This window comes from Dendropsophus ebraccatus, chromosome 6 (assembly GCF_027789765.1).
Source record: "Dendropsophus ebraccatus isolate aDenEbr1 chromosome 6, aDenEbr1.pat, whole genome shotgun sequence".
Classification (NCBI taxonomy): Eukaryota; Metazoa; Chordata; class Amphibia; order Anura; family Hylidae; genus Dendropsophus; species Dendropsophus ebraccatus.
In genome coordinates, this window is record NC_091459.1 from 104636519 (window position 1) to 104919392 (window position 282874).

General features: G+C 43.1%; 5 protein-coding genes across 7 annotated transcripts; 3 read left to right on the forward strand and 2 right to left on the reverse strand.

Annotated features, from left to right (window-relative positions):
- Window positions 1-5763: 5763 nt before the first annotated feature.
- Window positions 5764-29144, forward strand: EFHD1 (EF-hand domain family member D1). The gene is made up of 4 exons (XM_069975503.1): window positions 5764-6214; window positions 18707-18854; window positions 22666-22800; window positions 27162-29144. Exons 1-4 carry the CDS (start codon window positions 5784-5786, stop codon window positions 27291-27293), a joined length of 846 nt encoding a protein of 281 aa, XP_069831604.1. The 5' UTR covers window positions 5764-5783; the 3' UTR covers window positions 27294-29144.
- An 11365-nt stretch (window positions 29145-40509) lies between these two features.
- Window positions 40510-126257, forward strand: GIGYF2 (GRB10 interacting GYF protein 2). Its single transcript, XM_069975514.1, has 28 exons — window positions 40510-40665; window positions 54949-55030; window positions 55343-55472; window positions 60594-60689; window positions 62086-62212; window positions 64280-64388; window positions 65725-65765; window positions 80089-80274; window positions 86527-86744; window positions 87347-87527; window positions 87613-87786; window positions 90509-90759; window positions 93155-93302; window positions 93432-93592; window positions 94565-94656; window positions 96675-96782; window positions 96865-96965; window positions 97449-97549; window positions 106831-106953; window positions 107219-107479; window positions 111458-111664; window positions 112780-112899; window positions 113262-113495; window positions 121591-121793; window positions 123127-123281; window positions 124174-124334; window positions 124672-124798; window positions 125702-126257. The coding sequence occupies exons 2-28, from the start codon at window positions 54990-54992 to the stop codon at window positions 125767-125769; spliced, it is 3924 nt and encodes a 1307-aa protein (XP_069831615.1). The 5' UTR covers window positions 40510-40665; window positions 54949-54989; the 3' UTR covers window positions 125770-126257.
- On the reverse strand, window positions 68300-73531 carry KCNJ13 (potassium inwardly rectifying channel subfamily J member 13). Its single transcript, XM_069975513.1, has 4 exons — window positions 72762-73531; window positions 71437-71580; window positions 69922-70413; window positions 68300-69811 (listed from the first exon to the last, which is right to left on the reverse strand). Coding segments are annotated over exons 2-4 (1125 nt in total). The 5' UTR covers window positions 71438-71580; window positions 72762-73531; the 3' UTR covers window positions 68300-69179.
- A 3345-nt stretch (window positions 126258-129602) lies between the features above and the next one.
- On the forward strand, window positions 129603-164869 carry SNORC (secondary ossification center associated regulator of chondrocyte maturation). Of its 2 annotated transcripts, none has more exons than XM_069975517.1 (3): window positions 129603-129771; window positions 156969-157142; window positions 163472-164869. In XM_069975517.1, exons 1-3 carry the CDS (start codon window positions 129696-129698, stop codon window positions 163579-163581), a joined length of 360 nt encoding a protein of 119 aa, XP_069831618.1. In that variant the 5' UTR covers window positions 129603-129695; the 3' UTR covers window positions 163582-164869. The 2 variants fall into 2 exon arrangements, with proteins under 2 accessions (XP_069831618.1, XP_069831619.1); XM_069975518.1 differs by having other exon boundaries at window positions 156972-157142.
- NGEF (neuronal guanine nucleotide exchange factor) lies at window positions 163338-275357 on the reverse strand. 2 transcript variants are annotated; one of them, XM_069975515.1, is made up of 15 exons: window positions 275179-275357; window positions 260980-261307; window positions 236658-236721; window positions 204410-204552; window positions 197743-198017; window positions 196863-197023; window positions 195986-196138; window positions 192536-192665; window positions 179012-179086; window positions 178461-178550; window positions 175725-175888; window positions 175471-175626; window positions 174259-174338; window positions 172059-172163; window positions 163338-164801 (listed from the first exon to the last, which is right to left on the reverse strand). In XM_069975515.1, the coding sequence occupies exons 2-15, from the start codon at window positions 261257-261259 to the stop codon at window positions 164617-164619; spliced, it is 2061 nt and encodes a 686-aa protein (XP_069831616.1). In that variant the 5' UTR covers window positions 261260-261307; window positions 275179-275357; the 3' UTR covers window positions 163338-164616. The 2 variants fall into 2 exon arrangements, with proteins under 2 accessions (XP_069831616.1, XP_069831617.1); XM_069975516.1 differs by lacking the exons at window positions 236658-236721; window positions 260980-261307; window positions 275179-275357 and adding an exon at window positions 226821-227181.
- Window positions 275358-282874: the final 7517 nt, after the last annotated feature.

Here is a 282874-nt window from a genome sequence, read left to right on the forward strand (position 1 = left end):
CAGCCAATCAGCTGAGCGCACATATAATTCTAAATGTTTCTTCTAATAATGCTATTGTCATAACATAATTAGAAGAAACATTTGATGTTTTCATTAAAGTAAAGTGATGATTAGTACAGAAAGCTCTATTGCCGGCATATGAATTCACGGCTTATAGAGCTTCCTGTACTAATTAATATTTAATGAATAAAACACATTTTCGTTGAAATAAATACAGTTTCGTTGGTCAATAATTTATTTCTAACGAATCCATCATTGTGCAATTCAATATACTGTCAAAAAATAAATATATAGATAAATATACATTTATTTATATATCTATTTTTTTTAACAGTATATTTAATTGCAAAATGATGGATTCGTTAGAAATAAATTATTGATCAACGAAAGTGTCTTGATTACAAAGAAAATGTGTTTGATTAATTTAATATATTAACTATTAGAGGCATCGGCATTCGGCATCATTGCCGGCTATTTTTGAAGTACTCCGTACGGACCGCCTGTCAATCCACGGCCGCATATTCAGCCGCAAACAATGGTCTTGTTCATTTTTTACGGGTCCGTTTACGATAGGGCCGTAGATTCATGCATAGTGTGCACTGTGCAGCCGCATATCCTATACTTCCAAGCATACACACGAACCACCAAAAATACCGCCGCACAATTACAGCCGCAAATACAGCCGCACTCTTACAACGTGTGAATCGAGCCTTAGGGTACGTGCACACTGCGGAATGGCGAAGGATAACCCTTTGTGCATTCCGCAGCTGGCACCCGCCGGCGGACTGATGCAGGCGTGCGTCTCCGCCCGTGTCATAGACTCTATTCTATGCACGGGCGGATTCCGTTGTCCGTCCAAAGAATGAACACGTTCATTCTTTGGACAGAGGGCGGAATCCGCCTGTGCATAGAATGGAGTGTGACACTAGCGGAGACGCACGCCTGCATCAGTCCGCCGGCGGGTGCCAGCTGCGGAATGCACAAAGGGTTATCCTTTGCCATTCCGCAGTGTGCACGTACCATTACAGTGTATGAAGGAAGGGACACCCGAATCCTGCCCCCAGATGCCCCCTCCCCCCCCATCCTCAGAGTTAGTGGGGAGATCGTCCGGCAACTGATCTTCCCACTGCTAGATAAAGGTTACCACCTGTACGGGGATAACATTTATACCAGCACCCTCCTCCTCTGGTCTTTTAGCTGCCCGAGCTACTGTAGCTTGCGGCACAATCCAAAAATATCAGAAGCCGTAATAAAGCCCTAATATTTAGCAGCCATGGAGCGGACCCAGCGCTTCTGGATATGAAGGACCCCGGATCGCACCAGGACAACATTTTCCAGGTGACGTCCCCCACACTGGAAAACAGGAGACCCCAGAAGAAGTACAGAGTGTTGCGTAACAGGGGGATCAGGAAGGACGCCATTTTCCAGTGTGACGCCTGTGCTGATCACCCCGGCCTCTGCATACTGGATCGCTCCAAGGCGCACCACACGTCATTGGGGTTCTACATTATCTAAATTCTGTCCCTTATTCCTATTTCAGGGGTCACGTTGATCCGGGGATTATTCTGATCGCCATTATGGAGTCGGGAAGGAATTTTTCCCCTGTGATGAGGCTACTGTCGTTTGCCTTACGAGGGTTTTTTGCCTTCCTCTGGATCAACACAGGTTGAATTTGATGGACACCTGTCATTTCCAACCTTATAAACTAATAATTGGCCTAATGCCCCCAAATAAATTAGAATTGTCCCTTTTCCCCAGCTAAGTAGGTATGGCTGCCATTCCCATTAGAGGATGCCATGATGCAATTACAAAGCCTCTGTGCGGCCAGGACAGTAGAAACCCCCCACAAGTGACCCCATTCTGGAAACTACACCCCATAAGGAATCTAACAAGGGGGGCAGCGGGGATATGGCCCCCTGGTGACGGCCACATTTGGGACGTGAAAATGAAAAAAATGGTATTTTTTATTTTCTTGGCACATGTTCTACGTAAGTGCCCATCACCAGTGGGGTCCATATGCTCACTGCACCCCTTGTTAGATTCCTTATGGGGTGTAGTTTCCATAATGGGGTCACTTGTGGGGGGTTTCTACTGTTCTGGCAGCACAGGAGCTTTGTAAATGCGACATGGCCTCCATCCTCCATTCCAGCCTCTAAATGGCGCTCTGTCCCTTTGGTGGCTTGCCCTGTGCCAATATGGCACATTATGTCCACATGTGGGGTATTTTCGTACTCAGGGGAAACTACCCTACACGTTTTGTGTTCACTTTCTTTTTTAACCCCTTGTGGAAAAGGAAAAAAATCAAGGCTAGACCAACATTTAGTGTAAAAAATGTTTAATTTTTACACTAAATCATTGATCTTGTCTTGATTTTTTCATTTTCACAAGGGGTTAAAAGATAAAAAAAACACTAATTGTGTAGCGCAATTTCCCCTGAGTATGGAAATACCCGACATGTGGACATAAAGCGCCATGCGGGTGCAGGGTAAGCCTCCGAAGGGAAGGAGCACCATTTGGTTTTTGAAGGCTGGATTTGGCTGGAATGGATTTCGAGGGGCCATGTTGCATTTAAAAGGCCCCTGTGTTGCCAAGACAGTTGAACCCCCCACAATTGACTCCATTATGGAAACTACACCCCTCAGGGAATGTAACAAGGGGTGTAGTGAGCATATGGACCCCACTGGTGACGGGCACAAATGTGGAACAATATGGCGTGAAAATTAAATATTACATTTTTTACACTATAATGTTGGTTTAGCCTTAAATTTTTCCTTTTCACAAGGGGTTAAAAGAGAAAAAAACACACAAAATGTGTAGAGCAATTCCCCCTGAGTCCGTAAATACCCCACATGTGGACATAAAGCGCCGTGTGGGTGCAGGGCAAGCCTCCTAAGGGAAGGAGCGCCATTTGGATTTTGGAGGCTGGATTTGGCCAGAATGGATGATGAACGCCATGTCGCATTTACAGAGCCCTCGTGCAGCCAAAACACTGGAAACCTCCCACAAGTGACCCCATTCTGGAAACTACACCCCTCAAGGAATCTATCAAGGGGTGCAGTGAGGATATGGACCCCTTGATGACGGCCACATTTGTGCCGAGAAAGTGAAAAAATGAAAATTTTCCCTTTCACGTCACATTGTTCCACATTTGTGCCCGTCACCAGTGGGGTCCATATGCTCACTGCACCCTTTGTTAGATTCCTTGAGGGGTGTAGTTTGCAAAATGGGGTCACTTGTGGGGGGTTTCCAGTGTCTTGGCAGCACGAGGGGTCTGTAAATGCGACATGACCCTTGAAATCCATTCCAGTAAAATCCAGCTTGCAAAGGCCAATTGGCGCTCCTTCCCTTTGGAGGCTCGTCCTGCGCCCGCTTGGCACTTTATGTCCACATGTGGGGTATTTCTGTACTCGGGAGAAACTGCGCTACACGTTTGGTGTTTTTTTTTTCTTTTATCCCCTTGTAAAAATGAAAAATGAAGGCTAGAACAACGTTTTAGTGTAAAAAATAGAATTTTTCCTTTTTTACACCACATTGTTCTGAAAATCTGTGAAGCCCCTTTGGGGTCCAAATGCTCACCGCACCCCTTGTTACATTCCTTGAGGGGTGTAGTTTTCTAAATGGTATCCCTTTAGGGGTGTTTTTAATGTTTTGGCACCCCAGAGCCTCTGCCAACCTGAAGTGGTACGGTCAAAAATGACCAAATATAACGGAGGCGTTGAAATTCACTAGGCGCTCCCTTATATCTGAGGCTTGTGGTTGCGTCAAATAACGCAATAGGGCCACATATGGGGTATTTCTATAAACTGCAGAAACGGGGCAATCAATATTGGGGTGCATTTCTCTGGTAATAGGTTTATAATTATGAAAGATATTGGATTACAATAAAATCTCTGCACAGAAAATAAAAATTTTCAAATTTCTTACACACTTAGCTTTTATTTCTGTGACTCCCCTAAAGGGTTAAAACACTTTCTGGATGTGCTTTTGCAGAGTTTGGGGGTGCAGTTTCTGAAATGGGGTGCTTTGTGGGGCTTTCTAACATACAGGCCCCTCAAATACACTTTAAACCTGAACAGGTCCCTAAAAATATCTGATTTTGAAATTTTACAGAAAATTTGGAAAATTGCTGCTAATGTTTTAAGCTTTCTATTGTCTAAAAAAAATGAAATATAGTTTAATAAATGCCGCCAACATAAAGTAGACATGTTGCTAATGCTATTTAATATATAATTTATGTGGTATAACCACTTTCTGTATACGCAAAAAATTTTCAAAGTTGGAAAAATGCATTTTTTCACGTTATTTTGGTGTTTTTCATAAAGATTCGTTATGAGTATCGACTCCATTTTACCAGAAATGTGAAGTACAATATGTCACGAGAAAACAATCTCAGAATCAGCCGGATAGGTAAAAGCATCCCGAAGTTATTAATGACTAAAGTGACACAGGTCATATTCATAAAATTTGTCTCTGTCCTTAAAGGGGTAGTGCACCCAAAAAAAATTTCTTTCAAATCAACTGCTGCCATGAAGTGCCAGAGATTTGTAATTTACTTCTATTAAAAAATCTCAAGTCTTCCAGTACTTATCAGCTGCTGTATGCCCAGCAGGAAGTGGTATTATTTCCAGTCTGGAGAGCAGGAGAGGTTTTCTATGGGGATTTGCTCCTTCTCTGGACAGTTCCTGACATGGACAGAGGAGGCAACAGAGAGCACTGTGTCAGACAGGAAAGAAAACACCACTTCCTGCTGGACACACAGCAGCTGATAAGTACTGGAAGGCTTGAGATTTTTTAATAGAAGTAAATTACAAATCTCTGGCACTTCATGGCAGCAGTTGATTTGAAAGAAATTTTTTTGGGTGCACTACCCCTTTAAGGCCATTTCAGGCTCTGTCCTTAAGGGGTTAAACCAAGGTACCACTTGTATATGTATTGTATATGTATACAGCACATAGAGGACAAAAACAAATAGGAATAAAACAGTAATAAGAGCACATGTATGTATACTAGTATATATTAGGATAATAGTCTCCATATAATCCAACCTGACATCCAACCCAAACTACACATATAAGAATGACCCCCAGAATGAGGAAGTACCTACAGCAAACCTTGATGTGCGAGGTACCCAGCTTTCTTGGGTTCCTGAAAGGCTTATCTGTTTGGAGCAATGGGGATTTATGTAGATAGGTTTGATGTTCTACTGTCTCTATTACACCTCCATGCTATTTGTTACTCAGCTTTCCCGGGACCCTAAAAGGTTATTCTGCCTAAGTAGATTTAGAACTTAGTATAACATGTTAGATTTGTCAATGATAGCTTCTCATAGACTCTCACCCAGCTTTCCCTGGCTCCTGGGTAACTAATCTGCCTAGGTATTCTATAACATGAGAATCAGGGACCTGAGCAGGTATGGGGCTGGGAAAGCTGGGTAACAGCCTGTGTGGAGCTGTGTGGAGATTGATCATGACACCCAGGATGCATCAGTGATTTGCTGTGTGTATCTACCAAGCAGGTTTGTGGTGACCATTGTGGCTCCAGCGTCAGCACTCAGCTTTCCCAGCGGCCTGAATGGAAAGTGTCTTGCTGTAGCCTTATCCCCAGATTATTGCCCAGAGCGGCACTCAGCACAGCGCCCAGAGCAACCAATCAGATGGCAGCTTTCATGTGTCCTCCGTATTAGAATAGTAGCTGCTCTCTGATTGGCTGTCCCGGATAACTCCCCTGGGTTCGGCTTCCCCCGGGGCTGCACCTGTTGTCCCGGCGGCGGGTGAGGCGGAGGCATGCCGGAGTCTGTGGTCAGGAGAGCCGGAGCACTGAGCGCTCCCTCCCCTCCCGGCTCCTCCCCGCCGCCTTATCCCCGGAGCGGCTGGAAGTTAGCGAGCACTTGTGTGCACCCCTCCCGCCCGCTCCCGTCCTGCGCTCCCGGCCCCATGGCGGAGAACGAGCTGGCCCAGAAGCTGCAGCGCCGCTTGGTGCTGGAAGATGCCCCAGCCGAGGGCGAGGTGCCCGGACACCCGGAGCCCAACGGGGAGGAGGAGAAGCCGGTGTCTGCCTGCGCCGACTCCGAGCTGAGTGCCAAGCTGAACCGGAGGAATGACATCAACCAGGGCACCGCCGTGCCGGCCAACCGGGGCCACATCTTCAACCCGTACACCGAGTTCAAGGAGTTCTCCCGAAAGCAGATCAAGGATATGGAGGCCATGTTCCGCCAGTGAGTGGGCACCGGGCACCTCTATGTGTATCCTGCTCTAGAAGTTATACAAGTTGTCACCCTGCATAGAGGGGCTGTCACTCACTCATGGGGGCACCAGGTGGGTGTGGGGGACCGGGCCACTAGTTTCAGATGGGTCCTATGAGTGGCATCAGTATTAAAACTACAACCCCCACCATGTACTGACAGCCTGTGGCAATGCTGGGGGTTGTAGTTGTGCAGCAGCTGAGGAGTGGTGGGTTAAGGAGTGCTGTGCCAGCGCTGTGCCATTCTATCTCCTGCCCCCCTCCCCATCAGCCCACACTCTGTACTGTATAGGGGTATGTTCACATGGTGCAGATTTGCAGTGTATTGTGCCTTTTCTATTGACGTTACCAAGAAATGTGAACATAACCTAAAGCAGGGGCTCTCCTAACCAGCGGCTCCCCGGCTGTTGCATGATGGGAGTTGTAGTGTTTACAGCTGCACTGTATAAAGGTTTACCACAGGGATGGGGAAACTTCGGCCCTCCAGCTGTTGCAAAACTACAATTCCCATCATGGCTGGACAGCCAAAGCGAAGCCCTGGTTTACCATATGCAAAAAAACAACAACTTTGTGGTGCGTTGAGATTCCCCAGCAGCCTGAGCATGATGGGAGTTGTAGTGTTTGCCCAGCGTACCACCCATCCTGCGGCTCCCCAGCAGCCTGAGCATGATGGGAGTTGTAGTGTTTGCCCAGCGTACCACCCATCCTGCGGCTCACCAGCAGCCTGAGCACGATGAAGGTTGTAGTGTTTGCCCAGCGTACCACCCATCCTGCGGCTCACCAGCAGCCTGAGCACGATGAAGGTTGTAGTGTTTGCCCAGTGTGCCACCCATCCTGCGGCTCCCCAGCAGCCTGAGCATGATGGGAGTTGTAGCTTTGCTATAGATATATAACTTAGCTGGTGCATTGTTACCAATCACAGGGCACCTTTCATATCCCAGTCTGCTGTAACAGATGAGAGCTGCCATCTGATTGGTTGATGAGCTGGGACACTAGTTATATACAGGTCCTGTTGGTTCTTCTGTAATATATGTGTATCCTTCTTTGTACATTGTCATAGAATGATATGAGGGATTAGGAAGTACCCTGAATGTTAGTGCAGGGTCACCAGAGGTAATTCCACTCTATACATAGTGTGGGCATGCTGCAGCCTGTAGTCTGGCGGAGTGGAGCCCACCTGAGGCTGGTAGCCCCCGGGATTCTGCCATCACTCAGGGCTTCCCCTTTCTTCTCTGCTACTTCCCGGCTCTTAGTTCTCTGGCTGATAGTTACGCCGTGGTCCCCTCCTCCCTTATCCGGGGTGAGCTTCACTCTTTCACCACAGTCCCCTTCAGCTGAATCATAGTTCCTGTCACCCCCACCCCCATCCTGAGAACTTCTCCTTATGATTCAGTGGTTGCAGATTCCCCTTCTGCACCTACATGGTACACAGGATTACAGTGCAGGATGATGATGGTTGTAGTCAGCACACTTCCCCTTCCCGTCTGCTGTAATGTGTGCACACAGTCTGATTCATGCTGTAGCTTTGTGAAGTCAGCATACTCCCATGGCCCTGGAGTCCAGAGCCTGACGGCTATTCCTCCCCATTCCACCATAGACATGCATGTTCTGCCGAGTGCGGGGAGGAGAATACACTGTAACATGTGCGGAGAGGAGAATACACTGTAACATGTGCGGAGAGGAGAATACACTGTAATGTGCGGAGAGGAGAATACACTAATGTGCGGGGGGGGAGGAGAATACACTGTAACATGTGGGGAGAGGAGAATACACTGTAACATGTGGGGAGAGGAGAATACACTGTAACATGTGGGGAGAGGAGAATACACTGTAACATGTGGGGAGAGGAGAATACACTGTAACATGTGGGGAGAGGAGAATACACTGTAACATGTGGGGAGAGGAGAATACACTGTAATGTGCGGGGAGGAGAATACACTGTAATGTGCGGGGAGGAGAATACACTGTAACATGTGCGGAGAGGAGAATACACTGTAATGTGCGGAGAGGAGAATACACTAATGTGCGGGGGGGAGGAGAATACACTGTAACATGTGCGGAGAGGAGAATACACTGTAACATGTGGGGAGAGGAGAATACACTGTAACATGTGGGGAGAGGAGAATACACTGTAACATGTGGGGAGAGGAGAATACACTGTAACATGTGGGGAGAGGAGAATACACTGTAACATGTGGGGAGAGGAGAATACACTGTAATGTGCGGGGAGGAGAATACACTGTAACATGTGGGGAGAGGAGAATACACTGTAACGTGTGGGGAGAGGAGAATACACTGTAATGTGCGGGGAGGAGAATACACTGTAACATGTGGGGAGAGGAGAATACACTGTAACATGTGCAGAGAGGAGAATACACTGTAACATGTGCAGAGAGGAGAATACACTGTAATATGTGCGGGGAGGAGAATACACTGTAATATGTGCGGGGAGGAGAATACACTGTAATGTGCGGGGAGGAGAATACACTGTAACATGTGCGGAGAGGAGAATACACTGTAACATGTGCAGAGAGGAGAATACACTGTAACATGTGCAGAGAGGAGAATACACTAATGTGCAGAGAGGAGAATACACTAATGTGCAGAGAGGAGAATACACTAATGTGCAGAGAGGAGAATACACTAATGTGCAGAGAGGAGAATACACTAATGTGCAGAGAGGAGAATACACTAATGTGCAGAGAGGAGAATACACTAATGTGCAGAGAGGAGAATACACTAATGTGCAGAGAGGAGAATACACTAATGTGCAGAGAGGAGAATACACTAATGTGCAGAGAGGAGAATACACTAATGTGCGGAGAGGAGAATACACTAATGTGCGGAGAGGAGAATACACTAATGTGCGGAGAGGAGAATACACTAATGTGCGGAGAGGAGAATACACTAATGTGCGGAGAGGAGAATACACTAATGTGCGGAGAGGAGAATACACTAATGTGCGGAGAGGAGAATACACTAATGTGCGGAGAGGAGAATACACTAATGTGCGGAGAGGAGAATACACTAATGTGCGGAGAGGAGAATACACTAATGTGCGGAGAGGAGAATACACTAATGTGCGGAGAGGAGAATACACTGTAACATGTGCGGAGAGGAGAATACACTAATGTGCAGAGAGGAGAATACACTAATGTGCAGAGAGGAGAATACACTGTAACATGTGCAGAGAGGAGAATACACTGTAACATGTGCGGGGGGGGGGAGAATACACTGTAACGTGCGGGGGGGGGGGGGGAAGAATACACTGTAACATGTGCGGAGAGGAGAATACACTGTAACATGGGATCATCCTGCCCAAGAAAAGTTTCGCATTCAGGGCTCTTCTTTCCCCACTGTCTGTGTCCATGATTGAGATGGTCCTATTGACTTTAATTGGGATTTGGTCCTGGTCATGTTGTGCAGAGTCGGGAGAGAACACGTTTAGTGCACGCTTCTGACATGTTTTAGCGTTTGGTCGGCGTCTGAACACTCAGACTGCAACTGATCAATACTTCTGATCTGTCTCTTTGACGCTTCAAAAGTTTTTTTTTTTTTTTTTTTTTTAAAGTGACAGTACCCATTCACTTCTATATATTCCAGATCTAACAACTTCTAGAAATTATATTTTTCTTTTTCATTTCAAGTGACTGGAGTTTACTTGCATTGTTCTACTTTACATTTTTTCAGCTGTGATCTGTTACAGCTAATAAAAGTCCGCTTAGTTACAGATTTAGGTGTGTATATATTTTCTACCCTGAAATGGTTAATGAGTGTGAGTTTGGAGCAGCCACTTGTGTTTGGGTGGTGGGTGTGTGTGTGTGTGTGTAAGAGCTGCCAGACCTTCCCTCTAGAGCAGATATGTAATGGCCCTGAGGTCATTGTGTGCAGCTGGAGCCTGGCACTGCAGCTATGTGACCTCGCCCTCCGCCGCTGCTCACCATCGCCCAGACAGTCCTTTTCCAGCCTCCTCATGCCTGTCCTACAGCTGGGCAAGTGTCACTGACAATCGTGGCTTTGTGCGGCTGAAGTGCTGTCACCGGGGTCCTGGGAACAGCTGTCTGCTACCCTACATTCCCTCCCAGACATTATGGAGGAAGTGACCAAAAAAGTCTTTGCATTGTCTGTCTGTGAAGCGGGGTATGGTAATCTCAGATGACCCCAATGGTCGGTATGAGACACTGAGCAGCTAATCCAGGAGGCCTCCATGTAATGTGACCGCAGCATAGCGAGGGCTTGTGTGGTGGTGCAAAGTGCATGAGTGTATCAGGAAAAACCACGCTGAAACCATATGAAAATCTTGAGGTTTTTGTTACGATCACAGTTGTGTTTTTACTTTTAAATTTTAAAGAGACAATTGTAAGAAATGTTTCTACAAAAGCATGGCTACTTTTTTTTGCACAAACAGCGCTACCCCTGTCCTCAGGTTGTATTACAAATCAGCTCCATTCACTTCTATGGAACTGAGTTGCAAAATCCACAACATGAGGAAATGAGAGGTTGTGTTTTTGGAAGAAGTCATTTAAGCCCTTTAAGTCACTGTATAGCAGTCAGGCCACAATTTTGGAAACAAAGTACACCATATGGTATACGCTTCTTTATGGTGGTTCTCTGTATACCTAGGGCCCATTCACACTACGGAATGGGTGAATCCTGCCTGCTGTGTCTTTCAATGGGACGTCTCACGCGCTTCCGTGCCTCTCCGCTCAAAGAATTGACATGTCAATGTCAATTCTTTTAGCGGGGAGACGCGAGACCTCCTATTGAAAGACATAGCAGGATTCGGTGTGGAGTCCGCGGGCGGGGGTTCTGAGCGGAATTTCTGCGCCAATTCCGTAGTTTGAACGGGCCCTATGGAACAGTTTGCTTTCCTATACATTAAATAATGTATATATAGGATCTATGACTGTGCTCACTACCCCAACAGAGGCCCAGAGGACACTTTTCTTGGCCTCTGACAGATGAATGATGGCTTATGTCTGGCATATCCTATGGGAACTTTCCTAAAGCATACACCAGGCCTAGTCTATAAATCAGATGTGGACTGAGCCTTTGTTTGTTTCTGGGAAAGTAGAGTGTCAACCAATGAATTTACTATAGTGGGTTATACAGGGTACAGGTTTATACAGGGTAGATTGCCCTCTGCTCCCTCTCTATTATTTTGTGGCTACATTTCCCTGTAATGGCGGCCATGTTGGCTGAAACAGATTAGCTCATAAATGACTGATTGAATTTTAGAAAGTTAATAGAAGAGAACTCGGAGCGATATGAACTGGGGAAGTATTATAGGGAAATGCCATTTAGCAACTGTAAGTAAAAATATAAAGATATGGCGAGTGTCTGCCCTGCTTGTTGTCTCCCCCGTGTATACAGGTTCTCTCCCCTGTGTATACAGGTAGGGAATGACCTTCCTCTGTAAACTTGTTATCTGGATAGAAATTTCTTGACAAGTTACAACAGTGAGTGTGCTGGGGGAGGTGACACATTCCTCTATGTCTGACACTGATACACAATCAACTCCACACACACAGGAATCTTATGTTCCAGGCGTGTAGCTTCTCACAGAGTCTCTGAGCTTATGTTTGGGAGGATATATTAGACTTTTTATAAGTTTGTCATTAAGGTTTATCACAATTATTTATGTGGTGTTTTTAAATCCTTCTGTAGATTGGTTTTATTTGGCTTCTTAAAGAGTCGTTAAAAATAACTTATGATGCATCATCAGGCACTGCTGAGACCCACTGCGATCAGGAGATATAACTGGGGGGAGTGGTGACGCCCTTGCAATGTCTTTGAGGTTACATTGTCGGAAATTAGCGCACGGCCGGGGAGTTTATGGGACTGCTGCTGCGCCTTCTCTCAGGCTACATCTCCCTATCACAGCGTTACCATCAATAACTTTTGATATGATATCAAAAGTTATTTTTAATGACAGGTACTCTGGGTGGGTTTACACATAAAGGATCCACAGCAGATTTCCCGCTGCAAGTTCCACAGCGAAATCTGATGCGATTCCCGATACTGTCAGTTTTTATAGGTTCACTTACTTGCAGCTGATTTTTTTTTTTTTCGCTGCGTGTATGAAAACCTGTTCCCCTTAAACCACCGTGGCCTGGTGAATATTTACCTGTCTGCACTCTGGCTTGCTTCGGGGGCTCCCGGCTCCCTGGTGTCCCACTCAATTGACAATTCTGCTGCGAGTATGTAATCTCATTGAAAGTCACCATGAAGAGATCCGCAGTGAACCCACCCTTAAAGGGGTAGTGCGGCGCTAAAAAATGATTCACAGAATAACACACATTACAAAGTTATACAACTTTGTAAAGTATGTTATGTCTATGAATCACCCCCACCCGTGCGGGCGCGTGATCAGCCGCTCAGCCGCGATTGGCTGAGCATAACTGTGCTCAGCCAATCGCGGCTGAGCACAGTTGTGACGTGGCGGAGGGGGGACGGCGGCAGGGATTCAGCCGGGCGGCCGAAGATGACGTTTGGCATAAAATGGCGGACGGCCCTCGACACGGATCAGGTAATGTATAATGCACCACACTTCCGGGTACACAGGCGGGGGTGGTGGGACACGGGAATTGGGCGATTCACAGACATAACATACATTACAAGGCTGGGTTCACACTATGTATATTTGAGGCTGTATTTGTGAGGCTGTATAGCAACCAAAACCAGGAGTGGATTGAAAACACAGAAAGGCTCTGTTCACATACTGTTGTAATTGAGTGGATGGCCATCATTTAATGGCAAATATTTGCTGTTATTTTAAAACAACGGCTGTGGTATTGAAATAATGGCCCTTATTTACTGTTATATGGCGGCCATCCACTCAATTTCAACATTGTGTGAACAGATCCTTTCTGTGTTTTCTATCCACTCCTGGTTTTGGTTGCTATGAGGACCTGACATGAGGACCAAATACAGCCTCAAATATACTGTGTGTGAACCCAGCCTTGCAAAGTTGTATAACTTTGTAATGTGTGTTATTCTGTGAATAACTTTTTAACGCCACACTACCCCTTTAAGGAGACAGAATTTTTGAGAAGCCAGTCCATCCATTAGTGATCTGGATGCTTACACATTTCAGTACCTGTATACTTATAGTGAAGTGTCTGCCGCAGTGTAAATAAACAATTATGTCAGGAGTTTGCATGTGGTGTTGATAGCAAACAGTGATCAACTGATTGACACGGGAAGATCCTATTTAAGGTATATTGTCTGTGATAAGACCAACCAGAGGACCTGTAGCCAACACAAAAAATGAGACTATACTATCATTAAATAGCATAGGGTGTCCTGGTCACACATCTATTTTATAGGTAATTTATACGTCCTCTCATTCCTGATACATGTGGGTTTGAAGTTTCTCACAATTAATTGTCAGATGGGTGTTGCTATACAGTCAATGGGTGTAAAGCCCCTATTGCACGGGGCAATCTCCGGGAGCAAGCGAGCACCGACCGGTCAGGTCAGCGATTGCTTGCTAGCTCCTCATTCCCCGCTCTCTGATGGCGCTATTACATGCACTGGCAGCAAGTGGGTAAGGGGGGAGGTGCGTGGAGCTGCAGCAGTCTGCTGCCACCACTCATATTGCGTGGAGCGACGGCAGCAGATCGTTGCTATCAAGGTCGTTTGTCTTTCATCAAGTTGAAAGCCAACGATCATCCAACATTGTGAATGTTGGCTGATGGTGGCCTTTTATTACACAAAGTGATTATTGGCTGTAATGGCTGATAATTGGCCAAATGCGACTGATCGCTTTTTGTAATAAGAAAAAGACCGGCAAAATTTTTATTAACGTATTGTATTGCCCCCCAAAAGTTATACAAATCACCAATATACACTTATTATGGGAAATGCACATAAAGTGTTTTTTTTTCCCTGTACTTCCTACTGCATCAAGGCTTTACTTCCTGGATAACATGGTGATGTCACGACCCGACTCCCAGAGCTGTGCGGGCTGTGGCTGCTGGAGAGGATGATGGCAGGGGGACACAGGGCACTGGAGGGACACCGAGCATCCCTCTGCCATCATCCCCTCCAGCAGCCACAGCCCACACAACTCTGGGAGTCGGGGCGTGACATCACCATTTTATCCAGGAAGTGACATCACCATTTTATCCAGGAAGTGACGTCACTATGTTATCCAGGAAGTGAAGCCTTGATGTAGTAGTAAGTGCGGGGAAAAAAGCACTTTATAAGCATTTCCTGTAATAAGTGTATATTGGTGATTTGTATAACTTTTGGGGTCAAAACAATACTGAAATAAAAATTTTCGCCGGACTTCTCCTTTAAGCAGACTGTAAAAACACAGTGTGAACCTATCCTAACTTTCAACGACTAGGACCCCACTCTTTTGTATAAGGAAATGGTTAAGTAATTGTGTGGGTGACATCTGCGAGCACACTGTAAGGTTGTCACTGAGTTCTTTGTTCTACACCTGCACTTGTTCTACCTGGATCAGTTTCTTCAGAGCAATGGTTTAGCAATGAGAGAAAAACCTTTTCATGTCTCGAATTCCAGAGAACAAAGGTAAAATCGGAGACCTTTCTGCCCCGCAGCCTGGCTGACATTATATTTCTGCCAGCCTCACAGTTAATCTATCTGTGAATGAACCTATGGTTTATAGTTACACAGTGACATCTGAAAGCAGATTTGTGCATAGTCGGCAGGATTCCAGGGTATCTAAATAAATAGCTTCAGGCAGTGTTCACACACAGTATGTTGGTCTAGAACTAGGCCCTATTCCACCAACAGATCTGACGACAGATTATCTGCCAAAGATTTGAAGCCAAACCCAGGAGTGGATTTGAAAAGAGGAGAAATCCAGTCTTTCCTTTATGACCGGTTTTCTGTTTATAGTCTGTTCCTGGGTTTGGCTTCAAATCTTTGGCAGATAATCTGTCGTCAGATTGGTTGGTGGAATAGGGCCCAAAACATTTGGGCCATTCCCTTGGACTACAAAGGCCTATCCCATCCACTTGTTGCTTTGAAGAGGTCAATTATCAAACTAAAGGTTTGCATGGACTCAGAAACCGAAGCCCTACACACATTCTTGCAACTTTTCTATGCCAAAAATCTGGTGAACCCTGATGAACCTCCCACCCCACTGTCTGGAAGTATGTGTATTAGGCATACATACCCCTCAGTATAAAACATACCCACTTTATGGGGAAAACCAGATGCAATTGTATGCCATCCAATTGCATCTGTTTTTTTCCTATAAAACGGATATGTTAAAGGAAAAGTCCGACAATTTCTTTTTCCATTGACTTTCAGTATAAAAAAAAATGATGGCATTTCATATTTTCCATTTTACTATCTTTTAAGTGTTGCAGTTTTTGTTCTCACCACTAAGCCTAAAAAATTAGTGGAGGCTTCCTTTTTTTTCTGTGATAAGGAGGAGACAGCAGCTGGAAAGTGATCTGTACAGCATTACAGTAAAAGGTGACACCAATAAACAGAGATGACCTTTGCACAGGTCACAAATGTGTCACAAAATTAACATCTCCAGACCCTATTCTTTCTATAAATATATATATATGCTGTAAAGCATATCACTAAATGCTGTTATGGGGAAGCTCAGGCTTCATGGCAGAGATCTAGGATGTCCCTTGGATCTCTGGGGAAGGTTTTCACCTTCAGTGCCAAGGTTTTTGATACAGATTCAGTGGGGTCTTTGTATGAGCATGGCCTAAAATAGAGGAGCAAATCATATGCAGATGTTTCCATACTATATATATTTCACCCATACAGTTGGTGGCTGTGGTGGGGTCCGGGTGTTCTGGAGCCTGCGGTGTTAGAAGTGCAGAGCTCTACTCTTTACCTCTGTGTGCGCCCTGGTGACAGAGGCGTCTCTTGTGGTAGTGTATAGAGGTGTGTGCTCTGCTATATACATACGCTACAGAGCACTACTATAAATGGGCTGAGTGTGTTTCTGGGACATGGTCCTCCTCCAGTCATATCTCGGCATCTTCCCTTTTTATAACTTCCACTTCGACATAGAAGGCCTTTTTTTTCACTCTTCAAAGCAGCAGGCTGAGCCAATCCATGTGAACAGGAGCCATGTGCGCTCCGGGATGGAATGCTTTCCTATTTTTAGTTCTGTTCCCAGATTTCTTGACTTCAGGATCTGAATCTCAACTGAAGGAAATGCAGCTGAATCGGTGGCCGGCTGTTAATCTTCCTGCTATATAGTGGTTATCACTCACAGTAAGCCATTCATATGGAGTCATGGTTTTCTTGGGCCCCAGGTTTCCTATTCTTCTGTCAGCTGATGGCAGCTTTATGAGACCTACTGTTTTGAGAACTTGTCTATTGTATGTATACATATTGTACAGGGGCACGCTCAAGTGTGAAGGACTGTGGGAACTGCAGCTCTGGGAGTCTGGTTTGTAATCCTGGGCATTTGTTATATCCTGAGACATGCATGGGATAATGTTCAGATGTGTCCAAAATGTTGGTTGACTTTACCCCTCCACACTAGATATGTCTACAAGGATCTTGCCACGGCTATGTTTTAAATTTGCCCATAGCTGTCAGCTGAACACTGTCTTTTCAGATTCCCCCCATGATCAAATACCGCTGACCTGTATGTTTAAAAAGATCACTGGGGACTCGCAGAGGTGGCACAGGGGTACATTTTCTTGGTTCAGTCGATGCTTCATCTTTAGAATGAATGTGCTCCCAGAATACTCTATCCAAGCCTTGCTGTTTAACATACCCCTGTACTACTTCCGTTAACTCTGCTCCATACTTACAAAGTTTATCTGAGCCCACAAACCACCTTACCTTGCTAAAAATATACTTCAACGCCCCAAGACGGGGGGTTTGGACTGCCTAATCTCTATTAGTACTACGCTGCCGCTAATCTCTCCAGAGTGCTTGACTGGCGCAGGCATTTTCCGACTAAACTGTGGGTTACGGTTAAAGCCGCTCTCTCCCCAATCTCTCTACTAGCAGCTTCCTGGTTACCAGGGCTGCGAGACCCTACGTTACGCAGATGGTCCAAGGCAGGCAGCTTCACAACCAGGACCTTACCTGGGGCCTCCTCTTGGCTCTCTTTCCGCTCTCAAAGATCTCTCTGAACCTTGTTCTCTGGGGTTTTGGAGAGCCCTTCAGCTTCACCATTTTCTTTTTTCTCCCTTCTTCCCCTTCCTCTTTTGCTCTTTCTCTTACTCCCTTTGAGTCGCTTTGCGTAGGAGGGAGGTATGGCGCTTGGCCTCACAGACTACCCGATACCTTTTACCCCGGCGTTCTTCCTCCTCCACTTTTCTGACATCACCCTCAAAATCTACTGCCACTCTTTGCTCCGTCACCTGGTCAACGCTGCGAGAAGCTGCATACCTGCCCTTTGGCGTTGCCCTGGCCCTTGTTTCTCTTTGTGGTTATGCAGGGTGGAAGACATTAAGCGTATGGAGGATGTCACGGCTTTGTGACCGTTCTGCTCGCTTTTTCCGGACGTGGAATTATTGGGTTCATTTCACCATTACTTCTGAGTTTACAACCCTACTAACTCAGTAGTCTATTATTGCCCCCCCTCCCTCTTTTCTCTTTCTCTCTCCCTCTTTCTTTTTCTGCCTGGGCCTTGGCCTTTATGGAGTTATATGTTATAGCTATTTTGGGTTGTTTCTGTTGCTATGTCTATCACATGTCAACTTCATAATTGTTTCTTTGTCTCTCGCCTTATCTGGCGCTTTTTCTTGTTTATACTTAAATTCTAAATTTTATTAAAACGTTTTCAAGAAAAAAAGAAATCCAATCACCCTTCCCCCACATACATCACCATATGACCCGGAGACCACTTTACAGGTTAGATGATTAGCCTGTCCTGTTTAAAATTGGTGGGTTTGGCTAACTCATATCTAATATATATGGCTAGCTTTAGGCAACATGCAGGCAGTTTTTGGGTGGGTTCACACTACGGAATCCGAGCTGATAAGTTCCGGCGGATTTCGTTGCTCGTGGCAGCGCGCATCTGTCGCTGTCTGTCGAAACAATTGACATCCTCCAGAACTTATCCGCGCGGATTTCTTTGTGTGAACCCACCCTCCTTCTGATACATTACAGACTATCTCCATAATGGGACATGCCAATAACATTGCTCTATGCCTCAATATGAGATCAGTGCCATATGGAGGTAAAATAGGGCCCTGTAGAGGTATATGGGTGCCCTGTTTCAACCTCACAGAACTTGATATTTGTATAGAGCCGTAGGCTTACTCTATGTTGTAATAACCTATACCTCTGTAAATGTATACCAGTTTTCAGCCGCTGGACATAAACAGGAATAGCTACTTTCACTTACAGTAAGCTGACTTTTGGTGAGAAATTTTACAAAGTTTCTCTAAAGAAAGTTCCCTACACTGCCCAATAACTCGGCTGCACCGCCTCATTGAAGATGATTTGCATCATGTATGAGATCATTGTACATTATGGTTCTCCTTGCTTTTCTTAGGTATGACACTGGAAAGGATAATTTCATAGACCTAATGGAGCTAAAACTTATGATGGAGAAGCTGGGCGCCCCACAGACTCACCTTGGTTTGAAGAATATGATAAAAGAAGTAGATGAAGATTTTGATGGAAAGCTAAACTTCCGAGAGGTATGTACTTACTCATCTGTTAATGAACACACCTTATCTCCTGTGAGGACACAAAGGATCAGACATATAGAAATCCAGCATACCGCATACATCTTTCCTGCGACACCTGCTTGGAGAGAGATGGAGCACCCTGTATACCCATTAGATGGACATCAACCGAACCCATCTAATGGGTATGGCTATCTATCTGAGGGGGCATGTTTATGGTGGAGTGAAGAGAAATGGCTGAACAAGCATTTGTCCTATTTTCCTGCATTTGCTTGCTTTCATAAACTACTACAGGAAGGTATGAGGGCAAAAAAGAAATATACCACCTGGGGCTGCAGGTCACAGACATTACTCTTTTCTCCATTGTGGAGAAGCATGCTATCAGACCCGCCATATCTCTCCATTATTTGCAGTTTTCAGACTTCATCTTTAGCAAGGCTGTTTTATTAATACTGTCATTTCCTGCCCTGGCTGAGTACAGTCTTGGCCAAGGTTCATGTTTTAGATGTAACTCCAGTTTAGATCACCACAACTTCCTGTTAATAAATGTCAGGCTCCATTGAATTTTCATGGCAGTGATTAACAGCAGGGCCGGGCCAAGGAGCCAGTCAGACAGGTCCAGGAGCCCGTGAACACGCAAGGCTGTCATGGCCGCTGCAAAAATAAAGTTGCACTGTTTAGGCTCTATTCACAGGCTGCTATATCTTACACTGTATACCCCTAATGTCTATTTCTGTATAAACATAAACTGGCTATTGTGTGTATTGTTAAGTCTGTGATGAAGACTCCAAACAGAACCTATATGTAGGTGTGAACAGAGCCTAAGAGGTTTATGTTACATGTGGGACACTTGTCACTGTTTGCATCCCGATGGACGGTTCTTTGATCTAGGTATATACATAGTGTGCTCATACCTGCTTTTTAAGAAGCTGTATACTTTTAACAAGTACTATTCAGATTAATGTTCTGTTTACCAAGACTTGCCAATAGACCTACCAGCTGAGCCCTGGGGCCCTCGTATGTAAGTGCCTGGGTGTTTACATATGGACATCTGTATGGCCGTTCTAATTACTGTGAACTTATATAGCTGCTATATGAAGGCAAACACTGTGTCTATACAGAGGGTATGCCAGAGGTCCTGATCTTGTAGCAGCTGTAATACTATGCTTTCTAGTATCGCCTATACCTGTCATGTTAAGTAAGTACAATGCTGAAAGGTTACATACAAAAGGGAACATAGTAGTTGCTTTCAGGTTTGTTTCTTAGATTCCTGCCCTAGAATCCGATTGGCAGCCATAGGTAACACCTCCGCACAGACTGGAGAGAATGGGTCCCTATTCTGTATCTTTACTGATACAGATGAGCCTGTGATAGGGGAAAGCCAAGAACTGTGGGAAGTGCCACCCATACAATGGCCCCTCAGTACTGGGCACACAGTGGTCTGATTACCTGCGGATTACACTGTATACCAGGCATACTACATGCTAAATGCCATCTTTACCCTCATAAGGACCGTCTGTATTTGCAAAGTTCCCTATTTCACGAAGGGTGATGTGATATGTGGAATAAGTTGTCTGGAAATCCATATTATTCATAGCCTGTTCTTAACGCTGACAAAATGTAACCATTTTGTTATTGTAATTAAGTTAATAAGGATATGTTCACACAGTAGCAATCACTCTCTGAATAATATGGCAGAAATAAGGAGTAGCCCTAGATTTCTCCTGTGTATTTTCACTTTTATTTTAGGCTGCGTTTTTGCAATCTTTTTAACATATACGTTTAATGATAAAAATGGATGCAAAAACGGATGCAATTGTTTGTCATCCCTTTGGATCCGTTTTTCCATTGACTTCCATTATAAAAAAAACGGATCGAAATGGATGTGTTTTTTTTTTTTTTTTTTTTTTTTTTTTTTTTTAACAAACACTAAAATAGTGTTGACTACATTTTTCTGTCCGTTAAAAGTAACCAATTTAAAACGCATACGTTGAACCGATAGGAAAAACACAGTGTGAACCCAGTCTTAGCCACATGTTTTGTAACCGATTTAGAATACATCTCCTGGATGTATTTTTATAATAGATCGTGTGGAAAAATGCACATGTGACTTATTCCCATGTATTTGCACTGAAAATAAAAAAAAATATGCGCTCAGTGAGCTATATTGCACCTTTTTATAAAAAACAGTAGGTATTGCATGTTGCATATACAGAGAACTAATCACTCTGAAAATTCCCAGGACACTTTAAGTACAGTGTAATGAAGCCCTCTGCACTGTTTCCAAAGGTGTGACTGACATGTATGAGCAAATTACCCTCAACTAGTCATGTGGGTGTTCCTCAGTGCCAAACTGGTGACTGATGGTGCTTGAATTGGCTGTAATCTCGCCTCTCTGGGAGTGTCGGTGCTCAGGTACTGCCCCTCTGTGATGTGCCGCAGGCTGCTGCATTGAGAATGGCTTCCAGAGGGGCAGTACCTGGGCAATGACGCTCTCAGAGAAGCGGGATTACAGCCGGCTCAAGCTGAGGAATGCTCACATGACTAGTTGAGGGTTATTTGCATATGGCACATTGCAAAATTCCCTTTTATAAGTAATGTCTGAGGCTTCTCTTAGGTTAAAAAAAACAACAACTTTTAATCATTGGTGGACAGTGTCACAGAGGCTTCTCAGGCGTTGAGCCCCCTCTCCCCGCCTCGGTCTGGCACTTGCCTTACTAGGAGCATCACACCCCCCCCTCCCCCCCCCACCCCCCCCCCCCCCCCTTCCCCATACGCAACCCCAGTGATGTCAAAAGCTTTTTTTTTTTCTTTTACCAGAAGGAAACCCCAGCTATTACTTAGAAATGTAATATTGCATTGTGCAGTCTCTGTGGTGGCGGCTGCTGCATCAATTGTCTCCTCTGCCAACGGTGGTGACAGTATCACTTTAAGTAATAAAATGTGCTCTAAAAATGCTGTGCGAACCTAGCTCAGTACTGCTAATACTACTTCACAAAATCAAGCCTATACTCCTTCCATAAATTCTGTCACTTCCGCCCTCCCCATACACACGAGCGTTTGGCATGAACAAATATTCCTGTGTTTTCTATGGGAAGGAGTAAGCTGATGCCACACTGCTTATAATAGTACTTTTTTTTTTCATTATAGTAAATATAGTAACAATATGTAGATTGTGAGCACAATATGGAGCATGGCCGACGATATCACACTGACTTCTATTGTTCAGACGTTTGCTGTGCAGCCTGCATTGTTCGTTTGGGTTCACTCCCTCATTGTATAATAATGAAGAGTTGTTCTATCACTGACTTTACAATATTGAGAACATCAGATTGCTAAGTGTGGGATGAAATACTAAATAGTTTATGGCCTGTATATATGGGAAACATGTATAACTATGCCCTTGATCACAATACAGGACTCTCATTGGCACTCGGGTATCTTTATCATCAAAAGGTCATGATCGTATTCTGCTTTCCATGATATATACAGTGTGTGTGTGTGTGTATATATATATATATATATATATATATATATATATATATATATATATATATATATATAATATCTCTCTCTCTCTCTATATCTCATTTGCCCAGTGGTATAAATCTACAGTATATAGTATATACATTATTGCAGGAGTCATGTTACAGTATACCATGGTGTAGTGTGGGGAGGGAAAGAACAGATAGTAAGGATAATATTTTCGTTCTAGTATGTTACTGACATTGATCACTATACGTCATACAGATTGTGATCCAGGACTGTCCATTCCTCCAAACTGTCATGCAAGGTTTATTTACCTGCTGTGTTTCTCTCCTAGTTTTTACTGATATTCCGCAAAGCAGCAGCAGGAGAGCTGGAGGATGACAGCGGACTGATGTCTCTAGCCAAACTCTCTGAGATCGATGTGTCCACAGAGGGCGTCAAGGGGGCCAAGAGCTTCTTTGAGGCCAAGGTAAGTTGTCATTGTGAGAGTGGTGTGATTGGTGGCATAGAGAAGTGATTGGTAATGGGTGAAGCTGCAGTGGTGCGCAGTTATAGCACCATTCCTGTTAGCAACAATTTTTCTTTTTACATTACTGTATGTTGTTCACATATACTACAATGAAGGGAATCTGCAAGTGTTTTTCTGAGGGTATTTACCCGGGATCTAAAGGGTTCAGTCTGATTTTTAAGGGGTATTCCCATCTCAGCTTGTTATAAGGTAGGGCAGTGCTTCTCAATTCCGGTCCTCATGGCCCACTAACAGGTCATGTTTTGAGGATATCCCATACAAAGAACACCTCTAACAATACCCGATGCACTGAGTATAATTATATTATCTGTGAAATACTAAGGAAATCCTTAAAACATGACCTGTTGGTGGTCATAAGGACTGGAATTGTACTGTGATAGGGGATAATGAGCTGATAGCTGGTGTTCCACCTGCAGGGACCCTGGATTGGCCACCATGACTTGCGCTCCAATCACCCTCCATGAGGCTGCAGAACATTTCTGAGTGTTGAAATTTGAAACAGAGGCCCCATAGAGGAAGAATGGAGCGCAGACTATGGTAAGCACTCTTTCATTACAGAGATGATTGTCTTTCCACTCCCTGGACCAGGTCCCAGCGGTCAGACCCCCTGCATTCAGTTTGTTAGTCCCTATCCAACAAGCCAATATAGGAATACCCTTTAAACTAATTCTCCGCCAATGTTGTGCCCTCACATCAAAATTGTTTTCAGCTACAATTTTACCTTATGTATATGTGTGTGTGTATATATATATATATATATATATATATATATATATATATATATATATATATATTATGTGTGTATTATATATTTTCTTTTTTTTTTTTGTAGTTTCTTTCTTGGCAAAAAATTATGTCAGTGTTAGCAGTTGGTCAATGGGGAGTAATGAAATGTTCTGCTAACAGAAATTCCTCACTACAGAAGGGCTGCTTCTGCATTCAGGCAGTTGCTAGGGAAGCCTGTAGTGTTAGTAACAAGGATCCCTGGTGCAGTGGAGGCCTGGAGGCATGGGTAAAAGATACTATCTGCTTATAGTTTGTATATATATATAGATTTCTGGTAACAGTGGTCCCTATATGATCAAAGGGGAAGTCCCACAAAGAAGAAAAAATACAGACAGGCAGGGGTGGGGGAAAATAATAAACAATGTTGACTTACCTATCATCTAGCCCAGTAGCTTGCTTCGGGCCCGTTTACAGGTGGCGGTGACCTGCAGCTCTTCTAGCTGCAATGTCACTTACCCAGCTGAGTGATTGCCCGCTCAGTCAATCAGGACACTGCCCCAGACACAGACTCAGCCAATCGCTGAGCTAGGCCGTGATGTTGCAGCTGGAAGAGACTGGTACTTGATGTACCCGCTTTGAAGATTATATCTTGCCCCCCCCCCCCCTTAAAAAAAGCTGTAATAAAGTAAGCATGGAGAGCATAGGATCACTTGGAGGACATGGGCTGGACAGGAGAGAGAACATGTCAGTTATTGAAGATGTATGGGGACCTTGGGATCAGGTCTCTGCACCCTCAGCAATCTACTTTTTTAACATGTCTATGTGACATGTCATAATGTAATAGAAATGACAGTAATGCTCTAACAGTGACCTGCATATAGAGGGATGTAATAGAAGATCAGTCCATTATGGTAGTCACTGCACATGTTTGTACACTCTTGGTATGAATGATTATTTCCGCTCCATGTCACTTGTGGCACTCGGTATATAGGTGAATAATCCCTGGCATGGCCAATAACCTGTTACACTAGTTGCTGTATTTACCCTAATACATTATCTAGAGCTGATCTGCATTTTCTTAGTTTATTGATACTCTAGACTCATCCATGCATCATACAGGTAGCGATTTATGATGTCTGTGCTCATCAATCATTCAGCTCCACCTACAGTCTGTGCTCAGGAACTACAACAAAACTGCCAATCATGTAGCGTTTGTTTCCTGTTGTAGACAAGATGGCCTTTGTTAGTAAATGAATATTTTATCCCCATCAGTCTTGTTCTATAATAACCACAGTGTGACTTGTGCGCCTCTTTTGTAATACAGTCCCAGATTCTTTGCAATTATTGAGAATGTCACATATCTGTCCTGATAGAAGTGACCAGTGATATATAGCCTGGTGGAATTCTCCAGTGCTGACCACAGCATTGGCACATTAAAGACAGCTGCATGACTTCCACATAAAATGTGCATCTAAGTAGTTAACCAGACATCGGAACTGTTTGCCGGACATATAGTAGATATTGCCATATAACTATTTGTGAGGGCTGTTTTTACAGATGAGGCAACACACATGGTTGTATAATCTAGAGAAAAGAAGACAAAGGGGAGACATGATCAAGACCTTTAAATATGTTATGTAAGGACTAAATAAGGTTCAGGAGAGAAGTGTTTTTAGAAAGAAACTGAACTCAAGAACAAGAGGAAACGGTGAGAGGTTAGCTGGGGGAAAGATCAGAAGCAACGTGAGAAAATATGACTTTACTGAAAGAGTAGTAGATGCTTGGAGGAAACTTCCAGCAGATGTGGTTGGTAAATCTACAATAACAGAATGTAAACCTGCCTGGGCTAACCATATATCTATCCTAAGATAATAAGAAGGGAAATACTAAAAGGGACCAAGTGGTCAATCTGCTATGTTTCTATAGTTGTAAACACTGCGAAAATCATTATGAAAAAGAACCTGTGTTGAGAGGAGCATATACATATACCTCCAGTGTTTTTATTTATTTATTTATTTTTACTTGTCTCAGTATGGAACTGCACCATTTCATACAACACAAAAAGTATGCTTACATATCCCAGCCAAAAGGGACACTCCTCAGGCCTCTGATAGCTAAATGCAGCCCATATATGTAAATGCATAGTGGTTGTCAGTGTTGCGTGATCCTCTTACAAACACTCAGTAAAGCTGATGTGTAAAAATGCTGACGGAACAATGGTCAGATGGCAATTTCTCTAAAGCTCAAACCAAATTGTCTCCACTTCCTGTTAACTGATAGTGTGATAGTAATGTCCATAAAAGTGGGATATAAAAGAAATTTTGGCTGCCTTTCCCATTTTTGATATATTAACTTCTGCCCATTACAAGGGTGAAATCCACTGCGGCTGCCGATTTAGGTCTGGTTCCATGTTGTATTATTGCGACATTGGAGCAGATTTACTGAAACTGTCTGATGTTTAGACAGTGTAAACTTAGACAAAGCAGTCTAAGGGACCTTTCACATGCCCCCAAAATACAGACAGTATTCTGCAGACCAGACCTTGGAGCTCCCATCATCATCATCATGCAGAGACTCCCATATTGTTTGTATAGACCACCTAAAAGTTGTAACTGTCATCTGGGTGGATCAGTGGTGAATTCCACGCTGCAGGCAGAAGCTCTGGTCTCCATGGCTACTAAGATGCCTGAGACTGCAATGCATTATGGTCTAACATTTGTCTGTAGCCATGGAGACCTGAACTTCCACCCATAGTGCAGCCCTCATGACAGGTACACTTAAAGGGGAAGTGTGGCGAAAATTTTTATTACAGTATTGTATTGGCCCCCAAAAGTTATTCAAATCACCAATATACACTTATTACAGGAAATGCTTATAAAGTGCTTTTTTCCCTGCACTTACTGCTGCATCAAGGCTTCACTTCCTGGATAAAATGGTGATGTCACGACCCGACTCCCAGAGCTGTGCGGGCTGTGGCTGCTGGAGAGGATGATAGCAGAGGGATTCTCAGTGTCCCTCCAGTGCCCTGTGTCCCTCAGTGTCCCCCTGCCATCATCCTCTCCAGCAGCCACAGCCCGCACAGCTCTGGGAGTCGGGTCGTGACATCACGATGTTATCCAGGAAGTGAAGCCTTGATGCAGTACTAAGTGCAGGGAAAAGAGCACTTTATGTGCATTTCCTGTAATAAGTGTATATTGGGGATTTGTATAACTTTTGGGACGAACTTCTCATTTAAAACTGTTTACTGTTTTAATGCCATTATTGCAAAAAGTCAGCGTTTTCAATACCCATGTATTGGCTACATTTGTAGGGGCACTGCTGTAGCTAGTTATGTTATATGGATATTTCTGGGATGGTACTAGGACTTGTTTTTGTGGCCTGGCCAGAGTAGGACACACATCTCCAAACTAGCTGTGGAATTTGCTGCTTTACTTTATAGCCTCCTGAAAACCAGTAGGCCATTGTTGTGGCCCCTAGCAATACACGCCCAGTCTCCTCTATTGTGTGATAAAGGAACCGAGTACTTGTTTCTGTGCACTGCTATATAATTGTATTGCCATCTCTTCTACTCCTAGGTCCAGGCTCTGTCTGCCTCCAGTAAGTTTGAGTCAGAAATTCGTGCTGAACAGGATGAGAGGAAGCGACAAGAGGAAGAGAAGAAGAACCGTCGAGCTGCCTTCAAAGAACTGAAATCTGCATTCAATTGAGACATTGCCACCCTTCATACTAACATCTCACCATGGTCTTCAGTCACCTTAACCTGCACCCTATTGGGTTACCCTGATTGTCCAGGTCTTGTAAGACCTTCGAGAGCACAGAACATTGTCCCTCCTAGTAGTTTGCTAAAAAGGCTTATGATTCAGGCCTGACTCCTATTTACAAAAGAAGCCAATCTACCGGTATCTGCCCCTGTACATACTAAAACCTGCCTATTCCTAATGTGTTGTAGGTGACAAAACTACTGCCCTATCACTTTAATTGTATCTACAGTAAATCTACAGTATATAATGGGTGTGTAATTTAAGGTGTTTTACATGCTACAAAGATACCTATGGAGAGAAGCTAAAATCATCCCTATAGACCTGCATTCCCTTGATCTGTAACATTCCTTGTTTGGAGCAGATTTTTGCAGACATTTCCGGGACTGTGTTATTTATCTGAATGATAAGCCCCTATTCAGATTATTGGAACTGATATTCAGACGCAGAATTCTCTGTATCAAATCTGCCAAATGTGAATATACTCTAATGGGATCTATAGAGATCCTGTGTATCAAAGTGTTCCTGTCAATTTAAGAAAACTTTTCATATGTACTAGAGGCGTTTGGTTAGTCGGGGTCTAGTTGTTCAGATCCCCCACCGATTGTTAGAGCTGGCTAAGTGCTTTGCTCCCTGGCTTGCTGTGATCTCCATTTTGCTGCAGGGGATGGTCTCCATAGACCTAAAGTGGTGAATGTTTCCTGCAAGAGATGGAATAAGCAGCAGGGTGGGGGTCTGAACACTCACACCCTGATGACTTATTAAAACTTTTGACCTATCTTTGAGATATCAAATATTTTGTAAAGTGTTATTGCCGCTATAACATTCCCAGTTTAAAAGGAAGCAGAACAAATCATTTGTATAGTTTTGCAGGAAAGGATTCAGTATAGCATTCTGTGCTTAGGAGTCCAGTGGGTGGTCCCACCTAATGATTGACAGCCTTCCCTATATGAGTATGTAGTATGAGTATTAGAACCACCTGCTGGACTTCTAAGCTTATAAATAGCAGAAATGTATTGGAATAACATTAAAAGTTATACTAAATCTCTTCCCACACCATATATCCATCTGTTCAGCTCCTCCTGCTTTATAACATGATGCTGGCAGATCAGATGAAGTGTTTAACACGGCAGGTTCTCTTTAAGGCCCAATAAATCTTTACCTTGCAGCTTTAAGACAAGACGTGTTAAAGGAAGGTACTATTGAATATACATATCTGATTTTTAAGTTGTGGAATTGTGATCCGTTGTGATCCAGGGAGTGGAGGAGATCTATGAGATAAAGCAATATTGTAAATAACTTGCTGCAGACAATGTGTAATAGGAGATCTCTAAGCAGGGAAATCCTTAAAGGGTTTATTTGCATTGGTATACACAACATAAATGGAAAATCTCCTTTAGTTGTGGCTGCTGACAGAATAATAACTTTTCTGAAATGACTGTAAACTGTACAGGAAACACGGGCACATACTATGTGCAGTCTACATGTGCACTGACTTGTAGTCTGATCGGTTCTTACAGGCAATCTGAATGTGAAATGTCGCTTTATAGTTTTCTTTGACCCAACAGACACATCTGCCCTTCCTCTTGTCAAGAAATGGGTGATGATGCTGGCAAGCCTGGTACATTGGCTGGTATCACGGTGTTACTTTGCCAGAGATCTACTATTTCTGACCCCTGTGCATCATGTTGCACTCTTGGAAGAAGCTTTTCAATGTTCAGCTACAACCCCACTGGCTACTGTTATATACACATTTTATATTAATATAAAAAAATATAATAAATATGTTTTACTAATAAAGATTGCACTGGTTTTCTTGTAATTCTTGTAATGATGATTCAGAGATTGTAGCTTCAGGGCTATGAAAAAGTGTGTTTGTTGGCCAGAAAATCCTCAGAAGACTTGTACATAGCATTACAATGTGTAATGTCACATGGAGCACACCCTTTTCTCTTTGGATATTATTTAGTTCAGGAATTCAATTTCTAGATGTTTTGCTGGTTACAAGATATGGAGACACCCGACAACCATACATAAACACACACTGCACTGTCCTATATGTTGCATCGTATTATTCTTTCCACATGCCCTCGGGTGAATGAATGTTGTGGTCATACTGTAATAACATATACTGAACCCTCAGTCATGTCATGCTACGGGTGATGGCTGCTTCTCTGACCCATCACCAAACCATGGAATCTATCCAGAAACCAGACTGTGTATTGGAAGTAAAAAGTAGTTTATGGGTTTAGCACCAGGTAAATCCTCTTTAATCTGAACCGACAGATCGAACGGCGCCGTCACGGGGAAGCCGGTGAGCTTAAATAAAGACTTAAAGATTTTTTTTCTCTACCATGGATGCTGTTGGATTTATTTTACCCAAAAACAGCTGTCTACTGGTAATTTCTCTCTTTGGGAGAGATCCTGGCTTGGCTCTAATCCTCCCCAGTCATGTGTTAAAGAGTCACTGTCGTTAATTTTTTTTTTTTGTTTTTTGGCAGAAATCAATAGTCCCGGCGATTTTAAGAAACTTTGTAATTGGGTTTATCAGGCAAATATGCCATTATCTGCATTTAAAAAGCCTTTTCCCAGGTCCCCCCTCCTCTCCTTTCTGTCATCCACTGCTCGGAATCAGGAAATCTCGACATCAGTCGGATCCTGTCTTAGCTATGGAGTGGGGAGAGGGGAGGGGGGAGGAGAAAGGAGCAAGATTGGCGGCAGCTGAGAGCCCAGAACAAAGGATAACACAGTGAGGGAGCTATTTAGAGGTCAGTGGTGACTGCAGAGGAGAGAGCCCATGATGTGAATGTAAATTAACTCTTTGTTGTCCTGTGTTGGTTCCTCTACTTTCTCTCTCCATAGGAGAACAATGAATACAGGGGGTAGAGCTGCAAACTGCTTTTTCATGATAAAAAAGCATTTTTTCAGCTAATAAACCCAATTACAAAGTTTCTTAAAATCGCCTGGACTATTGATTTCTGCAAAAAAAAAAAAATAATAATAATAATTTCAACGACAGTGACACTTTAAGGCACTTGAGTCAAACATCAACTTACAGGGATGCTAACCCTAATAGATGCCACTAAAGCAAGCTTTTTCTGGGAGAGATCTACTTTCATATTCTGCTACATTTCACGTGTATCGATGGCTTCACTGCCTTCGAGTCTGCTCCTGCCCCACCAACACATGAACACAAATCTGATTGACTGGCATTGTATGCTATAAACTCAGTTACACCTTTTGTAAATGCATTTTTTCATTTGTGCATTGTACTTCTGGTGCATAACTTTTCATTAAACTAAAAGCTTAATTTCTCTTTGTCTTTAGATATAGTGCTTTGTTCTCTGTAAAAATCCATCAGAGGGGCTGTCTGACACGTTCAGTCTCCAGTCCTATTCTCTCCATGCCTTTGCACAATTATGATCAGATCAAATTAAAAGAATGTTCAGATTTACAGGAAAACAAGAATGAACAACTAGGAAGCGAAAACCTATCAGATCTAAATCAAAGGTTATAACATTTTTTTCCAGGACATAGGATCATGTATAGCCAGCAAGACAAAGCAGTGAACAGTATAAAGTAACACCCTTTCTTCACTTTGAAAATAATTTTAGTGCATAAAAGGGGGAAGTAGAACAATGATCAAAGCCAGTAAAGTGCTTTGGGTACATTACAGGTTTTATTTTCTAATGGAAAGTAGAGGAAACAGGGAAATCGGCCAAGTGCTTCCTGTAGAAACCTATTGTGATAGCAAAGAATCCATTCCGCCTGCTTTATTATCCCCCAGACCTTATCTATTATACTAATTACATCCAGTGAAAAAAAATTAGACTTTATATGTTTGAATGATATATACACTCTGTATACATACACAATATTAGAGTGAAAGGATATGTTTATTTGGGAAACCACAATAGAAAGGGGGACTAGTACTCTGTTGGCTGCCTTTAGCCTGGATACAAGATGAGATACAGTTGGGCACGGTGGCATACAAGTTCTACATGGCATCCTGCAGCACATTTACCCACAGATATCGCAGCTGGGCCTGTATATCCTGAATGCATGTTGGTTTCCAAAGCTAATCCTAGCCAATCCCATAGATGCTCGATTGGTGATATATCTGGCAACTGGGCAGGCCAAGTGTTGCAACCTGGTGGAGGCATTTCTTGGAAACCCTTGCTATGTGTGGGCAAGTACTATCCTGCAGAAAAATGCCAGTTATGTAGCTGCAGGATGTCCTGCACTTATAGCTGAGCTTTTACTGTTTTTGTATCTATACTATATGTTGTTTGTATCTGTACTATAATGGCCATGTGAAACTGGCCTTATAGAAAAGAATTAAAAAAAAAAAAGGGGGGGGGGGGTGGTCCATGGAGCCTCAGTCACAAGTCTCAAAACATGGGAATAGCCAGTTATCCCTCCTGGGAAGCAACGTCATTGCAAAGGGGTGCCTTTTTATAGGGTCTAAAACCGCATTCACATGCACAGACGTGGAATGCCTGTAACGGATTTCACGTATTACCTGCCAACTACACACTGACAAGTACAAGCAGCTTCCACTGGTTCCTTGTCCACCATCCAGACACAGGTTGCCTCTTCACAGCCGCCTCTGTCCGGGCTATTTCCAGGTGCTTAGCAGAAGGAAATTTGGTGTCATGACAGCCAATCATTGTATCCTTAGTTTGCACTGTAGTCCTAAACAAAGAACCTGGTTTTCTATGGATTGGAAGCGTATTATCTCTACTGATAAATCCAGGTTCTGTTTGGGATCTGAAGATCAGATTGGAGTATGGAGGTTTTGTGGTGAGCTCTTCAATCCTGCCTTTGCTGTGGGCTAAAACACTGCCCCAGCTGCTGGTGTGATGATCTGGGAGCCATCGCAGATAATAGTCGGTCACCTCTAGTAGTGATACAAGACAAACTAACAGCATAGCAATATGTGTGACCCCAAATGTCCCCCTATGCTTCCAGTGGGCATTTTGCCGCACACAGTAAGGTTTTGCAAAGGAGATCTTTTTTGGCCCGACTAGTCGCTAGATTTATCATGAATTGAGCATTTATGGAGGGTCAACTCCAGAAGCCTACAAATTTGCAGCATCTATGGGCAATCATAGCGAGTATGTTTTAATAATCCTGGATAACCCCTTTAACATAGAGACACAGCCACTAGGCGATTATTCAGAATCATGCTTTGTACTGCGAGTTAGTGAGGAAGAAGTGCAGGGAAAAGATGAAGTACAAGGCTGCTACATGTGATACCTGCATGTAAGTGTGTCAGATCACTCTAATATAAGGATGGGGAACCTTCGGCCATCCTGCTTTTGCAAAACTACAGTTCCTATCATGCCTGGACAGCAAAAGGCTAATGGGAATTGTAGTTTTGCATAGCCGATAGCAACCAATCACAAGGCTGTCCAGGCATGATGGGAATTGTAGTTTTGCATAGCCCATAGCAACCAATCACAGCTTATACTTAATTTGACCAGAGCTCATGAATATTTTAAAACTGAGCTGTAAAAGGTTACTTTCTTGTGTTATTCAAGCCATAGGGATCCAGTTGTTTGGCAAGATTTTTTCTGGCCTATTATAGAAGAGCTGAAATATAATAACTGCTGGTTTGCCAAGATCCTACAGCTGCACAAACTAGGTCAAAAATTAGTTCAGATTGTGGGAAATCTGAAATTCATAGCTACAGTACACCCAACACAAAGCACAAATCACCATTTACACCTCTTTAGTGTTTTTGTTCATTTTTATGTCTTGTAAAATACATCACATATGCACTAATTATTTTTTGCCATCCAAAGCCAGTGGATCCAGAAAGAAGACGTATAAAGGCCTCTTTGCATGGGTTAATGCGCATTTGTAGAAAAGCTTGTTCTCAATAATTCACTTGTGTGAAAGGGCCTTAAAGGGAACTCCACATAAGGAAAACTTGTTTTCTATTAAAAGTACATTAAAAGTTATATAGATGTGTCTGTATAATGTATTACCGTATCTGTACGGTTCTGCCTTACTGGTAGCTGATAGAAATCCAGGAAGTAAAGAAAAATGGCCCCTGTACCAATTCACATTGTCTTCTGCTCCCACTGCTCTCCCACCCTAGGAGAAAAATCTTCCATGCCTCTGTCTCACATTGTGGGTGTTTGCTGAGCACAGGCTGATGATGTAGAGGGGCAGGGTGTGATGTCACAGGAGGCGGGGCTGGATCCCCCAATGCCCTGACACTGATTTACCAACTCTGACCGGCCCCTCACTACATCTGAGCAAGCAAGGAGAGATAGAAGTGCGATGCCCGGGCCCCTAGGGGCCACTCCGCTGAGAGGATGTTGTTGCGGGCAGGAACCGGGGCAGCTGCTAGCTAGAGGGTTGTCACGGTTTAGGCACAAGGGATCACAGCTGGAAACCGGGCTCCTAACCGAGCGGAGACTAGGCATGCGATTCTTTGTTGTCTTTAGTCAGGGCACCAACAATTACACCAATGCCAAGGCTCAGAAACAACGGTAGTTGTGTATTTATTGTAACAGTGGTAACTAGTAGCAACAGTCTCTCCGGATGCAACCGGGTATAAGGCAGACTTGAATAAGGCAGAGTAATGGGTGATGTTGCAATAGGCTGTGATGATAGCGTGCTGAATGATGGGAGTAGTAGTGATACTGAGGATAAGATGCTGGGCGGAATGGAACTGAGATGAATACTTGCTGTTGATGATTAGAGAAGATGATGAGAGGAAGGACTGAACGGCACCCAGATCTTGAGAATAGATGAGAATCTTGAGAACTTGAGAAAAGCACACAGCCAGGAACACTTCTGGTAATGCTGCAGCAGATACCGCAGGGTTGCGGCCTTGTGACACAGGAGCAGCAGCAACACACAACCTATCCCCCTGAAGGTGGGAGACAAGAGCAGAGGCAGAGAGGAAGTCACATGGTATCCTCAGCCAAAGCTCGATGGCCATTGGGGTTACCATGGAAGCAGGGGCAGTCACGTGACATCCAGCCATTGCATCATCACACCACTAGGCAAATAGGACTAAATATACATGAAGTACCATATTTGAACACTGGGGGGCGACAAAATACCCTTAGGCACTGATAACTAAATATGCATACAAGAAATGAATGGAATAGCAGACCTGAACACTGAGAGGGGTGACACAATACACACAGTTTGCAGTGGACCATAGCTTTCCAGAACAGAACTGGCCATAATACAGGTGCAGAGATAAAGTGACAAATATCTACTCTGTTCTGGGACACTGCAGAAGCAGGTGCTGAAACTTTACTGATTGTGCAGAAGTCTGCAGTGAAATTAGGGCTGTGTTCACACATGTTGGAGTGTCATTGCAGTACTGCAGCATCTTCACAAAAATGATTCAGTAATACAAGTAAATTATGCTATACAGCAGAGAGGATCAGAGAGCCGGCACTGCCAATCCCATCTGGAAAAAAAACAAGGCATAAACAGTATATCCCATGTAAGATAATATCGGATAAAGTCCTTATTGTGGGTCTCAACCTCAAAGATAAAAGATGCTTGATCATAATATGTGCGTGGAGATGAAAAGTAAAAAAAAATTAAATTTAAAAAGTTCTTAACTTTATTCCAATATTTGTGTTACATTTAGAGAATACAAAGTGCTGTGTAGGGCTGGAACTACAATGAAATTATAAAGTCCTGCAAATAATTCAGTAACAAAATTAAACTGCAATGTGTGAACACAGCTTAGATGTTCTGCAACAGATTTTGGCAGGGAATGGGCAGGGTGGGGACTGTGATGAACAGCTTAGGGAAAGCATTGCATTCTGGAACTTGTAGTACTGTGTACAACTTCTCAACCAGGAAGTAAAAAAACACAATACAGAACAAAAAAACCCAAAGCAAATGAATTTTTGGTAGTTTCAAAACTGGGATAGATAGGTAAGTAATGCTATTTGCTTCTGCAGAAGTTTTATTCCCCCCCCCCTCTACCTGGAGTTCCCCTTTAAAGGGAATCTAAGAGCATGGTAGACGATCCTAACCTACTGATTCTAAAAGGGAAGGGGACAGAAAGGCCACATGCGCCTTTATTATATTGGTGCACTGCTGTAATCTCTCCATAGCTGTAACCCCTCTCTCCCCGGACAGAGAGTGCTGCTATACTGTACCCACATCTGCCCTGCTCATTCCTTCATGCTCCCTGCAGTCTCTATCCGCCCTTGTGTTTCCCATCCTCTCCATTACTGTACAGTAACTTATAATATCACATGTTCTGTTGTTTCTGAATGTTTGTTTCATTAGTTCTACATGTTATTCAGAATAATAAATCATTATTTTTGGGGTGTGGAACCAATTGTCTGCATTTCTATGATTTCTTATGGAAAAATGTGCGGCCCCGCGCAGGATCCTGGCTGGAGCGCATACGATGAGTATACGCTCTGGCGAGGATCCCATAGAACAATAGGTATTGTTCGCCGATGGCAACAACGGCCGTACTTCTTTGTAGTTTGAACATAGCCTTAGGGTGCACTGGGGGTGGTCTGCCTGCCGTCTCCTGCAGAAAGCCTTTTAGTGAATATTTATCCGCCACACTTCAATGCACAACAGTCTAAAGTGACATTGCTGCAGAGCGCCAAATGAATAGTTATCAGTAAGTGTGAATAAGGCCTAAGCCGTTGTAATGTTGCAAGTAATGTTTGTGCCTTTATGGGGTCTCCCTCACACATACACACAGCTGTATGTGGCAGTGTTGTGCTGTTTTTTTTTTTTCTTCAGCCAAATCCAACAATTTATTCAAGGAATGAGAAATATAAAGGGAGAACTTAAACATGACTTTGGTTTAAAAAAAAAAAAAAGAATAGAAAGCTCTCAAGCTCCCTTCCTTAGTGTATGGCCACACAGTGTACATGCAGTGGATTTATCATATACTTTCTGCCCCAACATCCAAAGCAGAACATGCATCCTGCACCATGTAATGTGTATTTTGGTGCAGAATGTGTAATTTAAATTGAAACCTGCTTTGTGATTCATCCTGTAGGCAAAAGAGGGGGCTGTTCTATGTTTCAGTTTCATAAATGTCACCCAATAAGAAGATCTTACACAATTTCAGGTGGTGGAGTAGCCATTGGGCAGGAAAACACACACAGTTACTTCCTCCCCCTTACTTATTTGGCCAATCCCAGAACAGCTCCTAGTCCTTACTGCTATGCCATGACATAGGGCTGGTTAAATTGCACTGGACTAAACAGGTGCTGGCGGATGAGTTATATTACCTTACAAATAATGGCATATGGGGCAGAAGGGGTTACTGGTGGACAGGCTTTGCAAGGTGCTATGTGAGTACAGTAGAAATTAATAAAACAGCAACAAAAAGGGTTACATTAAACACTAAACTGCTGCCATGAGCAGAATGCCTTGATTTACCTCTTAGGGACAGCGAAGATTCTCTGCAGGTGCAAACAGGCTTACAGATTGCAAGAGGACTTTACAGAATGGCTCTTCTCTCCTGCACTGAACAAAAGCCCCACAGTGGCATCCTCTTCTCGTGTTCTGTCTTAGGCTCTCTATTACTAGAGATGGATTTTCAATAACAAAAGACAGCAAACTGCAGAGAAGGGAGACACCTAGTGGCCAAGATTTTTAAGATTTCTTCCAGGGTAAGGCATCATTTTTAGAAAACGAGGTAATTTTAAAAATATTTTACAGATTACAAAACAGGGAGGTTGTCTTAAGTTTTATGTAGCAGCAAGTCATTTGCAATCAGGTCTTTTTTTATTTTAGTAAATTTTTTTAATTAAGTATACGTCTTATAATATTTTTGTAATTTTAATGCAAAACCAATAGGTTTTTTTTTGTCAAGCAACCTAATGTCACATGACCAAAGCTCAAGCCTTATATCTATGTTTATTTTCCTCCATATGAATTGTGCGATTGAAATAAATCTGCTGATGGTTAATGAGTAATATCCGCCTAGCTACAACAACAAGATTGCGAGATAAATGTACTGACAGAGCAATGAACCTTTGGACTGTGCACTAATCTACAATTACAATCACACATTTTCTCGACACCTTCTTATAGACTACAAATTACTACATCCTAAGATTACAGTAATATTACTATAGCTAGATCTAATAATACTATAGCTAGAAGACAAGTGTTTTTATATACAACAACACAACCACACACTTCTCATCAGTGTAGACTGCAGGGTAATATCTTTTGTTGTTGTCACCTAAGTTAACTTCCTAACATTGTACGGACCCCATAACTTTTGCTGGGAGCATCTGCATAGAAGAGCCGGCTTCTTATGCATTTCCCATGCTCCTATTCACGTCAGTGATAGTTGTATAATAGGTATGCAATGAGCTCCCAACTGTGACAGCTGCAGGCAGCCAAAGTATTTAAAGGGATCCTGTCATATGGAAACTGCATTCTAATCTGCAGGCAGCATGTTATAGAGCAGGAGGAGCCAAGTGCGCTGACATATAAATTTGTGGAAAAAGTTCCAGTATCATTTTTATGTCTTTGTCTAAAGCTTTTACAGTATGTTATTATGCAAATAAGACAGGAGCGTAACTGCTGCCATAGCTGCTGCTACGGGGCCCACTGCATCAGGGGCCCTGGCCTCCTGGGTGCTGCAAATGTCCCTTTAACTCATGGGTCTCCAAACTGCGGCCCTCCAGCTATTGCAAGACTACATTTCCCATCATACCTGGACAGCCAAATCCAAAGCTTTATCTGTCCAGGCATGATGGGAGTTGTGGTTTCGCAACAGCTGGAGGGACGCAGTTTGGAGACACTGTTAGCGCTTCTGACGAGTACTTGCAGTTAAATGTAGTGCTGTGACGACAAAGCAAGTAGCCATAGACTCCCCACCCTGCCAACCACTCTTGTGGCCAAAGGCAGCACTGTGCCGCTCGCAGATCGCTCCTATCCACTTTCAGTGCTCCAGTGCCCGAGTGACGTCACTTGCAGAACAGGGAGAGAAGGTCCTGGAGAACTGCTGCAGAGCTGAGGAGTATGACTATTTTTTTTTTACACAGGGGAGGTGCCTACCATATGCTATCTTCAGGGGGGACAACAAGCAGGGAGACTGCCTACAGTAGGTTGCCTATAACCTTGGGGATACTACATACACTACCGGGGGGGGGTTACCTAGAGGGGGATGTCACTTGTGCACTTGGGGAGATATGTGTATGTAATTATAATAGCACTGTTGCTTTAACTATAGTCAGCTGAAAATACTCCCCCTAATAATCTATCTAGATTAATTTATTACCAGTCATTCATAAATATGTAAAATATGGTCATGACTAAACTTGATGGCTTGATTGATTGTGGTGGAATCAAAGATTTGCTAAGGGGCCCAGACATTTCTAGGTATGTCCCTGAAATAAGGCGCAAGTGCAAATCAACTGGTTTAAGAAAGTTATATAGATTTAAAATTTACTTCTATTTAAAAATCTGAAGTCTACTTGTCACAGTGCCCTCTACTGCCAGCTCTGTCCGGAACAGTAAGGGCCCTATTCCACCGGACGATTATCGTTCAGATTATCGTTAAATCGTTCGAATCTAAACGATAATCGTTCGGTTGAAATGCAGTTAACGATTAACGACCGAACGAGAAATCGTTGATCGCTTTATAAGACCTGGACCTATTTTTATCGTTGCTCGTTCGCAAATCGTTCGCATTGAATAAGACATCGTTCGGTCGTTCGCAATAGATACGAACGCAATAGCGAATAAATACGGAAGAAGAAACGATCGCAATTACGATCATAAGTAACGATTATCGTTCCATGGAAATGAGTGAACGTTTTCAGGTCTTTCGCAATAGCGGTCGTTTGAGATCGTTAATCGTTAACAGTTATGCTAACGATAATCGTCCGGTGGAATAGGGCCCTTACTGTCCTGAGGAGAAGTTTTCTATGGGGATTTGCTGCTGCTCTGGACAGTTCCTGACATGGACAGAAGTGGCAGCAGAGAGCACTGTGTCAGACTGGAAAGAATATACCACTTCCTGCAGGACATACAGCAGCTGATAAGTACTGGAAGACTGGAAATGTTTAAATAGAGCTAAATTACAAATCTATATAACTTTCATAAACCAGTTTATTTAAAAGAAAAAGATTTTTGCCGGGGTACAGCTTTAACTTATTTACTCCTCTGTTTTCCTGCTGACAGATCCACTTTAAATCTCAGCTCATTATTGGCCAATAGCCTTTTTTGGCTCAAATGTTAGCTGAGATTCTGTGTGATCTGGAAGTCAATGGAAAACTGGGTCAAGATGGATGCACACAATTGCATCCGTTTTTGCAAAAACATAGTGTGAACCCAGCCTTGACCCAGACTTTCCTGAACATAAAAGGGTACTCTGGAGAAAAATTATTTAGACAGATTTGTAAATGAATTCTATTTAAAAAAAAAATCGCAGTATGTCCTGCAGGAAGTGGTGTATTCTTTCCAGTCTGACACAGTGCTCTCTGCTGCCACCTCTGTCCATGTCAGGAACTGTCCAGAGCAGGAGAGGTTTTCTATAGGGAATTGCTGCTGCTCTGGACAGTTCCTGACATGGACAGAGGTGGCAGCAGAGAGCACTGTGTCAGACTGGAAACAATACACCACTTCCTGCAGGACATACAGCAGCTGATAAGTACTAAGAGGATTGAGGTTTTTTTTTTTAAATAGAAATAATTTACAAATATGTAAGACCTGCACAAAAACCCCAAACTCCATAAAGTTTCTTAAAAGTTGAGGAGGAAAGCTGAAAGCTGTCTGCCTTGTGAAGGGTTAAAAGGGCACCGGGCTGGCACACTGGGTACGCTGCCAAGCTTCAGCAGTAAAACCTCGCCAATAACTTGTGTTCAGACACGCCGGGTCCACTCCCTCACGTCTGCTCTTAGTCATTCTCCATGTTCACACCGCACCCCCCGCTGACACGTCATGTACAGCCTTCTAGTCACCACTTTCTCACTGTAATTAAAAAGTATACAACGAATTAAAAAAAAAAACCTATAAGTTCCTGAAATAACGCGAGGAGATCACTCCCATAATAGGAAATGATGTGAACGGGCGGGTTTTGCCCTCATCCAACATGGCTGCCGCGGCGCTGTAGGGAGAGTTGGGAGCCGTCACGTGATCGGCAGGCTGCAGTGACGAGCTGTACGTGGAGTGTCCCGTCTAGCTGCACAACACGGAACTCGCTGGTGGTAGCGCTGGCCGGGCACGCTGCTCTGTCACTGCTGAGGCGAGGCGTGGAGTCGTCAGGTGACGGTGCGTGGCGTCAGCCATCTTGTGTTGTTGGGCTTGTGGATTCGCTTCGGGTGAGAAGCTGAGAGAGGTACAGTGGTGGTGATAGCGGGCGGCTGACGGGGCTCCCGGGGCCGGGGCTGGCTCCTAGGAGGGGGGAGGATACAGGGAGGGCGGCGGAGCGGCAGCAATGTCTATGGAGACAGCCGGAGAGAGGACACATGTGCTGCCTGCTGTGCTGCACTGCTCGGGGAAGCATATGTGCTGCCTGTATATACTGTATCCTGCTGCACAGCCCTGTATACCTCCTATACACTCATACCTGCAGCTCTATATCACATTATCAGCGCTGCCTCCATGTTCTGTATATTATCCCCTCTCCTTATACTGTGTGACAAGTACTGAGAGCAGCAGAAACTTTGTGTAACTTGTGAGGTGCCCCATGTAGTGATGGTGACCCCTCCGCCCTGTACGCCCCATGGAATTCCCAGCTGTCACCTGTCTGCACATAAACTGCCCACCACAGCATGGGCACAGCGGACGTGCTCGGCTATGGGGATGGCTGCCAGACCCCTCGTACTATGCAGAAGGTGATGGCCGGGGATAGAGCTCCCCCTTATTAGATCATAGTGGGTGGTAGATTTAGAGTGTTCACCAGCTGGTGCAAAACTACAACCCCCATCAGGTGTGACAGCCTTAGATTTCCTGATGGGAGTTGTAGTTTTGCTATAGTGTAAGAGCCACAGGTTGGGGGACGCTGCCATAAGGTTTAGGCCGGGGTTATGTGTCAGCGTGGTCGCAGGACCAAAATATTGTATGTCAATTTTTTACAAAAAAAAAACAAAACTCAGTTGCATGCGAGGTCAATGGACCTGTGTGGTCTGCAATCAAGAATCCATTACAGATTGATATTTTTTTTGTTAGTTGTTGCGTTGCGCTTCCATGATCACATTGAGGTTATGCAGCCAGTATTACCAGAATATTACCCTTAAAGTGTTACTGTCACATTAAAAAAAAAACTTATCAAAAGTTTTCTCAGTTGGAGTTTGGGTGTTCACCCCCCACCAATTGTTAGCACTGCCCTGGACCCAACCAACTAAAACTTTTGACACTTCAAAAGTTTTTTTTTTTTTTTTTTAAGTGACAGGTTAAAAAAAAAAGCAAAACAAATTGATGTGTTCTCAGAATCGGTCTTGACTATGAGATGAGTGAGGGGGTAACTCCCGGCAAATCAGGCGCTCCAGTGCTGCAGCCTCTCCTGGATTTTCATTGACCACAGACCAGGCTTTGCACTTGCTTTCTGCAAAGAAGTTGCAGCTATAAGAAAAAAAACTGCATTAGGGTACAAACACACACGGCTTATACGCTGCGTATTTACTGCTGCGATATGCAGCAGATTAGATCTAAATAACTGAACACGGTATCAAATCTGCTGCGTATCTGCTGTGTGTGTTTGTACCCTTATACTGCGATGCTTTGCTCCACCGCTATAGATAGTCTGACAGCTGCAAGTGTGAACCAGGCTTTGGCCCATGTAAACATTAGTCAGGTTCCCTCTGATGGCCAGCAGTCAGACCCCCGCTTAGCTTATATATAAGGCCTATTTTGAGGGGAAGCCATTTTATAGTCTGGATATCCTCTTCACCTCTTCTCCTTGTCTCCTATATGGAACTGTGAGCAGTTGAGAGTTGAAAAGTGCTGAGTTACAGAAGGTGGAGCGTCACATTATACAGAAAACCAAACATCATATAAAGGGGAACCTAGGACGACTTCAGTTAGGAAGAGTGGAGGAACGCAGACCCACCCACTTATGTACCATCCGGCAATTTACTTGTCTGGTCAGCATGCAAGTGTTCACTCATTTAGTTTTATGTCTTGTATTTTGAGACCTAAGCACCCGTTTTATGTCTCAAAATATCTCTCTCATGTGTTTTCTTATTGAATGCACTAGCAAAGTCTGTACTGTTTACATGCATCTTCCAGAATGTGGCGCTAGAGGTGTACGCAGGATGTCTGCAAGAGTTCCTATCCATTACTAATGGGACTATAGCTCAGCTGAGGGCATTTCTTCCTTCCTTTTAGCAATTGGTGGTGGTCTCAGCACCTGGGCCCCCAGCAATAAAAGCTTCTGATATGTCATAAGAATATGTATCCTTTTAAGAGGGATTGCCATGGTTAGAACTATAGGAAACCTTTACTGGTCTGACTGCACTCACCCAATATCACTAGATTTTGATTTCCTGGTGTCAGGCTCCTCGCTATGTGGTACAAGTAGTAGCGTTAAAGGTGCTACAAAAACATGACCACCTTCTTCCAGAGTAAGGATGACTTTTGTCTCCAGTTCAGGTGTGGTTTGCAATTAAAGGGGTTATCCAGCACTACAAAAACATGGCCACTTTTCCCCTACTGTTGTCTCCAGTTTGGGTGGGGTTTTGAAACTCAGTTCCATTGAAGTAAATGGAGCTTAATTGCAAACCACACCTGAACTGGAGACAACAGTAGGGGGAAAAGTGGCCATGTTTTTGTAGCGCTGGATAACCCCTTTAACTTCAATGGAACTGAGTTTCAGAACCTGCACCCAAAGTGGAGGCAAGAGTGGGGCTGTCTCTGGAAGAAAGTGGCTATTTTTGTGTAGCGCTGGATAACACCTTTAAAATCCTCTCCTGGAGATATGATCCTGTGGGATGGAGTGTGTGCATTGTTTTGTTTTGCTGTGCAGATATCATCTGTGGATGAGGCATATAAACTCTGATGACACCTGTATAGACCTGTGTATCCTGGGATTCAGTGAGATGGCCATCTGCTGTAACTTCAGTGAATCTTGAGGTCTACTTGGTACAGAAACATGGGGAGGGGGCTTAGACTGGGTTTACATCACTCACATCTGCTAGGTTTTTTTTTTTTTCAGAAACCGTACACAAGTGATGCCAAAAAGGCAGCAGTTGTCATACGGCTTTCTATGTTTTTTTTTTCCATCAACGGGCAGGCCGGATGGTGGAACGCTGCAAGACACATTCTGACGTTTGGTTTGTCCGCTGATCCGGCAGCACTCTTAGCACACTGGATGCTTTAAACCACAGGTCTCAAACTCGGGCCCTCCAGCTGTTACACAACTACAATTCCCATCATGCTTGGACAGCTCAAGCTTTGGCTGTTCAGGCATGATGGGAATTGTAGTTTTGCAACAGCTGGAGGGCCTGGGTTTGACACCCCTGCTTTAAACTGTCCCACTGAAATGAATGTGATCAGTTCATAAACTTAACTTTTCAAACTCTGCAGCCGGATGAATGTAAACCCGGCCTTACATATATTTGCCACAACTACAGTGTGGGAACTAAACAAGATGTTTTCACTAGTGAAAACTGAAACCAAACCCTGCAAGATGATAGTGAGTTTCATTTTCACCATACAGTTCAAACGTTTTCACCTGTAAAATGTAATTTTTCCAACAAACCAAAAAGGGTTGGGACCTAATGCTTAAAAACATTTCCTGGTCATAATCAACCAGGGTTCATATTTTTGGCGCACAATTCGCTGAACTACAACACGGAAACCTTACAATTCCAATAAAGATACAGTAAAGATAAAATGTGTACATACTGAGCTGTGAACCATTCCCATGAATTCATCTACAATGAATAAATAATCTTTACACACAGATTACCCATGTTCTAGGAGTGGAAACCAGTTTGATTTATTAGTGAATTATGAAAAGGTTAATTCATTTTGTTAAGGTGTTTTCACGGAACACATTTCACACTTTGTTTATTCCTGCCATTGTGGTTGCCTATTTGTAGCTATAACTTTATACTGTCAGGGTAGCTTCACACGTACCGAACTGCAGCGGATTTGACTAAATGAATGAACACAGCATCAAATCTGCACCATCAAATCGGATCCGAAGCAGACTTGACAGTGCGGATTTGATGCTGCGTTCATACATTTAGTCAAATCTGCTGCGGATCCGCAGCAGAAAATCCGCTGCTATGTGGTTCGTGTGAAGCTACCCTAAAAGCCAGCTATATCAGAAAAGAAGGATTTCAGTGTATTCCATGGAGCCTGATGGTGCACACTGAATTTGGAAAGACTACAACTCTCAGCATGCTTTGAATGTCTGAAGCTGTGTTCTGCAAGTTGTAGTCTACCAGTCAGTGGAGGGCCACAGATACTGAGCCAAGGCATAGACATATCTGTGAAGCCATATGGATAACAATGTTCCCAATATGTGGTTCTCCATCTGTTACAACTCCCATAATCTCCAGACGGCTTCAGGAGCATCCGTCTCATCCAGTCCTGCTCCCTTTATCATCTTCTACGTATCCTCCAGAATAGACAATGTCTCTTACCCATTTTCCTCCTGTGTGTGTGTTGCTCCGCCATCGCTGTCTGTACCAGGCTCCATAGACCGAGATCCAGGAGAGACTTCAGGTCTCACAATAAAATGTTCGTTCCCCGGCAGCATGCAAAACCTGAGCCATTTATAGAGTGTCGCTGACACTCTATAGACTGACGCATTTCTGACCTTTTGGTCTTTATGCATAATCTCCCTTGTTGCCAAAGGAGAAAGGTATATAAAAAAAAATTAGCCGCACCTCCTGTAACCTCTGACCTCATGTCCCATCAAAAAACATACAAATACATATTAAAAACAAAATAGATGTAGGACTACGAGAAATAATGCATATATTACATAATAAAGCAATATAAGGTCTGTCCTATGATTCAGACTGTAAGGTACAATAGTATGCAGTATTCTGCACCGCCCCCTCCCAGACACCAAACATCCCTTTAAGCATCAATGGCCAGCAGCATTGCTCACCTTCTAATGTCAGATCAAGCAGGAGGATACATTAAGGCATATAGGGGCTTCCTGACTGTAGACCCTCCGTTGCAGATGTTGGGGGACGCATGGACATGTTGGATTTCATGTCACTCTTGTCTTCCACTCCTCACTGCTGAGCACAATGTGCGGTTGGTGTAGATGGCCATAACTACTACTTGTAGCACGCCACTCCAGAATTGATTGATAAGCTACTTGGGAATGTTGGGGTTGCCCACAGTAAAGCCGTTGTGTGGCGGTGTGCCGGAATCATCATGTATTCTTATCACTTCCTCCATTTGTAGTGGTATGGGGAGCTGGGTCGTTGCTCGCTCTGTAGCGTGCAGCCGTGTCCAAGTACCTCAGAGATAAAAGATTATCATGAACAATAAATTTTGGGTCTGGTAGTCTGAAGACTTAAGAGGTTATCAAGCGCTACAAAAACATGGCCACTTTTCCCCCTCTCTTGTTTCCAGATTGGGTGGGGTTTCAAACTCAGTTCCATTGAAGTAAATGGAGTTTAATTGCAAACCACACCTAAACTGGAGACAAGAGAGGGGGAAAAGTGGCCATGTTTTTGTAGCGCTGTATAACCCCTTTAAAAGAACCTGTCAGATCCTCCGTCCCTGTTTTGTGCGCAGTATGTAAATTAATGACTACATTGCCAACTAAGCAGCCCCCCAATGTCAAAGATGTGGAAACCTGAAGCCCTCCAATATCGTGTGATCAATGTGGATGGTGCCGGGGTGGCTCTGGTAGGTCAATGCTACCTATCTTCTGTGGCTTTTGGCATCTGGAGAGGTAGGAAAAAAACTTCTTTAGTTAGCAATAATAATAGTAAAGTCTTAAAGCTTCACAAGAAAAAGTGTGGGGTAGGAGAGTATGGCTGTCCTAATGGTAACAAGGACCCTGTACTTAAGACGTTGCACATTATCATGTCAGTGGTGCTAAGGGCAATAAGTCCCTATTAATCCGAGCATTGCTGTGATATCATTAATCTGCCCGGCTCCTTATCTCTTACACTAAGAACCTGTACAGATGAATGTGCAGGATAATCTTCCTCATCCTCAGCTATCATGTGCGCTGGTGTCTTCAGCAGAAGTGACACTGGGTGATGCCGCACATCGTTCTGTGTGGATGGAATCTGTGAGGAAATGTTATATTTCATGCCCTTGTGCAGAAGTAGTAAAACACATCCATCTGTACAAGTTATGTCCAGTGGTTACAGAAAACCTCCCTTCTGTGTGTGACCTGTTGTCTCTTCTCTCAGCTTGCTGTATGCTGAACACTTCACTGCTGGCTTTAGGTTCTGTTCACACCACTGCTGTGATGGATCTGTTGCATGATGAACCTTACTGACAACAGGACATGACTTACACTGTTTTGATGCAAAAATTTGATGCAAAAATTTGACAGAACCTATGATGCAGATATGAATACAGGATTAGAAAAAGCACAGATACTTTGTTGCAGAAACAGCACCACCCCTTTTTCTCAGGTTGTATGTGGTATTACAGTTCAGGTCTATTCACTTCAGTAGAAATGAGCTGCAAAACTGAGGAGAGGAGAGGTGCTGGAAGAAAGTCTCCATGTTATTCTAAGCCTGGATAACCCTCAGGATCGGTGGGTGTCCTGGCGATCAGACTTTCAATGGAGTGCAGGCCAAGCATGCGTGCTGGTGCTCCATTCACTCAGCTGACATATGACCTCCATTGTTGTGGTTGGTGGGGGACTTTTATCACCCACCCTGCAGATAAATGTAAGAATAATGTGTTTTGACATGTCATAGAGACTTATCAGAAGTTTTGATTGGTCTGGGTCTTAGTGTTCAGACCCATATTGATCACGAGAAAGATCAGGGAGAGGTCCACTCCCTGCTCTGTCAGTGAGGGTCTGGCTCGATAGACTTACATTAAAGCCTGACTCATCATGTGACTTAGGTCCGGGAGAGGACCACCTTAAAGGAGTTATCCAGCGCTACAAAAACATGGCCACTTTTCTCCCTATTGTTGTCTCCAGTTCAGGTGTGGTTTGCAATTAAGCTCAATTTACTTCAATGGAACTGAGTTTCAAAACCCCACCCAAACTGCAGACAACACTAGGGGGAAAGTGGCCATGTTTTTGTAGCGCTGGATAAACCCTTTAACACAGTCTTCTCCTGGCTGGTTCTCAAGATCGGTATGGATCTGAACACACTGACCTGGACCGATCAAAAGTTTTTATAAACGACAATGAAACTCTATTTGTCTTAAAAAGAGCAATGACCCCAGAGTGCCCCTTAAAAATGGACCAGTAGTGTGCTTGTATGACTTGTAAGAAATCTAAAAACATCAACAACATTTCCATAATGTAATTCTATCAGGTCTCATTATAAGCTGCAGAACATTACCGCAGTATCTGATGAGATGTATCAAACCATTAGTGGTTGTAAAGTGCCATGCAAAGTGTCAGTGTTTGCATACTGAAACAGATCCGAATTGGACTTGGTTTGCATAAGGGTAGACAAGTCTGAGACACAGAAGCCTTTTATACTCTTAGAAGATAAATCTTGATTTTTTTTTTGTGTTATACATTATGGAGGCTGCCATCCTGCATGAGATACTTGACAGCAAGGCCTATGGACTATAGGCACAATAGACAGGACCTGCCTCATCCAGATGAATATGAGAGACTTCTGGGCATGCTTAATGACATTTATAGAGGTCATTCTACAGAGAGGGGGTGTAAGCAATAGCTATTGTTATCTATACACTGTTCACTGTGCCCCTGTCTGTGATAAGGAGGCACTGCTGGGGAATGTGCAGAACAGGAAGTCTCAGCTTAGTTTTAGGCCTTGTGGCCAGAATGGAAACTACAAGACTTTCAGGATTTTGAAATATACAGTATAAAATTAAAAACTAGGTAATACATCAACAAACATTCTTTGAAAAGGTTTAATATAAAAGCTAGATTTTAACAATGGGTGTATTTTACATCCAGTGTATACATTTTAGGGGAGATGTGTCCAACATGGTGTAAAGTGAAACTGGCTCAGTTGCCCCTAGCAACCAATCAGATTCCACTTTTCATTCTTTACAGAGACTTTGGAAAATGTAAGGTGGAATCTCACTGGTTGCTAGGGGCAACTGAGCCAGTTTCACTTTACACCATGTTTGATAAATCCCCCTCTGTATGTTTATGTGGGTGTTTTTCAAAAGAGTAGTAGGTGTTTGGAACACACTTCTAGCAAATGCATTAAGTAAATCCATAATGAGTAAATGTGGGCAGACCTGGGGTACTTATCTGACTTTGGGGCACCTCGGTTGAAACGATTCATCTCCTTCAATGGTAATGATCACATCTAAGGAGTTCAAGTTGCCGGCTCCAGAGTTATCTCCAGTTCTGGCCATTAAGGGCCAGTTCACAATGAGCAAGATCGTCGGATTTCCGTTAGCCTTCCTCTCATAATGGGAGTCTATGGGAGGCGCGCGCTGCTGTTCTCACAGCGTCTCTCCGCGCTGAAGAGTGAACATGTTCATTCTTCAGCGCAGGGAGAGCAGCAGCGCGCGCCTCCCATAGACTCCCATTATGAGAGGGAGGCTAGTGGAATTCCGCTAGTTTTGCTACGTGTGAACGTAGCCTAACATGTTACTTCTTTGAGCGGAGTGGAGAGGGAGCGGACGAGCGCACACCCTCTCCATTTACTTACAGCAGCACACCGCGTACGGCGGGATTCTGCAGCGGAAATGGCCGCCGCGGAATTCCGACGATCTTGCTCAGTGTTAACTGGCCCAAAGAGCAATGTCAGCTGTTGGTTTTTACAGCAGAGAAGGGGAAGCTTCGTGCCTCCAGCTGTTGCAAAACTACAATTCCCATCATGCATCATGGGAATTGTAGTGTTGCAACAGCTGGAGGGCGAAGGTTCCCCATCCCTGGTTTACCGCCTGCACATACTGGTCAGGTGTGGGTACTCCTTCAGCTTATATATGTCTGCACCACGTCCGCTTAGGCTCTAGTCTCAGCATATATGTCACTCTACAAGCCAGCATGCCAATAGCTAAACAGTTTCTGTGAATGTCCCATTTTTTTTTTTCATGGTCATCAATGACGCAAAAAGCACCTATGTAGGCAAACAACTGTATACATTCAGTGCCTTAAACCTGATATTGGAGCAGATCCTTCCAGCTGAGCGGCAGACGGCCGCCTTATCTCCTGACACCATGATTTAGGATGGCGTACGCTTACTACTTTGTAACTAGGCGTGTGTCAGATGTCAGCGATAGGGACCCACTCCAGTGTATTGTTATCTGCGGCAGGCAGCAGCACAATGGCCAAGCTGTGGAGCTCAGTGGGTGCATGAGGAAGACTAGTTTAATAAACTTATATACTGTCATTTCACACACACTGCGGTATACTGTGCCTCTGGCCATTGGGTGTCTCCCAGCAGACATGGCCATAGTTGTACGTGAGAGGTGAGGTTAGTCAGATTTACATATGGAAATACTGTATGGAGCACACAGTCCTTGTTATAATAACACCTATATGTATTTTGTGGTGGTTTCTCTGTCACTGGCTTTTCTTGTTTTTGCGGTTATTAAGTGATAACACATCATCATACAGGCAGGGGTGAGTGCCTATTACCTGTACAGCTTACTCATATGCCTCTGGGGACCTTGCAGAAGGTTTTACTTTATGTTCGTTTATGTCTATGTTATGGCTACAAGTGAACAATGATGAGACCTGTCTGCCCCAAAGACTGCATTGTATAATGTGGCTATTATACATGTCTGTGTGGCGAGATGTACATACTATCATTTTTATTCTGGTGACTGAGGATTATGTGATGGGATCATTTTTCTAGTCCCAGACAAGCAGCGATTGTCACTTAGATACAGTGAGAAGGAATTCGATTTAGAAATGTCATAGGGGAACCTGTCCTATAAAAGGCATCACTTTATAGATTCAACAAGATTTAAGGTTCTGTAATAGGTTGGACATGCAGGGTAGTTGGCTATAGGTGGCGCTAGAGACAATTTGTTTCCTTCTAGAGCAGTGGTTCTCAACCTTTCTAATGCCGTGACCCCGCAATACAGTTCTCCCATTGACTTAAATTGGAGAGGAAGAAATGTGTTGGAAACCGCAGGAGGCTGCGGTGGATTGTGTGGTAAACCGAGATTCTCGGGAGCTCTCTTCCACAAAATCCGTCACACTCACAATGAAGTCAATATGAGGCAGATTCAATGCCGGAAACTGCTGATTTCAGCAGTTTCCTCATTCAGAATATGGGAAAATAGTGGGAGATTTGGGAGATAATAATTATACATTGGGGAATAGTGAGAACTACATCTTAAAGTGGTCTCTTCTAGTATAAGACCGATGTAGTTCACACTGTGCTTTGTGTACTGTGTAATGATTACACACAAAGCACCTTACACTTACACAGTATTGTGTGTATGGTGTGTGTGTTGTTTTTACCTTTATTAAAGGAGAATTCTGGCGAAGATTTTTATTAAAGTATTGTTTTGTCCCCCCAAAAGTTATAAAAATCCCCAATATACACTTATCACGGGAAAATCCCCAATATACACTTATCACGGGTACTTTTTCCCTGCACTTACTACTGCATCAAGGCTTCACTTCCTGGATAACATGGTGGTGTCACTTCCTGGATAAAATGGTGATGTCACGACCCGACTCCCAGAGCTGTGTGGGCTGGGGATGCTGGAGAGGATGATGGCAGGGGGACACTGAGGGACACAGGGCACTGGTGGGACACTGAGCATCCCCCTGTCATCATCCTCTCCAGCAGCCACAGCCCGCACAGCTCTGGGAGTTGGGTTGTGACATCACCATGTTATCCAGGAAGTAAAGCCTTGATGCAGTAGTAAGTGCAGGGAAAAAAGCACTTTATAAGCATTTCCTGTAATAAGAGTATATTGGTGATTTGTATAACTTTTGGGGGGCAATACAATACTTAAATAAAAATTTTCACCAGACTTCTCCTTTAACCTTTTTTACACCAGCAGGCTCTCCTGCCTCTTTGCCTCCTAGGCTTCTTTCCTCCGGCGCTTGCTGCATCCGCCCACTGATAACCCTCCGCAAGCACGCCCACTGTGGAGCATCCCCCCGCTTCCCCCGCCCCTTAGGCCCCATACGTATGATGCAATCATGTCTGCGCTTACACGCAGGCATTCAGTTTGGAACGCGTATCCATAATGATGTGCGTTCCAGCTGAATAGCACTGCTGTAGACGGTAGCGCGACTTCTCGGAAGCTGAAGATTGCTTTAGGGGACCCCTGTGTTTCGGTCGTTCGACCCCCAGGTTGAGAACCGCTTTTCCAGGGGATAGCTGATTCCCATTGTTTTAGGGTTTTTAGAGGGGGGTTTAGAGATGATCTTTATTTTTAAGGGATGTAATGACGGATTCTCAAAAGCCTGGAGAAGGGACTTTACTTTCCTCACATTCTCCTATAACACTAATGGAAACAATATATAAATACTAGTTGTGAACAAGTTGTAACTTTTCTGAAATGTCAGTGTCTATTAGCCAAGGTACAATACACCTGTAATTATAGGACTGGATAGACAGGACTGGAAGGTTTTTTTTTTTTTTTTTTTTTTTTTTTTTTTTAATGTTAAGTCACATTGAAAGAATAAGTGTGTAACCACATAGGTGATTCCGTATCACATGAGGAAAACGCGGTTTGCGTCCGGGTTATAGATTCTGTAAAGAAAAAAAAGGGAAATGGCGTTTGCACAATCCCCTAACACCCTGGGGTAGATTTACTATTGCTATTGCACAAGAAATCTGGTGTAATTTGGGCCAAAACTCGTAGTTGACTTGCAGCACATTTATTACCTACTGTTCAGACAGGCAGATGTGCGGCTGAGAGCGATAATATATACGGCCGCATAAAGTATTCAGTCAGATGATGAGCAATAATCGGACCATGTTAAAGGTTCTCAGCCTGGACTAATAACTCTGAGCCATTGTGCTTAATGAAATCTTAAATTCTGTGACACCCAGTACTTACCAGACAGGTCTGGGTGTTGAAGACCCCCGGTCAGGATAGAAACACAAACCACATTCTCTGCAAATTTACTTTTCAAAGCAAACACCTTTTCACCTTCTATATCAGACATTGCTGCTAGTCTTTACAGGACCGACCTGTTGCACAAGTAATTGAAGAATATTGGACACGTACACCATTGGATAACTTCTTGCTGGGTTGTGTGCATAGTGTGGTTTATTTTGGCAGTAGACTTGTTGTAGTTGTATGCTGCAAGGACATTGCAGAGGACAGCTGGTGACCTCTTTACATTACCTTAAAGGGAAGCAGCCTGCACAATTGTGCTGATATGATTCCCAGCAGCACAGTATAGATCTACTGAACAGCTTGTGGAACGTACCAGCCTCGGCTGCAGCAGTAACGTTACAAAGGGGGGGGGGGGGGGGGGGGGGGGGTGAAGATAATTTATTACGCCATGCAAGGATGGTAGAGGCAACTAGTCATCTGGATGGGGAGCCACCAGTGACTAGTCACCGCTCTCTGCTGCTCTCTACAGCTCCAGCCGTGGCTGTTATGCTCTGCTAGCCACCCCCCATAGACTACCAGTATGACACGGAGGCTGGCAGGATTCTGCAGCGGAGAATTTTGCCAGTTTTACTCCGTATGAACTCAGCCTTAGGCCTCATCATCCACACATCATTTATTTTTATTTTTTTTGCCTGTGAATCAGGACCCTAATTCACTGGCAGAAAAAAGATTGATTTCAATCGTCCACACATCCATTTTGACCACTGATCTGTTCCAAAGTAGGACCTGCACTATAGTTTTTCAGGGAATTAAACAATTATGTGCAAACATGTGCATGATTCAATTCCGTTGTGTGAATGATGCCTACCAGCAACCTGACATAACCTGAAAGAGGTGTGTTATTACCATGGGGATACAGTCTTGCTTTTAAAGACAAAGGGGGACATTTATTAAGTCCGACGGTTTTGTACGCCAGACTTAAAAATGTCCCTGCATCTTCGGCGCTACGTCGATTTATGTAGAGGCGGACTGCCTCTACATAAATCCGGTGCGCACGGCCGAAAACCTACGCCAGCTAAGGCCTGGAGTAGGTTTTCGACGTATCTTTTGGCGGAACGGATGGTGAATTGCGCGGAGTCTGCGCCCTCCGTTCCGCCCCCTTCACACCCCTTCCCCCCCGGCGTACCCGGCGGAAAGTGACGATTTGTAAATAAAATAATGCGCAAATCGGCACTTTCCGCCGAAAAATCCCTGTACGCCCGTTAAAACATGTCCCCCAAAGGGTCTAGCTCATTTGCTAGATCGTTTACTGAGCCTAATATACAGCTCTATAATCATTTAGCAAGGGCTGCACAGACCTTGTTAGCAATGTCCGTGCAACCCTTGCCGTAAACTGTATACATTACCTCTCCATGCTCCCATTGTTCTTCTGCCCTCTGCTTGCTTCCCTGAGCCGCCACTGTAGCTTCTGAGCAGGTCTCTGAACTGACAGGCTGCTAAGCCAATCACTGGCTGTAGCGGTTCCTGCCTGTCCGTTCCGAGACTCGCTCTGACGCTACAGTGGTGGCTCCGGGAAGTGAGCAGAGGGCAGAAGAACACTGGGAGAATGAAGAGGTAATGTATACAGTTGTATACGCCTTGAATTCCGCCTGCTTCACTGTCTCAATGTTAAGTACAGGGCACCTCTGCTCTCTGTGGCTCTCCGCTGAAAGAATTGACATGTCAAATTCTCATCCCGGCGCCCTAAATTTAACATTGAGACTGTGAGGCAGGCGGAATTACGAACAGAGTCCGACGCTGGAATTCTGCTCGGAATTTCCTCCTCTTTTCCTTAGTGTGAACGCATCCTTACACAATCGTCAGCTGTCAGCCATGCATCGCTATTACACATAGAGATCCATGGTTAGTGGCTGCCGATTTAAGGTGGGGACCAAAAGACACAATCAGCTGAGGATTGTTGTCTCTATTACATAGTGCTTATTGGCGCTCAATATTTTTCTTGTTTTCCTAGAATCTATTGTCCTACAGGTGTAAATCCCAGGAGAGCTGTACACCCCTGACTTAGGGTCTATTCACACGTCAGTATATTTTTCCAATCCGCAAATTTCAGTCAGTATACAATCCGCAAATTCAGTCCGTATTGCATCCGTATTGCATCCGTATTGCATCCGTATTGCTTCAGTAAAATACAGACCCCATAGAGTTGTATTGGATGTGTCAGTTACTGTCCGTACTAGGGTCTGTCCTTTTTTTTTTGCGGAACGGATTGCAGCCCAGTACACAACACGGATGTGTGTATAGGTCCATTGAAATACATTGGTCCTATATTATTGCGGATCCGCAATTGCGGACAGGAACAGGATGTGTGAATAGGGCCTTATACAGGAGCGTTCAGCCACTCTTCTATCCAGGAATCCTCTGGACTGCTCTAATTCTTTAGTGCCGCTTGTATTATTGTAATTGTAACCTTAGCTATCATTACTGAATGTTATCTTGAATGTTTTTTTTTCTTCTCATCAGTCATTTTTCTTTCTTTCAGATTTTCATTCTCTTGTAAAAACAAAGGAAACAGAAAGCATTATGACAGCTGAGACTCAGACCCTGAATTTTGGCCCTGAGTGGTGAGTGTATAGTTATGACTGGATACTCTGTGGCTTTTTGTGTATGTGATGTAATTATTCTTCAGGTCACTTTGAATCAATCTTAGTTTTTTTTTTGTTTTTTTTAATTATTTAAAAAATCTACAGTTCATGAGGTCCTAGTGTAATGTGTAATCAGCCCAGGGAGGCCACTCTTTTTGTAAAATTAATAATTAGTTTAATCATGTTGCTTGTGGTTGACTTGGGTATTATATTTACCCTTGCTCACTAGTGCCATGTAGGGGTACTGCATTGTACTGACATGTCCCACATGTTTATATTTTTTTTTTATAGGCTTAGGGCTTTGTCAAGTGGGGGCTCTGTTATATCCCCACCCCTCTCCCCAGCATTGCCAAAGTATAAACTTGCAGACTATCGGTACGGCCGGGAAGAGATGCTAGCACTTTATATAAAGGACAATAAGGTAAGCCAGCCATGTGTCATGTCTGCATTTTATGGTTATTCAGTTGTAGGTTTATGTTTATATTGATGACCTCACAAAACTTTGTCCACCACAAAAAGCATTCCGTAACACTGACTTGTCTACTTTCTTTTGTGTTGGGGAATTTCATCATTTTGCTTTTGTTGGTTACAGTCTTGTCTACAACAACCTATTATAACCCAGGGCAAAGAAAACACACCTACTCTAGTTCCGTGGGTGCTTATTAGAAAGTACAATAGCATATCAAACAAGCCTGGGTAATTAACCCTTTCACGTCAGCCAAACGGCTATATACATTCCTGCTGCACATACCCCGACTTTGAAGGGGTTTTTAAGTATGTTGGGCTGTTTCAATGCGATCGGCCCTGCACACATAACTGTCCCAAGACCCGGGAATGATGACAGGCAGCCGCGGTCCCACAGCTAGCTGTCATTAATCACTTTAAATGCTGCGATGCACAGAGATTGCGTTGTTTAAGGTGGTCAGTGACAGGACAAGGACCTGTCACTGACTGACTGGGACCATACTGCGGGGGTCCAAATCAATTGTACCGACAGGCGGGGGTAAACCACTTACCTCGGTTCTGTTGGATCAGCGATCTGTAGATAGTGTCTGCTCAAGGGCAAACTCTATGTACAGATCACCTATAATACTGATGAATGCTATGCTATGGCATAGCATTAATCAGTATATTCAATCAGAGCATTGCATATGTAAGTCCCCTAAGGAACTTTTATTTACAATTCTAAATGTGTAAAAAAATAAAGTTTTAAAACATATTTAACCCCCCCCCCCCACTAAAAATGCCCCAATAAATAAATAAAAAAAAAAATATATATATATATATATATATAATCTCATAGGGTGCAGAATTGTCTGATCTATTAAAATGTATCAATATTGTTCCTGCACGATAAACAGCGTTAATGAGAAAAAGAAAAAAAACACCAGGATTGCTGATTTAAATAAAAATAATGAAAAAACAATAATGACGCAAAAAATTACACCCCAACCAGCCCTGTAGGGGGAAAAGTGCTATGGCTCTTAGAAGACGAGGAGGAGCATTACTTCAGTTTGACCTGGACATCTGTGCATTAATCACCTTTGGTCAGGAAGGGGTTAAGATGCTTGAAGCCTTGATCAAAATATTGCCACTTTTTTACTTTATTTTTTTTGTTAGTCTTTCAAGTTTTTATTCACTGTGTGCCATGTCTAACCGTCTACTACAGAAACTTGGCTGCCCAAAAAATCGTATAGCCATGTGTGATTGACGTTCTTATAAAAGCAACAGCCAGAAAATGTTTTTACACTGATTCTCCTCCTTGGTCGCTATGAACAGGATTGGCGATGTGTGTATAATTTTTGGGGGGTCTGACTGCTTTGACCACCACCAGAGAGTGGCAGCCCCATAAAGCGGATTCATAGCCCCCACCGATCATACAAACTAACTTATCCTGCATAATGGTATTGTGTGTCATTTGTAGGGAAATCCTATTATCTGAAATGATTGACTTTCATCTTGTGCATGGCCAGCTTAAAACAAGTAACAAAAACTTATCCTTAAAATGACACTGTCACCCCCTTTTGTGCATTCTGACATCTCTACACAGGTGTAAAGGGTAAATTTAGCAGTTTTCACACCTTATTTTATATCATACGTCATGGTGCTTGTTCAAGTAAAAAGTGATCTTTTATATACTGAAAATTGTGTTAAGTGGGCGGGGCCTCGTGGCATTAGCGCCACTTATGGTGCGTTTACACAGGCAGATTTATCAGGCAGATTTTGGAAGCCAAAGCCAGGAATGGATTTTAAAAAAGGAGAAATCTCAGCCTTTCCTTTATGACCCGTCCCGTGTTTCTGGTCTGTTCCTGGCTTTGGCTTAAAAAAATCTGTCAGATAAATCTGTGTAAACGCACCATTAGCCTTTAGGCTAGCCTGTTCCAATGGCTGGTGAGGGGGCGGGACCAACAGGGATGTTGTGGGCGGAGCTAAGTGGCGCTTATGCCGCGAGGCCCCGCCCACTTAACATAATCTGCAGTTGATAAAAGATGACTTTTTACTTGAACAAGCACCATGACGTATGATATAAAATAAGGTATGAAAACCGCTAAATTTACCCTTTACACCTGTGTAGAGAAGTCAGAATGCACAAAGGGGGTGACAGTGTCACTTTAAAGTGTACCTTGTCATTTGAAAATTTTTTGATGTGTCATAAAGACACATCAAAAGTTTTATAGGCCTGCATGTGAGTGTTCAGACTGCATGTGATCAGGAGAACAACCTGGGTGAAGTACATACACACTTATCATGTTCTAACCCAGAACCTGGGACCTGGACAAACTCCTAATGCAAGTCTATGGGGCCGGCATTGTCTCCTAGGCAAAGAGCTGGGGAGGGGGGGGGGGGTCACCCACTTATTCTGCTGATCAGGGACATGTTCTTCAGTGTGGCAGGTATGCTTTAAAATATATAACAATACGGATTCTTTGTAGGCTTGTAGATTTCATTAACCCATTCATTCGGCATTTTAATCCTTGTTGATGCCTTTTATGGTACAAACACATCCATTTTGTTTTCTGTTAATCTCCAGGGAGCAGTATTTAGGTCAGAGGTACTGGATCTAATAAAACTCAGATCAGCTCTGATTGGAACAAATATTACAGCATGTCCACAGCTTCTCCCGCACCTGCAAAGAATGTGCCATGGTGGTATAGTCTGATTATTTTTTTGGTGATACTTCAAAATAAAAGTGGAAAAATACTACAGGAAAATATATTTAATCCTTTACCTGATAGTGTGGAAATCCTTCTAAGCTGTCTGGAAGCAAATGTATGGTCACATGCTAAATGAGCAGGAATTTACCTGACTGTCTTTTGAACCTGCAGAATCCATCCCTCCGGCCTTAAAGGGTGACTTTCACTATGAGCTCCATGTATCTACGTCGAACTGTAGAGAGCATGTGGCAGTTCATAGTGACGGGTATGGTTTAACGTCAATCTGGCTGCAGAATGCTATAACCTACATAAAGGCAACCTATGAGGGCTACAGGTCCTTTCTAGTAGCCAAATGACTCCAAACATTTGTGCTCTTTAGCAAATAGAGACAAAGTAGGAATGCAGCCATATTTAGGAGTCCTGTGTTTTTATGGTGACATTGTTCACTATAGTGACTGAGAGGCTGCTGTCTATGCACGGCCTACGCAAATACAGAAGACTCATATGTATGGCTGTAGTCTTTCATTGCACCTATCAGTGGAACAGCATTTTTCTGATACTTGGGATACAGACTTGTAGTAGTATGCTGCCCTTTTTTGAGCCACTGTAGGCTGACCTTGTTCTATATCTATCCAATAGTCAATATTGAGAACGCACAAAGCGAGAGCATTACAACGTTAACTCTTATCTTTATGGAGGTTTGTGGGCTACAGCTGGGATGCCTGGGTTTTCATCACTTGTGGTGGAAAGTATAGTTGCCATTTCCAAAAACGTTTCAAACGTCACAAATTGGTGTTTAGACCCCCAAGAATCATTAGGTTGAGCTGGGATTATTGTGCGGCTGTGCGCCTCACTCCTCACCCTTCTGTCTTACTACAGGAGCTGGCCTTCGTAAATGTACGATGGAACCAGTCTCCTGCAATGTCAGAGATTGCAGCAAGACTGGAAATAAAGCACACAGCCACATGCGTTTCACAGCTCATTCTAATGATTGTTCGGGATGTAAACACCAATTTTTTACTTTGGAAGTCTTCAAAATTTATCATCGAAAACCCACAATATTAGGGACAATGTATGAAAAGATACCATGGACATGCCAAAATGCAGTTCTGTTTACAATAGCCTTGTGGTCTCCTAACTAAAAGGGGCTATTCAGGATGAGAAAATAGCTGCTTTCTTCCAGTTTCTTTCAGTTCTATTGAAGTGAATGGAACCGAATTGTAATATCACATGTAACCTTAGGACATAGGTGGTGCCGGTTTTTAAGAAACTTGTCTTTGTTGTTCTATTCCTGGATAAAACCTTTAAAGGGGTTATCCAAGGTTAGAAAAACATGGCTACTTACCTCTCTTGTCTCCAGTTTCATGAAGTAAAGTCCAGCACTTCAGGTGGTATAAAATACGACTTCTTTATTCAACAAATCTGAGACCGTACACGGGATAGGGACACTTTGTTGACATGTTTCGGCTTTATGCTTTTCTCTTCAGTTTGGTTGCAGGTTTTGCTCCACAGTTCCATTGAAGTGAATGGAGCTTAAGTGCAAACCATACCCGAACTGGAGACAAGAGTTGTGTTGTCTCTGGAAGAAATTTGCCATGTTGCCATGCCATGGATGGATAACTGGATAACCTCTTTAGGCTGGGTTCACACTAGGTATATTTCAGTCAGTATTGTGGTCCTCATATTGCAACCAAAACCAGGAGTGGATTAAAAACACAGAAAGGATCTGTTCACACAATGTTGAAATTGAGTGGATGGCCGCCATTTAATGGCAAATATTTGCTGTTATTTTAAAACAGCCGTTATATTGAAATAATGACCGTTATTTACTGTTATATGGTGGCCATCTACTCAATTTCAACATTGTGTGAACAGATCCTTTCTGTGTTTTTAATCCACTCCTGGTTTTGGTTGCAATATGAGGACCACAATACTGACTGAAATATACGTAGTGTGAACCCAGCCTTAAAGCGTATCTCTGTTGCCATTTTTACCCATTTAGCCTACTTATTTATACCTCTGGAGCGCTGCTCTCCTCACTCTCTTTGAGCAGCATTGGTGTTATCATGTGATCAGAAAGCAGCTGTATTTCCCAGTAGTGCATTACTACTGCTGACATTAGTGTAAGATACCTCATAACAGAATTTTTAATCAAACCATGGTGAAAATGTGAGCGAAGCAAGACCAAGTGTAAAACAATTTTCCATCTCAAACATTTATCAACCTGCATTCCTTTTGCAATGAGATTTTTTTTTTTTTTTGTAAAAGTTGGGGTTTAAAATGATAGAAATAACAGCAGAGCAGAACTGGACATAACCTTTTACAGCTTATGCTTTTTGTTAAAGATATAAACGCATGGATGTAACTAGGAATTCTTTATGCTCTAGGTTCCTTCAGATCTTCAGGACAAAGAGTTTCTTCCGATTTTGAAAGAGGAGCCCCTACTACCTTTGGCACTTGTTCCATTTACTGAAGAGGAGCAGGTAAGGTCTAAGGGTCATGGACAGCTCTTGATTTATTTGCAAGGGTAACATTTATCCCGTGTGACTGCTGCAAATAGTTTTCGCTCTGCACTATTTGCCATTATAGTAAAACATTAGCCTTTATTCCGCCAAGGTTGCCCGCAGACCAAGCGGAAGCAGTGAGGGACTTGCCACATTCACTGCCAGGTTATTTGGTTTCTCCGGTTTGTAAAAGAATATTGTAAACAAAAATGAAAAATGACAGGCTTCCTGTGGTGTGTAGTAAGAAAATACACTATACTCACCGGTGCTCCTATCCATCCTGGTGCCTCTTTTTACCTCCCCGGCTGGCGCACTCTTCTCAATCTGGCGCTGGTCTGAACCCACTGCATCCTGATTGGCTGTGGTGGCTTTAAAACAGGTAGACAACAGGGAGAGCGTGTCATCAGAGGAAACATACGGAGGCATCAGGGTTGATCTGAGTGCCGTACTTGAGAAGGTAAGTATGCTGTATTCTATTATTTTACACCCAAGCAAGGTTTTTTTTTTTTCTGTTTAACCCCTTTCCTGTCAGTAATCTGTATATATACAATCCTACAGCACATACCCCAAGCAGTAGGAATGTATATATACCTTCCTGACTGAAGTAGCTTTTGATGTGTGCGGGACTGCTGCAGTGAGAGCGATCCCGCTCACATCAGAGTCCAGGGAGCCAAGGGTAACGACAGGCAGATGCGATCCCGCAGCTGCTTGCCATTAACCCCTTAAACGCAGTGATCTATAGCGATCTCATCGTTTTAAGGTACTCAGTTACAGAACAAGCTTCTGTCACTGGGTGATCGGGACCCCTGCAGCCATGCAGGCCATAGATCAGTATATGCAATCTAATGATTGCATGTTTTAAAGTGTGAAAAAAAAGTGTAATTAAAAAAATGAGTTTTTAAAAGTTATAAAAAAAACCTTTTAACCCCCCACCCCCACCCCAATAAAAGGTTAACATACCCCCTTGCCCATTACAAAAATAAAAATATTTTTTAAAAATAAATAAACATATTGTATATCGTAGCGTGCGGAAATTTTTTTATAAAAAGCGATCAAAATGTTTCTTACACCAATATGATCTTAATAAACACTAGAGATCATGGCGCAAAAAATGGAAAAATGAAAGCGCTATGGCTCCTAAAAGGCGGGGAGGAACATTGCATTAATTTGACCCGAACATCCGACCATCAAAGGGCTCTGTCTTGAAGGGGTTAAAGGATTTTTCCTGATAAAATAATTCATTTATACCCCGGCAGCTTTTTACCTCAAGTGGGAATAATATATATATATGTCACACACACTCACTCTTTCTGTGTGTGGTTCTATAGCTAATATTATGTTCTAACAAGTTGTTTTTAATTTTTTATTTCAACAGAGAAATTTCTCAATGTCTGTCAACAGTGCTGCTGTGCTGCGCCTTATGGGGAGGGGCGGTGGTGGTGGAGGAGGAGGAGGAACAGTAGTAGGGGCTCCTAGAGGTCGGAGTTCCTCCAGAGGTCGAGGTATGTCAAATTTTAAGATTTTCTAAATATAGATTTGAACCTCATGACCTTTTACCTTTACCCAATCTTGCGCAGCTTACTTATGGTCCGATTCTACAAAAAAGGTTAAAAACATAAAATCCTGTTATGGTTCTTAGTTACGTTTATTATAATTCAGTGTGGTAATCATATTTTGCTGGTTGTAAATGGATACAGTTAGCATTTGAGTTTAAAAGCTATAAAGTTTCCTCTAGTCAAGTATTCAGATATTTTTGCTTTGGGCTTTATTTTTGTTTTTACATTAGTAATCTTTTTGTGATATTGGGGAAAATAGGAAAAACAGCAATGTGTCTTTTTTTTATTTTTAATTAATAGCACAAAAATCCACTAAACTTTTTAAGGCTATGCGCTCACAGTATTTTTGCTCAATATTTTAGTCAGTATTTTTTAACCAAAACCACGAGTGGATTGAAAACACAGAAAGGCTATGTTTACACACTGTGACAATTTAGTGAATGGCAGCCATTTAATGGCAAATACCATTATTTCAATACAACGGCCATTGTTTTAAAATAACAAAACTCCTGGTTTTGGTTGCGAAAATACTGTGTGTTAACATAGCCTAACACTTCAGAAAAACATACACCACATGTATTTACCATCGGACAATCCCCTGCAGGGGCTATTCTAACACTGCCCGTCCTTCTGTCCATATCCTGTTTGCTGTCCCAAGAACAGTAGCAAGGACTGTCAGGGGGGTAACTGCATCGGATGTGTTGATGTTTTTGTTTACCCTAATGGCTTTTATATGTTAGGATATTTCTCCGGATAATCCCTTTGTGTCAGATAGTTGACCAGCGTGTTCTGTGGTAGATACAGCACAAATCCCTCACATTGGCACTACTGTTGTGACCATACAGAGACTTTTCAGTCCTCTAGTTGGCTGCGGCATTTCATATCATGAGTCTTAATTGATCTATTCAGGGTTGGGATGAGATTTTGTTGAAGTATTTTCCATTGCTTGAGGGTAGTTTGTTTTATGGTACACTGCTTTCATTCATTTCACAACGTTTCATCAATATATTCTTACTTTTTTAATGTGTCCACATGAAGGAAATATTTGCAATCCACTTATGAGATGAGGGGAACCAGTACAGCATATGAAGAAGAGCATATAGTTCTATATCCTTATATTTATACTAGTACTGTGATGTAGAGGTATGGAGAGTTGTTTAGAGAGGCTTTGCAGCAATTGTAAGTCCTTAATGGTGCGTTCACACCTACAGGATCTGCAGCAGATTTTCTGCAGCAGATTTCATTTAAATAACTGAACACAGCATCAAATCTGCTGCAGATCTGCTGCATATCCTGTAGGTGTGAACGCACCCTAAGGATGTTTTCATATTTCTGTATCTTGCATGAAAGTTTGTAAGCCAAAACGAGGAGTGGGTCCTATATGCAAAAACATATAATGGAAATATATGTGCCACTTCTGTGATTCTGACTCACTTGGTTTGTAGTTCAAATACAATTGAAGAGTTAATTTAATATTTAAAATCTGAGTGTAAAGATAAAGGTAAAAAATTTTTTTTTCTTAAAGGCCACTTAAAAACTCAAAATAAAATGCTGTCATAATAATAAACATCACTTTTTTACCCCCTCCCCCCCAATTCTGTCCTTGTGTCCTCCTGTGGTCTCTCAGGGTCCCCCGCTAACCCTTGGGCAGCATTATATTAAAGTGCCAGAGTACCACTTTAATGGAAATGTCTATTCAGCCACTTATTTGTGCAGACTGCCACTAGACACACATTCTGTTTTTTTTTTTTTTTTTTTTTTTTTTTTTTTTTCCGGGGTACATTATAGTCCTTCCCTGAGGAGAAAAAATATCTATCTGTCCATCTATCTAGCAATACATTCAAATGACAGCACAAATAATATTGATTGTTTGTGCTGCCTGGCCGCTGATTGGTGCTCACTTGCTTCCTTGCACTGCACCATATTGGGCTGTGTAAAAAGACCCGCAGTGTAAATCCCATAAGTCTTTGCTTGATTTTATCTTTAATGTTTAGTTTTTATTTTATCTCAAAGGTAGAGGAAGAGGAGAAGGTGGGTTTTACCAAAGAAGTTTTGATGAAATAGAGAGTGGCTTTGGCCGAGGAGCCCGTGAAATGCATAGGTCACAGAGTTGGGAAGAACGGTGAGTGTGGTTAATAATGTGACATTAAAGTTTCTTGGCTTAATTTTAAAGGGAACCTGTCACCCCCCGTGCCGGGGTGACAGGCTCCCGACCCCCCGTTAGAGCCCCCTATACTTACCTAATCCCGCCGGGTCCCGCTTCTGGAGATGGTCGGGTGATGAAGATCTCAGCCGCTGCAGCCCGGCGCGCGCGCTGAGAGATGAGTCCAACACCCATAGAGAATGACAGGAGAGTCCAGCGCTCCGTCATTCTCTATGAGCGTTGGACTCCTCTCTCAGCGCGCGCGCCGGGCTGCAGCGGCTGAGATCTTCATCACCCGACCACCTCCAGAAGCGGGACCCGGCGGGATTAGGTAAGTATAGGGGGCTCTAACGGGGGGTCGGGAGCCTGTCACCCCGGCACGGGGGGTGACAGGTTCCCTTTAAATACCAGCCATCCTCTCTTCTGACATGCCATTTAGTAAACCCTTTTTTACATTTTTAATTACATTTTTATTAAGACCCCCTGCATTGATAAAAACATAAAGAATGTCGTAAGAAAAAGACCACTTGGTCCAACTAGTCCCCCCTTTCAGTATTTTCCTTCTTATGCTCTTAGGATATATATAGGTTTATCCCAGGCAGGTTTACAGTTATTGTAGATTTACCAACCACATCTGCTGGAAGTTTGTTCCAAGCATCTACTACTTTCAGTAAAGTAATATTTTCTCACATTGCTTCTCATCTTCCCCACAGCTAATCTGACTGTGTCCTCTTGTTCTTGAGCTCACTACTCATGATACATTTCTCATGTTCTTAAAATAAATGGATCCATTGACAGCTGAGTTTTATTGTTCTCTGTATCAGCAGGATGTGTCCCCAGGTTGCCTGATGCTGTCAGCTCTGAATGGACAATCTGTTTTTATGGATACACCTCTTTGACAAGAGGCGTAATAACTTTATTCATGTACTTCAAGAGCACAACAGCACAATGTAGAGTCATAAGAAAAGATGCTTCTGCATTGTCATATCAAGGGGAATGTTAGTATTCTCTTAAAGAGACAAGTTATAGGAGGGGATGGGTTATCTGAAATCCATACATGTATTAATATGCACTTCAGTTTTTACATCTGTGTAGTTTGTCACTGTCCCAACCCATAATACACATGTCTACTGTAAATGGACTGTAGCTATCCAGATGGTGTTAAGTGGGAAGCCTGTAAAAAAAAATTGTGCTTTTTCTTGTATGCAGCTTTAATGTGAGGATGACCTAGTAGAAAGAACAGCTTGCACCACTGCATGCCATTTGCAAAGGGATTTTCTGCCTGTCTGAATTTTGTCTCTTTATATTCTATCAGAGGAGATCGGCGGTTTGAAAAACCAGCGCGAAAAGAACCAGGTAAGACTTTGTCTGATTTTATGTTGTAGACATCTGTCGGCTCCGTACCAGGTACAGAGCTGCGGACGTGAGGCGGATAGGTGAAAAGGAGATAAAACAACTGCCACCTTTTTGTCTTAGTTGATTAAAAAAATAAAATCTGCCTTTATCTGCAGCTCTGGACCTGATAGATACCTGACAGATTTCCTTTAGGGTAGCTTCACATGTACCGCCTCGCAGCGTTAATAACGCTGCGAGTCGGCTAGGTCCTGGCAGATCACTTTCACTACATACACACCGCGGTCTGAACGACCGCTGCGTGTATGTAATTCTGCCGGCCGCTTAACCCCTTCTGTTGCCGCCCGGCTCCCGCTCTGTATACATTACCTTTCCTCGCTGCACGGGGTCCCGGCGTACTGCTCTCCCGCCCGGCCAATCAGTGGCTGCGGCAGGGCAACACGTTCAGACCGCTGCGTGCATGTACTGACAGTGATCTGCCAGGACCTAGCCGAGTTGGTACGTGTGAAGCTACCCTAAAGGGAATGTGTGATCAGAAAACATTAAACATTTTATAGGAATATTTGGTAATTTTCCAAGTTACTATCTATATTGAAAAATCCTGAACTCTTGCCGTTTTTTTTTTCTCATCCCTAGCTCTTAAACTAAGCTGAGACTTCCTGTTCTGTTTGTAGTGCAGCTTTGTGCAACTGCACAAATTTTATACATTTTACTATTTATATAACACAAGTTCCTGTAATAATTTAAAACTTTAAAGTGAATCTGTCAGCTGCAACTTGGTGTTCACAATGCTGACAAGATAGCTGTTAGGACAAGAAGACACATGGTGCCTTTCATTTATCTGTCTGGACTTCCATATGGTAGAAAAGCACTTTTATTCAAGCTCCTGAACTGAAGGCCGTGACTCTTCCTTGCCCCCCCCCCCTCTTATCCCTAGCCCTGCTTGATTTTCAGTTAACTGGAAGCAGAGGCCTGAGAGACTGTCAAGCAGGGTCAGGGGTGAGAGGGGAAGTAAGGAAGGGCCGCAACTTGCAGGAGGTCAGGACCTTTGGAAAGCCTCTTTGACTCTTAACACTGAAAAATAAAAACTTTTTTTTGATGTTCTGGAATAATAAAGATATATGATGGTTACCATGGCCAAACAAATGTCTAATAGTTTCAGCAGTTTGGAGTGTGAATTTAGTCTCACAGATTCACAACCCCTTTCAGATTGCAGCCCTAGGGCGATTTGCTTTCAGCACCCCTGGCAAACAGCTGTTCCCCGTGAAGAGAGCTGTTGTAGGAGATGTAGTCTTTCGTGCATGGTATTTAAATAAGTGGCCATCCTTGTAATATAAGGGTTGCTCTAGTATGTCAGAGCAGATCTCTTTTCTGGCTCATGAGAAAGGAGGGATGGAATGAGCGGGAGGGGGGTTGGATGTTCTTGCTTCCCTGTTTGGGTATATGCTGTCCATATGTACAGGGTTATCTTTCAGACAACCCATTTAAAGGGACTCTGTCATTGGATATCTGGGGACAGCATAAACTAATAACAGAAATGCTGAACAGAACTAGTATCACTTCCATCATTCTGTCTATCCATATTCCCTAGATTCTGGAGAACAAGAGTCATGGCGCTCACTCTGCCAACCGATTGTTGTTTGTCAGCTGTCTGCCTATACACATTATTTGTAGACAGCTGCAAGTATGTGGCTGGAGAGAGCAGGCCCTCATCAATACCAAGGACCTCTCAGTGTGTGTAGTTTATGCTGCCCTCAGATAGGACTTAACCTACTGGCAGAGTCTCTTTAATATCCCGATTGGAAGGTTCCTTCCACTAGCTGATGCTCCGGAGGACTGACTAGTTGTACACAATTAAATTGTTAGTTATGTCTTGTTTTCTGAAGTACACAGACTGTTTAGTCTTTAGGGTGTGTTCATACTTTCACTTTCAGGTTTTTAGTTGCACTTACAGAATACAAAGCCAGGAGCTGATTATATATTAAGGACAAATATTGCATTCAATAACCACAATCAAAAATCTAAACATGTGAACACACACTAAGCTATCCATACACCATACATGTTAGTCTAAGGTTAATCAAAACTGAATTTCAACCAAAATGATTGGAACTATTTTGGTACTTGTGGCCCTTTACTTAGTGAACGGACTGGCAAAGCATGAAAAGATGACAAGGTTGCAAATGTTGAAAGTCTCTAGTCCTTGATTTTGTATCAGCTATGACACAAATGATTGTTTTGTGAAAGACTTTCTCATAGTGAGACATGGTACGTCTTTTACTCATTGCCATTGATCACGTACGGCCAATATCGTCTAAACTCTGCATAGTTGTTGCTTGTCTAGTTAATCCGTATCTAGCAATACATGTGTTTTATCATTGACACATTGCATACACACATCGCTGCATTTAGTATAGGGATTGCCTGCGTTTTATACCTATACTGGGCAGCCATCTGCTGTGATTACTCATGTATCACCATGTAGTTTTCTGCATTCACACACTGACCAGCAGCAGGGAACTAACTGGAAGCACACAATTTATACACGTTTATTGTCACAAATATATTGAATGGGAGTTGCATGGCCGGCCTCTCTGCAGTCCCTTTCACTCTTCCTGCCATTTCTGGGTCCGTGCCCTCTTCTGCCATCATAATCTGCCAGCTAGGAATTGTTAAGGATTAGTACAGCGATTGCTAAAAGTGCAAAGTCTGATTCTTTGAAAAGGTTGTGCATATGTGTGTGTGTGTGTGTGTGTGTGTGTACTTTAGCATATTCCTTACCTGCATGAGTGTATTATATGCCTGTCTTTATCATATACAGATGTGTACTACTTTACTAGTGGGTGCCCAGAAAGCATGCATGTGTTTTCACTACATAAATGTACCTGCACTCGTCTACTGTGTACCTCTTGCACTTTACGCTGTGTGAGTGTATCGGCCGTCTTGTATTCCTAAATACAGTGCACTCCACATTTAAAGGACAGTCTGATAAAAACAAAACCCTTCCTGCGTATAAACAACCTGACTTGCCTTTTTCCCAAATGTGTCCATTGTATCATTTGCACTTTAGCATCTGAGTTGACTTGCTTGGCTGTACATTTATAAGTGCTAGTCCACTGTCAGCTCACGGCTGTCTCTTAAGCCCACTCTGCCTTTTTCTTGGAGTGCTGTCACTCCCCTGAGCAATTCTTTATTACAGTTATACATTAGCAAGTGGGCAGAGTCCCACAGACCCCTGTTGTAACGTTGGGGCTACAGAGCTTGGTGTTCTCTAGTAAGGTATAACAGACCAGTCTTTAAGAGCCTTGAGTATAGCACCCTCATATCCTGTGTGAATTTCCTTTGGAGAAGCGTCAGCATAGTTATCGGAATGAGGATGGCTGAAGGGACTAAGGAAAGTCATTGGTGTGAATAATTTTACTCTCCAAGTCCAGTCTCGCAGATTTGAAAGGTGTCCCCTCTTTGCCCATTAGCACAGACTTCCAGCTCAGTTCTGTAGGACTGTCTGTGTGAGGCTTGTGGCAACTCGGGCAGTGGACGGCCAAATGTTTCCATACAGATGCGGTATCCTCCTTCAGGCCGGCGTGTTAGACACGGTGCAAATCGGTGTCCTTGAAGTATCTCACTGGGTAGATAAGAAGTACGGCTCTGGCAAATTTCACCTGAGCCTTCCTGAGTAGCAGATAGACAGACCACAAGCTCCAGGTGACCTGAAGAAGATAGAGTTTCCCGTTGTAGTAAAGCCGCCAGCGGGCTGCCAGGAGAGAGACTGTGAGTGTATGTGAGAGGGAAGGAGAAGAAGGGGCACTCCACGCTGCCATTCTGACTGTCCAGGGAAAAGTCAACGCTGCTCTGTTGGATTTGTCCATCCCCCCTCTCTTGGTAGAGAATTCCACTGACTCGGACCATGGTCAGTGGGCTGGGGCGTGTGTTTGCCACTTGGAACATCAAACATGGCTTTCCCTCTGGACTGCCCACCACAGCCAGCCTTGAAAATAGAATTGATGGCGTGCGATTCTTTGGTCTTGCAATTTTTGCCACAAAAACACCTGTTAAAAAGATATGGAATACGTGAAAATTGTGCCGATAAGGTTGTGATATAAGTCTTAGTAATTACAACATATATTAGATTTTATAGGATAAGGTGAGAATGTCTGACCTGTTATAAATGCCTCCAGCATGAGTCCAAGCAGCATTTGTACAGCTAGCAGAGCAATAGCACTTGGACAGTCCCCACTTGGAAACATGGTGCCATATCCAATGGTGAGCTGCGTTTCCAGAGAGAATGAAAAGGCTGCTGTGAAGCTAGTTATGTACTTTACACAGATGGTATGATTCTCTGGTGGGGCATCATGGTCCAGGGCCAGATCCCCATTCATTTCAGCCAAAAGGTACCAAAAAACAGCAAAAAGGAGCCAGTGTGCCAGGAAGGAAGCAGCAAAGGCCAACATCATCCAGCGCCAGCGCATGTCAAGCAGTAGCCCCCAAATGTCACGCAGGTATGACAATCCCTGCCCCTGGATCCCAACAGCTTTAATGGTGCTGTGTCCATCTTTAGTTACCAGTCGATGGGAACAAGAGTTGAGCAGAGTACATCTCGGGGACCTGCTGTGCGAATCCTCTTCCCGATCTGTGCTGACCTGCAGCACCACTGAAAAAAGAACAAGACCGCATCAAGGAATGTCCATGAGCCTGACGTTGGTCTTAGGTGAAATAAATGAAATACAAAGTATATTACTTATATAAAACTATAACATACTTCAGCTAGTACTACGGCATAGTAGTACATTCTAGGTGGATTAACCAAGTAACAAATAAACATTGGGCACATAGATACCAAGCGGCTTTAAGATATTTTGTATTCAACCTGACCAAAGTCAATGTGTAGCTATCTATCTATCTATCTATCTATCTATCTATCTATCTGCTTGGATACCCTCTTTAGGCAGGGTTCATACTAGGGTTGTCACTTCAGGTTTTCTGTTTTCCATCATAGGAGCAGAATACCAAAAATGCGCTCTGGAATTAAGGGTGTTTTATAAATAAATAATAAAAATGAGACACTTGTGGATTCTTAACTTAGTGGACAACAACTACTCCTGATGGACCCCATTAACCTATAATGGGATCAGTCGGATTCCGCAATTCGAACTGGAAAACACTCTGCATGCAACAATGTTTCTTCCAGCAGTTATGATGGAACCTGCATCAGAATCTATAAGGCAGAAGTCAACTTTGGCTTTACCCCTTTTTCACAGCATCCTAGCTGTAGGCAATCATAAAAAAATCACAGATAAGGACAATTACAATTATCTATACTACTACATGAAGGTCCAGCGTTTGCTGCAATGGAGTTTCTGCCCAAGGCAAGTTCACATAGTATGTATGATTCCCACAAACATCCGGTTAGGTTAGTTGTAATGTCTGTGCAGCTGACACGCTGGTGACCTGAACGCTTACTATTTGCTGCTTATACAACTGCAGGGTATGAAAACCAATTTGTGTCAAGAATACGATTACGCTATAATACTACTAGATGCCATACAGATACAGCATGCTGCCTATAGAGATAATAACCGTATTACTCCTGCAAAGTCACCTGACCCCAAAGTTTAGCTCTCTACAAGAAAGATATAAACTGGATATGATCAGCACAAGACTGGGGTGTACTTACTTTTCAGACGGTCAGAAACCTGATGCACCTCGTGTATTCCTTGTCACTGAAATGTCAGCATCCAGGGGGAAGGAAGGTAATGCGTATTCTGAGGCTTGTAAACGATGGCACCTGCTAGCTGTGGCGTCCTCTTGCGTGACCAACCTGAGCAAAATGGACAGTGTAATACACATGGATGTCCCAACCACTTGTTACTTCTGAGGCCTAGCTTATGGCGTGTAATGTTAACTTTCACTGTTCCCTTTATTGTGGCCACCTCCCACCCCCTCCATCCAAAAGCACCTGAGCTGACTCTGGCTCTATTCCCTGAAGGCAAGCAGGGGCCTGTGCCTGTATAACCCCGGTGTCCTGAGCGCTTGCCAGACTGAGAGAGGGAGGGGGGGAAAGAGTGTTTGTGTTATGATTTCACGCTCAGGGGTAAGCTGCTTTTAGACGCACACATCATGATGCTCATGTGACATGTCCCGCTGCGGGAAAATATCCAGGCTTTGTTCACTTTGGGATGCATTGGACGGCAGGTAGGATTCACCTGGACGTGACACCAACGTTCCTGCCTGTGCCATTTGCTGGGTGCGCTGAGCCCAATCCTTTCTCTGTTTGCCTGAAGCAACGGCATTCTTGTCACAGTGTGACATTAGTTTAACCAAATACCATGTTCTGTCACGCTGAGCGAGAAAAGAAACTCTCGCTGCTGTGAACATTATTGGATGCAGGCAAGTATTAGACTTACACGTAAGCATAAAGGGGTCTACTTATGTTAGGGCCATGCATTGCATATATTTTCCATTCCAATGGATGACAACAGATTATCCATTCATTGATGATGGCCAGTTGTCTACACCAAGGTAATACAGCTAGGCTAGAAGGAGCTAGTTATCGATAGGGCATTTTTGCAAGGATGTGAGTTTCATTCTTAACCATGAAACTTCTGAACCAAACCCCCAGAGGTTAATCTGAAGATTTCTAGAGATTTACCCAGAGTTTTTAGACCCGATGGCTGAGCTTGCACACAAGCTCAATTCACTAGAGGAGGCATCACATGGTCAGCATGTGTTGGCTATCTGCACTGAATGAGTGAGGGGCACAGGGGGCTTTATACACACTGGTACTACTGTTAATCCTTTCTTTTGGCCCCGCACAAGCGGACATAGGCTAGATAGCTTTAAAAGCCTTGTCGGGCAGACTGTCATGTGATAGGAACTACAAGAAAAACAGTAGTGTAAGGAATCGCCGGCAGATAGCAGTTGTGTCCGCATGGAGAAGCAGCACGCTTTACAAAGAGTTCTGCCATATCTTGGATTTATACATCAGTCAAAGGTTCTTACCTGATGGGATGGGCGTGTCAGCGGAGAAGAAAATCCCAGGAATTGGCTTTTCTTTTAAAAAATATTTCAGGTAAGTGTTCCTCCTGAATTCCAGATTATATATTGCAATTTCTGTGGAGTATAATTTCTTGGGAATAACGTTCCAATCTGCTCAGGCAGTCTAGTCTCAGGATGCTTGTTGGTGCACTTGTGCTCTAGCTGTCACCTTCTCAGTGGTCTCCAATCACTGTGACTTGGCTTTCCAGTCTAGTGACGCGCTCCTTCTCAGTCTATGGGGGGAGCTCTTGCTGGGTCTGGAGTCATTACCCACATTCCTGCAGTTATAAATCAGGAGGCTGGCCTTTTTTGGCCTCATGTTTGATTGGTCCTTCCATTCTTAGGTTATGCCAGTGAGGGAGTGGTGTACGCGAGGCTCTTCCCCCTCCAATGATTAGTTATGCACAGTAGGTGCGCTTTATTTTCCATTAACAGTCTCATTACTGCCTGCTTGGTAAGAGTGTCAATGGAGCAATGATTTCACATGTTGTAACTAAGTGTCAGTCCTTACATTTTTGCGCTGTACTTAGGGGGCAGGGTGTTAATCTTAGCACAGTTTACCAAGGCTATAGAGATTAGAGATGTGTCTTAAATGGATTCAAGATCCTAACAGTGTCTCTAGCATGCCATTTTATTCACCTGGATATATTGAGCACTATTTTTTCCCTTTTTTCTTTTTTTTTTTTTCTGTGTTTTTCTCTTTCTTTTTGCTTAATAGTTTTTGCTAAGCTTATGAAAGCCTGGTGAGACTTATGTAATCTCCAGCAAAATACAATGTTAACAGAATTCAGGGGTCATGCTGAGCCTCATTCTTTACTTCATAAGGGTCATGGTTTGGAGCCAAAACAATTCTCATTTGTTTTACTGATTTTTTCTTTTCCAACTACGAGTCACTTACTGTCTTCTCTGTCTTCGCAATATATATGTGAAGTATATCATATAAGTGCTGAGAAAAGGGACCAGTTGCATGTCTTCTGTGCATTTCAGAGGGAGTGGGTGCTTGTTTTCCACTGGACTTTGCTCCCCTCTGTCCAGATAAGCGGATTGAATAAAACAGAGCCCTATTGTTCCTGGAGGAGCAAAGCCGTCTTCAGGCCTGTGGTGCTGAATATTAAAGTAATGACCCAAATCCCACTCCCCTCGGGGCTTCTGTTCTACCGTCCTGCCCAAAGTTTGGCCCTCCTGCAGTTAGTGGCACGTCAGTGCATGCCCATAGCAAACAGTAGAAAGAGAAGCTACGCAGGTATCTCAAACCTTGTCCCTTGATTGTCAACGGTTTAACCCTTTTATTGTTACGACTGACTTTTCATTGTGGTGAGAGATAACACTGATAGATCCCTCATTTAGTTTACTTTTTTTTTCTCCTCTATTTAGTTATTCTTAAGTTGGGCAATAAGTATCTATCTCTAGATTTCCCAGTCCCCTCCCTGTTGAGCGTATAATTTGAAGTAACCACATGATGTCTTTTCCTGCCAAGTCTCCAGGACCCCACCCCTATCCTGAAAAGTTGTCAATTTGGTAATCGAAAGAGGCTGAATAAGAAGGATGCTGTTTTGGTCCATGTTATGCAATACTTGTGTTTTTATAGCCACCGGCGCAAGACTCATGTTTTCAAGATGCAATAAGCACAACTGGCATAACGAGCGAAAATTCTCCACTGTTCATTCCAAAAATATGTATTTTTTTTTTTTTTTTTAGCTTTCTTTCTGTTTAAAATCTGTCCAAGCTTCTGGGAATTATCTTAGCGTGTGGCATAATACGGGCTCATTTCCGCACCAGTATTATGGCCAAATGAGTGACCTCAATGACCCGAATTGTCAGCATCATAGAGATCTGTTCTGTTAGTTTCGGTCATCAGACGTGTGGTCAGACCTAAACGCTAAGCTGTAATACAGGCACAGAAATTTACCTGTATTACACTTATTCAAAACTACTGTGTGACCTTCAGATTAGCTTAGAGGTTTCTGTTATAAAACCGAGTAGTCTCTACTGTCTGTAGATACTGTGTTTCTTGTTACAGTTCCCAACTTAGATTTCACTTTGTCGTTTTACCTTTTTTTTTTTTTTTTTTTTTTTTAATCAGGTTAATTTTTATTAAAGAATAAATTGGCTTTAACACATCATTTGCTCCATATGCTTTAAAGACTGTATGTTTGCACTTCTAGTCTTACAGCTAAATAGTATTTAGTACATTCCACACATAATGTTAGTCTCAAAAAAGTATAAAAAGCTAAAGGGAAAATGTGTTCCGTTCAGAAAATAATTTAAAGAGGTATTACACCTATAAAAACTTAAGGGTCATGATTGTGAGACCCTGTGTATAAGGAGTCTTCTGGCTGTTCTGATATATGCATACCATACATAACATACATACCATACATAACTGACCCCTTTAGGCCATATTTCTTGCAATAATATATTTCCTTGTGTTAGAATAGAGTGATATTCCAATCGTCTTGCATGCGTCTGTGCACCATCATGTTTCTGCAATTTGTGCAGTCACAAAAATATGTGTTAAACTTTTTACCATAGTTCCTACAGTGATCATGGTCTTAGCTTGTGTAATACTCTTTGTTATGCAATAATTCCGTCAATATAATGTCACTGTGTGGTTACAGGGGTTTTGTTGCTGTGTGATAGGAGAGTTGACTGTACAGTGCAAGCACCCCCAGAATTCTCTGCTGCTGTATAGTGCAAAACTTCTTGCAGTCACAACCCCTGTTGATCTCTTGATGTTTGTCTTTTAACACAGACATAATTTAAACAGGTCATTTTTGACTACATTTTTTTTTTTTTTTTTTTAGTCTTTATTTAAGAATTTTCAAGAATATTTAACAATAAGAAAATAAAAAGCAGCCAAACACATTAGTTTGTTGCTGCACAAAAAATAAGTACAGGCATAGTGCAACAGTTCACAAAGAGTCCACATATGGAAGGGATCAGCTCAGGATTGGGCAGTCCGAAGCAACTGAGTATAGGGTTGACCCACAAAATACAAAGACAATCACGCGCACACACATACTGACGCCCTTCTACCCAACCGCCTCCAAGAACAGCTATCACTATTACTCAGCCGTAATGTCTAACATGAGCCAATGCACCCAAACTTTCTTAAATTTTTGCGGACATTTGCGACTATAGTAGAGAATTCGAAATAAGGTTACATATTTATTTACCATCTGTGTCCATCTATGTAACGAAGGAACATCCGGGCTTGTCCATTCCGTAATAATTATTCCTGTATCTTTTTGGCACAGAATAAAAGAAACCTAATAATAATAAGAAGATAATGGTAACTAAGGCCTAAGAGACAAACCTCAGGAGTGCACAAAAGGGAAAATCAAAACGGTCAGATAAAAACTGCTGCACTCTGGGGCATTCCCACAAAGATCAGAAGTGGAGATCCCCATTCTCCTGAAACTCTCCAGAGCATAATAAATTCGTTGGAGAAACCTGAATTGAATCCCTGGCGCTCACCACTGTTGTGTAGTATGAGTGTTTTTTGCAGCATAGTTCCATTGAAGTAGATGAAGCAGAATTATAATACCATAAACAACCCGAGGACAAGGGGGGGCTTTTTTTTTTGCAAAAAGTAGTTGTTTGTTTTCTAAGCCTGGATAACCTTTTTTCATAATTTGGGCTTTTCTTAACACAAACAATATAAGTAAATAGTAAAACTATCACCTTTATGGTATTGAACGCTAAGAGCATTCGATGCTTCGGTGTTTTTCTTTTGTGTGCCTTGTTATAGGCCAGGCCAGGTGAGTAGGTCTGCCATAAACAATGTCCAGACTGAGTTCCTGACCCTGTGTTCTCCCCTCCTGCCGACCACTTCACACAGTTACCGACACACTTCTAGTCTTTTTTTTTTTTCCCCATAAACAGCTCTTTTGGCTGTTGTTCAAAAATACCCCACTAATGAGAGCTGGGCACAGGCCAGAGATTGTACTCCTGTTCTGACCGGATCCTCAAGCTTTGGTCAGAAAGTAGGCTAAAAGTAAGAATGAATGGGGAAATAATGGCAGTGATGTAGAGGGTTGGTGAGACACTCTTGAAGGATTTGGCAGTATGAAACATTTTTAGATACTTACTATTTACTTTTAGAATGAAGTTTCCTTCATTCTACTGGACCTCATTTTACTGGAAACTTTCATTTAGAACCCTTAAAGTGTCACTGTCTTTATAACTTTCAAAGTTAATATCAAATTTGAAATGTACATTCATTATTTTTTATGTGTTATGCTATAAAACAAAGCTATACTTACCAGAAATCCAGGTCCAATCTCCTGAAGGCAGCTTTTTAGACTTGTGTTAATTAATAAAAAAAAACAGACTAAGCACAGGAAGCCTGACCTGTACCGGAAGTCATGGCTCCATTTGTTCATTAATCACATGACTGCCTTCTCTGTGAGCACCCAGATGACCTGGGAATAACGGACTTCCTGTGTTTAGGTTTTTGAAGAAAAAAAAGTCCGTATACAGGAAGTGCCGTGTTTTCCATGATAACTAAAAAAAAAAAAAAAAAAAATGCTGTATATCACATCTACTGTTGATTTAGATTTTGAAAGTTAAATCGACAGACACTTTAAAGGGGACCTCCGGGAACCTGGGAAATGCCTGTTTTTTGATTTTTTTTTTGTTTTTGTCATTTATTGAGAAACTGCATACTTAAAGGGAATCTGTCAGCTCCATGCAAGGGAGGCCCCTGTTTGTTTACTGTGACTGTCATTCGTTAGCTACTACCACTGCTGTTTTAATTTAGTGGGACAGTCAGAGAGGCGGCCTTGCCACTGCTTGGTGGGCCACTTTATAGTAAAATAAGTATCCTCACTGCACAGCAGCTCCCTGTGTACTCCATAGAACTTAAAGGGGTTATCCAGTGCTACAAAAGCATAGCCACTTTCTTTCAGAGACAACACAACTCTTGTCTCCAGTTCAGGTGCAGTTTGCAATTAAACTCCATTTACTTCAATAGAACTGTGCAGCAAAACCCGGCCCAAGCTGGAGACAAGAGTGGGGCTGTCTCTGGAAGAAAGTGGCCATGTTTTTGTAACTCTGGATAACCCCTTTAAATCAGACACCCCTCCTGCATTCTGTGTGAGGGCCCTATTTCACGGGACCATTATCATTCAGATAATCGTTAAATCGTTCGAATTGAAGCGATAATCGTTCGGTTGAATAGCAGTTAACAATTAAACGACGAATGAGAAATCGTTGATCGCTTAAGACCTGGACCTATTATCGTTGCTCGTTCGCATGGAATAAGATGTCGTTCGCAGTAGCTACGAACGTAATAGCAACGACAAGACAACCGCAAGAACGATCGTAATTAACTATCATCGTTCCGTGTAAATGGGTGAACAATTTCAGGCTGTTCGCAATAGCGGTCGTTTGAGATTGTTTAGCGTTAACGATTATGCGAACGATAATCATCCCGTGGAATAGGGCCCTTAGACAAGCTGTCGGCACTGATATCTCTAATCGGCACTGGTTTGAACTTTAATTCCTATCAAAATAGCACTATTTAACGCAAACTAAACGCGCATTAAATGCTGTGTGTGAACATAGCCTTAAACAACTCTACGATTGGGCAGCCGCATGAACAATAATTACTTCCATCATTGTCTGTCGGTCGCTCATCCTCTGTTACACAGGAAGATGCCAAAACTATGTGATCAGCCAATGAACAAGCAGTCACTGGGACTGTCCGTTTTAGATCTACTGATGGCCCCTAGCTTTCAGCTGTATTTTATGATGTAGTATTACGGCAAGTGTGTAATTCCCCTGCAGCGCCTTTACATGAGAAAGAAAGCATTACATTGAAGTCTGCTTCTTGTAGCTGAGTTATGGGGTGGTGCTGGCTCTAAGAGTTGGACCCCTTTCCGTTATATACACACTCTCTCACAAGGCAATATGAATGGGGTATCTATGCTTATATCCATTAATAAATACAGTTGCTTGGCAAGTATTATACCTCAGTGTATTTTGCACTTTGATATGTTGAATGCGTCCTTTCATTAAGTGTTTATTTTACTTAGCAAGCATTGTGAAATCCGTTTTCACTAAACTCAGTGGATTGATGCATTGATGTACAAAAGGAGCGGCGGCATTTTAGATGGCTACGTTTTAAGCTGTTGTGGACGAGTAACTTTCACAATCTGTTAGCAGAATTACTGTGGTTTTAGAGGTTATTGGTAACCAAGCAGCAGTGATGGTATTCTGGGACATTCAGGTCCAAACTTGGAGGCATATTGTTTGCCTACCCTGGTCGATACTGTTGACTAATCTAATCCATACCTGACTGTATAGAGCACCACAGGCCATAGATGTTATATTGTGGTCAGCTCAGTTGGTTTAATGTATATTGTATTAAAATATATGCTAGGTCTATAGTCATCCTATAGTATGAAGTTAGAGCAGGGATGGGGAACTTTTGGCTGTTGCAGAACTATAATTCCCATGATGTCTGGACAGTCAACACTTTAGCTGTCTAGGAATTATTTAAATTGTAGTTCTGCAACAGTTGGGGGTCCACAGGTTACCCCTCCCTGATGTGGAAGCTCACATTCTTTGTATATTCACCGAGGTCACAGCAAACATTGCCAGTGGTATGCACTCTAAAGAGTGATCTTTTGGCATACAGTACATGGATACCTAAGGTGTCCTTCAGAAAGTAGTATTAGTGCCGTCTAGCACCACATGATCACCTTCTGTAAGTCCACTCACCCCACTTTTCAAATTTGGGTATAAGATCCTGTGATGTATTATCCCTATTTTAGTATTCCCATGAAAATGAAAGTATACATGAGCTGAGATTATCCATAGACACTAGGTAACCATATGCCAAACAATTGTCTGGGAGGCTGCTATACCCCACATTACTAAATTACCATGGAAAACTGGTACAGCCCATCCAAAAACAAATGCTAGTTGAGGAGAGTGGGAAAGTGAGGCCTCTGTATGGGATCCCGGTATCCTTCCTTATTCAAGCAACATTGATAATGCAGTATTTCCCAGCAGCCCTTGCTCTCTGTAATCTAAAATCTGCTCATTCAGACAGATTAGAGTACTACTGCATAGGTGCCAGTGCTGAGGCAAGTGTTATGTGAAAGCTTTTACAACTTGTATAGACAGAATTAACATGCAAGCCACTTATAGATTAGTGCTGGAATACCCTAATACTTGTGTGTGGTATCATGCACACTGATATTGATGAGATTGTGCTCAGCGTTTCTGACCAGTGCCTCAGCAGGGGATAGTGATAGATTATTTCTCTTATAACCTCCCTCAGTTCGGCCTGCATTTGAAGAGGGCGGCACAGCACCTGCTGGGAGGAAGCATGAGTTTATCCGTTCAGAGATTGGAAACTGGCGAAGCCTCAGAGAGGAGTTAAATGGTGAGGAAGAGGAAGGTGGAGGTATTTGGAGAACTGCTGCACCAAGAAGAGATGGGGAAAGGTGGCGCTCTCATAGTCCAGGTAAGTACTGTGGAAAGTGTGTAAGTAAACTGAGACAGTCCAGTGTTAAAGATAGATGTCTGATCTGTAGTAATGGACATATGGAAAAATCCCATTGCTAAATACACGCATACAAATTTCCCATAAAAAAACATAAACCAAAGGCTTTATTAGGAACCTCTTTAAATTTTATTTTATGTACCTCTTCAGTGAGATTTATTCTTTTTTTGTGTGTTTTAGTCTCTTTTTGATAGAGCTATGTAATATTTCTTGTAGAATACCCAGCATGTTAATGCATACACAAGCCGTGAATTCAGTGTGTGTGCTATAGTGTTAACATTTCTTCTAACTAGAAGAGATTTTTGAGCTGAATCACCCCTTTAAGGCTGTAGCTCAATGGGTTTTAGTGAAATTGCAACATTATCAATAGGTATGCGAAATTTTATACTACTTAAGGGAATGAATCATTTAATGTTTTTTTTTTTGCTTATTAAAACCAGATACTGACATACAAAGATTTATATTTCTTATATGTCCTCCTTTTTTGATTGTAGAGTGATTTCTTTTATTTTGACCTCCATGGATCACTGCCTACTCTGCTGAGGTTGCCGCGAATACATCAGTTCTAATGCATAGGGATATACCGTACACGGGAGGCTCTGTATTAGTAGTGCTGTGTTGGTGGCAGTACTTGCTCAGAGAGGGAGAGCGGCACCAGACCAAGGACTGTCCTACAGGTCCCAGCGCAAGCGTTGGTAACAGCAGAGGGCCTATGTAGGCAACTGCTACTACTGCTGCTACTCAATGTATAATGATAGAATAGATATAACATTTTTTAATGCCATTATATTAATGTAATTAAGTTGAAAGAACAGTTATAGGACATAGTTTTTATGATATTAAAAAAAAAAAATAGGAACATTGAATTTAGCCAGTGTTTAGGAAAATAGGGCAGTCACATTGAATGACAAATGACTGGAGCATGAGCATTCAGAGGTTATTGGCGGGTGACTTTTTCATCAGGTCGGATGGTCCTCCAGTATTTGTTCATCCCTCAAGGCCTCTGCAGAAAGCCCCATTGTTGTAAACCCATGATGGTCAGTTGGTCATGCCTAATGTGCATGGGATGGAAGCCAGGGGGAAGGAGATACTGAGGTGATGGACAATGACTTGTTTGTATCTGAAAAGGTACACAAGTGTGTATGCGGCTGCTGTGTGGATATGAGGGTTATTTTGTGGGGAAGTGTGTGATTTTAGGAATGTGCATTTAGCCAGCGGGTCACATTGAGAAGCAACTCTGGCCCCTTATCAAAGCCCCATTTATTTAGAGTTTGCCCCTTTCTAATCTCATTTATGTAAGAAGTCCTCTAAAGTGGCTTGTCTGTCTAATTTTCCCCCGTTGCTTAAAGGAATATTTTTCATAATATAAAATAATGGCAAATTGCCAGGATATGTCATGAGTTTATAATCAATCGGAGTCTGTCCTTTGGGACCCCAAATAGACGTGATTCAGTGCAGTGGCTCTCGCGGTGTTCTCCTGCCACTTGGATGTAGCGGGGTTTGCTTCCACTCTCGTTTAGCTCTTTTGCACTTTCCCAGTACAGTGATTGGACAGAAGGCAGGAAAAGCCTGAATCATAACTAAATCACAATCATATGCCACCACTTTACAATATGGGAAAAGCCTTTTAAGAGGAGGTTCCACAACACACTCCAATTTCAAGGTTTTAAAGCCATTTATAGGGATAGACTATTGATTGTTTTCTCCTTTAACAAGTCTTTTATCAGCTTATTTTTTAAAATTTTCTTCTATGCCAATCTTGCAGTCCTTTAAGTTAAACACATAGCCCAGAGCAGTTGTGCTGTGGTGATCTCATGACAGCGCGTTCTGCTCTGATTTATGTCAATGAGGCGTTGGGGACTTGCAACAAAAATATGTATTTATGCACTAAGCAAGGGTCATAACATGGAAAAGTTATACAAAATGCTAGTACAGGACCATCTGAAAGAGATCTCATAAAAAGTTATGAAATGAAGTGCTAGTGCTAAAAAGAGCTTGAAATAAATGCACTTTGTAGAATGCAAGAAAATGCCTCAAGTGCCGAGGCTCGAGGTCATATCACAGTAGTGCCTGTCTATTCAGCAGGTCCTTTGAGCCGGCACAGAACGGTTGATCCCTTGAGAGTCTTTAGTTCTCATCGTTTTTTTTGATTTGCGCTGTGTAATGCCCAGTTTACTGTGTGGAGGCGCTGTAGGGAAACTGAACACTTGCAGTCCGGCTTCCCTACAGATCACAGCTGATTGATAGGTTGCTCAGCAGAGGGACTCTGATGTGCTTCATACCAAAACACTCCTCTATCAAATAGGGATTGTGTGGAGTGGAGAGACAAACAGCTGTTCAAGGAGATCAGACAGCTATGGGATTATAGGGGTACCACAGTGAACGAAAATGGTTTCTAAATCAACTGGTGTCAGAAAGTTATACAGATTTATAAATTACTTCTATTGAAAAAGTCTCAAGTCTTCCAGTACTTACCAGCTGCTGTATGTCCTGCTTGAAGTGATGTATTCTTTCCAGTTTGACAGTGTTCTGTGCTGCCACCCTTGTCCATGACAGGAACTGACAGTTAATCGCCATAGAAAACCTTGTATGCTTTGGACAGTTCCTGTCACAGAGAAGACATAGCAGCAAAGGGAAAAATTTCAGACTGGAAAGAATACACCACTTACTGCAGAACAAACAACAGCTGATAAATACTGGAAGACTTGATTAATTTACAAATCTGTATAACTTTCTAAGGGTCCATTTACACAGAAAGATTATCTGACAGATTATATGCCAAAGACTTGAAGCCAAAGCCAGGAATGGATTTGAAAAGAGGAGAAATCTCAGGCTTTCCTGATCTGTTTATAGTCCGTTCCTGGCTTTGGCTTCAAATCTTTGGCATATAATCTGTCAGATAATCTTTCTGTGTAAAAGGACCCTAACACCAGTTGATTAAAAAAAATATATATATATCACCGGAGTGCCCCTCTACAGTCATGGCCAAAAGTTTTGAGAATGACACAAATATTATTTTCACGTGATCTGCTGCCCTCTGTTTTTTATGTGTTTGTCATATGTTTTTATCACATACAGAAATATAATTGCAATCATATTGTGGGTAACAAAAAATTGTAAGCCCTCGCGGGCAGGGTCCTCTTCCCCATGTATCAGTCTGTCATCTGCCTTTATGTAATGTGTTTTGATCTTGTAATGTTCTTGTTTGTTACCCTTGTCGCCTGTATAGCGCTCTGGAATTAAGTGCACTTTATAAATAAATAATAATAATAATAATATATTGACAGGATGAGTTAATGCAGCAAGTCAATATTTGCAGTGTTTACCCTTCTTCAGGACCTCTGTAATTCTCCCTGGCATGCTCTCAATCAACTTCTGGACCAAATCCTGACTGATAGCAGTCCATTCTTGCACAATCAATGCTTGCACTTTGTCAGAATTTGTTGGTTTTTGTTTGTCCACCCGTCTCTTGATGACTGACCACAAGTTCTTAATCGGATTAAGATCTGGGGAGTTTCCAGGCCATGGACCCAAAATCTCTGTTTTGTTCCCTGAGCCATTTAGTTATGACCTTTGCTTTATGGCAAGGTGCTCCATCATGCTGGAAAAGGCATTGTTGATCTCCAAACTGCTCTTGGACGGTTGGGAGAAGTTTCTCTTGGAGGACATACTGGTACCATTCTTTATTCATGGCTGTGTTTTTAGGCAAGACTGTGACAGAGCCGATTCCCTTGGCTGAGAAGCAACCCCACACATGAATGGTTTCAGGATGCTTTATAGTTGGCATGAGACAAGACTGGTGGTAGCGCTCACCTCGTCTTCTCCGAATAAGCTGTTTTCCAGATGTCACAAACAATCGGAAAGGGGATTCATCAGAGAAAATGACTTTACCCCCTGTCCTCAGCAGTCCACTCCCTGAACCTTTTGCAGAGTATCAGTCTGTCCCTGATGTTTTTTCTGGAGAGAAGTGGCTTCTTTGCTGCCCTCCTTGAGACCAGGCCACCTTGAGACCAGGACTCCATGAGTCTCCGCCTCACATTGCGTGCAGATGCACTCACACCTGCCTGCTGCCATTCCTGAGCAAGCTCTGCACTGCTGGTAGCCCGATCCCGCAGCTGAAACACTTTTAAGAGATGGTCCTGGCGCTTGCTGGTCTTTCTTGGGCGCCCTGGAGCCTTTTTGGCAACAATGGAACCTCTCTCCTTGAAGTTATTGGAGATGCGATAGATTGTTGACTGAGGTGCAATCCTCCTAGCTGCGATATTCTTCCCTGTTAGGCCATTTTTGTGCAATGATGACTGCACGTGTTTCTTTAGAGATAACCATGGTTAACAGAAGAGAAACAATGATGCCAAGCACCACCCTCATTTTAAAGTGTCCAGTGGTGTCATTCTTACTTAATCATGACAGATTGATCTCCAGCCCTGTCATCAACACCCACACCTGTGTTAATGGAGTAATCACTGAAACGATGTTAGCTGGTCCTTTAAAGGCAGGGCTGCAATGATGTTGAAATGTGTTTTGGGGGATAAAGTTCATTTTCTAGGCAAATATTGACTTGCAAGTAATTACTGTTAAGCTGATCACTCTTTATAACATTCTGGAGTATATGCAAATTGCCATTTATAAAACTGAAGCAGTAGACTTTGTAAAAATTACTATTTGTATCATTCTCAAAACTTTTTTCCATGACTGTAAGTAGAGAAATTGGAATCTAATATAGACTATATCCCCACACTAGGGATAGACCCAGCTGCATGTTTTTTGTATAGCTTCTGGCTGAATTAGTTTACATTGTTACTCTTTACAGTCTCGGCTACAATTTTGATCTCATTTGTTTATCATTTTACTCATTGTTTGTACCCCTATATCAGATATCTGCTAATATTGAAAGGACTGACAAGGCTCTATACACCTTCAATATCTGACGGCCAAATGATTTTCAGGCCATCAGTTATATCTCCCGCCCACCGCCTGTCCTCCCCTTACATAGGAACGTTCAGCACAGACAAGCATTACAGTATTCTCTATAAGGAGGCGTATGCTGGAGCGAGATCACTCTCCCTGCGGCTTTAATACCTTTTGGGGTAATTGTTACGTGCTATGTAGTGTTGGTTTTTAGCTCTACCCCAGATCATACCCATGAGTGGGTCACTGCTGCATATAGGGTTTTTTCCAGACTATGTAATCAATGGCCTTTTCTCAATGGGGGTTTTTACATCTGACCTGCCAATAATTCTTTTGTCATATTTGCAGTGTTCACAATACAGTGTATAGAATTGGAAACAGAATGCTTCGTACATGCACAATAGCTGTGCTGGTCACTGCAGCGACAGCTTCTACCCATAACAACCAATCAGAGCACAGTTTCCATTATTAAGACTACCTTGGGAAAATAAAAGCTCTGCTGTGATTGGTTACATTGGATTGCAGGAACGTTCTCCTCTCACACGGTCTTCATAAATGAGGCCTACAGATTTTACTTGTATCCGAATACAGATTACACTAATTTGTTCTCGTTCATGAACATGCTTAAACCCGAGAATGATCAATGGGTTTTCCCTTTGTGACAAATTGGCATAGACTTTCTTTAGTTGCCAGCATTCTGTAAACTTCTCCAGGGACCGGCTCTAATAGATTCTCAACAGCATGTAACTATGTAAATATGTGTAATAATTGCAGGTTTGATTAGTGTGGGATTATATGTCTGCCATACACACTACAGGAATTCCAGCTATGTTTAAGTACCTTGACAGGCAGGGATTTGGATTATTTGGCATGGTGTGGAAAGATTATTAACTCCAGCCTTACTTCATCCCTTATATAATAAAAGGTACTCGATTCACTTATTTAGGCTATAAGCATATTGCTTCTTCAACACTTTACAGCATAGCATCTTAATACAACAGTGCTAACAGGAGTCCATTCCCACATAAGGTTACAGAGAGTTTAGTGGCAAAAGTTAGCCATGTTCCCCCTCTAACCTGATCCTGCTGTATAACCTTATATCAATCAAGGCATGACGTGCTCTCCCAGCTCTGCTGATGACCTTCTACATCACCATCACCAGGCTGCAGTGCGTTCAGAGCGTCAGCAGGAGAGCAGGGAGCGCGTGCCGTCAGGGAAGGAGTAACTGTTTAAATATGGAATATTTCCAAGTTAACTTGGAAACCTTTTGAACAATTTGTAAATTTCTTTCTTGGTTCAACAAAGATGGCGCTCGAGGTCAAGGCTGGAGAGAGCACCCAGATCGCCGAAGGCGTTTTGACTTTGACTTTCGAGAACGCGATGATGAGCGAGGCTATCGCAGAACCCGTAGTGGCTCAGGGAGTGCAGAGGATGAGCGGGACAGTTTGCCAGAATGGTGCTTGGAGGATGCAGAAGATGAGACGGGCACTTTTGATTCCTCAGGGGCATTCCTTCCTTCCAAGGTGTGTGTGTCTATATGGATATATATGTATATCTCTTTATTTATTTTTTTACATTTATTTTTCTTGATCTGTATTGTATGGTTTTGGTTAATTTAGACAACTGTTCTCTATTCTTTGTTTTGCATTTAGGACTAGATTACAAGTTTTGCTCAAAGGATAGAGCCAGCCTTGTTTTAAAGCAGGGATGGGGAACCTTCGGCCCTCCAGGTGTTGCAAAACTACAATTCCCATCTCATGCCTGGACAGCCAAAGCTTCCCTGTGGTTGTCCAGGCATGATGGGAATTGTAGTTTTGCAACAGCTGGAGGGCCGAAGGTTCCTTATCCCTGTTTTAAAGGGATTATCTCAAGAGGCTAGGTCGTATATATCAGGTCAATGGTGGTCTGATTATTGGGAGACCCATCAATCACTAGAAGAGGGTCCCCCAAATGAATGGAGCTACAGTATTAACTCGCTGTGGGACTTCTCAATATAGCCAAGATGTGTACCCAGCTACCTTCTGTGTTCTGCTCAGTACTGTCGAAGCAGTGCGTCTTACGATGGTTAGCATTATGGTAGTACTACTACATTTGGACTTTCATTTGAATGTGTTTCTCTTCCTAGAAGGTACAAAAGGAATCTATTCCCGAGGAGCAGGAGCTGGACTTTCGTCCTTCTTTGGATGGAGAAGAGCATTCAGACTCTGATGGAAGCAACTTGGAGGATGCCAAAGAGACAGAAGTGGTTCAGGTACCAGAGCAGTCGAGTGAGCTGAGCAAAAGTGACAGCTTTGGAGAAAGACCAGGTACATTGCTGCTTTTCTTAAATGTATATCTTTTTTTTAAGGCATTGAATTTTGTCGTTCATTAAATTCTTTTTCTTTATGTCAGTGAACACACCTCCGGAGAAGGAGCACAGGACACCTTCCCCTGCAAAGAAAACGGAACCTAAAGCAGATTCCCCTGTCCAGAAGAGCACTACTCCCCCTGTGTCCAGTAATAATGAGCAGGAAGCAAAATTACATACAAACCCATCAGCCCCAACTCCCCCCATACAAAAGGAAGGTATGAGATGATCTCTGTAAAAGAATGATGTGTAACTAATATACATTGCACTGCTCCCTATACTTGCCATCTGACAGAGCCCCTCTGCCGCCACCAATGGCTATCTTAGGAGTTCGTACCTGCCACAGTTACATATCTCTGCACAGCTTCCCCAAGTGTGCTGTCTGTTCTAATGTTAATATGCCTTAATTTAGACATTTCGGGAGTCTCAGTAACGCTAACACTGCATACAGCAGCGTTACCAATATGCAACTGTGGCAGGAGGAAGACTTGTGTTAAAAAGGAAGACTTATGTTAATAACTATAAAAGATAAGATCCCTTGTGGTGTCAAGAGAATCAACACTGGCGCTATATAAAGCTTTAAGATAGCAGCTACATGTTAAGGAGAACCCTATACGTCTCCCCAGATAGTGAAAATACTAAAATAAAGTGAGCACATATATACCTAGATATACATGTGCTACATCCAGCTTGAAGCTGGTTGTCACACAGGGATGCCTGGTCTCGTACACATCTGTAAGTCTGCAATAAAATGTCCACTACAATGCAGATATTGGAAAAAGCCTAACTATTATCCATTGTATGCATATAGTCCTGAGGCAGAGATCATGCTGAAGTTCAGGTTGAGAGCCGGTGGCCCGCTGTACTTATGTGCAGTCTTCCTGGTGATTTACCTGCTAGTTCAGTGTTCCGGCCGGTAACACCGTTCACTAGCACAATAGTTCCTTAGTGAACTGAAACAGTCCTGAGTGACCTCACTCCTCCTGGCTGTGGATCCTCTGGATTTTGTCCCTCCAGAGGATCCACAGCCAGGAGGAGTGACGTCACTCAGGACTGTTTCAGTTCACTAAGGAACTATTGTGCTAGTGCAGGAAAATCACCAGGAAGACTGCACACTAAGTAAATCAGGCCACAGGCTCTCAACCTGAACTTCAGCATGATCTCTGCCTCAGGACTATATGCAAACAATGGATAATAGGTAGGCTTTTTCCAATATCTGCATTGTAGTGGACATTTTATTGCAGACTTGCTACTGATGTGTATGAGACCGGGCATCCCTGTGTGACAAGCTTCAATATATTTATATGCACAATATTTACCAATAGGCACATTTATAACGGAAATATCACTCCAAGCACTGGGTGTAGCACATGTGTATCTAGGTATATATGTGCTCACTTTATTTTTGTGTCAATAACTACAGGTTCAAGACACAGCAACTGGTGGCAGGAGAGGGGCCATGTTGTCCCTTCTGCCAGTATAAATGTAAAAATGTTTTACATTTTCTTAGTTATATTACCAAGTAATTTAACTTTAATGAAAGATGTGTGTAAAAAATAAATAGTATATATATTATATTATATTTTCATATTCCTTTTCAACTGAGTACCCCCTTAAGTAACTAATAGGTAGGCAAGTGAAACAACCCTGAAGTAATGATAATGTATAAATCCCAAAACACAAAAATAAAGTGCAAATGCAAGATAACCCACAGCTTATGTTCCCAAAAAAGGTGCTAGTGCTGTACAATGTATGTGGACGTGACAGAGTGCACTTGCTTAGTAGTAATAACACATCCATACAGCTCGATTGAATATTACATCTTCACTTTGGGTGTCTGCCAGCCCCAACATAACCATATATGACATGGTGACTAACTCTGGCTACAGATCTCTAGTTGGTTCTTATGTGGTTGAATAGGTAGAGATGTAACTGGTTATTTTCTGGAAACCTTGGTGGCATAGTACAAGAAATTTCTTAGGATCTTACTAGTTGTTAGATTTTGCAGCTGCTATAATAAGTAATTTACCAGGCTGCTTTATTCACGGCCGTCCAGCCTTGTGGACTATTTATCCTTTTTTTCAATTTCATGGGTTTATGGGAAAATGACATTGTTATGCTGGACTTGTTGGGAACAGGAGCTCTCTTCATATTAAGAGTATGTGCGTGTGTGTATCAGGAGGCATTGCCGTCAGCTGAATGAGTATTCAGTCAGCAGCTATGTAATATGTATCACAGGTCTTACTGCTCTCTTTGCTTTTTCATAGTAGATCAGAACCAATACATTTGATCAGCTTAAAGTGTCACTGTAGTGGAAAAAATTTTTTGGGGCAGAAATCAATAGTCCAGGCGATTTTAAGAAACTTTGTAATTGGATTTATTAGCCGAAAAATGCATTTTTATCATGAAAAAGCCGTTTGAAGCTCTCCCTCCTGTCTTCATTGTTCTCCTATGGAGAGAGCTAAATAAAAAACCAAAACAGGACAACAAAGAGTTAATCTACAAATCCCTTACCCTCAATCTCCTTTGACAGTCACCACTAACCTGTCTGAGGTCTGATTACAGCTGTCACCTAGCTCCGTGCCTGTAATCCTCTGTTCTTGGCTTTCTGCTGTTGGCTAACTCCCTCTTCCCTCCCCCCCCTCCCTTCTCTATAGAACAGACAGAGTATGTCTGATGCAGCAAGTCACAATTTCCTGATTTTTTTGCAGTGGATGACGGAGAGGAGGGGGGGACCTGGGAAAAGGCTTTTTAAATGCAGATAATGTCATATTTGGCTAATAAACCCAATTACAAAGTTTCTTAAAATCGCCTGGACTATTGATTTCTGCAGAAAAAAAATAAAATACGACAGTGACTATTTAAACTATACAATTCCTTTTTCACTTATCCCATCCTGATGTCACATTTGTTTTCTTATCCTGTTTGTTTTTTTTTTAGAATGTGTATCTCATGGTTCCAGAAATTCCCCCGAGTCTTCAGCTCCTTCAATACCTCACCCCCCTTCTCCTGCATTTAGCCAAAGCACTGCAGCTCAACAAGTCAAAGATCCTCCTCAAGGACCAGCCATTCATTCCCCTCCTACTCGGACTGACCTCTCCTCAGGGCCTTCTCCTCCCTGTGCTGCACCAGGTATGGGAACGCTTATACCTGAACCTGATGAAGAGGATGGACTGGAACACCTAGAGCAGGTAAAGGCCTATGAAGCGAACAAATGCATAATGCTGCGTTTCAACAAACATTACTATTGACATATAATGTTTACTAACCTTGCATGTCTGTTATTATATTGTAATCTTTCAGTCTGAAATGGCCTCTTGTTTTCAGGCTCTGCAAATATAAATTGTAAATTGCAAACATGCTTTGTATCATATGCCCTGTTTTAGGCTGGATTCACACATTCCATGTTTGCTCTGTGAAGCACGGACCACACGGACGGTGAATCCCTGTACTGGGCAGTTTCCCCACCCGGCAAGGCATATCGATATCATGCCGTGCGGGGAAACACCCCAGGACAGGGATTCCCTATCCCATGCCCATCCGGATCGTGTAAATGCAGCCTTAGATTTTGAAAATTATAACGACAGTGACACTTTAAGTTAAGTGAGGTGTGTGACAAGGAGGTTATCCGAGACTTTGAAAATGAAGCACTGATGATGGGTCTGAGTTTCTCTAACTACTCAGCGAAAGCATAGAGGGATAAAAGTGTAAATTGGGCGCCTTCAGACCACAGATAAAGATGATCCTGCAGTGCAAGACATTCTGCAAAACTTTGGCTACTATCAGTGTTTAGGCTTCCTGAGCATTGACAATGTGGATTGCTGATTGAGACTCATAGACTCTTTTCACATATGTATATACATTTATAATATGGACCCACTTAGCTTTGTATTTAGGTACACAAATACAGATGTAATACAGGTGCTAAATAGACTGCTTTAAAGGACAACTCCGGTAAAAAAAAACCTTTTTTTTCCATTTATTGAAACACATTACAAAGTTGTATAACTTTGCCATGTGCTTCAATCACCTATCTGCCCCCCTTCCCTATCCTCCCCCCTTCCTGGAAGTGTAGGAAACTCATACATACCTAATTACGGTCGACCCCAGGCTCCTTTGTCTGCACCATCTTGTGACAATGTCTGCATCAAGAGGAGGGATGGTCTACGCCCTGTTACACCAGCCTCCCTCTCCTGCCTTGTCAGGTGACTCAGCTTGCTCAGCTCCGATTGGCTGAACAAGCTGCAAGCCATCTGACATTGTGCAGCAACAGAGAAGGCCGCTTGCTGTCAGTGAATGATTTCTTCTGCTTTTCTTCACTGACTTCTTCCAGCACATAAGCTACACAGATCCCCCTCCTCTCTCCCTCATCCATAAAGTCAGTCAGTGATTTGCATTATTTGTTTCTTTTCCCTGGTGCCTGTCTCCCAGCAAGCTGTCAGCTACATGACACCCTTCCCCCCTTTGAGAGGAGTCAGTGAGGGAAGAAGTTTTATCTGTTTCTTTCCTCCTTTCCCTGCATCTTATCAGCTACAGGTAACCCCCCCCCCCCTTCTCCTCCGGCCCTACAGTCCTGACTCAGTCAGGGACAGAGATGCAGCAGCTTTCACATTGCAGTGTACACTACTTACATTGCAAAGTGAAAGTATGTGTGTGTGTAGCTGCTGTGCAGGCTGAGACCCTGTGTGTTTTGGGGCATGATTGAATAGAGAGAGGGGGCAGTGTTTAGTGTACCAGGGGAAATGAATGGAGGGATGGGTACTTGCAAGAGGGGCGGGACTTGGACATCACAGGAGCCAAAGTGCATCATGGGAAGTCTAAACCAGGAAGTAAAGAAGAAATGAAGATGCAGACCTTAGATCATGGGGTCTATGGGGAACGGCAGGAAATTCAAACAGAGATGGACTTAGGGGGAATGGTAACTATGAAAACTGTGTTTGTAACTTTTTTTTTTTAATAAGCGTGGGAGTTGTCCTCTAAGGATACTGTGCATCCCATGTGCTGTCATTCTTCTTAGTAATTTATATTCTTGTTGCATGTTTGATTAGTGATAATGGTATGGTACTCGACAGTGCTGCTACCAACAATAGTATAATGGCGGAACACTACATTTGGGGGCTGATTCATACGGCATAATTGTAATCTAAGCTGGGTCTTAAAAGGCACTAGATTCATGAAAGGCTTGAACAAAATATTGCTGACATATCTAGCAAACACCAGCGCACACCACTGATACATTCGGTACAGCTCTTTCAGTTTTATGACATCTAACTGAACAGCGGCAAAATCAGATTAGTTGCAGCTTGTTACTCGATTGTAAAAGTGGTTATGCCTATATAACTATATAATACTAACATGATATCCTCTCTGGTGGTGTTCACGTACAGTCCAGATTTATGGAAATGTGTAAAGTAGAAACTGGTTTAAACTGCCCATAGCAGCCAATCACAGCTCAGCTTTCATTTTACCAGAGCTGCATTGGTTACTGTGGGCAGTTTACACCAGTTGCGGATTTACTCACTTTTGATAAATCTGGGCCTATATTCAGTATGCATCAATATGCTGAAGAGTGTTTTTTTTCTACAGCAAGCACAGCAGATGGTGGCGTACCTGCAGGACGGGACGCTAGATGATGAGAGAGTAACAGGCAAAGCACCAGATCACCGAGCAAAAGGACATTCTCCAGAACTTCAGCAGAAGTGGTACTACAAAGATCCGCAGGGAGAGATTCAGGGTAAGCCTTTTTACATTGCTCTCTTTAATGATGCTACACTTGTACTTTTCCCCTCTCCGGTTTTTAATGATGTCTAAGTGATTGTTGTTTTTGCAATTGTTTTACATGGTACAAATCTTTATTTTATAGGTCCCTTCAGTAATAGAGAGATGGCAGAGTGGTATCAAGCCGGCTACTTTCCTATGACTTTGTTGTTAAGGAGAGTATGTGATGAGGTTTTTCAGCCCCTTGGGGACATCATTAAATTATGGGGTAGAGTGCCTTTTATCACACCCCCAGCTCCCAGACTAGTAAGTGACTTTACTTAACTTTGTTTCCCATGTTCCCAAGCTTATCGCCACATCTGTACTGGAACTACTATCGTTTCAGGTGCTAGAAATAAAAACAGAGTTTGGGTAATAAACACTTGTACCCATAGTGTAAAAAATAGGTAAATGAATGCTATGCCACCCACTTTCAAGGATGCGAAGAACATTTATGGAAATGGTATAATCAACATGTGACTTTTAATAAACCGTATCATAACATGGAAAACACATATTTTGACCATTGGGGTCTTGTTGTTAGATGTGCAATATACCCTTATGGTAATGACACAGTAGGTATAACTAAAGCATCAAAAAGCAATAGCATGAGAAGAGACTTGTTGAGATTGTTCTAATATTATTGGCAAGGTGTCATTCACAATGGAGGTAGTAGTCCAAGTAAGCCAACGCCTGCCAGAATTGCATTTATTTTATGGCAACTTACTAATAATGCTGTGTTTTGTTTCCACACAGAAGTTGTGACACACAGTTCAAGCAAGCTAATACCCCTATTGTGGATAGCACAGTCACTGTATGCTAACTGATCAGTAATACTATTAAAGTCTGCTTTCTTACATTTACTGCGCCTTTGCTGACAGACAGGAGCTGCACGGTATTGGCTTTGTCAATTGCCTGGTGCAAGCATGGTGAATGGTAAGAAGGCAAGCCATGGTTTAACAGCTCACTGTGCCTGTGCCGCTATTTGCAGGCATAACGCAGGCGTGAGAATAGAGCAGGGCTCAGTGATGTAAGCTGTACCCTTCTTGTCAATCAATCGCAGAGGGACGTGCATGATAAAACCGTGTTGAAGCGAACCAAGGTCATTGTTTTTTTTTTCTTTTGATCTGTAAAGCCTTGAGAGCGAGTAGCTCCAATAATTATTCTTTAAATGCCTGTATGTCAAAGGTTCTGTTTTTTGTTTTTAAATGAGTTTTTTGTTTATTTGATCTCTTACAGAGTGAATTGGGCCCAGAACATATAGGTCGGCACCAGGACATGACTGCACTATACCAGTTACAACAGTTGCATTATCAACAATTTCTTATCCAGTGAGTGTGTGTTCTTTTAGTACAAGGTTGTGCTGCTCTTTAATCTCCGTATATTAGTAAATTGTATTGTGCAATGCAGTAATGTATGTTACATGAATTGCTCCATTGATTAGGAGGAACATTTGAAAAGTGGGGATTTCACAATCCCTGTTGGTACATCCAGCTGTAGCTGGAGACAAGGAGATGTGCTGACAGTCATTTTGACAGCTCCTCTTCTTTCTCTGTTTAGTGCATAAAGAGCACTTGTATTTCTTTATGCACATGTGAGATAGCAGTTTTGATTTATTTACTTGAATGGGTTTTCTGGGACTTCTGTATTGATGACCTATCCTGATGCTAGGCTACTTATCCTGATAATTGGGGTTCTGACGCCTTGCACCTTCCGATTCCTGTTTAAATGGGCACTGTCTTTACACTGTCATAGAGACATGTGGTCAGAGTCTGAGTTTTCAGCCCCCGAAATGTTTACTAAAAAAAATCAGGGAAAGTGCATGCGTAGTTCTTTCTCTCCTAGCTCTGTGTCATGTAACAGAGGCTGCATTATATGTAAGTCTATGGAACGATCTTTCTCTTATAGCGAGGAGAGAAACACATGGTCACTTTGTCTGCTAATAGTCCGGTTGCTGAACACCCAGACCCCAACTAATTAAAACTCCCTAGGACATGTCACAGGTTTTCTGATAACTGGTACACTTTATAGGCAAACTATCTGCTAGAAAAGATGTCCTAAGTAGTGTTGAGCAAAACTGTCAAAACATTCGGCTTCTGCAATGTTATCCGAATTTGAAAGCTCTGCATTTGATTCCCCGTAGCTACCGAAGATGGTTGCCGCCCTAGGCTTGCCAGGAAAGCATGGATAGAGCCTTTGCCTGTATCCATGTTTCCACGTTTTCCCTGGGGCGGTGTTCAACTTCTGCAGCCACGGGAAATCAAATGCAGAGTGTTCAAACTTGGATAACATTGCAGAATCCGAATGTTTTGAAAGGTTTGCTCACCAATGGTCCTAAGCTGCTTACATGGATACATAGCTGTGTAAGCTGTGAGACTAGCCATACCTTTAGTTATCCGAGGCTGCAATTGGGGATGAGCAAATTTACAGAAGGAACAAAGTGAAGCACTTTGTTAAGGTCGGTCAGCAGCTTGTCAAGCTGCTAGCTTTGAAGTCCATGCCATTCTGACCTCGCCAGGTGCAGGGGAAAGCTGGATCTAGTTCTGGTAAACTGGCACCCGGGGCGGAATGGCATAGACTTCAAAGCCAGCAGCCTGACTAGCTGCTGGATGATCCTAACAAAGCGTTTCACTTAGTTTCTACTGTAAATTCTCTCGTCTCTAGCAGCAATCCCATAAAACAATGCTTTTTATTGCCACTGAAATGTCATGGAGGCGTGGCCAAGTTTTGAAAGGGCACTTAAGTGCTCTAGCCACACCTCTGACTCTTGAGAGTAGTAATCAACAGCATAATTCAGCCTCAGACAATTACATGGAGGGATGGATAGCCTCACTGCTTACACAGCTATAGGCTAGAAAAGATGCCCTTATACTGCTTACATGGCAGTCAGTTTCCAGTTAAGACTTGGGTCATTAGCCACTGCAGGATTTGGCTAAAATATGGTATGGTGGGAGTCGGCTCTCTAGTACCCCCAGTGATCCTAGGAAGAAAAGGCAACCAACACTGGTTTAGTCCTGTATCCTGTAGCAGTGCACTAGTCATCTGCTGTACAGAGCGCTTCATCAGGGGACTTTTGTGAAAGCAGAAATGGATCTCTGCACCTAGGTGAAATGAGGAATGCCCCTCTGTGGTGTGGAAAGGTCACCAGCAGAAAACCGAACTCAACACTGAGTCCTCTTCATTCTAAGAATCAGTAGGGGTCCCTACAGTTGAGCCCCCACCGACCAGAGTAGTGGCATATTCTAGTGATATATTTTATAAGATGGGAATAACCCTTTATTTGCATTATGTGTTGTTTGATTCCCATTATTATTACTTTAGCAATTATTTGTTACCTTTTCTTCTTCAGACAGCAATATGCCCAAGTCTTGGCACAGCAGCAGAAAGCGGCACTCTCCTCACAGCAACAGCAGCAATTGGCTCTTCTGTTACAGCAGTTTCAGGCTCTAAAAATGAGGTAATGTCCCTTGTAACCTCTGGTGGCATTTTATTTTTAATATTTTCTAGAGTCTTTCTTAATGAACATTTGCTTGTGTTAGGATATCTGAGCAGCCTGTGATTCCAACGTTACCAAGGGCCATGTCCGTGCCAGATAATACATCATTATGGGAGCTTCAAACAGCGGCCCCGCCACCCACAAGTAAGTGTCACTTTGAGTTACTTTCTTGCTTTAGGCGCCTCTCTGTTAACAGAAGAGATGATTTACAGCAGCTACATGGACTGTAGAAACCTATGAACAGGAGGTGATCATGGATTTTATGGGGGAGTATTCTAGGCATGTTGTGTGACCTGTGCAAGTAAGAAGTTTGACCATCACCATTTTGATCCTGTGTTTTCTGCCTCCCACAAGAAAAGCCCTCAGTGCGACTAGTAATGTAGTCACAGACATATTCTCATCTATCAAGGTGTACTTGAGCGGTCCCGAGCTTGCACTAGACAGACAGTAGATGACATGGAGCAGCTCTAGCTTGTTAGTCACTCTGCAATAGCTGCTATTACAGCCTAGTTGTGCTGAAGTCTCCACACGGCTGACTATGTGCATCTTGTTGATCTGCAAACATCCGCACCAGACCGCTTCATAGCGAAAATCCTGCTGACAGGCTCACTTTTCTTCTTCTTACAGTGTGGGAAGGAAGCAGTGTGTGGGACCTGCCTGTAGAGTCAGTATCTCAGGGAGCTACCAGGGAGCAGCTGGAACAGCTGGAGAAGGCGAAAGCAGCCAAGGTATGTGGAGCAACAAATTTGTTTACTTTATATTTGATATAATTCAGAGTATTGTATAGAGCAGTGCTTCCCAACCTTTTCCACCTCGGGGCACCCCTTGGAAAAAAGAATTTCCTCGGGGCACCCCTACTAAATAATGTTCTACAAAATAAGAAAACGGTCATACAGTGACTCACAGGTGACGTCTTCTTTGATCTGAGGCGTCACTTTCCCTTTTCCTCTCCATCCAGTCCAGTCCTCCATGATGATTCCTTCCAGATACGTTTCATCCCCTCAGAACCTGCGAGACAAACAATTTAGGCTCCGCACATTTCTAGCAACTTCCTTTCCTTTCTCCCTCCTGTAGGCTCCCAAAGTAGCTGCGCTGTTTGGTGTTATGTGCAGTAAAGCGAGTAGGAATGTAGCATGCCCCTGTATGTAGGATCCCCTGCTGTGCCCCCATGAGCTAATAATGCCCCCTGCTGTGCCCCATGAACTAATAATGCCCCCAGAGGTGCCCCATGAACTAATAATGCCCTCAGAGGTGCCCCCATGAACTAATAATGCCCTCAGAGGTGCCCCCATGAACTAATAATGCCCCCAGAGGTGCCCCCATGAGCTAATAATGCCCCCAGAGGTGCCCCCATGAGCTAATAATGCCCCCAGAGGTGCCCCCATGAGCTAATAATGCCCCCAGAGGTGCCCCCATGAGCTAATAATGCCCCCAGAGGTGCCCCTATGAGCTAATAATGCCCCCAGAGGTGCCCCCAAGAGCTAATAATGCCCCCAGAGGTGCCCCCAAGAGCTAATAATGCCCCCAGAGGTGCCCCCATGAGCTAATAATGCCCCCAGAGGTGCCCCCATGAGCTAATAATGCCCCCAGAGGTGCCCCCATGAGCTAATAATGCCCCCAGAGGTGCCCCCATGAGCTAATAATGCCCCCAGAGGTGCCCCCATGAGCTAATAATGCCCCCAGAGGTGCCCCCATGAGCTAATAATGCCCCCAGAGGTGCCCCCATGAGCTAATAATGCCCCCAGAGGTGCCCCCATGAGCTAATAATGCCCCCATGAGCTAATAATGCCCCCAGAGGTGCCCCCATGAGCTAATAATGCCCACATGAGCTAATAATACCCCCAGAGGTGCCCCCATGAGCTAATGCCCTCAGAGGTGCCCCCATGAGCTAATGCCCTCAGAGGTGCCCCCATGAGCTAATAATGCCCCCATGAGCTAATAATGCCCCCAGAGGTGCCCCCATGAGCTAATAATGCCCCCATGAGCTAATAATACCCCCAGAGGTGCCCCCATGAGCTAATGCCCTCAGAGGTGCCCCCATGAACTAATAATGCCCTCAGAGGTGCCCCCCATGAACTAATAATGCCCCCAGAGGTGCCCCCATGAACTAATAATGCCCCCAGAGGTGCCCCCATGAACTAATAATGCCCCCAGAGGTGGCCCCCATGAACTAATAATGCCCCCAGAGGTGGCCCCCATATACTAATAATGCCCCCTGCTCTGCCTCTAAAAAACAAACAAACATCCTACTCACCTAATCCACGCTGTGGCTCCATGCAGAAGCTCTCCTCCTCCACTTCTGGCTCCATCTTGCGAGCCGCAGGGACGGGACGTCCGGCAGGCATGATGACGTCACATCATCACGCCTGCCAGAGAGGTCACGTCCTGGCCTCCCATAGGCTGCTGGTATGAAGTGCCGGCAGCCTATGGGAGTTAATGTAGGAGCAGGATGCTGACACTTCCTGCTGCTACATTATGCTCACTTTAATGTTCCGCCCGCTCACTGTGCGGGCGGAATATCAAAGTTATCTGTGCATCCCGAGAAGCTCCGCGGCCGCAGCTTCTCGGGATGCTTAACCCTTTAAGGACATGGCCCATTTTCGTTTTTACGTTTTCGGTTTTTCCTCCTTGTGTTTAAAAGGTCATAGCACTTGCATTTTTCCACCTAGAAACCCACATGACCCCTTATTTTTTGCGTCACTAATTGTACTTTGCAATTACAGGCTGAATTTTTGCATAAAGTACACTGCGAAACCAGAAAAAAATTGAAAGTGTGGTGAAATTGAAAAAAAAAACCGCATTTCTTTTATTTGGGGGAAATGTGTTTTTACGCCATTCGCCCTGTGGTAAAACTGACTTGTTATGCATGTTCCTCAAGTCGTTACGATTAAAACGATATATAACATGTATAACTTATATTGTATCTGATGGCCTGTAAAAAAATCAAACCGTTGTTAACCAATATACGTTCCTTAAAATCGCTCCATTCCCAGGCTTATAGCACTTTTATCCTTTGGTCTATGGGGCTGTGCGAGGTGTCATTTTTTGCGCCATGATGTGATCTTTCTATCGGTACCTTGATTGCGCATATACGACTTTTTGATCGCTTTATATTACATTTTTTCTGGATTTGATGCAACCAAAAATGCGCAATTTTGCACTTTGGGATTTTTTTGCGCTGACGCCGTTTACCGTACGAGATCAGGAATGTGATTAATTAATAGTTCGGGCGATTACGCACGTGGCGATAGCAAACATGTTTATTTATTTATTTGTTTACTTTTATTTAAAACCTGGGAAAAGGGGGGTGATTCAGACTTTTATTAGGGGAGGGGGCTTTTTACTATTAACAACACTTTTTTTTTTTTTTTACACATATACTAGAAGCCCCCATGGGGGACTTCTAGTATATACACTGTGATCTCTCATTGAGATCTCTGCAGCATAGATATGCTGCAGAGATCCATGAGATCGGCACTCGTTTGCTTTCGGCTGCTGCAGCCGAAAACGAACGAGTGCCGAGCCGAGGACGGCGCCATCTTGGACGCGTCCCCGGCCGGCATCAGTAACGGAGATCGCTCCTCCGGGACAAGGTCCCGGAGGAGCGATCTCCCCCACTAGACCCCAGGGAAACGTTGCCTCCGGTAATCGGAGGCAGCTGTCAACTTTGACAGCTGCCTCCGATTAGCTAATTAGCGGGCACGGCGATCAGACCGTGCCCGCTAATAGCAGCGGTCCCGGGCTACTTGCGGCACCCGGGATCGCGGCACTTCAAAGCGGGGCCGCCGCGCGGCCCCGCTTTGAAGTGCAAGTGAGGACATATGACGTACGCATACGTCCTATGTCCTTAAGAGGTTAAAGTCACAGCGCACATTTCCCACCGGGTTCCCGCGGCACCCCTGGCGGGTTCTCCTGGCACCCCAATGTGCCGCGGCACCCCGGTTGGGAAACTTTGGTATAGAGGATGGTGTTGCTCACATTGGTCCCTGTCCCAATCTAAATTCAGAATCAACCTGTCAGTATGTTTTTTTTTTTGTATAAAGGGCAGAAACGGGAGTACCCGGAGAAAACCTACACAAACATGGGGAAAATGTACAAACTCCTTGTAGATGTAAATCCAAGAGCTAATAGAACAGTGCTAACCACTGAGCCGTCATACTGCCCTGATTTCTGTAGAATAGTTTCCGTTTTGCCAGTAATTGCAGTATAAGTTAAAATTACAAATGACCGTTTTTGTGGCAGCTTCTAGAGATCTATGCCTATGTATGCTTATCCAAATGTGGGTTGAAATTTGTACCCAAGTTGACAAAGCTCTTAATCCACCAGCTAAGCGGACTATAGGACTCATACCTACTTTGTTGTTGTTCTGTTTGTATTTATACATATCTATATTTTATTATCAGTTTACAAAGGACATGTTTTTTTTTAGTTGATACTTGCATTTCCTATGGGAAAAAGTTTGGTAGCCTCTTTCTTTCAACTGTATTGTGTTGTTTCTCTGTTGTTCCTCTTGAACATTTATGAATATATTGACTGGGTTTCGTCATTCCTCTTGTCAAAAGGGTGTTCCCTATACAGTCTGTTCATATGTGCTGTTCGGCTGCTTTTAGCCCTGGTCATGGGATGATAGTAATTATGGAAATACCCATTTCATCCTCTGCTTCTAGTTTTTGAAAACACTGAAATATATTTGGGTCTGTACATGGCCATCCCATAGTTGGTGGTGGTGTTTTTTGTGTGTGTTTGTTGGTTTTTAATTACTGTCCTGTGGGAACTCTGCAACCACTTTAACCCCTTAGTGACCTCCGATACGGCTTTCTACGGCGGTCACTAATGGTCCTTATTCTGCTGCCATCAGCTTTTTACGGCGATGGCAGAGAATAAGGCTGCGGGGCCGGGACGGCCCCCACCCCATCCCCCCGGCTACCGGAGGTAGCTGAGGGGTTGGGGCCGTGTGTGGGGTCCGTCCCGGCCCCCCCCCCCCCTTACCGACGATCGCCGCTATTAACGTTATAGCGGCGGCCGTCGGTAAAGAGGATTACCGGTGCTGCCGCCGCCTTTCATCTCCCCTCGCCGTGAATCTACGGCGGGGGGAGATGAAATAAGTGTATATCAGACCCCAGATCAGACCCCCCTAGTGCCCCGATAACTTACCCCCCTCCCCCGGCGGCCATCATTTCCAAGATGGCCGCCGCCATCGCTGTGAACCGACTAACGTCGGTTCACAGCGATGAAAGAGTTAAAATGAATGAAAGCCCCATGCTCTCCGCCACCGGAGGTAGCGGAGAGCATGGGGCAGTCATCGGGGACCCCCCTGTGGGGTCCCGGTACAAGCGATCAGCGGTATATACTATATACCGCTGATCGCTTGTACCATGTGCTCCTAGCACTTTTTATCCCCTGTCACCATGAATGATTGGTGACAGGGGATAAAAAGTGATGTCCGCCCACCCCCCCTGTCACCCCCGTCCCCCAGTCACCCCCCCTTCCCCATATACTCACCGGAACCCACGGAGCTCCTTCCTCCTCGATGTCCTGGCTGGTTATGAAGTGCGCATGCGCTTCACAACCAGCCAACTCTGAAAATTTAAAGTGACAGACCAATTTGGTCTCTGTCACTGAACTATGATTACTGAGATATCACAGTAATCATAGTAATACAGTGAAAATGAATATGTAAAGTACAAAAAGTGACAAACATACAAAAAAATAAAACACACACTTTTTATATTATATTAATAATTGCAGTTTACTCCCAAATTACCCCTAACCCCTCCCCAGATTACCCGTAACCACCGCACGTTGCCCGTAACCACCGCACGTTGCCCGTAACCACCGCAAATTGCCAGTGACCCCCTCCAGATTGCCCGTAACCACCCCAAATTACATGTACCCACCCCAGATTACCTATAGGCACTTCAGTTTATCAGTAACAATCCCAGATTGTCTGTAACCCTTCCAGGTTGCACATAACCCCCCCAGGTTCCCCGTAATCACGGCAAATTACATGTAACCCCCCCCAGATTGCACGTAACCACCGCGCGTTGCCTCTGACCACGCCACGATGCCTCTGATCACCGCACCTTGCCTCTGACCACCGCACCCTGCCTCTGACCACCGCACCCTGCCTCTGACCACCGCACCCTGCCTCTGACCACCGCACCCTGCCTCTGACCACCGCACCCTGCCTCTGACCACCGCACCCTGCCTCTGACCACCGCACCCTGCCTCTGACCACCGCACCCTGCCTCTGACCACCGCACCTTGCCTCTGACCACCGCACCTTGCCTCTGACCACCGCACCCTGCCTCTGACCACCGCACCCTGCCTCTGACCACCGCACCCTGCCTCTGACCACCGCACCCTGCCTCTGACCACCGCACCCTGCCTCTGACCACCGCACCCTCTGACCACCGCACCCGGCCTCTGACCACCGCACCCTGCCTCTGACCACCGCACCTTGCCTCTGACCACCGCACCCTGCCTCTGACCACCGCACCCTGCCTCTGACCACCGCACCCTGCCTCTGACCACCGCACCCTGCCTCTGACCACCGCACCCTGCCTCTGACCACCGCACCCTGCCTCTGACCACCGCACCCTGCCTCTGACCACCGCACCCTGCCTCTGACCACCGCACCCTGCCTCTGACCACCGCACCCTGCCTCTGACCACGCCACGATGCCTCTGACCACGCCACGATGCCTCTGACCACGCCACGATGCCTCTGACCACGCCACGATGCCTCTGACCACGCCACGATGCCTCTGACCACGCCACGATGCCTCTGACCACGCCACGTCGCCTCTGACCACCACACGTCGCCTCTGACCACCACACGTCGCCTCTGACCACCACACGTCGCCTCTGACCACCACACGTCGCCTCTGACCACCACACGTCGCCTCTGACCACCACACGTCGCCTCTGACCACCACACGTCGCCTCTGACCACCACACGTCGCCTCTGACCACCACACGTCGCCTCTGACCACCACACGTCGCCTCTGACCACCACACGTCGCCTCTGACCACCACACGTCGCCTCTGACCACCACACGTCGCCTCTGACCACCACACGTCGCCTCTGACCACCACACGTCGCCTCTGACCACCCCAAATTGCCAATGACCCCCTCCAGATTGCGGTGCCCATGTCAGATTACAGGTACCCACCCCAGATTGCCTATAAGAACTTCAGTTTATCCGTAACCACCCCACGTTGCCCGTAACCACCCCACGTTGCCCGTAACCACCCCACGTTGCCCGTAACCACCCCACGTTGCCCGTAACCACCCCAGATTGTCAGTAAGCACTGCAGGTTGCGCGTAACCACCCCACGTTGCCCGTATCCACCCCAGATTGTCTGTAAGCACTGCAGGTTGCCCGTAACCAGCCCACGTTGCCTGTAAGCATTGCAGGTTGCCCGTAACCAGCCCACGTTGCCCGTATCCACCCCAGATTGTCTGTAAGCACTGCAGGTTGCCCGTAACCACCCCACGTTTCCCGTAACCATCCCAGATTGTCTGTAAGCACAGCAGGTTGCCCGTAACCAGCCCACGTTGCCCGTAACCAGCCCACGTTGCCCGTAACCAGCCCACGTTGCCCGTAACCAGCCCACGTTGCCCGTAACCAGCCCACGTTGCCTGTAACCACCCCACGTTGCCGTAACCACAGCAGGTTGCCCGTGACCACCACACGTTGCCCATAACCACCACACGTTGCCCGTGACCACAGCAGGTTGCCCGTGACCACCCCATGTTGTCCGTAACCACCCCAGATTACCTGTAACCACCTCAGGTTGCCCATAACCACCCCTGGTTGCCCGTAACCACCCCACATTACCTGTAATCTCATTTTTTTTATTCTATTTTAGTAACTGCGCTATTCTAATAACCATTACTAGCTGCAATTTTGCTCCTGTAAATTGGCGCTCCTTCCCTTCTGAGCCCTGCTGTGTGCCCATACAGTGGTTTATGCCCACATATGAGGTACCGTTTTACTCAGGAGAACCTGCGTTACAGATTTCGGGGTACGTTTTCTCTCCTGTTCCTCGTCAAATTGAGAAATTTCAAACTAAACCAACATATTATTGGAAAAATTCGAGTTTTTCATTTTTACTGGCCAATTTTGAATACTTTCCTCTAATACCTGTGGGGTAAAAATGGTCACCACACCCCAAGATGAATTCTTTGAGGGGTGCTCTTTCCAAAATGTGGTGACTTTTGGGGGGAATCTATTCTGCTGACACTACAGGGGCTCAGCAAACGCACCTGGCGCTCAGAAACTTCTTCAGAAAAATCTGCACTGAAAATGCTAATTGGCGCTCCTTCCCTTCTGAGCCTGGCTGTGTGCCCATACAGTGGTTTATGCCCACATATGGGGTACCGTTCTACTCAGGAGAACCTGCTTTACATATATTGGGGTGACATTTCTCTCCTGTTCCTCGTGAAATTGAGAAATTTCAAACTAAAGGAACATATTATTGGAAAAATTCGAGTTTTTCATTTTTACTGTCTACTTTTGAATACTTTCCTCAAATACCTGTGGGGTCAAAATGCTCACCACACCCCAAAATAAATTCTATGAGGGGTGCACTTTCCAAAATGGAGTGACTTATTGGGAGATTTTACTCTGCGGACACTACAGGGTCTCTGCAAACGCACCTGGCACTCGGAAACTTCTTCAGCAAAATCTGCATTGAAAAAGCTAATTGGCGCTCCTTCCCTTTTGAGCCCTCCTGTGTGCCCATACAGTGGTTTACGCCCACATATGGGGTACCATTGTACTCAGGAGAACCTGCGTTACAAATTTTGTGGTAATTTTTTCCTCTTGTTCCTCGTGAAATTGAGAAATTTCAAACTAAACGAACATATTATTGGAAGAATTCGAGTTTTTCATTTTTACTGTCTTCTTTTGAATACTTTCCTGTAATACCTGTGGGGTCAAAATGGTCACCACACACCAAGATGAATTCTTTGAGGGGTGTACTTTCCAAAATGGGGTGACTTATGGGGGTTTTTCTCTCTGCTGACACTACAGGGGCTCTGCAAACGCACCTGGCGCTCAGAAACTTCTTCAGCAAAATTTGCATTGGAAAAGCTAATTGGCGCTCCCTTCCTTCTGAGCCCTGCTGTGTGCCCATACAGTGGTTTACGCCCACATATGGGGTACCGTTGTACTCAAGAGAACCTGCATTACAAATTTTGGGGTGCTTTTTGTCTCATGTTCCTTTTGAAAATGAGAAACTTTAATCTAAACGTATATATTATTGGAAAATTTAAATTTTCAATTTTTTTACTGCCTAATTGTAAATACTTTCCTCCAGCCCCTGTAGGGTTAAAATGCTCATTATACCCCTAGATTAATTCTTTAAGGTGTGTAGTTTCCAAAGTGGGGTCACTTATGGGGGTTTTCAGGATACCAGACTTCTAAATCCATTTAAAAAAAGAACTGGTCCCTAAAAAAATCAGTTTCACGAAAATGTGATAATTTGCTGATAAATTTCTAAGCCCCATAACACCCTAAAAAAGTAAAATATGTTTACCAAATTATGCCAGAATAAAGAAGACATATTGGTAATGTGACTTAGTAACTAATTTATGTGCTACGACTTTCTTTTTTTAGAAGCAGAGAATTTCAAAGTTCATAAAATGCTAATTTTTTAAATTTTTCATGATATTTTGATGTTTTTCACAAAAAACACACAAAGTAGTGACCAAATTTTGCCACTAACATAAAGTGCCATATGTCACGAAAAAACAATATCAGAATCGCTAGCATACGTTAAAGCATCACTGAGCTATAAGAGCATAAAGTGAGACAGGTCAGATTTTGAAAAATTAGCCTGGTCATTAAGGCCAAAACTAGCTGCAGCACGAAGGGGTTAAGTGATATCTGCTGAACTTCAGAAGTTGCACAGTCTGTTATATTAAACCTTGTGTCACCAGTAATAATATATAGTGCCTTATCATTTATTATGGAAAAATACACTGCAAAACTGTTTTATAGCTTGAACAGGAAAGGAGGGAAGCAGAGTTAAGGGCAAAAAAAGAAGAGGAAGAACAGCGCAGGCGTCTTGAAGAGGAGGAGAGAAAAAGAAAAGAGGAACTAGAACTTGCGCGTCGGAAGCAGGTATTACATATCTACTTTTAGACTTAGTCTAGACGTATGTTTGACATTGGTAGAGAGCAGTGATGTTTCCAGGTGTCTACCCCTTGGGTTTTTATTTTGGATAACTCTCTCTGAAGGTTTCCAAAGTAAAGTATATGGGATTGTGAACACTTAGTTGAGGGCAATGAAAAAGCTGAAGGTCAATATATGTTTGCACATAGTATTGCTCTATTCTTTTGAAGTGTTAACATGGAATGATACAAATGATACACATTTAAACTTTCAGGAGGAAGCCCTGCGGCGGCAGAGAGAACAGGAGTTGGCGCTGAGAAGGCAAATTGAGGAGGAGGAGAGAAAAAGGGAAGAGGAGCGAAGGCTCCTGGAGGAAAGAAGGCGTCAGGAAGAGGAGAGGAGAAGGCAAGAGGAGGAAAGGCGGAGACTTGAAGAAGAAAGAAAGAGGATAGAAGAAGAGAGGAGGAGAAAAGAGGAAGAAAAGAAACTGGAAGAAGAGGAAAAGAGAAAAAGGGAAGAGCTTCAAAGAAAGCAGGTAAAATCAAAACTACATAGTTGTATGTGAGTAAAATAAGCTGTCCAGATTTCACAACCAATTAGGAAAAAAAAAAAAAATTTATAATATATATATATATATATATATATATATATATATATATATATATATATATTATATAATTTTTTTTTTTTTTTTTTACCCAGATTTGATATCTTAATAGTTCTCTTTAAATATCTGAACAATTTTTTTTTCTTATACATAGCTCTAAGTACAGCATCCATTACTTTCTGCATACTACTTGCATAACGATATATAATTTAATGTTGTGTCTATACAGTTTCATATTCAGGGCTCATGATTAGAAGATCTGCTGTCATAAACACATATTGCTTTCAACAGAACAGCAGTTAAGATACTAGAAAGATATGGTGTTACGTAATGGAGACTTCTCAATGTATTGCTAGAGATACTCTTCTAAGTGATTTGATATTGAACGCGGAGAGGCAGCGGATTAATACAAAAGTGTGGGCAGGTACCACACAAAGAATGCCGCTAATGATGTTATGGCCACATACCCAAACTCACATGTTAGCCCAAAAAAAGAAAAGAACAGGCGGTATGTTACGAGCCCAATAAGCACACTCCAAGTAGCCAGTTATGTAACAATAGGTATCGTTATTAAGATCAGTTATTTCCCATACAGCCAATCTTTAAAAGTATTAAAAACTCTGTTAAATGTAAACTCTACCTGTGCACATTAAGGTCCCAATGCACCTGAAAGTAGGTAATAAATCAAAGGTCAAAATTCCGGTTTTACATACCAATAAAGTGAAACCACAGAACTAAAATGCCCAAAAAAAGACAGTGTCACTAGTAGTGTAAGGGTGTACTGGGCTTGATTCCCATGTTCAGTATCCTTCTCAGGGATGCCTGGATACCTTGTGTGGAGGGATATATAATGTAACGAATCACAAAATTATATACAAATGTGCATATGTAAATGTTTCTCACTGATGGTTGGGAGGGGTGAAGCTGATTCAATTACCTTTTGTGTGTTTGCTGTTCATTTTACCACACGCTCTGAGAGTCAGTACAACCAATTACTTCTCTATTGGAACAGCCCTTGTATAGGGCTCTGTGCCATCTCTTAGCATATTACTACTACAAAATACTTGCTTTATTAGCACTATTTAATTAAAATTGCACAGCAATCTCCAAAAGAATACCCCCACAAAAAAGGTCTTAAAGGGGTATTTACCTCTAGAATAACGCAGCTTAACTTGTGGGGGACAATCCAGAGACTGAGCAATTTTTTTTTGCTAATACATTGCTCTAATAAAGTTATATCACTTATATCATTAAAAACTATATTTTTTTTTTTTTCAAATATTTTTATTTATGTACACTCCTCCGTTTAGTGGCAGCAGTAATGGTCAATCTCCTGTTCTGTTCTAGCGCTGCTGAACAACACTTTGCAGAGCAGGTTTTGCTCCCTTAATGTACTGTATATTCTTATATATACAGCATATGCGGGAATAGGGGCTGGCAAACAAGAAGGAATCACCTTCTTCCCCCGTATAGTATATACGAGGAAACAGTATATGGGGAGAACAAACCCTACTCTGTACAGCGCTCTGTATGCTAGAACAGATCAGGAGATCGGGAACTGCAGGGTGACACAAAGTTAGGTGGCAACAGAGGGGGCCGTGTCAAAACGGAAGTGTATACCTAAATAAAAAAAAAGTTTTATTGCACAGTAATATAACTTTATTAAAGCAATGTATTGAAAAAAAGTCTCCAGTGTATCACTTTAAGTAAATATTTTTGTAAATGCATTAATTTAGCAAACTCACCTCCTTTTCCTCACCCCTTTTTTTTTTTTATACTTGTCTACGTTACGAACCACCACTCTGTTTTAAAAGTAGTGGTCAGGCTGAAATATATAGATAAAGTAGATAGATATAATATATATACACTCTTAACCCCTTAACGACATCGGGCGTAAATTTACGCCCTGATGCCGGTAAGGGAGTTCAGAGCGGGGCCGCGCGGCGACCCCGCTCTGAACCGCGGCGGTCCCAGGTGCCACTTGTAGCCCGGGACCGCTGGTATTAGCGGGCACGGTCCGATCGCCGTGCCCGCTAATACAGTAATCAGATGCAGCTGTCAAACATGACAGCTGCATCCGATTACCGGACGCAGCGTCATACCTGGTGTCTAGTGGGAGCGATCTCCGTAACTGAAGCCGGCCGGGGACCGCTCCAAGATGGCGCCGTCCCCGACTCGGCACTCGTTTACTTCCGGCTGCAGCAGCCGGAAGTAAACGAATGCCTATCTCATGGATCTCTGCAGCATATCTATGCTGCAGAGATCTCAATGAGAGATCAAAGCACTTCTACTAGAAGTCCCCCAGGGGGGCTTCTAGTATAAGTGTAAAAGTAAAAAAAAAAGTGTTAATAGTAAAAAGCCCCCTCTCCTAATAAAAGTCTGAATCACACCCCTTTTCCCAGGTTATAAATAAAAGTAAATAAATAAATAAACATGTTTGCTATCACCGCGTGCGTAATCGCCCGAACTATTAATTAATCACATTACTGATCTCGTACGGTAAACGGCGTCAGCGCAAAAAAATCCCAAAGTGCAAAATTGCGCATTTTTGGTCGCATCAAATCCAGAAAAATTGTAATAAAAAGTGATCAAAAAGTCGTATATGCGCAATCAAGGTACCGATAGAAAGAACACATCATGGCGCAAAAAATGACACCTGACACAGCCCCATAGACCAAAGGATAAAAGCGCTATAAGCCTGGGAATGGAGCGGTTTTAAGTGACGTATATTTAGTTGACAATGGTTTAAATTTTTTACAGGCCATCAGATACAATATAAGTTATACATGTTATATATCGTTTTAATCGTAACGACTTAAGGAACATATATAACAATTCAGTTTTACCCCAGGGCGATTGGCGTAAAAACACATTTCCCCCAAATAAACAAAATGCGGGGTTTTTTTTTCAATTTCACCGCACTTTGAATTTTATTCTGGTTTCGCAGTGTACTTTATGCAAAAATCCAGCCTGTCATTGCAAAGTACAATTAGTGACGCAAAAAATAAGGGCTCATGTGGGTCTCTAGGTGGAAAAATGCAAGTGCTATGGCCTTTTAAGCACAAGGAGGAAAAACCGAAAACACAAAAATCTAAATTGGCTCTGTCCTTAAGGGGTTAAATAATAACCTTGACAAGCTGTACAAGTATAACTATTAGTTGAGATGGGAATACAACTTTAAACATGAAGCACACTAGAAAATACTTGGAGAACAAAATCTGTATAGTCTGGGGGTAAGAAGGAAATGTGGGAGTAGATGATCAAAACCTTTAAATATTGTAAAGGGCTGAATAAGGCTTAAAAGGAAAGAGTTAAAAAAATTAAAAGCACAAGAACAAAGGGGCACAATGTGAAGTTAGTTGAGAAAAAAGATCAGGAGCAACATAAGAAAATATTTTACTAAATGAGTTGTAGATTCCTTGAACAGACTTCCAGCAGGTGTGGTTGGTAACTGAATGTGAACCTGCCTGGGATAAACATACATAAGATGGACCAGGTGGTCATTTTCGCTTGTGTTTTTCTTCTAGAAACAGTGATATCACACCTTTTAGCCGCAGTCATTTGAACTTGCTGCTAGTTGCGTTACATTCATATATATGTCTTCATCACGTGTTACACAGGGAACTAAAGTACCGGCCCCTTTTACTTCGGGTCACAAGTCCCATCGACTGCAGACGGCTCATAATGGCACTGCAATGCATAAACCAAAAGGCCTATTGGCCAGATAGTGATGTCTTTGAGCAAGGCTATATAAAAATATGCTATTTGAAATATGAAGAAAAAAATTAGTTCATGTTGTGAACCAAGTTTGCCAGTACAGCAGCTAGTGGAATATTTTAATATGGCACACAGCATCCATTCCTTTTACTTAAACTGCAAACATATGTTGACTTTCCCCATTACTAGGAGGAGGCTGCAAGATGGGCGCGGGAAGAGGAAGAGGCTGCGAGGCGACTTCTAGAAGAAGCGCGCTTACGGCAGGAGGAAGAGGAACGCAAGAAGAGAGAAGAGGCTCAGAGGCAAAAAGAACTTCAGAGACAAAGGCAGCAACAACAGGAAGCTTTAAGGCGTCTGCAACAACAGCAGCAGCAACAACAACTTGCACAAATGAAGGTACGGAAACTGCACCCCATCAGCACTGTTCAGTGTGAGATCCCCTTCCAGTTATCCCCTAATGATTGGTAACATATACATAACATAGTCAACAAGAAGTAGGGGATAAATGGATAGTAATATAATGCTAAAATGGCTTGCAGTGAACTATACTTCCTTATAAAAAGTTTATCCTGGCTTTTAAAATAGGAGCCCTGTTTTCTGTTGCAAGTGCTGCTGTGTTGCAGATATTCACATGTGCTCAGTCACTGTACTTTTAGTAGCGGTGGTGCCAAGTACTGAAGCTTTTCCCCATTTACATAAGGCTTTGGCTTCAGAAACCCTGCGCGTGGGAACACACTCTAAGGCTATGTTCACACTACATAAAAGTACGGCCGTTGCCATTGAGTATGCATATTGCCTTGCCTTCTATGGTATACGCTCCGTCTGGGATCCCGCGCGGCCCCGCAAATAACTGACTTGTCAGTTTTCTGTGGCCACAATTCAGTGAATTGCGGCTGTAGGAAACCCAGTCAGTTCACGCAATGAAGCGAGCTGCTCCGTCCGCTTGCTGCACTGTGTGCAGGGGGAAGTTCTGATGCGGGCGTGCACTGATGCGCCCGCATCAGAACCCTGCGGCTGGAAAGATCATTCGGCCGGTCTCGTACGTAGTGCGAACATAGTCTAAATCATAATGCCTGTTCGGTCTTCTTGCTCTTGTTAGGTAATGAAGGAAATATTAAGGAGGAATTTTTTTGTTATAGTAATGCCACTCACACAGTCCATTGGCTTGCCTTGACCTCTGATATCATTGTCTACATGTACTGGTTAATCACCTAAGCGCTTGTTTAGCAAACGACAAGCGATGATTTTTTCTTTTAATGCAGTTTGGAGCTTTAAAGCCTCATTTACTTCAGCAACGACAAAAGATGCTGCTGCAGTATGAGGACCTGCACCACACATACTAAAGACAATGGGCAGTGGTTAGTCACTGCAGAACTGGTCTGTCATAGATTCTATATGAAAAAGACAGAACATACATTGCTGGTTAAGTGTATTGTGAAAATTTTTTGATGATATTACACTGGTGAGGTTTTTGGTGAAAGTACAATTTCTTGTTTTTTTTTATGTTTCAGTTACCATCTTCATCCACATGGGGGCAGCAGGTGAGTTCAGGAGGAGCTTCACAATCTGCATTATCCCTGGCGGAGATACAGAAGCTTGAGGAGGAAAAAGAGAGACAAAATCAAGAAGAGGTGTGTGTATTCTGTCAAGTGGAAATAAATCATGACCCGTATGGAGCTTTCTAATATAATTTGTTGCTTTTAGTGAAGGGAAATATTCTTGCTTATGACTTTGGCATGAGACTGCAATATGTATCAAGCAATGGCATGCTTATCTTCCCTATTAGGACTAAAAATTAAAAGTATTGAAATACGCTTAAATTGAGGAATGCTGTGACACCTTTTTTCTTAGTATCAGTGGGACTCCCAAAAGTTGATAAGCATAAGTTGATAACTTTAGAATAGGAACACCCCTTTTAATTATAGTGCACATGGAAAATGACAGATTAGCAAATCATTGTGTAATGTTACAATTTTCCTTTTATATAATGCAGCAAAGACGACAGCAGCAAGAGTTCAAGTCTATGCAGCAGCAGCAACAGCAGCAGCAGCAGAAGGCTCCTGGTTGGGGCAATGTAGCCAAACCAACAGTAACCACAAAATCTCTCCTTGAGATACAACAGGAAGAGGCCAGGCAAATGCAAAAGATGCAACAGCAGCAGCAACAGTCTGCCCGTGGTCGGCCGGCAAATGTCCCAGTAGCGCCTGCACCTGCTGCTGTTCCTATTGTAAGTACCACATTAAAAGGGTATGGTCCCCTTAGAAAAAATGAAGTGTATTATGCATCATATAAGTTCTCAGGATAGCCTTGAATTTCTGCAACGTATTTTGACTTTTTTTTTTCTTTTGATGTATGTGAAATGTGTGTAAACATATGGTCTGCAGTTATTTATTATTTATTTAAAAGGTGCCCTTAATTCCAGAGCGCTATACAATCGATAGGGGTAACAAACAGGAACAATACAAGATCAAAACACATTACATGAAGGCAAATAGCAGGCCGGTACATGGGGGAAGAGAACCCTGCCCACGAGGGTTTACAATCTCACAGTGTGACCTGCTGTGTGCAAATAGGCACACATTGCACATAGTTTTCGGCACATATTTTTCTGCATAATACAAAGTAACAAAATGCATAAAGAATAGCACTGTGTGACTATAGCCTTATACACTGATAGAGTTTTCAGCTAAAGGTTGCCTGCAGCATACTCCCAACTTTCTCTTCTTTGAACACTTGTGTAATCAACAGGGTACTGGGGGAAAGTTTTTATATTGTAAAGTAGATCCTTTTTCTACTTTACATAGTTACATAGTATTAATGGTGGTTTTCGTCACAATTTTTATAGAGCCACCTGACTATAACATACTGAAAACCATTTCAGCTTTAAAAAAAAAAAAAAAAGACATATAAGAATTTGCGAATACATTGCTCTTAGATGTATACAGTAGAACAGCTATACAGTAGAACAACAAAATTTCTTAGAACTTAGACTTTGTTTACACCTAATTTTCTTACTCTTTGTTGGGAAGTATACTTTGGGATAGGGCTGTTAAGTCTGAGTCGGAAAAAAGAGGATTTTTTTGTACTCACCGTAAAATCCCTTTCTTGTGGCTTCATTGGGGGACACAGCACCAGTGGGTATAGGCTACTGCCACTAGGAGGCGACACTAGACAGAAGAAGTGACTCCGCCTGGCAGGCTATACCCCTCCTACAGGCACCAGGCTAACTCAATTTAGTCACAAGCAGTAGAAAGTAGTAACAAAAAACAGGCAAAAAAAACAGGCAGGTCCCGGGAACGAAAAACCCAAGAACAGAACAAGCCCCGGGAGCACAACATCAAACAGGGTGGGAGCTGTGTCCCCCAATGAAGCCACAAGAAAGGGATTTTACGGTGAGTACAAAAAAAATCCTCTTTTCTTGTGCCTGTCATTGGGGGACACAGCACCAGTGGGACGTACAAAAGCAGTCCCAGAGGGTGGGGAAAGAAGATTACAATCCCCATGCGGCCTGCCTAACGCACGGCGGCCTGCAGAACCTTGCGGCCCAGACTGGCCAGATAAAACTTTGAAAAGGTGTGAACTGAAGACCAGGTGGTGGCCTTGCAGACCCGGGACACTGAGGCCTGATGGCAAACCGCCCAAGAGGCCCCCACCGCCCGAGCAGAATGAGCGGTGACCCGAACAGGAGGAGCCCTGCCACGAACGCGGTAGGCCTCTGCGATGGCTGCCCTGATCCAACGCCCAATGGTGGTCTTGGAGGCAGCCAGCCCCTTGCGCGGACCAGACGGGACAACGAACAGGGAATCCGAGCGGCGGAAGGAAGCAGTGACGGACAAGTAGATCCGTATGGCCCGGACAAGGTCCAAACAATGCAGGGACCGTTCCCTAGGATGGGAGGGTGCAGGGCAAAAAGAGGGGAGAATGATGTCCTCATTAAGGTGGAATGCAGACACGACCTTCGGCAGGAAGGAAGGAAGAGGACGAAGCACCACCTTGTCCTCGTGAAGGACCAGATAAGGGGAGTGACAAGAGAGCCCTGCCAGTTCAGACACCCTACGGATGGAGGTAATCGCCACCAGGAAGGCGACTTCCCGAAGAGGCTCAAAGGGAAGACCTTGCAGAACCTCGAGGACCAAATTAAGGTCCCAGGGCTCTAAAGGCTGTCGAAAAGGAGGGGCCAGATGGACCACCCCCTGAAGAAAGGTCTTCACCTGAGGGCGAAAAGCAAGAGCCCGCTGAAAAAGAACAGACAGGCCCTTTTCCAACCCGGATTGCAAAAAGGAAAGAATCTTGGGCGTGGAACACACCAAGGGGTGAAAATTATTCTGTTCGCACCAAGAAAAGGAGGCCTTCCACACGCGATGGTAGATCCGAGCTGACTGAGGCTTACGGGCCTTAAGCATGGTTTGGATGACTGGTTCCGAGAACCCACGAAACCTCAATACCGCGGCTTCAACAGCCATGCCGTTAAACTCAGCTGAGGTAAATTGGGGTGGAATATTGGCCCTTGTGAAAGGAGGTCGGCCCGCAAGGGAAGACGCCAGGGGGCGTTGGCCAGGAGGTGCACTACGTCGGCGTACCAGGACCGGCGCGGCCAGTCTGGAGCGACAAGAATGGCGGGAACGCAGAGTGCCTTGATGCGCTTCAGGACTGGTGGGAGAATGGGCAGAGGAGGAAAGGCGTAAACCAGGGAGAACTGCTCCCATGGGGTCACCAAGGCGTCCACCGTGAACGCGCAAGGATCCTGGGCTCGAGTCACATAGACTGTGGTTTAGCCTGGAGGCGAAGAGATCCACGTCTGGGAATCCTCACCGCCGGCAGATTTGAAGAAACACCTCGGGATGTAGAGCCCATTCGCCTTGATCCAGTCTTTCGCGGCTGAGGTAGTCTGCCGCCCAATTGTCCACCCCGGGAATTTGGACTGCCGAGAGAGCTGGAAGAAACCGCTCCGCCCAATGGAGAATGCGAGCGGCCTCGGTCATGACAGAGCGGCTCCTGGTGCCGCCTTGACGGTTCAGATAAGCAACGGCGGTGACATTGTCGGTCTGAACACGGATCGGGTAACCCCTCAGGAGATCGGTCCACTGAGACAGGGCAAGAAAGATGGCCCGAAACTCCAGGATGTTGATGTGAAGCCGAGCCTCCATCGGTGACCAAGAGCCCTGAGCTGTGTGGCTCCCGAAGACCGCCCCCCACCCGGACAGGCTGGCATCCGTAGAGACGACCAGCAATTGAGGGGGAGGAACGAGCGGCCGAGGAGGACCACCGGAGACATCAACCACCAAAGAAGCTCCCTGCGAACAGCAGGGGACAGGAGGATCTTCTTGTGAAGAGACAGGGGGGACCTGTCCCACTGAGACAAAATCGCCCGCTGCAGAGGGCGCGAATGAAACTGAGCGAAGGGGATCGCCTCGAAAGAGGATACAATCTTGCCCAGGACCTGCATGCAAAGGCGAATCGAACAGGGGGAGCCCGAGCGGAGCAGAGCGACTGCCGAGCGCAGGGAGGCAACCTTGTTGGGAGGAAGGAGAACGCGGGCCGTCTCGGTGTTGAATAGCATCCCGAGAAACTCCCTAGAGCGGGAGGGGAATAGGGAAGATTTTTGGTAGTTGATCACCCAGCCGAAATCGGTCAGGAGATAGAGTGTGATCTGGAGGCTGGACAAAGTGTCCTGTTTGGAGCGGCCCTTTACCAAGAGGTCGTCCAGGTATGGCAGGATAGCCACCCCCTTTGATCGAAGCAGAGCCATCAAGGGTGCAAGGATCTTGGTAAAGACCCGAGGCGCCGTGGTGAGACTGAAGGGCAGGGCCATGAAGTGGAAATGTCCAGAACCGACGGCGAAACGTAGGAAACGTTGATGACGGGCTGCGATAGGAACATGCAGATAGGCGTCGCGGATGTCTATAGAGGCGAGATTCGTTTTGCTCTAGAGACGCGACCACCAATCGCAAGGATTCCATGCGAAAACGCCGAAGGCGAACAAACCTGTTCAGCCGTTTAAAATCCAGGATAGGACGGACCGAACCGTCCTTTTTGGGGACTGTGAACAGGTTGGAATAGAATCCATGGAAGCGCTCGGAGGGAGGGACGGGGACCACAACTCCTTGAGCCAGGAGATTCTGAACCGCCCGAAAAAGCTCGGAAAGCCGTGCTGAAGAGCGTGGGAGATTTGATGGAAAAAAGCGAGGAGGCGGCATGGACACAAACTCGATTTTGTATCCTGAAGACACCACCTCCCGTACCCACACATCAGGCACATGGGCGAGCCAAATCTCCTTGAAGGAGAGCAGACGACCCCCTACTTGAGGGAGAGACCCGAGTGGGAAAGGACCCTCAGGAAGAAGACTTGGGGGCAGGACCCTTAGAAGGGCGAGAACGGGGCTGCCAGGAGGGGCAGGGTTTGAAAGAGGGCATCCTAGAAGGAGCTGGAGGCGTATCCTTAGCCGGACGACGACGCGCCGGAGGCTCAAAGGAGCGGAAACGGCTGGAACGCCTGTTAGGCTGAGGCCGCCGGGAGCGGTTTTGAGGGAGCAAGGAACTCTTCCCCCCCTGTAGCGTCCGAGATTATTTTATTTAGTCTCTTCCCTTTGCAGGGAACAGACTGTTTGGGGAGCGAAGTCAGAGCCTTTTTGGAGGCGACTTCAGCTGACCAGCATTTTAACCAGACAGATCGTCGGATGGCTACAGAGTTAGCCAGGGCCCGTGCAGACAAACGAGCGGCTTCCTGAGAAGCGTTGCACAAGTATTTGGACGCATGCAGAATCTGCGAGGCCAGAGACAGGAGATCCTCACGCGGGGTGTCCAGGGAGAGGTCATGGACTAACTGCCTGGCCCAAGAGGAACAAGCCTTGCTGACCCAGGATGCAGCAAAGGTAGGACGTAGGGCCGAACCAGCTGCAATAAAGACAGACTTCGAAAAAGCGTTGATTTTCTTGTCCACTGGGTCAGTGAGTGAAGCCCCATCTGCCAGAGGCAGAGTAGTAGACTTGGAAAGTCGTGAAACCGGAGGGTCCACCGATGGGGGCACCGTCCATGTAGTGACCAAGTCAGGGGAGAAGGGAAACAAAGCCTCGGAGCGCTTAGAGGATGGAATCCGCCGGTCAGGGTGATTCCACTCCTTGGCTAGGAGATCTTCAAAATCCTTATGGCTGGGAAAAACCAAGGGCTGTCGCTTATGGCGACTGAAAGAGACTTCACTCCTGGAAGTAGAAGGGGACTCTTCTTCAATATGTAAGGTGTCCCGCACTGCACGGATCAAGGCCTGCACTGCAGAGGCCAGCTGATCCTCCCTGTCGGACTCTGAGGCAGAGTCAGAGGGGTCCCCCGAGGTGGCGGAGAGGGGTCGCTGGGAAGCGGAACCGCCTGCAGTGGATCTGTCCGGAGAAGGGTCTGAGGAACACCTAGAGGGTGACCGTGAGACAGAGAGTCTAGATCTCTTATGAGACCGTCCTCTGGAAGGGGAGTCAGGAGATACCCTGGAGGGTCCCGCTGCTGGAGGCGCCTGGGAAGGCAACCGCTCAATGGCATGGATCATAACCTGGGACAGCTTAGAGAGGTCACCGATCGCCTGGGACAGGGACCTAGCCCACTCAGGGGAGGCTACATCTGGACCTGGAGGGGGGGCCTCCTGGGAGGTGGCACTAGGGTTAAGGCATAGCAGACAGAGGGGGCCAGGCTGACCGCAGGGGAACTTTTTATTGCAACGAGCACACGCAAAGTGTGTCGCCACCGCTGCAGGAGCGAGCTGCCTAGGGGGGTTGTCCCGGGGACCAGACATGGTAGCTGGGGCTGTTAGCCTGGGGAGTGGAGGAGAGGGATATCACCCACTGGGTGAGCCTACCCGACCCTGGAGCTGCACTGGTTGCTGGAGTGCGCGGGAGCTGCACTAGATGCTGGAGCTGCACTGGATGCTGGAGCTGGGGCACGCTGGAACTGCTGCACTGGATGCTGAGCTGTTGCTGTGCACAGGGAGCTGAGGCTGCTGTACTGGCAGGCAGTGAGAATAGCAGGTGGCCACAAGCTGCTGCCCTGCAGAGATGAGAGGAGAAAGGGAGGGGGCAAAGGAAGGAGCTGGGGGAAAGAGTAGCCAATAAGAGGCAAGCCAGCGGCGGGAAGGGCCGAAAACAGGCGGGCGCTCCGCCCCCTGTGACGTCACTCGTGCGTGCCGACGCGGCCTAGCTCCGGCAGAAGCCGGGTGCTAAATTTATGGGCAGGCCGGCGGCAGTGAGACGGCGGCGTGGAGCGCTGAAAAACGCGGCCGCCGGAAGAGAAAAGAGCCCGGTAAACCCCTCGGCTGTCCCCTATGGAGTTGCTGCCTGCGAGCTCACAGAGACGCCCTCCACCCCCTCTCCCTGAAGAAAAAGGAGCTTGGACTCAAGCTGCCTGAGAGGGGAGGCAGGGGGGGGGGGAGAGGCAGGGAAGGAGGGGAGGAGGCAGGGAGGAGAGCTATGCTGTGGGAATACTTGGGTGCCCTGGTAGGATGACCCCCCCCCCCCCCCAGACCCAAAGGAGGCTAGGGACAGGAATACTCACCTGTCCGGCATCTTCAGGTGCACGCAGGGTCACACCTTCGGTCACCTCGCACCTTGGTGGGGCACCGGTATCCTGCCGCAGGGAGCGGGCGTTGGGGGACGGGTGACCGGCGCAGGGAAAAGAACTTTTCCATGCACCCTCAGGGGGAACTACGTCTGATGTGGCAGCCCACGCCGACGGTCCCCCTGATAACCTAAAAGAAAAGGAAAAGAAATAAAACTAAAATAAAAAATGGAGGTGCATGGCACCTGTGTCTACCTCCTACGGACACTAGACTAAAACTGAGTTAGCCTGGTGCCTGTAGGAGGGGTATAGCCTGCCAGGCGGAGTCACTACTTCTGTCTAGTGTCGCCTCCTAGTGGCAGTAGCCTATACCCCCTGGTGCTGTGTCCCCCAATGACAAGAAATGTACCGACTTCGACTCCAGCTTTAAAAAATTCTTTCGAAATGTTATAATTCAATTTTCATATGAATTTTATAAATGTTCTTCATATATTTTCTGTTCTATCAATCTAAGGGTTTATTATGGGCCATTCCATCCAAACTGAACCTTTCGTAACACCTAGTAAAACAGCAATTTAAACACTAAAGTTATAAATATAAATTAAGAGTCTTAATGTATATTTATAACTTTTGTGGTTAAATTGCATTTTTTTTAATTAGCTGTTAAAAACAATGTTTAACTAGGTGTTACAGGTGTTACGAAAGGTTCAGTTTGGACGGAATGGCCCTTATTTAAAACAACCAGGAAAACCTTTTCTCACATACATTGTTTCCTTCATATATCAGTAATAAAGCACTGGTCCTATTAAATAGGGGTGGTCAGGGAAAAGTTGTCGGTCACTATTTGGCAGTTTGTTTCTGATCTTGAAGAGTCCATTGTGTGTGGGGGGAGATCTGTGCTCTCTTCCTGGATGCTGACTGACTGTATATGAGCAGCAGTGTAATATGAAAATATCCTGTGTAATATAGAGGTGGAGGAGCCAAAAGTAATGTAGCAGTAACCTCTGTCCTCAATGTGGTGGTCTCTTTCTAGGAGCGTCACAGCTCAAGGTTCCCCTGCCGGGCTCCTGATCCTGTGATGTCATGGCTCCACTCAGCCAATCAGTGACTGCCACGGGACACGGCTGCAGTCACTGACTGGCTGAGTGGGTAATTCCTGTGGGGCCGCGATGGTTCAGCAGCATGGACACTGACAGAAAGCTGATAAATCTGGGCCTATGTTTCACCCCCATATCACGGGTACCCAGCATTGTTAGCAGTTTGTGTATGGTGACTATTTAGTTAGAATCCTAGAAGATTGTCAGCAGAAAAAGACCACCTGGTCCATTTAGTCTAGTTTTGAGTTCTTCAGGACATGGAGGCTGGAGACTGGCTGCATCCACTGCACACGCACACAGAGGAGAATCTGCTTTATATCTTTACCTTATTCACTGAGAAGTCGCCCCAGGATCATGTAGGACATTAGGGAGAAGCTGCTGAGCCAGATCTACTTTACACTAGTGTGATAAATAACTCCCCTGGGGTCTGACTGGCCATTTATGAAGGAACTGGAGTCTGTTCCTGATAACATTCAGGATTCTGAGTTGGAGTTGCAGCTTACCAACACCACAGCCCTGCTTTGAGAGTATACCATTAAATGTACCTCAGACAGCCAAAGGGGGCAGTTGGGGACATTTCTGCACTACATGCATACTATTATGTTTGAAATATGCTATGTTTTTTTTTTTTTTTTTAAATACCCATTATTCACACTTTGCTTAATTGATATATGTTTTTCTTTATTTAAGCCAATCACATGCAATAGTGTAAGCAGCTCTGGAAGCTCTGTGTGGGGCAACCTGAACAACAGCCTGAGCCCTCAATGGTCGTCTGACTCTGTAAGCAGCATCTGGAGTAGCCCAGAAAACAAGACATCCAGTGGATTCTGGGATGATGCTGTAAAAGTGGTTGCACCCCGAAATGCCATCAATAAGAACAAGAGCAATGCTAGGTAAATTTTTAACATCTGTCTGTTGTGTCAATTAAAGGGGTTATCCAGCACTACAAGAACATGGCCACTTTTCCCCCTCTCTTGTCTCCAGAAAATGGAGCTTAAAGCGTAACTGTCATTTCAGGGCCATTTTTTTGAAAACATTAAATATCAATAGTACAAGCGATTTTAAGAAACTCTGTAATAGGTTTTATAAACCAAAAGAGTTTCCTTCTGGACTGAAAAAGCAATCTCCGAGCCTCCCCCCTCACTGCAGAAAAAGCAGGATTTCTGTGTCCATTATGTGGCTATGGAGAGGGGAGGGGCTGTTAGGAGTGACTGAGCACGGAGCAGTCCTGTACAGCACAACACCCTGCAATCTTCTCTCAGTAAGTTCATAGATAAGCACTGACCTTTCTGACCCCAGAATCCTGCGGTTTAGGTGCCCAGAGAGTCTACAAACAGCTGACCTTCATGTCACCTCTTCCTGCTCCCTCATCTCCCTCGGCCCCTCCCCCCTCCATAAGGATAGAATGGGAGAGTAGAGCCCGTCTTCACTGGCTTCTCTGTAATGAAGACGTGTTTGCCTGATAATGCACAGATAAGAAGTCAGGGGGGGAGGCTGGGAGATTGCTTCTTGAGTACAGAAGGAGGCTTTTTTGGCTGATAAAACCTATTACAGAGTTTCTTAAAATCGCTTATACTACTGATTTCTGCAATAAAAAAAAAATGACAGTTACGCTTTAATTGCAGACCACACCTGAACTAGAGACAAGAGAGGGGGAAAAGTGGCCATGTTTTTGTAGCACTGGATAACCCCTTTAAGGCCAGAACTTCATTTCGGATGCTGTCGGACCATTGTTTACTATATCCTGGAAATGGGTCAATACACTTTTCCTGGAAAGCTGCTTTATTGGTTTTAACAAACTTTTTCTGGTTTGTGTATAGAGGTCCTAAAGGTTTTACCCTATTGGTCATTTGAAGGATCAGAAAAAAGACAGCGTCTTTCTTCCAAAAACAACACCCCTCTTTTAGTTTGTGTGTAGTACTGCTGCTCATTTCCATTGGAGCGAATACAAATGACTTATAATACCACAAACCACATGAGGACACGTGTGGCCTTATTTTTGGGAGGGCCTATGTTGTATACAACGAGTACACCCTTATAAATAGTGACATCCCCAACTGTTGCTTTACCACCCTGTCAATGCTTTCTAGCTCTGAAGCATTCAGATGGGGTTTCTCTGTTTAGATTGTATAACCAGAGTTTGTATTATTTTTACATGTGACAAATCAGACACAAGTGATTGTACACTGTAGTTAGAACTCACATCACCGTTTCTCTTTTTTGAAGCAAATCATCGGGGGTAAACAGCAAGCAAAGTAAGAAAGTGGAGCAAGAAGAGAAGCTTGTTAGACTTTTTCAAGGAGCAACAAAGTGTCCTGACAGCTTCACCCAGTGGTGTGAGCAGACACTGCATGCACTCAACACTGCTCATAGCCTGGATGGTAAGGAAAGATTATTTCTACAAATGATCACATAATGTTTTCTCTCCTTCCCTCTCAGGTTTGGATTTACTGTATTGCCTATGTTACCCTGTTACCCCAAGATGAGGCGAAAGAACAGTGCGTTCTAACCTCATTGTTGCCTGCCCTATCACACAGAGCAATAATCTGCCAATCACTGCTCGGTGTAATATAGACAACAATCAGCCAATGACAACGTTCATCAGCTGGTTGTGTCTCTAGGTCCAGACCTAAAACCGACGGCTGCTGAGGACTGTGAGAAAAAAAAAATTATACATACCTCTCCATGCTCCCTGATGTCCTGCTAGCTTCGGAGTGCTCCCCGCAGTGTCTGAAGTGACAGGCCGCTTAGCCAGTTACTGGTGGCATCACTGTCCCAGTCATTGGCTGAGCGGCCTGTCATTTCAGACAATGTGGTGTGGCCTGGCAATGGTGCTCATATTCCCTTCTTGCCCATCTTTTCTTTTTGGCTGCAGCTCCCAGCACAGGCTTATGAGAGAGGCCTGCACCCTGGTGTCCTACTTCTAACTCTATGTAGGATATGTTCCTGTTGGTCTACCCTCCAACAACCCTCTATTAAAGCCATTAACTAGATTGATATCTTTTATTACTTAGAGGACTTTATTTTTTTCTAAATGGGTGCAAATTGCATATTACCAAGTCACAAGCTGCCTTGGCTTTGTGGCTTGAACTTAAACGGGTTATTCAGTGCTACAAAAACATGGCCACTTTCTTCCAGAGACAGCACCACACTTGTCTCCAGTTCTTTATTTTTTACTTTTATATTATGATTTCTTCAACCTGTAAATATATAGTTTTTGGACTTGTGGTTATCCTTCATTTATAGAAAAAATCCATCTTATTCTTTGTACAGTGCCCACGTTTGTGTCCTTCCTGCGTGAAGTAGAATCTCCATATGAAGTCCATGATTATGTCAGAGCATATCTTGGGGACACCCCTGAAGCTAAAGATTTCTCCAAGCAATTTCTGGAGCGTCGGAATAAGCAAAAAGCTGCTCCGCCAAAACCTCAACAGGTAACACATGAACGCAGTAAAGGATACAATGTTAAGGTCATACATTATAGGGCTTTAGTGGGGAAAAAAAGATGTTTATGTTCTCAATGCACTAAAAAAGTAGAACGTACTACTAAATAAACACCCTTACTAAGCTATGTCTGGAAAAGTTTTAAAAGTTGGGGCGATTGGGGGGGGGGGAGAGATGGTGGCTGAAAATAAAAAATTGTAGCCCCAAAGCATTACGGTTTTCCTGGAAGAGGCATTATGCATCTGACCCTCTAAAAAGTGCTAGTGATGTAAAGTGTGCTGTAGTATACTTGTATCTATAAAATCTGGTACTGTATTGTGTTTTTAGGATTCTGGATGGGCCGTGTTTCAGACAAGTCAGAGTCATTCACAACAGACAACACTAGAAACTGCACAAAGCGCTGGACGCAAGAAAAAGAAACAGAAGATGGTTCGGGCAGATCCAAGTTTGCTAGGTGGGGTGCTAGATTGTGTAATAAGCATGTCTTCTACCACGTGCAAAACAAATTGCTTATTGTGTGTATTTGATGGGGTTTTCACCATTAGTACAGTTGCCCTACCTGGATTATTTAATATAACTGTCCCCACTTAGTTTACTTCTCTGTAGCGATGCTTGGCAGTGGTCTCATATCAACTACTACTTAGACAACTCATTGCCTGTAGGGTGCTGGGACATGTCATCAGGGTATTGCTTAAAGGGGTTGTGTCATAAAGTAACATTGGTAAAATCACTTCTGTACCACATACATTTATGTAATGGAACTGACATCCCTGTATTACTTTTTCTCCCCCATGGATCTAATGACTTCTTGGTTTCCTTTGTAAACTGTGCCATGCAACAGGACTCGCGCTCTCCCACAATCCCTCTTGCTTGCTGGCTCAGTGTAAACCAATTGCCAGCACTTCCCGGAGATTACAGTTGCACTAAGCATGCCTGGCTTACTTTAGTGGGTCCTAACCAAAGGCCACAAGTTAGCAAAACAATGCAGGCCCACGGAGAATTCGTAACTCTAAATCTCTCATGCAGGACATTTTCAGAAATGCTTGTAGATTAGAAATATGTTTAATTTCACATAATGCAGAGTGAAATATAGACCTAGCTTTCCTGATGCCACAACCCCTTTAAAGCAAACCATCCAAGGAACTAAAGACACAGTAGATAAAACAAGTGAATTTGGTTTATTTTGTTATTTTTATCTCAAAATTGGACTGCAAAATTATTTAGACAACTGCTTTACCCACGAATAGTCTGTACTGCTTACATGGCGAAAAGTCCTGCTCATTGATTTTCTTTTCTCATTTTCATTAATTTTCTTTTGTACCTTTTCTAACTCACTGATATTTTTTTTCTCCCCCAGGATTTTCTGTTAATGCTTCCTCTGAGAGGTTGAACATGGGAGAAATAGAGACTTTAGAAGATTACTGATTAATAGGGTGGGGTAGGGGTAACCTGTCCCCCTCCCCTACCTCGGCTTCAATGGGAGGGGGAAGCCGACTGTATGACTCCACCTACCCCCAGCACACTCTCTGTGCCCCAATGGAATCTTCACAGGGCACCCTCCCTCAGTGCTACAGGATGATTCAAGGACAACTACCCCTTCTACTATCCTAGATATTCATGGGCATTGTGGAGAGGGCACTTTGGGGGTTAGAGAGTGGGTTTTGGGGAAATATATTTTTTTCCATCACAGTACTGTTCGGTCTCGTTTCAGAGGCTTGCACAGTCTGTTACTTTTTCCACCGTTATTAGGTGGAGAGAGGAGGCTTTTGGGTTTGGACTTTGCACCTCCCCTCACTGCTTTCTTGGGGTTCAGCTCCCTGGATATCAGTATGAGGGCAGCATAAGTGTGCATGGAGCTTTTGTAAGTGTGGACAGTGACTAGGGATCGTTTGCACTACTGAAGTGGTCACACTTCCATCTCATGTCCACTTCCCACACCGTATCACAAGTACCTTAATAATAAGTGAATATTGAGTTTTTGCAGGTGGGAGCAATGTTTCTTAAGACTAGTCATCTTTACGGTTTGCTGCAAAATATATACACACACTTTGGTGCTGTTGAGTTATTGCATACCTGCTCCTCCTGCATTGTTCTATACCTTGTTGGGTAGGAGGGAACACACTTATGTTTACACGGCTCCTAGACCACTGTAAGGTTTTTGCCCCAGTGTGCAGTGATTTGGGGTGATGCCAGGTCTGACCTTAATAAAGCGCTGGTTGTGTTATAACACATTTCTGATTTGGATGCCTTATTGCCTGGTGAATGTCAGGGGGGTGCAGAGGTGCATCACATGTCGACCATATGTCTGCTACAGTCTTCCTCCATCATCTAACAATTGCCGGGATATGGACAATCAAGCACTGTCAGCTGCCACCAAAAAGTGATCACAAGCTCATGACTTCTAACCACTGAGGCTTTGCTCCGGCCATTTTCTGCTAGGCAGACCTGAGTCCTGCTCCCTGCTAATGCTGAATTATATGGGTTATCAAGTGAATGAAAGGTACACCTTGAAGACTACTAGCCCTCTGTTTTAGTCTGGAGGCAACAAGAAGATGCAGCTCAGGAGTGCAATTCTGCTGGGTGAAATAAAATAAGAATATGGTATTTTTCATTATATTAGGGTCATTACATGAAAAAAAGGTTCCAGAGACACAGTTGTATTAAAGCCTAATGAAAAGTTACTATTTATTTCCTGTCCAGGATTTGGTATGCTCTGTGAGCTCACTGGTCTAATGTCTCATTCTGGGAAAACATACAAGTATTGGGTAAAACGTTATCCACGTACAACTTTACTGACAGTTCCTTTCCTTCGTATACATTCTACATATTACCAATGGGAAAATTTATTTAATTTAAACTTCTTTGGTACAAGCTGGGAAATGTACAATACTGAGGTTTGCTTTGAGATTATCACAAACAGGCGTTGTAGGAAATCACAGTATGTTCACCGGCAAGTGAAATATTGACCCTTCAAAGAAAATAAAACTTGGTTTACATTGACTATCTTATAAACATTTAATGTTGCCATGTAATTTTCTGATAAGTGAACTACTGTATTTTTGTTATTCCTTTGTCAGAGTACCTGTCATTATAAATAACTTTTGACATGTTATCAAGCATGCCAAAAGTTATTGGTCTCCGTGAGACCCACTGCGATCATGAGATATAGCTGGGGAGAGAGAGCTGCAGGCGTACCATACATTCCCCGATCTCCTAACCAGTTAATTTCAACAATGTATGTCTATGAAGTTTGTTGTTGGAATTTGCTAGCAGCCAGGGAGTGAATTGTGCAGCTGCCACACTCTCTTCAAGGCTATATCTACTGATCGCAGTGGGTCTTTGCTAAGAGATCAGTAACCTTAGGCATGAGTGATGACTGTCAAAAGTTATTTATAATGACAGGTACTTTAAAGGGTTCTGTAATCTTAACATTAAAGGGTGTGAACACTTTTTGAAACCCTTTTTTAAATTCTTGCTTTGTACATACTGTTTACACTGCAGATTTTATGCTGTGCAAGTCAATATAAAGAGTATGCTCACTCATGGTGGATACACATTAGATTTGTGGAAGAACTTAGGAAAATCCACAGCACATCTGCCACATGTAAACATACCCAAATAGATAAACTCATTAAATCCAGAGCATATACAGTACATGTAAACATACCTTAAAATAGGGTTAATCATAGGATAGATAAGAGCTGGAAAGGGACCCATTAGGCAATCCCTCAGATGAGTTTTCAATGTGAATGGTACAGCAGCCAGCACCATATGTGAAATAAAGAGGCTATAGAAGAGAAACTAAGCAAAATCCTGTTTGTAAATTAAAATATATAGTGTACTTTTATAGTCTGTAAGCATCTCCTGAACTAGTCTTGCTTACATAGCTCCAGTTTGTGTTATAGTACATACCAACCTGTAGTCCAGGGAAAGAAATATTATTTCTAGTGCTTTATGAGGTTGCTTGTATACCTTATTCTAAAGTCTGTCAAACACCCACCCCTGGCAGAGTTGCCAACTGTGTAAGTTATTTGGCGGCCTCCTAACTCTTCATTGATAGAAGTCAGTGGATAAAGGTGCCAGGTGTGTTAGATTTTTGCTGCCAGACTGTGGTGTTCTCGGAAGGCTAAGCCACATGTGTCTTAGGGTCCATTTACACAGAAAAAGATTATCTGACAAAGATGTGAAGCCAAAGCCAGGAACAGACTATAAACAGAGAATAGGTCATAAAGGAAAGCCTGAGATTTCTCCTCTTTTCAAATCCATTCCTGACTTTGGCTTCAAATCTTTGGCAGATAATCTGTCAGATAATCTTTTCTGTGTAAATGGACCTTTATGCTAAGTTTACACGAGGCGATTATTGGCCCGATCAGCGATTAACGATTTCGAAGTAACAATTTTTTTTTTATAACGATCAGCGTTTAGATGGAACGATATATCGTACAGAAAATTCGTTTTGCGATCTCTTAAGCCTATCTCACACATAGATAAAATCAGTGTACGACTGTTTACACGGAACGATCGGCGAATTTTTGACGAACGACGATTTAAGAACATGTTAAAAGATCAAAATGAACGATTTATCGATCGTTTGCCGCGTTTACACGTACGATTATTGTTCGAATTTGATCGTTATTGCGAAAATTCGCCCTATAATCGTTCCGTGTAAACGTAGCATTACTCCTCCCCATAGAGCAGAGGTGTCAAACTAGCGCCTCACGGCTGTTGCACGATTACAATTACTATCATGCCTGGACACCCAAAGCATTGGCTGTCCAGGCATGATAGGAATTGTAGTTTTGCAACAGTTGAGAGGGCGGCTGTTTTGACACATGTGACAGAGTACATGAACATTGGGCTATGCCTAAACCTTCATGTGTATGAGGAGACTGAAGTTCTTGAAGACAAGTGGCAGCCACCTTTAACCTCCCAAAGGACTGTCTATGAGCAGGAGCAGATCTGGATGGGTTTCCAACCTACACTTGGAAAGTACCATAACTGTTCAATATCTATAGTGATCAGTTTTGCTATTTCTATAGAGAAAGTTTGTGTTAGAATTTTAAAACCTACATGTTCTGTGGAGGTATAGTAATACACATGGAAATTTTTTTTCTTTTTTGGGTGGTTTGAAAAAGGAATTTTGATGGGTGGTACTGGTCCCTGACGTGATGGAGGAGGAGGGCTATGAGGGGAGTGTGAGGTGTCTGGGGTGTGTGCGCCTTCTCTCTTGATCCTCAGTTAAACATTTCCATCCTCACTGGACAGAGACACCTTTGTTAACCCAGAGGCTGCAAGGTCTCCATAGCGTCTCACCTCACTCACACTTTACATCTTCCCAGCAGTAGATAAACATGTCTTGCTCGGGGACCTCACAACTTGTGCTGCTCCTGCTTTTTACAGGAATTCTTCTCCCAGCGTTCCTCACAGGTAATATGAAAGGTGATGGCAATGAATGTTATGGGGCCTGTATCTCATTTGGTGTGTTTGGGTGGTCTGTTGGCATTACCACTTTATTGGGTTTTTCTATCAGTTCTTTTATGTTGGACAGATTTCCTATGGTGAATTCAGATTATGGGACAGAACCTTTTGAAGTTTATACGTATAAGACATTAGTCTTGTTAGATACTTTTATTCCAGACATGTACCTAAGTGTTACACATTTCTGCTTTTCTGTAAATAAGTTGATGTACGATTTGTGGCTGGACACAGGGCTGGGTCTGCACAGGGCTCTACAAAGTGCCCTTTGTGTAATGTAACAGGGCGCCTTTCATGCTGACACTGGCCAGTCGCCCGTTGTGGCTACTAACTGTACGCTGACGCCGGCCATGGGTCTGACCAATGGTTTTCTAGCTTGTATACACGTTCACTAAGGTATATTTATTAACCATGCCTTTGCTGAGAATGCTTTTATTTTGCAAGTTTACAAGCTATATGGTAATAAGAAATACCACAGCAGTGTGTGTATGTATGTGTGTGTGTATATATATATATATATATACACACACACACACACTGTGTATTATATCTATATCTCTATATCTACTCTGGGTGGATAGAGTTAGCAGGGTAGTGTGATGCTTTGCCCAGTGAAGCATTGTCACTAATGTGCTGCTTCCACTGTATACCTTCACACACAAGTGCTGTCTCCCAACAGATGTAGTCAGCAGATTTATCCATGAAAAAAAAAAAGTGTTGTTGGATATATCCGTGTGTAAAACAAGATAAAGTGATTCTTTCTTTTCCCCACAGCTTTCATTTATTAGTGTAGGTAGGTGGCGGTAGAATCGATGATAGCTTATGCTGCAATACTTGCAAAATCTAAATGATTTAGTTGGGAAAACTATTAATCTGGTAAACTTAATCTGGTAAAGACAAGACATACAGTGTCAGTAATCCTTATAGAGTTAGTATTTTCTACTTGTTTTTACCAATATCCCCTCAGAGGTGGAGGTGACCATTGCAATTCTATAGATGTGAATAGTAAATTAGCATTTTATTTAACTCAGTTTAACATTGGTAAGTATGAAAAATACATTACTGAATCCATTCAGAAAGGTGCAGAACTGATGTCTATGGTGACAACAATGTGGTGATACCATTGTGTGAAGTATCCAAAGTGGATGGCCGTCATTTAATGGCAAATAGTAACGGTTATTTTAAAACAATGGCCATTGTTTTGAAATACTGTTCATTATTTGCCATTAAAAGGCGGCCATCCACTCAATTTCAACAGTGTGTGAACATAGCCTTTCTGTGTTTTCACTCCTGGTTTTGGTTGCAAAATACTGACCAAAAATACTGTGTGGGGAACATAGCCTTATGCACATGCTCAGTATTTTTTCAAGTCTGTAGATTCCTTCCGCTATCCACCCATACAATCCGCTAAAAATTACAGATTGGGCATATGTAGTGCATCCGTATTTCTGTAAATCCTTTTTAACTTGTCAATTATAAATCATCTGTATATATATTTTTTTTTTAACAGAAATATGGATGCCAAACAGGTTACAATCCGTAAAAAATAGCGGATCCGTAGGAAAAAAAAAAATCTGGGTCTGCACTAGGACATTCCCTTTTTTTTTTTTTTTGAGCATTGGTTTGCATCTACTATTGGTTTAATCTACTGATCATGTGAATAGCCCAATAGATATGAATGTGCACTTGATACTCAAATACAGAAATACGGATCTGTAGATTACTGGACGTGTGAATAAGGTCTTAGGGTTATTTTGTCCTATATAAGTGGTAATGCCCTAAAACGATGCTGCTTCCAGTGTCATTCATCTTTTTTGCATTTTCTGTCTATGTAATGCTCTTTTCCCTGTTTACGCTCCGATTTTATTTAGGCGTTTTCCAGCATAAGTTCACTTTAGAATTATTCACTTTAGAATTATTCATCTACCAGTACGTGCTATTTTTGGTGTGCAAACAAGTCTAGCGTAGGCCCCTGTCTGCTCTGCTGCCTGTGGAACACATTGAAGCAGTGTTCATCTCAACTCCTTTTTATTGGCCATTCACTTTATTACAAGGTCTTCTAATACTCAATTTCTAAGCCCTTTTTTCTGCATTGGCTGTGTCAAAAACTAGACAACACTGACTCAGCAGTGAATTACTATGTATAATAGTCCAGCACAGCACTGACCCGTTCCCGGCTGGGCCTGCCATTATATCGGCCATACACCTTCCATATCCAGGCAGACAGCGGTCTTCCCCATCTTCCCCATACACAGGAATGTTCAGCTGAGCATCCCTGTATTCTGTATGGGAACCTTTGTCCTTGGTTCGGCTCAAGTAACATGATTTAATTTTTTTTTTAGATAGTTGTGTCTGTAATCCATAAATCCCAATCACCTCAGAGAAGCCAGAAAAGTGTCATTTTGGGGGGTTGTTTCTAATGGGGGTTGTGTTCTTGTAGGATGGTATAGCACACATCTTGGCCATATGTAAAACAAGAAAAAAAAAAATTACACGTATAAGCCTATTGGGGGGGGGGGGGGGGGGGTTATGTATGGTGACAAATGATTCAAATTGGTATAGGAACAGTGGCGGTCTTTGGCACCAAGCACACCAAGCGATCGCTTGGGGCCCCCAAGATCCAGGGGGGCCCCCACGCCCCGCTCTTGCGCTCAAGACCGCTGGACATGGCCGCTGCCCCGCTCGCTGCTGTCATCTGAACTGTAACTATAAGCACTCGTAATGAGCGCTCATGGTTACATGCAGCAGCACTGACAGGGCGGGAGACATTGGCCCCCTTCCTGTCAGTCCCTCTTGTGGCCGCAGGAAGGGTTTTCCCTGCGGTCACAAGTGGCAGCTTTGTCCTTGTGGTGCTGGCGCTCCAGTGACATCACTGGAGCATCGGCGCCAGGATAAGGGGAGTGCGGCCTCTTGTGATCGCAGGGAAAACCCTTCCTGCGGCCACAAGAGTGAAGAGAAGAGGAGACGCCCATACCCAGGTGAGTATAAGTGTTTGTTTTATTGTGTTATATACTATATGGGAGGGGGAGCACACAGGGGCCTGTGTAACTTGGGGAGCGCACATTTGGGGTCTATATAAATGGGGGAAGCACACAGGGGGGCTATAGACTACTGGGGCTTCACAGAGGGTCTATATACTACTGGGGGCAGTACACAGGGGGTCTATATACTACTTGGGGCAGCAGAATGAGGTCTATATACAACTTGAAGAGCACACAGGAGGTCTATATCCAAGTGGGGGAGCACACAGGGGGGCTATATACTACTGGGGGAGCACACAGGGGTCTATGTACTATTGGTGGGGCACACAGGGGGTCAATATACTACTGGGGGAACATACAGGGGGTCTATATACTACTTGTGAGGCACACAGGTGGTCTATATATAACTGGGGGAGCACACAGGGGTCTGTATACTACTGGGGCAGCACACAAGGGGTCTATATAATACTGGTGGGGCACACAGGGGGTCTATATACTACTGGGGGAACCACACGGGGTTTATATACTACTGGAGGAGCACACAGGGGTCTATATCCAAGTGGGGGAGCACACAGGAGGTCTATATCCAAGTGGGGGAGCACAAAGGGGGGCTAAATACCCCTGAGGGAGCACACAGGGGGCTGATATACTAGTGGGGGAGCACACAGGGGGTATATACAACTGGGGGCAGCACACAGGGGGTCTATATACAACTGGGGCAGCACACAGGAGGTCTATATACTTCTGGGGGAGCACACGGGGGACTATATATAACTGGGGGAACACACAGGGGTCTATATACTACTGGGGGCAGGACACAAGGGGTATATACTATTGGGGGCAGCACACAAGGAGTATATATTACTGGCGGTAGCGCACAAGGGGTATATACTACTGGGAGCAACACACAGTGGTCTATTGTTTTGGAACGCGTGTCGAGGGGGGGCCCCAGACATAACTTCGCTTGGGGCCCCAGAAATGCCAAGACCGCCCCTGTATAGGAACCTGCTGAATGGCAGCAATAATTGTTTATAACTTCAATAATCCTTACCCACCATCACCAGAACAATATTTGGAGCCTGTTTATGCTTTATGAAAGGCACAATCTGTAGACTGTGGGCGGCTTGTTTATTGATATATATAGATAGAGATATATATATATACACATACACACATACATATACACGCACACACTACAAGTCTGCCTGCCATTCTTCACACCCTGGTGGATGCCTCTTTAACCCCTTGCCTCTAAAGCCTGTTTTGGCCTTAAAGGACAACTCCCACGAAATTTTTTTTTAGCTTATTTAACACACATTACAAAGTTATATAACTTTGTAATGTGGTTAAATACCCGGTCTGGCCCGCTTTCCCCACTTTCGGACCCCCGACCCCCCCGCCCGGAAGTTAAAGAATATATACATTACCTATTACGATCGTCACGGTCCTCTTCTCCCGGGCGGCATCTGGTGACGACGACATCAGAGCCGGGGGGCGGTCCGGGTCTTCTTCCTCCTCGGCGTCTTCATAGAGAGTGAATGGGACGAAAAAGGCTGCTGGTGCACATGCGCACCAGCAGCCTTTTCATTGGCTGGAGCGCATCACATGGCTTCCAGCTTCGTCAGCCCTGATTGGCTGAGGTTGCTGGAAGCCATGTGATGCGCTCCAGCCAATGAAAAGGCTGCCAGTGCGCAAGCGCACTGGCAGCCTTTTCCATCCCCAGGACCTGGAAATCAGAGACATCGCTGGACGGCGGTGAGGCGGACGGCGGGCGAATGGAGTGGCGATCGTCACCGGAGGGATGGTGTCTGTGTGTGTCTGTGTTGTTTTTTTTGGGGGGGGGGGGGGTCCCGCGGTAGTTGCCCTTTAATGACCAGGCTCATTTTTCAAAATCTGACCTGTCTCACTTTATGCGCTTATAGCTCAGTGATGCTTTAACGTATGCTAGCGATTCTGAGATTGTTTTTTTTTCGTCACATATGACACTTTATATTAGTAGCAAAACTTGGTCACTACTTTGTGTATTTTTTGTGAAAAACATCAAAATATCATGAGAAATTTGAATATTTTGCATTTTATGAACTTCTGAAATTCTCTGCTTCTAAAAAAGGAAGTCATAGCACATAAATTAGTTACTAAATCACATTACCAATATGTCCTCTTTATTTTGGCATATTTTGGGAAACATATTTTACTTTTTTAGGGTGTTACGGGGCTTAGAAATTTATTAGCAAATTATCACATTTTGTGAAAATTTCCAAATCTGATTTTTTTTTAGGGACCAGTTCTTTTTTTAAATGGATTTAGAAGGCTTGTATACTGGAAACCCCCATAAGTGACCCTATTTTGGAAACTAGACACCTTAAAGAATTAATCTAGGGGTATAATGAGCATTTTAACCCTACAGGGGCTGGAGGAAAGTATTCACAATTAGGCCGTAAAAAAATCAAAAATTTAAATTTTCAAATAATATATACGTTTAGATTAAAGTTTCTCATTTTCAAAAGGAACATGAGAAAAAAAGCATGCCAAAATTTGTAACGCAGGTTCTCCTGAATACAACGGTACCCCATATGTGGGCGTAAACCACTGTATGGGCACACAGCCGGGCTCAGAAGGGAAGGAGCGCCAATTAGCTTTTTTAATGCAGATTTTGCTGAAGAAGTTTCTGAGCGCCAGGTGCGTTTGCAGAGCCCCTGTAGTGTCCGCAGAATAGAATCCCCCCAAAAGTCACCCCATTTTGGAAAGTACACCCCTCAAAGAATTCATCTTGGGGTGTGGTGACTATTTTGACCCCACAGGTATTAGAGGAAAGTATTTAAAATTAGACAGTAAAAATGAAAAACCTTGAATTTTTCCAATAATATGTTTGTTTAGTATTAAATTTCTTAATTTCACAAGGAACATGAGAGAATCCGCACCCCAAAATCTGTAACGCAGGTTCTTCCGAGTAGAAAGGTACCCCATATGTGGGCATAAACCACTGTATGGCCACACAGGAGGGCTCAGGAGGAAGGGAGCGCCAATTAGCATTTTCAGTTCAGATTTTGCTGAAGTAGTCTCTGAGCGCCAGGTGCGTTTGTAGTGCCCCTGTAGTGTCCGCAGAAGAGAACCCCCCCCCAAAAGTCACCCCATTTTGGAAAGTACACCCCTCAAAGAATTCATCTTGGGGTGTGGTGACCATTTTGACCCCACAGGTATTAGAGGAAAGTATTCAAAATAAGACAGTAAAATAGAAAAACTAGAATTTTTCCAATAAAATGTTCGTTTAGTTTGAAATTTCTCAATTTCACTAGGAACAGGGGAGAAGCTGCATGCCAAAATCTGTAACGCAGGTTCTCCTGAGTAAAACGGTACCCCATATGTGGGCATAAACCACTGTATGGGCACACAGCGGGGCTCAGAAGGAAAGGAGCGCCAATTCGAAACTTCTTCGGGAAAAATCTGAACTGGAAATGCTGAGCGCCAGGTGCGTTTGCAGTGCCCCTGTAGTGTCAGCAGAATAAAGCCCCACCAAAAGTCACCCCATTTAGGAAAGTGCACCCGTCAAAGAACTCATCTTGGGGTGCAGTGAGCGGTTTGACCCCACAGGTATTAGAGGAAAGTATTCAAAATAAGACAGTAAAAATGAAAAACTCTAATTTTTCCAATAATATGTTTGTTTAGTTTAAAATTTCTTAATTTCACGAGGAATGGGAGAAAAAACGTACCCCAAAATCTGTAACGCAGCTTCTTCTGAGTAAAACGATACCCCATATGTGGGCATAAACCACTGTATGGGCACCCAGCAGGGCTCAGAATGAAGGGAGCACCAATTTGCTGGAGCAAAACCGCAGGGGGGCGACACTGTATCACTTTTTATCCCCTGTCAACAATGATTTATGGTGACAGGGGATAAAAAGTGTCGGCAGCACTGGGAACAGGCGATCAGCGGTATATAGTATATACCGCCGATCGCCTGCTCCGGGACCCCACGGGGGGGGTCCCCGATCACTGCCCCATGCTCTCCGCTACCTCCGGTGGCGGAGAGCATGGGGTTTTGATAATTTATTCATTTCCATCCCTGCGAACAAACATCGTTTGTTCGCAGGGATGGGGGCGGCCATCTTGGATCTGATTGCCGCCTGGGGAGGGGAGAGGGTTAGTGATCGGCCACTAGGGGGGCTGATCTGGGGTCTGGGGGATACATTTTCATCTCCCCCCACTGTGGATTCACGGTGGGGGAAGATGAAAGCTGTCGGCGGCGCCGGTAATGCCCGGTACCGGCGGATCGCCGCAATAATGGTAATAGCGGCGATCCGCCGGTATCGGGGGACGAGGGGGGGTCCGGGGGACACATCAGATGTGGCGGCGGGAGGAGGCAACGTTCTGCAGCCTCCTCCCGCCGCCCGATCGGCGGGAGGACACAAATCTCCCCATAGACGCTGCGGTCGCATTGACCACGGAGTTTATGGGGTTAACTGCCCGCCGGGAGCGCGGCTCCCCTCCGGGCAGAGGCAGCGGGAGGATGCTGTGTGATCACAGTCAGGGACAGCGGGGGGAGGCAGGGAAAGCTTGACGTTTGGGGAACGTCATGTTGCGGGAACTACTTGTTTTACATGATGTTCCCCAAACGTCATTTTGCGGCAAGGAGTTAAAAAAGTCTAAATTCGAGGGACAGTTCTGAAGACTGTTTCCCTATTTTTGCTTTATGCTTCAGCTGGATTCCCTTTTAGGCATTTTATTATTTTATGTATATTCATTAGGCCAACAACCCTCCACAGGTGACCTACTAGACCCTAATTCTTTGGGTGTGACACAGTAAAAGTGGTTTTCTATTGAAAAAAAATATATATATTTTTGGGTAAAACAGCAGTTGCATAAACCCTCTAGTAACCCTGGCCTGCCCAACATGTTAAAAGGAAAAAAACTTGTTTAAAAGTTGTTTAATGGATCATTTACACCCTTTAGTTAATATTGCCATAAATAGAATTTATTGCCTATTTTTTTCAGTTTTTTTTTTGCTAAATTAAAAGCAGGTGGGCTTCCTTTTAATTTTCTCCCCCCCACCCCCCCACCCCCCCGTACTTGTTTCTAGGAGCAGCCATCTTACCTGAGCTGCTTGCAGTTAAAGGGGTTATCCAGCACTACAAAAACATGGCCACTTTCCTCCTACTGTTGTCTCCAGATTGGGCGGGGTTTTAAAACTCAGTTCCATTGAAGTAAATGGAGCTTAATTGCAAACTGCACCTGAACTGGAGACAACAGTAGGGGAAAAGTGGCCATGTTTTTGTAGCGCTGGATAACCCCTTTAATGTTATCTGGGGCTGCACTGTGACTTGGGACCGTAGTGTCGTACTGCCTCTCATGGGACCCTTTGAGTCGTACAAGTGAATGGAGTCATATTGCACACACAGGCGACCACGACCATGCAGTTGTGAGGTCAATTCAGGATAGTTTTTTTTTTTTTTCTAAATTACTTTTAACAACCTGACCCCATTCACTTGTATAAATGAAGGTGTTGTGACACAGCGGTTTCTGGTGGGGCCAGTGGGAGTCTGTGTAGTTCTCATGGACCATAGGAACCCACAAACTGGAGTTGCTGATCACAGCATTCAGGTTGTCTGGTGCCAAGTCTACGGACATCCAATTGGCAACCCTGCAAAACAGGTTGCCGATTGGTTACCATGGCAGGTGAAAGGAGTTATCCAGCAAAAATCTTTTTTTCTTTCTAATCAACTGGTTACAGAAAGTTTATATAGATTTGTAATGCTGGGTTTACACGTAGCGATAATTCGCCCGATCGTACGATTAACGATTTCGAAGTAACGTTTTTTTTTTTAAACAACAATCAGCGTTTAGACGGAACGATCTATCGTACGGAAAAATCGTTTTGCAAATGTTTTGCGATCGCTTAAGTCTATCTCGCACATAGGTTAAATCGGTGAACGACTGTTTACACGGAACGATCGGCAAATTTTTTGCCAACAACGATTTGAGAACATGTTCAGAAATCAAAATGAACGATTTCGCGCTCCGTACTTGTATTACGGATGGTAAACGCTTCATGTAATAAAACGCAATGATCAGAGTACATGCACAATGTTGGCTGATCGTTGTCTTTTAGGGTAAAAAACGCAGCAGATTTGATACTGTGTTCAGTTATTTAGATCTAATCTGCTGCGTATCGCAGCAGTAAATACGCTGCGTATACGGTGTGTGTGTTTACACCCTTAATGTCTTTCAACATGTTAAAAGACCAGCAAGCTTGATAGCATCGCCCCCCCCCCTGCTCTGCTTGCTGTCGGCGTGTGCAATAGCTCTGACTGCGAGCAGGGAACAAGGAATAAGCGAGCGCTGATCTGACAGGTTGGGGCTCGCTTGCTTCTGCTGATCGCCACAGGTAATAGGGGCTTTAGACTTCCTTAACACACAGATAACCAATTTATCTGACAGATTTTTGAAGCCAAAGCCAGGAACAGACTATAAACAGAGAACAGGTCATAAAGGATTCCTGGCCATTCCTGGCTTTGGCTTCAAAAATCTGTCAGATAAATCTCTGTGTTAAGGCACTTTAAGGCTCCTTTTAGACAGGCTGGAATTTAGTGGTAAATAAATACGTGGGTGATTTGCGCGGTCCTTTGCTTCCATCATTGTGAACGGCGAGTTGTTCTGCCAGTTTCAAGAACGAGTCGACAAATCACTTTGCCTTTTAGCTGTGTTCACACGTTGCAGTTTAATTGCGGGACTGTTGCTGTGTTTTCGTAGAAATTACGCAGTACTATTGAAACAGCAATGTTCGAGCACTGCCTTCCCAGAGGGCGCTAATGAAGCCCATAATTCCCCCTAGAGTCCGGACATTGTTGACTTTATTGCAATCTGAATGCAGCATTTTACAATTTGCTTTCTCCTTCCAGCCCAGTCGGCGCTTTATAGTTTGCTCTGGAGGATAGGACTGCTCCTTCCCCTAACCAGGCTATGCTGACAGCAGAGTGCAAGATTTGTCAGTAGTGTGTGGAATCTGTGCGCCTATGTGTTCTGCATTCACTGCCGCCATGTGAAGAAAGGGACATTTTTATAAAGAAAGAATGCTATTAATTGGGGTTTATATTGGTGGGAGGTGTCAGGGGCACAATTACTTGTATAGTCTTTGACTCTGTTTACATTACATTAGAGCCCACTGTCAGGGACATGTTGGGGGGGGGGGGTCCGATATATACCTCTGTCTGAAGGCTCGTATTTGTGCTACTGTATGCCCATATGTTAAAACAGTAAACCAGGGTCACTCCTGCAATGTGAGCAGTCTTAAAATGTCCTTGTCACTTTAAAGCGACCCTGTATCCACCAACCCATCCCACCAAACCACTAGTACTGTCTGTTTGATGAGAGTAAATCCTTACCTTTCATGTCTTTTAAAATGTGTCCAGTGCCTTGGGTAGAGCAAAAAATTCTTTTAATTTGTAGCAGGCGAGTCAAACTGGTGTGGCCTAGCGTGCCTTTGCGCCAGGTCTGCAACGCCTCTGCTTTCTTCCTTCCCATCATACCCAACATTAGGAACACCCCAAGCAGGATTTTTTTTTCATTGCTCCTCTAAACTGCACCTGTGCCGCAGAACATCATTAACGTGTTCCCAATGATGAGGAGGGTGGGGAGGAAGAAAGGAGAGAGGCCACAGACACTCTAAGGGCCCTTTTACACGGAAAGATTATCTGACAGATTATCTGCCAAAGATTTGAAGCCAAAGCCAGGAATGGACTATAAACAGAGATCAGTTAATAAAGGAAAGCCTGAGATTTCTCCTCTTTTCAAATCCAGTCCTGGTTTTGGCTTTAAATCTTTGGCAGATAATCTGTCAGATAATTTTTCAGTGTAAAAGGGCCCTAAGGGCCCTATTCCACCGGACGATTATCGTTTGCATAATCGTTAACGATCTCAAACGACAGCTATTGCGAAAGACCTGAAAACGTTCACTCATTTCCATGGAACGATAATCGTTACTTATGATCGTAATTGCGATAGTTTTTCTTCGCTATTTATTCGCTATTGCGTTCGTATCTATTGCGAATGACCGAACGATGTCTTATTTAATGCGAACGTTTTGCGAACGAGCAACAATAAAAATAGGTCCAGGTCTTAAGGCCCTATTCCACGGAACGATTATCGTTCGTATTCGGCCGATATCGGCCGCTATGGACGATAATCGTCCGGTGGAATAGAGTGCAACGATCAGCCGACATCGTTCATGTCGGCTGATCATTGCAGTCGCTTGTTTTTCAACATGTTCAGCATTATAAAGCGATCAACTATTTCCCGTTCGCTCGTTAACTGCATTTCAACCGAACCATTATCGTTTAGATCCGAATGATTTAACGATAATCTGAACGATAATCGTCCGGTGGAATAGGGCCCTAAGGGTGCCTTTACACACAGAGATTTATCTGACAAACCTTTGAAGCCAAAGCCGGGAACAGACTATAAACAGAATAGGTCATAAAGGAAATCCTGAGATTTTTTCCTCTTTTCAAATCCATTCCTGGCTTTGGCTTAAAGATCCGTCAGATAAGACACGACTGGTAAGGATTTACTCTCGGTAACATAGACACTGGTTTTATATACAGTGGTACCTCGGTTTTCGAACATAATTGGTTCTGGAAGGCTGTTCCAAAACCGAGCAGTTCGAGAACCGAGCTGTAAGTTCCCATAGGGAACAATGTAAATGTGATTAATTGGTTTTTACACTTTGTGGGTCAGGCGCAGAGCACCCGGCCCACAGAGTGCAAAAACACTCCACATCCCCCGCAACAGTGAGAGGCGGGAGCGGGCGGCTATTTAAACTTGCCGCCGTGCTCCTGCTCCAATCAGCTGCGGGGGACACCCTGTAAAGAAGTAGGGAATCCCATCATAATGAGGGGAATCCCCGATTCTTTACAGGGTGTCCCCCGCAGCTGAGAGGAGCAGGAGCACGGCGGCAAGTTTAAATAGCCGCCCGCTCCTGCCTCTCACTGCGGGGACAGGCTGTAAAGAAGCCGGCTCCCAGCGCTGTCCTCCTGTCTCTCCCCACCAGCTCCCGCCGGCCCGGAGCGCTTCCAATAAACTTACCCAGCCTGTACACCCCTATAGACTGCGCCCGTGCTGTTGCGCCCGCAGCCCCGCTCACCAGCTTCTTGCTCCCAGCTGCCTCTGCAGGGTAAGAGAGAGTCTGCAGAGGCAGTAGGGAGCAGCGGGGAGCAAGAAGCTGGTGAGTGGGGCTGCGGGCGCAACAGCACGGGCGCGCCGCAGTCTATAGGGGTGTACAGGCTGGGTAAGTTTATCGGAAGCGCTCCGGGCCGGCGGGGACTGGTGGGGAGAGACAGGAGGACAGCGTTGGGAGCCGGCTTCTTTACAGCCTGTCCCCGCAGTGAGAGGCAGGAGCGGGCGGCTATTTGAACTTGCCACCGCACTCCTGCTCCTCTCAGCTGCCGGGGACACCCTGTAAAGAAGTGGGGAATCCCATCTGGGATTCCCCACTTCTTAACAGGGTGTCCCCTGCAGCTGATTGGAGCAGGAGCCCGGCGGCAAGTTTAAATAGCCGCCCGCTCCTGCCTCTCTCTGTTCCTGAACACCTTTAACTGTCAGCTGAACATCAGTTCAGCTGACAGTTATCCCCCTGGTTTTGTTCGGATACCAAGCAATGTTCGGATACCGAGCAAAACTTCAGGGGGAAATTTAGTTTGAAAACCGAATTGTTCGGGAACCGATGTTTTACTGTATATATATTTGTCTAAAGCGCTGAAAATGAAAAGTTCATGCTTACCTGACTCCAGTGCCATTCTGATGGTGCATGGCACTGCTCCCCTTTTCCTGGTTCTTGTGGGGTTTTGTTCAGACAAAATTTGCCTGCTCAGCCAATCACTAGGTTTATCAGGCATTTTAAGTCTAAAAATGTCACAGGAACCAGGAAGAGAAGAGCAAAAGAGCAATGTTAAAGTGGCAGCATGGTGGTTCGGGGCAGGTGAGCATGCTGTCTTTTTTTATTTTCCCCTCATTTTTACTACACCCCCAAAAATTAAAACCACTCCTTTTCCAAAAAAAAAAAAAATCCTTAGCCCATCATGGTGGTGTGAGATAAGGAGAAAGATTAAGAGCCAAGTCACCTCTAATACCCAGGGTCTCACAGTCACTGTTAAAAGCAAGCACAAAGCAAGCTTTATTACTAGCTTTTTAACCCCTTAGATGCTGCTCTCAGTGGCCATGGTGGTTCAGAGGTCCAATTGCCCCTACATGGCACACTTGTGAGGTGCTATATCTGATCTGCTATTAGACATATGTATTACAGTAAACCTCCTTTTCCCATATTTTGTCAAATAAAACATAAAAACATATTTAGTATCTTCACATGCGGAAATGCTGATACTGTTACAATATAGCATGATTGATTCTGCATGGTGAATGGCATAAAAGAGGAAACAAAATAATAATTGACTTTTCATCTCATCAGAAGAAAATGGATTAAAGAGCAATAAAAAAAAATAAGCCTAATTACACCAAAATGGTACAGTACAGATCGCAGGGCACAACAGGTTCTGTAGACAGTTCTGTAGGGTTGGAGGGGTAAGGATGAATAGGGGCATTTCAAATAATGTATTTTGTAAAGGTTTTTTTTTTCCTGTATAGTAAAATAAAAACTAAATTGGGTATGATTTTAATTGTACTAACAAAATAAAGATAACCGGTCAGTTTTACCTCACCAAGGACAATGTAAAATAAAACCTAACTTATGGTTTTCCTTTTCATATTTTTCTTAATAAAATTAATTTAATTGTAAAGTACAATTGTTCTCGCAAGTAATAAACCCTCATATAACAGTTTCAGAATTGCTTGATACCTGCATAGCTGCTTTCCCGCATATTACATTGGTGCACTTACTACACTACTTTATCGGGGGCGTAACTAGAAATGGCTGGGCCCCATAGCAAACTTTCCAATGGGGTCCCCCCTCCCCCCCCCCCCACTGACTGGATAACACCACCAGACCTGACCAATACCGCCATACAGTGACTGCGTAACACCGCCACACCGGACCTGACCTATACCGCCATATTGTGACTGGATAATACTCCCATACCAGACCAGACCAATACCGCCATACTGTGACTGGATAATACTCCCATACCAGACCTGACCAATACCGCCATATTGTGACTGGATAATACTCCCAGACCAGACCAATACCGCCATACTGTGACTGGATAATACTCCCATACCAGACCAGACCAATACCGCCATACTGTGACTGGATAATACTCCCATACCAGACCAGACCAATACCGCCATACTGTGACTGGATAATACTCCCATACCAGACCTGACCAATACCGCCATACTGTGACTGGATAATACTCCCATACCAGACCTGACCAATACCACCATACTGTGACTGGATAACACTGCCATACTAGACCTGAACAATACCGCCACACTGTGACTGGATAATACAGCCATACCAGACCTGACCAATACCGCCATACTGTGACTGGATAACACAGCCATACCAGACCTGACCAATACCGCCATACTGTGACTGGATAACACTGCGATACCAGACCTGACCAATACCGCCATACTGTGACTGGATAACACTGCCATAACAGACCTCAACAATACCGCCATACTGTGACTGGATAACACTGCCATACCAGACCTGAACAATACCGTCACACTGTGACTATATAGCGCTGCCATACCAGACACCTCCATTCTGTAACTGCCTGCCTACCAGCTTGCTACTGCACTGCATATATATATATATATATATATATATATATATATATATATATATATATATATACACACGATGCAGCCTGGTACTGCACTGTAATATATATATATATACACACACACACACACACACACACACACACACACACACACACACACACACACACACTCACTCACTCACCCTCACTCCAGCCTGGCACTACTATGCATTATGAGTTTTTTTTTTAGTCCTACAAGAGCTGCAGTCACAGGGCTGCTTTCTATATAGACAGTGTTGGACTACAACTCCCAGTGTGGTCTGTCTGTGTCTTTGGGGGGAGGGGGGCACAGACAGCAGACAGACCACATTGGGAGTTGTAGTCCTATAATGTCACCGCTCCTGTAGAAATAAAACACACACACACCTCTTATCAGAGACAGTTTACACTTACATGAGGAGGAGGTAGCTGTCACTATCTCTCCGAGGTCCGGGCTAGGGGTCAGAGGTTATCCTACCTCACAGGATGCTCCGTGCAGCAGCTGACAGGCCAGTCTCCCTCTCTCCCTCGTACTTTGTAGTGATGGGTAGTTTGTGAGTGATTAGTTCAAAATGAACTAATCTTCAGAGTGAACTAGTTCATCTAGTTCACCATCCTGACAAAGATTAGTTCATAATGAACTAAACAGAAAGTGTGAGGAGACAGTGATCCCTCATACAGCTCCAGGAAACACTTGCTCTATAGCTCCTGATGCTGTAAAATAAGGTAGTAAAACACTATACCGCACACATCACATACAAATATAATAGTAATAATATTAATAACATTGAAATTGCACAGTAGACAGACACAGCCCATATGTGTGTATGAGAGAGAGAGAGAGAGAGAGAGAGAAAGAAAGTTTCTATGTGTGGTTCATGTCCCTCACCTGTCTGTGATTAGATCAGCCTCCTGTAGCCTAGAAGATCAGTCTTGCTAAAATCTTTACCCCCCTGGCTCCTGTTCTGTACTTAAAATGGTGGCTGCTGATCTGCATCTCAGCTCCCTCATACACATTCATTATGAGTCAGTACTCTACACTACCACAGGGGGCAGTGCTGGGCTCAGTGATATGCATCACATTGAACTAGACTCTCCTGATTCACTCTCAAACCATTTAGTTCAGCAGTTCATCTAGTTCATTTAGTTCACAGGTCACATGATGCCTCTCTCTATCAGCTCCTCATAGGATATGGGTGGAGAATCAGCAGGCTGTTTTAGAGGAAGATTTTCTTTGCCCCCATAGCAACCAATCACAGCTCAACTTTCTGATATTGCTCTGGCAAGTGAGAGAACTGGAGAATGATGAAAGTTAAACATTTTTTTTAAAAAAAGTAAGCTTTCCAGTACTTATCAGTTGCTGTATGCCCCACATGAAGTCATGTAATCTTCCCAGTCTGACACAGAGCTCCTTGCAACATGACATTCTGTGGGACATACAGCAGCTGATAAGTACTGTGAGGCTTGAATATTTAAAAAAGAAAAAAAAGGAAATTACTAACTTGAATAAATAACTTTTGAATTTATATTCTCCAGAGTACCCAGTTAACAAAAGTTTGTTATATAATGATCAGATGTATTAACTATATCTGATCATTTTAACAAGACTATAACTCATCCTAGGAGCCACAACTTCTGTGTAATGAACTAGAACTGTTCAATATCTTCTCAGCAGAATCCAGAGAAATACTGAACTAAATGAACTCATCTTTTGAACTAATCTTTTCAGTGAACTAGTTCCTAGTGAACTAATCACCAAAACGAACTAGATTTCCCATGACTAGTACTTTGTGATGCCGCCCCCTGCTGGTGAGTGTTTGCCCTGCAGTTCTACAAACATCATTCTCCCCTGGTTAGCTAGTGTCAACGTCCTGCAGAGCTAACCAAGGGGACATCACACAGGCAGTCCCCGGCTGCAGTCCCCACTGCCGGGCCCCATAGCAGCAGCTACTGCTGCTATGGTGGTAGTTCTGCCCCTGTACTTTATGTATTATATGCTTTTGGTCCTTCTTTGTCACCATGCTTTCTGCTTTAGCAGCCTCTTCCTGTGTGACTTGCTCACTAAGATTTGCTCAGTAAGTCCTGCCCATTTCAGTCTCAATGATATTTGCCGGCGGATTCTGTCGTCCGGCCAAATAATTGAAATATCAGTTCTTTGGGCAGATGACGGAATCCATCGGCAAATGGAACAGATGAAACTTCAAGCAGAGGCCGCCCGGCGGAATCCGCAGTTTGAACTTACCCTACTTCAGATGCTTTTAAAAACACTTGTATGTTTCTTAACATGTGGCCATAGCATTAAGAAATGGCACAACTACCTTCACTTTGCTCCCCTCTCACAGCATGAGTGTCATCTAAAGGCTGTGAACATGCTCCTACTCCCCTCTCACAGCATACATGACCACTAACACTGAGGGAGAGATACTGCTGCAGCTTCCAATCCTCCAGCTTGTCTAGTTCTTTTTGTTTTGATGGCTGAAGAGGCAGCTGTTTTTAAAGAAAAAAAATTAGTGTAAACCTTTGCTGTTTAGTTTAAAGCGAATGAACCACTAGGTACATCACTTGGTGTTTTTTTTACATGAACAGACCAGCATCGTGGTTTCAAATTACTCTTCAGGATAAGCTGTCCTGTGTGTGTACATGAGGAGTAGCGATACGCAGGGCCATATTTACCACTAGGCACTCGTGGTCCGGTGCCTAGGGCAGCACCAGGGAGCAGGGGGAGAAAAACTACTTTTTTTGTTTTTATTTTTTATAGTCTTCCACCTCCCGGTCAGACTTGCCAGTAAATCTGTTGTCTTTTTGAGGGGGGAGGGTATGGTCAGGTCTGGTGTGGCAGTGTTTATCAGGTCTTGTATGGCTATGACGGAGCCTGGAGCTATTTCCTACCTATTTCCTTCAGACAATATGCAGACCGCTCTAATCATTGATTCTATGTAACCACTCTCCCCCCCCCCCCCCCCCCCCCAGGATGGGGCATCTTTAAGTTCAGTGCCTAGGGCAGCAGCAGCTGTTAATATGGCCCTGGAGATACGTCTAGCCATTATATATCTTGTATATGTAATTTTCACCAGGTTTCTGCTCTGTAGGCTTTATCTCAGTTTTTCAGTTGTCTCTGAGCTCCGTCCATCAAACAGGGTTTTATCGCAGCCCCTTCCTCCCAGGGGATGACAGGAACTTGGTGCGGTGGAGCTCTTTAGCACCCCTGCCACGTCTGGGTTGGTAGTCTCAAGCGCTGCGTCCGGAGGCATACTAATGCAGACCTGCTCCGAGGAGTGAGGGGCAGGCTGCGGCTCAGGCATGCTGTCTGTGTTGGCGGACATGGCGGATGCGGGAACTCCGGTCTCTGGTTGCTGCTTGCTCGCCATGCTGCTCGCTACTGAACTCCCTCCTTTTCCGGTCGGTCCAGGCTCCGCCTACTTCCTGTGTGGGACGGAGGCGCTCTTTTTCCGATGGGACTGGGACTCACCCAAGATGGTGGCACACAGTGGACTCCGGAAGCGCTGTCAGTGCAGACCTCTAGGAGACTTGGCAGGCAACCGTTGTTGTTATGGTGCTGCTGCGTAGCTGCTCTGAGGTGAGGCGGGACTTACACCTTCACGCGCTTCAGCGGAGCTGTAGTTAACCCCTTGAGGGGCGATGCGCTGCGACTGTGACGCAGCAAACAAATCCTTCTTCTCTAGGATAGTGGCAACGTCTCTGAGAGCACAGTTAAGGTGGCACAGTGAAGCAAACATGGTGGCTTGTAAAGTCTCTTTCAATAAAGGAAAGTCCATGCTGTACATCTGTAAATCCACACACAGGGATATGGGTTCCATCTTCCCCCTCTTTTAAGCAAAGTTTCTTTTAGGCGAAACAGTTCAGTAAAACAGTAGCAGAAACACTTAAGCAGTCTTTTCTCACAAGCAGCATACAGTTAAAGTCTCTGTGAGTACAGGGTTCCCCCCACACTTGAGGGCAGTTTTCTCACAGCTGAGGTGTCGGTACTTTGTGACAGGCACACAGGCTATCCTGTTCGTGACGCCAAAGAGAACCATGCAGCGAGCCAGGGTACTTGGAAGAGAGTGAGGGGAATGAGGAGAGGCTGATGGTGGTAGTAGTCTCTCCTGAGTGTGGCGCTGAGCTCCTCTGTGAGGGGATGCACTGAGGGCTGCAGAGTGAGAGTGTGCTGTACCTGCAGGATGGCTGGGTCTTGTCACAGTCACAGGTGGGCACGAGGGCTTCTGCAGGTAGGGGGGCCCTCTGGCGCTTCCCTGAGATCTCTCTCTCTTCTGTGGACTACTGCAGAGGTTTCTGTAGGGGGGCTGCACCAGTGTGTATGGTGGTCAATGATGTGGACCTGCAGTTCCCCCGGGGGCCAACCCCAAATACTGCTGTCTTGAACAATGGCCCTTGATGATGGTGTGGTGCAGATAACCAGGACAACAGGGAGACAAGGAGGGAGGCAGTGTAACAAGAACTCCTTTACTGATAGACTTGCAGGTGTTTTACAGTCCTTTGGCATACAGCTGTTAATACTGGCGGCCTTGACTGGGTTACTGCGCTTGTGGAGAGTCTGGTGGTGTGTGGAGAGATGATCTGCCTCAGACCTTGGTCTGTCAGTATGTGTGGGACCAGGTGGGCACTGTGATCCTGTGGACCTCTTCCCCAATGGTGCTTGAGCCAATTTTCCTCTCAGTCTGGTAGGGAGCCTCCTGCTTAGGTTACTGGGTTGGGCCGTAGGCCACAACTTTTGGGTCCCAGAGGTATCCAGGGGTCCTAGTAAAGCTTACCCCCCGAATTTAGGAAGATGGGTGCAGAGGCCTACGTTATCTCTGCTACCCAGTATACTCAAGTCCGTTTGCTTAGGAGTTGTGCCCTTAGGATTCTCACTAACAGTAGAGAAATACCTTGTATCTCTGTAAATACTCCTGAAGAACGCTCTCTTTTCCAATCTCCTTTTTTTTTTTTTAGTTTCTCCTCCTTTATCTCTTGTCTCACTTGTCTCAGCTATGCAATGCAACTGCCAACCTTATATAGGGGGCCTATCTGCATAACCCCACCCTCTTTTAGCAACTTCCTAGGCTTACCACACTACCTAGAGCAGTTCCCACTAAAGACAGTAGGTGTCGCTGTTGTGTGGAGTGCAGTGAAAAGCATGTAACCCATTCTCTGCCTGTCAGTTACTGCCAGTACTGGAATGCGCATTCCACCCGAAGAATGAACGGGTTCTTTCTTTGGGCGGATTCTGCTGGAGGAATCCTAAAGAACTCATTGGGGCTTGCATTCTGCTCGATTTCCGCTCGGATTCCGCTCAAATTCAGCTCTGTCAGCTGAATAGGCGAGAAATTTCAAGCAGAGAACTTTCCTCTACAAGGGTATGTGCACAGGCGAGGCGAGGAATTAGGTGAGGAATTGAATAAAATATGTACAGAGCAAAGTCCCATTGTGTTCAATGGGTTTTCTGCTCTGTTGTTCACACTGCAGAATTTCCGAGCAGAATTTTCAGCTGTAGATCTGCTAGACGAATCCTATAGAAGTCAATGGGGGGGCTTAAATTCTGCTTGAATTCTGCCTGAAAACTTTGTTTTAATTCCCCGAGAATTGCTCAGTGTGCATATACCCCAATTCCTCGAGAATTCCTCGGTGTGCACATACCCTTAAAGTATTGGGGGGGGGATGGGCAAAAAAAAAAAAGGCTGATAAGGATAAGTTTTCCTCTGAATAAATTGGTCTTGGTCATTTGATACTTCTGATGTTTACTGGATGGAATAAAAACATTGATGCAGATATGCTACTGCAAATGGGCCAAAATAACATGCAAGTTGGCTTATTAGGAATTGGTCTGGCTTGAGTGTGACGTCATGCACCAATTTCTTTTTTTCTTTTCTTTTTTTTTTGCCGAATTGAGGGAGAAATCTCTGTAAAATAGTGTAATGGTTTTGCTGTAATTCTGGAAAAAATTTGGAAAAATACTGCAAAACCGGCCTGTCCTAACTTGCTAATAGATTTTAATAGGGCAGTAGACATGCAAACTATTATTATGCCCCCCCCCCCCCCCCCACAGACAGGGCAAGGAGACACATGGTACTTTCCATATATTTAAACAGCTATCTGGGAGTGTGAGCAGTTTGGAAAGTGAATTGCAGCGGAAGGATTTCCCTGGAATAATCTTGTGCCAACTCTAAATCATTCTGCTTTATATAAATGATACTGAGGGGGTGCACTATGGCTTAAAATCATAGAGAAAAGATAAAAATATATGTTTTTAGGGGGTAATCACACAGACAGGATCTGTTGCATATTTGATACTGTGTTCAGTCATTTAGTTGATCTATCACCATCAGATATGCAGCAGATCCTGTACGTGTAAATGCACCCTAAGGCCTGGTTCACACTACGTATATTTCAGTGAGTGTTGTGGTCCTCATATTGCAACCAAAACCAGGAGTGGATTAAAAACACAGAAAGGCTCTGTTCACACAATGTTGTAATTGAGTGGATGGCCGCCATTTAATGGCAAATATTTGCTGTTATTTTAAAACAATGGCTGTTGTATTGAAATAATGGCAGTTATTTACTGTTATATGGCGGCCATCCACTTAATTTCACCATTGTGTGATCAGATCCTTTCTGTGTTTTTAATCCACTTTTGGTTTTGGTTGCAATATGAGGACCACAATACTGACTGAAATATACCTAGTGTGAACCCAGCCTTAGGGTGCGTTCACACCTACAGGATCCGTAGCAGGTCTGCAGCAGATCCGCAGCAGACTTGATGGTGCAGATTTGATGCTGTGTTCAGTTATTTAAATGAAATCTGCTGCGGATTTGCTGCAGATCCGCAGCAGAAAATCAGCTGCGGATACGGTAAGTGTGAACGTACCCTAAAACTCTGAAGGTGAACCTTCTCTTACAGGGGCCCCTTTAACTTGAGAAGGCTATTTTTTTTTAATCAAAAGTAAACATTTAGGGTAGCTTCACACACACCGCATCACAGTGAATTTTCTGCTGCGGATACGCAGCAGATTTGATTTAAACCACTGAAAACAGCATTAAATCTGCACCATGAAATCTGCTGCTGATCTGCTGCACATCTGTCGTGTGTGTTCGCACCCAGGGCCGCTTCTGCCATGAGGCGGAATGAGTATTCCGCCTCAGGCGGCACATTCTGGGGTCCCTTTAGGGGCGGCAACTTCTGCCCTGTCATCTGACTCCCGCCGCCCGCTCAGGTGTCCCCCTTTCCGCATCCCTAGAAGCTGCAGCTCTGCAGCTTCTAGGGATGCACTGCCGTCAGACTCGGGGCCCAGGAGAGGACGCCCCCACTCACACTATAATCCTCTCCCCTGTACGGCATCCGCTGGGTGACAGGCCCCTCCCCCAGGCCAGGTCACAATGCTGTACAACAGAGAGCGTGTATGGCGCTGTGACCTGGCCTGGGGGAGGGGCCTGTGTGGCGTCTTCTCCTGTCACCGAGGGAAAGGAGAAGCGGTGGATCCCGGTCCGGATGGTGAGGAGGGGAGCAGGTGGGGGCCCTCAGGTTTTGCTGGGACTGTCCTGATTCTGACGAGACAGCCCCGGCAAAACCATGTCCCGGGAAGCTCCGCCCCCTGCTGCGGGAAGCCCCACCCCCTGCCGAGCGCGAGTGATGTCACCCATGCAGAGCGGGAGAGGAGTCCCTGGAAGACTAGAGGGTCCATACTGGTGAGGTGAGTATGGCTTTTTTTGTTTTAAATACAGATGAAGGGGCTAGCGGTATGATGATCAAGGCACAGGAGGAGGATGAAGGGAGAAGTAGTATGATGATGAAAGGGCAGAAGGATGAGAGGGGTTATACTATGATGATGAAAGGGCAGAAGGATGAGAGGGGTAGTTGTATGATGATGGAGGGACGGGAGGATGAGAGGGGTAGTAGTATGATGATGAAAGGGCAGAAGGATGAGAGGGGTAGTAGTATGATGATGGAGGGACAGGAGGATGAGAGGGGTTGTACTATGATGATGGAAGGGCAGGAGGATGAGGGGGGTTATACTATGATGATGAAAGGGCAGAAGGATGAGAGGGGTAGTAGTATGATGATGGAGGGACAGGAGGATGAGAGGGGTTGTACTATGAGGATGGAGGAGGAAGGAGGATGAGAGGGGTTGTAGTTTGATGATGGAAGGACAGGAGGATGAGAGGGGTTATACTATGATGATGGAAGGACAGGAGGATGAGAGGGGTAGTACTATGATGATGGAAGGGCAGGAGGATGATAAAGTGGGTCGTAGTATGATGATGGAGGGTCTGGAGGATAAAGGTGGGGGTAGTAGTATGATGATAGGGCAGGAGGATGAAGGGGGGAGGAGGATGAAGGGGGGAGTAGTATGATGGTGGAGGGGGAAGGAGGATGAAGGGGGGAGTAGTATGATGATATGGTTAAGGTGGTCTCTGAGGCTAACAGTATTATTGAGGGTCTGAAGCTGGCAGTATTAGGCAGTCTGAGACCTATACTATTTGGGGGTCTCTAACACTTGGCTCCCCATATGTCACCACCATTAAGACTGGCACTTATACATGCTCCTCTGCAGCCGCCGCTCTCCGCTCAAAGAAGTATCATGTTACTTCTTCGAGCGGAGAGCGGTGGCTGCGGAGGAGCGCACGCTCTCCCATAGATGGGCTATGGGACAGTGAGACAGGCGGGATCCTGCGGCGGAGAGTTCCACCGCGGAATTCCACCTGTTTTACTCAGTGTGAACATACCCTTAGTGTATGCACTTCTGTTATATAGTTCTGTATGCACTGTTGGTATGTAGTTATATATGCAATGTTCACTGCTGGTATATAGTTGTGTTTGCGGGGGAATGGGCGCAGTTTTAATTTTCGCCTCAGGCAGCATAGAACCTAGAATCGGCCCTGTTCGCACCCTTAGATGTATTCATGTAAATACAAAAATAAATTAGGTGCATTACCACTCATCACACATAGATGGCAGTACCCAACCAACTAAATCATCTAATGGCCTAGTATTAATCTGTATGGGAATGTACTATAGAGAATGTACATTTTACTTAATCACAGCTGTATTATATAAATACACAAAAGCAAACATAGACATTGTACTGGGGAAGGAGAGGAAGGGGGAGGCTGGGTTAGTGACATGATTTCCTCTCTTCTCCAGGTGCTGGCTCCATGATGTGTGAGCTGACACACACTAAGGGGCCTATTCCACGGAGCCGATTATCGCTCGGTGGCATAGTGAAAACGATCATCCGATGATCGTGTCATTGGCTGCTCGTTTATTTAGGCCCAAACCTAAAACCCAGGCCTAAAATCATTGGTCACCTACTGCGCATCGCTACGTGGAATAGCGGTGCACGGCGGGCGACCGAAAGACGATTTGAGAAGCAGCATACATTACCTAGCAGGACTTCTCCTCGGCTCCGTCTTCCTCCCCGGGTCCCACGGCGCAGCATCAGCTTCGGTGAGGCCTGACTGAGTAGTCAGACCGCTCAGCCAATCACTGGTCGGGAGTTGATGCTACGCCGTGGGACCCAGGGAGGAAGACGGAGCAGAGGAGAAGCCCTGCTAGGTAATGTATGCTGCAAGGGCTGCAAGGACATCTGTAACGATGTCCCTGCAGCCCTCGCTAAACGATCATTGGGCCGTGGAATAGGCCCAGTGAACGAGCGCCGATCTAGCAGATAGGCGTTCGTTTACACTGTTGATCGGGCCCGTGGAATAGGGCCCTAAGGGTCCATTTACACAGACTATCTGACAGATTATATGCCAAAGATTTGACGCCAAAGCCAGGAATGGATTTGAAAAGAGGAGAAATCTCAGGCTTTTCTTTAGGACCTGATGTTTATAGTCTGTTCCTGGCTTTGGCTTCAACTCTTTGGCAGATAATCTGTCTGATAATCTTTCTGTGTAAATGGACCCTTTAGTCCTTGGACCGATGGCAGGACCCAGGAGCAATGAGTATACCTCATACATGTATACCACTGTGTATACGAGCCATACGTTAAGCATTAAGGGGAAGATTTTTTCAAACATTGTGTAAAGTGAAACTGGCTCAGTTGCCCCTAGCAACCAAGCAGATTCCACTTTTCATTCCTCACAGATTCTTTGGAAAATGAAAGGTGGAATCTGATTGGTTGCCAGGGGCAACTGAGCTAGTTTCACTTTGCACCATGTTTGATAAATCTCCCCCTAAATGTTTAGAATGGGATCTATTCCTGATAATAAGGACAGCCTTGCCTCCACTATATACCATGTGGCAATGATAAAGCTTGCTATAATCCCACTGCATTTCTGGTTTATAAACTATATATTCCCAGCAGTAGCCATACTGAAGATTGTGGATTTAGTTCCATCTAGTCCCTTACATGATGACATAGGGTGCAGGGTATTACGGAAGCCTATGTTATATTAGTGTAGGCCCAGCCTGTCCAAAGTTTATAAAGAGATGTTATAAGGGTATGTCCACACTACTGAATTTCGGTGGCTCGCAGCCGTGCACATCTCCACTCCCATAGGCTTCATTCTATGGTTTGGCAGATTCTGCTGTCCACCCAAAGAATGAGTGGGTTTATTCTTTGGGCGGACGGCGGAATCTGCCAAACCATAGAATGAAGCCTATGGGACCAGTGGAGATCCCCGCGGCCGCAAGTGGGAGCGAGCTGTGAAATCTGCGTCGGGTAATTCGTTGGGATTCCGTAGTGGGACATACCCTTAGTGTGTAATATAACGCTGTATAAAGACAGCATACACTGGCACAGCTCTGTAGTACATAGGGACTGTCTATTTGTTCAGGCTCCATGCTCATGGATGTGCCTCAATAAGACCAGTGAATGTGAAATGTTTCAGCAGATGCTACTGTGATATCCCACCACGGGTGTTGCTATTAGTTACACCCTTTGTAAAATCCTGTACTTATTGTACTTAAGCGGTGATGAGTAGTGATAAATTTTTGCCTTTAGATGTTGCTGTATTAGATATATGTGTGCTTAGATGCTACACGGCTGAAGTATGTAAAGGGTTATTGTTTATTTGTGTGTCACATGGATCTGTGGACCTATGGGAATCTTTTCTTCTTCTATCCTATCATCTCTCACTTTACTTCTTCAACTGCACTCTTCAACCACTCACAGCGCACCTTAGATACGCCGAGGAAGGAAGTCACATAGGTAGAGGAAGTGCATGAGTCTTTCGTGTTGGACATTGTAGAGGAAGGACACAAGCTAGACAGCTCTCTACAGTGGTGCTCTCTGGGCCCTGGCCCTCTGCCAGGTCCCCTACCCTCAAGGGTCAGTCTTAGTCAGATCCCCGTATGGGTAGGAAGCAAGACAAGACACAGCTAACAGTTTCTTCTTGACTTACTCTACACCAGTGCTTCTCAATTCCAGTCCTCAGGCCTCACCAACAGGTCATATTTTGAGGATTTTCTTAGTATTTCACAGGTGATATAATTATACTCAGTGCATCAGGTATTATCACATGTGTTCTTTTGTATGGGAAATTCTCAAAACACACTAGGAACTCTATCTCGCAGCGCGGTTGTCAGCAGGAAATCCTCAGCATTCCACTCATCCCAGGTAACAAGGTCTGGGGCCTTGTGTCACCCACCTGGACGGGTCCCCTGACACTGGTAGGGCATTAAGTGGTGTGAAGACCCAAAGGTCAATACACGGGCACAAGTATTCTCCTCTTCTTCTTAGTATTCTGCTACCTCATCCTCCAACATCCCGGCAGAGCACAGTACTACTTGGGTTGGGACTCTCACGACATGCCCCTCTCTGCTCCTCTGATTCTTTGTATCTCTCAACACGCAACTCAGTCAGCACGACTGTACTCCTCAACGCATTCCTATCACATATATGGTTATTGTATTATCAAGTGCTTTATCAAGGGAACTATCAAGTGTATTGTACCCTGTCAAGGGGAAGCTGTATAACTTGCTGCACACAAGTACTTTCCAAGTAAAGAAAGATTATTTATAATAAAAAGACTCTGTGATTCTTCATCTCATACCAACACAGTGTACACTACAGCCTTGGGACATTTCCCCTTTCTGTGGGTGGCAGTTCCAATAGTCCAGGAGGGTCACTATACAACTCCGGCCCACCGTGATATCATCCCAAGGGAACCCGTAGCAACCCGGAAGGACACTGTCCACAGGGGAATAAGGTACAACCGGGCCTTAAAAATAAAAGCAGGTATGCCACCCTACCTGTGTGCCCAACCGGCACTGGTGTCACAACATAACATCACTGGGCCCGGCTGTATCTCGGCCAACCGCCATAGAGCTGACATCACACCTCACCACCTAGCAAGTGACCGGCCGATCCTCCGACATAACGTCCCAGGGGGTCACCACACTACCAGCAGATCAGCAATGGTGTGGTCAGTCCACTTTATTACAAAGCTTCATAACGCTATTCTTCTCTTTCTTCAGTAGGTTATCCCCAGGCCGCAGCCCCCACTGTTTGGCAAGAACCCCCAGAGCTTCCTTCTGGAGCAGAACCTATTGAAACTACACCATCTGTACCCCTCTCGGATGTCACTGGTGTCCCACCCGACGCATCTGAGCCTGACACCACATATGAAGACCCTCTGGGTACCAGTGACGGTATGTAGATGTAGACTAATCTAATGTGCTGCCATGCTGGGTATGTGAGTGCTACAATCTTCTATCTAAAGTGTTACATTTGGACATGTCAAAAATTACTGATCGTACTGGGTCTCACTCCTGTGACCCACTTCAATCCCAAGATACAGTGGTCGGAGTGCCCTGCAGTGCTGTTCTCCCCTCAGCTGTGCTGCTCCATCCATCTATCAGCATTGCTCTGCAATATCAGGAATTATGTCAGCCTTTTAAGGGTATAAACCCACACACCGTATACGCAGCAGATATGCAACAAATACGCAGCAGATTTGTTGGTACAGATTTGATGCTGTGTTCAGTTATTCAGATCTAATCTGCTGCGAGTTTGCTGCGTATCGCAGCAGTAAATACGCTGCATATACGGTGTGTGGGTTTATACCCTAAAGATAGAAACGATTGAAAGCAGCAACAATGTAGCTCTTGTAAAGTGTGCTTTGCTTAAAGGAGACCTGTCACCCCCCGCGCCGGGGTGACAGGCTCCCGACCCCCAGATAGATCCCCTTATACTTACCTCATGTCGCCGAGTCCTGCTGCCGGAGCCGGTCCTGGGACGGAGATATCCCGGTGAGAAGCCGCCGCGCGCGCTGTGGAGATGGGGCCGGCGTCCATAGAGAATGAATGGAGCCGTGCGCAGCAGAGATGAGTCCGACTCCATTCATTCTCTATGGACGCTGGACCCATCTCCACAGCGCGCGCGCCGGCTTCTCACCGGGATATCTCCGTCCCGGGACCGGCTCCAGCAGCAGGACTCAGCGACATGAGGTAACTATAAGGGGATCTAGCTGGGGGTCGGGAGCCTGTCAACGCCGGCGCGGGGGGTGACAGGTCCTCTTTAAAGGGGTTATCCACTGTTAGAAATGGCCACTTTCTTGCAGAGACAACAACACTCCTGTCTCCAGTTTGGGTGCACTCAGTTCCATTGAAGTGAATGGAGCTTAATTGCAAACCACACCTGAACTGGAGACAAGAGTGGTGCTGTATCAGGAAGAAAGTGGCCATGTTTTTCTAAAGCTTGTTAACCCCTTTAAGGGAACCTATTAGCAAAAAAATGGGTATACAGATAAACAAAAATGCTGATACATCACCCAGCACACTTCCCAAACATATACATGTAGCCAGCGTCCATGCCCAGTACAACCCGCAAACTTACCTTTAAAACTTTGATGACTAGTTGGCCCACATTTACATACAGCGCAGGAATTTTTAAAGTAAGTTTGGTGGTTAAACATGTATATGTTTGAGAAGTTTGCTGGGTGATGTAACAGCACGTATACTTATTTTTTTGCTGATTGTTCCCTTTAAGACAAAAGTTAAGCAAACTATAACCTGGCATTTTCAGTGGTATGTGATGTAATAAATGTCAGGGTAAGACTTGCTGGATCATGGTATGAAATATGTCAGGTTAAGTTGTACCAGGTCAGTGATCACATGACATTTTCTAAATAGAAAAATAAATTTTCTTATGTCTTTATTAGAGATTAGTAAACTTACAGTAAGGCAATAGGCAGTATCCATGTTTTCCAAGCAGCCCTAGGGCTGCATCCATCTTCTTCAGCCACTGTGATTTAAATATTGAGTGCATGGACTGCGCAAACCCAAACTTACTGTAAGTTTGCTCATCTATCTCAGCTGACCATATAGGCACAGTTCATATGGGCAAGGGAAACTATATGTCCTTATAGCACACGGGGTGCTGAGGATGAAGATACGTTTTTTACCTTCATCCTCTGCCCCATTTCTGTGTAGCTTTTAGTTTAATCCTTATACTAATTAGGTAGTTTGGTACGTCGGGGGCAGGACTATGTTACTCAGTGAATCGACCCGCTCCAGCCGGCACGCCCCTTGTAATGCCAGGGCAGATCTGTGCATTGAGGGCAGTAGTCTTGCCCCCAGTGCACCAAACTGCCTCATTAGCATATGGATTAAACTATGCAGAAACGGCACAGAAGATGAAGGTAAGAAAATAACCTTCATTCTCAGCACCCTGTGCACTATAGGGAGATATCAGCAGGTTAGATCCAAAGACAACATAATAATGATCAGGGAGAACATATAAGATGACTATTGTTTTTCTATCTGTGCGTTATATTTTAATAGTTGAAGCTATTTATAACATTTTACATTTATTGTAAAGTCAAGAAAATATAAATTAAAACTAATTACAAAATTAAAAACAATAAAAAAAAAATTCATCATTAAAGATCTTAGGAAAGAGATGCCAGAGAGCAGGCTTTACTTTTCAATAACCACAAACAGTATCATCATTTTATAACACAAAGTCCAGAGTCCCCACCACAACCTGGGCTGAGATTTTCTTCTCCCTTTTTATACAGGTTTTTTTTTGTACAAAGAAAACTTACTATTTTTTAACACTATGGTACAGTTTAGATATAACATTTACCTAAAATGATGAGTAACTTTCTAAATGCATTACTGAGTTACAGTCTAGACTAGAAATGAGCAACTGTGCAGAGATAACGAAGTGAATCACTTTGTTCTTACTGCAATCAGCCTGCTGCTGTTTAAGGGTATGTGCACACTGAGGAATTCAGACAGAAACTCTGTTGCGGAATTCCCAGCTCGCGTCCGCTCGCGGACTGCAGTGGGCGCACGCGTCTCCGCCAGTGTCGTAGACTCCATTCTATGCACGGGTGGATTCCTTCCTCCGTCCAAAGAATGAACTTAATCATTCTGTGGACTATACTCCAGAGCTGAACTCCCAATTCTCCTATTTCCTTAAATAGCATAAGAGTGCCCCAGGCAAAGATTTTTTTTTGTAGCGTGTCCTGGCCTCCAAAAAAATGGCAAAAAAATCTGTCAAAGACTATCTTGTCGAGAAGAAATTCCATTGAACTCTATGGGTTTGCAGAAAAAAATGTCAAACCCTCAGCATGCTGCATTTAGGGGAAAACTGCCAAAGTAAAAAAAAAAGTAAGTATGGCATTTAATAGAATTCCATTGACTCAAAGCTGATATCTGGGGCCGCAGCGTTTAGTTTTTTTTTTGCAAAAATTTTAGCCAGTGTGAAACCAGCCTTAACAGGCTTTTATAAACCATTGCAGCTTTCTTCCAAGCACATTTTTTTTCTCTGGACTACCCCTTTGAATGAAGCTAAGCTGCAATACTAGACATGACCCATGAACAGGTGTGGTGCTGTTTGTGGAAGAAAACTGCCATGTACACAACCCCTTTAGAATAAATCTCACGTTGCAGATGCCGCCTGCACATGAAACCATACCAACATGCAGTGGCCAAAGGCCACTAGGTTATAATACAGGCCATAACTGTGTACTGTATTTACAGTGTTACTCAACATTTTATGCAGGAAGTACTGAAGCTTGATCTTAGCTGGGGTTATAGTTAGGCTATTGTCACACAGTTTTAACAATATATACTGTGTTGGGTTTTGATTGATATTAATCAATGTTAATCAGTTGCATAGCAAAAAAATAAAAATAAACAACTTTGGCATGTGATGTGTTAGTCCTCCTCCCTCCAAGCATAATGCCAGTCAAGCATTTAATAGCATAGCTACCCTAAAATGATTTTAGGGTACATACATTGTAGATGTTAGGTACATCTAGGGTTGGCTGCTGCTTGTGTTACTCACATTAAGGCCATGTTCACACAACGTATCTTTTGCAGAAATCATGGCCGTTGTCTCAACCAGCCGCACGAACAAACTGACATGTCAGTTTTGTGCGGCCGCACAGAACATGTCAGTTCACACAGTGGAGTACCATTGTGTGCAGCGGTGAATTGGGATGCGGGCGCACACGGATGCGCCTGCATCCCAATTCAACAGAAATGGTCATCCGGCTGGGTCACAATGCGGCCGGTCTCATACCATGTGTGAACATGGCCTAAGGCTGCATTAACGCGTTCAGTGAAGTTGTCTGTGCACATGGACAAATTTATAGCCCATTGCTTTGTATTGGGCTATTCACATGTTCAATGTTTTCATGGATCTCCAATCCATTCCATTTAAAAATAGGACGTGTCCTAACTCAAAATGGAAGCACGGCACAGATTCCCCATAGAAGCCAATGAAATCTGTGTTTTTCACGGATGTACACGGATATGTAATTTAAACAGATCAGTAAAAAGACACGGATGACAACATAGACGGTTTTGCACGGATCACAGAGGTAGCTAGCGAACTGCATTCACAGACCAGGAAAAACACTGAACGTGTGAATGCAGCCTTATGGAGAAAGAGCCACCTGGTACATCCTCTTTAATCTGAACCGATGGATCGAACAGCGGCGCCGTGACAGGGGAAGCCTGTGCCGCGGTCTGTTTTAGAATGAATGGAGCAGCGTCATAGAGGGGAGGGAATTCCCTCCCACTGGGGCGGCCCGGCCCGCCTACAGTGCTTGAGCATCGTCCGGTTCCGGTGCATAGAACGGCACCGTACACGGGAACCGGGCGCCGTTCGATCCATTGGTTCAGATTAAAGAGGATGTACCTGGTGGTACATCCTCTTTAAAGCATCTTGTCCACCCTGTGGGAGACACAGAAAGAACCAAGTAGACAGATCTATTACTCTTGCAAACTGCAAGTAAACCCACCTTTTCCATTAAAGTGAATAGAGCGGGCGACTCATATATAACATGCTTTTATAATATATATTGTGGTTATGCTATAAATGCTGAGGCTGGGAGCACCTGTTTAAAGGAATTCTCCTGGATTATGGTATAGCTTTTATTTCAGATGGCTGTGATCACTGTGTATTATCAGACATCACACACATCCATACCCCATTGCCATCACACACATCCATACCCCATTGCCATCACACACATCCATACCCCATTCCCGTCACACATCCATACCCCATTGCCATCACACACACATCCATACCCCATTCCCGTCACACATCCATAACCCATTCCCGTCACACATCCATAACCCATTGCCATTATACACATCCATACCCCATTCCCGTCACACATCCATACCAAATTGCCATCAGACACATCCATACCCTATTCACTTCACACATCCATACCCTATTCACTTCACACATCCATACCCCATCATACAGCTATAACCCACTGCCATTACACACATCACACCCTATTCCCATCACACACATTCATACCCCAACCCACAGCCATACCCCATTGTATGACACACATCTGTACCCCATTACAGTCACACACATCCATACCAAATTGCCATCACACGAATGTTTAGTGAGTGAAATACAAAGAACCAGCACTGTCTATACTGTATGAACTGTAGGCTGTTTTTTATATCCACAGATCCCCTATTGTCCTCTGAAATCAGACATTTTATGCCAAGAAGCATTCTGATCCTCCTTAATTTCTTAAGGGATATATAAAGATTTTCCCTTTTCATATGAGCCATAAGAAGCCTTTCCTCTCCATTTTCTACATAAAATGCCAGAAAAAAATGGGCTGTAACCCTGACACTTATCTTTTGTTATGGCGGCACTCGTCTAGACTCTATAACATGGGTCTCCAAAATGCGGCCCTCCAGCTGTTGTGAAACTACAACTCCCATCATGCCTGGACAGCTAAAGCTTTGGATTTGGCTGTTCAGGCATGATGGGAAATGTAGTTTTGCAACAGCTGGAGGGCCGCAGTTTGGAGACCCATGCTCTATAAAGTAGTGGGATAGGAACAGAATAATGCTGCGATTTCTGAAGCCAAAACCAGGAACAGACTATAAACAGAGAACAGGTCATAAAGGAAAGACTGATTTCTCCTCTTTTCAGATCTATTCCTGGCTTTGGCTTCAAGAATCTGTCAGATAAATCTGTCTGTGTAAATGCACCATAAGGCGGCAGATTGATGTTATGGTAAAAGAACATATAAAAGAGTTGTAGAAGCTGGTCTGAGCTGCAGCATGCACACTTCTCCCTTCCCCATAGCTCCCTGCTTGGCTTTCAGCATTAAGAATGTCAACCAGAGAAACATAGAAGGTTGTATGCAGAAAAAGACCACCTAGTCCATTTAGTCCACCCTTTTAGCATTTCCTTTCTTATTATGTTAGAATAGACATATGTTTATCCCAGACGTGTTTAAATTCATGTGGAGGAGGGAGAAGGTGTGTATGCTGCAGCTCAACTCGGGCTTATAAAAAAAAAAATACATCATTTTATACTTTTGCAAACAGTCATCAGCAAAAAGACAGGTTTCATTTGTTTTATTTCCCTATGAGCCCATGTATGCAGATCAAAGCATGATATATATGTATCTTAGTGGAAGTATGGTTTATTGAATATCTGAATTATTTTCTCAGTGTTACTTTTTTCTACTCCTTAGGTTCCCTGGGTCCTGGCGCCGTTGCTGCAATCGTCCTGGCAGCCTTACTTGGCACCTCCGTACTCATCGCCCTGATTGTTATCACACTCAGAAAATTCTCTGCTTCTTAAACCAATAAAGAATCACATTGTGTTTCTACCCTTTATGGTCAAGTTGAAACTGTGAGCTAAAACATAAAGCAAGTGAACTGCACATAGATCCCATTTTCTCTAAGTAATGGCTTCTTTATCAATGGCTTTATACTGGGATCTGAGGTTCATAGAACCCAAACCTGTCATGCACAAGCCACAAAATGGGATCAACACCCGTCAGCCAGCAAAAATACCATCGATCAAAGCACATTGCATAACCGCAAATATAAAACATGATGCAAAATGTTCATACAGAATTAGATCATATAGGCAATACAGTTGGCACCTGTAGTTAGATAATACTAGAAAAAGAAGGGGTATATACAGTATATATATATATATATATATATATATATATATATATATATATATATAGCTATGGGGAATACAGATGGAGCAAATACCTGCACCATGTGCATAAACCCAGATTAAATGTAATATATCATGTCATTCTGTGAGCTGTAAATAGATTTTCAGACCTATCCAATAGCTTTTATAAGTCTCCTGCGCCATATTCCTCAGACATAAGGAGACATCTTTATCCATGGAGGAGACAAAGGCGATTTCTGTACATGACCCTCTCCCAATAAATCCAGTAGAAGGATATATATGGTTGAGCAGAATATTCTTAAGGTATCTTTATTATTTGTCAGGAGACGGGCTTCTGTAGTAGCTCTTGTTGAATACCAACTCCCAGCGCAGGTTGATGGGAGTTGTAGTACTGTGATCACAGTTTAGGTGAGTCTGCCTTAATACATTACCAATGTCTAATATACAAGGTATAAACCTAATATATAACCTGTTTATAAATATTCTTATGTGTGTGCTCATCTTTGTGTGCATGATGTGTCCCGCTCAGTCCTATTGCAATAATGTATGGGTGCCTGTACAACAGTAACACACATCTGTAGATAATATACATATATTTATATAGAATATTTGCATCGCGTCACAGACACACTGCTCCTTCCCCATCCCATTCCCGAGCATGCTGCCCCGTGCCATCTTCAGGGGTCACTGGCGTGTTCTGCTTCCCATCTTCCGCCGGTCTTTGTTCTGGCTGCCATCATCAGATTTGTGCACCCTTAAGCACTCCTTCAGGTTCTGTGTCCTGAGGTTCTTGTTCAGTATTTCTTCTGTCACTGTGTTGGGGAACCAGCCCCTCTCTTGGTCGTGCAATCGTTCACCAAACACCCAACCTGGGACAGAAAGGAAAAACTATTGTCATCCTGAATGTTATGAGCCAGGGATGTAAGTATGCCCTATGTTCTGATGTATTAAACAAAGCCACCATATTAAAGGAAATCGGTCAGCTGTAATTCATGTTCCAAACTGCTGACACTGTAATAAAGCGTAACTGTCATTTCAGGGTCATTTTTCTGAAAACATTAAATATCAACAGTACAAGCGATTTTAAGAAACTCTGTAATAAGTTTTATGTACTAAAAGAGTTTCCTTCTGGACTGAAAAAGCAATCTCCCAGCCTCCCCCCTCACATCAAATGAAGCAGGATTTCTGTGTCCATTATGTGGCTATGGAGAGGGGAGGAGCTGTTAGGAGTGACTGAGCACGGAGGATTTCTGCACAGCACAACACCCTGCAATCTTCTCTCAGTAAGTTCATAGATTAGCACTGACCTTTCTGACACCTGAATTTAGCGTTTTAGGTGCCCAGAGAGTCTACTAACAGCTGACCTTCATGTCACCTCTTCCTGCTTCCTCATCTCCCTCAGCCCCTCCCCCCTCCATAAGGATAGAATGGAGAGAGCAGAACCCGTCTTCACTGGCTTCTCTGTAATGAAGACGTGTTTGCCTGATAATGCACAGATAAGAAGTCAGGGGGGGAGGCTGGGAAATTGCTTCTTGAGTACAGAAGGAGGTTTTTTTGGCTGATGAAACCTATTACAGAGTTTCTTAAAATCGCTTTTACTACTGATTTCTGCAATAAAAAAAAAACATGACAGTTACTCTTTAATACAACAACGGAGAAAAGAGGCACTGTGATACACAACCAAGTAAATAAGTGCTTAGTTTAATTGGATATGCACAGAAATTCATATCTTGCCACTATGGAGGTGGAATAGTCTAGCAAAATAATTGAACCAAAATAAATAAATGAACAAAAAAGCAAATGAAAATACTAGAGAAAATAATAATAGATCCCAGTACGGGACAGACAGTATTTAGTAGTGTGGCCTATTGTACCCTACCTTACCACTAAATCCCCTCTGTGTGGGTGTCCCCACTAGGAGAATGTGTCCCTACACTGGGTAAGTGAAGTCAGTATGGTGTAATGCATAGGTGACAAAGAAAGATAAGAAAGCCGTCAATGATATCTTGTAATCTCTGGAATTGTAGTTGACTAATCCAGATATAAATAAGGTCTTTAGTATTGTAAATGGGACGTCTGCCGACGCGTTTCTTCCGCTCAGGTCAACGGTTTCATCAGGGAGGTGGGGTATTGTAGTGGGGTGCATGTGGCTTTCTGCGACGGCCCAATGTCTGGTGATTCTGGACGCTTGCTGGGATAGTGATCCTTTTACATCAGTGCTTCTCAAACTTTTTCGACTGGAGCCTCATCCAACAGACCAAGGCAATGCCTGGGCCAGACCAAGGCAATGCCTGGGCCTCACCAGACTGACCACGAGGGTGCCTGGGCCTCACTATCTGTGGTGAAAGTCCATTTAAAAGCTGAAAATAATTCTAGGGCTACCTTTCACCTGTATCCCAACCTTTATATACTAATAAAGCAAGTACAAAATAAATTAATAATGTGGCTAAAATGGAGATTTTTGCAAACAGCAAAAGGACTGTGCAGATCATAGTTACTTTTGTGAAAACTGCCTCCCCAGCTGGGCCTCACCAACAACTAGGGGACGCCTCACAGTTTGAGAAGCACTGCTTTACAGGTTAGCACGTGGCTTATACAGTATGTGCAGCCCGGAATTGTCTCCCATAACATACAAATAGCTTAGGGGAGATAACCTTGATAATGGGTTAGTATAGTGTCCGTACACTTGCTGATGGGTTAATGTATATCCAGTAAGTAGAGGATCACTAGCATGTCCACTTGTGGTAACTGCTGACACTGTTAGACAGATGTTGGGACAATTAGATAACTGGTACCTTTCATATATCTGTCTGTGCTTCCAGGATGTAAATGCTCTGCATAGAGTCAAAGAGGCTTTTCCAAGCTCCTGATAAGCAGCAAGCTGAGATACCTCCTCCCCCCTTGCCTGTTTGACACCTGGAAGATGAGTCACAAGTAAAGATGAGCGAATTAACAGTAATAGCAAAGTGCTTCATTATCTCTGCAATCCACTCATCAGCCTACTGCCTTATAAGTGATTGACGCTCTGTGCCGCTCCTCTCCGGGTGCTGGGAGAAGTTTCCCAGGACTGGTTCCAGCTTTTCCCAGCACCTGGCCCCTAACAGTGTCAGCAGTTTGGAACTTGAATTGCAGCTTTAAATCTGAGCATCACTGCCAATAGACACAACAGACAGTTTATGACTGGACCCTTATGGGCAACCAGTGTGGTCCAATCATGTTAATGAAGTGACACAAAGTATTCTAGTGCTTCACGTGTCATGCCAAAAAAATAATCGTTAAAGGAACCTGTCATCACTTTTATGCTGCCTGAATCCCTAGTCATTGGGATGGTTCCCTTTAGCATCTATGTACACTGACGGGGGTCCCGTCCTGGACCCCGTCCTGCCGCCGTGAAATCCCCGTCGGAGCAGTCATTCTTTATGGGCGTCAGACTCATCTCTGGTGAAGCACGCGCACAGCTTCCGGCAGGGATTTCATGGCAGCGGGATGGGGACCGGGACTTCGTGGAGGGGGTAAAAATAAGGGGCTCCAGTAGGGGTCGGGCGGCCTTCACCCTGGCAGCCGGGGTGACAGGTTTCCTTTAAAAAGGACCAGAGATGAGTACAACTCAAGCATGTTTAAGGCCAAACATTTTGCATTTGATTACTAGTGGTTGAAGACGCTGGCTGCAGCCCTATGGCCCTAAGCCCATAGGCTGTATCCATGTTTTCCAGGGCGGCATCCAACAGTTTCAGCCACCAGTATTCAAATGCCCTCAGATGAGATGCACTCATCTCTAACCAAGACCCTTTAATGCTATACCTGTATGTTTACTTCACAACCACATTTTTATTGTTCTAATAAATGTAACATGAAGCTAATTCTGGGGAAAAAGGATATTCTGACTTCTGACACCACTTTTTGGAGGTAGCATTCTGTTAAAGTCATTGTTTAATTCTAATATGAAGCCATTGAACATAACTGGGAATTTGAGCCAAGCCAGCCAACTCTCTAGAAGGAGAGGCTTACAGACGGGTCACTTTTTTCTGGAGAGTTGTCTGCTAGGATTAAAGTCTACCTATCATTTGTTTGTTGACAAATTTCTGACATATAGTCACATGTCAGAAGTTTGTATCGGTGGGGGTCCAAGCACTGAGACCCCTGCTGATCGCTAGAACCAAGGGGCAGAAGCACTGAGCTCTGCCCATTCATCTCCACTCTCACTGACAAAGTAGCAATGGATGGAATTATAATGGAAACCTATGGAACTTCCGGTAGATGTGATAAGTGGTATGCCTTATGTAGAATAGAAGGGGGTGGTGCATAACTTTGCCTGGAGTGTTCCTAGTGTCATAGGATTTTCTTATTTTACACCAAATGATTTATATGTCTTATTTTTTTAAAACATATATTATAAGGCATTGCTGCAAATGAATGACAGGAAAGTCATGGTCAAGCAAATATCACAAGGACGTGTGATGTTAATATACATATTGTGTAATCCTGGAAAGATTTAAAAAACAACCGGGGTGTGTTCCTGCAAATCAGGAATTCAGATTAAAATAGTGGCTTTCAGAGCCGCTCACCTGGGGTGGTCGTGCTACGAGCCCGACATCGCCAATCACATAATCAATACATTGCCTCTTGCAGCCAGTCCGTGGGGCCGGGGGATCCCGGTGGAGAATCAGAAAAAGGTTCTGCAGAAGAAGGTACAGCTGTGCAAAAGGTCCGGGACTTTGGTGGCGCTGACGGCATCCGATGAGTTTCACTGCTTAAATGATAATAGTAGTAGTGGTGGATGTAAAATCAAAACTCTATTGCAAGAATTACGCGTTTCAAGGCACAGCCTCTTCATCAGATTAGTACGTTGAAGAGGCTGTGCCTTGAATCGCGTAATCCATGCAATAAAGTTCAGATTTTATATCCACCACCACTACTCCCATCAAGAAATTCATTGGATGCCGTCAGGACCACCAAAAACCCGAACCTTTTGCATGGCTGTACCTCCAGCCTGCAGAACCTTCTTCTGACATATTGTGTAATGACATGATAGCCATGATGATGTCAGAGTCGTTTATTATTTTTAATGGAATAACATTTTTGAGATATATATTTATTTACTTACTTCATTAGAGTACATAGAGGTTAGCATGATGCTTGAAATGACATGTGTGTATATATGTACATGTATGTATGTATGTATGTATATATATAGACCATTAGAAGATCTGAGTACACAATCATCATACTACACTAGAACTTGTTTTTTGATCCCATAACTATGGTACTTATAGTGTCATAGGTGTAGAATATAGAAGTGCGATGGTTCAAGGTTCAGTTAAGTCAAAGCCTATGCCTAACTGGCTTAAAGCTATATGAGTCCGTGGATATATTTAACAACAGTTCCTTTGTGAATCCGCTGAGTTTAATAAATAAAAGCTTTATACAATGAATCAACCCGATCTCTATCGTTCTTTTGTTTCTTCTGTTTCCACTAATGACAAAGAAAGAACATTGTACTTATATAATACTAGACCTGTTACAATGTGCAGGTCTCCATTTTTGTTTGATTCTATAAAGGCACATTTGTGAAAGGTATAGCCCCAGATTTACAGTACTTAGTATTTTCTGAACATTTTTCATCATATTGTAGGACAACTAGGCTATCAAGTGTTATTCCTGACACAATTATCAAGCCAATTGCCTGCAGTATGCGACAACCTCGGCAGTTGACTAGCAAAACACTCAGAGATGGCATGTCCATGGCTTTCACCAGAAACACAATCTGGAAGATTTATCAAGGTGAGCACCTAGTGCAAACTAGTGAAAAGGTGCACATTTTTGCTCAAATTTCCATGCTAAGTGGGTGGGAAGGGTGCTGCGGGATTGCATAAAGGCAGGGATCTGAGCCACAATCATTGGCAAGAACATGGGACACAACAATATTTCGCCCCTTTTTGACGATTCTATGTGACATGGGTGTATATGACATGATGCAAAAGAGGGAGGGGCTTTTGCCCTGCGCCAAATTGATTTGCACACAGTGTGCATGGGCGGCTATGGAGAAATGTGCAGCTATACATAAATCCAACATGCTGTGTTCTTGCAGGGGATTATTTATCCATCGTGTGGGATGCCAGTCTTAACCCCCCCCCAGCTTTCATTTGTTCATCTGGAATTTATTGATCTATACCAACCATCTGTCACTACTTTAAACAAACCGACTACTAAATACTAGAGCCATATGTACATGCTCATAGGTGTGCACAGTGAGAAGGATTGTGTGCACAGCACACAACAAATATCACAACCATTTCGCAACCCCTAAAGCTAAAAGTTTAGTGTTAAGTCTACAGATAGAGTAATCCCAACTTAGTACACAGACACAGAGCCATGTTGGAAACATAATTACAGTTCTAGAACTAAGCTAATTAGGTTTATGTACAGTAACAGAACCAAGCGCAACATAAATACAACCCCTGAACCAAGCACAGTACATCTATACATAACACAGCCAAGAGCAGAATATAAAAATAATACCGTCCGCCAGCTCATTACCAAGATATAAGTGCAAAGTTAAGTTAGCCCCTACTATATAGGTGCTACAGATGAATCTACAGCTAATTGTATTATCACAATGGTGGTAAAGTAAGGGCCCTATTCCACTGGACGATTATTGTTCAGATTATTGTTAAATCGTTCGAATCTAAACGATAATCGTTCGGTTGAAATGCAGTTAACGATTAACGACCGAACGAGAAATCGTTGATCGCTTTATAAGACCTGGACCTATTTTTATCGTTGCTCGTTCGCAAAAAGTTCACAAATCGTTCGCATTGAATAAGACGTCGTTCGGTCGATCACAAATACGATCATAAGTAATGATTATCGTTCCATGGAAATGAGTGAACGTTTTCAGGTCTTTCGCAATAGCGGTCGTTTCAGATCGTTAATCGTTAACGATTATGCGAACGATAATCGTCCGGTGGAATAGGGCCCTAAGACAGTATTTTTTTTTTACAAATCAGCCAGACACCACCTCAGAAGACACAAAGAATGTAGTCAATGACATTCCGTGACTTACACGTGATGTCTTCTCTGATCGGAGTAATTCTCGGAGTAACCTCTCAAAGCAACTTTTTGTTGAAGCCAGGAGTCAAGGGATTTAGGTAAGTATACCGTTTCTCCCTGGTTCTTAGAACTGGTTGGACCACACACGTGGTTCTGAATATTCAACTGGCTGTCTTGCTGATTGAATCCATAGATATTTCTGGTGGAGAAAAGATAAAGCTTTTCTCCCTTAACATGTTCTCTGCAAACTTCAGCAATCATGGCTGAATTACAAGGGTGAGGGACCAGCGAAGTGGGAGCAGCAGAAGGTGTGCACGTTCATATTCATAAGGAATATGATCCTATATACATTATTCAGTAAATTTTCATGAAGATAACTGGGACTATAGTTCTAATAGTGGCCATTATCTTGCTCACAGGCCCATACTGACATTTTCTGCCCTGTGGAGCATGTAATTGGATAATAAATTGGACAACTGATGAAGTTTATGGATCATTTGCTCAATCATCTTGAAATTAATGGTATTTGAAAAATATAATTATAATAATCCCTTGCAATTAGTCTCAACAGGGTTGTATGGGGTTAGAAAAGACATTTCTGCCTTCTTCCAGGTATTGCAGCTAAGATGCTTTTAACTTACCTGTCAGAACAGCACTAGAAAGCTAAAGTAGCTGCAGAGTCACATTGGAGACCCCTGATCTACCAGTACATTGACAAACACAACTAGATGGCCATTTTCTATTTAATAACCTGTATACCTGCTCTTCTGACACATTCTAGCCAGGCTTTCATCCTACATAGAGCCTTTATAAGAGACGTAATGAAATATCTGCAGATATAATGAATTCTCCATATTTCCACTGTTCTACTTTTTTTTGTACTCAGATAATAGCTGAGCCTATCAGGCTTGTCACTGCGCTACACATATTTAGCCTTAGCCAGTCACTCAGAAAAGCAATTCAGTCTGCTGGCCTGACACAGGTATTCTGCTCTGGAAATCTGTCAAAGTCTTATTAGTAATCTCACAATGCAGATGTCTACTGGGATCTCAGCCTGTCACTGGTGGAACACATACCATCATCTGTTTTGTCCAGGACATTGAGAAGGTCTGCCAGATCAAGAGACAGCTCATCCGGCTCCTGGGCAATGTAAGGGTGGACGCACTGCACCTGTGGGCAGTCTGGGGGGAGACAAAAGTTATAAAAATAAATAAATAAAAACAATGGAAGAAAAGGCAAAAAAATAAATAAATAAAACTTGGAACATAAAATGTTGCAATTATAAGAAAAATACACCAGGGAGAAAGGGATTCTTCATATGATATACCAGAACTAAAACTCTGTTCCACAATAATATTCGGAATCCATACATGAAATAACATAAGGAGAGGAGGCCATTAAGGGTTAGGGTGATGTTGTCCAGAAGATTGTGTCTTAGTTCGAGATGAGTGAACGTTGCGCATGCTTGGGTTTGTCTAAACCTGAGCCTGTGGCATTTCATTACCAGTTGCTGAAGTAGTTGGATGCAGCCCTAGGGAGCCATATATCCATGTTTTCGTGGACTCGCTAGGACTGCATCCAACTTCAGCCACCGTTAATCAAATGCAGAGCGTTCTGATTCACACATCTCTAGTTCTATTCACTTGAATGGAGTTGAGCTGCAACTCCCAGGGCACATCCCATGGACTAGAATACTGCTGTTTTTGGATGAAACAAGGAATTTTAAATCTTTATTTTTTTAAATCTGGAACAACTCCAGCAGTTTGGAGCTATGAAAACTGCTCACAGGCCCATAAAGACATTGGGGAAAGGAGTACAGGGTGAGTCAGAAGTATCACCCTTTTATTTCAGAAACTTAAATTCGACAGAAAAATGACATCTATGAATACCCTCGAAAAACTGGGTGATGGGGCTTATCTTTTAGGTTATCTTTGGAATATGGCCACCAACTTTAAAACTGCCATATTGGATCAAGGACAAGTTTTTCCAAACGGAAGGTTGTCATGTAGCATGTGAAAGACTAGAATTGTCAATTATCAACCAAATGACAATCCTGGTCTTCTTTGATATGCTACATAACCATCTTCCCATTAAAAAAACAACTTGCCCCTGGACCAATATGATGGCTCTCAAGATAGTGGCCATGTTCCATAAATAGCCTAACAGATAGTTCCCATCACCCATTACTTGTTGGGGTATTCAGATATGTCATTTTTTCTTTTGATTTCTGAAATAAAAGGGCGTCCTGAGACTTTTGACCCTGTAAAATCATAACCCTGCTTCATTGACACTTGACAGGCAGAAGTGGCAGGGTATTTTACAGTTAGGACTGGCAGGAATGGGCGGGCATCACGCTCTTTATTGTACATCACACTGATGACTTCTCCTGAGGATGAAATCGCTAACTCTAGAAGTAAAGAATGTGTTAATAGGGCAAATTCATCTGCATCTTCTTGCTTGACAAACTAACCCCTAATTCCTTCCTGTAATGGGGTTTTTCGGTGTTCCTTCCCCAAGACTAGCAGCTAGCAGCTTTCCACTCACCCATCTCACGTTCAGGCAGATGATTCTACATGTCTAGTATTATGTTTAATCAAAACCTTGTTGGATTATTTTTATTTTGTGATCAGTTCTGTGATGAAAAACACACTTGGATATCTCCTGAATGTAATGAAAATATGACAGTATGTATCATGAACCTGTCACAGCCCAGGAATTAGGAGGGTGAGTCCTGACAAGTCATTGATAATTGGGTCAAAGAGTGATGGATGCGGCACAGAGGGTGAGATGATGAAACCGCCGAGGTCTGTGGCGGTGTAATGTGTCTCCTCAAGAACTCATTATAATGTGACATTGTCAATTTGGGCTGGATCTCTCCCTGATAAAACAAATATCTGTAGCGCTTTCCTTCTTCATACAGCTGTGGAGGCTTAAAAAACTTCACATTGCCTGTTCAGGAGCAGCAAAATCATTTTATTAACAGTTCACTATAATCTATATACCGTGGGCTGAGATTGTGCAGTTTGAAGTAATATGCAGTAGGCTATGTTCACACAACGTAAGTTTATTATTAATTACCGCCGTTCTTGCCGATTTTCAACAACGACCCGGTTCGCTAGCGGCCCCGCAAAAAACGCACATGTCAGTTTTCTGCAGCCACTATTCATTGAACAGCGGCCCCAGAGAACTTGTCAGTGCACACAATGGAGCGTGCGGCTCCAGATGCGGGCGCACGCAGTTCTTTTCGTTCCTTTACTTTTGTTACTTAGAACTTACCAAATACCCGGGCAGTGATAGAAACAAATTTAGTTCTTCGATTTGGAACAAGAGCCGTCATCCAGCGCTTCATTTCGCTTCTGAAAAACACATTTTATACCATGCTGAAATAAACGGAATATAAGTCCCAGAGCAAACCTCCATTCATTTTGTTTGGCAACACCATAGAGAAGCCATAAGACAAGTAACTACTTCATGTTATCAGTCATTAATGTGGTCTTTCTATTACAACTAGAGATGAGCGAACCTGGAGCATACTCGAGTCCATCCGAACCCGAGCATTTGATTAGCAGTGGCTGCTGAAGTTGGATAAAGCCCTAAGGCTATGTGGATATAGTCATTGGCTGTATCCATGTTTTCCAGACAACCTTAGAGCTTTATCCAAGTTCAGCAGCCACCGCTAATCAAATGCCGATCGTTCGGGTTCGGATGGACTCGAACCCGAACCCGGTTCGCTCATCTCTAATCAGAACCAATATCTCCATGAACCTGTTCTAAAACTGCTGTTCAAGTGTGACTGTTACAATTTTTTTTTTTTTTTTTATATAATATTGTGAAAAGTTTTTCTAATTTATTTAACTTATTTGGTACCCTTCTACTAGAAACTTACGCCTAAATTGTCATTGTTATGCTACTGCCCGTACATATCTACAGTGTATGGGTGCAGCATAACTGCACTGTCCCTCATTACTCTCAATGCTATCTGTAAATAGCCACACCAGACACTGTAGAGTAGTACTTCTCAATTCCAGTCCTCACCAACAGGTCATGTTTTGAGGATTTCCTTAGTATTTCACAGGTGATATAATTATACTCAGTGTATCAGGTATAATCACAGGTGTCTTTGTATAGGATATCCTCAAAACATGACCTGTTGGTGAGGCCTGAGGACTGGAATTGAGAAGCACTGCTGTAGAGTATCAGGTACAGTATCCAGTAAAGCTATTTACAGCACCAGAAACAGCTAAGCACACAGTGAAGACGTGGCTCTGCTATTACCTGCTATTTCCCGTAGTGACACTGTCAAGACCTGAATGTGGAAATATACGTTGTAGATCATCAGTCATTTTAAGCAGAATGTCTACACCAAATTAAATCGTGGTAAAGTAACATGAAGAAGGCAGCCATTGGTTTGTAGTATTGGTAATAGAAAAGAAAAAACAGTGACAGCAGATCATAGAGTCTGTCTGTAAGTGTAAGCAATGTACTCACTGAGATACAGCCTTTAACATGTAAGTAAATTCCCTTTCATGTGCATTTTCCAACAGTTTCAGGATGAAGACATTAGCCAGGGACTGTCCTTGGTCTTCAAGCTCCTCTACACGCAGGAGGCCCCGTGCCGCCACATCAAATACCTGATACCGGTCCCTGAAATGTGAAACATATGGTTCTAAACTTGTAGTCACCAAGATTTCCTGACCCTGTTCTCCGTTTAGTCGGACTTGCCTCCACCATGCTGTACTCACCCAGGCTGACGTTTACATAGGAGCAGTAGATCATTGAAAAGGAAGAGATATACAGAGCGAAATAGTTTTTTAGTGCGGAGTGTGCGTGAAGTGCGCGGCCCAGACATCTGCTGCAGTTCTCCCTGCTTTAACAACCAACGTGAGTGAGAGATGATTGGCACAGACTGTCAGGAAACAGAAGAAAAAATTATTAGAGCATCGTAAAAAATTTGGATACATGGATAAAGCAATCCAAGTGTATGTGGTACTAAAGATGACAGTAAATGCCCATATCAGATATAGGCTATGTACACACTACATCTTTTTTTAGCCATCTTATTGGCCACCCCTCATTTTAAGACTACGTAGGCTGGGTTCACACTACGTATATTTCAGGCTGTATTTGGTCCTCAAGTCAGGTCCTCATAGCAACCAAAACCAGGAGTGGATTGAAAACACAGAAAGGCTCTGTTCACACAATGTTGAAATTGAGTGGATGGCCGCCATATAACAGTAAGTAACTGCCATTATTTCAATATAACAGCCGTTGTTTTAAAATAACAGCAAAAATTTGCCATTAAATGACGGCCATCCACTCAATTACAACATTATGTGAACAGATCCTTTCTGTGTTTTCACTCCACTCCTGGTTTTGGTTGCTATACAGCCTCACAAATACAGCCTCAAATATACTGTGTGTGAACCCAGCCTTAGTAAAATCGTAATTGGATAATTATAGCCATATTTATCAAATTGCAGCTGTATTTTTTTTTTAAATAAATCCTTAAAGGAGAAGTCCGGCGAAAATAATTTTTTTATATGTTATTACTGATGGAAAGTTATACAATTTTCTAATGTACATTAATTATGGGAAATGCTCCTATACTGCTATTTCCCTTAATTTAGTGTACCAGGAAGTGTTAGAATTCTCTCAGAAGCAGTGACGTCACGACGAAAGGTGTAATTCCTACGGAGTGTCCAGCAGGGGGCGCACTATATATAGAAGTCAATGAGTACCATTGACTTCTATATATAGTGCGCCCCTGCTGGACACTCCATTGGAATTACAATGGATGTGTATGTAATGTAATATACAGTGTTTTTGATTGAATACATTTATGAAATACTTTGGGGAGCAAGTGTCCTTGCTCCCCAAAGTATTCCATAAATGTAAGCAATCAGTACATCACAGTAAGCCCGCCGCTACCGAACGCCCGCCGCTGCCGCCGCTGTGGACTACTCTCAACTACTACTCTCCCCACCTGCTCATAGCATGTGCAGGTGATGGGAGAGTAGTAGCCGGGTTATATGGCTGAGATCGCCGCCGCGATGCCGCGCAGGGGGAGCCGCTCATCACTGCAGCTATCATCCCCCTCCGCTCCCCCTCCTGCTGCTTCCCACTCTATGTGATAGCTGACTCCCCGCCCGGCCGCCGCTCTCCGTTCACACATGCCGGCGGCCGGGCAGGAAGTCAGCTATCACATAGAGTGGGAAGCAGCAGGAGGGGGAGCGGAGGGGGATGATAGCTGCAGTGATGAGCGGCTCCCCCCCTGCGCGGCATCACGGCGGCGATCTCAGCCATATAACCCGGCTACTACTCTCCCATCACCTGCACATGCTATGAGCAGGTGGGGAGAGTAGTAGTTGAGAGTAGTCCACAGCGGCGGCAGTGGCGGGCGTTCGGTAGCGGCGGGCGGCGGGCTTACTGTGATGTACTGATTGCTTACATTTATGGAATACTTTGGGGAGCAAGGACACTTGCTCCCCAAAGTATTTCATAAATGTATTCAATCAAAAACACTGTATATTACATTACATACACATCCATTGTAATTCCAATGGAGTGTCCAGCAGGGGCGCACTATATATAGAAGTCAATGGTACTCATTGACTTCTATATATAGTGCGCCCCCTGCTGGACACTCCGTAGGAATTACACCTTTCGTCGTGACGTCACTGCTTCTGAGAGAATTCTAACACTTCCTGGTACACTAAATTAAGGGAAATAGCAGTATAGGAGCATTTCCCATAATTAATGTACATTAGAAAATTGTATAACTTTCCATCAGTAATAACATATAAAAAAATTATTTTCGCCGGACTTCTCCTTTAAGTTCACCTCTTCTGACACGTAGACAAATCTCATATTCTGAAGTTTTATATCTAGTTCTATGAAGTTAAGACACACAATATGGTTACATATAAAATTCCAGGCCATGTTCCCACACAGTATTTTTGCTCAGTATTTTGCAACCAAAACCAGGAGTGGATTGGAAACACAGAAAGGCTATGTTTACACACTGTGAAAATTGAGCGGATGGCTGTCTGTGTTTTCAATCCACTCCTGGTTTTGGTTGCAAAATACTGAGCAAAAATACTGTGTGGGAAGATAGCCCCAAACAGGGTTGTGAGGTAAAAGGATATTCCCATCGCACTTTATGATCTAGGAAGGATCTGACCTCAATTATGAGAATGAATGGGACACAGTGATGGTGAAATACTCCATCCCCTTCTGAGTTGTTCCCTGTACAGCAGCACTCCTGACCATTCTACAGCAACTGCAGCAATCTACATTATTATGGGGGCAGCCATATTGCCTGATCTTGCATGGGATCTTACTACTATAGGAGAGTTTTCTAGGCATGCTCTGTGACTACTGAATGATAAGTAAATCAGACAAGACAGTTTTACCTGGTTCTCAATTAGATATATACAGGACAAAATGTTGAAGCAAAATAATATGAGAAACTTACAAACCTTGATCTTAAATTCAAGTGTCTTCTCTATGCTGATGAGTTGCTCGGTACGGCTCATCTTCCTGACTCCATCATTACATGCCCGCACCAGCTACAAGACAAAAGCGACTTTTGCACAAAAAATACCGGGAACTTCTCACTGCAAAGCACTGTGACACTGACATTGCTGTGACTGCCAGTTGGTCAGGGGGCTGGAGACATTGTAAGCCCCCTCTAATCGTGTGCATTAATGATACAGGTTTTCTAATAATATTAGCAAAGAATAATAACCATGAAAGCTGGGAAATAAAAATCAATGCTCTTATTTAAAAGGCACAAATCAGCTGCCATTGTTCCAATACAATCTGCGGCCACTTCACTTCTGGGTTCCTTTTTGGCCCAAGTAGTGACCTATTATTTCAGCAGCTCTATTTATAACACCCGTTCACCATTAGGAGCTATTTTTTCTTATGAGTCACCGATTACATCTCAAGATGTTGAGTCTGAAGCTTTTATAAATTGTGTTCAGAAAATATGCTCCACAGTATTTCTATGGTACAGTGCGGTCCTTACTTTCTCCAGCTCCCGGTGTGCTTGTAGTGCGGAGGTCTCCCGCTCTGACCCCTCCTCCACCTTTGTCAGAATATTCTGCCAAGAAAAGAGTCACACAGGCACAAATGTTAACAGAAATGTTCTTGAACAAAAGCTTTTATCGGCTGTTTTCGGTCAACCAGTTTATTCTTTATGTAGGCTCTTTATCTGACGTTACTGTAGCCATGGAACACGTGGTAGAAATTAAAGGGGGTGGTACAATGCCAGACACAGCCTTTGGAGAAGAGGGGGCATTGATTCTGGAAAGAACTTGTACAACCAGTTTACCCTTGTTAGATAGCTGTGTACATGTTAATGGGTTATCCCCTCTTTGCAAGGCAATCTAGAGCAGAAGCTATATAAATAGGGGCAGCCATCTTGTCTAAGCTTTTTTAAGTGATGCATTACGGCAAGCGTCATGGACATAGGCACAATAAATATCTCTAGAATCTCACTCCAGGTTAAAAGTGGTGATGAGGTATTCTACAGTTTCGCCACTAGATGTCAGTATTTTATATTTGTATGTGTTGCACAGCTGAAGTCCGCATTGGGTGCTAACCTATAGGAAGTGCTCTCTCTCTCTCAACCTATCCCTGTTCTCTACACACTCAGCTAACTCCTCCTTTAGGGGCTATGTGTGGGAGAAAGTGAGCAGTCTAGTCTAGACACCTCGAGTGTATAGATGCAGCAAGAGACCAACAGTACTTTGTTTACTACTACTACATTTAGCATGCAGTGCTAAGCACTTTTAAAGGGAGAAATCAAGCAACACCCTAACCCATGCCGAGAACACGTCTACAAAGCGCTGGGCAGTATCCTGAACACAAGAGGAACTAGCCTGGATAGGACAAAGCTACCATAAAGAAGCTCTACGTATCCTATCTCACAGTGCAGGTAACTGGAACACCCCCGGACACTTAGCTACACCAAGATAAACATAGCTGGGGCACAGCTACATTGAGTTGGGGCTCCTCTAACAAACTCCTCTACTCTTCAAGCACCGCTACAGCTATCTCTCTTCCACTCTACTTCTCAAGCACCTCCTTAAGCACAACAAAGTCCAGCACTAAGAGTCTGTGTCGAAGACTTATTCATTCAGCAAAAGTGTATTGTACTACTGAAGAACTTGACAGTAAAGCTGTTTAATTTTTATTATCACTGGGACTCACACCAGCACCCATACACACCAACCGCACATTTTTCCCCTGTTTGTGGGTGGTGGTACCGATAGTCCAGGTGGGACAGTTGCCACTCAGGACTACCGTGACAAGAGCCCAACCCAGCTCTACAACTCAGCAGGTCACAGACCATTTGGGAAACACAGCCACACAAAACAAGCAGGTACCAACATCAAGCAATGGCGTCATGACACTAACACCTTTGGCTGAGCTGACACAACCCCCAGTAATAACATCATCAGGTGAAGTGTGATACCAAAGGAAAACTTTACCACACAATCATATGTTGATGCTTTTTTCTTATGTATTTACACTCTTTATCAGCCATGTTGTACCATTATATCCTGGAAATCTAGAAGGAAGGGTAGTTCCTTCCCTGAGAACGCATTCATTATACTTTGTGTACATTGGACATTCTATTTGTGTAGCAGGAACTTCTCTATGAAGAAAACTATGGATCCTACTCGGCACCTGGACAATTGGGGAAAATCAGAAAAAGTGAATGTATCTTTACAGAGTCTATAGAAGCAATGTTTAGTGATATTAGCCATGGAATGAGTAAATAATTCTTTCCTATTAATTATCTTGATATACAGGCCAAGAACATGACAAGTTTTGTTATACTCGGTGCAATAGTGTTATGACATGTACATATCCTTCTAGTTGCTAAATGGAGGCTGGAATGCACTGGTGATGCCAGCATTCAGTCACTACACCCATGCCTGGTGCTCAGTCAGTCAAGAACATGAAGCTTTATCCTGTCCTATCTACTATCTATCTTATCTAATTGAAATAGTTGAAATAACAGTCAGCTAGGTGATCATTATAGGGCTGTTATCCGTAACTCTGCTGCCATGACGCATGAGAACCTGCCATTTATACCAGGGAGCGGCTGGAATCTGAATTGTGTGTAGCTGATCATAACACAGACAGAATAGGAGAAGATATACAGTATGAGTAGTGTTTGGGAATATTAACAGAAAGCACCTAAAACCTATAAATTCAAATAGAACTATATTTAAGTCTATGGAGCCCGACTGATTATGCTGACGCAGAGCGGGAAGCAGACACTCTGCAGTGCGGTTCTCTCTCCGCTCATTCTGACAATGGGGACGGGTATGAGCACTCAGACCCGGACTAATCAAAACTTGTCATTCTTCTATAATGACAGTGACACATTAAACAGGGCATAACCATAGGGAGTGTAAATGGTGTGGTTGTACCAAGACTTAATGTAGATATAAACCGTCAATAACTGTCGGCAAGGGGAGGGGTAATCCGCAGCCAGACTGCTCTGGCAGTGGCTTATTTCTCAGAGAATAAAGGGGTTGGGCAGTAAGTTTCCATCACACCCGACCCCTATCAGCACTGAGATCATCTGTCAGTGGAGTGTCAGGAGAGCCCCACATACTTTATATTGACGGCCAAACACACTGCTAGAAGTTCAAGGAGTATGAAGTATATGGGGACCGTTCCACAGGGCGATGTGCAGCCAATAGCAATAATTCAAATGGCTGCACAAAATATCTAATCAGCTGATGTGGGATTGTTCGCTTATTCATTGGCTCACTGACGGCCCTTTTAGGCTTAATTCACATATCCGTTGTTCTGTCCGCAATTGCGTGCCCGCAGAACATGAAATCAATGTTATCCAATGGCCCCGTTGACACGTCCGTACGTGTATACAGGGCCATGATCCGTGCCGCAAAAAAATGGACATGTTGTAATGCCGACCGTTTTCTTGCGGCACGCACCGCTGGGGTAAAGATGTGTGAATGGATGCACATTCAGTAGTGCAGTCCGCGCCCACGGGTCCACTGCCACGGACTGCACTATGGGTGTGTGAATGTGGCCTTACTCAGCCATTTGCCTGATAATTGGTCTGAGTAAAAAAGCCTTTGCACAGATTGCCTTAAAGTGAACCAACCAGCACAATTGTATAGATCTACTGTGCAGTTCCCCGAGGCTAGCAGCCACGTCTGCGGCAGGGAAAAAGTTGTTTTATTCCGGCGCGTGAGGCCAGGAAAGGGGAAGCAACTAGTCATCTGGGCGAAGAGTCAGCCGTGACTAGTCATGGCACCCTGTCTGTCAGTGCGCAGTGCGGAGATGATTGACAGACAGAGAGACCTGTTAGTGGTCTGCCGCTAACAGGCAGGAAGCCGTGACTTTTCCCAGATGTAAAGCTACTGCTGCAGTCATGGCTGGTATGCTCAGCTGGGAATCATATCAGCTGACCGTTTCCCTTTAAAGAAGGAATCCAGTGAAAATCTTTTTCTTTTAGATCAACTGGTGTCAGAAAGTTATATAGAAATGTAATTTACTTCTATTTAAATATCTCAAATCTTCCCATACTTATCAGCTGCTGTATGTCCTGCACACTGCACAGTGCTGACATCTCTGTCTAAGACAGGAACTGTCCAGAGCAACAGCAAATTCCCATAGAAAACCTTTCCTGCTCTGGACAGTTCAGTTCCTGTCACGGCCAGAGATGGCAGCAGAGAGCACTGTGTCTGAATGTAAATGAAACAACTCTTCCTGAAGGACATACAGCAGCTAATAAGTATGGGAAGACTTGAGATTTTAAATAGAAGTGAATTATAAATCTATATAACATTCTGAAACCAGTTGATCTGAAAAAAAATAAAAATAAATTGGTGGATAACTCATTTAGGGTGCCTTTACACACACCAGATCCAGTGTCAGTGCATCCCTATGGGAATACATACCCTGGCGGCCGGAGCATCCATCACCTCCTCCCTGCTCCGGCTTGCTTCGGGGGTTCCCGGCATCTGCTGGTCCCGTCCAGCTAATCAGTGCGCTGCTCCGGCTGCCGGGGGTTAACTTACATACACGCAGCAGGATATCAAGTATGTATTCTCATAGGGATGCACTGACACTGGATTATTTTTTTTTTAGGCATTGTAAAAGTAATACTTGACATTATGTGGCAATATATTGGTTGCATGTGTGCTTGTTTTTTTTACATATTGTTTTTGTTAATCCACAAAGCCTCCTGATAGACTTGGGACACAACAAGAGGCTGTAGAAGCCAGTATACAACAATTTCAATGGATACCTATAAGAATTCTTTTTACATTGCCTTGTCCTGTATGTTATTATTGGGCTGCTTCCGCGGATGATGGGGAGGGGGTGTAATAATGAGATAGCTAGGTAGTGGCTATTTATTTACCCATCAATGTCTATACAGAGGTTACAGGGAGAAGCATCAGCATGAACTCTTCTCCAAGATATCAGTACTATTCCGAAGCATTGCTTTTAGAGATGAGCGAACCTTGAGCATGCTCGAGCCGATCCGAACCCGAACTTTTGGCATTTGATTAGCAGATGCTGCTGAACTTGGATAAAGCCCTAAGGCTATGTGGAAAATATGGATATAGTCATTGGCTGTATCCATGTTTTCCAGACAACCTTAGAGCTTTATCCAAGTTCAGCAGCCCCCGCTAATCAAATGCCGAACGTTCGGGTTCGGATGGACTCGAACCCGGACCCGGTTCACTCATCTCTAATTGATATTCCTCCTGAGATGAGTTGCCCAGGGTTGCTGAAGATCATTACTGAAATTGTCATTCATCTAATAATGTCAGCAAATCGAAGCAGGCACTCGATCACGTCCGGCCATTGTGTATGTTGCAGCAGAGCTCATTGCGTTTGTTCAGGGTGATTACTATGGAGGCAGATTCTTCCTTCATTTTTTCCAAGAGAATTGAGTTGTTTAATCTGTCAGATCGCTTTCCGTGGGAAACAAATAAGCTGTGAATCTATTAGTAAGCAGACAGTGATTAAACAGCGTCGGATAATGATGCTTCCGAGCATTACAAGTCATAATAATGTTATGCTGGATGCTTCATAGCTCCTCAGTCCCTGGACACTCATCACAAGTCTAATGGCCCTATTCCACCAACAGATCTGACGACAGATTATCTGCCAAAGATTTGTAGCCAAACCCAGGAACAGACTATAAACAGAAAACAGGTAATAAAGGAAAGACTGGATTTCTCCTCTTTTCAAATCCATTCCTGGGTCGTCAGATCTGTTGGTGGAATAGGGCCTTACCAGTCAGCTCCTCCTCGTGTCTATGGCCTGGCGCTTATCTTATCTCAAGCACGGTCTGCTAGGAATAAAGAGCACATTTTAACATTTCTTTTTATGTGCATTATGCGGCAGAATACATATGTATTCTGCATACCAATACAGGTGTAAAATGCCCACAAATCACAGTGGTGCACACTGTGTGTGTTTTTTTTTTACATTGCCGATTTGAAATAAATGTGTAAAAAAAAGAAAAAAAAGTACGTTATTGATGTGTATTCTGGGTGTATTGTATTAAGATTTTTTCTAAAAAACAAAAACAAATAAAACAAAACAACACTTAACAAAATGTACTTCAAATGCAAGTCCAAAAACCTCAAAAAGCAGCAAATATATTTTTTAGCTTATTTTTAATGCTATGGGAACAGGCTTGGACTGGCCCACAGGGGATCAGGGGAATCCCCCGGTGGGGCCCTACCCATTGGTGGGCCCCTGAGCAGAAGGTTTAGAAGCTTCAGGATGACATATAATCCCCCAGTTAGTTTCATGGGACTTCACCTTTCAAGAAACTTAAGTGGACATCTGTGCTGTTTGCATAGAGCAGGGATGGGGAACCTTCAACCCTCCAGCAGTTGCTAAACTACAACTCCCATCATGCCTGGACAGCTCCTATACACTAGAACAGGGATGGGAAACCTCCGGCCTTCCAGCTGTTGCAAAACTACAACTCCCATCATGCCTGGACAGCCTTCGGCTGTCCGGGCATGATGGGAATTGTAGTTTTGCAACAGCTGAAAGGCCGAAGGTTCCCCATCCCTGGCATAGAGTGTCTGACCAGTTACTAACAGCACGTCACATACACAGCACCGTGCAACGTCGCTATAGTAATGTGAAAGGTTTGGCGCTGGGTATATCTGGTGTATGTAGGGTGGGCCCCTAGAATCAAATATTCCCAGGTGGGCCCAAGGTACCCCAGTCCTACACTGTATGGGAACAAACTCTTGGGGGGCAGGGGCAATGCACAGGGTCTGTCTGGATCTAGGAGAATGATGTTGTGGGGGAAGGATACTAAATATAGAGTATTTTTATGCTTTCCCCCAAAGTTGAGCACATTGTTAGTAAAACAATACAAATCAGAATACCCTTTTATACTATTTAACATACAGATGTTATTATGTTATTAATCACACAAAGAATGCACCTTATAACGATTTTTATGGCTGGGTCCAAACATGGTGACATTTTCAGTTCTTTACAATTACTACAGCTTGAAGTGTTGGGAGATATAGTAAAAATCTGTATGGGTATGCATGCTCATTCTTCTACAATTTCTGCTACATTTATCTACATATATTATACTGTAATTTGCTAAAGGATTTATGTTGAATCCACACCACCCCATAGATGTGAACAGAGCCCTAGACACGTGTGTGGAATTGTAATAGCGTAAGCTCAGAATTAGCATGTTTTGCTGAAAGTGAATCTGTTAAAAATTACAAACAAATTACACCTGTCTTATAGCTCACGGCTATATTATGAAATCAGTGTCAAAGGGGCTGCAGCATGCATACCTCCCCCCTCCCCCACCTCTGCCTGGTTGGCTTTCAGTACTGAGCCCTGTACATCATTTGTGCAGAGCAGGGATGGGTGGTGGAGATAGGAGGCATGCATGCTGAAGCTCAGCACAGCTGCTTTGATACCTGATATAAAGCTGATAGAGTCCCTTTAATGTACTAACAAAATAAAGAGTAGCAAATAGTATCTGAGAACAGTTTGTAAGGTGCCTTATTTTCCTTATATATCCTCTGAAACTTCCTTTTATAGACTGTGGCTCGCCAGGTATTTGGAGCAGTTTGCTCAGTCAAAGTCCGCCATACACACGTGCACTGGGCTCGGCCAAGAGAGATGTTTTTTTTATTGGAGAAAAATTAATTAGCTGTATTTCTATTTCTATACCTGGACATGGGATAAAGTCACATATGGCACCAATGCTATTTATATAAAATCTTTATAGGAAGCAGATCTGTACATGGTTGATGTGGATCAGCCACTCAGATGCTCTAATTTTCATAAATCTCCCACAATGTTACTACCAGAATTGTGGTGAATAATCAATCTTCCTTAGTAACATCTGTAGTCATGGAAACTATAAGCAGGCAACAGTCGTCACCATGGTTACAGATATTCTAAAGAAATTAGTCTTTTAGATTCATAGGCATATAGGCTCATTTTAGATTTGGTGCAAGGAAAGTAATGGTGTTGGTCCTGGTAATTCACTCCAGTACTGAAAATGTTTTTTTTTCTTTCAAATTAACTGGTGTCAGAAAGAATTGTAATTTACTTCTATTTTAAAATCTCCAGCCTTTACTTATCAGCTGCTGTATGTCCTGCAGAAAGTGGTGTATTCTTTCCAGTCTGACACAGTGCTCTCTGCTGCCACTTCTGTCCATAACAGGAACTGTCCAGAGCAGTGGTAAAACCTTTCCTGATTTGGAAAGTTCTTGTCACAGACAGAGGTGGAAGCAAAGTGCCCCATGATAGACTAGAAAGAATCCACCACTTCCTGCAGGGCATACAGCAGCTGTTTGTTTTTTACAGCCTTTTTTAAATTTATTTATGTGCTCCACTCTTGAACTGAACTGGTAGATCTGCTACATGGCAGACACCAACAGTGCCTGATGGACCCTATTGACTTTAATGGGGCCTGTCAGGTTTTTATCATGATATCTGTCATTTTACTGGACTCTACCAGACAAAAAACTAGTGATTGGAATTTATTTGGAATTTAAAACAGAATCTGGACCCCTATCCAGGTGAACATAGCCTTAGAGCCCTATCACACGGAGCGATAATTGTCCGAATCAGGCCGTTACAGCCGATTATCGCTCCGTGTAATAAAAAGAACGATCAGCCAATGGATCGATCATTGGCTGATCGTTTCAGACTAGGGATGGTCCGAACCTGCCGAGGTTCGGGTTCGTACAAACCCGGACTCTCGGCAATGATTCCCGCTGTCTTAAACCTCCGTGGAGCGGGTGGATAAAGCGGGAGGATGGCCTGGAAAACTGGGATACAGCCTATGGCTGTGGCTGTATCCCGGTTTTCCAGGCAGTCCTCCCGCTGTATCCACCCGCTCCACGGAGGTTTAAGACAGCAGGAATCATTGTCGAGAGTCCGGGTTTGTACGAACCCGAACCTCGGCATGTTGGGACCATCCCTAGTTCAGACCAAAAATCATCGGGTGCCGACAGCACATTGCTACGTGTAATAGCATTGAGTGGCCGATGGCTGATGATTATAGTGTAAAATAATAAATATTAAAGGGGTACTCCAGCGAAAAGCTTTTTCCCAGTAATTGAAACACATTACAAAGTTATATAACTTTGTAATATGCTTCAATCACCTATCTGCCCCCCTTCCCTAACTCCCCCCCCCCTGAACCCACCACCAGGAAGAGAAGTAAACTCATTCTTACCTAATGACTGTTGATCCCAGGCTGCTCTGTGGCAGCCATTTTGTGACAATGACATCATCAAAAGGGAGGCGGGTCTAAACCCTGTTAAGCCAGCCTCCATTTGTCAGATGACTCCAGTTGCTCAGCTCTGATTGGCTGAGCAAGAGGTAAGCCATCTAACAGTTTTACAGAGTCAGTTAGGCATCATAGGAGACAAAGTGCATCATGGAAAAGCCCAAACCAGGAAGTAAAGAAAAAATTAAGACACCAACTGGAGCTTCAGGGACCCTCCACGCTAAGTGCAGCTCTGCTTCGTTCTGTAGTGACAGACCACAGCCGCTTATTTTACACTAAATTGCTAACGATGTCCGTGTAGCCCTTGCTGCACGATAATCGCCCAGTGTAATAGCTCAGTAAGGGTAGCTTCACACATACTGGATCCGCAGCGGATTTCACGCTGCAGATATGTGACCCGGCCCCTTTAACCCCCGGCCGCCCGCAACCCTGGCCCGCAGCATACATTACCTGCTCGGTGCTGCAGCTGTGTGAAGTTCCCGGCTCCCCTCGCTCCTCATCAGCCAATCAGTGCTGCCGTGCACTGCCGGGAACTTTACATAGCCACGGCTCCGAGTAGGTAATGTATGCTCCAGGCCAGGGTTGCGGGCAGCCGGGGGTTAAAGGGGCCGGGTATAGGACCCCATAGAACTTCACTATAGCCGGATCCACAGTGGATTTCGCTAAAAAATGCAGCGTGAAATCCGCTGCGGATCCGGTACGTGTGACACTACCCTGAATGTAGGGTTAAGCTCCCCCTATAACAGTAGTCTGACTATATGGCCCTTTTAGGCTGGTTTCACACAGGCATATTATGACTGTATTTTTATATTCTTATTATAGCCAGAAGTCCCAGCCTTAGAGCTGGTAATACATATTTAAATATACCAAATAGTGCAAGACCACCTAAATAAATAAAGACCCTCCCGAGCCCCTATATTAAAATAGACCCCAGGCATCCCCTTGATACAAACTGCAGGCTATATTCCCTCTAAATAAAGACCCCAGACCAGACTATTCCAAAGATCCAATTCCCAGGTTAGACATGCAAATACTCATCTCTCAAAGTTCCTGCACTTCTCCTTATTCTGGCGCACAGCCACACAAAGTGTTGTAATACCAGAATGACTTGCGGCTCAGGCAGCATGATAGTGATGACAGTTTCTCTTGAAGCACATTTATAAAGAATTATTATATCTATATAGTAAAACAATTCTGAAATTCTGCAGTTTTTAGTCTTGCCACTAAGCCTAATAATAAGCTCATATTGCCTGCTCTGTAGAGAAAGATTTTCAGTGGTTTTCTTCTTGTCATGGGATCAAGCCATTAGCAACACAATATTTCACAGCTCCACTTCTCCCCTGCCTGCACAATGACCACTGCATAGGTCAAAGAGCATGCCTAAAACTCTTCCATAGAAGTCAATACGATTCCCTCCACAATTTCTATGTTGTAAAGCATCTCTCTAAATGCTGTTAACAGCAGCTCAGGCAAGATGGACGACCCTATAAAAATGTACTAAATGTAAAAAAACTGACACAAATTAGGCAAAACATGTTTTAGTATGTAGGTGATACTTTTAGTATAAGATGGGAGACAGAAAAGTGTAAAATCACATGTATACTATAAAATTGCTTTATTTATATTTCCCCAGCTATCTCATATGTCATTTTTAAACTTAACCAACACCAATGAATAACTTCCCTAATAGTATGACCCCCTCAGGCTCGGTGGATGAGGGGGCTGAGTGTCTTTGTATACAGCCGTGATTCTTGACACCAGATTCCTCAGTGCTACGTGTTTATGCTTCACACAGACCAACATATTGCACAGAAGTTGTTCTCAAGTCTGTTTACAAGGAACAACGCTCCATTTATTCAGCACCAATCTGCTCAATTTGGAGATTCTAAAAAGAGGTGTCTGAGAGCGCGGCGTACTTTGAATCTCTTCTGGGGACTGAAATCAGACCTGGGAGGGATCTGCTGTGGTTTCTAAATGACTATGCAGCAATAAGGTGACCACATCATGTGTTACACAAGGAGGATTATTCATCGTGAATAGACACTAGTAGTATGGCCGTTATCCTAGGTAATGTTTCCTGCCAATTCATTAAAAGGTATATGGATGGGAAATGGGAACCATCAGCTTCTTGTATAATGGAAGCCATAGGGAAATCACTAATTCATATAACTGTATATTCCATTAAACATAACATAATTATTATATCAAAATATACGTGCCCTTAAACATTACTATATAGCCACGTATAGGGGCTTCTTAGTACCATTAGCCAACAAGAGCTTGCACAGGGACTTTAGCTAGAGTTATATACTCACCCTTTATTTCTAATATACCCCTACTGTAAGTTATACAAATATTATAAGTTTATATGCACCCCCAGCATAAGATACTGTATATTCTTCAGCTGCTGCACAACCTCTTTATACAGTTTACGGCCATGTTTACCCAGCATATTATGAGCCTCATAAAGGTTTGCTTTCCCAGTGTTAGCCACAGTTTACCACTGCAAGTCCCAGCTACCATACAGTAAATCCTTAAAGGGCATCTATCACTAAAAAGGCAGTCCTTACCACAATTTCAGCCTTACGTTTTATTGAGACACCAGCCAACCCTTTAAAGGGAAACTATCAGCAGGTTAGACAAATCTAACCTGCTGATGGTCCCCTATAACGCTTGAAACGATGAGAAGAAAGGTATGTGCCTTTCCTTCCTCCTCGGCGCCGGTCCCGCACTGTTATTTGGGGTAAACTTCAGTCCAGAGCACCCTTAGGAGCACTGCTGCGTCATCTAGTGCACCCGCTCTATTGATTATCATTAAAAGGGGCGGGCCAGGTGACGTGGCAGTACTTCTAAGGGTGCTACAGAGCGGAGTTTTCCCTGACTAACAGCGTGGGACTGGTGCAGGGGAGGAGGAAGGTAAGACACATACCCTCCTCCTCAGCAGCCCTGGTGCTATAGGGGACTAATTGTTTAACCTGCTAATATATTGGTCAGTATTAGGTATTTTTAGTGGGATCAAGACACAGAAAAGGGTGAAAATATGTTTTGGTTAAAATACGTCCAAAAGCCACTAAAAAAGTGAAACATTTGAATAATGTCTAATCAACACGTTTCCAACACACTGACTGTATAGTGACGCGTCAATCAATTTCCTTTTTTTAATAATTCATCACTCTATCCTCACTCCAATAAAAAATTTAACATACAGAATTTTATCATCTCAAAGAAAATCATTTACCTTTACAAAGAAATGGGAAGAGGACCTAGGTCATATATTTACACAGGATGAATGGGACACGGTATATAGTATTCCATCTAGAGTATCACACTGTATTGGACACCTAGAAGCATCCCACAAATTATTATACCGATGGTATAGGACACCATATAAGTTAGCAAAAAATTTTCCAAATATGTCCCCGGTATGTTGGAGGTGCCATGAGAGTAATGGCACTCTGCTTCATATATGGTGGGAATGCCATTTAATTAAGATGTTCTGGTCCCAAATAGAGGACCTCATACGAAGTATACTTGGTTACCAACCAAATTGGGGTCCAGGTCTGGCATTGATTTCAATGAAAACTGAGAACATTCCACCCCAAGACAGGGTAATATTGCTGCATGTATTAATGTCAGCACGAAGCAGCATAGCTAGAAGATGGAAATCTAGTGAAATCCCATCTACACTAGAGGTTATAGCTAAGGTACAACACAATTATAAGATGGAAACTGCAATAGCTGTAGGAATGGATGGGATTATAAGATCCCATAAACATTGGCAAAAATGGTGCATGTACTATTTGCAGCTTTACCCTAATAGAAGCTAGGATAAGAGACATAAAAATTAAGGTAAAATATACTGAGAATTAGTGATATATAAAATAATAGGCTAATATAGAGAATCAGATGTCGGGGAGGGGGGGGGGGGGGAGGGACTTAGTGTATTGCTTATAATTGTTTATGTGTTTGCTTCGTATCATGAGTATAAGGTATATGCCTTATTAATGTAAATTTCTGTAAAGTTTGAAAATTAATAAAAAGTTTAAATAAAAAAATTTTTTTTTTAACTAATTAGCTCAACATATCATTAACCCTCAGTGTCTGGTTATACACTCACATTTCACAGCATAGGGAAGCACACAATGGATTTTGAATATTTTGCATTAGGATACAGGGTGTGACCAGAGATTTCATAGGAAATTCTGTGACGTTGGGGGCACAAAATCTCAAGACAGCTGACTCATAGTATAATAAACTTTTACATTTTTGTTCCTTTGTTCGTTTCCTATTGAAATCTAAGCATAGGACAGCAGCAGACTATCACTACTAGGACTGTGCAGATTTAGGGCCTTCATGTGCCTAAGCCCTCTACATGAATCCAAGAAAATAAAAATGGCGGCATGCTCCACTAGACACCTCCATAAAATTGCATGCATTGGAACACACCACTAGAGATGAGCGAACCTCGAGCATGCTTAAGTGCATCCGAACCCGATCGTTCAGTATTTGATTAGCGGGGGCTTCTGAAGTTGGATAAAGCTCTAAGGTTGTCTGGAAAACATGGATACAGCCAATGACTATATCCATGATTTCCACATAGCCTTAGGGCTTTATCCAACTTCAGCAGCCCCCGCTAATCAAATGCCGAAAGTTCGGGTTTGGATGGACTAGAGCATGCTCCAGGTTCGCTTATCTCTACACACCACAAATGTTCATATTCAGACAGAGCAGAGTTTTGCTAGGGCGTACCTGCACCAAGAGTTTGAGCCGTGTAATCCTCTGAAACGGTAAGATGAGGAACGAAGAGAATGGGAGTCCTCGGCAAATAGGATTGTTTTCCAAATGTGCCACAGCTTCCCGAAATTCTGGCCTTTCTTGACTGACAAACACAATCATAGAAAAAGACGATCATTATATACGTAGGCAATATAGGGTTAAATTGTTAAAGCAATCTTTTCTTATCAACATTATAATTTATGTTTAGAGGTTGAAACAGTCATGACAGTGTTCCTTACACAGCTACAGTGTTATACAGTGTTATACAGTGCATCGGGATAGTCAATGTTCTCTAAGCTATATACAGCAGGAGCTGAAATCTCTTTACCATAAGGTTAGGACTGTCCTGGGTTCAGTATAGCTAGAGTTGGACTTTATTGACTTTATTGGTGGCATACAGTGCATGAGGGAATCTAACATCTCCTGCTTTGTTGCCACGAATAAAGATATAGTGGTGTACTACTGGGGATAGAGGTTCCTTCCAGGGAGCAGTTCAGTAAGGATGGTAAGCACTAAATTCCATTTAAATTGACTTGCGGTCTTTGCTGCAGGGGAACATGGAAAAATCACAAATGTGTCCTGGGACTTAGGGCCCTATTACATAGGATGATTATCGTGCAAATTATCGTTATATTGATTAAATTTAAATCATAATCATTTAGTGTAAATGCAGGCAACGATCAATCAGCCAATGAGAAATTGTTCATTGTTCATTTGGTGCTGACACCAAAATCATTGTTTATCGATGTAATTCTGCATTTCTTCACTAATCGTTCAGTGTAATTCCACATTGTTCCTTCATTTGCTGGCACAAGATGGAGTGGAATAGGAGAGGTGGCAGTAGACCGCTGCTGTATGCTATGGGCTACCCTGATGATCTAGCGATCACCTCCTGCACTCACCCTCTCACTGCCGCCGCGTGGAATAGCGGCGGCAGCGAGCGGGGAACGAGGAGCAAACAAGCACTAATAGCTCTCGTTTGCTCCTCTCAGTTGGCCCGTGGAATGGGGGCTTGAAGGAGAAGTCTGGCCAAAATTAATTTTTGATATGTTGTTACTTATGAAAAGTTATACAAATTTCTAACGTACTTTAATTATGGGAAATGCACATATAGGGCTATTTCCCTTAATTTAGTAGATCAGGAAGTGTTAGAATTCTCTCAGATCCAGTGACGTCACGACGAAAGGTGTAATTCCTATGGAGTGTCCAGCAGGGGGCGCTCTCTATATAGAAGTCTATGGGACTTTATTGTTTCTATGGATTTCTATGTAATGTAATGTAGTGTAGTGCTTTATTGAATGAATACATCTATGGAATACTTTGGGGAGGAAGTGTCCTTGCTCCCCAAAGTATTGCATAAATGTATTCATTCAATACATTAGGATATCACAGTAAGCCCGCCGATCCGCCGCATACCCGCCGATCCGCAGCATTCCCGCCGATCCGCCGCATATACACTGAACTACAGCTCCCATCATCTGCTTATAGTATGAACAGGTGATGGGAGCTGTAGCTGGGTAATGGATATGACTTGCCTGCGATGCCACTGCTTATGCCGCCAGACGCAGGGGGGAGCCGCTCAGTACACAGGAGCGCTCCCCCCCCCTCCTCCTCCTCCTTCTGGGAACCTTCCCCCTATAGCACTGCTGACTCCCTGCCTGGCCGCCGCTCTCATATACCGGCTCCCGATGCTTCCTGGTGTCCGCACTGATGCATCGGGAGCTGGTATATGAGAGCGGAGAGCGGCAGCCAGGTGGGGAGTCAGCAGTGGTATAGGGAGAAGGTTCCCGGAAGGAGGAGGAGGAGGGGGGAGCGCTCCTGTGTACTGAGCGGCTCCCCCCTGCGCCCGGCGGCATAAGCAGTGGCATCGTAGGCAAGTCATATCCATTACCCAGCTACAGCTGTTCATACTATAAGCAGATGATGGGAGCTGTAGTTCAGTGTATATGCGGCGGATCGGCGGGAATGCGGCGGATCGGCGTGCGGTGGGAATGCGGCGGATCGGCGGGCTTACTGTGATATCCTAATGTATTGAATGAATACATTTATGCAATACTTTGGGGAGCAGGGACACTTGCTCCCCAAAGTTTTCCATAGATATATTCATTCAATAAAGCACTGTACACTACACTACATTACATAGAAATCGATAGAAACAATAAAGTCCCATAGACTTCTATATAGAGATCGCCCCCTGCTGGACACTCCATAGGAATTACACCTTTCGTCGTGACGTCACTGGATCTGAGAGAATTCTAACACTTCCTGATCTACTAAATTAAGCGAAATAGCCCTATATGTGCATTTCCCATAATTAATGTACATTAGAAATTTGTATAACTTTTCATAAGTAACAACATATCAAAAATTAATTTTGGCCGACTTCTCCTTTAAGGCAGGGATTTTCCATCACACCCGACCCCTATCTCCACCAACATTAACTGTTGGTGGACAGTTGGGAAGAGTCCTATACAAATACTGTTGGTGGTAAGTCCAACAAAAGTATAAAGTGTATGAGAACCTTTAGGATCCTTTATCATGTTTGGCTTATCCTCATGGACTCTTCTTATATACTGTTTCTCAACGCATATTCAGTAAAAATTATTTATTAATAGGGTTCAAAAGTTCTTTGATTTTTTTAACTCTATGTTTACACAACGTCAAAAAAATTGAAAAGGTGGCCGATTTTCATATTTAAAAAAACATCAGTTTTTGCCGCGATTTAACTGACAGCAATGGCAATGCATTGAAGTCAATGAGAAGACGGACGTCCAATTCACACAGTGCATTAAATAACGGACGTTTTTGCCGCGAATGTCAAAATAATGAACATGATCATTATTTTCGGACGTCTTTAGCCAACAACGGACGTTTTTTATTAGTAGTTCACACACAGTTTTTCTATTGTCACCGTTCTTTCTCCGTTTTTACTATTAAATTCAATGGACTTTTAAAGTAAGTCGCACCGAAAGGGCAATTAGTAACCCAAACTAGAATAATGTGCAAAAACTAGTCATTGCACTAAGGGAAGGGCAGACAGTTAAATAATGTCCGTTATTTTAGGCTCAAAATAACGGACGTCATTTAAGACAGAGCTTAAAAGCCATTGTGTGAACATAGCCTAATACTGGACCCATATTATTTATTTGCAAAAAAGATCATAAAAAGTCTGGACTAAATTTTTTAAAATTTGATGAACGGGATCACCATTATTATTATCATTATTATTATTATTGCAGGAGTGGTGCATGTTATGTGATTGATTTGATTTAAATGACAAAGTATTACAGAAAATACAGGGGCAGCATAACATAAGCTCATAGCCAGGAAGGAACACACAGACAAGCATGTAAAATGACAAACATGGAGAGGAGAGCAGCAGTCGCTTGGTCACATTTACATTTCTGCCATTGCTGAACTCACAGCAGCCTCCTGTACGCCCTCTCCTGATAGGTTTGGTTGCAGACATAGGTGACATAGACACCAAAGTGATTCTCCGCATGTCTGAATACAATGTCACAAACGTCAGAAATCACCAAATTCTCTTCAAATCTCTGCTCCAGGTCCAGAAGAAACCTAGAAAAACAAGTAGAAAAACATGTTTTCTGAATGAAGAAAAACCAGCAATGTAATACTAGGACAGACTAGATGGACCAAGTGGTCTTTTTCTGCCGACAAATTTCTATGTTTCTAATACTGAGCTATTACTAAAGTATGAACCAAATCCATAGCTGCAGGTTACGCTTCTAAGCTTTATAATGTTTAGTCTAAGCTTCTAAGCTTTATAATGTTTAGTCAACCGGTAAAAAGTGATTTTAATTTCTTCAGTAGATGTGATAAAAAGCAAGTTTTCAATGTACATTCATTGTTTTTTTTTCCAGTTATCATGGAAAACAGGCACTGCCTTTTTTTCTCCAAAGAGTCTAAATACAGGAAGTCCTGTGTTTCCCAGGTCATCTGAGCGCTCACAGAGAAGGCAGTCATGTGATTGACGGACACATTGAGCTGTGACTCTCTGTACTGGCCGGAATTCCTGTGTTTTGTTTTTTTTTCAACCTGCACAACACTAAAAAGCTTCAGGAGACTGAACCTGGATTACAGGTAAGTATAGCTTTGTTTTACAGCATGACAAAAAATAATGAATGTAAATTGTAAGCTAACTTTCAAGCACCTCAAGGGCTGTGCCTGGTACTGCAGCTTATTCTAATCAGGCAAATAGGGATAAGCTACAATATCAGACATGGCCCATAGACAACTCCTTGTTGCATTTAAAACCAGGAAGCCATTTATATCTGTATACCTTTCACTAGTTGCCAGGACCTCAAGTACATTGGAGAATATGAAGTGCATTTCAGAGGGATGTATGGTGGCTTTTAGTCTTTCACTCTCCATAAAGTGAGAAATCAGAAGGCTCAGGCTCTTGTAGTAAGAAGCTTCTGAAGTCACCAATTCAAACATTGCCTAAATATCAGCAAGAAATATACACAATACATAAGTTAGAAATGAATATTCCACATGACACATAGGTAAAACAGGACATTTATGCACATTCTGATGCCGAGGAACATTCAGCTCTATTCAGTGCAGCCACTCTGGAGGGTACAATGGGTTGTCCTGACTCTCAACACCAATTAGATTTTAACATATCCTATCCTATTAGGGTATATGCATGCAGAATCCACCCCTTGTCCCTGCGCGCTCCCACTTTCCCCTGCACCGGCTCCATTATATGCTCGGGTGGATTCCGTCGTCTGCCCAAAGAACTGAAACGTCAATTCTTTGGGCGGACAGCAGAATCCGCTGAAGCGTATAATGGAGTCTATGTAGCCAGCGGAGAGGGAAGCGGGAAAAGGAGAGATAAATCCATTGCTTTAGTGGGGTAGGAAAGCACACACGACATCTAACATGCTGGCCAATCTTACTCTTAGAGTTTCTATTCAATTTATAGGAAGAACAGTTTAGACCCAACTATTGGCTTCTGTAAAAAATAAAATTTTTAAATAAATATGATTTTTAAAACATGCTACTTTAGTATTAAAACCATGTAGTCACTGTACAGTATTATACAATGGATTCCAGGTCCTATACTAGATATACTTGGCTGATTGGTTTCAGACCCTTCTGTAGTTCAGCATTTATAAATTCTCTACGCCCTTTTCGATCAGGTCTGACCATCTCACCTCTTGAAGCTTTATTTCTTGGGGTTGTAACACACTTAGCACCCCGCTATTCTTGATTTCTGGAAGATCTTGCCATAAGTTGAAGCCAGAGCTTGTGTTTTGGAGGCGGCTGAATGTGGAGTTAGATCTCTGAAACTCTGTGGGTGGCGATGACCCCTCTTCTGGGGTTTTGGGACTGTCTGGTGTTTTAGGAGTTTGTACATAGTTATCTTGAAGTCTTCGGGCTTCAATCTCATGTTGGGTAGATTTATCTCTGTATTCCTGGTACAGGAACTCTCCAGAAGAAAGACAACATCAGTTAGCATAAAGAGCCCAAAGCACATTGCGTTCCATGCAAATATAGTTAACACTTCACACATTTATGAAGAAGAGCACAGATACTATTGTATTGTGCAGGAATAGGATTAGGCTGGGTTCACAATATGTTTTTGCAATCAGGTTTTTACATAGTTTAAAAAAATAAAAACAGATGGAAAAAACAGATACATCTGTGTGCATCCGTTTTCCCCTTGATGAAAAAAAAGGGATCGAAATGCATCCATTTTTTTTAACGTACACAAAAACATAGCTGACTTTATTTTTCTGTACGTTAAAAAAAAGGATTCATTTTGATCTTTTTTTAATAATTTTTGTACAAGAGGTCAATGGAAAAATGGATCAAAATTCAAAACGGATGCACACAAATCAGATCAGAGTGGGAATGGATGTATATATATATATACACATTTTCAAATCTTTTCTGGTGCTGGTTGACAATAAAGGGCCTCCCCAAAGATTAACAGTTATCACCTATCCACACAATAGGGAATAATAACTAGATGGTCACAAGAACCCCTAATGATGAGGAGAATCCCTTATGATGAGAAGGGTGGGGAGGAGGTTCGGAGGGTTGGTGCAAAGTTAGGACACAGATATTCTAAGCCACAGCAGTTTGGCACAGTTTTGGCTGCAAGTTTAAAAGTTGTCTTTTAGGACAATAGTTTTTGTGTGTGTGTGTGGGGGGGGGGGGGGGCAGATTGTGGGTACAGAGTCGTTTTAAGAGGCCATAGATATACCTGCCAGAACTAGAGTCAATTTATACAAAATACAACTATTTTACCAGGTAAAAGCATTATCTAATTCTACGCTCAACTAGTCAAAAATTATCCAATTAGCAGCAACTAAGACTTAGTAAGGATCCCTTCTGTGTAGCCCAGGTCTTGATAGACAGACATGGAGAGAGAAAGGAGCTGCTGCACCTCACACCTATGGCTGACACTAATGCCTCTTGGCTACATTTAAAAACCAATGCCAGGATGTTGGTATACAAATTGATCAAACCATATTGCATGTACCACGTACAGGTCCCCTGGCCCTGGAGTCTCTACATTAAGTTAACACAGTGCCGGTCAGCGACCGCCAACCCTGCAAAGCGAGTGTAAGCAGGGAAGGGAGGCCACGGAATGGCCCTGCAACCCCGCCGTCACAGGACCAAACCCCCAAGGGCCCCTTCAAACCCCAAACTTATCAGCAGGAAGCACCTGTGCACACATGGTAAGTAACTCCTATTTTTCCCATTCTACCTCCGGTGCAGTGTTGAGCAGTAAGACATTGTTCACACTTGTGTTGCTTGGTGGCAGCTTTCTCCAGTGGGGTTGCATGGCCATTCTGTGGCCTCCCTCCCCTGCTTGCACTCGCTTTGCGGGGTTAGCAGTCGCAGACCGACACAGTGTTGATTTAGCGTAGGTACATGAGGCAATATGGTTTGATCAAATTATATACCAACATCCTGGCGTTGATTTTTAAATGAAGACGAGAGGCATTAGTGTTAGCCATAGGTGCGATGTGCAGCAGCTCCTTTCTCTCTCCATGTCCTTGCTGGATGATGGCCATGCACCATGCAATCCAGTTGTATCTCTCAGTCATAGAGCCGAAGGCCATTGCACTGTAATAATAAGTGATGGGGCTACTGGGCACAACCCACCATATTGACAACTCCTATTTCTGGTTTATTTGTATTACACAGTCATAGGTGACACTACAGCCTTAACAAGTTTATAGACCTGCACAGGAATAATCCTCCCAAATGGGTTCTCCTTTCTGTTTTCATTACTACAATTCTACAATGGCGCTCCAATTACCTACTTTGCTATGGAGCCACGTAAAAAGTAATGCTTCAGGCTACCATAGTCATCAGTATCTTTTATTCTAAGATTAAATTACTACCAGAAATGTGTATTGTACCTTATATTCTTATATTTTTATATTGCTGCTTTTATACTGTGAGATATTGATCCATACACTGGAGTTCTACCTTTTCTATAAACCACATCCGTCAAGTATGTATTGAATATTCACTTCATTACATTGCATTGTAAAGTAAGATTTACTAGAACCTAGCCAAACTAATCTCCCTTTTGTAAAATCAATGCCGACCATTGTTTGCAAAATGACATTGCCCTTGGATATGGATTGCCATGTATTATGGACAAGAACGAGGAGAACAGAAAAGTCTGGATCACAGAGGAAAAAGGTGGCTGTGGGGGAAGGCAGAAATCTCCATTACCATCCATGTCCTACTATATACAATGTATTTACTCTCTGACCATATCTTCACTGTAATGAGTCCCACATCACATTAAAGGGACACTTCTGTCAGATTGGAGTAGATTTTTGTACTCAATATTCATAGAAAACATTTTTTTCTGCAGACAAATTATTCTGACCCGTGATGTGTCGACACTTGAGGCTGAAGCCTGAAGATATGTGACTCTGGCATCACAGGTGAAAGTCAGACACCATTGTAATTTGAAATCTATATAGCTAGCACATACATTATATCTGATACTTATGTTGTACTTGACCAGTAAAGAAATACAATGGGGGGAATTATAAAACTTGCATGCTTCTCTGGAAACCTTTTCTCCATAGTAAACCTTGCTCACTTGATTTACGCTAGCAGACGTAAATCATGGTGAAAATCTACACTGCTTAATAAAAATGGCGCATGGGGATGGGCTTTATGTAAGACTAGCATATGTGTACGCTGGTCTTGATAAATGTATCCAATGTGCAACCAAGTAAAAAAAAAATGTTTTTATTCCTACAATCCAGTTTCAAAAAGTCCCTTGCACGACATTTACTTCAGGCTGCAAAATCCATGGTGCCTCGGCGGTGGAAATCTGTGGACTCTCCTACCTTAGATGCATGGTATGCGGAAATCATACACATACACCATATGGAGGACTTGGTTGCTGTCATGTCAGAAGCCGTATAGAAATATACTGCAACATGGAGTCTGTGGCTACTATTTCTGGACTCTGATTCTTATAGGACTGCTACTCCATGATATAGTGACCACCTGTTTGAGCTTCTGTTTGCCCCCTGAACTTTTTCTTTTGTTGTACTGTGTCATGTCTCTTTTACTTGACAAAGGGGTATTATTTACCAGAAACGCGTTGTGCATGAGACTATTAAAGTTGGCTATTACAGTCATATATTTCTGAAGCCGTCAAGCACCGTCATTCTGGTTCATGTAGTCCCTGGGTAAATCCGTGGACCCGACACCTGAACTACCAATCCTCTCCCCACGATTCCCTGGCTCTGAATCGCGGTATCCGCAGTTGGGACCTGGCTGCTTTCTCAGACAGTTTCTGATGTTGCAGAAGCGGGAACTGCAGGAGGCCGGCAGGGGTCTGAGAGCAGTAAGGCAGCTATGTGGGGGCACCTGGATTGATATGTATAGCTTTATTATGTTCCTCCACCCCCCTGCCAGCACAGTTTTTTTTTTGCCGGAGTTCTCCTTTAATACACAGTTTTTACCCTGACATCTTAGTTAGTCCTAGTAAGTACTGTACTGTAAGTATACAAAGCAGTAAAGGTCTACACAGTGGAATTGGCAGGACATCTGAGCATACAATGCCTACAGAACTGCTGGAAGGTTACTTGTTAAAATATCCCGTATAATTCACGGCATTAAACACAGCAAGAGTCTGTAGACCATTGGCACAATTTTGCATTTGACTGGTTCCCATGTCAACAAATTGTGAGCTATACTTTCCCATTGGCTCCGAGAAGGTAAATACTAATGCACATATAACTGAATCGATCTGCAAAAACAAGTCGAAGCACTTAGCCAATCAGACTCTCTGATGCTTTAACCAGTCGAAATCCATGCTGCGCCCTTGTTCAGTGACTGTGGCTGACAGCTATGGAGGAACAATACACAGGCTGGAACATTTTGTCTTAGTCTCAGGCTTAATGGGGCATGAATGGCAGAGCTGACACATCCCCCATATGTATTTTTGGCTCTGTATGTTATTGGCCCATCAAATATTTTTTTTTTTTACTCTCTAAATAAACAAAATGAATGAGACCGTGGAGTAACACATTACTTGTCTGCCTTAAAATAGAGCATGCTCTAAACACGGGTAATACTGTATTCCCCACACTGTGATTATATTTATAGGCGCCACCAGCTCACGGGTCAGAGGAGAATGCATTTGTTCCACTCTTCGGCTCTGATTAATTTCGATAATAATAACTTTTCATCTAGAAGGGAGCAGTAAACGGCCCTAAAAGGATTCTTATCGGAAAGGGAAGAAAGATGATTCAGGGCAAGTACAATGTAGCAAAATAACGGCAAATCTCTCATCTGGATTTATGAGCAGAAACCCCCCCAGTAGAATACAGCAACATAGAGAATTTAGGATATCTCACCCAGTCCCTGCAAAAAACTTCAGTATGGAAACTAGCTGCATTGCAGATCTTAATATCCATAGCATGTCAATTCCTTTACTAATTAAAACTGCGGATTTGACCTCTTTCAATGCTACACATGCTGCAGGGAATCTGTGCTGTGGACTTATTATTTATTTGTTTAGTATTATAGACCGTGCTCAGGGCAGATCATAGCCTGGATGATGCCCTACTCATGCATTTTATTCATTTCCCTCTAATAATGTGCACCCATATATTACTTAAAGGGGTAGTTCAGCAAAAAAAAAAAAATTCAAATCAACTGGTGACAGAAAATGCCAAAGATTTGTAATTTACTTCTATTAAAAAATCTCATACTTCTAATTAAAAATCTTCCAGTACTTATCAGTTACTGTATGTCCTACAGAAAGTGGTATTATTTTCAGTCTGGAAAGCAAGAGAGGTTTTCTATGCTTTTTTATGTTTTTCAGAGCTACTGCTCTGGACAGTTCCTGTCACAGAAAGAGGTGGCAGCAGAGAGCACTGTGTCAGACTTGAAAGAAAACACCACTTCCTGCAGGACATATAGCCAGGGCTGGATTAAGGTTGGTGGAGGCCCCGGGCGACAATCCCCCCCCCCCCCCCCAAAAAAAAAAATAGATAAACTATACCGCAATCTATACAGATGGCTGCTTACTGTAGGTGACTTAGCACAGACCCCTCCTCGCTCCTGGCCGTATGGGTCAGCATCCTCTTCTGTTATGCACGTGGCTACTAGGGGCTGCAGTACAGGGGAAGATGCAAGGCCCTAGAGACAGGAGCAGAGGGGAGGGGGTGGACTAAGTATCAGAGTGTATTCCCACATTGTGTTTGTGTTAATAACGCAATGTGAAAACAGAGCACTTTCTGCGCGCTGTTGCCCACTGTGTTAGGGCCCTACTACATGGCCTGATATCCTGGGTAAACAGCACCGTTCTGCTAGGGTTCGAGCTCGTGGGGGCCCCTAAGTGGTGGAGGCACCTGGGCACGTGCCCCTGGTGCCCTCCCTTTAATCCGGCCCTGCATATAGCAGCTGATAAGTGATGAAAGGCAGGATTTTTTTTTATAGAAATAAATTACAAATCTCTGTCATCAGTTGATTTGAAAGAAAAATATTTTTGGTGAACTACCCATTTAAGTTTTTTTTTTTAATTGTGTTACTTTGTAAGTAAAGAAAAAAAAAACTAAGATGGTGTTGATGTCATTAGGATCGTGGCCATTCTGTTACCACTTTGCATCCTTAACATTAAAAAAGCTGCATACTGCAGTATCTGGTGTGGCAGAAGACAGGATTTACTGAGCCTTTCAGTAAAAGGTATTGAGGTATAATGTGATCACATAAAATATTAATCATTTTCCCTTGCAAAGGTGGTAGAGGAAGTAACGTTTGTAACAGTTCCCCCAGCTGTCATTTATAGTACTGGTATGATCTTATGTGTTACAGAGGCCTTTGAACCCCCACGGGTACTAAAACCTGGGTTCATTTGCTATCCATGTACTGTCTATAGCTACAACCCTGAAGGCCTTGATCCTATGTAAAGGCGGCCAGTGATAGGTTGAGCGCCTGTCACTTTAGAGCCTGCTCTGATATACTTGCGGTGTCTGCGGTACCAGACAGAAGACAGGAAGGTATTGGGGAGCGGGCAGAAGCACCAGGGAGCATGGTCAGGTCATGTATGAACTTTTTTTTTTTTTTACATTTGTCAGCCGTCGGCCGCACATCGATATTACACATTGTGATGCGCAGTTGGACCTAAAGACACGATCAGACATAATCATTGTCTCTGTTACACAGATTGATAAACGGCCTGATTTGGCCAATTATCATTCCGTGAAATAGGGCCCTAAGTCTTTGATTTACTTTTGACCCAATTATTTTCACACATGTTAAATACATTTTTTATTATATTGTGTGCATTGCTATATTCAGTGAACTATGTACTGTTCTTACCTACATGTCCTATTAAGGTTTTCCATGAGTCTGCAGGTGCAGGATAAACAGCCGGCAATGCCTCTGTGCTGGTAGATGTGCTCTCTGGTGGGGAAGGGGTGTCTCCGGGTGGGTTGCTGGAGTCTTCATTGTGAAGGTATTCTCTGTTAGGAACACAATGAAATCTGTGACTAATGTAATGATTTACAGCTCCGCACATGTAGAGCCACCTGATAGCATTAGTCACAGTGTTTCGAATTGACAATTTTATTGGTTATATTGTGTGAACATATTCTGAAGGGGTCTCTGTTGTCTGGAGAATATACTCATGCACAATAGGTCTCGCCCCGGCTGATGCAATTCAGTTTACATGTCACAATCACACATTGTGCAAGTTTAGTCCCATACAAACATATGATATGGTCCATAGGTATAATAATAATAATAATAATAATAATAATAATAATAATTATTATTATTATTATTATTATTATTTGTATAGCGCCAACAGATTCCATTTTTTACATGATACATTTACATTTACACAATGCAGAATTAATTAAAATAAAAATACAAAAGGAGTGAGAGACCTGCTTGCAAAAGCCTACAGACTAGGAGAACTGGGAGTGACACAAGAGGCAACAACTGCTTTATTTGAAGGTGGTCCAGCCATTGTACACAGAATTGGAAAGTGACTGGGCCTATTCCACGGCCTGACAATCGTTACCGATGTTCTTGCAGCCCTTGCAGCATACATTACCTCTAGCAGGGCTTCTCCTCCGCTCCGTCTTCCTCCCCGGGTCCCGCAGCGCAGCATCAACTACAGAGCGGCTTGACTGAGCTGTCAGACCGCTCAGCCAATCACTGGCCATGGTGGTCCCGGCCTGTGATTGGCTGAGCGGTCTGAAAGCTCAGTCAGGCGGCACCAAAGCCCGATGCTGCGCCGCGGGACCCGGGGAGGAAGACGGAGCGAAGGAGCAGCCCTGCTAGGTAATGTATGCTGCTTCTTAAATCGTCGGTCTCCCACCGCGCACCGCTATTCCACGCAGCGATGCGCGGTGGGTGACCGATGATTTTAGGTTTGGGCCTAAATAAACGATCAGCCGATGACACGATCATCAGCTGATCATTTTCTCTATTCCACCGAGCGATAATTGGCCAAATCAGGCCGATTCGGCCGATTATTGCTCCGTGGAATAGGCCCCTAAGTGTTGGGTGAGCTAGCCACCTGAGTACAGGTACAAAGTGCATATAGTAACCTAGATCACTTAAACGATGAGTCCATTTAATGTTAGAATGCAGGTGAATAGTCTTAGCATATTGGGTAGCAAGAGCAGCAAAAAGAGGACCTCCATATTCCCCAGATCTCAATCTGGTTGTGCATTTGTCGGATACATTAGAAAAAACTAATCTGAAAACCTAAACTTGCAAGACTTAAAGTATCTCTTGCTAAGGGCTTGGTGCAGATATCACAATACACTGTCAGAAGACTTGTAGAGTCTGTGCCTGATACAGTCCAGGAGGAACCTACAAAACATCAGGAACATAGGAGTAGCCTTGATCTTATGACTTATTGCGAATAGCATAACTAGTAAAGGAACCAAGAACGGTAACTTTAGGTGATGAAACCAGCACAGTGCTCTTGTCTGGAACACCTTCTTTTGTTACAATCTATACCTAGTTTTCCACCATTCAAAATATGTATTTTATTTGGAGTCCCCAGGGCTGCATCCCTAGGGCTGCATCCAACTTCTTTAGCCACCGGTATTCAAATGCCGAACAGTCGGACTTGAGCATGCTCGAGTTGCAGTCACCTCTTATTTTCATCTTATTGTTGATACTTTATTTTAGTTATAGATGACTATCTAGTCCGATCTAAAGTGTGGAAAAACAGGACTTGAAAGTCTCAGAAGGGCAATTTGCAATGTGAAGAATGGCCATTGCTGGACATGAGGTTTTCTGTTCTAAAACACCTTAAAGGGTTAGTTCACCCAAAAAAGTATTCTTTCAAATCAACTGGTGTTAGAAAGTGCCAGAGATTTGTAATTTACTTCTATTAAAAAATCCCAAGCCTTCCAGTACTTATCATGCATATCATGTATGTCATGCAAGAAGTGGTGTATTCTCTCCAGTCTGACACAGTGCTTTCTGCTGCCACCTCTGTCCATGTTAGGAACTGTCCAGAGCAGTAACAAATCCCAATAGAAACCTCTCCTGCTCTCCAGAATGGAAAGGATACACCACTTCCTGTAGGTTATACAGCAGCTGATAAGTACTGGAATACTTGAGAATTTTTAAAAACAGTAAATTACAATTCTCTGTCACTTTCTGGCACCAGTTGATTTCAAAGATTTTATTTTTTGTGAAAAACTTCTTTAACGGACCTTATAAATTAATAGAAGAAATTCCCAATTCCACACATTCAACATTTAGCAGTGTAGAGTAATTTAAAAGCAACTCATACGCTGGAGGAGCCAGCACTATGGTGGAGCCGCAGAGACATTGAACACTTGCTGCTAGTTCTCCAAATACATTACAGTTTATTTCTGACCATCACAGTAGTGGGACACCCCGTCATCAGCATATTTTAAGGGACTCTTGCATCCAAATGTGATTAATAAAAGAGTACAACTTCTTTACGTTTTGTGCCTTCTTAGAAAATCTCTGTAAATTCAACTATTTACTAAAACTTTTCACAGTCCAATGAAGCCAAACTAAAGAACTTGTTTATCAAGGCCCGTGGCACAGCCACAAGATTTTGCAAGTAAAATGTCTATTTTATAAGCTTATGATGGAGTCCATATGATTGATTAGTGATCCAGGGAGTGAAGCCCAGAGCAATGCGCTTTTCCTGGCTATATCTAATTATTGTGGGGGGTCTTTTGACATGTCTTTTAGTGATAGTATCAGTTATCTTAGTGCAATGAATAAACTTCAGTGGCTGAAACCAGACAGCCCTTTCTGACCAGTCAACCTACTCACTACTTTACATTGATTCCAATGGATGGATGCCCATGACAATGGTCTCACTCCTTGTAATACTACTGCAGTGATGGGAGACCCCTATTTCTATATAAGGGTATGTGCACACTGAGCAATTCTTGCAGATTTCTGTGCAAATTCCGCCCGTGTAAGTGCAACATCGCTTCTTTCCATAGCGCAAAATAGGAATTCCGTCTGTTTGTGCACACAGTGTAAAGTTCCGTCCGGAATTCCGTCCAGATTCCGCGTGGAATCCATGTTCCGCCCGAAGAATGAACAGGTTTATTCTTTGGGCGGATTCTGCTAGAGGAATCCTATAGAAGTCAATGGGGCTTAAATTCTGCTTGAAATTCTGCTCGAATTCCGCTTGCATTCTGTTTGAATTCTGCTTAAATTCTGCTCAAATTCAGCTCCTATTCTACCAAAGCAGAATAGGCGAGGATTTTCATGCAGAAATCTTTCAGCTACAATTCCTGCACTTACACTAAGGCCCTGTTCCCACTGAGCAAAACTAGCGGAATTGTCCGCCGCAGAATGCCGTTAGCCTCCCGCTCATAATGGGAGTCTATGGGAGGCGCGCGCTCCTGCCCTGTCCGCGCTGAAGAACAAACATGTTCATTCTTCAGCGCGGACAGAGCAGAGGCGTGCACCTCCCATAGACTCCCATTATGAGCGGGAGGCTAACGGCATTCCGCGGCGGACAATTCCACCGCGGAATTCTGCTAGTTTTGCTCAGTGGGAACGGGGCCTTACTTGTGTTTCTCTAAATAAAACAGCCAGGTAGCAGATTATTTGACATCTGCAGCAGGTGAAGCCCATAGACAGGATCCAGTAATTGTCGGTGGAAAAAAAACAATTCAGCTACCAACAAGCTGGTTCATTCAAAACCTCCACTGATAGGAAATATTTATAGTTCAGGAAGCAATGAACTATTATTACCTGGTTCATTGGACATAAGATGAAGAACAGTGAAGAGAAAGGAGAGTTGTTGTGGCAGGATTCAAGGCTCCAGAAGAATGGCTAGGAAATCATTGTGCCTGGTATTGTATGTGTTACCGGGATTGTGAAATGAAGGGATTCCACAGACATGAAGGTGATGTATGAAATAAATTCATCTCTACACACTTTATAGGTAATCTATAGATGCTGGAGGTTCTTTTTTAACAACATACGCAATGCACTTTATGGCAATGTATAATATAACATTCATCTCTACATGTTTGCTAATGGCAATAAAAAATGTTAGTTTTCATATAACCCTAATATTAAAACAAATCTGTAGAGGATTCATTGAAAAGGGATAACTTTATTAGGATGATGCTTTGTATGTAAAAAAAAATGCTATTGGCATCATGTGATAGAGAAGAAGGAGCTAAGCAAACTGATTTACAGTGGTACCTTGACTTAAAGGGGTTATCCAGCACTACAAAACATGGCCACTTTTTCCCCTCTCTTGTCTCCAGATTGGGTGGGGTTTTAAACTCAGTTCCATTGAAGTAAATGGAGCTTAATTGCAAACCACACCTGAACTGGAGACAAGAGAAGAGGGAAAGTGGCCATATTTTTGTAGCACTGGATAACCCCTTTAAGAGTAACATGGATTAAAGGGGTTGTCCGGCGATAAAAAATTATTCACAGAATAACACACATTACAAAGTTATACAACTTTGTAACGTATGTTATGTCTGTGAATGGCCCCCTTCCCCGTGTTTCCCACCACCCCCACCCGTGTACCCGGAAGTGTGGTGCGCTATACATTACCTGTCGCGTGCCGACCACGGTCTCCGATCGTCAGCAGTGACGTCTTCTTCGGGAGCTTGGCGGATCTTCCCGAGTGCCGGCCGCCCTCTGCAGATGACGCTTCGGATGACGCTGCAGAGGGTGGCCGGCACTCGGGAAGATCCGCCAAGCTCCCGAAGAAGACGTCACTGCTGACGATCGGAGACCGTGGACGACACGACATGCGGTGAGTATAATGCACCACACTTCCGGGTCTAGCGTGGGTGGGGGGGAAACACGGGGAAGGGGGCCATTCACAGACATAACATACATTACAAAGTTGTATAACTTTGTAATGTGTGTTATTCTGTGAATAATTTTTTTATCGCCGGACAACCCCTTTAAGAGCAATTTGCAAGAGCTCACAGTTTTTCAAAATTGTAACTTGGTTTAAGAGCATTGCTTCGGTTTAAGAGTTCCCTGTACTGGGTGGGAGCGGAGGTGGGGGAGGGGCATGGTCTACATAGCGGGGTCTACAGCACTGTACTCTGACCCAGGAAGTCTCCCTCACCTTCCAAATCATAGCAGATCCACTTCTGGCTATGGAGGTAATCTCTTTATAGCTGTAACCCCTCTCTCCCCAGACAGAGAGTGCTGCGTGTATGTGCCCACATCTGCCCTGCTCATTCCTTCATACTCCCTGCAGTCTCTGTCAGCCCTTATGTTTCCCATCCTCTGTTCCTGCTATAATGTGCCTGTACTCACACTCAGCTATACACACCGCTGCTATAATGTGCCTGCACTTACACTCAGCAATACACACTGCTGCTATACTGTGCCTGCACTTACACTCAGCTACACACTGCTGCTTTAATGTGCCTGCACTCACACTCAGCTATAAACACCGCTGCTATAATGTGCCTGCACTTACGCTCAGCCATTCAAACTGCTGTATATAAAGTTTCTGTCTCTGTTCTCCTGCACAGCTCTATGATTGTCACTTCCTGATTGGTCCATGCTTAACCCACCCCCTTTCCCCATTGCTCTCATGTGACCACACAGACCTCTGAGTCTATTGAGTCTATTGAGTGACACCGCCCACTGGACTCCTTAACACAGAGTGATCAGGGATTTCAATCAACATTTCACAAGTTATACTGAATCTTTTGCCACAAAGATATATATCAACCTGCTCTATAAGATGATGGTGATAGATTAGATAGCATTGTCTTGGTTACAGGTTCCCTTTAATCAAATGACAATGAGTTCCTAAAGACAAGTATTTAACTAACCAATTAACTTCACTATGTGCACACTCAGTTTTCTTGTCCACCTCATCAGCTTTAAAAAAAAAAAATGGCTAAACATTTCTGCTTTTTTTTCTGCCATTTGGGAAGTTTTATATTTTGCATTTATTAGATTTTTTAAGGGTTTTGTCCATTTTTTGCTACAGTATATGGTTTAAAAAAGGACCTTGTACTTACTCACCCTGACTTCCTCAAAACCGCTGGTACTGTTCCGCAGCTTCACTCAATCCTCCTCCTCCTGGTGCCATTATTCCTGGAAAAAACATCTTTTGTCCAGGTGGTGCATGGTCAAAGCAGCAGAGCCATGAGTATCTGAGCCCTAGGCCTACAAAACTTCTCTCTTCTTACTAGTAGCTACTAAGAATAAAAGATGTTTTTTTTCCAGGAATAATGGCACCAGGGCACCTATCCCACGGGCCAACTGTGAGGAGCAAAGGAGCGCTGACACACGCGGCGGCAGCGAGCAGATGAGTTCTGGGGGGGGCATGGGGAGCTGCGGGGGGCTGCCCCCCTGGGTGATCGCTAGATCGTTTGGGAAGCCCATAAGGGGTAGTGGCGGTCTGCTGCCGCCGCTCCTATTCCGCGGAGCGGTGGCAGCAGTTAGCTGCTGTCACAGTTGTTTGTTTTTCGAGATGGTTGAAAGACAAACGACTGCATCGATCAGCCGACATGAACAATGTCGTCTGATGGTTGTCTTATATTCCACAGGACGATTATCGGCCGTGACAGCCGAATACGGCCGATAATCGTTCCGTGGAATAGGGCCTTTAGGATAGGCAATCAATGTATTATCAGTAGGTATACAAACTCCAGGCGCCATCACTCAGCACAGTAAGGAGGCAGCATCATGGCACCCCCTTCATTGTTCACATGGGCAGAATGGCTTGTCCTATATGAGTAACTGGTATGCTGTGTTTACACGGAACGATTATTGTTCGGATTTTCACAATAACGATCGCATTCGAGCAATGATCGTTCTGTGTAAACACAGCAAACGATCAAGCGACGAGCAAGAAATTGTTCATTTTGATCTTTCAACATGTTCTCAAATCGCAGTTTGGTAAAAAATCGCAGATCGCTTTGTGTAAACAGTCTTTCAAAGATTCACCCTATGTTAAAGATGGGCTTAAGCAATCTTAAAAACGATCGCAATAACGATTTTTCTTATGAATTTTCTAGCGATTTTTCTAACAATTTATCTAACGCTGATCGTTAAAAGAACCAAATAGTTGCTTCAAAATCGTTAACGATCGATTGGGCGAATTATCGCTCCGTGTAAACGCAGCAGTACTGCGCCTAATCCAATTAATTGCCATTGATATCAGACACAGTTGCATCAATTAAAGGTAACTTTATTCTCCTGACTGGTGGGGGTTCCCGAGTTACACCCTTATTTAGGGGTGAGAGAATATTATTAACTATGGGCTCTCAGCACATGGGTGCTTGATCTGTCTCTTTTTTTCCTTCTTCCCATGGTCTTGGCTTCTTCCACTAAGCATTGCCTCCATTCCTCCTTCTTCTCCTGCCACTGGCTGGTTGTTCCCAATAACTGCCTAGGCCTCATAGCCAAAGAAGGCAACTTACAGATCTTTTACAGTTTAAGAAGAGCAAAGGGGGAAGGGGAGCTGAAATCTCTGTGTTTTAATTGGAGATTCCAAGGGGAATTAAAGGGCATGTACTGTATATAAAACACTGCACATCGGATAATCACAGCTGCTCTGGAAGGCATTATCCTTACAAAGCTGATCAAAGTACCAAGCACCTAATGTATCTTGCACTTTAGGAAACATTTATATTTAGTTGTCTAAGATTAAAAGAATGAGAATGCCAACTTGTCCGGGTATAAGAAAGCCATTCATATTACCCTGATTGATTTTATACTCATTTCGGAGTAAAACAAAGCTAATGTACGTTTTTAGAAAACGGTGGGCTTATTGTTCTCTATATTTTTGCCTACCGTCAGGAGAGTAAGACATTCCAAAATCCAATCTATAAATTCCCCCTTATTTCTGAACCCAGCTTATAATACCTCTGATGACAAAGTGACTAGTGTCCCTTATAATGGGGAAACCTGGCCTTGACCCCCAATTGTCATGATCAGTTGCAGTTGGATGAATCCACAGGCCTGATAATTACAGGTTTCCCTACAGAACATATGAGAAGAATTTGAAGCGGACGGAAATTATGCCTACGGTTTTATTTCTTGCCAATTTCTGTAGAACTCTCATTTACTTTCTGGAAAGTAGTTATTTGACATGAAACTTCCTTTTTAGGTTTCAGTCTGGTTTAATGAGAACAATAACTTAAAAGTCTACAGCGGTGAATTAAACAAAGGTAGGAATTCTATTATTCTGGCACTATATAAGTACTGACAAATAAGAAACGTCAAACAGATTCCCCTAATCTACTACAGTAAATAGAGTTTATATGAACCGAGTGAGAAAGAACAGATGAAGATGATGCTTTTCCCTGGAAGAAATGTTGTGGCATTCAGATTGTAATTGCTTTTGCACAGAATATTTTTATGGTGGGATTTCTATTGCTGATAATGACAGTAGCATGTCTCCTTAAATACAAGAATATGCAATGCAGACTGTTCCTAGTATACACTATATGGAGAAACACAAGAAAGGTCGGGGACAGTAAAGCCAAACAAAGGGTGCAGGCTATCAGGGTTGAAAAATTCCAACGTGAAAAAACATTTCATCCCATTTATTAGGTCTTTTTTGCAGGACAAGTTGTATACCATTTTGGAATATATATGTTTTTTTTTTTGTTTTTTTTTGGGGGGGGGGGGCGGGGGCGGATTAACAAAATACAGAAATCTTAGCTTATTGTTCAGGTTGATACGGGCGCAGCAATATCTAATATGTGCATTTTTTTATGTTTCACATAGAAGAAAGGAAAGGGAAAAGGTACTGTTTATTTTATGGGGGGGATTTATTTTATTATATGCACTTTATTTCTTTTAACTTTTATCATGTCCCACAAGGGGACTAATACACTGCACAAGTGATCTAGTGCAGTATATTACAGAATATGTTTAACTATCTGCTGACAGGCAATATGTCTGCAGCACGGTCAGGTACACAGGAATCCGGGACCGGAGCTCCTCGTGACTGGTAAGTATCCAGCTCCATGCTCTTTACATGTTGTGGTCATGATCTGACTGCAGCATGAAAAGAGTTAATCTATCAGGAATGGAGGTTTCTCCATTCCTGATAGATAGAGCAGGGGCCCGGCTCCTACGATTGCCGCACAAGGGCCCCCCAATCATAAAAAGGTGGCGACCTAGAAAAGGTACCCTTAATGACCGCCGTGGAAAGGCGTATCGGCGGTCATTAAGAGGTTAGCAAATGCAGCTGCTCCACCAAGAACTGTAAACCACATCTAGTTGCAAAGGATGGGGGGGGGGTCGCAAGTCCTGAGGCGCATAATAATAACCAATGTTGCAGATTCTTGATCTCCTATGGCATTAAAAGCAGCACTAAAACTGCATGTGATACGAATCAGTTCCATTGAAGGAAAACCTTAATACATCATTACCAAGATATACTAGACAACTGTTGGTTCCAGCTTGGTGGGACCAGTTTGGGTTCTGGCCTTTACTGTTCCAGCATGACTGTGCCCCAGTGCACAAAGCAAGGTCCATAAAGACACAGTTATAGGAAAGGGGTGCTGTGGAAGAACTTGAGCTGTCACACAGAACCCAGACCGCAACCCCATCCAACACCAAGGATTAACTAGCATGGAGATGGTTCCCCAACACAGGTAAAATTATAAGGTTTAACTGCATGAGCAAAGCTTTAAAGTTTCTGTAGATAACACAATAAAGGCCGAATATAACAAGCAATCCGAGAAAACATCTGATCCTGCCATAAACCGCCATGTGGGATTGGCAGGTAATGCAGTTGTGACGCAACATCAAGGGCAGAACAGGGATACCAGGTCAAAACATTTATGATTCTTCCTACATCAATTTATAAAAAATCATAGAGAGACAGGGCCAGAGCAGCTGCATTGTATTTGTTTGTCTGAAGAAAAAGCCAAAGAAAGCAGCAAGCTTGTTCTGCGATAACAATGGATTTCATATTGAAATGTCAGTAATAATTATTATAAAGTGGGTGAGATGAAACTGCAGTTATATTTTAAGATATTGCACTTAAATTACAGGCATAGCGAAAATCCAAAGATCTGAGGTCTGGTATACAAAGGCAAAGTGTGGGAACAGAACAGAGCTGAGAATTGATTAAATAATTTCTGTGTTAATTTTAGATTTGTTACCTTTAATAGGATTAATGGCTATGGACTCCTTCAACTTGGAAAAAAAATAAATTTTCATTTTAGTGGTTACCTTGAGTAAAAAAAAAAAGTTTGAGTCTGCAATGTTTATTCCTTCATTTTGTATTCAAAAAGCAAAAGAACAATTTAAAATAAAATTCACAGGCACAACCTGTACTGCACTCAAATCATAGTATGCATTTTACAGTAAGGCTATAACTGGCCCAAGGCCTCTATGGCACCACAGACCAAGAGGGACTTTGCCCATTTAGCCTATCAATTGCATATTATTACCTCCAAAGACATCCAAGTAACATTAAAGGGGTGGTCTGGTAACAATTTTCCCCCAGGCTGGCTTAAAAATTAAATAGAATTAGTACAAATTTACAAAAATCCACAGATTAATGTATGTGTTACTATTTAAATGTTTATTGTTGTCATTTGATACCCTATGTGATTCCTAACATATTTGTATATTACAATTGCCAAAAAGGACTCCTTAACCCCAGAAAACAGCTCTAAAGTCCTGGTCACTAGGTGTGTCACATCTCTAAAAACTGCTGTCTATTGACTGTTGTCAGGGGAAATCTGTCTCGATACTAGACAGAGCAGGACAAATTATAGGAAGTAAGCTTACCATGTGCTATGTGCATGAGAGAGGGAGAGAACCTTGGCTGAGTACCTGCAAGCTGAGCCAGTCTGCCTGCTGAAGATGATCAACAGTTTTCCTCAAAAATATACTGAGGCTGCTTTCTTACATCTCACCGCTCAAGTAGTTCAGGGCAGCTGTCATTTCAATAAATCACAGTGTGTGTCCACAGTGCTGCAATGTAATCTCCTTCTCCCTTTAGTTTAAAGAGAATGTACCATCAGGTACACTTTCTTTAAAATCACACATGAATCGAACGGCGCTGGCACGGGGAAACCGCATTTTTTGAACCGTGGCCCAGTTCCTGCGTACGGCGCCATTCTATTCATGGTTAACGGGCCGGGGGTGAAGCGCTGGAGGCGGGCCAGCTCGCCCCCAGTGGTAGGAAACCCCCGCCCCTCAATGACACTGCTCCAGTAGAATCAATGGAGCCGCGTCATGGAAGGGTGGGGGTTTCCTCCCACTGGGGGCGGGCCGGCCTGCCTCCAGTGCTTCACGGTTAAAAAAAAGGACCGTGGCACTGGCTTCCCCTAGCCAGTGCCGTTCGATTCATGTGTAAATTCTCTTTAGGCATCAACAGTATTAGCTCAGTGTTTAGTGTAATACTTCTTTTGCTGTGACCTTGGTGTTTCTTTTAATCCTGCTGCCATAGCACCTTGCAAACCCAGTGCATCAGTAACCCCTGTCTCTCAGCACACATCACCTAGTACTGTACTGTGTAAATAACCAGTCCAGCTCAGTGGCAGCCTCTTCAGTCCAGTTGTCACTATCTCCTCCAAAGTATAAGTCCCATGTGCATACTACTGGCAAACACCCCTGAAATGAAAAGAATGAGAAATAGCTGTGCACCATGGAGGGAAATATCTCAAAAGCTTAGTAACAGCAGCGAGAGCACAAAAATCACCTTGTCAGCACTCCGAAGGGTTATTCTAACAAAACTAAGCAGGGTTTGAAAAATCCTTTGAAATGACAGGTACAATTTAGTCTTTCGAATTAGTAATGTTACATTTTTTTTTGTATACTTTCTACTCCATAAAACTAAGAAAGAAAGAAAAACAAGGGCAGTGGATGACTAAATGACTAATAACATTTTTTTTGATCAATTCCTGGATATATTTTGACACTTGATGAAGGACATCTCTATGTGTCACATTTGTGAATGGTTATGTATGAGCTACATCAGCCTAGCTCAGGAAAAAGGCAGTATATAGTCAGCCTGCAGACAAGGCTTTTCAGTATCTATCGGTGTAATCATAAACTTGGGCTCAAATTTAGGTGTTGGCTGCATTCAGGATGGGCGCTGTGCCAGACAGTGTACTGAGTGGGCACTGCAACAATATAAACCATAGTTAATATAAAAGTAATACAAGTCTAGGACTGACTTCCCCAGCTGCTTAGAATGCACAAAAGTTCTGTAAGAAACAGAGCAATAGAAGGATCTCCCTTATAATTGCTATTATATGCCACAGGCTAGAAGGAGATGGAATTGTAAATGACTGCCATATTGCTGTAACCGCTGCATAATTACACTACATAAGCTTTATTAGGCAAATGGTACGCGTGCTGTTTTCTTCCTATTTGGGTCAAAATTTCGCCTTAACCCACTTAGCTGCTGGAGGAGCAAGCAAGAGGCACTCAAAGGAGATTTACAGAGACCAGAGAGAGTAGGGATAAGCAGAGGCGGAGGGACAAAGATAAAGTTCTGCTCAGAGATCTGCCACATTATAGACAGAATAAACTGGAACTCTAATTAAAATTTAGCCTTCGGCATGCGAAGAAGAGAGACGGGCCAAGCCAATAACATCCGGGAGCTGTGATCTGTCTGTGGGAACACCTTCATTTCATTCTTCAGCAAGACACCCCAGGCCCCAACATTTGTATATTGCACCACACACAAAATGAATAAATTCCCATGCATGGTCAATGGTCGCTCCTGCTCCTAAGATAGAAATGTTCAAATGTCAAATGTTGCAGTGAAAATAAATTCTGAATCTTTTAAATAATCCACTTAACATGGGCTGAATTCTGCCTAATATTGCATATTGTATAGATGCAGTGATGTAACAATAACCATGGGCAAGGGTATGCCTCACAGAGACCATGGTTGGCACCATCCCCTTTGGTGGGTGGAGAGAGAAAAAGCAGCAGATTAGGAATATAATCTGTATGGATTCCATTGACCATGTAGTCCCATTGTAAAACTTGAAACGGGACATGTTGCAGACATGGACAGGTAGCTTACAGTAAGATAAAATAAATTATACCTGTCTCTTAGCTGATGGACACTTGCAAAGTTATAAAATAATTTTTCTTCCTGGCTCAAGTGCTCAGGAGGTGGTGCCAAGCTACAGCATGCATGCCTCCTCCCTCCCCCACCCCTCCCTGCCTTAACTAATTGACATCCAGTGCTTGGTTGCTGAGCCTCATAGCAATTGTTAAGTCCGATACCCTGGAAGTCATACCCAAGAACAACAGATTTGGAACGTATAATGGTGCAGTCATTTGAAATATATACATGCAACACATGTTGCAAAGATAATAGCAGTCAGCCTACACCTTCTCAGAATTGTTATACATGATGGAAAGGCTATGTTTGGGCCAAAGTCACATTTGTTCAGGTACCATTTTTGAGATTTGTATTTCAAGCCACATAATAATTTTGCAGTCAAGCTGCAGAAAAGAATGATGTTTTTTAGGCTATGTTCACACTGCGTATGAGTACGGCCGTAGTGCGAACCGCAAATATACGCACGTAGTTTTGAGGTTGATGTGTTCGCTTGAAAGTATACGATATACGCCCGCACAATGCACACTACGTATGAGCTTATGGCCGGATCGTATGCGGCGCCGTGAAAAATGAACAAGATCATTGTTTGAGGACGGAAATGTTCCAACTCACGGCCGTGGATTTCCATGCGGTCCCGTACAAAGTACTTATTTCAGCCAAATTGAACTTGATTTTTAGATCCAAAAGGTTCTGTGTGGTTTACGGGGCTGGGCGAAGATTTCCAAGTAAATGACCTGCCTCAGATCGCTTCGAAACAAGCTAGGAAGCATAACTGTACTACGGGCGTATGTTCGCGGTTCGTACGCATCCGGCCGCATGTCGATTTTTCCCACGCCCGTAGTGTCAGTCGCACATTTACGCCGGCGTACGAAATGCGGCCGGACTCATACGCAATGTGAACATAGCCTTAAACTGTGCCCTAAAAATTGTTTAAGTGCATTATTGCCTAAAATCTAAATAAGAAACCAGACTTGTCACATGTCATGGGTGGATAAGGGTGGTGTGAGTGTATTAAAAGTCTAATCAAAATGTTGCAACTATTAACCAGGAACATCTTTTCATTCATTGATAAAGAGAACTGAGTCCTATGTTTCCCCGTGGGAATGGGGAGTCAGTGGAGTATGCGTGCTGCGGCTCCATTCACTTGCTATGAAAGGGACAAGCTATGTACTCTGCCATCTCCTTCCGTCCCATATATAATTAATGGAGCAGCATGTACTCACACTGAGGGGACAAAGGGCCGTTCTTATGATCAGTGCAGGTCCCAGTGGTCAGGCCTCCACCTTTTAGAAGTTTGGCACAAGATGGCGTGTCGGCACGGATCAGGTATGTATAATGCACTACACTTCCGGGTACACGGGTGGGGGTGGTGGGACACGAGGAAGGGGGCCATTCACAGACATAACATACATTACAAAGTTGTATAACTTTGTAATGTGTGTTATTCTGTGAATAATTTTTTACTGCTGCACTACCCCTTTAATGCCAATCTGAGTCTTAGATGATGACAAATTCCCTGGACTAGACAGAGAATTTACAGCTGATGCATCTAACATATAGAAGGTTGCATAGATGGATGGAATTGTAACAATCACTGAATGTTAGACACAATGCTCTGTAGGGGTTTCAGACTCTGGATGTAAACATGACTATTTGCTTTCACTGACTATAAGGCTGTGTGCTTCACTCGCAGTCTGACCATACACTTATAATAGAGCCCATCTCTTGCAGTGACGAACTAGGAAGGGAAGTGCAGACCCATGTGCTTCTCCCACCTATATCTAGCAATGAGGAGATCTCAGCACTGAGACATTGATCAAAACTTTTGAACCTCAAAAGATTGATCAAAACTTTCACATCTCAAAAGTCTTTTTTTTTTTTTTTAATCAATCGCATTGCCTACAGTAAGCCAGAGAATGCCTGGAATATAGGTCTGATGGACCCAAGTAGGGTCAAAACATTGCCATTCATTGGACATGCTAAAAATGTTTCTTATTTAAAATAGCCAGATAGAATCCAATGATTGACATTCAAGGGCAAAATAAAACACTGATGTATCAGCAAGTTGGAAGCCTCTAACCTGCTGTTATGTCTCTATAGCGCACAGGCGGCTGAGGATACTTTTCTTACCGTGATCCTCAGTGCCATTTTTGTGCAGTTTGTAGTTTAATCCATATGCTAATGAGGCGGTTTGGTACACTAGAGGTGGGACTACCACCCTCAGTACACAAAAGAAACTTACCTTCATCTTCAGCGCTCCGTTCGTTGAGAGTCTTCTAATCTGCTGATAATTTCACTTTAAAGTCAACTTCTGCATGTAAAATGTCCCTAGCAGGTGGATGATATTTGCCTCTGTATTCCATTACAGATTTATTCTGCCACAAAGCCACCTAAAAAATCTGCAGCCTCTCCGTTCTATGTGACTGTACCCTTGAGGTGAATAACGGATGTGTTTGCCACGGACATCAAAATTAGGAACATGATCATTATTTTCGGACGTGTTTTGCAAACAGCGGATGTTTTTTATTAGTTGTTCACACACAGTTTTTCTTTTTCCACCGTTCTCTCTCCGTTTTTAATAGTAAATTTAATGGACTTTTCAATTAAGCCGCATCCAAAGTCCAATTAGTAACCCCAAACTAGAATAATGTACAAACACCAGTCATTGCAGTAAGGGGAGGCCAGGCTGCTAAATGACGTCCGTTATTTTAGACTCAAAATGACGGACGCCATTTTAAACAGAGTTCAAAAATGTGTGAACCTTGTGTGAGCCTTTGATTGTAACCTGTTAGCTCACCCCTTATAGAGGACCACAATACTATTCCACCGCTAATGCCAGCCTATTTCTATAGCAAACACAGCAGTAGAGATGCATCATCTACATGACATATACTGTACTACATGGATATTATTAAAGCTATCGAAGAAAAGAGTCGTTCCTATTCACTGTGGGCTGCTTAAACCGAACCGAACAGTGATATGTTTACACAACCAACTTGGGAACAAGTCATAAATTCTAATAAAAAAAGAGACAAAAGACATTACTATATTTTATGCTGTGTCCATGAGAAGCGGCTATATATAACCCGAGTATGGGATTGATATGTAGCTTCATCCCTATTGGGTGACATTTCTGATGAGGCTCTGGTAGAACATGCACAATAACCATCTAACAAGAGCCCACTCCCCAGCAGTGTACACAGGCATCAAAGTAAAATGTGACTGCCACAGAGCAGATCGATGCCGGCAAAGAAAGAAGACGGAGATAGGATCTGTGGTAGAGGCATGTTTTATGAGCAAGATGAAGAGATGCCGTCAGAGAGCAAACAGCAGATAGTATAATAACAAGCATCACCACCCTGCAGGATCCGGCCGAATGACAAGGATATAACAACAAACATCCAGGCCATGGCACAGAAGAGCTGCTCAGAAATAATGTGTGTACCCATGAATATGCATGCCAATTCTAGCAATAAACTTGTCATCAGACTATTGAGACCTGATGCTAAAACTTCAGGTCTAAAGCAACATGGTTGGGCCATACCTGCAGGGTCTTCATCAGCAAAGAGTTTTGTCAGCATATACTATGGAGGGACTAGTGAGTTTAATGCCCTGAACATAGTGTACTAGTTTTTTCCATATCCCTAGGGTGGGTTCATACTGAGGAATTCTCAAGGATAATGTCCGCGGAATCCCGCTGTCTGTCCATGCGCACGGCCGCGCGCCTTTCTGCCGGCTCCATAGACACCATTCTATGGGCCGGCGTATTCCGCTATCCGCCGGCCCATAAAATGATGTCTATGGAGTCGGCAGAAAGGCGTGCGGCCGTGCGCGCGGACAGACAGCGGAGTTCCGCGGACATTATCCGCGAGAATTCCTCAGTATGAACCCACCCTTACTGTATACTAAAATAGCATATGTTTAGGAAATAGACCAAGATTAACTTCTAGTTGACAATGTTCAAGTCCATTAAAGGGATTATCCAGGATTAGAAAAAGCACAGCTACTTTCTTGCAAAAACAGCACCACCCCTGTCCTCAGGTTGTGTGTGGTATTATAATTCACCTCCATTGACTTCAATGGATCTGAGCTGTAAAAGCCACACCCAAACTGAGGACAGGAGGGGTGCTGTGCCTGGAAGAAAGCAGCCAGGTTCTTTCTAAGCCTGGATAACTCCTTAAAATTTAATGAACCTGCCATCAGTATTTAATGGTAAATGTTGACATATTTTCGCCAATAAGCTGACATATACCCTGAAGATATGGTCTTAATGTTATGTGAATGTGAATTGAACCAAAAAGTAGTTATTAAACAAAAATTTGTAACAGTAAATGCAACATTTCACTAGTGCTACCTTTTGTAAAAGGTATTTTATACTCTAGATATAGATTTTATTTCCTGGCATTTTTCTTATAGGTTTCTCTAAGGGTCCATTTACACAGAAAGATTATCTGACAGATTATCTGCCAAAGATTTGCAGCCAAAGCCAGAAACAGACTATAAACAGAGATCAGGTCATAAAGGAAAGCCTGAGATTTCTCTTTTTTTAAATCCATTCCTGGCCTTGGCTTCAAATCTTTGGCAAATAATCTGTCAGATAATCTTTCTCAGTGAATGGACTCTAAAGGATTTGAAAAACCACCAGTTAAAATGCATGTAAAAAAGTGCCACCAAAACCCTTTTTTTTTTTTAAAGGGGAACTATCAGCACATTAAAGAATCTAACCTGCCGATAGCCCCCTATTGTGCAAGAGACGCAGAGGATGAAGGTATGTCTCTAAGGGTCTTTATTAACATTACATGCTTGATAAAGACAAGTGTTAAATGGACCTGTCAAACAGTTTAGGTTCAGCAGCGTACCCAGAACCCCATCGCTCAGTATTTGATTCCCAACCTATGGCTGTATCCATGTTTTTTAAGGACTCTCTAGGACTTCTGCAACCTCAGAGAATCAAATGCTAAACCTGAACAGTTTGATAGTCAACACTAATAAAGACCCTTGGGGTCAAAACATGGCATTTCTGTACCGGATCATGTGAAGGGCTCTTCTGCTTTCATGCCTGATGACATGTCAAACATTATTTTTAATGACAGGTACTCTTTAAGATTGGGAACTGCATCCTCCCTTTTTTAGTTCTGCTCTCATTCCCACTGTGCATGAGCACAGCATCACATGGGCAGCTGGAGCCTCATTGCTATATATCTCTAAGGGTTAACACATAACAAATCCACAGCGGATTTCACGCTGCGAATTCTCCGCAAAATCTGCATCGGATCCATAGCTGTCATTTTCAATAAGATTCCATACTAGCAGCGGAATTGTCATCCCACTGCAAGTATGTAACAGTCAGCCCCCTTAACCCCCCGCGGCCCGGTACATACATTACCGGGTCCGCACTCCGGCTTGCTTTGGAGGCTCCCGGTGTCTCCCAGCTGATAGGCCGAACCATGCCTGAGTGCGGACCTGGTAATGTATGTACCGGGCCGCGCGGGGGGGGGGTTAAGGGGGCTTACCTTTACATACAGTACTTGCAACGGGATGAAAATCCCGCTGCGAGTATGGAATCTCATTGAATATTGTGGGAAATAACTGTCTAAAAACATTTCCACTTTTGAAGATAGCTGTTTTTCCAACCCCACCACCACCACCAAGGCCAAAGAAATGTGATAAAAAAAAGGGCCAGAAAATGCCCAAGTAGAAAAAACAAAGTAAAAAACAAGCCTGTTGTTGGCAGTGTAGATCCCATGATGCCCTGCTATTAGCTGCAGTTGAGATATGTCAGGTTTACAGGGTAATTAACACTGACACAAAGCACAGGGAACTTGTGGATTGTGTAAATCAATGAGGAAGAGGAAGCACTGGAGTGCTCTTGTGTGTCCCATTGACAGTTGTTACAGTACTGATTTACAGCCGGCTATTGGGACCACATTTGAAAAGAAATGGAAATGTTTTAGTGCTTTAGTGTTTTCTATTAGAAGCTTAACAAGTTGTAAGTACCTCGCTTGGCAGCAGGTAGCAGTTGGCGCACACATATTGCTCTTTTCTGGATGGTCTCAGGCTGGATGATCTTTTGATGTTCACAAGGCTCTAGAGCTTATCATACAGATTCACAAGAGTAGCTTAAACTGCATCTGTCACATGGTTTATGCATATAAAACCGCTGGCACCTAAATGTTAGCATATGGCTATAATCCCTGTCTTTATATAAGCACCTGGTGCCTTTAGTTCACTATGGTGTTATGCCTGCTCCCTCTTACACTGACACTCACGGCTCACCTGTCAGTGGCAAACCAAGTTAAAATCCTGCGCATGCACAATAAATCCACGGACAAAACTAGTCATATCTGCACAAATCTAACATTTCTGTCAGATCATACAATATATTTTTCAAAATAACTATGCTGTATGTGCCCAAAGCTATCATTGTTGCCTCTACACAATGACCATACTCAGCATATTCAACCTCTGTTGGGTGCCAGGAACTCATTACATTAAAGGGGTTGTACAGGGTAAAACAACATGGCTGCCTTCTTTCACAACTGTATGTGTTTTATAACCAGCACTGCAGCTCATGTCTGTTGGTGTAAATAGTGCTGAAGAGCATCACCGCACAACCTGGAAGAGAGCAGCCATGTCCACTGAACAACCTCATAACCACTAGGGCCATTCACACATTTCATGCATGATCTGTAAATACAGACAATGTGCAGCAGAATGAAATGCATCATCATTCGTTCATCAGTTTAAATCTTTGCAGGGCTGTATCAGTACTGATTCGGAGCTCCCGGCATCATCGTGTATTGTGAGTTCCATGATTCCAGTCTGTAGCACATCTTCCATGCACAGGCAGTAATCATTGAACATGTGAATGTCTGCTAAAACTCAGGAAACTGTAAAAACAAGAGTAACTACAATGCAAAGAAGATCTAGGCCCAGATTTACTATTCCCATCCTCACAGATTATTATCTGTTTGGAACTTGATTTTGATTGCTAAATTTGTTCACACACTGTCAAAATGACAGCTGTTTTGATTGGAAGTCCGTCATTTAACGGCATTGTTTTCAAATAACGGGCTGTTATTTGCTGTTAAATGACGGCCATCCAATAAAAATACCCATCATTTTGAAATGTCAGAAAAAAAAGTTGTGTGAACATGCCCTAAGGGCTTATTCCTATGTCCCATATATTATGGAGGCTACAGATGGGGAATCCCTGTAGTGGAGTGTTTCTCCACCTGGCATGATGTATCAAACAGTTTCCCCGCATGGCATAAAATTGATACCTCCATTGAAAGACTCTGCTACACGAATTCCGTATCTGTAGCATCCTTAATATACAGGATGTGGGAATAAGCCCTAAGGGTACTGTATGTTCACACGTGATGAGTTCAGCTCACTGACAGTCCACTCAGCCAATAACTGCGCTGTCCCGTCGCAGCCTGTGATTGGCTGAGTGGACTGTCAGTGAGCCGGAACCGAGATAAGCAGACTAGATCGCGCCAGAGAAACGGGAGCAGTAAGCATAGTGTCTTTATAATTTTAACCTGCCCTGCATAGAAAGAGTTAAAGAAATGTGCCACTAAATTCTTGCAGCGGAATTAAAATTCACTGCAAGAGTGCAGGGCTATAGATTCTAATAGAAACGAGTATCACGGAAGATACCTAAGAGTATGTTCACACTAAGCAAATATGGCAGAATTCCACTGTTCAGTGTCCCGATGTGAGTAAATGAGAGGGCCCGTGCTCCTCCGCTGCCGACGTCACTCCTTAGAGCGGAGAGCCGCGGCAGAGGAGGAGCATGCTCTCTTCCATAGACGGCAATGACACACTGAGCACGGTAAAACTTTCCGACGTGGAATTCCGCCTGATTTGCTCAGTGTGAACATACCCTAAATGTGTAAAATATGGAGTATCCATAACATCTCCAAAACATATGCTGCAAATATATGCTTGTTTTTATGACCAGAAAGTGTCCGCCACATGTAAATGCTTTCAAAATCCCGTCCACATGTATTGTACTGCAATTTGTTATCCGCATTGCAAATCTGCAACATCTGAACTAACCCAAACATAGGGCCAAAGGCCTCTATCCAATATCCATTCAACAGCAAATAACACACCTCTCCCTGTCATGCTCAAGGTGAACAAAGCGTGCAACAAGTGTCATTTCACCATTAAGAAACCAAGAACTTTCACCATGCTATAACTGTAATAAGCATGGCTTAATGGCTGTGAGTGACCCCCTCCTGCCCACAGCCCCCACCTAGATGCATTTACCTTCACCATAGAACACACAAGTATTTTACGCGCTGTTTCATTTGATGGTTTCACTGATGCTTCACGGAGAGTGACAAATTGCCTGGAATGAGGGATTACGGTATTAGCAGCCAAGTGTTTGTGCACAGAAATAAACCGCGGCCTCTTGTGCATGTTTGTTTTCTGTAGGCACTTACAAGCAATCCGGGCATAATCACCATTAATACGACATACAACAAGCGAGTCATTCAGCCAAACCAATACACATCTCATAGATTTCTGTTTATGCAGTCACCTCCCACACATTTGCATTTTAATGTATGTCCGAACATTGCAATTTTTTTTCCTCTCATAAAGTCTTTGATTCGCTTCCAAAAAAAAAAAAATACAGCTTAGTCAATCTGGGCTCTTATGCGTATCAAACCATTTATAGCTATGGGTTATTATGTGTCACAGTGCATGTAGGTGTACGTATACTTGCAGGATGTAAGTCACAAATCTGAACAGACATGTGAAAAGATTCCTTTACACCCACCAAACAATGTAATGTGGTTATATAAAAATGACACACATACTTATGCACTCACACCCACTGCTAAACTACCCACATTCCTCCACATGGAGAACACCAACCTCTCCTGCAAGGGATCAAGCCGAAGCCTAAAGTAGAAGACACCTGTGCAATGTCCGCTCACATACTTCTGATACCTGCAAAACACCTGCTATACCATTGCAGAGAATAAGTGAGGTTGGGGAAGATGTGCGAATGTCAGGGAAAAACACATGCCTTAAAGGACAACGATGGGAATGGCAGAAGGACATGCATTGGTATACGCACACAAACACTCGCACATGTTATCACACACACTGTCGTGACTGTCAGCAGTTTGCACGCTTTCTATATATAGCTGTCAGAATCGCATGTTCTCCTCCCAACCCTGTCTCTCTCACCCTTCGATGGGATCTTCCTCGTATGGGCTTGGAGGGTCACAAGTAAGTACATCCCCCTCCTCGGACACTGCCTGAGGCTCCATGCTGCACTCTCTCAGACAGTCAGAAGTGTGCTGAGAGTGCAGGGACACTGCCTGGCAGCCAGAGACTGCACTCCGGGTGGTTACCAGGGAAACGGGAAGAAAAAGACTCTATGGATGGAGAAGGTGGGGGGCTCTCCGCTGCAGAATAAGGGAAGAAGGAGAAAGAAAGATAGAGAAAAGGAGTAATAGATAAATAGACGGAAAGGGGATGTCTGGGGAGGAAGGGAGAAATGAAGAGAGAATGCGAAAACCAGGGAAGAGAGGACAGGAGAGAGGAGGAGGAAAGAGAGGGAGTGAGTGGATTCTAGGAGGAGGGAGCACAACAGAATAGGTGTTTAGAGAGCAGACAGAAATAGACTATAAAACAATGCGAGAGAAGAGGCAAGGGTGCAATATACAAGGATGGTGCTGTACTTCATAGGCAACTGAAGGACAGATCTGTGACCCGCTAACCTATTTATTGCCACCGCAGGGACCCAAGGCTAGCTAAAAATTGGGAAGAGAGACAGGTGGATGAAGCAGAGGGGGGGCACTTAGGAAGTGCTTAATGTGTCAGAGATAGAAAGCTGGCAGAGGTCGAGTCAGCTGCACAAGTTGCTACACAGACATTTACCGCCAGTAAGTGCCCTGGAAATCTGCCACCGCTTTCAACTTTTTGGCCATTTTTCAAAGAGCGCACATTGGCCCAGATTAACTAAATGGATCTATGGTGCATTTTGTGAACAAGATTTGGCGCACAGCTAATTCATGTGACTTGCAAAGTCTGTGTGTCAAACGTTTAAATTATCTTGCTTTTTCTCGTTCTCAATCAGAATCGGGTTTTTGCTACATTTACATCTGAATGGGGAGGGTTCAGCTGTTCTGGGGGAGAAGATGGTTAGGAGGTTGGAGCAGTGTTTAAACTAGGGACCCGAGGGGGGGGGGGGGGGGCTGTATGGGCAACTACAATATAGAAGGTGTTGAAGACAGAGTAGATGGAGAGTTGGGGCTAAGTTATGGAGCGGAGGAAGGGGATGGAACAGTAACTAGTGATGGAAAGGACATACGGATAAGTATATTAAGTGTATGTATACTAATGCTAGAAGCCTCACTGATAAAGCTGAGGAATTAAACCTGATAATGGTGGGATAAGCGAGACATTACTATATGATAGTTGTGACTGGGCGGTTAATATGAAGTGTTGGGTCAACTTTTTAAAAAAAATATATTGATTAGTAACCTTAATAAACTATTGCTTCAATGGGATTTCTCGTGCGCCTCTGCTCTCTGCTCAAAGAATGAACATGTTTATTCTGTGAGCGAAGAGCAGAGGCGCAAGAGAAATCCCATTGAAGCAATAAGACAGGCAGAATGACATGCGGAATCCTTTACGCGACTTGTAAATTCCACCTCTTTTACTCTTGCGCAAGGGCCCTAAGCTGAAAACATGACAAGGAGGAATCCAGTTGTCTAAAGAGTGCACATGTGCCTTAAAGCGACTCTGTACCCACAATCTGCACCCCCCCCCCCCAAAACCACTTGTACCTTCGGATAGCTGCTTTTAATCCAAGATCTGTCCTGGGGTCCGTTTGGCAGGTGATGCAGTTATTGTCCTAAAAAACAACTTTTAAAGTGGCACTATCAGCAGGTTCTTCCCTGTGTCCCTTAGTAGTATATGGCCATTACTTTCACCCCTCTCCTCCCCCGCATTGTTTCTAAAATCGCTAAATGCTCTTAGGCAAATTACTTGCATAAGAGCATTAAGGGCGTTGCTGCGCGACACCCGTCCCGCCCATGCCGAATCCGCCCCGCCGGATCGTTAAGGCACCTGTACAGTGTTCAGACAGGTGATGATTAGGAGAAATGCTGCCTGGGAGCCTTCCTAATGGTGAAGAGGGCGAGGAGGAGGGATGGAGGGGCAGTGCAAGCCTAGGGCATAGACACTCAAGGTCACGCCAATTTGACACAGGGCTGCAAGTTTACAAGTTGTTTTTTTAGGACAATAACTGCATCACCTGCTGAACAGACCCCAGGATAGATCTTGGATTAAAAGCAGCTGTCCGAAGGTACAAGCGGTTTGGGGGAGACAGATTGTGGGTACAGAGTCACTTTAAGTTTAGAAAAGCAATAAGAAGGAGAAATTCTGCCAAGGGCATTCCTAATGCTGAGGAGGACGGGGGGAAGAAAGCACAGGTGTCGCAGGCTTAGGGCACAGACACTCTAGGCCACGTCACATTGGCTGCTGCAGGTTAAACATTTTTTTACCCTAACTAAGGCACTGGGCGCATTTAAAAAGAAATGACGAGAAGGACTTTGTCCCATCAAACAGACAGTACCAGAAGTTTGGGGAAGTGGATTGGTGGATACAGAATCTGCAACTTCAAATCTGCGCCATCAAATCTGCTGCATATCTGCTGTAGATCCTGTACATGTGAACGCACCCTTAACCCTTTCCCGCACGAGGACGTAACTGTACGCCCTCGTGCGGGTGCGGGTGTTCAGAGCGGGGCCGTGCGGCGACCCCGCTCTGAACCGCCGTGATCCCAGGTGCCTCATGTAGCCCGGGACTGCGGATATTAGCGGGCACAGTCCGATCGCCGTGCCCGCTAATTAGATAATTGGAGGCAGCTGTCCGATTACCGGATTCAGCCGTTCCCTGGTGTCTAGTGGGGGAGATTACCGGATTCAGCCGTTCCCTGGTGTCTAGTGGGGGAGATCGCTCCCCCGGGACGTTGTCCCGGAGGAGCGATCTCCGTTACTGTAGCCAGCCGGGGACCGCTCCAGGATGGTGCCGTCCCCGGCTTGGCACTCGTTTGTTTTCGGCTGCAGCAGCCGAAAGCAAACGAGTGCCGATCTCATTGATCTTTGCTGTATAAGTATACAGCAAAGATCTCAATGAGAGGTCAGAGTGTATACACTAGAAGTCCCCCAGGGGGGCTTCTAGTATATGTGTAAAAAAAATAAATAAAGTGTTGTTGTCAATAAAAAGCCCCCTCCCCTAATAAAAGTCAGAATCACCCCCCTTTTCCCAGGTTATAAATAAAAGTAAATAAATAAATAAACATGTTTGCTATCGCCGCGTGCGTAATCGCCCGAACTATTAATTAATCACATTCCTGATGGCGTAAATGGCGTAAACGCAAAAATATCCCAAAGTGCAAAATTGCGCATTTTTGGTCGCATCAAATCCAGAAAAATTTTTATAAAAAGCGATCAAAAAGTCGCATATGCACAATCAAGGTACCAATAGAAAGAACACATCATGGCGCAAAAAATGACACCTGACACAGCCCCATAGACCAAGGGATAAAAGCGTTATAAGCATGGGAATAGAGCGATTTTAAGGGACATATATTTGTTAACAATGGTTTGAATTTTTTACAGGCCATCAGATAAAAGAAAAGTTATACATGTTATATATCGTTTTAATCGTAACGACTTGAGGAACATATAAAACATGTCCGTTTTTTCATAGTTTTTCACGCAGCGTAAAAACACGATCCCCCCAAAGAAAAAGAATTGTGTTTTTTTTTCAATTTCACTGCGCATATAATTTTCTTCTGGTTTCGCAGCATATTTTATGCAAAAGTTCAGCCTGTCATTGCAAAGTACAATTAGTGACGCAAAAAATAAGGGCTTATGTGGGTCTGTAGGTGTAAAAATGCAAGTGCTATGACCTTTTAAGCACAAGGAGGAAAAAACAAAAACACAAATATGAAAATTAGCCTGGTCCCGAAGGGATTAATATGTAAACTTTGGCTCAAGTTTTTTGTGCACAATAAGACAAAATGGTAAGAAAGAATACTCAGCTTTGTCTACATTAAGATATGTCTGAAATTTCTTGAAGAGAGAGTCAAAATAGTAAATGTAGTCAAATACACTTTTAGTCAGGAAGAAAATAGTGAAAAGGAAAATTGTTTAATAAATGTGGGCCATTGTGCCAGAGCTGTACATTCAGTGTACATGCTGGGAATATCTTCTGGTATATGTGTCACAAATGTCCATAGCTATCATTCACCAGGTACAGGCCAAAAATGTTTTCTTTTGGTATAGGGTGATTAGCATAGCCGCTCTTTTGTGTTTACTGCATGGAAAGGCACATAGTATAAAAAGATTGCGGCCTGGAACCCCCCTTAAAGGTTAAAAGCTTTTGTCATCAATTATACATATTCTGTGTATTAGATCTTGTCTTAAAATGTTGCAACATACTTTAGACACATTATGAAGCAAATGCACAAATGAGAATAATTCAGTGTGTTAAGTTTGCTTGTTTCCGTTTCTCACCCTGACAAGCTGATCCTTGGCTGATCACATGTTTTGTGCAGCTTCAGGCTATGTTCACACTATGTATGAGTCCGGCCGTAGTTCATAGGCAGCCGTACATGTGCGGCTGAAACTACGGCCGTGGGAAAAATAGACATGCGGCTGGATTGCGAACATGCGGGTGAACCGCGAACATACGTCCGTAGTACAGTTATGCTTCCCTAGCTTGTTTCGAAACGATCTGAAACAGGTCATTTACTTGGAAATCTTCGCCCAGCCCAATAAAACACACAGAACCTTTTGGATCTAAAAATCACGTTCAATTTGGCTGAAATAAGTACTCCGTACGGGACCGCATGGGAATCCACGGCCGTGAGTTGAAACATTTCCGTCCTCAAACAATGGTCTTGTTCATTTTTCACGGCGCCGTATACGATCCGGCCGTAAGCTCATACGTAGTGTGCATTGTGCGGCCGTATATCGTATACTTTCAAGCGAACGCATCAACCTCAAAACTACGTGAGTATATTCGCGGTTCGCACTACGGTCGGAAAGATATGTAGTGTGAACATAGCCTCAAAACGTATCACTATTAGCTGTACATCTCCTGTGTAAACAACACAGTGTGGCCACACAAATGATTGTGCCTTCTTAGGCTGGCTTCATACTGACTTAAAATCTCAGAAAAAATGTCAATAAAAATGCCATGGTGTGGTGTCCCACCACAGGTGTTTCGTGTTTCCCACACTGGTCGCAAAAGCCCCTTTACTCAAAGCTAAGTGGTGATAAAAGGAGTTTGTTATTTCACCACTAGATGTCAGTGTTTTCTATGTGAGTTCTTATCTATTGCACAGCTGAAGTAAGCAAAGGGTTACTGCTTTTTATATACTATGTACTTTTATTGGACAACGGAGATACTCTTCTTTTCTGACTTATCCTTTCTCTTCTTTTCTTTGCACACATTCCTTTCCACCACTGAAAGGGTCTTTTACATACCCCTGAAAGAGGTAGTCACTTGCTGGGAGGAAGTGTAGCGTCAATCTAATCTGGTTTCTTGTGGGAGGAGGACAGATAGAGCAGACATCCCTGCTGTAGCCAAGCAAGAGCCTAGCTCTGCCAGGACCCCTGTCTGGGACAGTCTAGTGTGTTAGTAATTTCAGTACACACGTGTATGAAGCAGCCAGAGACACTCTCTCTACCTATATCCACTATGCAGTGCTAGACGCCACAAAGGGAGAAGAGTCGGGGATCATCTCAGCCCACACCGAGAACCTCTCTACAAAGGGCAGGGCAGTATCCTGATATACAGAGGAACTAGCCTGGATAGGACAAAGCTACCAGAAGGTCTACATATCCTATCTTGCAGTGCAGGTGACACCGGGAAGCCTCGGACACTTAGCTTCACCCAGGTAACGGCTGGGGTTTGTATCACCCTATTAGGACAGGAAACTCAACACTTTAGGGCAGAAGGTGGCCAGACACAGACTAAACACGGGTACAAGTCTCACTCTTAAGTTTCAAGTATTCCTCTCAAGTTCCGGCAGAGCACAGTACTACTTTGGGTTGGGTCTCCCTTGACAAACTCCTCTATGGTGCTCCACTCTAAACTCTCCAAGCACCGCTATAGCTACCCCTACTATATTCAGCACTTTCAAGTATCTCCGCAGCACAAACCAAGTTAAGCACTAAAGTCTATACCAAGATTATCTATTTGCTGCCAAAGTGTTCTGTATTATTCAGAGACTGCGCAGTAAAGCAGTCATCTTTTCATCTGCACCAGCATCTATACAAATATGCCGTACACCTTGGGACATTTTTCCCCTTTCTGTGGGTGCCACTCAGGACTACCGTGACAACAGCCCAAGGGACTCATCACAACCCAGCAGGTCACCAACCATTTCAGGGGGATACAGCCTTCCATCCTCTACAAAGCAGTTATTAACATCACCCCTGTGTGCTGGACTAGCACTGGCATCTCAATATTTAAACCTTTGGCTGAGCTGTATCATACCACTGATAACATCACTCCCAGTAGTCACCACAATGGCTTTTTTTTTTTTTTTTTTTGCAAAAATGCCAGTGACCATTGACTGGAGGTCAATGGAAGTTTATAATATACCTTACACACATGACACATTTTTTGGTGTTGCATTTTTTTCTACTCTCGGCTCTTTGGCAGTTTTTCCAAAATGCAGCATGCTGAGCAGGTAGTGTTTTGTTTTTTGGCAAACTGTGGCATTTATTCTATCGTAGACCTCAATGGGATTGTTCTGGTTGTCTCAAAATCACCATTGGTGTGCTTATGGCGTTTTTGTCTCCTTTTTTGGTGCAGCAACTAGGTCATGTAATGGCAGAGGAAAAAAAAAAAAGCTTAGCACACAAAAACACCTAAACTACAAAAAAAAAAAGGAATTCCCACAAAGTCAATGACGCCAGAAAAAAACGCAAATGCATGCAAAAAAAATGCATTGGCAGTTCTTCTGGCATTTTTTGGGGGGCCTAAAAAACATCACACAAAAAGGACGTGTGAGGGCACCCTAAAGGCATTGCAAATGAGCGCTGTTCTCACTGATCGGCACTCGCTTGCATCCTTGAATGGCCCCATATATGGGCCATGTAAAAGGAATCTAACTAAACCAACCAATAGACAAAAGTGTCTAACCTGCTATTATATAGGTTATAGTGACTTACTATCAGACTGGAGTAATAAATCTGCCCCTCTGTGTGGAGGGGCCTAATGGTGGTGTCATTTCTCTCATGTACAGTAGATGTCTTAAAGTTGCTTGTTCCTGGACGATCATAAAAGATATACTCAAACAAATCAGATTTTTTTCTGAAATTTCTGCTTCTATTCCGTTCACCCACGTGCTGGATGAACAACCCGACTGACACGCACAGAACTGATAGTCACTGAAATATCTGTAACAATTCTGCAATGTTTTACTATTCCCATAATGGTTTATAATTTATGGGGGTCCTGAGTTTGAAAGCAGTGGTGGTCACGCACACAGCATGCTTTTATATCCAATGTCTATGAGACTGATAGTGATAGCAGAGCACTATACTCCTTTAGGCTTGAATGGAGAGGCAATGCACACTCATGACCACTGTTCCATCTAAATCCCTTAGTAATAGGGGGCACAGACCCCTATCTAGAGATTGTAATCACACATTTATCATCTATCTAGTTAATAGGTAATTAAATATTCTTTGTGGGATACCCCAATTAATGAGGAAATGACACACGAGCAGCCACTCAGTCACCATCTGCATGTGAACATTTTATCCTGTGTTATTTCTGCAGTTAGAGATCAGCACTACAGAAGTCTCTCAGTAAGGACATATCCATGGGCATTTTTTTTTTTACATCAACAGATGTATGGGATCCTAAAACAGAAGGACAGTGGCATGGATCAGATTGTTATGGTCCTTTTACACAATCCGACATGGAGCCATGCAAGGATGCAAGTGAGTGCTGATCAGTGAGATTTGTGCTAGTTTGCAGTGACTTCAGAGGGCGCGATTATCCGCATGGCTGAGCCGCATGAACCATCACTGTATTGTGCGTGCGTCTATTTAAATATATGGCTGCACATGTGTTTACACTGGGAGATATGCGGACGATAGTGATAAATTTAAAGCCGCACTAAAGGTGTTTCCTGCTTCTCGGCTGATCACTCACATGGGCCGATCAAGTGCTCCTTACCCATAATAGGCCAGTGTAAAGGTGCATAAGGGACAGATAAAAGGTGACTAACAAGATCTGTTACTTGGTTAGGCTAGGTTCACACTGCATTTTTGCAATCTGTTTTTTTTTATCCGTTTTTTTTTTCAAAAAACGGATGAAAAAAACAGATGCATTTGTGTGCATCTGTTTTGATCGGTTTTTCCATTGGCTTCCATTGAAAAAAAAAAAGGATCAAAACGGATCAGTTTTTTTAACGGACACAAAAACGTAGCTGACACTACTTTTGTGTCCGTCAAAAAAAAAACAGATCCGTTTTGATCCATTTTTTTTTTTACAATGGAAGTCAATAGAGAAACGGATCAAAACGGATGCATCTGTTTTTCATCTGTTTTTTTTTTGCAAAAAACGGATGATAAAAACAGATTGCAAAAACGCAGTGTTAACCTAGCCTTATTATGAGAGAAAAATCAAATGTTTAAAGGGGTTATCCAGTGCTACAAAAACATGGCCACTTTCCCCCTACTGTTGTCTCCAGTTTGGGTGGGGTTTTGAAACTCAGTTCCATTGAAGTAAATGGAGCTTAATTGCAAACTGCACCTGAACTTGAGACAACAGTAGGGGAAAAGTGGCCATGTTTTTGGAGCGCTGGATAAACCCTTTAACCAGGAAAATCTAAAGTGCTTCTAGTTCCAAGGGGGTAATGTGTCTCATTCGAGAGACTATGAAACTGGTGTAGAAAGTCTTATAGACCATGTAATGCTATCTGGGGGAAAAAAGTATGCAAAGTAGTTTTTTTTTTTTTTTTTAAAGGAAAAGAGTTTGCTCTCTAGTGCCACATCTCAGAGGTAGCTAAACTGCAAGTCAATACTTGACCCTTTAAACACCCTTCAAACAAGACTTTGGGGTATCTGCCAAACCAAAATCTCCCCCAAAAAGGAAAAGTTATACATTCATAGACAGCTGCTTTAGGGTTTCTGTCCCTCATATGTACAGAGTGGGGTACTGGCTGGCAAGAAGGCCTCTGATTTGGCTCTATGGCGGTAAGATCAATAGTGTGACCTACTAATGTCCGAGCTTCAGAGATAAAGAAAACAATGAATATCACACTTACAACCTCTCTTTTCTGCACTAAAGGAAAACACAAGGTCATAAGAAACGCTAAGTGAAATTCTTGATAACAGAGACTGATGTGTTAGGAACCAATAGCGGATTATAATAGGTCAGTTTTGGGTGGTAGCCGGGAGCCCTGAGCTCCTGGGGGGCCCATGGCCACCTAAATAGACTACTTTCAGTGGTGTATTGTCATGTATTGTATTCTGCCATGATTTGCATTAAAAAAATTGCTGCTTTTTTTAACCACAATTTTGCACAAAGCAGGGTAACACTGCAGCCAGGAAACAATGCAGTAACATTAGAGAACATACTGAAGCGCCTTAACACGTGACTATGATGCCACCACAGGTCCTTTACTGTCTGCACTATGGAGGAAAAAGACTAACGCTTGTGCTGCCATAGTTACAGTGAGGTGGGGACCCAAGCTTGGTAAACAGCCCGGGGCCTATGGTAAAGTTAATCTGCCTCTGATTGGAACCCTGCCTCAAAACACAGCCTGTAAAATATAGAATATCTGCCGATCACATATGGATAATGTATGGGTGATCCAGCCTAGTCGGTGACTTATACTATTATATTGGGGTACTGTTTCCAGAACAGGAAAAACACTCTAGTCCATAGTCCTTTGCAGCAGCCATGTTTATCTGGATAGGACAGTATCACATGACCTTTGTAACTGTGGATTGCCTCATTTCCAGATAAGTGACATACCTGTGTTTAGTTGATGAATTTCCTGCTAGATGTCGATTTCTTGGGTCCCTGTATCCTTGTTGTCCTGTAATAGAGATAAGATAGTTTTCTTACATTTCATCAGTCCTACCAGAAGCATGAAACTTTCTATGCCCACAAGCATAACTGGAAACTCTTGGGTCCCAAAGCAACATCTTACACTATTTTCCATTTATATGAGTGGAGCCCCCTCTTGTCATCAGGTCCCAAGTGCACCTGCTTCCTCTGCGCCACCTATAGGTAATCCCATGTACACACAACTGCAAACTATTTCTACTCTTGTTTTTTAAAAAAAGTTTCTTCACTGAAAAATAAAATATGGAACTCACGTTGAATGCGAGTCAGCCCACCTCAGAAGCTTTTGCTTTAGGCTAGTTCATAGCTCTCTCCACTTGGCTGACAATACTTCAATCATGAGAAACTACTGAGGATATTTGTAGACTGATCATTTAACCCTTTCCTGGATAGTAGTCCAGAGGTACACACATTGTATACATTGTCAAGAGACAAGGCTGAATTATTATCAAATGACAAATCTGGTTCTAAAGAAGACACCTTATAAACTGGTTATCCAGATTTATTTATAGGCAATAGATGTGTTACAGTGTAGAAAATAATGCAATGTGAATATGTGACTATGAATCTGATTATTGTCACATCAAAATCTAGAAGTGAAGTCTGTGCATCCATATAGCATAAGGGATACAGTGTGTTACTTTAAATTGCCATGTGCATGAGATAAAAGGGATAAAAATGTCCACAGGCCCTTGCTACCTGGCAGCATATGGACACACACGCATGACTGTATAGGCCTAGCTGTGTTTGTCTCCTGGTTCTGGTTAACACGTCACAGTATTGAGGCAAGTTGCGGTCAATATTTGTTGCTATTTGGAAACTGAGTCATATATATATTGTGCCCTTTAGTCTTGGTGGATGAGTCATAATTGGCCTGTAATATAATTGTACAAAGAGGGATAAATGGCACAAACCCTAGGATCCAGGCAGACTAGAAGGTGCCATGAGGGGTGCTGAATGTCAAAGCCCATAACCATTCTATAAGTTCCTAATTAAAATAAATACAGTGGTGCCTTGGATTATGAGCATAATTCGTTCCGGGGCGGTGCTTGTAATCCAAATCCACTCTTAAACCAAAGCAAATTTTCCCTTAAGAAATCATTGAAATAAGAGAATTGGTTCCCCAACCCCAAAATAATGATTTTATATACGGAATAACATGTTAAACAAATAAAACAAACATTTAGAAACAGCTTAATATGTGATATAAGTTACTGTACAGTATAGCAATCAGCATGTGGTATATAATGTATAGGAAGTGCATAAACCTGATAACACAGCAGCAGTTTGTAGATACGGGATGGAACTGCAGATCCTCATTATGCAGTAGCGTAGTACAACAGGCTAGAATAGAGAAGCAGGGCTGCTGTCAGAGGTCTGTGTGGTCACATGATCACAATGGGGAAGGGGTGTGTGTTCACCATGGACCAATCAGAAAGTGAAAATCACAGAGCTATGCAGAAGGACAGTGACAGAAACTTCTTCATACAGCAGTGTGAATGGCTGAGTGTGAGTGCAGGCACATTATAGTAGCAGTGTGTTTAGCTGAGTGTAAGTGCAGGCACAATATAGCAGTAGTGTGTATAGCTGAGTGTAAGTGCAGACACATTATAGCAGCAGTGTGAATGGCTGAGTGTAAGTGTAAGCACATTATAGGACAAAGAACAAAAAAAGGGGGATCTTGTATCAGGCACTACACCAGAGAATAAAATAAAACATTTATTGCACTAAATACGACAAAAAACAATTTTGTTTTGAGAACAAAACGTCCTCTTCATCATGTTTGCACATACCTGATGAAGAGGACGTTTCGTTCTCAAAACAAAATAGTTTTTTGTCGTATTTAGTGCAATAAATGTTTGATTTTATTCTCTGGTGTAGTGCCTGATACAAGATTCCCCTTTTTTTCTTCTTTGTCATATTGATCATTACTGGTTGTTTCTTATCCGGTTGGGATCAGTGGCAGCAACTCCCGGAGATCCTCCTTTGGTTTTTCCACAAGTGATTCTAGGTGTTGTGCCCTCAGTACTCTATTCCTAACTCACCTAACTCCATTAGGTGAGTGCGTTTTTGCCTTACCTAATACGCAAACATATTCCTGTTGTTTGCACATGAGCACATGTATTTCTCTTTTTTCTCTGTAAGCACATTATAGTAGAAATGGAGAGGATGGGAAACACAAGGGCTGACAGAGACTGCAAGGAGCATAATGGAATGAGCACGATATATGTGGGCAAAGTATAGCAGCACTCTCTGTCCAGGGTGAGAGGGGATACAGCTATGGAGAGATTACCTCCACAATCCTGTCCCCTGGTGCAAGCCCCAGCCTGAAGTGGATCTGCTATGATTTTGAAGGTGAGGGAGACTTCCTGGGTCAGAGTACAGGGCTGTACACCACGCTGTGCAGACCATGACCCTCCCTGACTTTCTCTCCCACCTAGTACAGGGAGCTCTTAAACCAAGTTACAATTTTGAAAAACTGTAAGCTCTTCTTGCAAAACACTCTCAATCCAAGTTACTCTTAAACCACTTAAACCACTGTATTAGTATCAAGTATATTTATACAAGCCACAGATACAACGATTTTACCTACCTAGCTAGTGAAACAAAACCCACTCTAACCATTCTTTCAGGCAGACACTCTCATACTTGTAATTACTATTTTCTCTACCAGTCTCTGGTTTAAACATTCTAAGAGAGGGAATGTAATATTTTCCCCTAATCCCTGAAGACATGGAAACTTTCTTCTTCTAAACACTTTGCTCACAGAGAATGCAATATATTCAACCATTCAGTTAACCCTTTGAGACCTAACAATGTCACCTCCCGAGGTAGCCAATGTCCTGGACAGAAATCATACCTCCTATCATGGCCTTATCAAACAGAGGACTGAGCCATGGGAGTTATGGAGCACAGCGACACAGGTTCTGAGGGGACTACGTACACTCTCACTTGTTTTCTTAACAAGGTCATATCTGTATACGCTGATATGGCACAGGCATTTCTCGTAGTAAAAGAGAAGTCTTTCTTCTTACTGAGAGGAAAAAAACTTGATGGTTACTCTACTTTTATTGCTACACAGAATTTGCATTTGCATTGATTGTAGTGCAGAACACTTTAGGGGCTATTTATTATTAGCTTAATGTAAAAAAAAAAGTTGCACACTTTTGTGCTATGGCCAGTTGTGTGAAATGTGTTATGGTACTCTTATGACTCCTCTACGTCTGCTCTTGTCTGAACCAATGTTGCCACTGTGGGTCACTGGCAAGATACTCACCCCTTCCCCCCTCCTTTCCATCACATCACATTACATTACTCTGCAGAGCTGCAATCCCCCAATCCCCCCACCACACACACCACCGTTTGTCCAGTGTGTGAGTCCTTATGGCTGCTAGCTTATAAATGTGCATGCTGCCTGACACTTGCACAACCAGAAAGCACTGTCGGACCACTATGTTGCTATGCTGTTTGATTCCAATGTCATGCTGTGGATCCTGTCTCTGTATAAGTACTACTTACATTAAACATTTATTTAACAGCAGCCTGGCAACACAATAAACCTGTATATATCACAGATAACAGTATGTCCCTGTCTTTTGCAGGAGGGGGACACAGCACAGCAGAAACAGACTCTTTTTTGACCCCAGCACACTTGGGTTTCCCCCTCCCGGCCAACCAAGGTGAACTATGTATATACTCGAAAGGTAAAACAAAATGCAAACACTGAATTTTGCTTGACTGTATTCAAGTTGCAGCTGCTTTACTTTTTATTTTATATATTTTTTATACGCAGTATGCTCTTCGTATAACTTTCGTAAAACACAGATACAAAATGAAGGTACAGTAAATAAAAAAATACCACCAAAAACACCACATTTGTAAAAAACAAACAAAAAAAAAACATAAAAAATACTTTTGAAAATAAAGAATTCCAAACAAAGCTACTAAAATGCAGGTTAAAAAGACACTATGAGAGGGATATGTGTACATCAGTCTCAACGAAATCTCCGCCCATATGTTCTATGTCGGATTTACAGCCTCAGAACCCCATGTCAGTTCTGAGCTGGGGCAGAGTTTCACCATGATTTTGGCCTGCTTTACATGGTAAATTGGACTAGGTAGGAAGCTATGTCCCACCAATCACCCCTCTCCCCTTTGTGTGCCATGCTGCCCTTCCCTGCCCATCCATCCATCTGGTGTACGGGTTGTGAACCAGCAAAAAGAAGCTAATTTTACACAAATTACTTGATTTGTGCAAAAATCTGTGACCTAAGCATGATAAATTCCCCCCATTGTGTTTTGGTTTAAGGCATTCATTAGATCGATGTATATATTCTAGGTACTGTACATAGCTGTTTCTACTGCTGTTCCCATAGGCTTCTCTGTAGAATGGCAGCAAATTACATGACACTAACTGAACAATTCACCAAAAATACTTACCCTTAGTTATACATCTAAGACATACCAGATCCAGCATTGATGCTGGGGAAATTTTCTCACTATATACATCTAAATTTACTCATGGAAAAATATCATTAGAAGTGATGAGCGAACATCCCGATGTTCGGTATGAGATCCCAATCCACAAACATAAAAAGGATCAGGATCGTTTTGTGTTTGCCGAATATTCATGCACAAGTATTGAAAGTACAGTAGAAGCATACATTTCAGTCTATGCACATGCGTACAGATTATGAAGTGCAAAGCGTAAATTGCGCAGTTGCGTACATCGCAAGATAAACGTTTACACGTGCGAATATGTTCAAAAATGATTGTTATAACCATTCCGATCATCGAACAAGTTGAACGACGTATCATGAAACCAGAATGTTTCACTTATAAAGTCATCTGTAATTATTTGCTACAAAATAAAAAAAGTGTGGAGCATCTACCATTTTGGAGGATGTATGACCATGGTATTTACTATTCTAACCTCACAATCTGAAACATTTAGAGCAGTAAGTGCTGCATAAAAAGCCAGCAAATACAATTTACCATTTACCCTAAAACACAAATGGATCATAAACAGCCGCGCCGGAAAATATACATACATACATAATGGAGAATGTCAACAACTTATTGAAGGGAAATTAATGGGGACAAGAGGATTGCGCATCTTAGGTTTCCTGTTCACTTATTCCATTAAAGGTCATGTCAGCTGGGATCACCAGACCTGACAGTGTGAACAGTATGCAGAGTATTACAGTTAAATACAAGTGAATAGTAAAACAGAAGCTTCCAAAAGGGAAGCTTCTACCTAAGTGTTTAGAAAATTACTATATACTCCTTGGTATTCCATGTTTTGTGGTTTACTAAGTGGCATCTTTTGGGAATATTATGCAAATGGAAAAATATATGAGCCGGATAATTAAAGATGAAGCCTCACGAACACTAAAATTGTCAGGCAGCTTGGGGTGGGTGAGAAAATACCAAACAAGTAAACTCACCTGTCTAAGTGCCTCCGTTGTGCCACTCTGGGGTCTAGTTCACCACTGCCGACTGTCATCTTCAGCTGGAACCCGGGTAAGTCACGTACCCAGCTCTTCCAGCAGCAACATCACAGCACAGCTGAGCAATAGTCGGCTTAGCCAGTCAGTGACTGGGATGGTGTTCTGCCCTAGTCACTGATTGGCTGAGTGAGCAATCACTCAGCCAGGGTTGTGGCATTTCAGTTAACCCCGGCTGCTGTGAACGGGATTCGGGAGCATTGCTACAAGACTCGAGGAGGGGTGACTTTAGTGTTCGTGGGACCTCGCCTTTAAAGGGATAGTGCAGTGTAAAGTATTATTTCACTAAATAACACACATTACAAAGTTATACAACGTTGTAATGTGTCTTATTTAAGTATCTGGCCCCCTTCCTCATGTTTCCCACACACACACACACACACACACACACACACACACACACACACACACACACTATACCCGGAAGTGTGATGCTGTATACTTACGTATTTGCTGTCGGCTCCAGCCACGATCTTGGGACCGCTCCAGCCCTCCCTCATGCCGGCCCTCCTCCAGCATGTCATCAGCTGCTCAAACTTCGTCACACTTTGGGGTCTAGCGTGGGGGGGGGGGGGGGGGGGGGGAAGGGGGCCATTCACTTGAATAACACACATTACAATGTTGTATAACTTTGTAATGTGTGTTATTTAGTGAAATAATGCAATCGAATAGCTATTCGATCGAATAGTACGCTATTCGAGCTATTCGAATTTGTTTAATTATTCAAATGCCAATGCAGTAAAAATTTGATTCGCCAATAAATATGCAGGGGGAGGGATAGGCACTAGGAATAGGTAGGACTCTCTAACTGTGATTGGCTGGCTAAACTACGCCACCTCCTGAATATAAGAAAAGTGATTTCAGATTTGTGTCAGTTGCTGTTTGTTTGAAGCTAGAGAGGGACAGGCTGTACACCAGGGAGAGAAAGCTTTTAGGTGAAGTTGGGTAGAAGGGACCCACAAAAGCCCTTGTTAAGGTTAAAAGTATAAAAACCATATATTTAGAAGCTGTTGTGAGATAGGCAGTGTGTTCAGACATCTACTGAGAGTGTATACGGCTGTATACTGTGAGTGTGGGATAATAGCGGTTATCTTGCTACTACTGATTTGCACAATACAAAAGCATGGTAGACTATGGTAGACTATGCTATTATGTCCTGAAAATAAACAGCATACCAGTGTCAAATAGACCAAATGTGTTTGGTCTACTGAATTATTTTGACTGGCCATGGATTTCTGGGGCATAGGTCATAACACCTTAACGACAGTATCCTAATGTATACCCCCACAGTGTATAGCCTAAATGTAACATGAACAGCCCCTTACCTGATTCTGAATGTCCCACAAACTTGTATGGAAGAGTTAAAGGGGTTATCCAGCGCTACAAAAACATGGCCACTTTTTCCACTTTCTTGTCTCCAGTTCAGGTGTGGTTTGCAATTAAGCTCCATTTACTTCAATGCAATGAGTTTGAAACCCCATCCAATCTGGAGACAAGAGAATGGGAAAAGTGGCCATGCATTTGTAGCGCTGGATACAGTGACCCCCCCCCCCCCCCCCCCCACACACACACACACACTAAGTAATATATTCACACAGCAGTATGCAGTGAGCTGACGAGTGTTTCTGACAATGCTATGGATCATTCTCAAGCACTGAAACCTTCTGGAGAGAATTACAGTGAATTATAGAATTAAATGGGGGCAGGGCTGGTACATTAATAGTATAACAAACTCAAATAATTGCCGAAAGTGTACAAAAGAACATATGCAGTTAACAAAAGGTAAAGTAGCTGTTAGTGTGCTGGCATTTTACAGTTTTGGGGGCTTTTGGGCTATTATAACCCCCTCCCTATAATGCTCCACTCTGAAAACATCCTTGTAATATTAGGCAGTCACTGTAACTGTGATGCACTGGTATTGGGAAGGACATCTATGATGCCCACGTCCACTGTCAATGGTTTTCCCGATAGGACCTAATCACCCAAAGAATACCGACCAAATTCTGTTGGTACCACCTACTAAGAGTGACTTGGTTAACCTCCTAACAGTACAACCTTAATATTAGGCCTATGTGTTTTTCTCATGCTGCGATGCTGTATAGTATCTATAGTATCCATTTATTTGCTGTAATCACTTTGTATAGCAAGATTAAGGCACTGGGAAAAGAAAACAAGCAATCAGGGGAGAATTACAATAGTGCACAGGAAAAGTGGGGACGTTGTCTACACCTACCAATGAGATTGTGGCTTTTATATACCACCCAAGGGTAATACAGTATCAATATTAAATGATTTCTGTTTCTCAGTTTATAATGGTTTTCATCATATCAAAGTAGCAAGTTGTCCCCAGAAATAAGGTGCGAGTTAATTCAGTATAATGCTGCTCCACCTCTGTTAAAGGAATCTATCACTAGGTTTATGCTGCCTTAAATGAGGGCAGCATAAACTAGTGACAGAAATGCTGAACAGGACGTTGTATTACTTACATCATTCTGCTCAGCTGTTCTCCTAATATGCAGGAGAAAAGGATTTTGTGTACACCCCTACCTCCACCCTCCAGCAACTACCCTCAAGGCCCTATTACACCAAAAGATGTCTGACAGATTATTTTAAAGATTTTTTTCAGCTAAAGCCAGGAATGGATTTGAAAAGAGGAGAAATCTCAGTCTTATCTTAACGAACTGTTCTTGGTTTATAGTCCGTTCCTGACTTTGGCTGAAAAAATCTGTCAATCTGCCAGACATCTTTTGGTGTAATAGGGCCCTTAGATAGGTCACCATAAACCTACTGACAGAGTCACTTTAAGGTAACTGTGATGGTAAAGTATGCTGCCCTAATTATATAAAGCAGGGTGGGCACCACCAATCAGCGGAGGATATAACAAACAGGATGCTATACAATCTAAAGAGTAAAAGAGAAGACATGCAAGAATGTGCACACCCAACAATTACTAAATAAAATAACTTTATTGACAAAGACATAAAAACAATTAAGCCCATAAGAACAAACTATGTGGTACATAAACATGTGCACCTCAATTACATAAGTCACCAACAGAGCAGGGAGCAAGGCAGCTAGGAATAGTATAGTGCAGTATACACATAGATTGTAAATACAACAAGCAGGAGTCACTCTGTAAAGAATACAGTTAGCTCATTGGGTGTGTGGGGGGGGGGATAATTTAAGATATATTTATCTGCATATATAATGGCACTATAAGTATTTTTTTAACTCACTTACAGTCTTTCTCAACACTGATGCCTTGGGATCTCAATGGGCAAATATGACCCTGCCTGGCAATTATGTTCTTGATGGAATTCAGTAATGGAGGCATATTAATTGACATATATAAGGGGAATGTAGGGGAAATTATGGCGACATAGACTAAAACATGATATCCAATATCTTCTTGCCCTTTCTGTAACACAGGGGTACACACCTTGTGGTTTCCCAGCTGCTTAAAAACTATCATCCCCATCATGCCTGTGCACCCCTGATGTAACAAAAAAACTTTCTTAACACATTTTTAATCAATATTATTATAATGTAAAATACATACTTATACATGTACACTTGGAAAATTGCTAAACATCTATCTCAAGACAGATCAGCTCACTGAGGGATCAAGTTATATGCTGCCCATGGAAGTTTTTGGAGAAAAAAGGAGGGAGGAGCAGGTACTTTAAGGTAAGACAGGGAGAGAGACACATAGAGACTATGCGAAAGGAAGTAATATATCTCAGACCGATGCTAGATTCAAATCACAGCTGGCACTGCTCATTACTGCTTTAAAATGTCTTCCATATTGCTGCTGCTTCTGAGGGCTTGCTATAGAGATAAAGAGGAACAGGATCTCCTTTACTGTATGTGTAAAGTGTATGGGTGTGTGACATCATAGCAGCTATTCTATAATCACTAGCTTAGGGATAGCCTAAAATGAAAGATGAAGCCTATAGAGCAGTGCTGATAAAAATAAACCTATAATCCTTATAAAGTTATATAATGGCCAGAAATAGTGCTACTCCCTATACACAAAGATGACAGCTTATACTGAAACATTTCTTAAAAGGTTAGTGTCCTTTTAATTGATTGGTTTTTACATTCTTCCACTGCTGGAAGGCATGAAAAATAACAACCATGAATAAGAGAATGTGACAAAAACCAGATGCGTCTAACTTCATGCATGTAAAGCTGATACAGCGGTAAATCCCCTGAACTGAATGTAAGAGGAAACACCAGTAGCTTTAACATATGACACGTATAATCCAGCCTGAATCCATACTAATTCCAGTATACTGTTAGCCTGCTGTTACCACATAGGTTCAATCCCGCATTAGATAGGAATGGCAGTAAGTACACTAGGTAATACCATATTACTGTTTAATAAAAAGCAATGATAAAACATCAGTATAACACTGCCCCCCCCCATTCCTGGCACCCCCACCAATCAGCTATTTGAAGAGATGCCAGAGCTCCAGGATGTAGCGCATCCGCTTTAGTATTTACCAGACACAGCACTGTACAGTTAGTAGTGGTCATGCCTGGTACTGCAGTTGAGTTTTAGCTGATTGGTGGAGGTGCCAATAGTTGGTCTCTAACGATCTATTATTGATGGCCAACAATTTTAGAAAACTGGCTACATACAAGAGAACTGACAGAAATATGTAGGTAAACGCTGCTGTACCTGGAATAGGATTGTGCTAGTAACCATGGCGGTCAGACCCTCAATAACCACACTGTTTGGATAGGCCGGCAATATATATTTACAGTAAATGAGCTATGTCTGACACATATTTCTACATTTTCACATGACTGACAAATATCTGAAATAAAAAAAAGACACAATACCTGCACCAGGTCTGACCAGTTATACATGTGCTCCATGCTTTGTTCTGTCTAGAAAATACATTTCCCAGCTATCACCTTACACTTGTTTTACACAGGTAACACACAGTGATTAATATGTCTGGGTACGTAAGGGTTTATTCAGACCGCAGGACGACGCAAACATTTAGAATAATCCTTAGGCTACACAACATACTATTTTTTTAAAAGTTTAAAAGTTCTTTTGATACTGCAATAATATGCATCAAAGTCAATGGAACAGCGGTCATTGTTTTCACACAATGCATTAAACAATGGCCAATGGTCATTGTTCAATACACTGTGGGGAAACAATGGTCGTTGTTTTCCCACAGTGTATTGAACAATGACCATTGTTTCATTGACTTCAATTTCTATTTACAATGACGTCCCTTATTGCCGCAATTTAATTGACTTCAGTGCGATGCATTGAAGTCAATGGAATGACCGATGACAATTATTTTCGGATGTCTATTGCAAACAGCGGACGTTATATTTTCTTTTCAAAAACAGAGAGGAAAAAACGTTGTGTGAACATAGCCCAATGCAGTATGAATAGAACGTCCGTAGTTTTAATGGAATACAATGGCTGTTCTTTTCAAAAATAGTACGTTGTGTGAACATAGCCTCAGGCCATGTTTCCACTTGGTATGGAACTGGCTGTTCTGTGACCCAGCCGGGTCTTGGAACAACTGGTGTCAGAAAAGATCATCCCGGATGATCTTTACTGCCGCTGAATTCCCCGCTGTACACAACGGAGCGCGTGGCCTGAGCTGCACACTCCATTGTGTGAACTGACAGGGTTTTCTGCGGCCACTATTCAGTGACATGTCAATTTCTGCCGGCGCCGCTAGGGATCCCGGACGAAGTGTATACACTCTGGCCGGGATTCCTTAGAATGCAGCACTACATAAGTACCATAGAAATCACGGCTGTTGTTACAATGGCTGTGATTACTACGTTACTTTCGTAGTGTGAACATGGCCTCAAACTGTATTTCTTTGAGCACTGCATAGCAATACATGTACTAGTTGTCTTGCTGTTTTCAAAGCATGAATGGCAATACATTTATCTTAGACTGTATGAACTAGTTATAAATATAACTGAGAATGTGACAGATCTGCAGGAAATAATTCTGACATTTGTGGAATTGCAGTAATGGGGCTTGTTAAAGAGGTAATCCAGCAGAAAAAAATATCTTGTGAATCAACTAGAATCCGAAAGTTATACAGATTTGTAAATTACTTCTATTTAGAAGTACTTATTAGCTGCTGCATGTCCTTCAAAAGTGTTGTATTCTTTCCAGTCTGACACAGTGCTCTTTGCTGCCACCTCTGTCCGTGACAGGAACTGTCTAGAGCAGAAAAGGTTTTTTATGGGGATTTGCTACTGTTCTGGACAGTCTTTGACATGGACAGAGGTGGCTGTAGAGAGCACTGTGTCAGATTGTAAAGAATCCACCACTTCCTGTAGAACATACAGCAGATGATAAGTACTGGAAGACTTGAGAGTTTTTAATAGAAGTAATTTGCAAATCTATATAACTTTGAGTGCCTAGGGCAGCAGGAGCTGTTAATACAGCCCTAATCCCAGAACCAGGTAACTTCTCACAACTAGGACCTGAGAAGATGAATTAATACAGTTAATGAATATGTGTTTTTACAGTCACTCAGCCGCACCTAGTAACATCTCCTGTGTGTACAACAAGCACATTCTTTACAGTTATGTAGTTCACTATTTCCCACAAAGATATGAAACTATATATAGTATACATGGACGTGGACATTGTACATTGACATGGATTTCACAAATCACAATGTTAAAACTATGGAATGAACCGTGGACTCTACACAGCTATTTGCCTTTCAGTGTCTTTGGAACACTCAATGACTCAATGCATTAATGGTTTAACATAGCCCTTAAAACCCTTTATAAAACCTATAGTCAAACACTTCATTAGAGGAGGTGCCCATTAAACATTCTTGAGTATGAGGCTGGTTTCACACAGCTGTTTTTTAAAATCTGCCACTGTAGTTTTTGCGCCAACAGGAACCAACAGGAAAGAGAAGTACAAGTCCTCCCTTTTAGAGATAAGCAAAGCGAACCTGCGAACCCAGATTTGTTTCAAACTTTGCAAAAAATTTTTATTTGTTACCGAATCTAACTTCTGCAAAGTACAGAGGGGTTCGGCAAGATGGATGAGCTCATGTAAAAAAATAAAACATATTTTCACTGGTCCATGGCCCCCTGGTCTCTCCTGGTGTCTTTCTGGTCACGTCCCAGTGTATTCTATGGTGAAGGCCTGCACAGCCAATCATAGGCTGACTAGGATGGGACAGCACTGCAGCCTATCATAGGCTGAGCGGGCTCTCTCTCTTGTCTCGGGAGTGAAAGTCCATTAAGCCAATCACATGCCATGGTGCTGTCCCATCCCAGTGAGCCTGAGATTGGCTGAGTGGGCCTTCCCCGTAGAAGACGCCGGGATGGGACCAGAGAAAAAGGACCCCAAGGGAGTGTGAACATGTAAGAATAAGGGGTGGCTTTAGAAAACTCATTAAAATAGCTAAAAACCTGCAGTCGTTTAGCTGTTTTAATATGGTTCGTTAAGGTTCAGTTTACATTAAAGTTTGGTGAACCTGCCGAACTGAACTTTTGAAAAGTTCAGTTATGTCTACTCCTTTTATATTTTCCATCCTATTTTAATTTACTTCTGGCTTTGGGACAATAACTCCTGTGGCAGTTTTCCAAAAAAACATAAGAAATCAGCATTAGCTGCACTAGAGAATGGAGGAGCATATTCCTGCATTACACAGAAAGCCATTGATGGCACAATAGACATATTGCCAGTCCGAAGGCCTCATTAGTCACCATTGCCAGAACACCATATTTTTGGTCAGGTAGAAAATATCTTGCCGCAGTCACCAAGACCGAAATGTAGTCAATGCTCATGCATTCTATGGCTATGTTCACACAAAACGTCTTTTGAGCTCCGTTTAAAATGAAGTCCATTATTTTGAGTCTAAAATAACAGACGTGATTTAGCTGCCTGTCCTCCCCTTAGTGCAATGACTGGTGTTTGCACAATTTTTTAGTTTGGGTTTACTAATTGCCCTTTGGATGCGGCTTAATTGAAAAGTCCATTGAATTTAATAGTAAAAACGGAGAAAGAACGGTGAGAAAAGAAAAACTGTGTGTGAACTACTAATAAAAAACGTCCGTTGTTTGCAAAAGATGTCTGAAAATAATTAACGTTCATTATTTTCACGTCCACTGCAAGAACGTCTGTTATTTAATACACTGTGTGCATTGGACATCTGTCTTCTCATTGACTTCAATGCATTGTCATTGCAGTAAGTTAAATCGCAGCAAAGACGGACATTTTTTTAAATATGAAAATCGGCCATCTTTTCAATATTTTTGACATTGTGTGAACATAGCCTAAGGATGTGCAATGATGTCTAACAACATAATGATGGGCCGGAGGATGAATTTCCTTCTATCTTTCCCATGACCTTAGAATATTATGATGGTCAGTCATTCATAATGATGATCTTTAACACGGACGCATTTAGACCAATACATATATCATATAAGAAAAGAGCACCAAAAGCAAATCTAACCTAACAATAATATCTCTTTACATTGCTAGAACATCACCATTAACATACTTATATTTATTAGAGGTAATGATTTACTGTACAGATCTAATATATATAGAAAAAGATACGGGGGCACTCACCGTTGTGATGCGTTGTCTTTATTTCAAGTGCAGGTTAAAATACAGCAAACACATCTGTGGCGGGCTTGGACGCCAACCACTATTCACAAAAGCCATGACAGCCGTTTCACACGCATGCGCTATTTTTAGGTGAATAATTGGAACGCATTTCTATATTTTTTTTTCTTTTGGGGCACTTGAGAAATCAAGAGTCATCATTGGACCAGTTCTACTGGCCCCTTTTTGGATAATAATTAAATTTTTTACCCATTTTTCTATTTTTGAACCAGTATTCACTGAGGGAATATTTTTTATATGCAACTTTTTTTTTAATCTGCCTGTTTTGAGTATTCACCCAAAAGTCCCCCCCCCCACCTAAAAAATCCTGCATTAGCGCCCAATTTATAATTTGCAACTTTTAAAAACATCGCACAAAGAGGTGCTAGCCTACGTCTGGTCAGTGCCATGTGAATATGAATTTTTGCGACTTTTTCTGCGACATTTTACTTAGATTCATTCACTATGGCAGTGCTATATTTTAATGAATTAATCCTAAGATAATGGAACAAAATATTCACCAATCCCCATTAGAAGAGTCAAACTCATTAGACTCCTTAGTAAATGTCCTCCAATGTGTGATAAAACAAACAACGATACCGTATGTTTGATACTGGCCATAGTACCTTATATGTCTGCTACACAAAAGTATGAGGAAAAACATATACAGTACAATGAAAACAGTTTGGTTGACTATGATGCAATTTTAGACAAAAGCTGTAGGGAAAGGGGGCAGTCTGCTAGGCCGTGTCAATAACATGGTGGACATCGTGAATGCTGCTATTTACGTCAATAGGAAAGTAGATGTGTGACACTTCAAACTGCTTAAGAAGTTTACCTGGAAAAAAAAAGTGCGGCGGAATCTCTTGGCGCTATACAAATAATAATAATAATAATAATTATTATTATTATTATTGTTTATGTTAACTTAACTATATGTCATGTGAAATTGTAAAATTTACCATAATGTATGTAGAACTGGTTTGGTATACTGTCCACCATATTTGAGTGTTAATGGGGTTATCCAAGATTAGAAAAACAAACATGGCTCCTTGCTTCCAAAACAGTACCACTCGAGCTGTGTGTGGTATTACAACTCATATTCATTCACTTTAATAGAAATGAGCTGCAATACCACACCCTAACTGAAAACAAGAGTGGCGCTATTACTGGTAGAAGGTAGTTATGTGTTTCTAAATCTGCATTACCCCTTTAAGACTATTCTTTTCTCCCATTTCTGATCAGCAATTCTATAGCGCTGGAATGTGCACAAAAATCTCTTTTCTAAATAAAGTTGATTCTTTGAAATAAGTGCAGTGACAGGCAGTCATTTCCACAACTCAAAGGCTTCCAGCGATCTATTTTGTACTTACTAAAGATATGTTTAACCTGTTTGTGTGACTGATGTTGATGGCATTCTGATAGACAGCTATTCTACATAAAGGCAGTCACAGAGAAGTGATGACACACTCCCTGCCACACACACAGAACTGGTAGTCCTGACTCACTACCATGTAACATGTCAGACACACCTTATGGGGCTTGGGGAAATCAAGATAGTCAGAAAATGGAGTATTAGCAACTGTTCACATATGACTAAAGTCTACATATGTGGTATTCCTTAGTAAGCTGGTAGTAAGGTAATATGACGTATACACCAGACCCATTAAGGGTGAGATCACACCTACAGGATCCGCAGCAGATCCGCAGCAGATTTGATGGTGCAGATTTGATGCTGTGTTTAGTTATTTAAATGAAATCTGCTGCGGATCTGCTGCGGATCCGGTAAGTGTGAACGTACCCTAAAGGGGTTTTCTGAGAAAACAAAAAAATGATATGATTCCCTGTGTACTAAAACCAACAAAGATTGTATACACACCTCTCAGAACCTGTGCCACTGCCACTCATGACTCTCCCCACAGCTTTCCTCTTCTTTCTGCTTCTGAGGAACAAGAGGGCAGACGCGGAGACTGGGAATTGTCAATGTGGCAGGGGCATGGGGAGGTGAGTATGCGGTCTTCATTGGTTTTACTGCACAGGGAGGCATATATAAGAGAAAAAGACATTTTTGCCTGGAAAAGGACTGAAAGGACTGAAAGTAGCTTTATTAGTGACTATGTTCAGTCAATTTTTAATTTTTTGTGGGACTCCAAAGCACAGGCAGCCATACTTTGAGTCCCACAAAAAACTGTTCTAGATTATGGTCAGTCCATTAAAACCGTATAGTCAGTCCAACTAATGCTGATACTGATGTATACTGCTGCATACTGCTTGTCGACGTAATACACAAATGTAGCCTGTTTTTAGATGGTGACATGGTAAGCAAAGCTCTACTGAAAAGACAATTGTCCTGTCCGATATAGTCATTAAAGGCCTAATCTTGTGCCTAGCAATTTTTCACTACTTTTTTTTTTTCCTCCTTTTAGTTAATAGGTAAAGTTTTTAATGGACTATAGAACGGATTAGCGTATCTTTACATATGAACACCGTATATCTGGCTATAATAATAGCAGCTATCCTGCTGATTTGCATTTTCTGTGAAGCAAAAATATATTATGTGTCATACTGACAAAAAAAACTAACTAAAAATGAAAATGGGAACGAAAAATGGGAATGAAGATTAAATAGTTTACGCAATACCGATAACCGAGCTGTGTTCTCTGAATACCATAAATTAGGCAGTGAGTTTAGAACCGAGCAGATGTCTCACAAAACGTGTCTGATACCAGTTGTGACACTAGCACCTTCTAAGTGTTTATGGTAGTAACTCAGGAGTGTTTTCACGCCTTACCGAATAATTGTTTTCACATTACACAACAGATCCGATTTTAGCAGCGAACCATTTATCCAAAGCTTATACTAAACCAAGGTGCAGCCGGCTGCAGAGCAAGTGAACTGGATACACACATCATAGCTAATACTCCAAAAAATGGAATTGTCTATTCTCCGTCTATAGCCAAGGACAGAGAACAATACTATGATGTGTCAGCTCTGGGGATTTTATGAAAGTGATGAAAATCTAGAAGAGCTGTAGCTACAAACCAAGAACACAATAAGGAGTGGATTGTAAAATCATACAAAATACTTAAAGTGGTTCACTGTTTAAAACATAGTTGTCCTCTATCCACAGTATATGGACAAGTAAGAGATTGCGGAGAGCCTTACCTCTTTACCCCCGGCGCTCTGCAGACCGGCCTCCCGCCCTCTGTTTTGAATAGATCCACGGTTGGGCACGTGACCCTCAGCTCTATTTATTCTCTATGGAGCTGCATGGAGCTGTCATAAAAATCTCTGCTGCTCTGGACAGTTCCTGTCACAGACAGAGGTGGCAGCAGAGAGCACTGTGTCAGACTGGAAATAATACATCACTTCCTGTAGGACATACAGCAGCTGATAAGTACTGGAAGACTTGAGATTTTTAAATAGAAGTAATTTACAAATCTGTATAACTTTCTAGCACCAGTTATTTATTTTTATTTATTTTTACTGGTGTATCCCTTTAAAGATTTTTTACTGAAACTTGTTTTTTTTATCTAAGTTTTTCTACTTCTGATTGTAATTAATTTTTTTTGTACATTATTATGGAGACTACCATCTTGCCTGAGCTGTTTTATCAGTGTTTTGAGAAATGCTTTACAGCAAACCCCATGGTTTAGAGAGAACTCCTGGGCATGTATGGTTACCTTTATAGGGAGGGGGCTGAGTTATAAGCAAGAGCTATTTTTGTGTACCTCTGTTATCTATATACTCGGGTCACCTACTACTGTGCTCCTCTCTGTGTTGATCACTGCTGGAAAATAATCAGTACAGAACAGGAAATCTCATTGAATTACACAGCCCCATCAACAATGTAAACAAGCCCTAATCTGCTAGATTGGCGCTTGTTTACTAAGCATATTACACGACTTGACTATCATGCAACAAGGGCTGCACGGACATCCACTGCTCCCCACTGCCACCGGTGAAACTTTAGAGCCAGTCTCTGAAGTGAGAGGCCCCTTAACCAATCACTGGCCATGGCTGTCTGGGGCACTTGTCACTTCAGACCGGCTCTGAAGTTCCATCCACGGCTACAGGGAGCAGGTTAACATATATACCTTTTTTTTTATACAGTTGTCAGACGCGCAACATTATCACACGTAACAATGCAAAATCGGAGGCCAATGATTTTGGGTCAGGACCAAAAGACACGATCATGGCACAGAGTGACAATCTGCCAAATCGGCCTTAGGCATAATGGTAAGCCAAGGGCATACACATTATTCTCTAGTAATAGCCTATGCTACACTATATAAGCAAAAAAAAAATCCTGGAGTGCTTCTTTAAAAAAAAAAGGGAATTCCAGTCCCATGAGAACATAAGTGTCAGATAAAATGTGTCCATGGAAAACACGAGACATTACAGTGTTATCATTCTATCTGTTTCTAACAATAATTACAGGGATTCCAGAGTCGACCCTTTGGAGATTGGCATTCATTGTGTTATGGCTTTTTTTGTGTATATAGAAATAAATATACACACAACAGTATAAGAAAAAAAAAAAATCTCAGAGCCCTATAGGTATTGAAGGCCTTGTGGTTGTAGGTTTTTGCTATTTATATTTTTTTTCTTCATACTAGGGCTGGGTCCAGCAGGGGAGACCACGATGAGCTCAGTGTCTTCCTATCTGAGCCGTTATTAGAAAACATGTTTTTAGCTGATGAGAGGATAAGGAAGGTTAATTATTGTTAGAAACAGATAAAATGATAACACTGTAATGTCTCACGTGTTTGCCCTGGACACTTTTTATCTGACACTTATGTTCTCATCAGACAGGAATTCCCTTTTTTTTTTTTTTTTTTTTTTTTTTTCTAAAGGGAAAAAAAGCACTCCTGGAATTTCTTTCTTTTTTTTCTTTTGTCTTTTGTGCCTACTTAGTGCAGCATAGGCTATCATTAAAGAATAATGTAGAGGTTCTTGTGTATTTTGTGTATTTTTTGCACCACTAGTTGTACTTTGCTATGACAGGCTTAATTTTTGCATAAAGTATGCTGCGAAACCAGAAAAAAATTAAATGTGTGGTGAAATTTAAAATAAAATGCAAATTTTTTTTTTATGTGAGGAGGTTTCCTGTTTATGCTGTTTGCCCCAGGGTAAAACTGACATGTTATACATATTCCTCAAGTGAGTACGATTACAATGATATGTAACTTGTGTAACTTTTATATTATTTGATGGCTTTTAAAAAATTAAAACCTTTTTTAAAAATTAAATGTTCCTTAAAATCGCTCCATTCCCATGCTTATAACGCTTTTATCCTTTGGTCTATGGGGCTGTGTGAAGTGTCATTTTTTGCACCATGAGCTGTACTTTCTATCGGTACCTTACTTGCATATATGCGACTTTTAATTACAATTTTTCTGGATTTAATGCGACCAAAAATGTGCAATTTTGCACAGGAATTAAATAAATTAATAGTTCGGGCAATTAAGCCATTCTGTGAACAAGTGCATTTGTTAGTGAAATATTGCCACGAGGAGTAGAGATTAGAAAAGCTTGAGTACACTTGGGTTTCTCCTAACCTGAACACTCTGCATTTGATTACTAGTAACTATAGACGTTGGATACAGCCCTAAGGCTGCCTGGAAAACATGAATACAGCCATAGGCTATGCGTTGCTAAAACCAAAGGGAGAAGCGATTATAATAGTCTCTTTTGTCTATACATGCAGAAGGGAAAATGTTATTTTGGAGTTATATATGTAGACACAAAATAACAGAGCAGGCCATTTATAGGCATGGAGATGAGTCAACCAGCCATTCAACCTCTATGAAAGCTTACACAATTAATTCCCTGCTTAGAGGTTTAGCATTGTCGTCTCCTTTCTAGAGGGTTTTTCTCTCATTTACATTTACACATACTTGCCAACAGTCGTAAATCCTAGATAATGGGCTGCAAACGGGCAGTGTTAGAGGAGAAGTCTACTTACCTTTCCACGTGCACGTGAAATGCTGCTCCACAGGCCCCAGGACCCCCGCTGGAAGGGTTTTCCCCCCGAGTTGTGATAATGTCACAACAAGGGGGAAAATGCTGACCCAGCTAATCGACTGCCCGCTAAGCCAATCAGTGACTGCGGTTTCCCGACCCAGTCACTTACTGGCTCATTGTCCTGTCTATCAACCAGTCATGATGTAGACTGAAGAGACAGGGGGAGAGGTGAGTAGTGATATTTCATTATGTTCCCCTCTGCCCCTTCAAAGAATTTTTACAGTATCGGACTTTTCCTTTAACCCCTTAATGACTACGGGCATACATGTACACCCCCGCAGGCTGGACCTTAATGCAAACGAGCGTACATGTACGCCCTGCCAGGGGGGCCGTACTATAGAGCGAGCTCAGGAGCTGAGCTTGCTTCATAGCAGGTAAGGACCAGTCGCTATCAGCAGCTAGGCCCTCACCCTCAATGGCGGGATGCCACGATCATGCGGCAGCCTGCCATTACCCCTTATTTAAGTGTGAGTGACAGGAGCAGTGTGTCTGCAGGGGTCCCGATTCGTAATCCGCCCATGCATAGAATGGAGTCTATGACACGGGCGGAGACGTCCGCATCAGTCCACCGGCGGCTGAGCTGGCGAGCTGCGGAATGCTTGACGAGTTATCTGTCGCCATTCCCCAGTGTGTACGCACCCTAACTCACGGACATAGATGACAATAGACAGACTCTGTCCCCTTGAGATGAATGTATAACATTACTGAGTGTGCTTTGTGACCTTTTAAGAGGTCATTTCACAGAGAGCTGCTATTGCCTTGTATTGATGCTATCTACCTTACTGGTGCCACATGTCGCTACAATGCTGTATGGTTCACTTTACACCACAAATAGGAAGTCTGAGCTTAGTTTTAGTCGCAGTGGTGAGCATGAAAACTGGAAGATGACAGGATCCTTTTTAATATAGATAGAAAAATTTGAAAAAAAACCTTGACAAAAATTCTTTAAAAATATGTTTAACATAAAAACATTATTTTAACAGTAAATAATTTTCTGACGAAACATTCCCTTTAATGTAAACTCCCCAAACGTGTACGTTTTATGAATGTGCATAAATGTCCTAATAACATTCAAAATGCAGGTAACTATGTTTATGTCATTAGTTTCATATTCCATAAAGAGGGGAGTTTGGCCTTTAACAGAGAGGTACTGTATCGGGTGGCCTCACATATGTGGTCATTCTCAGTAGAACTGTCAGATTCCTATATATCTCTCCCTTATGATCCATAAGGCTCATAGACTTCAGTGAGAGGTGCAGAAAGAAGAGAGTGTCATGGATGCTAAACTGATAGAGGGGCCCTTTATAGCCACACTTCAATTGTGTCCAGCTAGGAAACAGGACTACACAATGTATATCTGTGCTGATTTGTACATGGAACCCTTACTAATTTCTGTGTCCAAATCAGCCCATTTCTGCATAAAAATCTTTCCCAATGGCTTCAAGTGGCAAAATCCATACAGCACCGAACAATCCGTATGTTTCCACTTGCTATTGCAGCATTAGGGACCATTGACACCACAGAATTTGAGCAGAATTTCAAGCAGAGTCCATGGCGCAGGGTCCGCTTGAAGTTCCGCCTGTCCCATTCATTCAATAGAATGACTCGCTCCGCCATCTGCCCTGAAGAATCCCCATGCCTCACAAACACTGTTTCAGCAGGCTGTAGTCTTGTCATTAAAGGGTTAATAATGCTGTTGCAATCTGTATCACACAGAACACTATATGGTCCACATCTAGAAATGTAAATTATTTGGATTAGGGCCCTATTCCACCGAACGATTATTGTTCAGATTATCGTTAAATCGTTTGAATCTAAACGATAATCGTTCGTTTGAATAGCAGTTAACGACTAACGACCGAACCAGAAATCGTTGATCGCTTAATAAGACCTGGACCTATTTTTATCGTTGCTCGTTCGCAAATCGTTCGCATTGAATAAGGCATCGTTCGGTCGTTTGCAGTAGATATGACCGCAATAGCAAAGAAAAAACGATCGCAAATATGATCATAAGTAACGATTATCATTCTATGGAAATGAGTGACTGATTTCAGGTCTTTCGCAATAGTGGTAGTTTGATATTGTTTATCGTTAACGATTATGCAAACAATAATCGTCCGGTGGAATAGGGCCCTTAGTCATCTGTTAAATGCAAGTTCTATTTGCACAGATTAAACAGAACATGCAGACTGCACAGACAAGGTATGTGGACAAGTCTGTAAAGTCCCATCAGTCTCCAACATTATTTACAAGGCCGGGGAATACTACTGCTGGATAATAAGATATGAAGGGGCTAGTAGTGATGGCCATTGTGAGAGGACGCCCACCATGGTGCCCACCATAAGGTGACATCATATATCATTGTGTCATTTGGTAGGCAGACTATGAAGTATTTACTTCTATAGGGAGATGGCTCTGTATAACCTGACGATACAACCATTAAACATAAAGCACCATTAATCTTTTATGTGGCTGGAGAATCCTTCAGCAACCCAGGCACAGAAGTTAGGTAAGAGTTGGACTGGAGTTCATTGGGGTTACCAGAGAGAATTATTCAGAGGTTCTATGCTTTATATGTTACTTGTAAATCAGCCTTTAAATGAGCACTAAGGTTTCAAACATTTTGCCTACATATAATAGCCCATGTGATTCCTAACTTATTTGTAAATCACTTCATTTACCAAAAATTACTCCTCATCCCTTAAAAACAGCCCCAAAGTCCTCACCACTAAGGCTGTATTCACACACCCGTAGTGCAGTCCGAGGCCCGTACTATGAATGTGCATCCATAGTGCTCCATGCTTCACGGAGCACTACGTTCACACTCCATTACCCTAGCGATCCGCGATGCAAAAAACAGTCCGTTTTTTTGCGACACGGATCGCGGTTCAGTATACATGAACGGGGCCATTGAATCACATTGGTTTTATGTTCTGTCCACAATTGCGTGCCCGCAATCGCAAACAGAACAATGGATGTATAAATTAGGCTTAAGTGTTTCAATTCTTTGCAATCTTCTGTCACTGCTTGTTGTCATGGTATTTCTGTCTCGCATAACAAAGACACCCAGGACAAAACACAGGAAGTGGGGGGTGGGGCTTAGCATCTTCAATGTGAAGGAGAGGGAGAGCACTGGGAAAGCCTGCAATGCAAGCTGATCCAATTTGCTTGCTGAAGGATTTCCACATATAGAAACATAGAAGAGTGTGGGCAGATAAATACCACTGGGTCCATCTAGTCTGCCCTTTTAGTATTCCCTTTCATATTATCTTAGGATAGATATATGATTATCTCAGGCAGGTTTAAATTAGTAGATTTGACTACCACATCTAATGGAAGTTTGTTCCAAGCATCTACTACTCTTTCATTAAAATATATTTTCATGTTGCTTCTAAACTTTCCACCAACTAACCTCTGAAACAGCAGAATAACAGCACAACATAATCCTTACTGCTGTGTCATGGCATAGTGCTGGTGAGAGTGCTCACATAAAGATCAGGGCAGCTGTCTCTTGTGTAACTAGGGTACATACTGAAGTATATCTACAAAGCTGCTGTTTCAGAGGTTAGTTGTTCCTGAAAGGTAAATCAAGGCTTCCTACTAATTTCCCACCACCAATATAACGATCAGAGCAGCTGTCTCTTGTGTCTCTTCTCTTCCCCTTCTATTCTCTGCTGCTGTTTATGGCAGTTTTGCTTACACAGTGTCTTGCAAACCCAGTGCAGTCAGTAACCATTTTCTCCTTCATGTGCCATGTAAAGAACTTACTGTGTACATCATCCCCCAGCACAGAATAAGCATGCTCAGTGCACTTTCACCAGCACTATATCATGGCATAGCAGTAAGGATTGTGTTGTGCTTTTATTGGCTTGTCCACTAAGGGAGTAAGCGCTTGTGTGTACTGACCCCTGACATAAAGAGGATGAAAAATAGTTGTGCACTGGGGGGTGCTCTCCTGTCCACCCCTGACCTAGATACAATTGTAACCTCTGTGCCCGCTGTTACTGAACAGTATTCAAGCTACAACTGAGTAATATTTATACAAGTTTTCACTTACCAGAATTCTGAGTCTCTATTTCCATGGACTCCCTGCTGCTTCCCCTGTCTCTTCGATGCTTCCGTGCCCTCACTGAAGTATAAAACCGAGAATGTCTGCGGATGGGGATGTAACGGGGCTGCTCGCACCCCTCCATGTTTTCTTCATCACCTTCTTCCCCTTCCTCTGAGACCTGATGCTGCTTCATACTAAAGGCCTGTGATGGTGTTCGTGTGCCATGTCCCATTGCGCTGTTTCCTTCCCTAGTTAAACGCCTCATCTCTCCACCTCTCTTTAACATGTGATAAACAGGATATCCGTCTTCATTTTATATACCATTGCTGTAGGCCTGAACCAAAAATACACAAAGGCAAATATTAAATGCAAATACTAATTTCAAATTTTTCTATATTTTTTTTTTTTTATATCTTAATAATCACATTAACTGCCTAAAGTTGTGTACAATGTGAAGTTTGGTGGGGGATGACCAGTAACAAGATGGATGATCATCATAATGAGAGCTTTAAAGAGTTAAATGGATACTCTGGAGAATATATAAATATATATTTTAATCAACTGGTGTCAGATGTTATACAGATTTGGAAATTACTTCTCTTAAAAAAGCCTTCCAGTACTCAGCTGCTGTATGTCCTGCAGGAAGTGGTGTATTCTTTCCAGTCTGACACAGTGCTCTCTGCTGCCACCTCTGTCTGTGACAGGAACTGTACAGAGCAGCACCAAATCCCCATAGAAAACCTCCCCTGTTCTGGACAGTTCCTGTCTCTACCAGAGATGTCAGCAGAGAGCACTGTGTCAGACTGAAAAGAAAACAACATTTTCAGCAGGACATACAGCAGCTGATAGGTATGGTAAGACGTGATATTTTAAAATCTATATAACTTTCCGAAACCAGTTGATTTGAAAAAAATAAAGATTTTTGCTGGATAAACTCTTTAAACATAATACATCATTTTCTGATGATACATTCCCTGTAAAATTGAATACCATAGTACCATAGTGGTTAGCACTACCATATACTAATATTAGTAGATCCCTGCTTCCCTTCACACAGCCATCATTTCAATGCTGTCTTCAGCTGCCAATACTACAAGCTCATTGCACAGGGATTTATACAGATCCACTAGAACTCAGTAACACATCAGTATGCTGCTAGCTCCCCTTGTGGCAACACAATCATTTTTGATTAAACGTATTGCGTCTGGAAGTGCTCGAATGATGATGGGTGGGCTGCTAGAGTTACTATGACACCCTCTTCCCTAAAGTATTATGATGTTTAGTAAAAACTGATTTCTGGTAACTATTTCTTAAGAAAATCTCTTATTGCATTTGCTTATTTAGATTATTCAATGATCTTTACATGATTTAAAGGGGTAGTGCGGCGGTAAAAAATTATTCACAGAATAACACACATTACAAAGTTATACAACTTTGTAATGTATGTTATGTCTGTGAATGGCCCCCTTCCCCGTGTCCCACCACCCCCACCCATGTACCCGGAAGTGTAGTGCATTATACATACCTGGTCCGTGTCGCTCCCGTCCGCCATCTTGTGCCAAACGTCATCTTCGGCCGGCTGGCCCAAACACCTCCGATCTTCCCGAATGCCGACTGCCTTCTGCCGCGTCATCAGCTGCTCAGCCGCGATTGGCTGAGCATAACTGTGCTCGGCCAATCGCGGCTCAGCGGCTGATGATGTGTGTTATTCTGTGAATAATTTTTTACCGCCGCACTACCCCTTTAAGATTCATAAACATCTACTCACCACAGTGTATTTGCTTTCTTCCTTCTATTTTTTCCCTATGTGCCTTCTAACATTTAATACATTTTTGTTGTTCCATCCACAAAGCCATATGAGAGCTGTCTTCATGTTGGATAATTAATAAATAAATATATATATATATATATATATATATATATATATATATATATATATATTTTTTACATTTTTATGCAAGTTTTAGTTCCCATTGGTGACTTGTACTAGTGAGTGTTAAATTGTAAGATACACTGCTTTAGTAAGATACATTTGCTTTAGTGGAGTACACTTGCCATGTAACCTGTACAGCACATGGAGTTACTTAGTTTGTTATTCCGCCATAAATAAAGGATTTGCATGAAGTGCCGCATCATCATCTTTTCTATACTTTGATACACTGCAATATATATGTATTGCAGTGTACTTCCAGTCTTACTCTCTCCTAAAACAAGGCATAGGTGTAGACATGAGCTAACTTGAGCATTTGGCCTGGAAAAGATGGATACAAATGGCGAGTGATCAGGTTTGCATGAACCTGAACTTGGTAGCCAAAGAGGCCTTCAGAAAACCCGCAGCTGCCATATCAAGCAATCAGTATTCCACTATTGGTCATCCAGCTGCCCTGATGCTGCAACTGTTATCGACTTCAAATCTAAGAGGGAAAATGAGCAGGATGAGAGTTCTCTCCAATGCCTGCCACTGATGTAGGTGGGAGCTGCAGATAGAAGCTGACACCTACTGGATATGGACTGGGCTCAGCCTTCTGGCATTATGGCATACTGATGTGTCAGGGAAGGGATTAATGATGTTGCTTTTAGTCTTTCTTTTTCATATAACTCCTTAGGCTGGGTTCACACTATGTTTTTGCAATCCGCTTTTTTCATTTGTTTTTGAAAATGAAATAGAAAAACGTATGCATTTGTGTGCATCCATTTTGATCCGTTTTTCTATTGACTTCCATTATAAAAAAGAAAAACGGTTCGAAATGCATCGTGCAACGTACACAAAAATAAAGTCAGCTACGTTTTCATGTACTAAAAAAAAAAAAGCGTTTTAATCCTTTTTTTAAAAATGGAAATGGAAAAACTGATCCAAACGGATACTCATGAATGCATATGTTTTTCCACACATTTTTTCATCTGTTTTTGCAAAAACGGATTGCAAGAATGCAGTGTGAACCGAGGCTAAGATAATAATCATATAAATCCTACACAACAGATACGCTACTCTCACTGAATGGATAGCAAAACTACATAGCCAATAAGTGATACAGTAAAAATGAATGAAGTAATAGTGTTCTGATCCCATAATACTAGTAGCAGTACGGTTTTCAGAAAATAGAAACTTTGTAGTCATGTATCCCAAGTTATGATACACCTTTTCCTACTACATAAAAGGAGATTATAAATGTTCCTTTAAACCTGATGAAAAGCTGGGAGGAAACCATGTGATAATGCTGCAGTGCATGGCGTTCACCTTTATAGATTCTGCCAAGCGCTGGCACAGCTCAGTGTTTGCATGAAATGGGCCAAACATAAGAAACAGGATTAGCTTGTTTTCTGTGTTGCACTCACAGATATATAAATGGAGCCTTGCATGTAGCAAATTTTCACCACGATTTGAAGTAAGTTGAAGTATTAGTTACTTAAACAGCAACTTTCTTCATGTTGTGATTTCCAATAAAATTCATGTTGAAATAAAACCCATATTATAAAACTTATAACGCCTATTAACAGGCCATTCCCAGGTGAGGGTGAAAAGGGAAATATCCATCGCTGAATGAGTGTTTGTGTATTTTAATGCTCTATTTGGCTGTTTCTGAGCTACTCTAGACTGATACAACAGTCCCTAACCTCTGCCCCCCCCCCCCAGCTCCAACACCTACTATATACTATTTTTGTCATTTTACGTGGAGAGGAACTATTGTATTATTGAATGGCACTATGCCATTTTATCAATTGGGAGACCCTCTCCCAGGCTTGTACACATCATATGGGCCCAGATTTATCAATGGGTAGTACAGTCATATATAGCTTTGACTACTTGTGGTCTTTCTATTGAGTTCATATGTGAATAGGTAACATTTACAAACAGATTAAAGGGGTAATCCAGTGAAAATATTTTTCTTTCAAATCAACTGGTTTCAGAAAGTTATATCTATAGATTCTATTTAAAAATCTTGAATCTTCTAGTAGTTATCAGCTGCTGTATGTCCTGCAGGAAGTGATGTTTTCTTTCCAGTCTGACACAGTGCTCTCTGCTGCCACCTCTGTCCGAGACAGGAACTGTCCAGAGCAGCAGCAAATCCCCATAGAAAACCTCTCCTGCTCTGGACAGTTCTTGTCATAGACAGAGATAGCAGCAGAATGCACTGTCAGTCTGGAAAGAATACACCACTTCCTGCAGAACATACAGCAGCTGATAAGTACTGAAATACTTGAGATGTTTAAATTGCAGTAAATTACAAATCTATATAACTTTTTGAAACCAGTTGATTTGAAAGAGAAAGATTTTTGCTGGACAACCCCTTTAATTTGGAAATCATGAACTTGGTTAAAATTTGGAAACTATTTTAGAGCCAGATTACAGTGTACATGGAACAGTAAAATGTGTCAGTATAGTAATACGAGTGCAGTTTTATGATGTGCCTAAACCAAGGACAGTCCAGTATACACCCTATAAAATATTAAAGCATGTAATAACCAATAAAACTCAAGTCTTTTATGTTGCCGCCATCAAATGCTTCTCTGTCGGAATCAACAGGAAATTCGCACGGAAACTGTGTCCCATTTCAATGGGAATGTGCACTGTATGAATTACACATCACAGGAACAAATCCATGTCAATCCTTGCTGCGTCAGGTAGCATATGGTCGTATTAAAAATCTAGTGGGTCTTATTCCATAATACGGTCTTCACAGTATTCTTAGGACTACAGACATTACTTCCCAGTCTGTTAGATTTTAAACTCTAGCCCGAAGGAGATGGCAAGCTACACTGCCTGCCAAATACAATGTCCAACTATATACAATACAATGCCTGCAATACACAATGACCACACTTATAGGGGGTGTTGGATCTCAATCTGACTGTAAATTGGTGATAGAAATGACAAAAGTTGCTCAATGACATGGCTCTATCCAGAAAAGCTTATTAAGTTTGATATAGTTCTAATCTAATAATTTCCATTAGTGATGAGCGAATAGATATTCGATCGAATAGTGAGATATTCGAATATTCGATATTCGTACGAATATCCCACGAATATTCGATAAATATTCGATAAGTGTTCAAATCCCCCAGCTTCCGGTTTCACCCTCCAAATGGTCAAATAGATGTTTTTCACTAATCGAATACTTGTCCCCATAGACTTTAATGGGATCGAATATTCGATCAAATATTCGAATATTCGCGGGATATTCATACGAATATCGAATATTCGAATATCTCACTATTCGCTCATCACTAATTTCCATGTGGGGACGAGCAATGCTCCCAATTCATACAAATCATTTGATCATATAGCCACATGAGTAACAAGGTATAGTATGTGTTACAAGATCTAGAAATACTTTCCCTTACTGTTCTCTTATCTCCAGTGTTTCCGGGTAAACAAAGATTTCCACCTAAATTATCTTACGCCATTCCTTCTTGTTGCTGTAGCAAACACCAGTTGGACTGGTACTTTCCATTGTGCGTGTCCTCAGCTGCATTTAGGAACTGCCAGTACCTGGACACACTTGTATATCTGGCATTTTGACAATACTTTTATTAGTATGTTCTCTCTTTAACAATACAAGACAGTGGTATAATGTACTCAGATCTCTGCTTGGTGCCTAGGGCCAAACAAGAAATTCAGAACAATATTAATGCACATAGGTCTCCTAGTACCGAGGAATGAGTGATCATACAAGGCAGAGATTTTATAAACCGTTATACATAGAAATACTTTGTATTTTATTTGGTCTTTTCTTTCTATTTCTAAAGCTCAGTTACACTTAGTTTCATGTTCATTATATGCAATTTCTTGTATGGTTTGGTAGCAGTCATCCCAAGGTCCTGGCACCTGATGGGACCAGTATTATAAATTAATTTACCTTACTGTAATCTGAGAAACAGCCAGATCTGTGAGAGTGTTCTTTTCTTGTATGGCTACAGGGTCAGAGAGGCAGTGCCAAGCCGTAGCAGCATGGCTAAGGGCCCTTTTACACAGGCCGATTATTGGTAATTTACTCGCTGTGTGAAAGGGCCAGCAATCAGTCGACAAACAAGCTTGTTCATTGGCTGATTGAATATTTTGTTTTTCAAACTAATTGGACAATTAATTGAACCTTCTAATGCCCCTATTACACGAGTCGTTTGGAGGAGCAAACGAGCGCTATTAGCGCTCGTTTGCTCCTCGTTACCCGCTCGCTGCCGCCGCTATTCAACGCGGCGTCAGCGAGCGGGTGAGGGCGGGAGGGGCGGCGGGGAGCTGCTGGGGGGGCTGCCCGGGGGATCGCTGATCGTCCGGGCAGCCCATAGGATACAGCAGCGCCTGCTGCCGATGCTCCTATTCAACGGAGCGACGGCAGCAGATCGCTGCTATATCAGTCGCTTGTTTTTCAACATGTTGAAAAACAAGCGACTGCAACGATCAGCCGACATGAATGATGTCGGCTGATCGTTGCACTCTATTCCACGGGACGAATATCGTTCGTAGTGGCCGATATCGGCCGAATACGAACGATATTGCTCCTCTAAACGACCCGTGGAATAGGGCCTTAAAGGTTCTGTAAAAGACCATTAATCTTTCTGATCTGAACTTTGCTTCTTCAGATGAGGCCGCGTAGAAGCAACCTCACAGATTGTTTGACCCGCTTCCTATGATTTCCATTTCACTGTAGTAGACAGTCGCCATAGACTTACAATGGAGCCACACAATGATCCAGGGAGTGAAGGACTCAGCTAAGCTCTTCCCCCAGCTCTAACGATTGGTGGGGGCTGAAATATGTTAATTAAAAAAAAAAAACATCCTGTATTCTACGGATGCTACTGAAGGGGAAGCCTTATAGCAGAGTTTTTCCCTGCCTGCCATGATGTAAAATACGGGACAGGGGAATATGCCCTAACAGGGCCCATTTGATGGTGAGACTCAGAACTATGGGTAGTTCCAAAATACAAACTTAAATCCAACAATTACTATATTCTCCTAATAAATATTTTTTGATAAAACTTAGGAAACTAAACTATAGCCGCCATTTATTCATGAGTTCTGATAAGTTACAGTAGAATATTTCCTGTTCTGTAACATCCACACCGTACACACTTCAATGAATATATAGGAGATGCCAGGATCAGTGACAAATACCTAGATCAAAAAGTAGGCCTGCTGCTTCCAACATGCCTGATGCTGTTAACTAAGAGACGGCAAACACTGTGACCAAAGGGATTTTACAAGCTCCAGTTGTTTCTCTGCTCCTCACATCTAAGGAGAAATACTGCATGTACTCTTTGCACCTTTTTTGCTCAAAAAATACTAATATTAGAATTTTTATCTAAAGCTCCACTTGTGAGGTATTGAAAAAACATTGGACAACTGCATAAGTAGCAATTCCACACTACACCTTTGTGGTTAGGACAGGGAACCTTGGCTCTCCAGCTGCTGCAAAACGATAACTCACATCATGGCTGTCCAGGCATGATGGGAGTTGTAGTTTTGCAATAGCTGGAGAGCAAAGGTTCCCTACCCCTGGGTTAGAGGGTTCAGGAATGGTCAGTTTAATAGGATCAACATTAAAGAGTCACTGTCGTATTTTTTTTTTTTGCAGAAATCAATAGTCCAGGCGATTTTAAGAAACTTTGTAATTGGGTTTATTAGCCAAATCTGCCATTATCTGCATGTAAAAAGCCTTTTCCCAGGTCCCCCCCTCCTTCCTCTTTTTCATCCACTCTGAAAAATCTGAAAATTGTGACTTGTTGCAGGAGACGTACCCTGTCTGTTCTAGGGAGAGGGGAGGGGGGAGGAGGAAGGAGGGAGTTAGCCGGCAGCAGAAAGCAGATAACAGAGGATTACAGGCACGGAGCTGGGTGACAGCTGTAATCCGAGCTCAGACAGGTCACTGGTGACTGTCACAGGAGATATCCCGTGAGGGATTTGTAGATTAAGGCCTTATGCACACGTTCAGTATTTTTTTCTGGTCCTGAAACAACCCGTGAGAAATTGCGGATTGGACATCCGTATTCCATCCGTATTCCATCCGTATTTCCGTAATTCCATTTTTTTACTACTCATTGCTTTTCAATGCACTTCATCCGGATTTTTTTTGCGGAAATACGGATGCCAACATGTTACAATCCGTAAACAATCCGTAACCAATTGATTTCAATGAGAGGATCCGCAAAAAAAAATGGGTCCGCACCCGGTCCGCACTAGGACATGTCCTTTTTTTTTTACGGATTGATTTTCATCCATTTCTGCTACTGATCGTGTGAATAGCCCAATAGACTTCAATGTGCACTAACTCGGATCCGGAAATACGGATCCGTAAATTACGGAACGTGTGAATAAGGCCTAACTCTTTGTTGTCCTGTTTTGGTCTTTTCTTTAGCTCTCTCCATAGGAGAACAATGAAGACAGGGGGAGAGCTTCAAACTGCTTTTTCATGATAAAAATGCATTTTTCGGATAATAAACCCAATTACAAAGTTTCTTAAAATCGCCTGGACTATTGATTTCTGCAAAAAAAAAATTCACGACAGTGACACTTTAAATAAAAGCAAAATCCCAATATAGGTCACCATTTACAGTCGGTTTTGGGTCAAAAAGGCTGTGGCCTGATGTTAGCTGAGAGTCAGTGGCAAAAAATGAATCAATATCCACAGGATGTTTATTGGTATAGTGTTTTTTCAGGACAGTTTTGGTACGTTTGCAGTCTTGTAATATTGCAGCAGCACACAAACATTTGCAATTTTTAGCCCATTAGACTTCTATAGGTGAGTATATTGGCATTTTTTACCTAGTTCTTCAATATAGATCTTGGAATCACATGACTTGAAATGAAAAAAAAAACCTGGAGGGGATCAAATGATAGCGATGAAAATGCCTATACTAATATAAACTAAAATGAGAAAATGCCAGTAAGGCTGGGGTCACACTACATTTTTTTGCAATCCGTTTTTTTTATCCGTTTAAAAAACAGACGAAAATGTGTGCATCCGTTTTGATCCGTTGTTCCATTGACTTTAAAAAAAAAAAAAACGGGTCAAAATGGATCAGTTTTTTTTGACGGACACAAAAATGAGGTCAACCACCAAAAAAATGGATGCGTTTGATCCGTTCATTTTTTTAATAATGAAAGTCAATGGAAAAACGGATGCATGCAGTTGCATCCGTTTTTGTTTTTTTTAAACTCGTTTTTATTAAGGATAATTATAAGTGTTAAGTACAAAAATATACTGTAGGCATAATTACATATAAACATTGTTATACAGTAATATTTAGCCTAAAATACAGCAACTGTAGACGCAATTGCGTCATCACAAAACAATATATATAGAACAATTTAAAAGGGGGGGGGGTAAACATAGCAGAAAAATTGAGTCGTTATGTCATATAGCTAAGTATAATATTTCAATAACCTAGGTTTCCAAATATATGTCATTTGATGTTGTTACCACTTTAAAACTTCATATCAAGGTGAATTGGTAATTTCGGAAGCCAACGTGAACTTTTTAGGGCACCTTCTATGTTTTTTATCGATTTTTTATCGTTTTTTTTTTGCAAAAAAACGATGGAAAAAAAAACTGTTTGCAACAACATACTGTGAACCGAGTCTTAGGCTGTAATCACACATGACAGTCTTTTGGAAAACTGCCACTGCTGTTTTTGTGTCAGTAGATTCAGATGGGATGGAAAATATAAAGGGAGGAATCGTACATTTCTTTCCTGTTGGATCCACTTCTGGTTTTGATCCAAATACACCAGTGGCAGTTTAAATTCCAGCCAAACACTGCTAGAAATAAAACTTAAAAAAAACAGTGACACTAGACACTAGGACACTAGTCTTGCAGTGTGGATTGTACAGGTGAAACACCTTGAAACCTTAACCACTTTTTTTTTCTAGAAACAGGGTCACACCTATCTTTAGGTTATTTGCGGTATTCCAACTCTGCTTCATTTACTTCAATAGAACTGAGCTACAAAATCACACCCACACAAAATCAAGAGATCAAGAGTGGTGCTGTTTCTGGAAGACAGTGGCCATGATTTTCTAATCCTTGCTAAAAGCTTTGCTTCAAGTTTCACCTGAACACACTTGAGGGACATTTATGAATGCTGCGCCACACACGTATGCCTGGAGAAGGCGCAGATTCGCCCCTTCTCCCTGACGTACGCCTGCCGTATCCCCTGCTCTTCTAAATGGCAGGCAGCAAGAGGCGGAGGAGGATTGCAGGCGTAAATCATGGCAGAAATAAGTACGCCTGTCTTCATAAATGTCCCCCTATAAGACCAAAACTAAAGTGAAAAGTGGCAGTGGTTAATGCAGTTTTGGTGCACCGTTTTTGAGTGTGTGGTACACTACCTGTCCAGGTGAATAAATCCTTTACCTTACTTATGAGAGATGAGCGAGTAGTGAAATATTCAACTTTCGAGAATTCGAATCGAATAGGCACCGATATTCGGACGAGTATTCGATCCCATTATAGTCTATGGGAAAAAAAATTGCGGCACTTGGAAATCAAAATTCGACCACTTGGAGGTCACCAAGCCCCCCATGAAACCGCCTTAAACAATGCGAACACCTCCGGAATGACACTGGGACATTAGGGGGGGCATGCCTGGGTAGACCCAACACCCCAAAATCACAGTATAATGCCATTCTCTGCAGTTGCGAAGGAAAAATATTTGTGAACGCTTTACGAACATTTATGGCAATGTTCACACATTTCTTTCATATTTCTTGCGCAGTGTTACATACATGATTCCAATGTGCGTCCTCAGAGGGTCATGTTATTCGCGCTTAGCACCCGTAATGCGGTACGAACGTTACTGGAACAGTATGTATGACGTGCCTTTTTCTGGGCTACTGGAACAATATGTATCACATGCCTTTTACTGGGCCACTGAAACAGTATATATCAGGTGCCCTTAGTGGGCTACTGGAACAATATGTATAATGTGCCCTTAGTGATGTTAAACAGGGACACTATAAGTCACTTGTACACACAGGGTACTGGAATGAATACACCTGCTGCTGCTGATGCTGCTATATCATCTATTTCTTAGCACTGAGAAGTGCTTTGGATTCAGAGATGACTTTTTCGCTTGATCTTAGCCCTGAAAAGGACTTTTGGGTTCTGTAGTACGCCTGCCTAACCAAAACGCTACTAAAACCTATCTCTCCCTGCTGCAAGATCTTTCCCTGGCTAGGTTGAAAGCTCATCTGCGGTCGAGAGGCGGGAGCCAAGTATTTAAGATTTAAGGTCATGTGGTTCAGCTATCCAATGAGGGTAGACGCTGTTTTCGCGCTGCGTGCGTACTCCCAGGGTCCCTCACGGCCTCCATGCATGGTCATTGGATTAAAAAAAACGCCAACTGTGATGGGAGGGCTTTTGATTGTTTCCTGCGTATTCGCCTTACTACTCTATTGAATTTGAGTCTTTCAAATACCGCAATATTCGATCACATACCTACTCGATTGAATCGTATTCGCTCATCTCTATTACTTATTAGTGTGAGAAAGTTGCTCCATCTAGTTCATGACATCATAGGCACCTGCATAGCTGAGTCATGATCTGCTCTCCATGACAGTGCTTGTGGTGTCTTCCAACCACTCAGAACAAGCCGAAAAATCCCCCAGATCTCCATATTACGAGAATGGGCACTCAGCCTGTTTCTATGTAAAGAATACAGTTCCACTTTTGGACCAAATACTGACAAAGGTTCTGTTCACACAAGGTATTTTGCAACCAAAACCAGGAGTGGATTGAAAACACAGGCTATGTTCACACACTGTTGAAATTTAGTGGATAGCCGCCATTTAATGTCAAATATTTGCCGTTATTTTAAAACAACGGGAGTTGTTTTGAAATAATGGCCATTATTTGCCATTAAATGACGACCATCCACTAAATTTCAACAGTGTGTTAACAGAGCTTTTCTGTGTTTTCAATGCAATCCTGGTTTTGGTCGAAAAGCACCGACCAAAATACTGAGCAAAAATACTGTGTGGGAACATAGCCTAAAACAGTACCTGTGAAGCCAGCCTAAGGCTATATTCACCTTACATATCATGTGGCCATTTTCGATAAGAACAGCCATAATGATAATTTTTTATGGTTGTAATTATTAAAAAAAACCGGCATGTATCACTTTAAAAACTGGTGTTTGTACATAGTCTTAGGTTAGTTTCCTTTTAGATATTACATGTAATGGTTCTGGTGCCTTGCACCAAGAGCGTAGAGATTGCCCTTATCCTGATCTTTATGGCAGGTACAATGTTCACAGCTCTGCAGCAATGAACGCTCTGACACCACAGCCTGCACTGGCTACAACTGCCTGAGTGTGCTGAACTTCACTAGGAGATATTAAACCACTGGCCAATGTTATAGGAAATACATGTATACTATAAGACAGTCCATGCTGTTTATGCTACAACATTCTAAATATAATAGCGAGAACATTTCCACATTACACTGTTTAGTAAATGAAGATGATCAGGAACAGCACAGCGGAAAACATTGCAACATCCCAAGCAGTCATCATCTGGATGTTACATTGTACCCACCCAAATCAAATATGTCTAGGTCCATTCATAACACAGACGTAGCGGTGCGAACTGGTCAAGGCCATGTGACTTCAGGAGTGTACGCTCACAAAACATGAGTCATTCCCCTATACTGCTCTGTACTATAAATACACACAGGTAACACTGGGCAGGGAGGGACACTAACCTAAATACTATGTGATGAGACACAGACAGGTAGTCAAGTGTATTGTGTCAATTAGAATATTTAGCATTATATATATATATATATATATATCCCCCCCCCCAATTCTACCCCTTTTTTCCTTTCTCTTTCCTTTCCAAGTTCCTCATTCACAATAAAGTCTATTAATACACTTTGTGATGTACCAGTCACCAGGCAATAAAATTCGTAAATCACCATTATAGTAACATAAGGGAAAGTCATATGATCACATTGATATCAGATGCATTTACATTGAGATCCAAGTTTCTGTGAAATTATATAAAAAAAATGTAGACATACATTTTACGTATGGTACTTATTCAAAGCGTTCTTTTATAATGTGTGAGTGAACATCATATTGGCTATGGCATCATAGATGACAGCACTCATCACTTCTCTGTCCAGCTGTACAGAAAGGAAACTATGAAGGCCATAGCTTTTTTTCCAGGTAAGCCTGCAGTCATCTAAAGGAATCTTCCTTTTAGAGAATGTCACTACCAATATGCATTCTGTCATCAGTACTCTGCATTCTGCAGTTGTATCCAGTTACATTACCACATTACCCAGTTATATCCTAACATTAGACAGCAGCACCTTTGCAAAAACACCACATTACCCAGTTTTTATTCAATCTGACCATAATATACTATTATGCCCTACATCAATACCCAGTATTTAAGTTACAAAAAACGTAATACAAGCCAGATGCAATTATTAGATGAAGACATGGCACTTGGTGCATATTGTAAGACCCCATTGCGGTACCCAAATTCATGATGAGGACTGTTTTAGCACCAACTTACAACGTGGAACTCTAAAATCCCATACAAGAACTAGTTACATTATGATGTGTCATTGTAGTATCCAGAAAAATTATAAAGCTCTACTGCAGTTACATGATGATACATCATGACCCATCACAGAACCCTCATCAGTGACAAACCCCATCTTAGTACTTAGAGTCAATATAAACTGTAATGCATTATAGAGTTGTATGTAGGGACAAAGATTCATATCATTGCTCTAGTCCTGTATCTGAATAGTTTGGCCAAGGCAGAGTAGTTTGTTACCCCTTTCCTACCCCAGGCACAAGGGAGTCCCCTTATGCACAATAATTCCTTCCTTAGCTATATCTTTGCTACACCATCTGACATGGAAAGCCATGTTATACCTAGTAATATCATGTAGCTAAATGTTATACCCCACAGCAGTACCAATCGCATTCACAGAACAAGTAAAGTAAAACAATGTAGTCTCCTCTTTTATTTACTGACAATATACATCCCATCACAATGTCTGCATTGTATGTTAGCATATACAGTGGTTTCTATGTGTAACAGTATCATCAAGGTGCCGGTGAACATAGTAAAGTCAGCTGTCACAGTCATGACTAGTGACAAGTGGCCCTGGGGACCTGTCAGCCTTTTGTGGTCCAGGCTCTGCAGGACTATGTGTACAGAGTCAATACAGTGCACAGTGTACCCAACAATACCTTGTCCGGTGTATAGAGAACAGCAGCTGTGAAGGTTCGTCTCTCCTGTGCTCCTGGTGTTGTACAATGATAGTGTGCTCTCTTGCAGTACCAAAGGTCTCCAGGTATCTGTGAGCCCTCGCTGTGTACTGGGAAATGCCAAATTAAAGATACAGTGCGACGGGCTAAAGGTGACAATAGAAACGAACCGCTCCCTGCCATATACTAAAGGCTAATGTCACATTCTTTCGAGCTATTTACACAGCCACTCCCAGAGCTTGTCGTAAGGAATGTCACAATGCACCAACACTTCTTATATGCAGATATAAACAGTCACCAAAACAAACGCTCACCTCCACAAGCAGTGCAGACACCTTAATGCAACAGGCATAGGGAGTTATATTCCTATTATTTACAGGACATTATATTTTACACAATCTGCTATTTACACATGACACATTGAGGGTGTTTTATGGAAACCATTACACAGGAAAATTATCTAAGGTGACAAATCAGGTTACAGCTTTCATGAGAAAGGGGTCTATGAATAATGTGAGCACTAGGCTATATACACACTATTAAAAGTCACATTATTGGAAAAAAAACACTATTTGACTGTACCATGTACATAATCCCTGTCTCTGGTCCATTTTCCCTTTTGCACCACTTTGGATAGATTCTTCCCTAATTTCAGCCTGTATGGGCGCACGAGCCACATCTTGTAGCCACTTATCCCAACAAAACTGTTTTATGACATGTTCATAGGACTCAAAGGTTTCCATTTAAACATAAAGCAATCCCCCATCATGTCCAATATGATGTAGCTCCCAACAATCCACTTTTCCATAGGGCTGTAAGTGAAGTAGACCTTAATGGGACAGGATTCTGCTGGTTTCCTTGGACAGGACAATTGAAGGTCTCGCCCAGTCAAATTGCGCACGTTGTGCTGCTTTGGATCTCTCAGATGTCACTCTATGCAGCAGCCTGCCCAATTTTAAGGCATACTCGCACAACTGCACCAGTTGTTGTATATAGGAACGAGAGATGAGTAAACCTTGAGCACACTTGGGTTTGTCCAAACTCAAGCGTGCCAACATTTGATTACCGGTGGCTGAAGAAGTTGGTTGCAGCCCTATGGAGTCCTGGAAAATACGGATACAGCCTACAGCCTATGGCTGAATCCATGTTTTCCAGGACTCCCTAGGGATGCATGTAACTTCCTAGCCCCCCCGGTAATCAAATGTCGCACGCTCGGGTTTAAAGAAACTCGAGGTTCGCTCATCTCTAATAGGAACTGTTCTGGGCCTTCTGCAACTGGCCAATGTGCACCTCACATAATGCTTTGAGCAACACCAGACTATGGTCCAAACCAGAGGGTAGTAACACAGTACAAGTCTCAGAAATGTGAATGTACCCTAACTGTAATAAAGATGACCTAAAAGCTCTCATGTTACACAATTGTTTGAAGCTGGTCATACACAGTACAGCATATAAAGAATATAAATATAAAGTGCAGGATGTTACAGTAGTCTATGCTCCACCCTTAACTGCAATAAAAGTGGGTGTAGGTGTTTGTTAACAATGTAATAAAAACAAATATTACTCATTTTTCAGTTCTGAAAGTAACATGTTAATGAACTGGGATACAATGCAACAGAGGTGACTGTTCCTTGGGACTGGGACCATAGTGAACATAATGTAGTAGTAGAATAAAATTCCATAAATCCAGCACAGTACAAGAATTCTGATAATCTGGCACCTGTCTGCAGTGCAGAAGTGCTAGGAACAGATGATTTGTGTATTGATCCCCAGAAGAATACAATTATACAATACATTAACAAATCTGATATACGATGTGGAATATTCCTTGAAACTGACCTGTGGGAAAACCAGGGTGTAACTAAGCCCATGATTAGGTAGGGATGGTCATCAGGATTCTGGATATACCGTGTTTATCTCTATAGCTCTTTCCAGCGCCAAGATATAAACCTTTTTGGTAATATGTAAATGAGGCTCAAGTGCCCAGGGGGTGTTCACAAACACACCAAGAGCCCAGGTAAGTCCAACCCATATCCCCTTTATCACCACCCAACAGCTCACTTGCATCTGCCTATCCCATTTGACTGACAGCCAATAGATAAGGAGGAAACATGCTGGACTTACCTGGGCTCTTACCTGCTGATATGTCCCCATTGCACAGGAGATGCTGAGTAGGAGGGTATGTCTCTTAGCTTCCTCCTCTGCTCCATTCTGGCCACAGTCCGGTGGGACCTGTTAGGAGCACTGCCCGTCCCCATAACGCTGATCCGCCCCTGGCCATTATAATGAAAGGAGCAGGCCGGATAGGTGCTATGGGGGCGGGAAGTACTCCTAACGGGTGCCCCAGGGCTCATAACAGTCTCACCAGACCATGGAGCACACAACTAACTATGCTGAGGAGGAAAGTGAGAGACATACCTTCCTCCTCAGCGTCTCCTGTGCAATAGGAACATCATCAGGTTAGATTCGTAACCTGCTGATAGTTCCCCTTTAAACCAAGTTTTTATCACTACCTGATTCCAGTGGTGCCTTTCGTTATCAAAACTGCTGCCCGGTTCCTGAAATACTTCCATTTTAAATATGCTAATTAGCTAGTCTGATGCATCGGAGGCGGGCCCAGCACCAGGCCTCAATATTATTCATCAAGCCGAAGCTTATAGTTCCTGGCCTGTCATTGGTGAACTGGGGCGCTAGGCGTGCTTCCAGTGCCCTAGACTAACTAATTAGCATATTTACAAAAATGGATCTCGTGAACTAGGCAGTGGTTTTGATGGAATCAGCGTGCACATGGGGTGAGGCCTCATGGTCACCGTAAGCTCCTGCTTGCTCTGTTTGCTTTTCTCTCTCTCCAGCTACTACCCTCTCATTCCTATGGCCATGTGGGACTCACAGAAAATTGTTAAAAAGTTACATGCATTGATTTTTGTTTGTGTTTTTGTTGTGTGTTGTGTTTTTGTTTGTGTTTTTTTTTTCTTTTTTTTTTTTTTTATAAAATACAGTGTGCTCTGGGTATGACTTTTTTTGTGATTTTTTTTGGGTGCATACACTTCTCTATAGATCCTAAAGAATGCATGTTAAAAACATAAAGTAAAAAGAGAAAACTGACAATTATGGTAGAGTAGTTTTGTTGATGCAAATGCAGATGGCGCACATCGTCCATCGCTGTCTAATGGGACACCACCACCATTCGCCCCAAGCTACCGAGACTATAGCGCATCCGGATCACTGAAGCAGCTTACCATTGGTATTGTTGGTATCCCACATACAAGGGTGACGATACTCCACAGAGACTGTCTGCACAACATTGTGACGTTAGTGTTCCACAATACTCCCTGATGAACCCCATTGCTATCAACAAGTTGGGAAACACATCGGAGAGTGGACCAACTTGACTTATAACAGAAGTCTTGCGAACTAGAAAGAAGTGAACTCTAACATAGCTTATGTGTACCACATTACCAATAGAGATGAGCGAACTGCTCGGACTTTTGGTCCGAAAGCAGTTTGCTCTCTCATCATGTCTTTGAATCGCTGATGAATTCCCTGGAATATCCTGGCCGCATATTCGCGGGATCGCAACTATGCGGCCGGGATCACAGGCATGATAATAGAGCGCCGATACCATCAGACCAAAAGTCTGACGGTCCGCTCATCACTAATTACCATAGCCGCACCTGGCAGAACTGTGTTATGACACATGCTCCATTGGACATACATTGACTATGTAGCTCCCTCCAGGACATACCACTACATAATGTAGGGCAAGATCAGCCTGGCATAGGGGACACCTTACCCTGACCTACTAACAGATACAGGATGATGGTGGTGGCTCAGTGGTTAGCACTGTAGCCTTGCAGCGCAGGGGTCCTGGGTTCAAATCCAACCAAGGGCAACATCTGCAAAGAGTGTGAGTGGGTTTCCTCCCAAAAAACGTACAGATACAGTAGGTAAATATAAATTGTGAGCCCTAAAGGGGGCAGGGACTGAAGCTGACAACCTATGTAAAGTACTGTGGAATCAGCTGGTGCTATACAAGTAAAAGCATTATTATGATGGATGTACTCTTGCACTTACACTTTTTCACTGAATAAACTTGATTTTTGCATCTACGCAACTAGTCTACCACAATTGCCAATTTTCTCTTCTTACTTTATGTTTGTACTGGACAAGTAAAGACATCTACATTACATACTGTAGCATTTAGGCTCTACCTACACATCCATATTCAATTTATGTTAAAAACAACGCAAAATAAAATATGTCACAATTAAAATATTATGAAAAATAACTAAAAATTCATAGTATTTTTCACAAGCTTTTAAAAGCATTGGAAAAAGGTGTGTAAATGAGACCTAAATGAGGATACATGCTTTTGGTATTCTACACTATGCATCCAAAATATTGGGTGCCTGAGTACTACTGTGTACTGTATAAGGAAGGCAGGCGTACTTTGCACCTTAGTTTCTAGAAGGCATCACAGAGGGCTGTGTGTTGTATTGCAAAGTCGGAGATAGAGTTTCACAGGGTGCAAGCCTGTGCTAAGTTCATTGTCACCTCAAAGAATAAATGTTTCATTAGCATTCCCTACTAAACCCAGTCTTCATATGCATTTTTCATAAGACTCAAGCACTTCAATATTGATGAGAACACACCCAAAAGAGATCCACAACGTAAAAACCTTCACAGATGCCCAAATATTCCAGGAAAGGAGAGACAGTTAATAAAACCATGTTGACTTTATAAACTCCACCCAAAGCGATAGGCTGGTATTTACTCAAAGACTGAACGCTACTGATTTTAATCCTGTGGTTAGGAAGTTATAACCCTTTCATCACTGGGGTATTTTGGGCCTTGATGACCACAGCAAATTTTTACATTTACATTTTATGATTATTTAGAGTAACACCGTTTCCCCCCCATGTTTTTATATTCCAGTGATGCCTTAGTCTAGGGTCATATCATGTTTTTGCATTCACCTAAAATATGGTGTGAAAACAGCCAATTCTGTTGCCTCCTATTGCCTATTGCCATTCACTTCTATTTAAAAAACAAAACAAAAAAAACAGGATCTACAACAGAATAGGAAGAAGGAACCTGCATTGTTTTTGTGTCCTGTTTTAATCATAAATTTGGCCAACCAAAAAAAGGATGTTTCAACAGGATGCAAAAACATGTTTTAATAGGATAGCCAATCGTGATGTGTACATAAGGAAACATGAAATATCAATCTTAGTTTTTATATTCTGAATATAAATAAATGTTTATAGAGTACTTGCCATAAGAAAAAAATATTTTATTATGTCGCAGAGATGTCCATAAGTTTTTATTAGTTGGGGTCTGAGTGTTCAGACTGCGACAGATCAGGAGAACAATCCGAGAGAAGTCTGTGAGCAGTGCTTTCTCTCCCGGCTCTGTGTTATGTGACCTGGACGGTCAGACAGACACCGAGCAGAGAGAGGAACGTACAGCGGTGCAGACTTCGTTTTCCTGATCTATTGCAGTCTGAACACTCAGACCCCAACTAATCAAAACTTTAGACATGTCTCTGTCAGAAGTTTGCTTTAACTCAAAAATGATACCATGATTCTCCCCAGGATAGTTGATACTACATATGTGAACATTACATTTATTATACTGATATACAGTGGTAATAGAAAATAAGACCCCAGTTTAGTTTTAGATAAATGCTCCATTCAGGAGGCTTAAAGGAAACACTTTCATGCTAAAGATTATGTAGTCGGAATATCAGTCTCATACAGTAGTTAAAAACCTTGCAGGACCATGCAGATCCATCAAATAGCCTACATACAAAAACCTATGCAATTTCTCCTTTAAGGTCAGACAGGGGTTAATAATTTAAACATTTTAGTCTGTTCTGTGTAACAGTCTGTCCTTCTCCTGCAGTCCACTCTGACAGTGAGGAGACTGAGGATACTACACAGCACAGGCCCCAGGACAGTTCATATAGCAATTACACTCTGAATCAGAAATATCTTTTCTGTTTATAGCATTATTCTCATTTATTACAGTATTTCAGACACTGATTATTATGGTTATTGCACCAGTGGGGAGATTTTTATATTCAGCCTCGATACTGGAATGAATTAGGCTCCATGTAGAACCCAGTAATGATGAGCTAGCTTGCTGGGTAAACACTACACACCTTCTCCGCTAAGCCCTGGAAGGTTACATCCTATAATTTAGGTTACACAAATATATTGCAAAACATTGAGAGTTTGCAGAAGGTGGTGGGGTGATTTTTGGAGTCTGTGTGGTGGATACCCTAGCTTGTGTGGTGCAACCAGACCCACATTGTAGCTCAATAGCTGTTGCACAACTACAACACCTGGAGAGTTACAGGTTGGGAAACACTGGTGTATGAGTTACTGATTGATAGCTATGGCACTCCATCAGCGCCCGCACACACCATTTCACCCACTTCACGATGCAACTTCCCTGATTTGACTAGACAACGGAAAAGGTTCAGAGTTCAATAAGAAAAAACGTGATTTGATACTTGTTGATACTTTGGGAATAACAGCAGACCTCTTACATAATGAAAGCAAGAGCCTGATGATATGTAGATTGTGTTATATCTGCAGAGCAGGGAGGGAGGAGGGGGTTGGGACATACAGAAGAGACAACCCATACAGCTTTTTACTGTCTGGTCTGGTCAAAAAAAAAAAAAAACTTGTATTCCCTGTGAAAAAGCAATGCTGGAGCACCTATCCTTACAAGTCTGCATTGCATCATTCCTCTGTATGCCTAATGGAAATTACATAAGAGATTGACAACTAGACATTAGAAATCCCCTTATGATTAATTAAAAGGATATTCCGGGTTACAACAACGTTTACCCAATTCTGCTCCATTCATTCTCTAATGGAGTTGCTGAAGCTAGTCAAGAGCTATACTCATAGTCAATGAATGGAGTGGCTGCAGACTTGACGTTTCATTCCTAACAAACACTCAGGCCTCACATTCTGTGAACTGCAAGTCCAATTTAAGGTGCCTACACACCTTAGACAAAAGTCGACCATACCCGCTGCCTTGGACAGATTCATCTAATGGTGTATGGCAATCCCAACTCTCCACAGTTAATGTTGGTGGAGAGACGTTCGAGTGTGTTGGATTTTCATTGCCCAACCCTTTAAATTCTGGGATGGATAAGCCAGTGCTATAGCTGTCTGGCTGTGGCTTAACCCTCCCATAGAGAACATGTGACAAACCTGTATGGGGAGGTCGGGAGAGATAATTGTTGGCTAAATAAACATTTGGTTAATGACCGAGATGAGCGTAACTTGAGCGAGATGAGCGAGTTCTGCAAAACATGGATACAACCTATGGCCTAAGACTGTATCCAGGTTTTCTAGGCAGCCTTAGGGCTGCATCCAAGTTCTTCAGCTATCACTTATCAAACGCTGCACTCTCGGGTTTGGATGAACCAGAGCACGCTCAAGCTGCACTCATCTCTAGTTATTAATGATGTACGGGCCACTTTTATTTTTATGTTTCTTTATGGTTTAAAACACATTGCAGAGTTTTATGATGCTCTAGAATACTTTGGTATTATATGGAATTCTAAGCATTTACCAAACCAGCCATGTCAAGAGAGTGAACTGACCCTTATAAAAAGCAAGTGCAAAAAGTTTTTTTTCTTTTTGAGTAGTTTCAAAAA

Coding starts and splice junctions, on each gene's coding strand:
- EFHD1 (XM_069975503.1), top strand. CDS start 5,784: ATGCCGGAGTCTGTGGTCAGGAGAGCCGGAGCACTGAGCGCTCCCTCC. Junction 6,215..18,706: donor ATGGAGGCCATGTTCCGCCA/GTGAGTGGGCAC, acceptor TGCTTTTCTTAG/GTATGACACTGGAAAGGATA. Junction 18,855..22,665: donor GAAAGCTAAACTTCCGAGAG/GTATGTACTTAC, acceptor TTTCTCTCCTAG/TTTTTACTGATATTCCGCAA.
- GIGYF2 (XM_069975514.1), top strand. CDS start 54,990: ATGACAGCTGAGACTCAGACCCTGAATTTTGGCCCTGAGTG. Junction 62,213..64,279: donor GAGTTCCTCCAGAGGTCGAG/GTATGTCAAATT, acceptor TTTATCTCAAAG/GTAGAGGAAGAGGAGAAGGT. Junction 106,954..107,218: donor AACTTGCGCGTCGGAAGCAG/GTATTACATATC, acceptor TTAAACTTTCAG/GAGGAAGCCCTGCGGCGGCA.
- KCNJ13 (XM_069975513.1), bottom strand. Junction 69,812..69,921: donor GCTGGAGGCATTTATAACAG/GTCAGACATTCT, acceptor TCTTTTTAACAG/GTGTTTTTGTGGCAAAAATT.
- SNORC (XM_069975517.1), top strand. CDS start 129,696: ATGTCTTGCTCGGGGACCTCACAACTTGTGCTGCTCCTGCTTTTTACA. Junction 129,772..156,968: donor TCTCCCAGCGTTCCTCACAG/GTAATATGAAAG, acceptor CTCTTTCTTCAG/TAGGTTATCCCCAGGCCGCA. Junction 157,143..163,471: donor CCCTCTGGGTACCAGTGACG/GTATGTAGATGT, acceptor TCTACTCCTTAG/GTTCCCTGGGTCCTGGCGCC.
- NGEF (XM_069975515.1), bottom strand. CDS start 261,259: ATGTTAAAGAGAGGTGGAGAGATGAGGCGTTTAACTAGGGAAGGAAAC. Junction 192,666..195,985: donor AGGGCGTACAGGAGGCTGCT/GTGAGTTCAGCA, acceptor TGTGTTTGTCAG/TCAAGAAAGGCCAGAATTTC. Junction 179,087..192,535: donor GGCTCAAACTCTTGGTGCAG/GTACGCCCTAGC, acceptor TTTTCTTGGCAG/AATATTCTGACAAAGGTGGA.